Below are 240,435 nucleotides of genomic sequence, written 5' to 3' on the forward strand. Positions count from 1 at the left end.
AACAGTACAGATTTAATGACCCTACGACACACGGCGAGATGTTTTCGCCGAGGTTCTGTATCGACCACCAAAATTGTACACATGGGGATAGAGTGTCACACTTATTGATATGATCAGCTATAGCTATTAATGTAATATCAATTCAGGTGTTAGATAGCCTTAATGCATCTTATCAATCAACAAGAATTCGGGATTGAATGTACCTGGAACGCACCTATCGATGACATATCAATCAGGATCGGTGTGCATGGGGGTGCAATGATTTGATATCGATCTCTGAACATTTGTGGAACCTAACTGTGGCACGATGTTGACGCGGGTCTCCCACATTGTACATTATACAGGTGTCTGACTTTAGTGAAAGAAGAAAGATTTATTATCAGGAGGTGACAACGGAAGCCAGATATCACAGATCAATAGGCTATGTCCATGTTTCAGGGGGTTAATAGTTCAAGAAATAAACATGTTTATGGTCAAGGTTAATGTGCACGACTGTATTGTCTTGTTGGAGCCAATCTTAGACACGTTCACGGTTGTTGACAGTTACGCCAACATTGTAAAATAGTACCTCAGTACACGTTTTCCTGTTCAACCATGTTTTAATGACTATATTGATTGTTTTCTTGTTGTATTTTCACGACCTTGCAGTACCAAAACAAGCTGTGTTTATTTCACATAATACGTATCTGTGATTTCTGTGAAATACATGTGCTGACAATGCGAAACTTTTTTGATTGATGTTTTACTTCCGTGTCAAGAAAAAAGTTCATCGTATAGTAGTACATGTCTGATTTCGTGTTTGTATACTGAACAGAAAATATAATACAAATCATGAATATGTTTGTGGACAAGTTTATGATAAAGGGTAATCTTTTCATTCTAAAAATTGAAGATCTCGAACTATTTTGTTCGGTACATATTCCATCGATTTAACTTGATAGCTGTCCTTGTTCTCATTGGTGATAAATTACGCATTTGCAAGGTTCTGATGTTTTGCAATCCAAACTTAACATTATGCGCTGCTGTAATCAGCAATGGGGTGATATATCTTAAATATACTCTCCCAAAAAAGAAACGCATATAGGAATTTCAACTGTATTTTTATGTTTATTTTGAAACATCTTGTAGGCTTTGTGAATCAATGAAATATAGCGAAATTGCACACTGGGAATGCAGGCTTATCCGTCTTTGGCACCAACTCGAGGAAAGTCAGTTTGAGTGTCACATGGAGACGTGTGATGGTGAAAATCATGCTGTTAAATACGGGTAATTTACGGATGGTGCGTTTTGTTGTGATGTTTCAAAACATAAACACCATAGGACTCATAAACAGAGCAACACCTTTTGTAAAATGAATCACGTTTAAATTCATTGCTACATGAAATTGCTATTTTCATGATGCGTTTCTTTTTTGGGAGAGTATAGTTTAACACGATAACCGGGTATCATACCTGTAACGTCTGGCGTAATGTTAGTGTTCAGCCTGTGATTGGCTATCTGTCATGCATTATTGACGTTTCTTATTGACTACTGATGTTCCTTGATTACTGCATGTATGGTGCAGTTAGCTATGGTCGCATGAAATCGTATCGTTATGAAAACACAAGTTTGCACTTTAATGGCAGTCATTGATATGGATTTCTATATCACAGTACATTTTACAGCATTCATAACATCCCATCCTACAACATCCACAACACAGAACCCATCACCAACTGTTACAGTCATGTATATGACTTTTATGTCCAGAAAGGTCTCAGACCTGTTGATGTACATCGTGTCCAGCAGAAGCGAGGAGGGTCGTTATATCTCCGTTTGCATAATATATATACCAACAGAGGTTTCGGTACATGTTCTTACTCGGTAGTCAAAACAATTATATGGATGGATGACTGTGACAAACATCTGTGGTAACACCAGGTGCTCGACACCTTGATTAGCATGTTCTTCACTACCGGGAGCATCGGCAAATCCCACAATGTATATGGAAGAATGTTGTTTCTTACCTTACCTTACACTACACTGCAGTATACCTGTTTCTCTTCACTTACAATAAATACTGTGAGCCATCAGACAAATAGAAATGGAAACTTGTAATGGCTGATTATAGTTCATTCGTCGTTTGAGAAAGAATCGTTTGTCTCAACGACCGACCATGTGACTCAGGCATGCTAAACTAAAAGATATATTTATTTGGGGGGAAATGAAGCTAAAGTGACAAATTGGTACGGGGAAATTTTATGACTGATGGATGCCTGCTCACAAAGACAAGTTTGTTTATTTGTTTATTTGACCCATGGTTCAACAAGATCCCAGGTATTTGATAGAGATCAATCAATATACGAGTTTGGACTAGTGATTGACAATCATGGGCGATCTACACCGTGGAGATACGATCACATGCGTTAACTAACGATCGCGTTTGACAAGAATTTATCGTCTCTTACGACACGCAATTGCTGCCGAAGACTAATTCTACTCCAGATCTTTACACAAATACATGTACTGGATCACAATCAATCATTTACTAATACCAACACGTGACCTGGGGCAACAAGTGTTTCTATGAACCTTCGAAATCTTTGACTTCCTACCTTTCACATCTTCTTTTGGTCTGTTGACATAGGAAGATTCATCTCTGTCCAGAAGCTGCAATATCATGAATATAGCCTCAGCTTTTATAGCACGGTAAATGTCAAGCCTCAGCTTCTTGTTGGGCAGTCGAATCTTGGTAGTAAATGTAGCTATGTGATCTATCATGCTCATCTCCCCAGTCATCTTGGTGAGGATCTCGTGCTGCTTGTTGAGTGCTGACTGGAAGGCAAAGCCAAACGATGTTGCGTACACGAGTCCAGCTGGAGCTAGGAAACAGGCAATGGCGTCGTTGATATCGGGAGGAGTTGCGTATTGGTCTTTGGGCCACAGGAATAAGGTGAACGGTTCATAGAGGTACAAGGTAAGAGGACAAAGAGCAAGGGAGAGCACTGCCGGAAGTGCGATTCGAATCAGTTCCTGAGGTCGGTTGTGGGATGTTCTGAGGCTGTCAATGACCTCTATGTCAAAAGGAGTAAGAAATTCGTCATCAGCATCCTTCACAAGCTTTTCCTTGTTATTATTCTCCGTACTGATGATTTTGGGTTTCAGTTCACAGGATACTTTGGCCGTTTGAAGCCACATTGCTCTCATTGCACTTTTACCCATGCTCAATAGAGCTGAAGGAACAGTTGTGAAACGCGCCTTTAACACCAGGAACACAAGACCTGCAGGAAGATTAGGACAAGTCATGATGGATAAAAATGCTCATTCTTAAAATGGAGTTAATCATTAAAGACTATCAACCTAATCAAACAACCAAGACCAAAAACAAACTAAGTCCCATATCCTTATAAGGTAGTCTGTCCTTGAGTTGCATACTTTCTGTATCTCTGTTTTGAGCTAATTATAGATTCTGTGATAGAAATTATCTTATGAGTTATCTGGGTTAATGTGAGTGGCATCTGAGGAGCACGGGAGATAGACTATTCCCTTGTGTGTTACCCTCTGAACATCGCATAAAGTAAAGATAAACTGTCTTTCCTAAATCTACGGTTTACCCTGCAATAATAAAATTCCACAAAGAAAACATTTCAGTGCTATTGATTCCTTTGAACACTAATCCGTTCTGTATGTTTCAGAACGTGCATCTACCATTCCAACAGCCTCAGCAGCACAATACTAGAAACGTGTCAAATCGATGCTTTTCTCTTAATTATTAGAGATTTTCAGAGGAAGCAAATGTTACGAAGCTAAATACATGCACTATACGCATTTCTAAGTTATGTATTTCATATTGTTTCACTTACCTAATACAATAACTGCCATGAGAGCAAATGGAGGAACGACTATTTCTACCACTGATGGCCTTGTTTCAGGAACAGCTCCTTTTTCACTCACTGGTTCTGCTGTGGTTTCCGGTTCTGAGCTTGTCTCGGGTTCTGCTGTGGTTTCCGGTTCTGAGCTTGTCTCGGGTTCTGCTGTGGTTTCCGGTTCTGAGCTTGTCTCGGGTTCTGCTGTGGTTTCCGGTTCTGAGCTTGTCTCGGGTTCTGCTGTGGTTTCCGGTTCTGAGCTTGTCTCGGGTTCTGCTGTGGTTTCTGGCTCTGAGCTTGTTTCCGGTTCTGCTGTGGTTTCCGGTTCTGAGCTTGTCTCGGGTTCTGCTGTGGTTTCCGGTTCTGAACTTGTCTCCGGTTCTGCTGTGGTTTCCGGTTCTGAGCTTGTCTCGGGTTCTGCTGTGGTTTCCGGTTCTGAGCTTGTCTCGGGTTCTGCTGTGGTTTCCGGTTCTGAGCTTGTCTCGGGTTCTGCTGTGGTTTCTGGCTCTGAGCTTGTCTCGGGTTCTGCTGTGGTTTCCGGTTCTGAGCTTGTTTCGCTGTTCTGCTGTGGTTTCTGGCTCTGAGCTTGTCTCGGGTTCTGCTGTGTCTCGGGTTCTGAGCTTGTCTCGGGTTCTGCTGTGTAGCTCCGGTTCTGAGCTTGTCTCGGGTTCTGCTGTGGCTGTTCCCGGTTCTGAGCTTGTCTCGGGTTCTGCTGTGGTTTCCGGTTCTGAGCTTGTCTCGGGTTCTGCTGTGGTTTCTGGCTCTGAGCTTGTCTCCGGTTCTGCTGTGGTTTCCGGTTCTGAGCTTGTCTCGGGTTCTGCTGTAGTTTCCGGTTCTGAGCTTGTCTCGGGTTCTGCTGTGGTTTCCGGTTCTGAGCTTGTCTCGGGTTCTGCTGTGGTTTCCGGTTCTGTGCTTGTCTCTGGCTCAGCAGTAATGTCCAGTTCAGAAGTGGTTTCTGGTTCAGCTGAATGTTATAGGCAAGAATATAATTGTCAATTGATGGAAAAATGACTCTGACGCATTTAACATTTGACTTATTCGACTGATACACACTGAGCAAAGATGTTAATTAAATCGGAAGTCAAACAAAGTTTATTGTCTATATGGTGATCATGAATCTGTAGATATATATATTTGCTGAACTCTCCACTTACATTGAACGTGTTTTCACCCTTTACTATTATCAGTTAAGAATGTATTAGTTCTCATCAGCTTCATATAATACCTTCTTCAAAGCATCATTACTGAAGCGTAGTGTTAGTTTCAAGTTTGTTTCGAAAATGCAAAGCGTTTTATTTTGTCAGATATGAAACAGTGAATATATCATTGCAGTTCTTGTGTGTGCCTACTTTAAATCACACACTCCCACTCGCAAAGTCCCTTTTCATATACACTGACCAACGATGTAGAAATTATTTCGATATGCCCCGTAACTTACACAGCGTAAACATTGTTTCTACATACCAATTTCACTTCCAACTAACACAAGGTAATAATTATGTATCTATGTCAATCAATTTAAATGACAGAAATTAACCTCTTACAGTTTACATAATTTTCCTCATTATTGACACAGTAAAACCTCTTCAATCCCGTTCTATCAATTACTGACAGAGTGAAGCCACTATATACCCATCTGTCGTATCTCTGACTGAATGAAACAATCACATACCCATGTAGGTCTCAATGACACAATGACAATGTAATCACTATATATCCGTTTTACTGATTGCTGACACAATAAAATACCTGCTCCACGTCCACTTGACTATACAATAAATGTATACCTGTTTTATGTCCAACTGACACAGTGAAGCTATACTTCATTTTGCTTTTATCTAAAACGTGTACTGCCACGAACCCTATGCAAGACCGTGGACCATGAATACGAGTTCCAGGAATACTATATCTGTGTATCTGAGGAACAGTTCGCATTTTGTTACTTCCACTCAAAGCCCCGACCAAGGCATCATTGGTAGACCTATAGGTATGGGCAGCTCTGTGCTGGCTGGAGTACACTATCGTGATCGGACCTTGTAGAGGACCTTCTATACTCAATACTCGTTGTTTCTACATAGACCTGGAGACGGACGACAATGTAATGTTTCACGTGTCTACTAACCAGTAGTGTTGATGGGGAGAGCTGTTGCCGCCTTTGCCAACAGAAGTACACGGCTCATCGGTCCCTGCAGCAAACAGCTGCTTAAAATCACCAAAAGTAAAACCTGCATCGTTGTAGTGTTGACAATTCTGAAATATGAAAAGTTTAGATAAACAATATAATAATGCATTTTCCATTTTATCTCATAAAATCCTCTACAGTGATGGGTTCTTTGTATTGAACGGTAATCCCTCAAATCCATTCATAATCGCTTTCCCCGCATACAACCAAAGACATCACTCATCGTTAGCGGTTTTCTGCCTGATACAAAGTTATAAGGGTCTTGTACAGACTTTTCAGGAATCGTAGCACGGACGTTTTCGTTTTGTCGCTTTGTGTATGGTTGTGATCACTCATACTAAAAAGGAGAAGTTGTCATGATTAACCAAAGCTCGACGATGCCACAAGCAGACATATTATGACCTTGAAATAGGTCGCATTACCACATTGTCACCCTTTGGTAAAATAAACAAATTATTATCCGCGTAAATGCAACGTATGGCAAAAGTGTCGTGCTGTCGTATTTTTGCGTTTTACGCTTTGGTTATTTTTAATACTTTTTTAAAGCAACGCGACATTGTTTCTTGGATTCCTAAAACGGCCATATGTGTACTACACACTCGACCTTGTGATATGTGTTGTGTTTACTGGAATGTTCGGGGTGGTGGGGTAGCCTAGTGGTTAAAGCATCCGCTCGTCACGCCGAAGACCCGGGTTCGACATGGGTACAATGTGTGAAGCCCATTTCTGGTTTCCCACACCGTGATATTGCTGGAATATTGCTTATAGCGGCGTAAAACCATTCTCACTCACTACTGGAATGTTCAGATACAAAAGTGTTATTATATATACAAGCACTTGCATGCCGAACATGCAGATGAAGGTTACCCATAGGTTATTTTTTAATTGACCCATTTCTCTGAAACAAGGCGAAACCGACGACGGATTATTTTAAAAAACATATGTCCTGTGAATTATACTTATTTGTAAAGTCTAAAGACATTATACTTTATATATATTATATCTAGACATCATGTTTAGAGGTCAGTATTTTTATATGTCAAAAGGAGAGGTGTTACAAATATCTATGGAACATAAGCGACTAAGTCATAATCCATAATCGAGTAAAATCTCTGCTCCTTGCAGAATGACTTGAACGAATCCGAAACTATCATGAGTAAATATGGAAATATGTGAAAATGATATTTTATACTGCAATGCCGGATGCTGTTGAATAAGTTTGTTGAAATCCCCTGATACAAATTATGCATACATATGGAAGTGTTGTTAATTGTGATTATTTACTTTATTAGATATATTGGTTATTGAATATCAAACTCAAACCTCAGTGTCTTTGAAGAGTACACTACCTCGTACGTTTTTCAAATCGTTACCATAGTTAAATCAAGGCAAATAATACAACTGCAACATCTATGCACAAAATGAAAGAACATCTACACCTGGAAAAAGTTAAGCACCTCTAACTATGTTGACCGCTAATTCAGTTGGTGTATGATGATGCATAAGAAAATTATATTCATTTAAGAAATTATTGCACTTGGTGGAAAGTGTTTTCCAAGCATACCCTGTGGAGCATATCCAGAAGCAAGTCCACGAATTTTCACAAGCTTTTATTCAGAATAATGCAGCGATTCACCTTCCCGAACCAAATGGGGCACATTTGGGACTTTCTCGAGCGACGGATACAAGCAAGTGTACCACCTGTTCAAAAAGCATCTTTGAACTAAGAATGGCGACAGATTCCTCTACAACTGTTTGGCAGTTATCAAAGCACGTAGTGGGTACACTAGATATTGATTGTACAACGTTCCCAAGTTACAAAAAAACGTTTTTTGTCTCATCCCTCTCTAGCTCCATACTTGTAACAGGTATAGTTTAGAAACCAAAACGGATAATGTGTGTTGTGCCATATCCATTATTACAACATTGAAGGAAACTGTCCTTCTTGTGTGTTCTTGTAGTCAAGACATGATCTTACAGTAAAGCAGGCATACATACTGTGCGTGCACACAACTTATGTTAGCCGAAATATACAACTCGCTCAGATTTACCGGGGTGCTTAACTTTGTTCCCGGTGAATATTTGAAGAAAGTATGTAGTATTGCAGCTTCGAAAACCATCGATTGTTTCCAATCACTGTGCATACAACTGTGATGAAATCGATGTGATATGATTGACAGATCGATTGTTCAAACATATTGAGACGTCTTAATCATAAGTTACATCAATACGTTTGCCGTTGCTGCCATTGTTTATCAATGCGTTTAAACGACTATCTGAACCTTCTACAGCGTAAAGCACTTAGAGCACCTCAAAATCAATGTCCCGCTGAGGCTATCCATGCCGTGAGTAAATCTACCATACATGTTGAAGCAAGAGAATCATGGGTATAATCATAAGTAAAGCTCAGTCCATTGTACGAAGCAGACCATGTCGTGACCGTGTTTGGTAATCATTATGAAATCGTGATGGTGTCAGGAGTTCGCGAAAAGGTGATCGTATTCCGTCCCACCGGTGACACTATCATAAACACATAAGTGAAACACGAAGTAATTGAACTGAATGATTATCTGGACAAATACGTGAACACATGTGCGCAATTGTGCTAGATATTTGCTCGACAAACGGAAACGTTGACAATTGGTCATGCAGTTTTGACGTAATTGGGTGAAAGTAGAATTGTTCCTACAGTTTTTACACATAACAGTCAGTTTCTCGCATATACTAACACTTAGTCTCTGAATATATCAACTGACATACAAAAGAAAGTACACACCTGGTGTTTTGGGATTATTTGAAAAGTGTTGTGATTTTCACTGGCAAATTGTATTTAGCCTCGCTCTGAGTTTGAGCTACCAAACTGCGATGTCCATCATACATTTTTAATATGTACAGACCATGACCACTTCAAAAAACACAAAAGTGTTTGGTCTCTTTGAGTCGTACTTAAACATTGTTTGGGTCATATATATATATATGAATTTGAGAGAAACAAATGATTCATTTTGATTTGAAAAAGGATCCCAGCAGGATGTCCCATCCTGAGGATATTTACACTGAAAGCAGCGTTCACATGTTGTCAAACTCGAGTTTGAGAGTGTGAACATTCAAACAACTCGCCAGCAACACCAATTTCAGAGTTGTCAAACTGTTGTCGAGAAATAGGATCGGTCTCTATTCTCACCAACCTTCGCATCAAACATTCGGTGTTGTCAAACTCCAGTTTGACGTCTGAAGTGTTGTCAAACTCGTGTTGTTCAGAAACAACAAATGGCGGTCAACGAAATTGTCACATGATGTTTTGGTCGTCTGGTCAACTCGACCTCCGGGTGTCAACGGCAAGGGGCCATTCACGGTGCTCCTGCCTTTCGTAAAAAGTTATGGGAGAAATCCAATGATATATTTTCTTGAGCTGTATGTATTTTTTCCGTAAAACATGATGTGCCACCTCAACGACTAGCTGGGATTTTCCAGAACGTTGTGATGAAAGTATTTGGTCATGGTTGCCCAGAAAGGGTTTTCCGGTTAAAGTATAAATCACGGAATTACTGATGTTCAGCACTTTACTCATGTTTCAGGACAATCCAGAAAATAAATAATGTTGATAATCTCAACACATCACATAGGATAAAGTGAGAGTTGTGATTGAAATTCTGAAGCGCATTTTACTTTTCGAAGAATTTTAGTTAGGTACATTTTGTCTCGGAAGACACAATGACTTTTGTTTCATGGTTATAAGACGTAACCCAGTGTCGTTGTTGCATGTTCCACAAACTGCACGCATTAGGACAGGTTTATAGTGCTTGTCAGTCCTAACTTTGTTAATTTCATGGCTGGAATAGTTTATGGTCCTGCATGAAGTTTAAATGAATTTTTTATTTCTGTGTCACAAAGCCCCGGTGAAGCCAATTTGTCTTTCCTTCCGCTGCAACACACATTTTCGTATTTTATTCCCAAGACTTTTCCAATTAACTCTGTTCGATTAGCCAGGAGGTTGAAACTAGTATTTTGATCGATTTCAAGAGATTGATTAAGGTACTTCCTAAAAGACCCTACTTAAAATATGTTTTATTGTAACCTGCGACTGCCCTACTTCTAAGGTCATGCATGAAGCGCTGTTAGCTCGCGTGTTATATCCGCGCCACTGATTTATGACGAAAGAAACATTCGTCTTTGAAACTTTTGTTCAATGTTAAACTGGCAATGAATGACATAACTGAAGTATCCTTGAACTAGTCATATAGCAGAACCAAACTCGCACACTAACTCGATATACTACTTTGATACTCATTGTGTTTAAGACATATTAATTTCACAACGTCAACAACAATATCATCAGCCCACCATCTGGTAACGCGCCCAGTTCCCTTCCGCGGGCAAAGACGTCGCTCAATAGACAAAACAGAGAAACTAATCCACCCATCACAGGGGTTAGGAGGGATCAATGGATGAAATAATCACCCTGAAACCATGTGCATATACAGTCTCCAACGTGAGTCAGTACGCGTTACCATGTAGCTGATGACAGTTGCCGTTAAACACACAGCGTTGTCAATCACGAGAATCCAGTTGCCGCGCTTAAAGTCAACACAGTTGACAGTTTTTCTGCAAAATTCAGTGAAAATGAAGTAGATTCTATATTACGAATATATTGGCGTTCTAATGGCTGTTTTGTATATGTATTTATATGTATCCCACTTCCACCATGAAGACACTAAACGCCGACTCTTTGATACTGTGTAAAACGGCTTGATTCTAGTGTTTGACGGGGTTGTTTGAATTGAAGAAACATAGATAATAGATATCTGCATCAGTGTACGTAATGCGTACATAACTATGCATGGAAGACATTAAAGAGTGTAACATATTTTACTTAAGCCTGGAGAAACGTTTTCAAGTATGTCAAGATTTCGCACTGCACCTTGCGTTACTGGTATGACGTCACTCGGATCATTGTGACGCAACAGTGGCGGCGTCACAGGTGGACACACCAAGTGTCAAACAATTTTGTTGTTTCTCCTTTATGATATGTTCTTACTCGATCTCTATCGTGTTTTCTGCCTAGAGGCATGTTAGCTACAGTGATTGGAAAGGAACCTTTCTATCAATATTACCTTCACAGTTGAAGATGCCGTTGAATCATTAGTTTTAACCAGAGGTGATTAATGTGATATGTGATTATCAACTTCACATTCAATAGGGTTTTCAGTGCTAAGAATCGTCCTAAGATTCATTTTTCCTAGCATCTGCTAAAAAGACTATTCATTCATTTAAATATATATAGGATAGGATATTTATATAGCGCACATATCCACGCAACTAGTATATGCTCAGGGCGCTGGGATTTTCCCCTCGATCACTGGATGTCAATCTCAACGGCACATAGTATTATCAATCTCAACTCCCTGGGGATCATACAACCCTTGGAGTCACTAGGCGCACCAAGTTATCGCGGTTTTCCCATCTTTACGAGGTACCCATTCACAGCTGTAATGATAATGGTAATGTGAATAAACAAAATAGAAATACACATATCCATGTACTATATATGACGGTTCACATCTACTTACTGTAAAGATGTTCAAGAGGAAAATTAATGATTGCGTTTTTCTTTGAAATTCCAAATCTGTTCGCCTGATATGCTGATAATTCCTGCTGTAAGGACGACGTTGTAGAATTCACAGCAATATAGACTTGTATTCCAGTCTTCTATAGTACCTTGGAAATTCGTTGTCACGATTCCACATACTTTTCATGGCGAAATTGTTTTGTTTCCCCTCACATAACGGTTTCCAAATGTTCCTTTTTTTAATACAATCAAACCAGTTTGACACTTTCACAGATAGTATGTAAACTGAAGTTTCATACCGGGGAAACCATCTTCAATAAAACACAGACAAGCGATACAGAAACCACTATTCCATGTGCATCACAGCTTCGCTTTACAGGTCGACTTGGAAGTTCAGAGAACTGTTATTGTGTCATGATCGAGTTCCTGGCTACATCCGGGCACTGTCTGTTCTACAAGGATGGGCCAGTCACATGGCAGGCACGCGGGATGGAACGTTGTGTTGGGTGCATATCGACGTACGCGTCATCGCCCTCGCAGACCAATCCATTGTCATCTGTCACCGTGTACATGCCGTATTGAGCTGCCTACGGCTTTGGTAGCGAGGCTGTGGATGGCATGTTTGTGTAAGTTGACATTATTTATCATCAGCTGTAAATTGATGATATCCCTTTATGGTACCGGAAATTGATGATATCCCTTAATAGTGCTGGTAACTGATGATATTACTTCATCGCATTAATAATTGATTATATTAAGTCTATTTGTGGAAAAACGATGCTGCAATATCACGTCCCTATATATGAAACTGATATAATTCCATGGTGTTTGAATTTGAGGATACTCCTTCTCGGAGGTGAAATAGATGTTATAAAACTTACAAAGGCAGTGTGTTGTACGTGACTGGTATGGTAAGGTGACAGGTGATATAGTGACACGTGACCGTGTCATTACCGACTTCATGTTGTATCCACATGTTTCTACTTTTATTACCGTTTATTAAACAGTCCATATCGTCAACTGGAAGTGTGATCTACGAAATTAATATATTTTGCAGAGCTGACTGCCCGCAAATACTCCAGCCTTACGATGCAGTATCAACGCGAAAACCGAACCATCAATTTCGAATTTGCTTATCATATCAATCACTGGTTCTGCTACTGTTATACTGATGTGTTCTGGGTTCAGTATTACCATAAACAGTTATGAACAATTATACGTATCACTAAGGCCAAATGAACTGACTGACTGAGTTTGGTTTTTACGCCGCTTTTAGCAATATTCCAGCAATATCACGGCGGGGGACACCAGAAATGGGCTTCACACATTGTACCCATGTGGGGATTCGAACCCGGGTCTTCGGCGTGACGAGCCATCGCTTTAACCACTAGGCTACCCCACCGCCCCGCCAAATGAACAATAATACACAACGCATATCACCGAATACAGATGAAAGATTACACATAACACGTATTATTGGATACAGATGAGTAAGTGAGTGAGTATGGTTTTACGCCGCTTTTAGCAATATTGCAGCAATATCACGGCGAGGAACTGAACCCGGGTCTTCGTCAGGTGAATAAACCCTGCTTTTTATAAAACCGACAGAAATAATTTTATCACTGAATTTTCTTTTGACAGTAAAGGGATTGACAAGATTCAGTAAAAGCATGCAAAATACGCGAACCTCGCTTATGAAACTTGACTCTTGCATCCCAAGTAGCAAGTTGTGGGACTCCCCATTGTTCTCAGTGTCCATGGATTGGTACCTCTTCATCGCTTGACGCAGAACAGGAGTGTACCCGGGTTCTCCACCGGCAGGACAGCCCTTCTGACACTCTGGGTAATGAAGAAGACTGCAATTTGGGGATTTGGCTGCAATTTCTGTCTCCATATTCTCAGGAAGGATATTGGTGGTTTCAACTGGATAGAGGTTTCTGGTAGAAGTCGTACTCGCTGTCTGGACTGCGTGGAGAGGAGGCAAGGGTATCTGAGCTGATGATGTGTTTAACCATCCAGGCTGTGCCAGGACCAACCAAACTCTTTCTGCTTCATTTTATCTTTATCTGTAAAAAATATATAATGAAAATGCGTAATACGTATCACTGAATCCAGATAAAAAGGCTTTTTATTATGTAATATGAAATATTCAGATCCAGGGGTGCCATTTAATTGTACCTGTTTTTCGTAACATAAAGCAATACACTAGAATGACTACATTTAGTTCACGTGGGTGATGACTGCTATGATGACTGCTTCGTTACTGAAGATCAAAGACAAGTGCTACCTGCAATCAGAACAGCCTCATCATTGTTTGTATTTGATCCCGGTCGGTTGACTTTTGATCCCTTTGATCAAGCTGCCACCTTCGTGTTTGCTGTGTCCTTCCTATTGACCTCAGTGTGTTTGCAAGGTTGTTCCTACAATTTGTGACGAAAACAATTGTTTTCATGCTGATTGAAAGACAAATATGACCGACAATTACGTTGTTCTATCTACAATTGGAAACAACCAGTATCACTGATCCATGTGCTTTCCGTGTTAGAGTAGTTCCCCAGCAACTGATGCTGGTCACACTAGGCAGCCAAAGGATCAAGTGCTGAGGCTCGGTGACTTATTGTTCGCTCCCCGACAGTGCGGATCCTGCTCCCAATGTCGTATATTGGATTAGGTTGTCCAGACTTGAGTATGCACAGACATTCATATAGACGGATTGTTCTGAGTGGGCGTTAAAAAACAAATATACACAGTATATATAGCATGGAGACAAATGATGAAGCACCACAAGTCCCATGAGAAATCGACGTACAGCTGTTAAGTGTATACTCGATAAACGATAACGCTTTGACACAAAGAATTGCCAATCAACATAAAAGAGTATCGATCGAATTAAAGGCGCCTTGCTCAATTCATTTCCGTCCCATTGTGGCCAGCGTACTTTTATTGGATCTTTGGCACGTCCTTCAGAAAAAATGAGTATATACACATCACAACAAATAAGAAATGTATTACCTTTTCATGATGTTTGAAATATGTGACGGTGAAAATGGATTTAGTATTCGGTCCAGTTTCCCCTTATTGAGTTATTTGTTGCGCCGGTTTATGGCGTAGTTGGTGTGACAATAACTCTTTTGTTAGGAAACTGTTGTTCGCATATCCAGAGAGAGAGATAGCCAGATCTCAAGTACAACACAATATACCCTATAGCATCTCATCATCAAATGACCTTGTTTTGGTTCATGGAAGAAGACAAATCCAGATAGTTTATGCTTAAATCACCGGGGAGCCTGTGACAGTTTTACATCTGTAAGTGAGTGATAGTGTAAGGTTTTACGCCGATTTTAGCAAAATCCCAACAATATCACGACGGGGCATACCAGAAATGGGCTTCATACCTGTGTAGAATTGAACTCGGGTCTTCGGCATGACGAGCGAACGCATTAACCACTAGGCTTCCTCACCGGCCTTTTCACATATGCAAGAAGGAATGTTGCAATGTGTAATATATATATATATATGTATCATGTATGTGTGTGTGTGTGTGTGTGTGTGTTGTGTATTATATATTGGGGTGGTCCTTAACTATGTATTTGTTGAGTATTGTATCACACCAGCGTGACACACAGTGTGTTAAGATCAAATAATTGTAAATGTGTCAGTAAACCCAATTAATAACACTACAATTCCACATTAATTTTCATTACACGTGACGGTGTAAACTTCTGGTTCTGAGTGCTACATCAGGAAGAAGTCATGCATTCTCCATAAATGTAAACCACAACCTCTCGCTCAAAAACAATTTATTCACCGATAAGAATCTCCATAGGAGTTTGGTACTGAATGGTGAATACATGCAAAGTGATACAAGTCCATAGTTTTGTTATGAACACTGCGACAACACAGAAGCTGTGAAGAAAGAACGTGGTGCACATCCAACTGAAGAACCAACAGAGAAATTTACACAGGTGTGTGAGAAAGTCCCTCCACGAATACAGATGCAATAGACAACGTGTTAGGTCATTATTTACCATATCATTTAAGTGTTGGTGACGTACAGTCAGAAAGAAAAACAACTAAAGTCCATATCCTTCCCGAGCCTTTTCATTAAAAGGAATTATCAAAATCCGTATGTTTGCCCCAAATCGGGTGATACCATTTTCACCTAATGTTCTAAACAATACGTTCCACTCCAGCTTATTGTCGTTTGATTGCAAAACGAGGTAATTTGAATGATGATGAATATGACTGTTTCGTCAGTTCGATGTACCAGACGAATGTCAAGAACGTAATGTTCAGGCGATTGAAGGGGCGGTAGGGTAGCCTAGTGGTTATTTTTTAACGTTCGCTCGTCACGCCGAGGACTCGAGTTCGATTCCCCACATGGGTACAATGTGTGAAGCGCATTTGTGGTGTCCCCCGCCGAGATATAGCTGAAATATTGCTTAAAGCGGCGTAAACCCATACCCACATACTCAGGCGATTTACTTACATAAGCTACCTACTTACAGTGACTTGTATCATAAATAATTATTGTGTGTGAGAGACAGACAAAAACAACAAACAGTGACAGAGAACAGTAAATGCGTTTGGTCAGTAGTTGAAATGACGTTGCTCATAACGATTAGGTTGTAATAGACCAGGATGTACATGTCGGCGGTGAAGACAGGTGGTGCCGCTCATGCCTGTTGTGACATACCATTAGCTTTGATATTATTAAGATTTGTTTCTCATACTTGAGACTATTGAATATAGACGTTTACATGAAGTGAACGTGCAGCACAAAGTCCGTGGACACGCCTGTTGTCTGATGTAATTGAATGGACACTACTAGATTCAATGATGATCAATAACCTACATTGATCAAGGGCCTTCACCTTAACGTTTCACTGCATCATATCTTAGCAAATGCAACCAACCTTTTCTGCCTGTAACCACTTTAGACATTAACCTATAAACTAGACAGAAACTATATTTCATCACATAATGGGTAAGTTTCTCGGCAAGATAAACCCAACAGATAAAAAACGCTCCGTCAGTATCTGATGCTGTTACCTTGTCACACCGTCAATATCTGATGCTGTTACATGTCAGACCGTCTGTATCTGATGTTGTTACCATGTCACACCATCAGTATCTGATGCTGTTACCACGTCACACCGTCAATATCTGATGCTGTTACATTGTCACACCGTCAATATCTGATTCTGTTACCTTGTCACACCGTCAATATCTGATTCTGTTACCTTGTCACACCGTCAATATCTGATGCTGTTACATTGTCACACCGTCAATATCTGATGCTGTTACATTGTCACACCGTCAATATCTGATGCTGTTACATTGTCACACCGTCAATATCTGATGCTGTTACCACGTCACACCGTCAATATCTGATTCTGTTACCTTGTCACACCGTCAATGTCTGATGATGTTACCGTGTCACACCGTCAATATCTGATGCTGTTAGCATATGGTGTGACGCGACACCGTTGGCATCAAAGTGTGTGAGTATAGTGTCATAAATAAGTGTGTGATATATGGTTTATAATAACCCAGCACTATCAGGGGACACCGGAAATGGACTTCACACACAGTACCAAAGTGGGTACTAGTAATCGAACCCAGGTCTTCGTCGTGACGAGCGAAAGCTTTAACCCTCGCCCCTGTTATTGCTTGACGTGACGTGACGCCAGTTAATAAATGACAGGGCTGGTTTATTCCTACACTACAAGTGATTATTATGTTTTACAGATTAAAGATAGTATGCAGCAGAGAGGGTTCGGGTGATCCTGACAGTCAGGCTGGTAAGGCTCATCATCAGCTCAGGGCCTTTGCCCCCTCTACACGCAGCCCAGACAGCGAATTGGACTTCTCCCAGGAAACGCTTTCCGGAGAATATGAAGGCTCCCCAACACTGCAGCCTTCTGCATTACCCAGAGTGCCAGAAGGGCTGTACTCCCGGTGGAGAACCCGGGCACTCTCCTGATCTGCGCCAAGAGATCAGGAGGTACCAAACCAAGGGCACCGAGAACAATGGGGAGCCTGGCGACAGTGTACTTGGGATGCAAGCGAGACATTTCAAAGGCGAGGTCCGCATATTTATCATGCTTTTCCTGAATCTTGCCAATCACATTGGTGTCAAAAGGGACAGAAAATTCTATGATATAAATAAATTCATTGGCTTTATCAAAAAGGACAAGATCAGGTTTGTTAGCTGGAATTCTTCTGAGGCTGTATATGGGCCTATTCCAGAGAAGTTTGAAAGCATCATTTTCCATGACGCCCTGGACATGTTCAGGGTCGTACCATGGATGGACCTCGGAGTCAAAGCCACAGGCATGGAGGAGACGGTAGTAAAAGCAACGAGCCATGCCATCATGTCGTTTAAGATATGCTGTTTGTGCCAAGGAAGGGCATCCACTGACAAGATGTTGGACAGTCTCTGGGAATTCATTGCAAAGTCGACATTTCATATTGATATTTTCTTTAAGAATCACATTTAGGCGATTGCGAGTGGGAAGTGACTGGTCCTGAGCAGCAAAAAGAAAGCCCTCAGTTTCACATTTGAGACCAGCAGACTTCATCCAGGCGAAGGAGTCGGTGGGATTGCTATTCTGTTCCACACACTGCATGTACACACGATGCAATGGCTTCTCAGAAAGCCTCTCAACAAAAGACCGACTCTGGGCAGAGTTGGTGAAGGACTTCACCTGGTTTACTCCCATCGCTGTACCGTCCAGCAGTACATCGCCATCAACAAAATCAACCTGAAATCTCAGATTCTGTCCAACAACCTTGGCACGCTTAAAATAGCTGTGGAATTCCTTGCTTTCATCATGAGTCTTCACATGTATCACTAGAGGATCATCCGATAAATAAATATGTGCAAAAGTACACAATAAAATTCTATCATGAAGAGCCCCCACATTAATCAAACCCCGACCTCCAGAATTTAGTGGCATGTATAAACGGTTAAGAGAGGAACGAGGGTGGTGGGCTCTGTTATCAGACATGATCCTTCTGGTCAGACGGTCAAGACTCTGGATGTCTTGTTTTGTCCAATCATCTACTCCAAAGGAATAGGAAAGGACTGGCACAGCAAAAGTATTGGTGGCTTTGACCTTGTTTCTAGCATTTAGCTCTGAGCTCCAGATTTTCTTTTAACGAGATTTGTACTCGGCCCGAAGTTTGTCTTGAATCTGGGCATTCTGGAGCTTGTCTCGAACTTGCATTCCAAGATAGGTGTAGGCCTGATCTTCCACAAGATGCTCAATACCTCCTCCCCCGTGTAACTTGACCGATCCATCATTAGTTACCTTGCCACGTTTCAAATGAAGAGTATTACATTTGTCGAGTCCAAATGTCATGCCAATATCATTCGAAAAGGACTCAACAAGGAGAACCTGCTCTTTCAAATTGGAATCTTCTTTGGCAAGGAGCTCGATGTCATCCATGTAAAGGAGATGAGTAAGAGGTGTTGGGGATCTGTGCTGTGGAGGTCCGGGATGGTAACCCTCCTCTTTATTGAGCAGAAAGCTCAAAGGATTTAAAGACAAACAAAAAAGCAAAGGACTAAAGGAATCCCCCTGAAATATTCCCCTTCTGATTGGAATAGATTCCGAAGTCTGCACCTGCCCTTGCGAGTACATCTCAAGTTGAGTCGACCAGCAACTCATTAAAGACTTGAGTAAATCAAGTAGTCGCTCAGGGAGGTCAATACAATGAAGAGACTTCAGAATCCATTCGTGAGGGACAGAGTCGTATGCTTTTTTTGTAGTCAATCCAGCACATGGAGAGGTTGCGGTGATATGTTTTAGCCTCTTCCAAGATCATTTTCTGTACAAGAAGTTGATCCTTGCACCCCCAACATCCCTTTCTTGCCCCCTTCTGCTCTCTGTAAATTATATCATTGGAAGAGCAGTAAGATGACACGAGGTTTGTCAAACACTCTGTGAATTAACTTGTTTGAGTGGCATTTTAGAAGTTGAGACGTACAATATATAACAAGTTTTATGGATAACAACTTCTTTATTTCTTCTTGCTTTTCATTGTCCAAATACACCTAATTCACACTTACACATACAAATGATAACTGTTTACCTGTCTTGGCGTGTTTTCAAGACGTCTGATATCGGGACATGTCAGAAACATGTCCAGGCCACGTGGTCAGCAGCTATTCGGAACAAGTGGCAACTGTTTGTGGGAGCGTATCAGCATACATTTGCTTACTATTTTCATCATTATCCCAATATTTTCGCAGTAATTCCCCATAGATATGTTCAAAGGCTAATCGAGGTCGTTTCCATTGTCGCTGCTTGATACCCAGGTGGACTGAGAACGGTGTATGGATTATGAATATGTACACATATGAGTGAGTTAACATTTAAAGTCGCAACTGCAATAGTTGACTCTATGTGTAGATACATGTTGATTTTGTGTCTGTTGGTAACCTGATCATTTCTTGTCTTACTTCTAACAGAGATCCTGTTACCTAATGGATGTGTGCAAAATCTAGCTTCTATAGCAGCAATTATGTATGTATGTATACCTCTGAACATATTGGCACTATGTAGTTATTAATGCATCCTTTAATATGTCATTTTACCTATTTTTCAAAACTTGTGCATATTTGACTAACACTCTTGTTCCTTAGACCTTAATGGCCAGGATCGGGTTGAAACGTGCCATTAAACATTCCTTACATAATGTATCATAAAATAAATTGCACTAACCTGTTGTGTGGTCATTAGCGCGTCAACAGAATGAAGGTTCTGGAGTATCATTAGCGCGTCATTTAAAAGAAACATGGCCGCCAGCACGTTGTTTGAACGAAAAGGACAATAGGAAAGGCCGTGGTTTCAGACAACCAACTCAGCCCCTCTTATCCAGGAGCGATGAGGAAGTTCGGGAACGCTGGTTAAGTGAAAGCAAACATAAGATGTATCTTGTGGCGTATAAATTACAGTGCTGAACTACCAGTTAAATATACGTTGTTACTTTAACAAACTTGATAAAAAACATGTCTGCTTTGTTTCTATGTTGTTTACGGAGCACTCGGTACAATCCCAGCTATATGACGGCGGTCGGCATGCAGACGAGTCTGGATCAGACAATTCAGTGAATGGCATCATTAGCATCGATCTACGCAACTGGGACATCGTGTCAACCAAGTCAGCGAGTCTGACCTCCCGATCCCATTAGTCGCCTCTTACAAGAAGCATGGGTTGCTGAAGATCAGGATTAACCCAGAATGACTTGGACCTGTGTATATCCTGAATCTTGTGTATGGCCCATCCTCATGGCCAACTGAGTGTTGTTGAAGTCTCTTTTATGTCGTTTGGTGCATGTTCGTCCATTTTTATTTCGAACTCTTTTCTGTGCCAACAAGCACAACAAGGCTGTCTTTTTTCTTGTGTAACTGTACTGCATAACATCTGCTAGGTATGGGGATATGTTACTAAACTGTTAATATATATTTTCCTGTTCCTATGTTCAGGTGACAACGGTGCCATTTTGACAGATTAGGGAACGAAACATTGGAAATATACTCTTTAAGAAAGTAGGGGAACCTGAAGTTTCAAGTTGGATAAGAAGTATAAGCGTTAACAAACTTTTCAAAGACAGACATCTTATGAACGCACCACCATTTCTCTTTATCCTTACCCCTAAACACAACGCATAGTCTGCACATGCACAACGCAGTAGCCCCATACACGTGCATGGGGTGTCATTCCTGATTTTGACAATCAAGATGCATCACACAGTTGCCAGTGTTTTGGAAATGAAAATCGTGCCCATGCAAATTTGCAAATTTCACGACATGAATCAATCATCTTTCAAGAGCGATTACTGAACAAACAACTATGGTCATAAGGAAGTGCAAGTGGTGTTGTACTCTCAAAACATTCGTTATTATCGTATCAACTTTGATGGACTCTGATATATCTCCCAATTTTTTCAATCGTAAGTTAAAAATGAAGTTCCCCAACTTTTTGGATGAGTATATATAGGGGAAGCAGCGAGTTTCAAGACAGTTTCATGAAAACCATTACGTCAAGGCGTCATCAGAAAATGATATTCTGATAAGCGTTTGATACAACAAGGAATACAGTTTACACTCTTTTATTGCGTTGAGTTCTATCATGATATGGATTATGTGACAGTTGAAGGTTTTCAATGTTTGTTCATCTATGTGCATGCGAGCCAGAATCTCTCTTTTGAACGAGCCGGGATCTCGGGTCACATACAGTTTTTGTCTGGTCGAACCGGAAATCTCCGCTCAACTAAAGTGTCAGTGTGGACGAGTCCGGATCTCCGCTCAACTAAACTTTCTGTGTGGACAAGCCACGATCTCTGTTCACCTAAAGTTTCAATGTGGACGAATCCGGATCTCAGCTCAAGTAAACTTTCTGTGTGGACGAGTCAGGATCTCCGTTCACCTAATGTTTCAGTGTTGACTTTCTGTGTTGACGAGTCCGGATCTCCGCTCAACTAAACTTTCTGTGTTGACGAGCCACGATCTCCGTTCACCTAATGTTTCAGTGTGGACGAGTCACGATCTCCGTTCACCTAATGTTTCAGTGTGGACGAGTCCGGATCTCCGCTCAACTAAACTTTCTGTGTGGACGAGCCACGATCTCCGCTCAACTAAAGTTTCTGTGTGGACGAGCTCGGATCTCCGCTCATAAACTTTCTGTGTGGACGCTCAACTAAAGTTTCAATGTGGACGTTCCGATCGAGCTCCGGTTCTCCGCTCAACTAAACTTTCTGTGTGGACGAGTCACGACTCCGCTCAGAGTCCGGATCTCCGCTCACCTAAAGGTTCAATGTGGACGAATCCGGATCTCAGCTCAACTAAACTTTCTGTGTGGACGAGTCAGGATCTCCGTTCACCTAAAGTTTCAATGTGGACGAGTCCGGTTCTCCGCTCAACTAAACTTTCTGTGTGGACGAGCCACGATCTCCGTTCACCTAAAGTTTCAATGTGGACGAATCCGGATCTCAGCTCAAGTAAACTTTCTGTGTGGACGAGTCAGGATCTCCGTTCACCTAATGTTTCAGTGTGGACGAGTCCGGTTCTCCGCTCAACTAAACTTTCTGTGTGGACCGGATCTCAGCTCAACTAAACTTTCTGTGTGGACGAGTCACGTTCACCTAATGTTTCAGTGTCGAGTCGGATCTCCGGCCAACTAAACTTTCTGTTTGACGAGCCACGATCTCCGTTCACCTAATGTTTCAGTGTGGACGAGTCACGATCTCCGTTCACCTAATGTTTCAGTGTGGACGAGTCCGGATCTCCGCTCAACTAAACTTTCTGTGTTGACGAGCCACGATCTCCGTTCACCTAATGTTTCAGTGTGGACGAGTCACGATCTCCGTTCACCTAATGTTTCAGTGTGGACGAGTCCGGATCTCCGCTCAACTAAACTTTCTGTGTGGGACGAGCCACGATCTCCGCTCAACTAAAGTTTCTGTGTGGACGAGCTCTTTCTGTGTTGACGAGCCATATCTCCGCTCAACTAAAGGTTCAATGTGGACGAATCCGGATCTCAGCTCAACTAAACTTTCTGTGTGGAGTCGGATCTCACCTAATCTCCGTTCACCTAAAGTTTCAATGTGGACGAATCCGGATCTCAGCTCAAGTAAACTTTCTGTGTGCACGAGTCCGGATCTCCGTTCACCTAATGTTTCAGTGTGGACGAGTCCGGTTCTCCGCTCAACTAAACTTTCTGTGTGGACGAGCCACGATCTCCGTTCACCTAAAGTTTCAATGTGGACGAATCCGGATCTCAGCTCAACTAAACTTTCTGTGTGGACGAGTCACGATCTCCGTTCACCTAATGTTTCAGTGTGGACGAGTCCGGTTCTCCGCTCAACTAAACTTTCTGTGTGGACGAGTCTGGATCTCCGCTCAACTAAACTTTCTGTGTTGACGAGCCACGATCTCCGTTCACCTAATGTTTCAGTGTGGACGAGTCACGATCTCCGTTCACCTAATGTTTCAGTGTTGACGAGTCCGGATCTCCGCTCAACTAAACTTTCTGTGTGGACGAGCCACGATCTCCGCTCAACTAAAGTTTCAGTGTGGACGAGTCCGGATATCTGCTCAACTAAAGTTTCAATGTGGACGAGCCGGAATCCCAGCTCACCTACAGATTCTATGTGGACGATATCCGCGAAACTTGTCATGTATTGTTTTACCAATGTTGACAATTCTGTTATTCATTTCTTTACTTGTACGGACCAGCATCTCTTACCGAATGGCACAATAAAGAAATGAATCATAATCATTGCCGGCAGAAAATCCTTGTCAACCTCTCGATATCATACATGTATGCATTGTTACTGTAAACATCAACGCTTTTGAGAACAAAAGCTCCACCAGTTTCAGCAACACCAGTGAATCTGGTTCAATGGAAGTCTTTGAAACTTTGTGAGTTCTATCACGTGGTTCCCAATATTTTACCATATACCATTACCAATAATTACAGTTGTTGTGCTCAAACACTTCGTCCAGACGTTTTTTCTTCCATGGACTGAATGAGCTGCCACCCCTGTGTAAACCAACGCTCTTTGACACATTCGCCAACATACCGAACCCATTCAGGAACTGTCTCATCATATGCTTTTCATGACATCAAGAACTATATAACGAGATAAAAGCATCGACAGAAATGTATGCTAATCTCAGTCTCAATGACATAAGTCAATATTCTGAGGAGAGTAGGAAAGTATGTCAATGGTTCCTAGATTGGCAATCTCGACGGAGGTGAAGTTGTTAGCAGCCAGCGGACTCCCAGTACACGAGTTCACACGAGTTGGCCACAATGACAAACTATAGACAACGCGCACTGAATACCTGATGATTACCTTCGTTCTGTTCACTCATTGCAGTCATTACGCCCAATGCCGTCGTCATACTCAAAGCACTCTTTTAAATTTGAAATTACTTCAGGAAGGTCATTCTGCAAATATTACAACTGATTAGGCATTATTATCTGGAAAACAAATGATTGATATATCCAATTTCATCAATGACGGAAGGTCGAACGGGGAAATGCACGCAATGTTCAGGATAGCATTACCTTTGTTCTTTGATTGAATCAGACAATCATTATAAAGCATGAATCAGACAATCATTATAAAGCATGAATCAGACAATCATTATAAAGCATGAATCAGACAATCATTATAAAGCATGAATCAGACAATCATTATAAAGCATGAATCAGACAATCATTATAAAGCATGAATCAGACAATCATTATAAAGCATGAATCAGACAATCATTATAAAGCATGAATCAGACAATCATTATAAAGCATGAATCAGACAATCATTATAAAGCATGAATCAGACAATCATTATAAACCATGAAACATACACACCGCTATTATTTCAGCTAGAGTCTCCGCTAATGGATCAGGAATCTGTGAGAACACGTAGACTTATTAGATATCCTGCTGGAAAGCATATCAGAACCACGTTTAAAATGGATTTTCAATATTTTTCAACTTCGCTTAATGGATGAAACGGTAGAACCCATGCTATTAAATTCAATACCTGTGTGTGTTGTTGTGATATCGTTAAGATCTTCAATCTTGAGGTATAGGGACTTTTGCCAGTACACTCAGCTGACAAAGTAAACTGTTGAGTGTGTGAATGATGATGCATAGTGACACGGCCTTGTTTTTCATTAACTAATCTGGGGCATTAACTATTGATTTGAAACATCTGATTAATCGGAATGTGTTTTGTTTGTTTTTCAACACCGCATTTAACAAGAATCAAGCTGTATGACAACTGTCTATAAATAATCGAATCTGGACCAAACAATCCAGAAATTGTCAGCATCGATCTTCGCAACTGGGACACCATGACATGTGTCAAACAAGTCAAAGAGACTGACCACCCGATCCTTATAGTCGCCTGTTCCTACACGCATAGGTTGCTAAGATCAATTCTAACCCGGATCTTCATAGGTGAGAATAGGGCGTTTGCAATCATATGTCGTTGTGGAATAATGCTATCAGTCATTTCTCACAAGGCAAAGCGCATATTCTCAAGATTCACGTTTATGTCATTGTTCTGAAAACATGCCAAACTACACAGGACCCTGTGTCGTCACGCGTTCATCAATGCTATGTATTATTCAACTAGATTTACGCAACCCAGACCAAATTCTGCAACTAAAGCTAACCAGGATATCTCACAAGCGCCGTCAAACAACGCATAGGAACCCGGCCGAGGCCCGGAACATTTACCACAGGGTCACTGTTCGACTGACACCGGTAGTAAACATAATCGTCATGCACGGACGACCATTGACAATGAGACACTCACTTTTCTGAGCTGGAACATTAATGGTCTGAGAGATAAGGTTGATGACATCGATTTCTTGAAATACCTGCGCAGTTTTAACATAATATGTTTATTTGAAACATTTGTGGAAAGCATGAATTATAATTGGCTTGAAGGTTATGATATATTTTATAGCCCTGCAATCAAGCTATCAGACTATGGCAGACATTCCGGTGGTGTTTGTATATGTATCCACCATGGTCTTAGAAACTTATGCGAACAAATAACAACTGATCTCGATAACTTTCTATGTCTCAAACTTGCTAAGGAATTGTTTTCTCTAGATAAAGACGTCAACCTGATATGTACATACATCCCTCCAACAGGATCAACTTACTATAAACATAAGACTTATAACTGTAATATTGAACAACTAGAACAATATCTTTTAGATAACCTTCAAGGCATGACTGAGTGTCATACTCTTATTTGTGGCGACTTCAACGCACGTACAGGTAAAGAAAATAACTTGACTTTGTCTAATGATGATGATGTGAATAATGTATTTCATGATGTTGATGATGACGACTACCCTATTGAAGATCGTAATTCCCATGATAATGTTATTAACGGTTTTGGTAGATTGTTGTTAGACTTATGTTATGCCTTCAAACTGTTCATAGTGAATGGTAGAGTACACGGAGACGAACAAGGCGAATATACATACAATGGCCAACAGGGTTCCAGTGTCAACGATTATTTTGTTTGCTCACCTGACTTTTTCCCATTTATACATATGTTAAATGTTGGTGAAAGGGTGGAATCTGATCATTTACCGTTGGAATTGACTTGCCAATTAGCAGATATGATAAATATGAGTGACGGTTGTACAGATGTCTATTCTAAAGAAAGATATATCTGGAACGAGTATTTTAGTAAAACATATTTAGATAATTTGCAGAGTAATATTACTTCTTGTTACGAACATCTCCTGTCAAAACTTGATTGTGATCTGAACGGTGCTTTAGATGATTTTGTCCACGTTATACTAGAATCAGCAGAATGTATGAAGAAAACATTTAAGTCAAACAAACAGAGCAGTAAGCCAACAGTAGATAAAGACTGCAGGACTGCTAGACGAGATGCTCGCAAAGCACTGAGAAGTTTTCGGTTTAGACGCACTGAGAGTAACAGACAATATTTTTGCAAAATGAGAAATAGATACAAAACTTCATGTAGAATATATAAAGGTAGGTTGCGTAATCAAAACCTAAGAAGACTTAATGAGTGTGTCCATAATCCCGCTAAATTTTGGAAACAAATCCGTTCCTTTAGAAATCGAACTAATCCTAAAATAAATATTTCCAAACCTGAGTGGTTGATTCATTTTAAGAGAGTGTTCTCAAATGATTCTATTCTTCAGAACGATAACATTGTTTTTGATGATGATGTTCGTGATCTCAATCTTGATATGGAATATGAAAGTATCGATAAATTGATTTTAGAAACACAAATTTCTGATGATGAAATTAAAAATGCGATTACTCATTTAAAGAGTGGTAAGGCAGCTGGACCTGACAACGTTGTGATTGAAATGATAAAATGTTCTCAGGTCGAGTTAATGCCCTTCCTACGGAAATGTTTCAATTCTATATTTGACAAAGGTGTATTTCCAGATAACTGGTCTCGTTCAATTATTGTTCCATTACATAAAAAAAGGAGCTTTAGACAACCCGGATAACTATAGAGGTATATCGTTAATGAGTATTTTAGGCAAGGTATTTACAACCATATTAAATAACAGAATTTCAAATTGGTCAAATATGAGAAACCTGATTCCCGAATGCCAAGCCGGTTTTAGGAAAGAATATTCAACTGCAGATCATATTTTCACATTATATGCCATAATCCAAAAATGTCTTTCACGAAGTAAGCACAAATTATATGTTGCTTTTGTTGATTTCAAGAAAGCTTTTGACTCTGTAGATCGTTCCAAATTGTGGTATTGTTTAAAAACAAGGAAAAATGTATAATATTCTAAAGTCAATGTATTCTAACATAAAATCGTGTGTACGTTGTGGTAATGATGTAACCGACTTCTTTGATTGTCCCATAGGGTTACGACAGGGCTGTATCTTAAGTCCAATGTTGTTTTCTTTCTTTATAAGTGAACTGTATTACGATATTACAATCTCTGGTAAACACGGCGTTCAAATGTTTCCTGATATGCTTGAAATTTTCATCCTACTTTTTGCTGATGATGTGATCTTGGTGTCCGATACTATTATTGGCTTACAAAATCAACTCAATATCTTAGAACGTTACACAAACGACTGGAAACTCTTTGTTAATTTCGAGAAAACAAATATTGTAATCTTCAGAAGAGGCGGTCCCGTCGCTTCAAAAGAGAAATGGTTTTTCAATGGCAAGTTACTGACTATCGCTAATCACTATACCTACCTTGGTCTTATGTTTTCTCACACGATGAATTTTAAAAAAAGTGTTCTTTATTTGCAATCACGTGCAAAGAAGGCTTTCATAAATGTTATGTCTGTTTCTCAGAATATAGGTGCCTTCACTCCAAACATATTTTTCAAACTATTTGATTCACAAATTCAACCGATTATGCTTTATGGGTCAGAAGTTTGGGGGTTTCAGCGTCAAGAATGTCTTGAGAAACTTCATCTCTTAGCTTGTAAAAGATTTCTAAATGTTGGACAAGCAACGCCAAATTGTATGGTTTATGGGGAATGTGGGAGATTTCCAGTTTATATAAATTCACAAATCAGATGTTTGAAGTATTGGCTTAAGATTCTGGAAATGCATGAACAACGAATACCTAAAATAGCTTATAATATGCTTGTTCATCTTGATAGCATGGGCAAGACAACTTGGGCTTCACATATTAGAAATCTTTTATTTTCCCATGGCTTTGGATTTGCATGGTTAAATCAGACAGTGGGTAATGTAACTCTGTTTCTTAAACGTTTCCGAGAACAGTCAATTAATATGTTCTATCAAGAATGGCATTCGACTCTCGAAAATAGTTCAAGGTATGATCTATATAGGTCCTTTAAGAGCCTTATCCAACCAGAAATATATTTATCTGTATTGACATCAAGAAATATCAGACGCACATTTGTTCAGCTCCGACTAGGTTTATTAGATTTAAGTATTAATAAAGGTAGAAGATTGTCTATAGACAGAAATATGAGAATTTGTCCATTATGCACTTCATCTATTGAAGATGAAATTCATTTTATATTTGTATGTCCATATTATGATGATCTTAGAAGAAAATATATTTCAAGTAATTATCTATCAAAATATCCAACAATAGCCTTTGTCTCAATTCTCACTTCCAGAAATGAAACTGTTATCCGCAACCTTTTTGTAAAACTCTATTTGTAAAACATGCTGTTGTCTTGAGAAATGATAGGTTATCTAAGCAATAACCATTATAATTGCCATTGTATTATGTACTGTAATTATGTATATGTATGTAACTCCTTGTATATGGGCCGGAGGCCTTGAATACAATAAACTTGACTTGACTTGACATCAATAACTCGTCGTTCGAAAGCCAGATAACTGAATAAGACGACATACGGCTGGTTCTACAACAAAATGTATTCTGTAAGACGGGTGTGGGTCGGATCCACATGTGTGCAGATAGTAGTGAGTGAATATGGTTTTAATCCTCCTTTAGCATGTCCCCCAACAATGGAAAACACCAGAAATAGGTTTCATAAATTGTATCCGTGTGGGGAATCGAACCCGGGTCTCCGATGTGATGATCGAAGACCAATGCTCCCTATAAGGATTTCTCACAAATAACATCACAACAAGATGACCAAATGTTTAATTTACAACGCTCCAAATATATATAAACACAGTTTATGTCCGTTCATATCTTTGGAACTGATTTAAATAGACTTATGTTAGGAAATTTCATGTTACATTTTATGAAAAAAGATTCATAATATTGTATTGTTCTACCTTTGCCATGTTTCGTTTTAATGGAAATGTATCGATGCAATTAAATATTCAAACGATACTATTCACAAAGTATTTACAAAGGTTCTAAAAATATGTTTTAAATATTACACTGTCCCCTGTTCTTTGAAACTTTACAAATAAAAGTAAACAAATTGAAGACAATGGCCGTGTTTATTAAGGTTATATGTGTAGAAGATGCCCTACAGAGGGATGGCTGCCTACGTTACAGCAACAACATATGTGATGTGTAAATATTCCGTACAGCCATAGATGGTGTGATCAATTCCGTCAAAGCCATTGATTACCTCTGCCAGCAGTTGTGTATTTCTACACGGTTATTCAATACACTACGGAAAGTGTTTTATACAAAGGGTTGGTATCGTCCACATGACTGTCAAACCAAATTGATGATCAAACATATACGTTTTCTAGTCCTATCAAACTTGTTATAGCTTTCGTACTGCGATCCAAGTACTGGTACATATGTCGGCATTAACGTGACGTGTTCCTTAAACGTCATTAGAATATTATATTGTTGTACACGATGTTTTCAAACGGGACTTCGTTCTGTTTTTCTTTGCACATGTCGAGTGTTATTTTGTTTGTTGGTGGTGGAGGTTGAACGCCGCACTCAGCAATCTTCCAGCTAAGTGATTCTTGTCTGTAAATAATTGAGTCTGAACCGAACAATCGTGTGATTGATATGACGAGCATCGATCTGCCATAGTAACAGTACCAAAATCAGTTTACCATCTACTGGAATTATTAAACTGCTACTGTACCCAGTATCCCTTTCCGGCGCGACGATATCGCTCGATAAACAAAATAGGACACTCCCAGCATGGTTATCGGGTGAAAATAGAATCACTCGTTTGACGAAAGGAATGTCCGTAACACAGAGATGAGGCTGCACTCTGATTCTATTCCGTGTCTTCACGGGTCACATGGCAAGTGACAAACACACATACACGCGCGCCGGACGCATGTTAAAGTATACTACCCATCAAAGGTTTAGACTCACTAGTGTAAATGTAGCCACTTACTTCAGTCAGCTAGATTAGCTAAATATTCCATAATGTTTAAAGGTATTGTTTACACTTGAACTGATGTACTGTAAAACAAATACGTAACGTTGAAAACATTATTTCCATGAGTTCAATAAATCACGAAACTCAGTGAAAATTGGCGAATTCTTAACAAACCTTCACACCAAACGATATTTGCACATGCTTCACAGAAAATTGATGCATGATCCTCGTTCATTTCATCTGTATATGACTTGCAGTTAGTGGAGAAATTCATCTTCGATGTAACCGTATATTTATACATTACATATAATGAGTGTTTTAAGTGAGTCTAAACGTGTGATGGGTAGAACATGTATATATATATCTTCAATAGCTTTTTACCGTAGTACATTCATTTGGATTTTAAACATTTTACGTCTTGTCGGCGGAATAGAAAACAATTCCATTAGATTTTGTATCTTCTTTTACAACTGAGTTAACCTACATGTGTTCAACAGCTTCTTGTTCAGTTATGTCCTCTGTATGAACGACCATTCTGTCATGCGTTTCCTTCGGTTTCCATCCACAGAAACGTTATTAATAAACTGTTACTCCATTATCAGGGTGGTATGGAAACCGGTGTCGCGGTACAGCACATGTTTTCAAGACATACAACATGTCTTGCAGACATGTATTTATAAGAAAGAGGCAAACATTTCCACCACAGCTAGTTTAATGTTAATCAATAATAGCACATGTCTCACTTTTTAATTTGTTTCCACCTTGCCCAACAACTATGTTGGGGGAGGCGCCATTAGGTGTCAGTTAGCTGTGACTGGGGTGAAACGGATCGAGGACATACAAACCAACACCGGAAATTATAAATAGTGTAATTTGTCTCGCGTATTTCACAATGACACCCTTATGCCACTGAAACTGAACATACCTGCCTCCCCATTAAGCAATGTTATGTAGACAGTACGGCAAAGGGGTTGTGTACAAAACAGAAGTGCCCAACATCGGAAAGCAATTGAATTCATCGACTCGAGATTGTTAACTTTTAACTCAACTAAATTCACAGTAACGATGGCCCGGGGAACTGAAGATGTGTGATTCCATCCCAAGCCGCGGTATGCTAAAATATTGTCAGATATTCTAAGAAATCCTGTCTGGCGCTCGACATTAAGAGTACAAGACCTGGCAGGGGTAGGAGGACCTGGTAACTCCTCAGGACCAAGCGACTCCCCATGGGAGGTGGGGTGGACTAATGGTTAAAGTGTCCGCTCGCCCCGCCGAAGACCCGGGTTCGATTCCCCACATAGGTACAATGTTTGAGGCTGATTTCTAGTGTCCTCTTTAAAAGGCTGCATCTCAGTTGTTCTTTGGTCTACGGTCAAAACAATTAGTGTTCTGGAATCACCAAGACTTCATCTACCGTACTGGCACTTTGTGTGCGGAATTTGCACAATGGTTACTGGACATCAGTTATGGAAAGTTTGGAATGTCTAGAGCTGATGGTTCGAGCTCAGCACATTTTGGGAGCAAACTACCCAGAAAACTGCTGAAAACATGGCCAAAAACTGAAAACAAAAATAACTGCCAAACGGTACGTTTTAGCGACTTGACCCGTCCAGGCAAAATTGTTGGGAATTCGATTGTGCATCTGTACAAGAGATTTGGAAGTTTTGGAACAATTAGTTCTTGAGATATTTGCTGTCAAACTTTGAAATTTTGGAATGAATTTGCTATTGGGCCTAGAGCCTAGAGATTTTTACGGGGAATATCTTCACCTCGGTGGGCATCTGTGTGATTTTTTGCAAGCGATTCGGAGCATTGGTTTAAGAGGTATGTTTGGTGTATAAATCGGCGCAATAATAAAAATAATAATAAAAATAATAAGACATTTGGGCTCGACAAATGTAATACCCTTCATTTGAAACGTGGCAAGGTAGTTAATGGTGGATCGGTAAAGTTACACGGGGGAGGAGGTATTGAGCATCTTGTGGAAGATCAGGCCTACACCTATCTTCGAATGCAAGTTCGAGACAAGCTCCAAAATGCCCAGATGCTTGAAAAGCTTCGGAGCTGAGTACAAATCTCTCTTAAAGAAAATCTGGAGCTCAGAGCTAAATGCTCGAAACAAGGTCAAAGCCACCAATACGTTTGCTGTTCCAGTCCTCTCCTATTCCTTTGGAGTAGATGATTGGACAAAACAAGACATCCAGAGTCTTGACCGCCTAACCAGAAGCATCATGTCTGATAACAGATCCCACCAACCTCGTTCCTCTCTTAACCGTTTATATATGCCAATTAATTCTGGAGGTCGGGGTTTGATTAATATTGAGGCTCTTCATGACGGAATTCTTTTGTGTACTTTTGCACATAATTATTTATCGGATGATCCTCTGGTGATGCATGTCAAGATTCATGATGAAAGCAAGAAATTCCACAGCTATTTTAAGCGTGTCAAGGTTGTTGGACAGAATCTTAAATTTGAGGTTGATTTTGCTGATGGCGATGTACTGCTGGACGGTACAGCGATGGGAGTAAACCAGGTGAAGTCCTTCACCAAGTCTGCCCAGAGTCGGTCTTTTGTGAGAAGCTTTTTGAGAAGCCATTGCATCGTGTGTACATGCAGTATGTGGAACAGAATAGCAATCCCACCGACTCCTTCGCCTGGATGAAGTCTGCTGGTCTTAAATGTGAAACTGGGGGCTTTCTTTTTGCTGCTCAGGACCAGTCACTTCCCACTCGTAATCGCCTAAATGTGATTCTTAAGGAAAATATCAATATGAAATGTCGATTGTGCAATGAATTCACAGAGACTGTCCAACACTTTGTCAGTGGAAGCCCTTCTTTGGCACAAACAGCATATCTTAAGAGACATGATAGCATGACTCGTTGCTTTTACTACCGTCTCCTCCATGCCTGTGGCTTTGACTCCGAGGTCCATCCATGGTACAACCCTGAACATGTCATAAGCGTCATGGAAAATGATGCTTTTAAACTTCTGTGGAACAGGCCCATATACAGCCTCAGAATTCCTGCCAACAAACCTGATCTTGTCCTTTTGGATAAAGCTAATGAATTTATTAATATCATTGAATGTTTTTAATCAGGCGAGTGCCCGGGTTCTCTACCGGGAGCACAGCCCTTCTGACACTCTGGGTAATGCAGAAAGCTGCAGTGTTGGGGAGCCTTCATATTCTCCGGAAAGTTCTTGGTGGGTTCGACTAGGCAGTGTTTCCTGGGAGAAGTCCAATTCGCTGTCTGGGCTGCGTGTGGAGGGGACAAGGGCCCTGAGCTGCGTGTAGAGGGGGCAAGGGCCCTGAGCTGATGATGAGCCTTACCAGCCAGGATAACCACAACCCTCTCTGCTGCATACTATCTTTAATCTGTAAAACATAATAATAATCCGAACGATTACAATAGGTCTCCTGCCTAGAGGCAAGGAGCCCTAATGAGTCTGGCTTTGCGTTTATTATTCTACTCCGCTAAAGATACTTCTGCACTTTCATCGGAGCCTGCTTTTATACAGTATCGTAAGCCAGATCTACTTATCTTTGGTTGATACAATGGACAGTACGCATTTTATTATAAACAATTGTACTTCGCGTTTGTGATGACAAAATTGCATTTAATGGGGGCTAGACAAAATATGATACAATCCATAAACCAATGTCTTCGTTTGCGTTTCTTAACCCAGTGGCCAGTTTTAAGAACTTACGACGAACAAACTCAATAACATCATTTTCCCCAAATCCTATATTTCGCATCCATAGAGAATATTGGCGTGATCAGTTTGTAAAAAGCTGATTGTAGGCAATGGGAGGGTGATTGTACAAGTCTAACACGTATGCGGGAGAATGAATTAAGCTTCCTGGGGAGGGCGTTTTTTTAAGGATTACTTTGTTCAGATATATGCCCCAAATGAATGGTTAGATGCCAAATGAATATTTTGTTTTGTGCAAAATACGCCGACGTCACTATTTGTAAATACAGAAAAATGAATACTTTTCAGTTGTGCAAGTAAATACATTAGGTTGTTAGATACAGCCCCGAACATAAATGATGCTGTAAATTAAGCCCTCCCCTTCTCTCGATACAAATCTGAAAGACCCTCCAAAATCCACGAAATAGATGCTTTTGATGCTTGTTGAAATTGATGCTGCATCGGCTATTTGTTGTATTGCGATGTCCAGGTTGCATTTTCTCTGTCAGTAAATACTTATGTTTTTACACGTGTCAACAGCCTCTTTCTTGCTGACTGAAGCTGAATACTGAGTGGTGGAGCCTAGTGTTGGGAATTGGCTAAAAGCTCTGATGATCGGTTCACTACAACCGATCATCGAAAATAAAGTCATTTCCCTGTTATGTTTGTTAATGCACAAAAAATAAAGAAAAACAAAATGTGGTTCTTTGGTTTGTTTGTATTTCAAACTGCAAAGAATACATTTGCAAATTTCACATCTTTAAAGAATGTTAGGAACATAAATTTCCTGGAGTCTTTAAGATAAATGCGATCATGACTTGGAACGAGCTTGTGTAAATTTAATGACACAGACAAAATCAACCTTGCGAAAAATATTGTTAATGCAAACGAATGTTCCAATTGTTTGTGTTCGATTATGGGAAAACATGATAAATTGCTTGGTCGATTAGTCACTGCGACCAATCTTAGATTATTTTAATTAATCGGACCACCACTAGTGGAACCTGCTCTGGAGTCCTTAATTGTGTTAAAACACTCACATCCAGAGATTAGTGAATTACTGAAGAGATTTACATTAACACTCGGGAAAAGAAAGTAACCGTTTTAGTTTAAAACTCTTTTCTGATACGCTGACAAGTACAAGTCTTTTTTCTTGGGTACCTGCACAGCTATACGTCCGTTAGGTGTGGAGATACGTTACTTAACCAAATCTAACCCGGATCTTGTGATGGGTGTAAAATAGGTGATGCAGTTGATAGGGACATCGTAGTTGTGTTGTTAAACTTTAGATTTTCTGTGGCTCGCACTGTCATTTGGATCTCTTTTGTCAGATCCAAATTTCAAGTTGACACCATCTTTCGCCCAACAGTTAGCAATAGACCGTAAAACACCGAGAAACTATGGTGCGAGATAATTTGTTATATTTAACGGGATATTGATATAATAGACAGTGTGTAAGGAAGCGCCTGCGTTGTGTGTGAATGTATACTAACGAGCACAAAATTGTACACACACAACTATTCTGATTTTGTTTATTACTTATGCGTTCGAAGACGTTTACAGACATGCAATGAAAGAAAGGGATTTCTTTGTTCGGCCTCAAAGTTGCCAAACGGTATATTTATGTTTAATATATATCGGTTTGTGAAGATGATAGATACAGTTAAATATCAGCATATATGGATCCAGAGGGTGGGAGTGGTGTGTGTGTGTGTATTGTGGGGGGGGTTGCAGGGTTCCCTCCTTCATTTGTCCCGATAGTTTACTAAATGACCATTGAAACTCTCGTCGAAAAATACTATAAGTCACCTTATAATGTACACAGACTGGGATTCGATCACACTGTCACGAGCGCGTTTTTCAAAGTTCGTCTGCGTCCATAATTTGCAGACATTTCCATGGAAATAATGACGGGTGTTCTTGTTACTCCACGGAAAGACTGGCGGGTGTTCTTGTTACTCCACGGAAAGACTGGCGGGTGTTCTTGTTACTCCACGGAAAGAATGGCGGGTGTTCTTGTTACTCCACGGAAAGACTGGCGGGTGTTCCTGCGCCTGATGTTTGTGGTATTTACACTTTCTGTTGCGTCTGAAACAAGAGCAATGGCAAAACAGACTGTTACCAAACAACCGTCGCAACAGCGATTCAACGGCATTCGTGGCGGTTACACTACAGGTAAACCTTTGTTGTTTTCAACTTTGTACATAAACGAATTATTTATATATATCTGAGTATTATCTGATAATTACATGTATTCTCTCAATGAAGTTCGTATTGATCAGTTTGATACTCGTTAAATGTGTCAGGTGGTTAGAATATTATATTTTAAATGCTGTGTTGGATATACGCTGGTGGGCAGGATGTTTATTGAATACATACTGTAATGTTGAATGTTCTTTGAATGTATTCTGCATTCCAGTTATATGGATTTTGACACGTCTAGTTCAAGAGTTTGTACTGAGTTACAACCTGTGTTCGTACGGCGGTGTGTGTGTGTGCGTGCGCGTGCGTGCGTGTGTGTGTGTGTGTGTGTCGGTGATACGGCAAAGCTCCAGTTGTATAGTGTCCCCTACACAGCTGAAAGAATAATGTAGTGTTGTTATGCCATTTTATTGTACAAACTGCTTGTTTGTATTCATTGATTCAGGTGGACTTCATCAGCAACCACGCGATGTCGTAGGGGTTGATGCTAATAGTCAAATGTGGTAAACATGAAGGGTATGGCGAATGTATCTCGGTTAATCGTGTGGTACTTTTAATTAGTACAATATGTAACACTTCTTGTAACGTCCTCCCGGTACGTGTGTGTCGAAGATAATTTTTGTACCGACACGGTAGTTGTGACTGGAATGATCTCATCGGCATCCATATCTATATTTGTTTTACCTTATCACTTGTCTTTGTGAGATATGTCATTATATGGGTGTTCTAACAGAATGTGATATGCCCGATCAGCATATGTTAGAATGACGTTTAAATTATTATTTTACGAGCGCTTCAACGCAAATTCGAAATTAACTCATCATAACTTATGTCATGCAGCTGTGCCCATTTCACCCATCGTGTGTGTTTATCATCCACAATTTACTTCAACAGAGAGTATCGTTCCACGGGCCATTTGCATGTGATAGATCACCATAACATAAAAATCAAATCACATCTCTCCACCGAACCGGGTTAAATGCACCCCGTACGCCTAAGACAGTAGTTATCACTGTTTACTGACACAGAAACGTTGCAACAATAAATTAAGGTGATAACACGTCCTCCCTCCTTCAAACTTTTGAAACCAAACATATCCATCCCTGTCTTTTAAAACTCACAACTCACCCTCCCTGTTCTTGACTGGCATCTACCAGTGCTGGTAAATATTAGATATCAAAGGCCATTCGGGTAAAATTTGCTGTATTTACAATATCAAAAACGGTAACTTTTAAACCCCCCACCCCTCGCCACAGCAACAGTTTGTGTATCTGCCCATGAGAGCCACATCTGTAAAAGATGTCAGTAAAATCAGTATGTCTTCTTGTAAAAGCCTGACACCACAATCACTTCACTTTCAATGGCAATGGCAGCTTGTAGTGTATGTGTAGTGTATATATAGAGGGGACAGACATCTTGATGACAAAATGCATGTGTAAAGGGATCTTACATCATGGTGGTTAAAACTATCCCTGGAATCAAATCATAGATTGATTACTTCTAAAGGATCCATATACCACCTTACAAGGTTTACAGTATGTATGTGTATCATCATCAAATTTAAAGTGGCTACAATGTATCTGCTGGTCTGATGGTACTAACAAATTTCTTTAATTTGGCAAGACATTAAGTGGGATGTATACTGAATGTGTCTTGATTGGTCATAGCAAGTGTGATACCTATCACAGTACATAAATTGTGGTGATGTCATTTCAAAAACCATCTCACCACTTCAGTAAACCTAACTTATCTGTCTGTGTGGCATGTGAAACTTTCAACTCCAGCACCAAGCCTATATTCAGGGCATACAAAGTACAAAACAATTGTAGTTGGTTCACTTGGTTGGTCCTTCTATGTCATCGGACACGGGTACAGGTAAGTCATTTTAATTCTGACGTTAATCCTTAAGATATGACATGAGTGTGTAAAATATATTCCCTAGGCCCAAAAAAATAAATGTTATGGTTCCGATTTCCTACATTTCAGAACTAGGGTAGGTAGGTAGGGTTGTTTGTTTTTTTGCAAAATATTTTTACATTACTCATCATACTCATGTGTCAGAAAATAAATTTAATTTATTATGTGGTGAGTAAAATTGTTAGGCTCGGCGGGAATATTTAGGGTCGGTCGGGAAATCGGAACCACAAGCTTGTTTTTTTAGGCCCTATTGCCATAGACATATATATGATCTCACATAACAGAGCATGTGTTAGAGTTCCTATTAACATAGCCTTCCATCTACATTTGATGTTCAGAGCACAAAACACCCACTTGCAAGCGGTTTAACCTTGAAAGGCATGCACTGTTACTGCATTCTACATGTTGGTATACCAGTGAAGATCCGGGTTTGAACTGGTCTTCAGCGACTAACGAGATCGGTGCTCGGACTCGCTGAATTGGTTGACATGTCATCATATCCCAGTTGCATAGATCTAAACTCATGCAGTTGATCACTGGTTTGTCCCAGGTCCTGGCCGCTGATATTTAGCTGGAATATTACTGAGTGTGGCATTAAAAAACAACCAATCCAAACCATGGATCAATAATGGCGCAAGCCAGGAACAGTTACTTTCTTAAAAGGACTAACACTATTTCTGTTTGTTTGGTGAATTTGTTTTACTATTTTTGCTCTGACAATTCACAGCTTTCTGGCTATTTCGAAGACATTGTGTCCCATGTGTTTATATCCATTAAAAAATATCAGAAAAAGTATAACAATATATAGCAAAATTTATTACTCTGTTTGAAAATATGCAACAATATTGAACATCACAAGAACAGGAGATTTAGAACAACAGGCCACATGTACAAATATAGGCCAGTAAATGAAGTTGCTCACACATGCTCACTGAAATACCCTACACATAATATATCATTTGTTACATGATGATCTACAATTTGATGGTTTAAAGTCAGCTGTTGTAAATATCCAAACACATGTTTATGTCCCCTATGTCAACTGATCAAGTGTCTGCCTTGCTTGTTACCGCAGGTGCAACACAAAGTACATACAGAAACTTTTTTATTTGTTTGGTCTATGGATATTTTGTGTGAAAATCCTACATAGTAGACACTGAATATATAAAACACATTTCAGATTTCTAAGTTTTCCAGAACAAGTTAACTGAAAGCATTCTTGTGTACATGCATGTAATATTTGAATTGCTCTTGCGGTTTAACATAATGTATTAATTCTATATTTGTGCTGTGTTATCTATTTTCTGCAAAATAATAGTTCATTTTGGGAATACATGTATATATTTAATATATTTCATAGGGTCATACATGGATTCTTAAACCAAAACATAATTTCTTACATACGGTCTAAATTGAGAATACAAGAGGTTAATATTGCAAATGACATGGATTAATTGATGACATGGCCATCTTTACCAATGTCACAGTTGATTCCATGTCTATGTTAATTCTTAGACATATTAATTTACTACCTTTATTGTCATCAGATGAACATATTGCACTCGTTAGTATCTAGACAATTAAACCCCACATATTTACACATTGAAATATACACATTACAAAGTTCACACAAATTTGAAACATACAGACTGGAATGAATTTAGGTGTTGTCAACAGTGTAAGCTCATTAAAAGCAGATCTGAGTACTTGCTAATGCTAAACAGAGATCTGAAGACATACCTTTAGGGGTCAAAATCAGAATGACCTTTCATCCATCCTTCCAGACTGGGAATAAATAAGCAGCCTTGAAAAGGTTAACACGTGTATTCAGTTTGACCGATTCCACTAAAACTATTGCCCATCTCTCCTTCAATGAAATAAACATTTACAACGGAAGATACCTTGAGATAACTTGAATATCATAGCTTGCAGCATAGCCTGTGGAAAATAATGCCATACAACACTTATCATACATTAGACATTTCTGACATTTCTTTTGTTTGTGTGCAAAATTGATTAAATACATTTCAAAACTTATAAGTCTCAAATGAAAGTAGCATGTGTGAAACTATTGCCGGAAAGTTGAAAACAAGCCACTTTCCGATATGCTAATGTTGACATCTTGTTAGTCATTTCATTGGTTGGTCAAAGTTTGCAAAGTGTCGTTATGATGTGATCTGTAGTGGAATGTCCGTCCTCAGTTCTATGTGTAGGAGCACAAGGTGTTCTGTTGCTTTTTAATGTATCAACAAATATATGTCTTTTTAATATTATATAGCTTTAACATACATCTCAAAAGAGATTATCTATGAATGAGGTTATTTTCAAGTATCATTCAGTGCATTTTTCCAGTTTGATAATGTATAATTCCAACATTTGGTTTGACCATGAAGGTCTGGCTTAACGTATCTTCACTAGACCATGCTTGTCATAAGAGGACTAACAGGATTAGGTAGTGAGGTTCAAAGACTTGGCTGACAGTTGCATAGATCAATGCTCATGATGTGAATCACTGGACTGTCTGGTCCAGACTCGATTATTTACAGACCACTGTCATATAGCTGGGATATTGTAGTGAAGCAGTGAGTTACACAGCAAACACAAAATGTACAGTTTGACTAGGCAGATGAGATGAATCAACCCTTTAGTAGGTCATATCCAACAACATTTTAGGTTTTCTGGTCTTAATGTTTTCCTTTAAGACCCATTAACAGTCTTTATAGTTTTACTTTTTAATTGATCTCCTTCACATTTATGCCACATACCTGTCTGAGTGCAAAAATGTGGACAATCAGTTGATGTGATAGGTAGGTCTAAGGACCTTAATTCTGCCCTCCACATTTACATGTTAAACAGATGCCATGTGACAGGTTCTCATCTTATCTACATCACGTTGTACTGCCTGTGTCTGTTGGACAATTGCCATACACTGAGGACACAGTCAAACATACATAGTTGAAAATCATACCAGATGACACTTGACTATGATTCAACGGTTTCTATAGGCATAAAATAGTGAAAAGAACATGTAAAATCACCACCTCCAGTTAAAACTATTTAACATATATTTTGAGGCAGCTGCTACAGATGAAAATAAATTCAGCTTCATTTACATCGCTTGTAGTTTCTTAACAAACAACTGAGCCATGGACATGACAAACGTTTACTCAGAATCGTTTCCATCTGCATTGTCAAAAGTTAATGAAATTAATGAAAATAAATGTCTTTCCTCCTCATTTAGACCTGATTCTTATTGTGTCATAATTAATACATTGTACAAGTAGACTGAACACAATTAATTGATTTGACATGAATTTGAAATAAAGTTCATAACAAAGAAGCACATTTTTACTGTGATTTTAAGTAATACTTTTTTAAACATCAAATTAGAGAGGTTTGTTTGGTTTCCACGTTGTGCCACAAATGTGAATTAATGTCATAAAAGTGAGAGCAATCTGTGACTTACACTGGCAATACCATCCGAACACTGTAAAACAAGAGTTTAATGGCCGGAACACAACTGATATTGAATTTTTAACGTCTTCCATCTTTCAATGACAAATTGGAACAAAGTGTCTAATTATTTTGTATCATGTCACCAGTGTTCAATGAGTGACTATAGATTGGCCTGTGAATTTATGTGTGCCATTAGAGGACTGAGACTAAAGTTACAGTGGCCTAGAATTAACGCTGCCAGTAAAAGGGCATAAATGGTGAAAGATGATATGCTGTAACACAAAACTAGTAATATATGACACTGTCGGGGAAATGAAGCATTTAACTTCAATGGGAATGTGCAAATCAACATCATAAATAGTAAGATGATAATGTGAAAATGGAAAGATCGACTACTAGGCCTAAAAAAATGTTGTGGTTCCAGTTACACGACCTACCCTTGAATTCTGGTGCCAACCCTATGTTTTTTAAGCAATATGAATAAAATAAGCTTTCAGATACCATTGTTTTGTCCTGGCACCGACGGACATCAGTCATTCTGATTGAGAAAGTCGACATGATGATCGCAAGCTTGATTGAATAAACAATTACACATTGATAAATGTGTTATTAGTTTGTAGTTTATATCTAAAAAAAAATGTAAAAAAACCCCTCCGACCTACTCTAAATTTTAAAGAGGTGTAATCGGAACCACAACATGTTTTTTTTAGTTGGCCTTAGGGACACCATGGGCTCAATGAACCAGCAGTTGAGGACAGTCACAGACAAATTCTGTTCAATGCATGAAATATGTAACACAATCGTAAAGAAATTCCTTAATTGTATTCAGATTTTCCAGCTTATGGAATGCATGCATGATTTGAAACTTTCTGATTATTATCAGTCATCACATGCATGTACTCTGGTGAAACATATTCTTCTTCTCATCCATAAACTCAACAAATAATTTATGCTGCTACATTGTCATTATTACATAATCATTTTGAGAACTGTTTTCATTCTGACATTCTGGCTGTTTCTAAACACATGAATGACAGTCTTTAGTCTCTCTGACAACTTGACAAGGTCATTTCAGGGCATTTTGTTAATGCCATAAATTCTCTGAAATAACTATCTCTGAATAAATCCTCCACAACCCAGATCATATCTGGATGTATATGTAGACATTTTGTGATATGGTCCTCTGTTGTAAGAAATCTGATGCAGTGCATGGTCATTCAATTTTGTGGTGTTATTTGGATTCAAGGTCCACTTATTGGAAAAAGAAACCAACATTGTCAGCTATTAAAACATTTTGTGAGTCATTTACAAAATTAATGAGTGCATATTGCAAGAAGTATGTGTCATGTAAACCCTGTGTTATTTTGAAAATTGTGATTAAAGTTAATTCATTTAATTAAATCCAATTTACTTTCACAAATAATTGTCAGTTGCAGAACAACAAATTTCCAGTTACTGTACAGAAACAAACATTAAGTTTCAGGTTCAAAGTAACTCTAAGTATATCATGCACACCATAGGAGCTACAAACATATACCTGGAACCTTGCTGACTCTAAACACATAACAAATTATGACATCTGCCTATTGAACTGGGACAATTCCTGAAACTACTGAAGAAATAGCTAATTGTAAAACATCTTAACGCATGCATTATCTCTGTGGCCAGAACATTGCAGAGGTAACAGTGCAAGTTAATTCACTCAACCTGAAGTCTTCATTCCCACCAATGACATTGTTAGCAGGCACTCTTATAGACAAAACAGTGAATATTTATGCACTTGTTTGAAATAGCTGATTATGACATGGGTTATATCTTCATACTTTTCTCCATTTTATACTTGATCACTGATATCCTAATTTGATCTGTTTATGTAAACAACGTATCATACATCTCATATCAGACATGGATCTTGGACATAACTTTCCGACAATAATTCAGCAGTGTGCAGCAATTAATAAAGCTTTCTCAACAAATACTTATTCCTTATAGCTGATATTCAGCATGTGTGACTACAGTTCCTCTAGTGCAAACCACCCTAAACCTTGCTACTCACAAGCTATCGATGGTCTGATACTGTTCTCTTGTTTCATAAAATGGTCAATTTACATCCCAGATAATGATATTTGTCAATATTTTGAATAACAAAACAAATTTCTGATACATAAACTTGGCATGTGGACCCCTGCCATACAGTCTCAGTGTCAGCTAATGACTGCTCTTCAATGAAAAAGTGTTACAATAGTCACCACAGGATATATAATTATATATTTTGACATATGATGACCTGCCATCATATGTCATGATATGTATTTCATAAGTGTACCAGAAATAAACATTTGTTTTTAACTGAGAACAAATTTCTGCAAAATTCAATTTGTAATAATAACTTTAAACTCATTAGATAAGGGTGTGTAGAAAATCACTTAATCCTATTGTTTTCTTTGTAGGTTTGTTGTTAATACATTCCCACATAAAGCAAAAGAGCCCTTAACTTGGAACCTAATCAACAGTGATAATAATTCGTACCTCTAATACTTGATTGCACATTTCCTGAAAACTTGCATCTGAATCCACAGGTTTAGCTTGAATAAAAATCTAGAAGTCCACGGTATTGTGTTGTCTTTATTCCTAGTGGCCCTTCAAGCACTACCTATAGGAGTTATCTCCCTTAACAGAAGCACAGAAAACGTCATAAGTTTTCCTAGGGTACCTTAAGGAGGGTACTTTCTGATTTTGGGGGAGGGGGATACTTCAAGTCATATAAGGCAGATGTTGAAGTTCTGACTGCATAACAGCTGAGGAAACTCCTTGTGCAAATGTGTAAGTGCAGCTGCTCCAAGTTGCGATTGAATCTGTCGGAAGTGTTGGTCGAAAGAGGCAGATGTATTGGTTGATCCACCAGCAAGGAGAGGATATATGGAAATCACGAGCGTGTCAGCCATCCTGGTGCCACTAGATACAATGTTATCTGATGATTCCTGACCTGGGCTAGGACTTGTGGGATTGAAATGTCAACGGTGTTGATGGAAATGTATATGCAATAATGTCTTCACAAGAAGTTACCATGAACCCTTTCCTGTATCCCTTTGAATGAGACTTGGGCATGTCTCTGCTATCCTGTCGGATATCCATTCACCAGAACAAACCTTCTGTGGGCTCTGCATGGCCTGCTTCCTGCAGGGCTCCTGACAATAGCGATTACTCTGTTAAAGTCTGAGTTACAATGAGCCCTGTGGAACTTAAATATCTTCCCCTGACTTTAGGACTTCCAAGAGCTCTTCAAATTTCCCATTGAAGAGCTGATCAGAACAGGGCTGTGAATACAGCATGATGCAAATGATGATTCCTCCTTCACAATATAAATTCTCCCGCCAGATTCATTAGTAAGGACTGGGAATAAAAACAACAACTTTGCTGCCAATACCAATGCTTTATCCTTGAATATTGTTTATAACCTCTGATTCTCCTTTTCTTGATGAATAAATAATCAGGTGTTTTAACTGCAAATCTTTGAAATCCTTTATCAAGGGAAGGTGAATTGACTGGTAAATCTCTGTTATCAGTCGCCTAAAAGTCTTTTCCTTTAAGAGAAGAACAGCCCAAATGATATGGACAATTGAACGAAAGCAACCTCTCGTTCAAATCCTTGATGACCTAAGACTGGAAGGATGACTGAGGTAACTTGGGCTTAGCTTTGGTGTTGAAGACAGGAGCCTCTGAATTTCCAATTGGCAAAGTCCTCTTGAACAGGTAGAAGTGGAATTGACTCCACAAATGGGGCATCTTGTGCTACCAACTTGTCCTCAAATGTGTATGGTTGAGTATTCCCTTCTTAATTCTACAGATGTAAAATCTGAATCCTCTGAAGCATCTGTAACATGCTCTGTATCACTCTGAGAAGATCGTCTACAAATATTCGTATCTTGGGATGTAGGGCTAATGGCCATGAGTTCCAAGTTGCCCTTGTTCCTTATGGAGCTTGTTCTGCACATATGCTGTCTGTTATGAAAACTGCCTCAGCTGCCTGTGTGGTCTGTGTGGCCCGCACTAGAATATCTCCACACATGCACTGTTATCTCAGATTCCGTTGTCTCTGTTACGATGTCCTCCAACAGGATCAGCTGAACTCCTACAAACCATGGGTTCTGGGTGGATCGAGCATGACTTCTCCTTGATGACCACTCACTGAACTATCAATACACGTTTGGTCTATTAGATCAATCTTGTGGTCCATGCCTTGTGTCTCAGGGTAAACTGCAGCTGGTATGGTACATAACTTATGCTCCAGCCTCAATGGCTCTGATATGAGGAGGAGGAGGAAGATCATGGACAGGCCTACCAAAGAAAACTTTCCCACTGTGCAGAAAAACGCAGAAAAGCCCACATTAATCGTGGAAATAGCAACAAAAACACAATACCTCGCTACTGAAACAGTAAAAACGGCAACTTTAAATCGCTAACACTGCATCGTAAAACGAGGACCCTGCAACTTCCATTTTACGCATGCGCACATGGAAGAGGAAGTCTCGACCGCATGTTGACATTTTCCAGCTTGGACAAAAGTTACATTCCTGTTTAAGTATTTCTGTTGTGTTATTTGGCATTTATAATCATGATACTTGTGTGCACACTTGTTTAGTTTACTTTCCATTCGTATGAAATGATTGGCATCAATTATTTCGACATATTTAATACTTTTTCTACGCAAGGCGATTCACGGTTGCTCGGAAATTGGAAAGAAGCCTGGATTGTAATGCGCCTGCGCAGTAGAGGTCAAAGTTCGCTGATATAAAATTGTTGCAGTTTCATAGTTTTTCGTTGCCGTTTTTACTGTTGCAGTAGCGAGGTATTATGTTTATGTTGCTATTTCCACGGTTAATGTGGGCTTTTCTGCGTTTTTCTGCACAGTGGGAAAGTTTTCTTTGGTAGGCCTGATGGACATCACCTCTATCTTGAGACAGCACTGAAATTCGATCCACCAACCCTTTTATTGCATCTCCAAAAGGCTGCAGAGCTGCCTCTCAGATTAGGCTCCCTCAGTATCAGGCCACTGGGGTCAGCAGGTGGACCAAGTTCCAGGATCAGATAGGACAGGAGGGACACCTAGTTCTGCAGGGTCCAAGTGATTCTCTATTATCAAAAATTCTCAAATTCTAAAAAAAAATGAGCTTATAAGTGCTTCTGTTAGGGGAGATAACACCTGTAGATAGCACTTGGAGGACCACTAGGTATAAAGGCAACACAAACAACATTTCACAAAAAAGGCAAGCAAGTGTTACAAGGACATATTCATCAAAAGTGTAATGGCTGAATGTTTGGGAATGAATAAATGCAGAATTTTATAACAATTCATTTTATAAGAAAAAAACAACTTTTATGTTTTCAATTTCTCGGCACAGTTCCCATACTATCTTTGGTGCGAAACCCCAAGCCTAGTCTGTCATACAGACCCTGAAGCAAATATATCAAAGAAATCCCATGCAAGTCTAGAAAATGTGGCAAGTCTAGATTTTCACAGAAGAAAGTCTCAGGGCTCCTTTTTATTATATTTTGATTTTTTTCACTATGAGCCTTTTTCTGTAAAATATGTTCATTTCAGAGATTAGTTGTTAGTCCACCCTATGCCTTATTTACGGGTGTGACGTATATTATGACGTCATATGCACACGTCATCTTTGCCTTTTTTGTAGTGCTGCTCAGTTCACTTCACTAGGCCGGCTTCGACGCTAACTCACATCTCTGCACAGGAATTTTAAATTTTCACATCGCATTGTGAGTACAACCAGTCTTAGGTTATTTCAGCTGGTGTAGAGCTCTAGATTTAATCTAATATTTCTAAATATCAGTGAAATAGGTATATTCCCACCCCACCTTTGTGGCCTATTTGTTATATATATCTCATTATTACGATAATTATATTTTCATTAACAGTTAATAAACATTGTCCGCCTTGTGCGGGCCTATACAACAACAATCCATGTTGTTATGATTCGCCACAAATTAAACTAGACGTTCTCGGTTGATACTAGTTTTGAGTATAAAAACACATATATCATTTGACTGATTAAGCATACCACCTATTAAAAGCACCCAAATTATTCTTATCTAGTCTGACAAGTATTATACTATAAACATTATACTATGAACATATTTACATCTTCATTTTGGATATTTTATTAGGTGTTTTTTTTACATTATTGATTCTTTATCAAGCATTTGATGCATTTTACAATTTTATAAACATCAGAATCTAATATTACAGAGCACTGTCATAATTTTTTATCTGAAGCCATTATATCACATTGCATTAATGCATCACAGCTGGTATGTGTAAACTGAAAATAGGAACTGTTATTATTGTCAGTTTGTACACTATGAAATGAAATAAATCACTGGATTGTCTGCTCCAAACTTGATTATTGACAAACCACTGTCATATAGCTGGACAATTTCTGAGTGCAGAGTTAAACAACAAACAAACATATTTACACCACTGTCACTTCACCTTTGACATAAAATACATATTTCACAGAAGAAAACAAGTTCAATGTATCAAGGCCTATAGTATTGTCATGCTGCATGTTGCCTCTACCACATTAGATGTAATCTGAACTGCTGAACAGCTGATGACCATACAAAGAATTTCTGTCAGACCTGGAATTCCAAATCTTAAAAGGCCAAGAAGCTTAACTCTTTTCTTATCAATGTACATACATGATTTCAAGGTATTGTTCTGTTTTAAGACCAGAGACTGGAGTTTACCAAAGACAAAGTTTCCTATAAGATATATAATTATAGAGAATGAACACAACGTTTGCGGTGGGTCATGTGCTTGATCATAGTTGTAGTTGTCTCAGAAATATCAGTTCCATACAACCAAGCTGGAGCCACTCTGAACACAACTGGATCCATTCCATTCTCAAACACCAATAGACATGATGGTTGTGCCTTCACTAGAGTCACCACTGGGGCTCTGTGATAAATATACTCCCAGACCAACTGCACCCGCTATGAGAACAAGTATAGAGAGTATGAACACTGTCCATCGAATGGCTTTCCTTCTGCAAGACTTCTTCTTCCTTTCACTTCTTCCATAAGTATCTTCTGGGAGCTCAAGTATAACATCACTGGAGTCATTGATGTCAGACATCTGTAATGTTAAATTAGGCAACTATGTATAGGATTCATTATAAATGTCTCTGACAATCAGAACACATTCACTCTCAAACAGTCATTGTTTCTATGACTTCTTGAGGCACTAGTAGACTGTGATCTGTATAGTGCCTAATGAGATGTTTTGCATGACTGTGATCTTTATTCTCCCTACCTGATACTCAAGAATGAAAACAACCTTTAATGAATACAACTATATAAACAACACTGATTGATATTTACTTGAATGTACAATAACAAATTCCTAACATTGTTACTACAAAGAATCAGTGTTGTTTGGACATGTTAAGTCTTGTTTATTTCTGAACTTGAAAAAAGGATTTAATATTTAATAATTGTATGATGAATGTTTGAGGGCAATCCCCCCATGCAAGGGCAGGAGCCTATACATAAGATATATCCATAAGAATGACGCCCTAAAAGTATCAGCCTTTCTGAAGTTGGATGAATAATTGTGTAGAGTCTGTTGTTTGTGAGTGTCCCCATCCTCATCAGTGGAATATTGCAGACATATTGTTTTAGTATTTCAAACATTCATACGAAGTAAAGTGATCATCAATCAATAAAGTATCTGAGAAATTGTATAATGATTTGAAACCTTTAATTTATCCAGCAGAATAAAGTGTGCTCCAAGCTTGTGTGGTTAAATGCAATGATAAAATGTGCTCCAAGCTTGTGTGGTTAAATACAATGATAAAGTGTGCTCCAAGCTTGTGTGGTTAAATACAATGACAAAGTGTGCTCCAAGCTTGTGTGGTTAAATACAATGATAAAGTGTGCTCCAAGCTTGTGTGGTTAAATTAGTAACAATGATAAAGCTTCCACAAGTCATGAAGGACCAATAACCGTAAATCATCTAACTGATACATAACCTTGTCTCAGTACTTGCTATGTGAGGATGTTAGTCATGGCCAAAGTCTCACCGTGTTGGGCACAGCAGCATGGGATGCTGATGTCTCCCCAGAGGTGGTAATTACTGGCAGAGTTGTCTCCCTGGCTTGGTCAAGATATTTCTTCAGATATGCTGGTGTGTTTAGATCAGGAACCTGAAAAGGAATCATAAATGTTTACTGTAACTGTTTTTTTTCACAATAATAATTAATCAGTCTAGTACCTACTGAAACCTGATAATAATGTTAGATCTATTATGTGATGTGGTACATTACCACATACCTCAGCAATAAGCTTCAAGTGTAAGTTAGGCTGGCGCCTGACTGCAAAGTTCTTGAAGTAGATGAATTGTTTTTGGGCTGGATAGGGATATTTGCATGTATCTTTCCACCTTGGTTATTCTTAGAATTCTGAGGAAGATCCAGAGCCATTCTCAAACAGCCAGGCAGACCATTGTTCCCTACACTGTCTCTGTCACACATTTTTGTGGAAGTGGGTTAGATGGCTGACTTTGAGTGCTGCCGATTAGGTGGGTTTGAATCCTGAATGGGTCTCAACCCAACAAAGGTACTTGAATATGTACTTTACTGAGAAAGTGTAATCCCAAATATAACATGTTACGTTTGACCACTTTCTAAACAGCATTGTCAGGGTATGAAACTCAATTTCAGCCAGACCACAGGGCTGGTTAGATGTACTGAAATCGATATCAAACCCAAACATAGTAGACAATTTGAGTTTGGTAGATAGACTGACTACTTAAGTTGTTTGATCTTTTTTTATTTTAAAAATGCAGTTGAGTTCAAAATTCAGCTGTTTCAAAAAATTGTCAAACTCAGTTTGAAATTTGAGTAAAAACTTAAGTTTGTTTCGAGAAATCGGGGCCAGATGCTCATCATTTCCTGTCTTAAGAAGTGCAGAAGTCAGAAAATCACCTCTTTCCAAGTTTGACATTGCACGTCCTGCAGGAAAAATTATAGATGGAGCACTATAGGTATCTTCAGTCACCTACCTTGCGGCATAACTCTTCTTGTCAATCTAAAGTCCATAGACACTCAATTCGGCAATTATGTCAATGCATTCAGCATAGTGGCCGCCCAATAGTAATGACCCAACGTCAAGACTGATGGATTCGAACCACCGACACATTCCAACACAGGTTCCAGCCAACAACCCTTAATGCCCATACCTTACCTAGCATCAGTGTGCTCTGGTAGTGGATGGATTTTAAAGTGGGTGCGTTATGATCTGGGATGGGAGAACAGCTACAGCAAGGTCTTCAGTGATAGTAATTGAGAGGAATTAGAATGCTGTGAAGGTACAAGATTTTGCAAATAGCCACTTTACTGTTTTTGGAACAGAATGGCTCTGGAGTGATACTTTAATATGATAATGCCAGACCACACGTTGCTTGAGTTGCACAGCAGTATCTTCATCAGAACACTGTTCAAGTGTAGCCTGTCTTTCTGGACATGTCTAGGATGAAATAGAGCAATGTTTATGATGTCATCAAAATCCACCAACAACACTGCTTCAACTTCACCAAATCCTTCCTCAGATATGGATGCTGACACACTCGCTACTGATTGAGTGAATGCGCTTGTGAACCTCTTTTGTTGTGGCTCATTTACATATGCCAGGTGGGCTGTTGTTTATGAACTGTTGATCATTACCATACCTTGAAGCAGTTGTCTTTTCATATAATAATATTTCATTCGCGGCAGTAAAACTTAAACACTGATTAGTTTTGCCTTTTAGTATAGTTACAACAATGAAGATCCTTCAGATGTCTACTCAAGAGATCTATCTCTGACAGCTATTCACAGTAATAGGACTGTGGGAAGCAGGTGTTTTATGATACCTTAACAGGATTTTAGTCATATAAAGCTTACAACAAGTACTATTTGTTCTATGTATTCACTGTGGGTAGCAGGTGTTTCATTATACCCAAACAGGATTTTAGTCATATTACTTAACTCATTAAGGCCGAGAGCCGCATATGGGGCAAATTAATCAGCTCCTCACAGCGAGTGACGTGTTTATTGGGCAGGTAATTGGCAGTTTCTCACAGCGAGAGTCACATATAGTCGTCAACAGAAAGCACCTCTTATTCAGCGAGAGACACACATGTGTGTCGTACCTTTAAATATTGCACTGTACCTATTATTTCAAACAATTTAGTAGTACTGATCAAATATTAGCTTTTTCTTACAAGAGATGCTACCTTTAGTGTCAATCAGAAGAAGTATTTAAAGTGTTTTGATAGCAATTGCTAATCACTATCGTAGGCTTATACAGCATTTGGCAAATGAACACATGTCGGCGAGAAAGGGGATTATGATGTTTTCACAGAGGTAAGTGTCTGGTACTCTTCATTGGGAATGGATACTGAAATTCTTCTTATGCACATTGATTGAATTAGATGCAATGGTTTAGAGGTTACTGAAGATAATATTTTCTCAACTTCCTAATAAATAGGAAACGATATACGAAATGTCGAGGACATATAAAGAATTCAAACACAATAGAATAGTTTGAATTTACTTTTTTAGGTATTATTACGTTGTCATGTTTCATATAATGAAACAATGTATAAACACAAATAATTATACACCCAAGCTCGAATAGATTAGATATAATTTAACTTACTAATTTAAAGCTTTACTGAATTGTAACTAGTTATTGTCCATAATATCAAGTTGATAATGTTACCTAATCGAATGTAAGGTGATAAGTCGCGCCTTTGCATCGAATATATATACATGTCAGTGTTATTACAACAATGAAATCTTTTACTACGTTTGTTACAAAACACAGTAAGTTGGTAATTCAAAAGATTCTTAGACATAGACAGAAGTAATATTATAAGTTATTACATTGAAACCATACAAAGGTATTTCAAGCATTTTTGTTCAAGCTGTTACAAGTTTCATGTTGATTTGAATTGTCAGTTTTCTATGCAATTTACATGAACATTGTGTAAAACAATTGTATTTGATCTCTGTAATTATCAAGTCTGGTGTAATTATCACGTGTATCAATGAACTCAGTCTCTATTGATGCATCATCAATAAAAGCTGGATAGTATATCAGTTACGGTATCGATACACATGCGTATAATCATTCAATCAGATTACAGAAATGAGATAATTGAACACCTCTTTCGACCTTGCAAACAGCCTCCGGTAGAATGCATGTGTAGTTACGCCCTTCAGGGGTGGAAATAACCCATTGCCCGACGCCTGAGTCCAGTGTTTTTTTTCTGTCGGGCAAGCAAATTTGTATATCACACTGTACCGGTGTCCAGTTGACTTTCCAATATTATTTATGTTGTTTATTTAAAAAATCAACAAGAAAACGGCCGGTATAGTGGAAATATTATCAGGGCAAGTGATTTTACATGTGCCACTGTACCGGAGTACACTAGCAATTTTAAAGTTATTTCCACCCCTGCCCTTGTTGAAAGGTTTGTGCCCTGACAAGTGTAAAATAAACAGATGCAAAGTTATATCATTGGACAACCTGCTTTATGGAGTCACTCCCCCTCTTTGTAATGTTTATGCGTACATGCACATCTGTAATCTTATGAACCTTGTTTACATTCAGTATAAATATAGGCACGTATCAAGGTGAAGATGATATTTACATGTACAGCATACCATTATGTTTTATGTACTAGCTGTGTGCGTAAAATGTATATGAAAATATATACTATCTCTACTCAATGGTTGGATTTCAATCACTTTGTTCTATTTATCGAAAAACACTAAAATGTGTTTTCGATATCGGAGATCTATCTACTCCTATTTGTCTTATGTGTATATTTCATAGATCGTTACGATTATGTATGTTTACAATACACAAACTGTTACATGATAGCTTGAGTTGTTAAAACCGAAACCCAGCATATCGACTGGTCAACGGTATAGCCAATAATCAATCTCTATCCAGCTGTTGAGTGACCAAACGCGGTCTTCAGAAATTTCGCCCACGCCCCATCATCTGTCCCTTCCTCTGTGACATGTATCTCATGATACGATTGGTCATAGACAACAAATGATCAGCCACTATATTGAACAATTGAGATACCGCACGTTCTATTGGAGAAATTTGATGACGCCCTATCACGTGACTCTTTGTTTTATGTCTATACAAGGAATCTGTATTATACAATTTTTATATGTATGTTCGTATGATAATGTATGTCTTTGCATTAAATCTAGATGAAACAAAGTTATGAATGTCCTCTATGTTAGTCATAGACTAGCGTAATAGTACTTTCCTTGAAATATTCAGTATACACTAGAAATGTATCGGCAATAATGCTAATATCGTAGAAGATTATAAAGCATGTAAGAAAATTTCAGTATGTCATTGTCACAGATGTTTTGTCAAATTAAACCTCACACAATGATATAAGAGAAAGAATTTGTTTATGTATGTCTCATCTCTTATATACAAAGAATACATACATATGTTGATAAAATATAAATGTACGAGCGGCCAAAGGTCTACAAGAGAAACTTGCAATAAGATTACATAAAACGTTGCAATACATGATATGCTTTCTTTTAACTTGTATCTTTACAACACAATTAAACAATCAAAGCTTGTTTGTACGACTAGACAGTTTCCTGTCATCCCCGAAACCTGCCAGGGAAATCAGGTGTGATTAGCACTAATTAGTCTTGGCACAGCGAGTGGGCAATCAGCGAGGGGTTCCAGGTGTTGAGTAGTGAAGCGTCTCTCGGGCTTAATGAGTTAAGCTAATAACAGGTACTTATTGTTCTAAGTATCCACAATGTCAAAATCAAAGGTTGTTTCACACACTCAAAACTGTTAATACACATCACAGCATAAATCATACACTAGACAGATACTGCAACAAAGTCTACAAATCATCCACCACTGCACCACATCACTGCTCTACCTGTCATTATTATCCATACGGGTGAGGAGATCACGTGTAATATCTTTTTGATATTTGCAAAGTGCAATTTAGAGATTTTTGACTGAAAACTTTGAAAGTGTTCCCGAAAAAATATCGAGCTAGTCGGCATCTTGCTAAAGTCCCCACTTGCCTGAGAGTTTATTAAATGACTCACTGCAAGATGACTGACATATCCCCCTTCCAATCGAAAACAAAACTTTTGACAGGTGTGTTCCTGTGACATTGACTATATTTTGGCTGCGAACGAAAACTGCTGTCGACTCTGACTCAGACTATTTAGAGTTATTGTTCCTGACAAGGACACTGACGGGAGCCAAAACTAGGTCACTGTCCGTTTTAGCAAAATGTTGACAAACGTTCATAATTGTGTACCGTCTTCTTAAAAAAAAAAGGTTCACCATACCTGCGTTTTATTGTTCCCTTGCAGATTTTCCCTGTTTCATAAATTAACGTTAAAAAAATTTGGCAGGTTTTTGCTCAAAAATGAAACATACAACTTTATTGATGACAACTTCTTATTTATTGCATAGAGCGACGTCGCTCTATGCAATAAATAAGAAGTTGTCATCAATAAAGTTGTATGTTTCATTTTTGAGTCACCAACTTCTGGAATGCCGATCAAACAATTAAGTTTTTGCTGTTTTGTATCCAACAACAGTCGCCTACCTTCTGACACGAGTAGGTTTGATTGACACATTTGCTATCTACGACTAAATATTGAATATGTGATTGTACTCGTTGAAAATAAACTTAATCTTTAAATGGGGTGTGGTTAATAAAATCACACTCACATGAATTTGGAAACTGTTGAATTGTGTTGTTTTTCATACCGTTTTCTTCAGTAATATATTGTGGTTCATATGCAATTCCATTAGGTTTGAGTAGTTTGGTTTCAGCGCATTAATACAGATCAGCTGATTTAGTTGTGAACACTTACTTACGGCTTTGTGATCATAAATACTGGTTTCTCGGTTAAATTACAGGATGGGTAATAAATAGAATGACCCATGATGTATGAGTGATTACGGGAAATATGTACTGAGTGAAATTAATGTTCAAATCCCTCGCTAAAGCTTGGGACAGTGAACATTAATTTCACTCAGTACATATTTCCCTTAATCACTCGTACATCGTGGGTTATTCTTTAAGTATGCCCTGTCCCAAATTAGGAATCTGGTTACGGAGCAAATGATTTCAGCACTTTCGCTTGGACATACAAAAACTTTCTTTGTGTGACTTCTTTTTTGTCAAGAATTGACTTAATTTATTTAGTAAGGACAGCCCAGGATTATTGGTTTATTGAGGTTCATTCTTACCATGATACACCTGCATCTCAAAGATGTGGTCAGTCGTTATGGCCAGCATCTTGTTTCGTTCTGTTCTAAAATTATTTTTTTTAATTAAAAACATATTTCTAGATACGTATCAGAGTTCTGTATCAGAATATATTGTGGTGCACTTTGAACTTCCAATAACCATCCAATATTCAGGGAAATTTATATTTACAACAAAATAGCAATAATGTTTCACAATATGTACTGTTTTAGCAATAGGGCGGTGGGGTAGCCTAATGGTTAAAGCGTTGGCTCGTCACGCCGAAGACCCGGGTTCGAATCCCCACATGGGTACAATGAGTGAAGCCCATTTCAGGTGTCCCCTGCCATGATGTTGCTGAAATATTGCTAAAAGCGGCGTAAAACTAAACTCAGTCAGTCAGTCAGTCAGTTTTAGCAATATGATGTAATTTTAATGTGGATGATTTTGAAAAAGTTTCTCACAATCCATTGAACCCTTGTTGGCTGAGCTATACAGTTGACGTGTATAATATAGACTGTTCATACTAATCAAATATAGTCTCAAAATAAACTAGTACTGGCAGAGTAGAGACTAAAATACTCTATTTTCAAGTTTTCCAGAACTCAAATCAAAATTAAACATGCGGAAAATAGCCAGTTTATGTTTATTCCCTTTGTACCATGACCATTGCCATTCAGAATTGGTTATGGGGCAAACATTTTCCTCCTTTATATTCAAAATAGCCTTCAGAACAGTTGGTTTTGCTCCCAATTAAGAATTTATTATGTTAACCGACAAAATAAACGAGATATTGTTTACTGTTTGTCATGAGACAGTTATTTCTATTGTCTAACATAGCTGAGTAGTTGATAAGTAAGTAGCTGAAAAAATATAGTCCCAGTGTGTTTTCATTTTGTCCTGTTGCACGGGTGTCTTACATTGATCTTTTGCTTGTTCTTTTTATGTACTTTCATAATATTTATAATGATAGCCAATAAAAAAAGAAAATATTGTCAAAAGAAATGGTCCTATCATATTTCCATTTTTTCCTTTATGTGTCTTACATTGATCTTTTGCTTGTTGTCAACAAGATCTACTTTTATATTTATAATGATGGCCAATAAAAAAGTACCGGGTAAATATAGTCAAAAAGCAATAATTCCATTATCTTATCCATTAATTCATTACAATTTGCGTTTTGATGCCTGAGCATGACGTACATTGATTTTTTGCTTGTTGTTTGCGAGATGTACTTTTACTTAATAAAGATGGCCTATAACATTTCACATATCAAATCCACACCCATCTGTTATGACTTCTTTCTACCCAGTGGCACTGTTCTTTCAATTCTACAAGACTGTTTCTATTGATTATATCCATTAGAAGGCACAAAGGATATAACAAAACCTAAGGTGCAAGTGAGCAAAAGAATTCCAAATGCATGTTGTATACCTGTATCATGATACTTACCTTCGAAGAAGGTGAGGAGTTATCTGAGCTGAAGGAAGCATTTTCTGTCCTCGAGGGATGTTCGCTCACAAGATTGATCCTAAATGAATGCCTCTTGGCCTTTTCATCGTCTGTAAGACAATCTGAACTGGTCTCTGGCAGTGCCAGTTTCTCATCACTGATAACAAATACTGGGTTTACCATCCCCATCCCAGTTTTGCCACACACACGTTCATGGTACAACTCTTTCAAATTGATCTTTTCCTTTTGGTATCTTTTAGGCTTATCTTCATTGAATACTGTATCTTTGGCAAAGGTCACTGTTTTGTGCTCTGAAGATGCAAGATGTTGACTTTTATGAGTCTGATTTGAATCATCATTTGATGTTGATGAAAGGAGAATGGGTCTCAAAGGTTTTGAAAGTGGTTCTGGTAGTGGAACTTTTGGCAAATATTGAGACTCTTCTTGTTCTTCTGAATCTGACTGTATTGCAAGATCATTAATTCCCGTCCAAGCTGCCCCTGGTGTTTGACTTGGAATGGACATAAGGTCACTCAATGGACTTTCAGCATCACTCATATAGAACAGAACATTTTCTTGCACATCAGCACTAGATGGGTCATCAGTGTATGAGGACATGTGTGATATGACTGAAGACAACATAGGGAATGATGTTTGGTCTACATCCTCATACACTATCATAGAGGAGTCACTTAATCTCCTTGTGGGACTTCCACTAACTGCTGCGTCAATATCATCAGACTCTTTTCCTGAATCCACAGTTGCAATGGCTTCATCTTCAGTCATTCTCACTCTCTCCTTGTTCATTTCTTTTGACTCTGGAAATGGCTTCATTCCTCCTTCCAAGCCTTGGTATTTCACAATGTCCGCCTTTTTGTTTCTGTTTCCAGGTTATCTTTCATGGTTGGTACAGTGGTGTCAGAATAGCTGCCTAGCTTCTTATTGAGATATGAGCAAGTTCTCTTACTATGGTAGACTTGCGAACTGCTTTCAAGATCTATAAGATCAGGGTCTGAATGAACCTGGCGTTTGAGTCGTGCACGTCTGGAAGGTCTTGGGAGGCTTTCATAGACATCAATGTGAATCTGGGACTGGTTCTGCTCATCAGGATGCCTGCTAGCTGCAGAGGCACCAACTCCTGAGTAGTAGTGTTCTGGGTCATGGAAAATAGGATTTATTTTCACACCTCTAAGGCGTCTCCCAGATATGTGTCCACCAAATATTGCCTGTAACAGGTAAATCAGAATGTTACACACAAACAAAGATGTTCTTGTCAGTATATGTTGGCTTCCCTATTCTTCAAATTGTTAATGTTTCTTGATGTCAGCACATTGAGAATTTGTTTCAAAAATTTTCAAACCTGAAGTAATTTCCTGTATATATGAATAAAGTTCACACCCATTTCAAAACATATTTGCCCTATCATCTATAAATCTGGGCATTGCTGCAACTGTAACACTGAATTTGATCATCCACATTATATTTATGACAAAATGTATTTGCAAAGTGTTGTTTTGAAAGTGTGAAACAACTACTCGTGTTTCACGATATTCTGGAAACACACAAGAATTTAATGGACATTCCTAATGTGACTTGACCTTACCTGCCATCATAGACTACACTGGGAACTGTTGATGATGTAATGGCATCTGACAAAATTTAAAGTGTGCTTTGATATTAGATGAAAATCTTGTAATGGACTGATACATGGATTTTTGTACTGGCAACAACTCTGAATATTTACATTTACAAATTATCACATATGAAGGTAACCATCCTGTCCCATGCCTATGATACTTTACAACCAGTATAATGAAACTGCACATTAGCACTGATAGAAAGTGGCGCTGTTACGTTTTCTTTTACCAGTGAGTGAGGTTGTTCTGTACGTGTAAGAATGAAAATAGGATGATCAAGGTGGTTTTCTTCTAAAACTGACTGTAGTGAATATTCACAAAAGAACTAGACAGACAACAGGTAACAAAGAATACCTGCTCCGTTAGAAACTGCCAGTGCAGATTTTGTAAATGATAATAAAGTCCTTGGCATGACGAGCAAATACTTAAACCACTAGGCTACCCCACTGCCCCCAGAAATATAGTATAGCAGCATATTGTAAATATAGTGTGATGTCAAACTTCGCCATGGCTTTCATCTCATAGCATCAGTTTTCTCAACAGAGGATATGAATATATTAGGCTTGATCCATTTGTAAAACACTAACAAAAGGTTACAAAACTGAAATATTTACATGTTTCAAATAGGAAACCTCCAAAATGAAATCCCAACTGGCTTAATCTCTATTCCTCCTTGATACAACTCAGCCAATAGTGGATGGATGCAGTGAGAGTTGTGACATCAGCTGAGTCCAGTACTTACAGCAGGATGAAGAGTCAAATTTAGCCCTGATAACCACATTTGTCCACACTTTGTATCACTTTTATACTGTTCAGAATTTGTTATATAACTAAAGTACTGTCGGAAATAGAAAAAAATTGTTTTAGTTTTTTTTTCATATTTATATCTACAATTTATGTAGTTGATATGTGAAAGTGTGAAATATCTGTTAAACTAAGTTCGGCCTAACTACAGTCTCAGTGGTAGGGATATAGGAAACGTAGAAAAAGGACTTTTCTGAGGAGAGATTAGTGCAGAAATGAGCAATGCATTTTTTATGTAAGCCCAAAGCAACTTATTTGGAACAGACCATGGCTTTATGCAAATTAGTGTGCGCTGATATTGTACTACAAAGGACACTTTTTTAAATGCCCATTTTGAAATTAAACTTAGATTCATTGCTAACGATAGCTGACGTAAAAAATAATAGCTTTAATACTGAAACTAGTAAGGATGTAGCTACCATGGAGTCTCACTATTACTATAAAAAGAAACAGATAGGAGGGGTCGTCTCAAAAGCAAAACCAGGACTGGTGTCCCAGACGGCGGTTGGGGTCGGGCTGGGGGATAGAGATATCAGTTGAGATAAGATAATCCTTTAGGGGAATTAAATTGGGGAAGCAAACGGCATGTAATAACAATTTACAAATAATATCCAGTCCTGTCGATCGTTGGGTGGTAATGCTACCTATATATTTTGAGACATTTGATATGATGGCTGATTTAAGCTTTTCTATGGGTATCATCCTCTTTTACATATCTCAACATAAACGTTATGAAACAAAGACATGTAAGATGTTAATCAATAGATGAGACATATTCAACACACATGAAAAAGCATAATATATCTTTGAGATGACCACTTGTGCCTGCAGACAGCACATGCATTTCATGCCAGGTGAGTCGACGGTCCGTCGTCATACCTGGCTGAGCGGCCTAATTGCCATCTATAGTCTGATCTATTGTTTTCAGCAGCTATTCATATTTTTTCTAAGTTCTGCCCAAAACATGCTTTTCTGGATATCCTATTATGCATCCCTCTGAACGCCCAGTTAGGCCAATGTGGGTTATTTCGACATATGCTATTTGCAGTTGTGTAACTTTTAGAGATACAGAGTAACAAACTAAAACCAGTTTTTTTCTATTTCCGACAGTACTTAAATAAATCATTTAAGTTTGAAATCATAATAATGGATACAGCCTGTGCCATGTTAGTTTCTTTTAAACATGCATTGCCTGGAGAAAGCACAGTGTCCTGCCAATGTTTGGTTCTGAAGTACACTCTGCCAAAGTGTCGTCATGATGTTCTACAAGCCAGCAGTCCATGCATTATGATGTGGGAGTTATAAATGGTGACACAACATCTAATAATGTGGTTCCAAACATCAAGCTACATTGACATCAGCGGAATTAAAAAAGCATGACTTTACTATTTTCACAAAATTTCCTGTGACAGATACATTTCCAATCTTACTTTAAAAAATCTCAGATCCACAACACCACCATGTAATTATGTACATTCCGTATTTGAAATTGACTGACAGTCAGGTTGGAGAAAGAATTGCTGTGAAAGAAAATATTTTTTTGGTGGGGGAATAAAACCTGGGCCTTCAGTGTGACGAGCTACCCCACCGTCCCAAATGAAAGTCTAATATAAATTCAATACTACTGATGGATGATATGCCTAAGATGCTTCAACACCATGCGGATTCAAAGCAAAGTGCATGTGCTGCTTGATGCTTATGATTTTTACCTAAATCTCAGCGAAAATATGTTCAACATTCCACTTCAGTGTCACGTGTGATTTATCACCTTGAACAGTAAGTCGGTGTTTGTCACACTCATGTGTATGAATATGTGTTCATGTCAAAATGCCAATCATGCAAACGTCTATTTTTTCAGTGTATGACTGTAACATCTTGTTTAAGAATTAGTATTCCATGCTGCAAGTTTTCAGTGTCATTAAGAAAAATACCTGCACCTGTATGTCTCAGTTTTAATGTTTTCTTGCATTTTCTAAATAATGTTAATATTTCTGAATGATGACAGAGCCAGGAATATAAGAGTTGACACAGAATTTCTGCAGCTATTTCTTTGAATTACATCATATTATTTTGTATAAGCTTTCAGTGCAAATGAAGGCCTGTCAGAACCTGGATGTCAGAGAGTTAATTATCCTATATTTGCTTTATCTATAGAATTTGGCCAAATCTCTAAATACTTAAATTCTTTTGGTTGATTTATGAAATCAGCCAACAAGAAAAATCTGAAACACCTAAATATACCATAAAAAAGACTTTTTCACAGGCAGGTAAAATAAGAAAAACAGATGAGATTTATCACCATTGTTTGTCAACAAATGGTTTAAAATAATGCATAAATCTTTTTTCATTCTGACAAAGGGGGCAGTGGGGTAGTTAAAGCTTTTGCTTGTCACGCCGAAGGCCCGGGTTCGATTCCCCTCATGGGTACAATGTGTGAAGCCCATTAATGGTGTCCTCCGCCGTGATGTTGCTGGAATATTACTAAAAGCGGCGTAAAATCTCACTCACTCACCCATTCTGACAAAGTATCTTTTATCTTTGAAGATGATGAAGATATCTCCAGTTATCAGCCCTACTGGGATAACCCACTTGTTCAGGACCAAATACCTCAGCATGGGACTATAAATATGATCACAGTATGTGTGGATCTGTTTTCACTTATCAAATGGACTACACAAGAAACACATACAATGTGAATAAATGTGAGATATGACCAGTACAGAATACAAAACCGTGTGTTTACATCTACCATAGTTAGCCACACATCCCTATAAAACATACACATTTACCATCAAAGAACGACAATGTTTGATTACAGCTGATAAATTACCATAGGTTACATAACAATGTTATCAGTTTGAAAGACTTAAAAGAGAATATTTTCATTGATTGTAACTAGCTAAACTAGACTTGGAAACTTGTAGGTGTCATTATTTGCCATTTCCTCTGTTTCATTCCCTTTAATCCTCAGTGACCTCCACACTCAAACTGACAGGGAAGCATGGAGAAAACATGGCCTCCCTGTGGCTGTGTTTCAAGGCAGACCCTGTTTGCCAAGGTTTATCTCCATTCCTCTAATCAGTGCGGAAAAACGCTCCATGTTTAGTTTGCGAGTTGACAGAAGTGTACATGCTAGGATGGAGCATCGGTGCATGGCTATTCTACAATGTAACAATCCATTGTGAAATTTGGTGTTTATTGAATAATTTGTTTCAAATCTGCCCTTTTCACAAAAATGTTCACTACAATTAGCAATGCTGAAGCAATATGAATGAATAAGAAGTCCTATGAATTTACACATTCCATTAAGAATTTTGAAAAGGATTAATGTTAAAATTAAATATAATTGTCTGAAGTAAGAATTAGAACATGCCTTAAATCATATTTATGTTAACACCTAATCATAGTTGTATCTCAAAACTGTTTAAATCAACATGTATACTTTGCTTATTAAAACAGGCAAAATTGCTTATCAAAATGCTATGTCACTTCACAGCAACATTCAAACAACAGTGCTGTCCAGGGGGTACTGTGAATAACTGTTGCATCATTTCACCAATGTACATTAGGACAGTCACATCACACCCTAACAACATAATCACCTTTTACTACTGATGGCAACAGGAGCCAGCCAGTACATGCCCTAGCATGAAAAATGGATTCCACAATAAAAGGAAACTTGTCCAATGGTAATGAATAATAGAACAGAGATTATCCCTCCACTATCTGCCAACAAGGTTTCCTTGACAAACAGATGAATCTCATTGTCATCCTGACAAAGTATGCTTGACCCACCTACATTAATGGTAATAGATTACATTGACTTGATGGTCACAATGATGGGGATATAGTTCCTCATACAGGTGTGTGGATACAAACATTTGCTTACCATGGCAACAAGGTAATTATTTTCATGTTTGCGACAATATTAATCCTCAGCAGGAGCTAGATGAATGCGCAGTTGTAGGTCACACTTATAATTGGCTCTAGATACACACAACGATTGTTACAGTTGTAATGTTGACTTCAGAGACTGAGTAACCGGGTTCATTTCAATCTCAAACCCTCACATCTACTTAATTAGCTGCTTTCACCTATGAAAAAAACATCTCTTTCAAACAAAACAATTCTCTTTCTGTTAAAATAACAAGGAACAGATATGAAATATGAGTATGATCTGTCCTTTAGAAGACATAACCTAAGAAGCTCATTACTGCCTTCGGCATCAGAAAAACACAATAACATATTCAAAACTAAAAAGAAACAAAATCACATCCAGAAAGCAAAAGTTCCTGTACAAACCCTCTGAGGCCATGTGGATATATCCTGGGAAATAATTGCCATGGCAGTGCACAATTCTGGCGCAAAGCTGTGAATGACAGACTCTTAAGTCAAATACACTCCACAGTTGGGAACAATATTTGCGTCTGATTCCTAAACCCCTGCTGTATGCTCCTCTTTCTAAAATTAGCTATGTGTTCACTAAAGTGAGCAAGACGGCTTATAACTCCACTCTACCTTACTGGTCTCTTCAATACCCAGCTTTCATGGCTCCCGAACTTGGATATTTGACGAGGCAGATTCTCTGACGACATCAAAGCTCCACAGATGTTGACAAGACAAATTTTGGATATTTCTTTCTTACCCCAAGCTGGTCCACTCCGACATCTTTGTCTTAGCGAGACAGGTATCATTCAAGAGAGCGGGATGTGCAGACACTCCCGATATTGTCCTGTGTAGCCTGACTCAGGTTAAGGCTACCAGTAAGAAGGCAGGCAGCAACACATGATAGTGTACACATCTTTCACAGTTTCGCTCAGAGCCAATACATTAGCACAGAGGATAGGCTGATACACATACACATAAATTATGTACACAAATTTTATCATGCTTCTCATAATGTCTGTTACATACATATTAGCGGTAAAGTTGCTTATGGCGGTTTCAGTTTAGAGTTGCCACACTGGTGTCTTCACTGAGTATTTCTAAAAGTGACTGAAAACATACATGTAAAATATGTGTTGAAATTGTGAGTCCTCTCAGTTGAATGATGGCCACAGGGATAGATTTTTGTTTTCTAAAATTATCATACTTGTCATGAAATATATAAAGTAACATGACCATAATTATTTTTTAAAATGCTAAATATCATCTAGACAAGTCACTGAAAAATGTTAATTATTTCATTTATATATCCTAATAACAGCACAATCTGGTTTAATTATTTTCAATTTGTTCTTGGTTTTTTTAAATATTATAACGGAATCAATGTTCATTGATACAGGTATATGTGCATGTAATGTCATTCTGTCATTTTTCCCTATACATGAAACACATACATGCTAACTGCATATCAACTGCACAGGTAATGTTATATTGAATACACAAGGGATTGCAGAAGCTGTAGGAGGACAATTATTGTTACATAACAGGGAACATAGAATACCTGTATTGTGTTTACTTAATGGGCACAGAGAGGACAGTCAATAGTGAACATGAATAGCACATCATTTTCTTACCTGAAGAGAGCACTGGGAGTGTAGACAGAGGGAGGAAATAGAGAGTTGTTACATGTCTTTATGTGACCAATATACTCCTACACACAGGTGTATTACAGCAAATATTCCACTGCTGGTTTCTGGTACTGGCTAATTTATATCAATAAATATCAGCCTACAGTCAGTCATGCTGCTCAAGATGTACAGTTATTCATGTTTACAAGTTCCTACAGTTTATGCCTGTAATGATATTATAAAATCTTATGATTATATATATAGTCACTTACCAGGATATTAGATTTATCACATCAGGAACAAAGGTTATGTTGCATAGCTATGAGCCATAAGCTAGTTTAAATAAATTGATATAAAAGTATTACTTTCATCATGGGGCAAAAAAAAGCAACAAAATTCAGGGTTAAAGATATGGCAAGGGCCAGGGATAGGTCAAATACCTTAGGTGTATATGGGTATAGCTAGGGTAAGATCTAATATCCCCAAGTGTAATAGACATGGTTAATGGTTAGGTCTAATAATATTATATCAGGGTTATGGACATGGTTAATGGCTATGTTGAACATATCTGAGTTATGGACATGGTTAATAGTTAGGTCAAATATATCTGGGTTATGGACATGGTTAATGGCTAGGTCAAATATATCTGGGTTATGGACATGGTTAATGGTTAGCTCGAATATATCAGGGTTATGGACATGGTTAATGGCTAGGTCGAATATGTCAGGTTTATGGACATGGTTAATTACTAGGTCGAATATATCAGGGTTATGGACATGGTTAATGGTTAGGTCGAATATATCAGGGTTATGGACATGGTTAATGGCTAGGTCGAATATATCAGGGTTATGGACATGGTTAATGGTTAGGTCGAATATATCAGGGTTATGGACATGGTTAATGGCTAGGTCAAATATATCAGGGTTATTGGCATGGTTAATGGTTAGGTCGAATATATCAGGGTTATGGAAATGGTTAATGGCTTAGGTCGAATATATTAGGGTTATGGACATGGTTAATGGCTAGGTCTAATATATCTGGGTTATGGACATGATTAATGGCTTTTTAAGGTCGAATATATCAGGGTTATGGACACGGTTAATGGCTAGGTCTAATATATCTGGGTTATGGACATGGTTAATGGCTAGGTCTAATGCACCTGGGTTAGGGACATGGTCAAATGGCTAGGTCGATTATATCAGGGTTATGGACATGGTTAATGGCTAGGTCGATTATATCAGGGTTATGGACATGGTTAATGGCTAGGTCGATTATATCAGGGTTATGGACATGGTTAATGGCTAGGTCGAATATATCGGGGTTATGGACATGGTTAATGGTTAGGTCGATTATATCTGGGTTATGGACATGGTTAATGGCTAGGTCGATTATATCAGGGTTATGGACATGGTTAATGGCTAGGTCTAATATATCAGGGTTATGGACATTATGGACATGGTTAATGGTTAGGTCATGATTATATCTGGGTTATGGACATTGTTAATGGCTTGGTCAGGGTTATGGACATCGTTAATGGCTAGGTCTAATATATCGGTTATGGACATGGTTAATGGCTAGGTCGAATGCATCTGGGTTAGGGACATGGTTAATGGTTAGGTCTGATATCTCAGAGCTATAGACATGGTTAGCGGTTAAACCTAATGTTAGAGCTATATGGGTAAATGATTATGGGTGATCTGATTTCCCAGAGATATAGACATCATTGGGGTTAGGGGTTAGACCTAATATGTTAGAGCTATATGGGTATATGATTATGGGTGATCTGATTTCCCAGGGATATAGACATCATTAGGGTTAGGGGTTAGACCTAATATGTTAGAGCTATATGGGTATATGATTATGGGTGATCTGATTTCCCAGGGATATAGACATCATTAGGGTTAGGGGTTAGACCTAATATTTGTAGAGTGATAGATATGGTTAGGGTAAGGGGTTCGACATAATATTTCATGGACAGGCCAGACCAATTCTATTTCTTGTTTTACAGATTTTTGTCCTCAGAAAACCTAAAGGCAGGAGCCAAAAAATTCCTTTTAAATACTAAAAGAAGTATTTTGGCAATACATGAAGTGTATATGGGCAAAAAAAACAATCTAAAAAACATTGTTAAGTAAGTTTACATTTTTGGCCAATAAAAACATAAGAATTATATTTTTTGAGTGGGGATAATTTATTTTTATTTTTTTCTTATTCTTGAAATAATACGACAGGCGGATCCGTAAAACAAGAAATAAAATTGCTCTGGCCTTATGAATAAGGTTAATGTTAGTTGTTAGACCTAATAACTCAGGGTTATGGATGAGGCTGGGTGCTAAATGTAATATATCACCATCAAGAATTTAGCTGTTCTTAAACTGAAAGAGTTTAAGTCATTCTCCAAGAAGAAAAACTGGAAACTAGACCATGCACATCTGACTTCTGAAGTCATTTCTAAGTGGGATGGGTGGGGCAGATAGAGTTAGTGTTGCTTTTCCCACCTCTGCCATGCTGGAGCTTGAAAGTACCAGTAGAGATGAGCAAACAATGTCACTTCTCATTTCCACTCAAACACCTAGGAGGACGAGGTGAGACAGACACCTTGAATGTCACAACCACTGCCACAAGGACATGGAATGTAACAGACACATTCCCTTCCTGTACAGTCAGTGAGAGCCATGCAAGTATGGCTTGCATACACAGTCCATGACAGGATCATACTGTAGGAAAGTGTTAGTTTGCAATCATGCCTGCACCTTGGAGACTGCGTGATAGAATAGATTGTACAACTTTACAATATGAATATGTCACAAACAGCTGCAAGATCATAAAGCACAAAATACCCACTCACTCGCCGTTGTTTTACTTCTGTAAGACAAATGGTTCTTTGCACTTTTATTCTAACATATATTAACAATTAGGGAAGAAATAAAATAGTAAGATCCAGCCGATTCATCTGTATTGCCTCTTCTGTGTATGTACACTGTCTGTATTAACCATACTAAACACAAACTAAATACTAAATCATCCACAGAAGTATACTTCATGGTTGTGACAGTGGAGCAGCACAGGCCCAGGTATCAACTCACCTGCACACATGCATAGTTCCTTGTTGAACAGCATATATAAGGCAGTATGGACTCCTATAATGTGTGCACGATGTAACCTCCCTCATCAACAGTTACCTGCACCAGGTATTCTCCTCTCCTAGCACTAGCATCAATTTGTGAGACAACCTCCCATCATCTGAATGCCAGTAATTGGCTAACCTTGCTGTTCATAATGAGATGGTGCCTTGTCACATCAATCACAAAGCACCGACTCAACCTCTCATGCAGCAACAAGTATGGAGGCACACTAATACAGGTCCACCATAATGTCTTTTTGTTAATGAAAATGCCTAAATTGGGCAATTTCATGAAATTCTGTATTTTGTATGGTAAGGTTTGGTGTCATTAAACAGAAGGCATTTGTTTTTACACAAATAATATTGAACCATCTATTATGAAAATTATTACAACTTTGGGGCTCAGGACTTGGGGATAAAGTAAGAATTTTTAAAAATCTGTTTATATGTAAAGTAATGATCATATATTATCACAATACTTTTAACCTCATGCTGCACTGACATCAATAATATCTTGTGATACAAAATTAGATCCCAAACAAAGAGCCAGCAATGGATAACAACAGTTATAATTTAACTTATTAGCAGATAATTGGTAACATTCTGATTATATTCACTGCTATTATTCTTTACCTTAATCGCAGTTAACACACTTTCTGCTGTTTGTTGACAATATATCCATGCAAATATCCATACTTCCCGGTTTTAACACAACTTGATAACCACTGAATGAAAGATGATAATATTTCAGTCACTGTTCCTTATATGCAGATATCATTCTAAGTTTATGCTGACCACTTCTTATGTGTTAATAATTTCAATTTATGTATTCTCATACATGCACCATTCTTCAGGCAATGTCAGATGTAACATATGTTAGATTTGGAATTACACTTTCTTAGTGAAACATAAATTCTACTACTTCTTATGGTAGCCCCATACAGGAATGGAACCCAGACTCTGAGAGTGAGTCACCTAATTACCAGCACAACAGCTCAGATACCTAGCCCATTCAGACACAGTGAGTTCCACAAAAGCTCAGATACCTAGCCCATTCAGACACAGTGAGTTCCACAAAAGCTCAGATACCTAGCCCATTCAGACACAGTGAGTTCCACAAAAGCTCAGATACCTAGCCCATTCAGACACAGTGAGTTCCTCAAAAATGAAAATCTAACAACTGATAGTCTATTATATGTGCTTTGTATACACATCTGTTACTCCATTAGAAAAATATAATACCTGAATTTGTACTTCACCATAAAAGTGTAATCTGAAATATTACATATGTTACTTCTTATGTCAAAATACCTCGTTGTAAAACCTGCAGTGCTCATTCTGCCATGCCACAATAGATGCCCTCTACAGCTACCATCTTCTGTACTTGTTAACAAGCAGCTGCCACACCCTTCCTGCTCGATACTATTCACTGCTAAGACATCAAACAGGAACATCATACTGTTTATATCAGCATTCACTATTCACATTCTGATCTCAAAATATTCTTGCCTTACCCATGACTTGTAGAGAGCATTGCTGGTGTTCTTGTCCATACCTCATGTTGCTATACCTTGTGTACAATACCAGTAATTACCAAACATGGAGGATGATAAAGCCTTGTCAATATATCCAGCCAAACAGGCAGACCAGTGACGAGTACTGTCACTATAGATTTCATCAATGTGAGCATTACACTTGTTTCTTGTTTCACTTCACAGATGAAGGAAAGGTATGAAGTTTCATAGACTCATAGTTTCATAGTTTCAACTAACCAAGGAAAATGAACAGGAGACAATCAATGTCTGTAATTATCTGACATAAACTATAATATTGTTTTATAGCAATAAATAGTATATGGTAGAAATTACAGTTTGGGAAGCATAAGACAGTCATAATTTAGAATTTGTTTAGTAACCACTGATGATGAGTTCCATATAAATGAAAAAAAGTATTATTAGTATAAATTGACAACTGGTTGCATATTCAAATAATAGTTTTTTTTACAATTCAAAATGCATAAATGATTAAAGAGCCACAATGATTACAAGAAGAATTACACAGATGTTACCTAAGTCCTTTAGTGTGTGACCTTTGTCTTCAAGGTTACTGAACATTTCAATATTCTTAGAAGAAATATATCCTCTGGAAATTATTTTTACTTGAATAGCTGAATGGAAACAACACCATAGTAGATAGTGGCTCCACAAAACATATTACAGTTAAAATGTCAACTAAAACTTTACCAAAACAACAGCAGTTTCAGAGAGACCAATATGCCCTGAATGAAGTATTGCGATGCCTGACTGAAATGCTTGAATGAATCACTGCAGCTGCACCACTACATGGGAAAACATGACAGTTGTCATTTTATGAGCTCCTGTACCGGGTACTGCACCTCAACAATATGTCCGTAAATCATGATAGCCCGTCACTGTAAACAATCAACTAAAAAATAAGGGACCTAATAATTTGAATGAAGGTGTATATTTACAACAACATGGTGTTACATCTGAATACAACAATTACTCACAATGAAACTTCACACCATGCAAGACCAGACTGTGATGCACATACACATGGAAGTGACTATAGGCTTGCTCAAGATCACCAATGTTATTGGGCTAAGCACATGCTAAAAAACACCCAACAAAACGATGATCAGTTGGTACAGCAGTGCCACTAATACTTTCAATACTGCTTCTGCTGTTCCATTCAATAGCAAGAAGGCAAATTTCAACATGTACCATCCAATACAACATCCCTGAAGCTGCCTGATAGCAGGGAATCCTGTGAGGATGTGACCCTAGCAGCTTACCATAGGTGGAAAAGAGTAGGTAGGACTTGCCAACTACATGGACAGGTTGTGCGCCTGGGACGTTACACAGTGTTTACAGATGCATAAAGGTTTTGTCATCAATACAAAGATTTAAGAAAATGTTGCTGGCAATGTAGTGATGAGGGTATACCAGGGCAACCATTTTCAACATTTTCAGCATGGCAGCAGTTGAGTGTCATTGTTTACAAGCAGTGGAATATAAACTGTTAAAGGTCACATGCAACATAAAACACAACTTTGCAGATTCTGATACCTTTTGGTATGGGCTTACAGTAACAAACGATCAAAAATGCAAATTCAACTTATAAAGTTGAAAAAAAATGCGATGAAAAAACCCCACGAAATCAGAGTTCAAACGATTCACTAAATTCACCCCAGCTGGGGTGAAAAGTGGTTTTAACAGTTGTGCTGTGCTGCACTGTGCTCATGACCCATGCTCAGCGAATAGGTTCGGGCAGCTTGGAAGCAGGATGTCCGAATTATAAGGTCGTGAGCAGGAATAGTCTAATCTTGGTTGTGTACACAAACAACATATAGCAAATAATCTATCCGTTACATAAAAGAACCTTGTTAAGGATCTAGATCTACTTAGCTATGTGTCTCCCATTTCACAGACACCCATTTCACAGACACTGAACTAGAAGGTTAATTAGGGTAGCACCTACGGGTATAATGGAACTGTCCAGTGAGTGGCGTAGGGTGAGCCTGAAACAGGTTTTTTACTGAGAATTTTGATTGTGTGTAAGTAGAACTTTGTTGTGATTAAATGATAATCTGTCTTCTCTTCTCAAAATTGTTTTTACTGTCAATTATTATTGAATATATAAACAGGTTTGTCACTGAGAGGTTTGATTGAGGTTTTTTTTGACTGAAACATATTTTATTCATTCAAGAAAAGGATTGGGCACAAGTTATCCAACTTAGAAAAGCCCTCTCTCAATAATAGGATATGTACAACAGAAGATAACTGAGAAAAAGTTTTGTTGGAGAGATATAGATATGTACATATTTGAAGACATTCTGATTTTCAGTAATTGAGACACCCGCATTGCCATGTAAGATAATACCAGTCAGTGTTCTAATTTTAACAATATTTTCTAAATATTGTAACAGTTTATGTCTTTCAATAGTATACAATGGACATTCAAGGAAGTATCGAAAAACATTCTCACATCCATGGTCACATTGACATGATGCATTAATTTTAATATTTATTCTAAATAAATCATAATTAAGTGTACTGATCATATATCTTAATCTTGTGTGCAAACCAGCATATAGCTGGAATATTGCTGAGTGTTGCGTAAAACTGAACTCACTCACTCACTCTTGTGTGCAAACCATTTAACTTCCTTATTCCATATGAATAATATTTAGGTGCAAAGTTCATATTAATGTCTTTTCGGCCATCTTTCAAAGTAAATATTATAGCCCAAATCTTTTTCTTGTTTTTATTTGGACTATTCCATTGTAATGTGTAGGTAACAGGTAGTAGCTTATATGTTCATTGAAACGTAAATGTTGTTGTTTTAAGGCGTCTTCGAACTGCCTGTCTGCGTAATGGGAGGACACCGTTGACAGTGAGGCGTTCGACATTTCAAGACTGAAAACCTTCGGCTGGCGGTGAGTACTTTCGGAGTAGGCTTTGATGTGAGCTATTTGTCTAATGTTTTGTTGATATTTCTCAGTTATGACAGGAGATTACTGATTTAACTGTTTATATAATTTCATTTGACTATTTCACCACACGTTCTTCTTACCGAGTCACTTTCTCAGTTCGGTACTTAACATCAACGTCATTATTTAGCCTTGTCAGAATTTCTAACTGTGATATGCCTCTGTCACAGACAAAACTCAGTGTCTGTCTTATTGACACTTATGTGTCTGCCTTCCTGTCTGCTAATGACAATATGCAATACACAATTTCGATCACTGACCACATGCAATTTGAACTTAACACCTATCAGGCTATACACCATAAACAAAACACATTGATTTCTGGCTCATGCACCCGAGTCAACTTCTGTCTCTGTCAGATTATGTAATTACACAGACAGGCAGGTGTGATACTTATACACATGATATGTTATGATGTCTGTTGATTGCAAAATGTTATACACAAAAAGTGAGCATGTATTTACAAAACCCAACATCTCTATACACACACAAAGAGTGTATCGGCAAATGAACCAGCCAGTGAAAGTCCCCTCTGACTGGGTTCGGTATCCCCGGTGCTTCCTTTCAAGGGAAGTAAACCTAAGTACAAATATTGCATTTTTGATTTGCGATTGTACGCTTATAATTTTGTTTATATGTTTTTTTATAATCAGCAATGTATATCATATGTTATGAATAAGTGATAATTGTGTTTTAATTATGTTTGTTTTTTTGGTTGCATGTGACCTTTAACTAAATGTGAATATCTCTTAATGCGATATGTGGTGAACTACATTTGAATCTCTTAATATATTTATAAGTAATTTAGATAGTAGATTTGGATGTAAACATGGATGTCTATCAGTAAATGTAAAAATAAACTCATTTCTCAACGTCTGTTCGTTTCTAACCTATCAGTAGTCTTCCTTTACTGGAAAATTGCATTCAAACTGTCTGAGGGGAGTGCCATTTCCAGCTAGTGTTGAGGCTTGGTTACCATTTCCTCATCCGCTAGCATGAAAGGTGACACACCGACTCATGCATTCTTTCTGTCATTTGCATGCACTGAAACTGTTGTGGCAACAGTGTCAGGTGTGAACACCCTCAAATGGTCTATGTATGAAGTCATCCATCAGAGCCAATGGATGAGTTAACAGAAGAGACTTGGTAAGAGCTTCTGCTCCTGTGAAAGCTGTTATCAACGCTTTATCTGTGACATGATTGGCACTATTTAGGACTGCAAAAATAGTATGCTTTGCAGCCTTATTCATGAATTCAAATAGCCCTCCATAATGTGATGCATGACACAGATTGAAGTGCCATTTATTCCCTTTGCTTGCAACCCATGAAGATCCGGTTAGAATTGGTCTTCAGTAACCCATGCTTGTTGTATGAGGTGACTTACGAGTGTTTGTGGTCAGGTGACTTAGTTCACAACATGTCATCATATCCCAGTTGTGTAGACTGATGTTCATGCTATTGTTCACTGGATTGTCTGGTCCAGACTCGATTATTTACAGACTGCCGCCATATAGCTGGAATATTGCTGGGTGTGGTGTTAAACAACAAACCAACCAAACATTCTTTGTTTGCAGGTTGATTCTTACTGCATTTTCATCAAGGTGTAGGAAGACTGAACCCAAGAAGCTGGTACCATTATCACATACTATCAACTCAGGGAGCCCTCTTCTGTTTACTATTTGTTAAAAGGCATTTACAAAAGAGTCTGTATCCAAGCCATGGGCCATTTCCATCTCTGTGGATCAGCATGTTAACAGACAGAATGAATGGCTCTGTTGATGTTTACTCTGACCCTAGAATGGCCATGCATAATCTTCTTCAGTCTCTATGAAAGCTCAAAGTGAAACTCATTTCTTTCATTCTCATTTTGGGCAAAGGAGCCATAACTGGTTGAACTGACCTTGTTTTCATCTCTTACTGAATAAGAGAGCCTTACAACCACAATGATCTAGCAACTATCTGCTGAGTTGTTGCACCTTGACTAATTAAGCCAGCTGGATTGGTGTGACTAGGAGTAATTGTCTCAACTGTAAAGGACTTGTAACATCATGGATTTCATGTACCCTGTTGGCAGCAAAAAGGTGGAGTAATTCTGCTCTTATTTCTAATCCCGAATAGCACTTGCATGTTATCTAATCAGAAGACAACCAATTTGATGTCAACATCAAGTGCTTTTTTTCACATTAAATGCCATCCTAGACACAGAATAGCTGCAATTAAGTCTAATCTGGGTATACTGACAGCTTTCAATGGCATAAATCTGCTTTTTTACAGCTAATCTCCAGCTGAATATGCCACCGTGTGGGTAAGCAGCATATCCTTACTGAGAGGTGTGGAGCTAGCTTTATGACTGCAAAGACACTTGGAAATCTGGGCCTAGATTTTCGAAGCTCTCTTAACGCTAAGATAGTCGTAAGTACAATACTTAAACATTAACTTACGACTATCTTAGCGCTAAGAGAGCTTTGAAAATCTAGGCACTGTACAGATTCTCGACAAATGAAGTCTTCTAGCTATTGCTCTTATCTGTTTCTCTCTCTCACTCTAACTCACTCACTCACTCTCTCTCTCTCTCTCTCTCTCTCTCTCTCTCTTCTCTCTCTCTTCTCTCTCACACACACACACACATCCCAGTTGGGTGGCCACCATCCATATCTCTTGCAGTATCACTTTAGCAGAAACAATGAATGGTGCTATTAAACCAAGAGGATAAAAGAATCTGGGTATTATTATCTGAGGAAAACAGTTTGTGATCTCCTCATCAGTAGTAGTGTAGTTTACCCTGAATGTAAAACAATCACTTGTAGCTTTTTTCCCTGATGACAAATGTCCTCATAGATCAACCTACCCTATCTTCTTCGGGTATGATATCTAATACATGAAGAAAGTTTGGCATGCATCCCTCCCTTAGTCCATAGTTAATTTAATTCTTCATTACTCTTTTTAAATCCTGTGGAAATTCTTTTATATGACCTAATACATTTGCTTGTGTCACAATCCATATACATGTATTTGGATTTTGCTTCTCAAGACATTATTATGTTTACTCAAAGAAATTATTAAGTATATTTCTAGCCTTGAAACATATATGCGTATTTTCATGTTATATATTTCTATATAGAATGGTACCTAGGTTTACATATATGTTGGCAGGGATCTGTCAGTCAATATCTGTCAACTAAATGTCTTGCCACAGATTCAAGTGACCATCTTCAACTAAAAATGGCATCAATTTGAATGACAAGATATTTCCATGACACCACATTTATATATGCCAAACATGGCTTGTGATGCTCACTGCCTGCCTCGCCTTGACATCCTTCAAGCTGTGTACAGTATTATCCCATACATGGTTCCCTTTACAAATAGGCATATTTCATGTTTACGTTCTAACTACAAACATTGGGACAGTGGAATTTCATAATTATCACACAAGCACAGAAAGTGGATATCCAGGGTCCCAATGAAAAATAAGTGTTGAATCCTAACCTTAACTAGTTGGTGAAAAACTGTCCAGATTGCTACTTTAACATGAAAGATGTATGCATGCAGTTTCCACACAATAACAACAATCTGATGACTACAGTCTCCATGATCAAACAGGGCCACAAACACCACAATGACGGAAGATATTACTGTCACACAGTGTTAATCAACCCGCCACCCTGCTGGCCTCCATTAGTAAATACTAAATCAGAACAAGGCACCATGCGGATGGTTCCCATTGATTGTATGGAGAACACCTGAGCCTTGTATTGAAACTGTAGCATAGATCCCTCTGTTAACAGTGACATAATTATGCTGTTATGGAGGTACCGTTATGGAGGTGATGATGAATGTATAGTGCTAATGCTAGAACTATACCCCTAAAACAATGTTGTGGATCACCTTATTTTCTCAAATTACTGTAGTTAATCTTACATGCAATGACAGATTGACTTTAAAAATATGAATGGATCAAGTGATCCTAACCTGTATTTCAGTAGTATATATATATTAATCTGCTTCATCACTTGTGAGTACACTTGTACTTTGTACACTAAAACAGCAACAATATGTAACATTGAGCTCCAAATTGCATATAACATAATAATACTGTATTTTATCCCAAAGGCGATTCGGTTTCACCAAAACATTAACCTCTCTCTTCTGTAAAATGTGTGCATCAAATAATCCCTGCCTTCTGAAAAAAATCATATTGAGCATTCATTCAACATTTGGCTGTAATATTCTCATTAACAAATACATCCACAATAAATAAGTATTTTCCAAATATTTCATTACTTTAAAATGTGTATATGAGACAATCCCCTAAACCATAGCTGTGGCACACGACGCTGCCCATCCTTACCTACAAGTACTTGTGCAGAGTATCATGGGGTGTTCCTACATTGCACACTGGTCACTCAACCACTTCTATTTTACATGTCACCGTTACTTGATTTAATCATCTGACTAAACGACGAGAGTGGAGCGCCGCTGTGTTATCTCTAGCTACCTCACCCATATAAACACATCAAATGTTCCTACCTGACAGGTGAACTTCAGGTTTTGATGAAGCAGGTTATTGTATTTTCCTATCTTATTATATTGCTACACATCACCTGGCTTTGTCAGTTTCAGTATATATATATATATGTTTCAGTTTATGCGTGTCTGAACTGCTATCAACTAAATTACTTATGATAACAATGCAACATATAATCATTACTTAGCTCTGACCAAGCTTTCATATTGTTGTGTTTTATGTGTACATTCACTCACATGTGGGTTTCACTGATATTAACAAATCTTTTTTATTAAATTTATCATATCATGATATATGAATTTGTTTGAAGCAAAGAATATTTTCTCATTCTGTAAAATATAGTACTTATTACACTGTTGGCAGGTGCTGCTGCTGTTGTGTGTCATGACATTATGATGTCCTATCATGCACAATACAATACACTGTGCCAACTGTGGCTGCCGACCCTGCACAAACACATCTACAGAGGTGCATCAGTGAGTGAGTGAGTGAGTGAGTTCAGATGTACAGTCACATCAGCAATATTTCAGCCATATCGTGACTAAAACAAGTTTAAAATTCACCATAAATGCATAAATTATATAAAGCCTGTCAACAAAGGGCAGTAAAAACAACTAGGATATAACAGATATGAATATAAAACTAATATGTAAATCTAAAACATTTTAACTACAGAAGACAATACAGTATAAAAACAAGCTATAGATTGCCAACAACTGAAGGTAGATCACCATACTTGGAGCCATGGGGACTTACAGTACATTTACTTCCTGTATGGACACAAGCTGGATTCACACCATTCCTTCAGCTGTTCAGACAATATAGCCATAAATTAAAATAACATATATTCTTGAGTTAAAGATAGTGGTATTTTTGAATTTACTTTGAATGTTTTGAGACAGTCAGGTGCATCGGCTCTTCGTCAACAGTAATATATATGTATGGCATTTGGGGTATCTACGGTTCTTGTTATGATTTCTTATATTGCTGAAATATGTCCTAATTTGTTAAAGTATCCCTAACATAAACATATCTCAATAACAAATGACTTCATCTAAATGTAAATTAAATCCAAGGTCTGATTAGTTTTAACAGTAAACTCACCTCCAGATCAATGCTGGATCTGCCCCTGAAGAAAGTCAGTTCCTCAATGCTCAGATGCATCATGGTCACAGAGCACCTGTTCCTGGGCTAAATCATTAGCATCATTACCATTTCACAACTGAAGCATCATCATGTGTTCTGCTTGTCCTTGCTTGTTTGTAGGCGTTGAGAAAGGTTCATTGATTCCATTCCTTGTGATTTCAGACTGCTGAAATATTGGAAAGAATGTAGTTTCAGAAATATATGATCAAAATTTAGACTTTTATGACATGATATATAACATATACATATATGATACATGCATTGTACATAGAGATCTGTCAGAAATCCAGCGTTATCAGTGAAGCCCCAACTCACCCTTGTCACAATGTTGTGTTTTGACATGTCTGTTTGTTCACATGCCAGCTAAAATTAATATTTGAATATTTTACACAGATATGCACAGAAAGTTGAGCTCTGAACTTTGTGATATTCTAACTGTCATGACAGGAAACATGAACACTTGTTAGAAGCCCAAACAAAATTAGTTGATTCAAGTGAAAAAAAGCATACTTCTTGTAGAAAGCACAGGCAACTGTACTTGGCAATATCTATGAACAATTTTATATATTATCCTCATGTACAGGTTTCAATGCATGACTACACAGTATCGTACCGTATCGTGCAGCTTTATCATACATTGAATGTTTAATGAGTTCTTACAACCTGTTGTGAAACTGAGAGCAACATATTTCAGATGAAATTGCACTTGCTCCCAACTCAAAACACTCATATATCAAATGGTGCTTTTAGCTAGTACAATCAGTAATCGATTAGAATTCTCCTCTAACAATGCTCCAGAATGTAGTGTAACATTCTGCTAACACAGTAAATATATTTTAATATGATGTGATATGTGTTAGTATTCCAGCGTTATATGTATACATAGAACAAATATAGATGTTAGTAATGCAACTTTGTTTCACACCTCACGTTATTTTCTTACCTACTAAGAGAGCAACAAAACCAGTTTGAGTGTTATCATCTTTCTTTTCATGATAAACTCAATAAACTTGATTTACCAAAATTAAAAAATCCAAACCGCCCAATTTTTATCAAATGTCCTTACGAAAGCCTGATAATTATTTTATCATGGCCCTAAATGACATATTCATATACACTTGGTGGCTTCCATCGTAAATATTACACTTCCGAGCAAATCATCAGACATGCATATCGTTATGAAGCAATCAGCTAGTTTCTCTTTAGGGGTGGGTGAAATATCATAAGCCAAAGGTTTTAAATGATCACCAACCAATAAAGTGACAAACTACATAAAATACCCAGCAGTCTAAGTTAGTTTGTTGTTTAAACCCACTATATGAAGGTGGTCTGTAAATAATCAGTCTCAGTTAGTTTGATGTTTAAACCCACTATATGACGGTGGTCTGTAAATAATCAGTCTCAGTTAGTTTGTTGTTTAAACCCACTATATGACGGTGGTCTGTAAATAATCAGTCTCAGTTAGTTTGTTGTTTAAACCCACTATATGACGGTGGTCTGTAAATAATCAGTCTCAGTTAGTTTGTTGTTTAAACCCACTATATGACGTCAATAATCAGTGGTCTGTAAATAATCAGTCTCAGTTAGTTTGTTGTTTAAACCCACTATATGACGGTGGTCTGTAAATCTGTCTCAGTTAGTTTGTTGTTTAATAATCAGTGGTCTGTAAATAATCAGTTAGTTTGTTGTTGTTTAAACCCACTATATGATGGTGGTCTGTAAATAATCAGTCTCAGTTAGTTTGTTGTTTAAACCCACTATATGATGGTGGTCTGTAAATAATCAGTCTCAGTTAGTTTGTTGTTTAAACCCACTATATGACGGTGGTCTGTAAATAATCAGTCTCAGTTAGTTTGTTGTTTAAACCCACTATATGACGGTGGTCTGTAAATAATCAGTCTCAGTTAGTTTGTTGTTTAAACCCACTATATGGAGGTGGTCTGTAAATAATCAGTGTAAGTTAGTTTGTTGTTTAAACCCACTATATGACGGTGGTCTGTAAATAATCAGTCTCAGTTAGTTTGTTGTTTAAACCCACTATATGATGGTGGTCTGTAAATAATCAGTCTCAGTTAGTTTGTTGTTTAAACCCACTATATGGCGGTGGTCTGTAAATAATCAGTCTCAGTTAGTTTGTTGTTTAAACCCACTATATGGCGGTGGTCTGTAAATAATCAGTCTCAGTTAGTTTGTTGTTTAAACCCACTATATGACGGTGGTCTGTAAATAATCAGTCTCAGTTAGTTTGTTGTTTAAACCCACTATATGGCGGTGGTCTGTAAATAATCAAATCCAGACCAGACAGTCCAGTGATTGACATAATGAGCATCAATCTACACAATTGGGATACAATAACGTTTGACAACCAAGTCAGCGAGATTGACCACCTGATCATAAACAGACAGACAGGCAGATGTTTTATTAAAGTCTCACTTCTTATTTACAATAAAAAGCAATAAACAAACCAAAATCCTTTATGAGGAAATGTGCTGAAAGTGTAGCAGATTTGCATTCAGAAAGTATATATACATGACATTATTCTAAGTGGATGAGGTCTTGTTGTCATGGACTTGTTCCTGACATAGCTGCACTACTCAGCTAACAGAACCATGGAGGAGGCCTGTACTGTCTCCGTTTGCAGTGGCATACCTGCAGTACTAGGCTTTGTTCCAGCTAACTATATACATGGACGTTTATCACCACGATGACACACAAGATCAACACCTTCTTAGTCAGCTCTCGTTCTCACAACAGAACTCCCTTCCGGGATTCCGGGGTAAAATTGATCCTAAGTAACCTTTGCTTGTTGTATCAAGACTTAGGTCACTTAGATGAAACAGGTTGAAAGATCCGGTAAATTGATTGATTTGTCATCTTACGCTAATGGAATGCAGGAGGGTTCTTCACAATATCAACCTCCGGTTTGTCAAGTCAGACTCTGATTGGTAAAGTTGGACTTTTGCATTAAACAACATTTGCATACTACTAGTAATTTTCAAAAGATCAGTGTCTGGACATTTTAAACAGGGGGCACTACAACGAAAAGAGAAATTGTGCAATGTATGTATTGTCCCTTGCTGAACCTTCAAGGCTGTCTAAGATGTATCCCTCTGGGCCCTCCATTTCAGGTTTAAATCAAACATAAATCTGTATAAGTGTATTGGGTTTCTTTGAATATCCAAAGGATTTTTCAATTTAGGCACTGCTTGAGTAATATAACATACACTTCATCAGCCTTAAATACTTGAAAATCATCAGTAACTTTCATGCATACTAAAGGATATTCAAAGAACTTATCCTTCATTGCTACTAAAATATATTTTGCACAGCTTTTGGCAATATTTATATTTTTCTATGAACCTCTGATATTAAAACGCTAATTGAATTATTTCCTTCCAGAGATGAAAAGAATACACCTGATGCAATAGCACAAAATAGTTTCTGATATCCTTCATGCAAATCCTTCCAGTTGTCTGAGGTTGGACACAACCATCAACTGATGACTGAATGAAGTGTATGGAGGGACCAACACAACTACTTCCAGTTGTCTGAGGTTGGACACACCAACAACTGATGACTGAATGAAGTGTATGGAGGGACCAACACAACTACTTCCAGTTGTCTGAGGTTGGACACAACCAACAATTGATGACTGAATGAAGTGTATGGAGGGACCAACACAACTACTTCCAGTTGTCTGAGGTTGGACACAACCAACAATTGATGACTGAATGAAGTGTATGGAGGGGGACCAACACAACTACTTCCAGTTGTCTGAGGTTGGACACAACCAACAACTGATGACTGAATGAAGTGTATGGAGGGACCAACACAACTTCTTCCAGTTGTCTGAGGGTGGACACAACCAACAACTGATGACTGAATGAAGTGTATGGAGGGACCAACACAACTACTTCCAGTTGTCTGAGGTTGGACACAACCAACAACTGATGACTGAATGAAGTGTATGGAGGGACCAACACAACTACTTCCAGTTGTCTGAGGTTGGACACAACCAACAATTGATGACTGAATGAAGTGTATGGAGGGACCAACACAACTACTTCCAGTTGTCTGAGGTTGGACACAACCAACAATTGATGACTGAATGAAGTGTATGGAGGGACCAACACAACTACTTCCAGTTGTCTGAGGTTGGACACAACCAACAACTGATGACTGAATGAAGTGTATGGAGGGACCAACACAACTACTTCCAGTTGTCTGAGGTTGGACACAACCAACAACTGATGACTGAATGAAGTGTATGGAGGGACCAACACAACTACTTCCAGTTGTCTGAGGTTGGACACAACCAACAACTGATGACTGAATGAAGTGTATGGAGGGACCAACACAACTACTTCCAGTTGTCTGAGGTTGGACACAACCAACAATTGATGACTGAATGAAGTGTATGGAGGGACCAACACAACTACTTCCAGTTGTCTGAGGTTGGACACAACCAACAATTGATGACTGAATGAAGTGTATGGAGGGACCAACACAACTACTTCCAGTTGTCTGAGGTTGGACACAACCAACAACTGATGACTGAATGAAGTGTATGGAGGGACCAAGCTTCAAGACAACTCTGTGTTCCACACATCCAATTTCAACACTAGATGTTTGGCTGTGTAGCAAACATATTTCCAAAACATTTGCACCAGTATCTGCCCTGAAATTGCTTTTTACTGTATGGGTTTGCCTGAAATTGCCTTTTAAATCATTTTCTTTTACCACATCTTCAAAGTGGTTTTTCTTTGTCTTAAGTGTACTCGAGCTGAACTGATCGTTGTACTGATGAGTTACTGAATCATTTCAAAACACTGGTTAAATCTCTTTCCATCTCTCTTGAGTTTAACATTAAAGATTATTAACATGCAGAAACATTGTGGAGTTAAGTGATATAATAAAACAGAGTTGATGTCATCTGCTTCCACTCCAACCATATTGAAAGAAAACACTGACTGAAATATATTTAACATAATGAAAGAAAAGTTGAAGTATGAACAGTCATATGTAATACTTTAAATAACATTTAGTATAATGTATTGTGTAACTAGAATACATGTGTTAGGAGATTTGCAAATTATATACATATGTCATCCTTGCAGTCATTACTTTAGGAGCTGTAGGCACTGATGAAATACAGACTGTGTACATATAATACAGAACATATACATATCGGACATACTATATGACTCTGTAAAATATGCCAAAAGTATTATGTCTGTCTCACGGGGGCTTGTAATGCAAAAAACTGGCATTAAGGTACATATTGTGACAACATATTGTACATATTGTATATACAGACCCTGTCAGTGACAATATATATACCTTCACGACAGTTTTTTGGTGGCCCTTGTGCTCTGACTGTTCACTTTCAAGATAAATATACTTAACATTGGGCTGTCTATATTTAGGCAACTATGCTTGAGCCACTATAATTACAATTTCATGTGCTTTTCAACTTCTCACTTTCAGAACACACCGCTCCCTGTTTGACTGTGGGGTGCCATGGGGTACACTGCTGTTCTCAAAACTGATGAGGATTGTCACGTAAGGCAGCTAGGATTATCTCCCTTCTACCACAAGCACTGTTTTGAACGCCTTCAACAAGCTCCAATAAGAAAGGGAAGGAAAAGGCCAGACATTTGACGCGGCCATGTATCTCGCTAGTTGTATTCAGATACAGCTACTCGGAACAGAGGGAATGGTCATTTGTAAGAGGGAAGTGGGGGAGGGTGGTCTCGAGACCCACGGTACCCACGGAAACCCATATCTACATTTTCCGTCCCATCCGTACCTGACGCGTACAGAAATCTGGATTACCGTGCACATTTCTGGATGATTCGTACACAGATTTTCCGTTTTCCATATCCGCGTCATGTGTAACGAGGTGTTATTAAAGCAAAGATAGGCATGGTTTAATAAATTAACACTCGTCAGAGGAGTACACAATTGTCCAGTTGTCCGTCTTCTATTTTTCTGGAAGATGTTCTGTCTGAGTGGGTTAGACGGCTGACTTTGTTGGCTTACGATTAGGTGCCTGACTCTGACTGAGAGTGTGGGTTCGAATCCGGGATGGGAATCAAACTAACAAATCTTTACCCAAATATAACATATGTTACATTTGACCACTTTCTAAATGGCATTGTGTATTCAAAAGATATGGGTTAACGTTGTACAGACAAATGGAAACCGACACACACACACACACACACACACACATATATATATATATATATATTGCAAATCAATTACTCATAGCTCCAGTCAACTACACGTATGCAATTATTTATTAGCACACCAGTACTAGTGGTGTGACGATTCACCGATACGCATCGATACATCGATCCATGGGCCGCCGATACAGTGAATCGATACAAAGTTTTACATTGTCGTATATCCCGATACGATACTTCAAATGGGCAACGATACATCGATGTTTAACTTTGAATATTGCCGAATCGCGATATCTGTCAGGAATAAAGACTCACTTTTGTTTGATGATTAAAAAATTGCTTACTTACTTTCCCTTCATAAGTAAACGTTTTCTCAGAAATTCTTGCGTCAAGAACTGTGTCAGACACTGCGCTCACATGTTATTATCATTCACAAAGTCCGTGTATAAACTTAATTATCTCGTTTCCGAATGGACATTGAAAAACGCTGGCGTAATTTGACGAAATACTTTACAATGGTTTTGTTTGGATATTCAGGTGTTTTATAGTTGGTGTCAGAATTAAATATTTTAGTATCGTGATGCGTATCGCATCGTCACCCTTATATCGGGATTCGTATCGTATCGCAGCTTCAGTGCACGATATGGCAATATCGTCGTGACTAAAATTTTAGCATCGTGATGTATCGTATCGCAGGTTGTATCCCGATACCAGTACTCGCTTGAAGCATCTCAATTACTCAGCACCTGGCATGAGGGAAACATGGATCTGTTTTCGTTTGTCCATTTGTTTGGTGTGTAGTGTCGCACGTGTCCTTTACCCAAGATCCGAGTTGGAATTGGTCTTCAGCAACCCATGTTTGTCGTAACAGGCGACTAACGGTATCGGCTGGTTTGGTTTGGTTGACACATGTCATCGTCTCCCAATTGCATAGATCAATGCTCATGATGTTGATGAATGGATTGTCTGGTCCAGACTCGATTATTTACAGACCGCCGCCATATAGCTGGAATATTGCTGAGTGCAGTGTTACAGAACAACCAAACCAAAACATTTTTTTAAAAACAATATCGACACTAAGTCTTGTGTTGTAGCAACGCCCGTATATGTGTGACGTGTTGACTGTGGACAATCAGGTCGATTGGCCCGCAGTGTTGGAGATAATGAAATAATCTGCAACCGGTTCCTTATTGTTAATGGTGGTTATGTACACACTTCGGAAATAAGTTCAAAAGATTACAAGCAGACGTGGGCTCATCTGTATTGTGCTAAACCGGGGAAGCGCTTGTATCTATGTATTATGTATAACATAGCGACAGAGATGTTATACGCTTGAATGTTATTTGCTCGATAGAGTCCTGTAATAACTGTGATATATTGATCGCCTAACAAGAATCGTGTACATGTATGATATCAATACTCCAACAATTACTATGCCTACTTAAGGGAAACGTGGGACGTTTAGTGCCTCTGAGTCTATTGTTGGGACAGAGACCTTTAAATCATTCATACAGCAGGTTCACAGACCAAAGTGAGCTTACGTCCTGGTTCAGTTTGCCTATCACTGTCTGTAGCACATCCTGATCTGCAACCTCTGGACCAGTGAGGCCTGTTTGAAGTAACGGCAGTTGGTTGGCCATCTTTTCACATTTGGATCCATGTGCTTAACACGATTTACTACACTTTGAATTCGACATTGAATTATTGCATTTTATATCGTTTTCACTGAAGACTCCTTGTAATTTGTAAATTCAGTTGGTTGAAACTTGTAGCGTTAAAGTTTAGTGAAATTGATGATGACATACATTTTGCCAGGTACAAATCGGAAGCAGATGTTCCTGTATTCCTTGGCCACACTGTACTCTACAGGTTAGACCTGGCCAGACCCATTCATTTGTTTTATTGATGAGAGCACGCTATTGTAAATGAGTTTACTAGTTTACATCTTAAATACCTTGTAATTTTACTTTGTTATATAAACAGGTGACAGCAACCGTATACAAGTAAAGTTAGCCTGTGGTAAGTAATAATGAAAAGCTATTACTAACCATTGTACTGCGTTGATACCGTAAAGACTTCACATGTGTACTTCAGTTTGGATAGGGACGATTAACCTGTATAAGGACAACACATTCCTGGTAATAATATCATATCCAGCTGCACTATCATTGGATTTCCATGTTCTGACGTGACAGCAATACGTCACATAGACGCCATCCCTTACATCCCCTCTACAATCTTTAGTCTTCGCATCCTCACGGGTAACTAACACTTGCAACATGTCATATGCGACAGATATCTGGATCTGTCGACTTTGAAAAGAGTGTAATATATCTCAGGCATGTTATGCATGGGTGTGAAAGCCTCCCATTCCTGCATGAACCGTTCTCTTCCACCAGTAAAACCACAGAAAGGATATACAGTGTCCAGGCAGCCAGGGAGTGGTCGGGGCATTGAATGCAAATCATCCTAGAGCCGTTTAACTATATTGCTACCTTTTACAGTTTAATCTGGAATTTGTCAATGTTGACTGGATTAAGATTTCTACAATACTGCCGCTCCAAGTCAGAGTTGAATCGATTGGATCCTTATCCTGTTGTAAAATAGGTGACATGTTTGTTGCCAAGACCGACAAGAAGCTCATCACCATTGGGCTGCAATAAGACTGGACAAATCTTTTCAAGTTAATTAATGTTTTGAAAGAATTAAGATCGTCATTATATGTTATTGAGTACTGATCCCCATCCAACAGGTTGAATATATTTTGAATATTGTTGTGGAATGTATTGTCCTTGATACAATTTTGACAGAACTTTGGCCGATCCGCATGTGGAGGAATAGCAACACCTTTTGGTCTGTACTGTGAGACGAGTCCCTGACATACCTTGCCCGTACAGTATCTGAGGAAAAGGGACCAACATAACTCTCCTTTACATTTAGATGAAGTGCAGTAATCTACATCAGAAAGTAAACCAGTAGCCATATCCAGTTCCGAACAACGTCTAACGGCCCCATTATCAGATAATGAATGCGTGCCGTGTAGTAAGACGACAATGGTGTTATATATTTAGCCTTATACGTACATCGCAAACCAACTAGACAAACGATTCAGAAAACAGAAACCTTCTTGTGTCAGGACCGAACTTGAAGCTGTTTCGATCTATGCACACACATAAATCCTGTAAGGCTCCTTGATAAGGGAGGGGAGTTGTATCCCTTGCTGTTATCCCTTGTTACGACCCTCTCGACGAAATATATACATACATGCATGCATGCATGCATACATACATACATACATACATACATACACATACACATACACACGCATATATATAATATGTTGTACAGAAGCAGGCAACGCCACAATGCAGGTAACGCAGCCTGTGTACGTCACATAGCTGGATGAAATACACATCCGAGTCTATTGTAAACACTTAACATATTATGTACAAAATCACACATCTTCTTAAGTGTTGAAAGTGTAGAAGTGGGTCAGTGCCATATCGATTATACTGTACGATACTTCGCTGTGACTGGGTATGGTTATTTTCATCCTCTGGGAGTGAGAATGTGTTTTCATGGTAGTTCCAACATACCCATGAGAATAGCTACCAGTCAGATGTCCTATTATCTTCTACGACGCGGAGAGAGGACTTTGTATTGACTTGTGTTCATATAACGTAAGTAGAAGTGTCCCAAGTATCATCAGGTTCGTACCTGTGATTCTTTTTCATCGCAGTGGTGCAACACTTCAAAAAGGACAGCAACACTTACGTCAATAACTATGGCAACAGGTAACATATAGGGCCTCATATGAAAAGTTGTCTGTGTAGTTATTGACATAATTACCGACAAATGTCACTTTATAAATAGCTACCATTCTTAAATAGACATTCTATTTTAACATTGCAACAGCCAACAGTGCCAACAGCACAGAACCTCTGCCTTCTATCTTGATTCAGTAAAGTACAGAATTCCATGATGAAACGATCGCATGTGGTCGGGTGCTACACTGAACACGTCTGCACCATCTAGGATGTTGATAATAACAGTCCGTCCAGAAACTACAGCTCAGACACACAATATCCATGAGTGGACAAAGAGGTTTTGACTGAGGAATTCACGCCAAGTGCATTTTGTCTATGGACTTTCACTTACAAAGCAGCATGGTATTGTTACATAATCCAAATCGGCATCTAGTCCATTGGCCAATATGCACGAATAAAGTTGAGTTATCCATGAAAAAGGTGATCCAGCTAGCAGCGCCCACTGCAGTAAATGCGCAGAAGTAAGCCCTCAATTAGTCGCATTATCCATACTTTATTTACAGTACTCTTTGTCTTTTGGACATTATTTACTCCTGATGTTACCAGTGATTGTTCAGGTTTTGTCCAGAAGTGACCCGCCTATAGGACTCACCCAGAGTTATTTTCGTCTTATTCCGCCAATCTCCGTATCCCGTCCTAAACAACCTGTTTCCTCTATCTTGAGATCCGGTCGTTTGATGTACCACAATGTAAGCAGGTGGCTGGTCTGCTGAGCCGTGTCAACACACGTAAAACTCAACAAATTACAACGTTTCAGCTGCAGGGTATATATACTTTAAAAGAACCTGGGAAATCACGATGGGTGCCAAAAGATTCAGGACACATATGTAGAAGGATGTAGTTGAGAGTTTTAAGATATTAATTCGGCTCTTGTAGTGTGTTTGGTGTGGTTTAGGGAGAGACATTTCTTCAAGGAACAGTCACGTGTATCTGCATTAGGACAGACGGACCAGGGTCGGCTCTACCAAAGTTCGCGATAGACAGGTTATGAAACATCACAAAAATCAAAATGTCATAACGTTGAAAAATCGTTGATGTGTCATCTCATACTCAAGTGCATCATAACCATGAATCATTTTAGATAGCTAAATGTATACCAGAATGCTTCCTACGCTGGTGATTGGGAAGTCAGAGAGTATTCGTTGATACAAGTAGTAGAGGGAGTGAATGTCATAGGGTATATGATGGTGCTAGCAATATTCCAGCTGTAACAGTGCTGCGGACACCAGAATGGTCTTCACAGATTGTACCCATATTATTATTCTGCCTGCAACGTCGGAGTAGCGAGCCAACCCTTTAACCACTGGGCTACCCCACCGTCATGAATATTACTTGCGCAGGTTGATCTACTTTTAAGAAATCTTTCAAGTGCATAGAGGAAAACTGATCAGTCCCATATACTTATTGTGTAGAGAATTGTCGAATCATTAGAAACTTTACCTTTAGAAGGAAAGACTGCTGCAGCTCTTTCATCCAGGAGATTGAACAAAGTAGCCATCCACACTTCAACCCGTCTCTGAACAGACTGCAACCAATGACGAAAAGCAGACGAACCAATCGCTATTTGAACTGGAGCCAGGCTCCACACTCGAACCTACTCTGCCGCGTATACATTCATGAACTGAAGCTGCTGCCAACCCGTTAGCTCCTCGTCCAACATTACGTGTGCACCGTGTGATGGTCATGTCACACTCTTACAGACTTCATTCAGGTGACTTTAAACGGTTATTTTTCAAACTAAGTTACACGTGTATCCTTGGAACATACTGGATAGCAAGGTTCAGAACTACCAGTGCAAAGGGTCAAGATCCAAATGGAGATGCCCATTACGATTGATACACGGGATCATCGGCTGATGGTTTGCCGTGGTGTTGGGGGAACAAACAGTTCAATATTGACAAAGTTAGTAGCATTGCGGCGTTGAGATTGTCGCGCTCCAAACAGTCGACTTGTCGAGCTTGGTGCACTATGTTAAACACTGGATTCAAATACCCATGGACACGCCCGCGAAAGAGGTCCAAACGTCAATAGCCAAAAATGCCCCTTTGGGTGAAATGCTCGGAGGATCTGATTGTTTAGAAGAGGACATAACAGATAAATAAAACGTGCAGTAGTCATGACTGGACTCACAAACAAAATCCAGGCATGGCAAACGTGCATGACGAGCGGGTAGAGAATTCAAAAATTATTACCTTAAATTGTATGAGTATGTTTCAAGCTAAACGCAATAATTCCATTGTTTGAGAAAGTCCATGATCGGGCATTTTAAGTTACTTATATCACACATTCTGTTCTCAAATCCATTCAAATATATTTTTACCCACCCTGTTTTCATTTCACATGTATACATTTTACACGTAAATGCGAAACACCATTTTTATTGCGTTCAATAAAGGTTATGATATACTCTTTTCAGGAGACGGTTCCTACGGTTCTCATTGTAAAATCTCGGTTTAAGTATGTCGGTTTATATAGGTTTAAATAATTAGACTTAATACAGATACATTCTGGTCCTCTTCTTACTGCATCCGAAAAGAAATATCAATTAATATGAACGCACGGTAAAGTAATAGCCTTCGGGTTTGCAGTCAGTGACATTTCTCTTCAGCGAAGTCTGCAGAGGTAAATGAACGGATCAATGACATACAAACAGTGTCTGTCAGACTGTCAATTTCGTCCAGAAAACATGACTGGTTTTCTGTAACAGGGTATAAATGCGAGTATCGACTTTTGCTGGGGTGCCTCTATTTCTTTATCATTACAGGGGATTAATTGTTGGTTTTTAAAATATATATATACTGATAAAAGAAGTATATAACCAACCATTACCATTAACGTGTGTGTAGTTACTGACAGCAGTACAAATCAAATAGTACTATGTATGACAGAAGTAGCATAAACGTACTGTTAACGTGTATGTATTTACTGAGGCACAGGCAAACTGTAGCGGAAATAGGGTTGTACAACAGAGAGAGAAATGACCAGGGTCCCGTTGTACAAAGCGATCTTAGCGCTAATGTAACCGTAACTCCCATACCATTACATGGACTTAAAGTAGTCTTAGCGCTAAGGTTGTTATGTACAACAGCACCCAGTCTTCCTATATGCGAGCGAAGCATACAGGAAGACTGGTCAGTTTTCTCTCTGTTGCGCAATCCTATTACATAACCCTCGTACATAATTATAAATGCATATTTGGAACTATTTCACCTGGACATTTAATTACATATTTGTATTCATGCCATGGGAAATTCAACTTAAATTTCCAAACGTCATTCCGCGTACCAACCATGTCCAGCCGCAGCTTAGCCCGTTCCTTGTGAAACAGAATGCAAATGTGTATGTAATACACTGAATACAGCATAAAGGTGTGCATGAATTCGTTTTACTGGAGGGAGTGCTTGCTCTCATTTCAGGATGTGCTTGTATACTGATTAGAAAGGTAAATGCAAAATTATGTACGTTCATTGTATATTTGTGCACTAAAGTGATATTGGGCTCTTTCGGAAGGATCGCCCCAGGGCTTTGATAAATGCCATGTTTAGCATTAAGAAAGATGCAGGCCAATACTGCATACGGATATGGATACTTCCGTTTCAATAGTTTTCACTATGTATAAAAGACATTGTGACACGAAAGTCTGTCCCTAGTGGAGGATGATAACAAGTGCCTGCTTATACACCGGAGTATATATGCACTCGTTACTGCAACAGAAGCTGCACTTACCTCGTGGGACGAATCAACACCAACTACTGCATTGCTTTCGTGCATCTGCCTGTCACAACATTCTGCATCATAGACAAGGACCGACACAGTTTCTGAAACGCCCGCAAACTGCCGAGTGAAACAAACGTAAATTAGCCTGGGCATGATGAATTATTGACGGTGCAACATATCATCAAGACTTAGTTTTAAAGCGCGCCTTGCAGACTTGGATTGATCTTGACGTGCGCGTGGGTCTGTAACTCATAATTAATGAGTAAAATCAGGTCCAGGTGTCAACAATATCCTGAACAGTTATTGGAAGACCCGGACGTCCTTCTGGGTTCCAAGTCCCCGTTATTGACGTACATGGGTTTTCTGTTTCAGGAGGATACAAACAGCAGACAATTCTACATAAGGCAATATAACAGGGTTCGACACTTGTGACATGCCACACTAAATAGCTACGAGTTTTTTCAAGTGAAAAACGTATTAATACTACATGCCCTTGAGTTTCTTAAAGGTCACATGCAACATAAAACACAACTTTGCAGATTCTGATACCTTTCGGTATGGACTTACCGAAACAAATCATCAAAAATGCAAATTCAACTTATAAAGTTGAAAAATAACGCGATGAAAAACCGCGCGAAATCGGAGTTAAAACGATTCACTAATCCCCGACTTTTCTGGGGAAAACTGGTTTAAACAGCATGCTGGGCTGCGCTCACAGAACGTGCGCAGTGAAATACGTTCGCTCAACTTGGAAGCGGGCTGTCCGGTGAATACTCGGTGAAGGCTTTGGTGTGAGCTATTTTCCTAATGTTTTGTTGATATCTCACAGGCGCGAGCTTTTTATATGTTATGACAGTAAATAAACTGTTTATATAATTTCATTTGTTTATTTCACCACGTTCTTCTTACCGAGTCACTTTCTCAGTTCGATACTTAAAAGCAATGTCATTATTTAGCGTTGACTGAATTTCTAACTGTGATATGCAAAATGTTATACACAAAAAATGAGCATGTATTTACAAAACCCAACATCTCTATATATACACACACAATGAGCCGAGAGGGCATCTGCAAATGAACCAGCCGTTACACTTGAGTGCACACCCACCCGCTCTGACTGGGTTCGGTATCCCGGCTGCTTCGTTTCTTGGGAAGTAAACCCAAGTACACAATATTGCACTTTTGATTTGCGATTGTACGCTTATAATTTTGTTTATATGTTTTTTCATAACCAGCAATGTATATCATATGTCATGAATAAGTGATAATTGTGTTTTAATTATGTTTGATTTTTTGGTTGCATGTGACCTTTTTAAGGAAATTTCATTTCAATTGCATGAATCTACATACGTAACTGAACATACCGACGGGCAGACAAGAAGTTTGATTTTAGAATGCGTTGGTGTTTCGGAAATGTTTAACAAACCGACAGACATCCATCGGTGACCAGAATCCTTACCTATATCTCCGGTCCGCTACACAACCCCGAGTATTGGATGTTACAAGCTACTAAAGCAGTCATGTAGCTTGCGAAAGACACGCCATATTGATTTAGTGTATCGTTTTAATGCAGAAATAGGCATTATGTTTAAAATATATGAAACTTAGCCTGTACTCGATTAGACAATTTATGTGGTACGTATACGTTATGTGGCAGAGTTATTAAATGTACAGCAGAATTGTTTTTGCATTACACCCTTGTCTTTGTCACTTCACATTACATCGGGGGCGGTGGGGTAGCCCAGTGGTTAAAGCGTTCGCTCGTCACGCCGAAAACCCGGGTTCGATTCCCCACATGGGTACAATGTGTGAAGCCCATTTCTGGTGTCCCCCGCCGTGATATTGCTGGAATATTGTGAAATGCGGCGTAAAACTCACTCACTCACATTACATCGCACATTTCATGAAAACGTGCCTTGTCAGTGCTTGGACAACAGGAATACTGAATCGTTGGACCTATCCGTACTTAGGCTATGACGAGTTAGCTCCCTTTACCCAGACTCGCGCTGTATCAGGGGCCATTGGCATACAGACCATATCATTGAAATAACAGCTTTCTTATGGGAATGATATCATACCTCTGTGTGAATAAAACGGGAACGGGTCAAAATGGCCACACGACAAAATGGCCTCACAAAAATGTCATAATGGCCACAACCCCTAGTCAAAATGGCCAAAGAAAAAGTCAAAATGGCCATACATTCTTTTTTTTCATATTAATGAGAATTGTTTAATATTGAGTTGTTTTTTTGTCCTGTACTTTGAGATGTTTTCTTATGTAATACTTTGAGCTGTTTAAATACTCTCGCAAGGTTTACTTGATTAATACTTTCAGATGTTATTTCAAAACCCTTTGATCATTGGGTAGTGTTTTGATAACATGTACAATGTGTCCACTCAGGAAACGAAATTTGACATTTGTACGTGCGGGCTGACATGTGAACCAGCAGGTTAGTGAGTGAGTTTAGTTCACTCAATTCATTAGTAGTGAGTTATTCAATTTCTTACATAAACCTGCATGCTATAATAATGTTGGAACTGACACTTTTCATCATCATTTCCACAACTTCAGTTATGGCAAATGCACAATAAATTTCTTCCTACTTCTCGTGGTGGAAGATACATTCATGTAAATGGTTATATGTTTATTGTGAACAAGAAGAAAAGGGGAGAATGGACCTAACCTCCCATCCCATAGTCTGGTAAACTTCAGGAGTCACAAGTGAAAATGAAGGTAAGATGCATAGGTATTAAAAAAATGACCATTTATCCTAACTGGCTCGTTAACTTCTAATCAGCAGGTGAGTACATACATTGTGTAACCTTAATTAAGCTGTGAATCCAGAAGTGCCTCGTTAACTATTTAGAAGAAGAAGGGTTTATTTTGTATAAAGACCATACGACCCATCGTACAAGGTGGTACAATAGTGATTTTGGTTACCATTTTCATACAACAACGCTAACAGGAGCAGAATAAACATGTTCTAAGAACTTGACAAAATTATTTATGATGTTATTATCGGATGATGTACATATGCTGCGGAGTGAATAATAATATCCATGGACCGTTTTCGGAATGTAACGCCGACGCATATCCTCATAGCGTTTACAAATATAGACAATATGGATTTCATCCTCAATACTTTTACAGTGTTTACATAATACAATATCATCATTGCAGGAGGCAGTACCTCTTCTAATATATTTGATACCTACTGCATTACACCATGATCTAAATAATGTGAACAGACGCTTGCACTTATTACTTATGTTCAATGATAAATATTTTTCACAGGTCAACAGAGATTTATGGGACTTATAGAAAGACAGGGAGTTAACTATTTAAGCCGTAATTGATCAATTAATTGTTAATCTCTGTGTTTATTGTAATTGTTCTTATACTTTTCAGATCATCTTCATGTGAGGTCTGGGGTTTTGAAAATACTTCTTGCTTTGAAAATGTTGCTTTCTCAAATATTTAGTATCACTCAGGAAAGGTACACCTAACTTTAAGGTATATGGCGAGTTTGGTACATTCCCACTTGTAAATGTTATTAAAAGCAGAATGGTATGTTGTGGGCTAAACTTATAACCGGAAAATCATCAAAATTATGCTTCTTAATATATAAATTAATATTCAACAATGATATATTTGGCAAGTGTGGACTGGACATAAATGTATAATCTATCTTGAGAGAATTTATATTAACCAATATGAATATAACAAATACAAAAGTGCATGTACATGAAGAAAAAACCTACATTTATCGGGGTTAATCCATTCTGTCAGATAGGGGAGTAAGGTGTGTTTTCTTTGCTAAGTACCTACTCCACTGTCTCACAACTGGGAGTCTCACAAATGGGAGTTCTCGCAAATGGGAGTAGACCGGTCTTGTTATTTGTTGAAAATGTGATTAGTTGATGTGTAATAAACATCAAGTTTTGTCTGATATAACTTCTTTTGTCATTTTTAAACCTTGATATCACATAATGCAACATGGGAAAACGTATTATAAAAATATAAAAAATTATGTGTGGTCATTTTGACTTTTTCTATGGCCATTTTGACTTTTTGGTGTGGCCATTTTGACTAGGGGTTTGTGGCCATTTTGACTTTTTTGTGGCCATTTTGACTTGGATGTTTTGTGGCCATTTTGACTAAGACCCAAGAAAAATATATGTAATTTAGTCCGAGCGCATGGTTTCTGCTCTTGTGTTGTACGTTGACTGAGTAGTTACTGAAGCAGTCTTAAAATCCTTGTTCGTGTCCCAGTTGGTCACGTTGACAGGCGGACATGCGTCTAAAAGTAGAATGGGTTTTTCCGCCCTGCAGTTTTCATTCTGTTGACTTACATATGACAGGATGCACCTCTTGCGATGACTCTCATAATAAAAGCTCGATCTACTGCTTGTGAAAATCGAAAACAGAGGAGCGTCGACAACAGGAAGAAAGTTCAGTCACCGTCTATACATGAACAGCTGATATTGGGATATTGTACAGAAAGATAGGACCGAATTGAGGCCTTTTCAAGTGCGGACAATTGATTAACTGCACAGCAGGTCAGTATAAGAGAATTTAAATCCAAGAATGCATGGAAAGTCAATTTATTCAATTTATTAGCATTAACTGAACGAAGGTTTTGTTTGTTACTGCCGACTTGTGCTATTTGGGGTGTGGGGGTCTGTGACCGGGTTGACAAGTGTTCTTCCTGGGTTAATATGTTAGACATTATACGGTCACACTAGCAGGACACCAAAACTGTCTGACTTTCGGTTCTTCTCATCAACATATAGTTATTTGTACTGTTTAACAACCAGATAGAGCAGGAAGTAATGACTTCTCACTCATCCACACTTTGCCAGCCTGTTGCTAATGGACAGACCGTCTGAACAGGACATGGAGTATTGTTGCTAAGTTAAGGCAAAGACAAGAGGCAGCCGAACTGACAACTAATTGCAATTTATATATGTATAAAGAAGTCGTCTGTCGGACCACGAAAACCCTAAAATCAGGTTAAAATGATCAGTTATAAATATATACCCACCCAGTCAAACCAAAAGAAGGTACAGCATGTCCTCTAATAAGCGCAGAGCTGGACACTTATGTTTTCAAAGGACTTCCAGACTTGGTGCTTATTTGAGTCCAGGTGCTAGGGATTTGACACCGATGTGTAGCAGCAAAACAAACTTACGTGATCAGTTGAGAGACAAACATGGAATATAATATCCGGATATTTTTTTATATTACATTGTTGCACAAACATGTGACATCAAATAAGTTTCTTTGTACAGCTTTACATGTATAGGGTACTGTTTTTATGTGGGAATATTGAAAGATATTTTCCTTGTGAACTGCCTATACTTAATGCGTTTTGGGGTTGTAATTACGATATTTGCATTTTGTTTTCATTCATTTGTTGTAGTAGGAATGCGTGAGGCTTCAATGGTGACTTATCAAACTGTACCATGCGTACAAATTATTCGATAATAGCAATCAATTATCTTATTTATTGTGCTATTATTTTATTAAATATGTTTAGTAAAACCTAACATATTTTGATATTGGAATTTAATTTCTGATAAAATGACACTTTCTTTTTATAAATGCAGCAAAATTCTTTAAAGTTATATTATTTTGGGTACCAGACCACAGGTACATTTATTAAAAATGTGTGTACTGCCGATTAAGCTAGTTAAGCGCATAGTTCATGTGAAAAATACACTCAGTAATTATAGTAATAAAACTAAAACTATGCCTAGCAGAACAGAAAATAGAATTCAAATGTATAGTAGTCATTTGTGTGCACACGTAAGATATTTAGCAAATTTAAGATTTTGTTCTGGCTCGATTGTTACTTCTATACTGGATATATATCACTGCCAGACCTTGATGAAGCGATGCTATATTCCTATGTCATAAGTATTTGCATGCAAGGCATTTGACTCTCTCGTTGATGACCACACCCATGTAGACAGCACTGTCAAGAATGCTACAGCAATAGTCGGTGGTCCGTTAATAACTGTGTGTGGGCCATACTAAAAACATGGGAAATATAATGTTTCAATTGATTGTCAGAAAAACAGTCTTTTGAAAAACTGACTGCCAGAATAAAAATCTAACACCCCAACACACCTGAATCATTGCATGTGGATCTTGCAAATCATTTCATGCATGATTTGAACAAACACAGAAACATAGATATACTGTCTCCTTCAGATTTTGTTCAAGCATGGAAATGCAAGACACTTTGTGGATATTTGTGTTAGTTGGTAGCATGGTACTCAAACATGGGTTTTTGATTTGAACAACATGGATGATTGTTTAGCTATCACATCCTCTGAAAAAAAACCTTTGTTGAACTATTTATAACCTTTTCTCAGTGCTACCACTTGCTGGAAATAATGTCAATGCACCAGGGGATGCTAACCAGAATGATGCAAAACAAAGTTGCTAGGCATTTAAATGTTTGTCGAAACACAAACTTCATCATGACAAATGGCTTACCACCTGATATTCTCGCTTACCAGTCATCCAGTTGAAATGTCACATCAAGTCAACCTTATTCAGTTGGTGCGTCAAAGGAATTGAAACAAACTGCCACATGAACAGCTTGAACAATTCCTGGTTTGCAACCAATCAGTGGCCATACAGAATGCAAATGGTTGAGGAAGCACAGCATCCATTTCTGATGTCCAGCAACATGCCCAGTTTTGCTTCTGCATGACTTTCAAGCATACTAAATGCCTTTATTAGACATCATCTAAAGTTCGGAAGGCAAGACTTGGATGGCACAAATGTTCTCTGCTGGGTCCAGGTTTCACCTAGATAGCTCAGTAGGTTGTGCAAGGGTCTACAGCCATCCAAGAATGCAGGAGCATTTGCATCCCTGAGCATCTTTAGTCTGCCCCGGGATGGGGGTGTAGTGGGGCTGGTGTCGCAACTCATCAGAGAACAAAACTTGTTTTGTTAATGGCAATTTTAAAAGCTTATTTTCACAATATTTTTTAATCATTTTGTACTCTTAGCACAAAGTGCAGCAATATTATGTCTACCAACATTTTGCAAGTGTTGTAATAGACATTTTGAAGCTGAGCTTCACTGCAATGGCTGGCTGGTTCTGAAGACCTCTCCCCTACAGAACTTCTCTGGTGTAATCTACAACAGGACCAGAAGCAGCATGATTGCTTCACTGCAATGGCTGGCTGGTTCTGAAGAGCTCTGCCCTACAGAATATGTCTGGTGTAATCTACAACAGGATCAGAAGCAGCATGACTGCTTCACTGCAATGGCTGGCTGGTTCTGAAGATTTCTCCCCAACAGAATATGTCTGGCGTAATCTACAGCAGGACCAGAAGCAGCAAGTAATGCCAATGCAGTTGGGCCAATCTTTGGTTGACATTTGAACATCCCCCAAGCTGTTTTCAATTATCTGGTGTCTTTAGTGACTGTATCAACAGAAATGGTACTGATGCCTAATACTGACACTGTTCTTTGTGTTTTTACAACACACATCTGTTAGGACATGCTGCTCTGATGCGGTATTTGTTTTAACAACACTTTGTTATGAAAGTATGTTGGTCAGACAAATGACCAAATAATTGATGCCATTTTCAATAACATAACATCTAACCACAACATATACTCAAAAAAAACACCCCGTCAGGACGAATTCAAAATTAGATAGGCACTGTAATCAAATCATTACAGAAATGGACATAATAAGTGGATCAAAAACATTTTTTGTGTACAATATTTTGACACATCAATGAATAACTCAGCACAATTTCAAGACATTACGTGAACATTTGCAGCCAATTGAGACCCTTGACCTCAGTATCTAGTGTGACCACCACGAGCGGCAATAACTTCAGCACAGCGTCTATTTATGGAGTGCTCCAATCGATTGATGAAGGCCATTGGCACCTGGAACCACACTCTGAGAAAGGCCTGGTGCAATTAATCGGCTGTGTTCGGCCTGTGTTCAGTCTGAATTTCATCCCAAAGATGTTCAATTGGGTTTAAATCAGGACTGAGGGCTGGCCACTGCATAATGTTGACACCATTATGCTGTAGGAAGTCCCGTGTAGCTCTGGGAGTATGGGCCCGGGTGTTATCATGCTCGAAAATGTTGTTCCGGTGACGTGCGAAATGTGGTATGACGTGGGGTCTTGGTCGATGTAGCGCACCGCTTTGATGCCGCCTCCTCTCCCTGGACCAAGGTTCTGAAACACCATAGGACCTACTCTCTGGTTCAGGCCTATTCCACCCATACCATGATGCTTGCACCTCCCCATGAGTCTCTTTCCATAACACATTGGTCTGAGTAATGCTGGCCACGTCGTCGCCATATTCTTGTTCTGCCATCTGCAGTTGATACGCAGTACCGACTCTCATCTGTGAACAGAACAGTTCTCCATTGCCTGTATCGCCAGTTATGGTGTTTTAGGGCAAACTGTAGATGTTGATGCCGATGACAAGGGGTGAGGATTGGTCCACGTTAAGTCCACGGCAATGGAGGCTCCAGCTGTTAAGACGTCAATGTAATGTATCAGTACTGATTGGTCTTCCGTGTGTTCCCACTTTCTGGCATGCTGTTTCGGTCTTGTCGTCTTGTGGTCACCCTTGGTCTGCCAGTACGGGGGCGATCATTTGTGGTGTTGGTGGCACGGAAACGTTGCTGCAGCCTGTAGATGGTCTGAACGTTGAACTGGAAGTGATTGGCAACGGCTTGTGCAGTGTGGCCAGCTTCAAGTCTTCCTAGCGCCTGGTTCTTTCTGAGCTGTCGTGAGTCGCGGCATCCTGCTGACATTGTAATGAGAATGTTTCAACCAGGTTTGGGGGTGCATTTTATAGGGCTGGTCCAGCACATGCAGCATGAGTTGCATGAAAAACATGGATAACATCGTACCATCTCCGAGATCAGGTTGCATATTTGAGACCATTCCCTGGGTTCCATTCTGAATTTGGGAAGGAATGTCTTTGCTCAGGTAAAGCTGGAGATCAGTTATCCGTTTCTGTGAATGAAAATTCCAAACTGACGTTTCTTTTGCTGCTTAGTATATATATGAAGCACAGTTACACCACTGTTTTATTTGAAATATAGATCAGTGTTTACTGTAATATTTAATTAAATTTGGGAATAAAACTTTTTCACTGATGATATCATTTAGTAGCTATCATCAATTGTGAAAAAAGTGAAAATGATAATGGTAATATAATCTCTCACTGAAATAAACCCTTCCGTGTATCATTATCAGCGTCATGCAAGTAAGTGATTTGGGCTTACAAGTTACTTGTCCGTTATCAGTATTAAATGGTATGTGTTATTCAGTATGGAACAAACAATAGGAGTAATACAGCAGGAAGTATTTTTGTATATAAACATGCATATAGCAACTATCAGAATTTCACTTCCATATAATTCTAGCATCACATCCCCATAAAATGTCAAGTGAAATCTAGCAGGAAGAATCATTCATAAAGCATAAACTTTGAATTAAATCTTCTCCAAACTCGATGCAGGTGTGACACAAGTAATAAATCATGAATAACTAAAACACTCAAACATACACGCGGAGAATGAGGAATCTTCACTCATCATTAACCTGCACAGAGATAATTAAATACTGGTTTGGTACAATAGATTTTAAATGACCTCTTTGAAATAAATTACATAACATGCATTAAGTACAATTTCATTTTACAGACTATTGCCATGAAGAATGAGGACATTTTTTATGGATATACAACTCCTTTATTCTGTATATGTGACGTTTCGGCATAGATTCTGATGTCGTTGTTAAACAAGTGGTACCTATACACTACTGCAGGATATTGTACTGCTGTAGGCCAGCTGTCAAAAGTGATGATTCTGCCCCTGCTGGACAGTCAGACTGACTGACTGACTGAGTTTGGTTTTACGCTGCTTTTAGCAATATTCCAGCAACATCACGGCGGGGGACACCAGAAATGGGCTTCACACATTGTACCCATGTGGGGATTCGAACCCAGGTCTTCAGCGTGACGAGCCAACGCTTTAACCATAAGGCTACCCCACCGCCCCTGGACAGTCAGAATGTTGTTTCTGGCCACTATACACTACTGTAGGCCAGCTGTCAAAAGTGATGATTCTCCTGCTGCTGTACAGTCAGAATGTTGTTTCTGGCCACTATACACTACTGTAGGCCAGCTGTCAAAAGTGATGATTCTCCTGCTGCTGTACAGTCAGAATGTTGTCTCTGGCCACTATACACTGCAGTAGGCCAGCTGTCAAAAGTGATGATTCTCCTCCTGCTGTACAGTCAGAATGTTGTTTCTGGTCAATATACACTACTGTAGGCCAGCTGTCAAAAGTGATGATTCTCCTGCTGCTGGACAGTCAGAATGTTGTTTCTGGCCACTATACACTACTGTAGGCCAGCTGTCAAAAGTGATGATTCTCCTGCTGCTGTACAGTCAGAATGATGTCTCTGGCCACTATACACTGCAGTAGGCCAGCTGTCAAAAGTGATGATTCTCCTGCTGCTGTACAGTCAGAATGTTGTTTCTGGCCACTATACACTACTGTAGGCCAGCTGTCAAAAGTGATGATTCTCCTGCTGCTGTACAGTCAGAATGTTGTTTCTGGCCACTATACACTGCTGCAGGCCAGCTGTCAAAAGTGATGATTCTCCTGCTGCTGAACAGTCAGAATGTTGTTTCTGGCCACTATACACTACTGTAGGCCAGCTGTCAAAAGTGATGATTCTCCTGCTGCTGTACAGTCAGAATAATGTTTCTGGCCACTATACACTACTGTAGGCCAGCTGTCATGATGATGTTTCTGGCCACTCCTGCTGCTGGACAGTCAGAATGTTGTTTCTGGCCACTATACACAACTGTACATAGCCCAGCTGTCAAAAGTGATGATTCTCCTGCTGCTGGACAGTCAGAATGTTGTTTCTGGCCACTATACACTACTGTACATAGCCCAGCTGTCAAAAGTGATGATTCTCCTGCTGCTGGACAGTCAGAATGTTGTTTCTGGCCACTATACACTACTGTACATAGGCCAGCTGTCAAAAGTGATGATTCTCCTGCTGCTGTACAGTCAGAATGTTGTTTCTGGCCACTATACACTACTGCAGGCCAGCTGTCAAAAGTGATGATTCTCCTGCTGCTGTACAGTCAGAATGTTGTTTCTGGCCACTATACACTGCTGCAGGCCCAGCTGTCAAAAGTGATGATTCTCCTGCTGCTGGACAGTCAGAATGTTGTTTCTGGCCACTATACACTACTGCAGGCCAGCTGTCAAAAGTGATGATTCTCCTGCTGCTGTACAGTCAGAATGTTGTTTCTGGCCACTATACACTGCTGCAGGCCAGCTGTCAAAAGTGATGATTCTCCTGCTGCTGTACAGTCAGAATGTTGTTTCTGGCCACTATACACTGCTGCAGGCCAGCTGTCAAAAGTGATGATTCTCCTGCTGCTGTACAGTCAGAATGTTGTTTCTGGCCACTATACACACTGCTGCAGGCCAGCTGTCAAAGTGATGATTCTCCTGCTGCTGTACAGTCAGAATGTTGTTTCTGGCCACTATACACCTGCTGTAGGCCAGCTGTCAAAAGTGATGATTCTCCTGCTGCTGTACAGTCAGAATGTTGTTTCTGGCCACTATACACTACTGTAGGCCAGCTGTCAAAAGTGATGATTCTCCTGCTGCTGTACAGTCAGAATGTTGTTTCTGGCCACTATACACTGCTGCAGGCCAGCTGTCAAAAGTGATGATTCTCCTGCTGCTGTACAGTCAGAATGTTGTTTCTGGCCACTATACACTACTGCAGGCCAGCTGTCAAAAGTGATGATTCTCCTGCTGCTGTACAGTCAGAATGTTGTTTCTGGCCACTATACACTACTGTAGGCCAGCTGTCAAAAGTGATGATTCTCCTGCTGCTGTACAGTCAGAATGTTGTTTCTGGCCACTATACACTGCTGCAGGCCAGCTGTCAAAGTGATGATTCTCCTGCTGCTGTACAGTCAGAATGTTGTTTCTGGCCACTATACACTGCACTGTAGGCCAGCTGTCAAAAGTGATGATTCTCCTGCTGCTGTACAGTCAGAATGTTGTTTCTGGCCACTATACACTACTGTAGGCCAGCTGTCAAAAGTGATGATTCTCCTGCTGCTGTACAGTCAGAATGTTGTTTCTGGCCACTATACACTACTGCAGGCCAGCTGTCAAAAGTGATGATTCTCCTGCTGCTGTACAGTCAGAATGTTGTTTCTGGCCACTATACACTGCAGTAGGCCAGCTGTCAAAAGTGATGATTCTCCTGCTGCTGTACAGTCAGAATGTTGTTTCTGGCCACTATACACTGCTGCAGGCCAGCTGTCAAAAGTGATGATTCTCCTGCTTCTGTACAGTCAGAATGTTGTTTCTGGCCACTATACACTGCTGCAGGCCAGCTGTCAAAAGTGATGATTCTCCCCCTGCTGTGCAGTCAGAATGTTGTTTCTGGCCACTATACACTACTGCAGGCCAGCTGTCAAAAGTGATGATTCTCCTGCTGCTGGACAGTCAGAATGTTGTTTCTGGCCACTATACACTGCTGCAGGCCAGCTGTCAAAAGTGATGATTCTCCTGCTGCTGTACAGTCAGAATGTTGTTTCTGGCCACTATACACTACTGTAGGCCAGCTGTCAAAAGTGATGATTCTCCTGTTGCTGTACAATCAGAATGTTGTTTCTGGCCACTATACACTGCTGCAGGCCAGCTGTCAAAAGTGATGATTCTCCTGCTGCTGTACAGTCAGAATGTTGTTTCTGGCCACTATACACTACTGTAGGCCAGCTGTCAAAAGTGATGATTCTCCTGCTGCTGTACAGTCAGAATGTTGTTTCTGGCCACTATACACTGCTGCAGGCCAGCTGTCAAAAGTGATGATTCTCCTGCTGCTGTACAGTCAGAATGTTGTTTCTGGCCACTATACACTACTGTAGGTCAGCTGTCAAAAGTGATGATTCTCCTGCTGCTGTACAGTCAGAATGTTGTTTCTGGCCACTATACACTGCTGCAGGCCAGCTGTCAAAAGTGATGATTCTCCTGCTGCTGTACAGTCAGAATGTTGTTTCTGGCCACTATACACTACTGTACATAGCCCAGCTGTCAAAAGTGATGATTCTCCTGCTGCTGTACAGTCAGAATGTTGTTTCTGGCCACTATACACTGCTGCAGGCCAGCTGTCAAAAGTGATGATTCTCCTGCTGCTGGACAGTCAGAATGTTGTTTCTGGCCACTATACACTGCAGTAGGACATTGTACTTCTGTAGGCCAGCTGTCAAGAGTGGTGATTTATGATTAAAAGCCCACTAATCAAGAGCAATTCTCCAGGACTGGTTGTTGCTTTTCGAGCCCACCCCAATCTTAACCTATTTTGAAAGGCTGCCCCTTCTAAAAAAAAATAACCACTACCTAAATAGATAAATAAAATTTGGAAAACACAAGCACATTATTTGGAGTTGTGTTTCAGATGTTGTCAAATAATATATACCTAAGCATGAGGTAGATACTGAAATATGTATAAAAGCATATTGAAAAATTGCTGGTTGTCTGAACCATCTGATGACTGAAGCAAAAGGAGTTTCAGGTTCATTGTCCTTGAAAGAGAGCTTTTGAGATTTGAATACATTTTTTATATTCCAGCATGTGTGAAATGTTTACAAATTAAATCAAGTTTCATCCCAAGTATAATGGGTTCATACTGTGGTGTGTCAGGGAACAAAGCATACATTTTTAATATTGAAACTATGATTAATTCAGCTTTTGAATGGTAGTCTAAATGGTACAATTAAAATGCTGCATTACTTATGGATTATTCTGATATGTCAATAATGATCAGCCAAAAAAATCAAAAAAGTCTGGATTATCATTTCAGTTTTAATACTGAACATACATGTATCATATTCTGCATGTATGGACAGTCATAAATATAGGCATAAATACAGTCGAAGAGGTCTCTTTAAGGTCCTTAATTAAAACTTCAACACCAGATGCATGATGACATTTTCTACACTGTCATATTGTCATGTCATCAAAATCAATATGGCTGATTGTTTCCTCCCAAACAATCTCACTGATGTTACATTCATCATCAAAATATGTATTCACTAAGCATCCATAAGCATTAAGTGGGTCAGCTGATATAGACAAGGGAAAGATACAGATCTGTTTTTCTCTGTTGCCTCACAGGTGTTCATCCTGGAAAACATCAGTGGAGTATTACTATCCGAACTGATACAGGGTAATATTATCTTATGAATACCAGTTTTGAGATAATTTATCACTGTCAGATGTAAGTTACTGTTGTGGAGAAAGACATGTCAGATAATGAACATAATCACTGGGATACTTGTCACAAGGCATAGGTGAAAAACATTTTAGTTTACAAATGTTTAAAATATGGAGAAGCATAATTTAAATATGCTGGCATTTTTAAAATAAAGTTTCAATATTAGGTAGAAATGCATGATACAAAGAAGCGTCAAGTACACCAGACATTATTATGATAAATTCATACCAAACTTAAGCTGTATTCTGGAGTCACCTGGGCCTCATCATTGTAGACAACAGGCACCTGTAGGGAGATGTAATATGATACATGAAAGGGGCACTGATCCAGAGCAATTTCCGTGGACATAGTGTACCCATATAATTACCCAGAATTCTTGACTAGTTCGTGACCTCTGCTGCATGCGCAATTGGTAGTATAATTATAGATTGATCAAGAAAGATGAAATCTTTTTTATTCGATAATACTTCCTTCTTCATTATTATGATAACAAATGAAAACATTTTGAAGTTTAACCATCTGCCAAAACAAAGTCAATGTACGTCTTTATATTTTGACTTATAATCCTAATTAGTTTATTATCATATTCGTGTGCATTTTGAAACTGAATAAAAAGCACACGATCTGCTTATACTTATAGTGAATTTATAACATGACTGTAATATCTATACATTTTATAGTTTGCCAATGTGAATCATATTTCACATTTCATGCCCTAAGTCTGACCTAGTGTATGTTGTCTGTCTCATTACGTTTCATGTCGAAAAATTATTCTGTTGAATGCTACAACAAATGAATAAAAGCAAAATGTAAATATTAAAATTAAAATACACTAAAGTTATAGCAACAATGTCAGGTTATTACCTTGTTCGAAGAATATATCCATCAATGTCCACATAAAGGAACAGTATGCCATTCATCTGCAGCTGCCAAGAATCTTGTTCCATGTCATGTGTCTTTTAACAGTCTAATATGTGAAAAAGTGATATATTGTTTCAGGTCTGACCTACCTGTCATCTGGAGATATAAAATATTTGAAAATATCACATATACTAGGCACATAAAGAAACTGTGCATACAAACATTTAAAATCTAAATTTATCAAACCTGTGTAGACACATAAGGATTTAAACTCAGAGATTAGTGACATGTATCCAACATGCATGCACGTTCCACGCTCCGTGACATCAGTGGGTTTGTCCTTGAGACGTGCAATACGTTGTTGCACGTGCATTCCGGGAAAGAGAAACAGAGCAAATGAATGCCACACAATACTGTCACTTTGGAAAGCTCAACCCCTGCCCTTGCGCTCGTTCAAAAAATTAAACGGCTATTGAAACGCATAGCATGCCAAGGCTCACATCTGCACAACGTCATGAGGCCACTGGGATGGTCCATGGGGGAATGTCTCAACGACAAGTGACTGCACATTTCCACTGCCACCGAACACCATTTCTGCACTGGTGAGAGGCTACCAGAACACAAATGACATCATCGATCGGCCACACGCTCTGGACGCCCACGTGTAACAACGCCAAGACAGGACAGATGGATAAGGGTGACCCATCTTCGCCACAGGTTTCAGACTGCAGTGATGACTGCCCGAACCATCCCAGGACTTCGCCGTATCCACCCCAACACAGTCCGATCAGACCACGACGTCCCGCCATACGGCCTATCCTGACACAATGGCATCGACAAGCTCGCCGAATGTGGTGCCGAAATAATGTCCGCAGACCAATGTTTTGGTGGAGAGATGTTGTTTTTACAGATGATTCCAGGTTTAACATTTCCCATAGTGATGGACGTCAACGTGCCTATAGACGCGTAGGAGAACGTTATGCACAGGCCTGTGTCTTGGAGAGGAATCGCTTTGGTGGTGGTTCCGTGATGATTTGGGATGGAATAACAGCACGCCAAAGAACTCCTTTGGTGATTGTTCAGGGCAACTTAACTGGTGTGGGCTACAGGGATCAGATTCTTCGACCTGTGGCAATTCCTTTTCTGCAACGTCATGGGTTAACATTCCAACAGGACAATGCCCGCCCTCATACGGCAAAGGTTGATAAGAATTTCTTGCAACACCACAACTAGGCACATAAAGAAACTGTGCATACAAACATTTAAAATCTAAATTTATCAAACCTGTGTAGACACATAAGGATTTAAACTCAGAGATTAGTGACATGTATCCAACATGCATGCACGTTCCACGCTCCGTGACATCAGTGGGTTCGTCCTTGAGACGTGCAATACGTTGTTGCACGTGCATTCCGGGAAAGAGAAACAGAGCAAATGAATGCCACACAATACTGTCACTTTGGAAAGCTCAACCCCTGCCCTTGCGCTCGTTCAAAAAATTAAACGGCTATTGAAACGCATAGCATGCCAAGGCTCACATCTGCACAACGTCATGAGGCCACTGGGATGGTCCATGGGGGAATGTCTCAACGACAAGTGACTGCACATTTCCACTGCCACCGGAACACCATTTCTGCACTGGTGAGAGGCTACCAGAACACAAATGACATCATCGATCGGCCACGTTCTGGACGTCCACATGTAACAACGCCAAGACAGGACAGATGGATAAGGGTGACCCATCTTCGCCACAGGTTTCAGACTGCAGTGATGACTGCCCGAACCATCCCAGGACTTCGCCGTATCCACCCCAACACAGTCCGATCAGACCACGACGTCCCGCCATACGGGCCTATCCTGACACAATGGCATCGACAAGCTCGCCGAATGTGGTGCCGAAATCATGTCCGCAGACCAATGTTTTGGTGGAGAGATGTTGTTTTTACAGATGATTCCAGGTTTAACATTTCCCATAGTGATGGACGTCAACGTGCCTATAGACGCGTAGGAGAACGTTATGCACAGGCCTGTGTCTTGGAGAGGAATCGCTTTGGTGGTGGTTCCGTGATGATTTGGGATGGAATAACAGCACGCCAAAGAACTCCTTTGGTGATTGTTCAGGGCAACTTAACTGGTGTGGGCTACAGGGATCAGATTCTTCGACCTGTGGCAATTCCTTTTCTGCAACGTCATGGGTTAACATTCCAACAGGACAATGCCCGCCCTCATACGGCAAGGGTTGATAAGAATTTCTTGCAACACCACAACTAGGCACATAAAGAAACTGTGCATACAAACATTTAAAATCTAAATTTATCAAACCTGTGTAGACACATAAGGATTTAAACTCAGAGATTAGTGACATGTATCCAACATGCATGCACGTTCCACGTTCCGTGACATCAGTGGGTTCGTCCTTGAGACGTGCAATACGTTGTTGCACGTGCATTCCGGGAAAGAGAAACAGAGCAAATGAATGCCACACAATACTGTCACTTTGGAAAGCTCAACCCCTGCCCTTGCGCTCGTTCAAAAAATTAAACGGCTATTGAAACGCATAGCATGCCAAGGCTCACATCTGCACAACGTCATGAGGCCACTGGGATGGTCCATGGGGGAATGTCTCAACGACAAGTGACTGCACATTTCCACTGCCACCGGAACACCATTTCTGCACTGGTGAGAGGCTACCAGAACACAAATGACATCATCGATCGGCCACGTTCTGGACGTCCACATGTAACAACGCCAAGACAGGACAGATGGATAAGGGTGACCCATCTTCGCCACAGGTTTCAGACTGCAGTGATGACTGCCCGAACCATCCCAGGACTTCGCCGTATCCACCCCAACACAGTCCGATCAGACCACGACGTCCCGCCATACGGCCTATCCTGACACAATGGCATCGACAAGCTCGCCGAATGTGGTGCCGAAATCATGTCCGCAGACCAATGTTTTGGTGGAGAGATGTTGTTTTTACAGATGATTCCAGGTTTAACATTTCCCATAGTGATGGACGTCAACGTGCCTATAGACGCGTAGGAGAACGTTATGCACAGGCCTGTGTCTTGGAGAGGAATCGCTTTGGTGGTGGTTCCGTGATGATTTGGGATGGAATAACAGCACGCCAAAGAACTCCTTTGGTGATTGTTCAGGGCAACTTAACTGGTGTGGGCTACAGGGATCAGATTCTTCGACCTGTGGCAATTCCTTTTCTGCAACGTCATGGGTTAACATTCCAACAGGACAATGCCCGCCCCTCATACGGCAAGGGTTGATAAGAATTTCTTGCAACACCACAACTAGGCACATAAAGAAACTGTGCATACAAACATTTAAAATCTAAATTTATCAAACCTGTGTAGACACATAAGGATTTAAACTCAGAGATTAGTGACATGTATCCAACATGCATGCACGTTCCACGTTCCGTGACATCAGTGGGTTCGTCCTTGAGACGTGCAATACGTTGTTGCACGTGCATTCCGGGAAAGAGAAACAGAGCAAATGAATGCCACACAATACTGTCACTTTGGAAAGCTCAACCCCTGCCCTTGCGATCGTTCAAAAAATTAAACGGCTATTGAAACGCATAGCATGCCAAGGCTCACATCTGCACAACGTCATGAGGCCACTGGGATGGTCCATGGGGGAATGTCTCAACGACAAGTGACTGCACATTTCCACTGCCACCGGAACACCATTTCTGCACTGGTGAGAGGCTACCAGAACACAAATGACATCATCGATCGGCCACATTCTGGACGTCCACGTGTAACAACGCCAAGACAGGACAGATGGATAAGGGTGACCCATCTTCGCCACAGGTTTCAGACTGCAGTGATGACTGCCCGAACCATCCCAGGACTTCGCCGTATCCACCCCAACACAGTCCGATCAGACCACGACGTCCCGCCATACGGCCTATCCTGACACAATGGCATCGACAAGCTCGCCGAATGTGGTGCCGAAATAATGTCCGCAGACCAATGTTTTGGTGGAGAGATGTTGTTTTTACAGATGATTCCAGGTTTAACATTTCCCATAGTGATGGACGTCAACGTGCCTATAGACGCGTAGGAGAACGTTATGCACAGGCCTGTGTCTTGGAGAGGAATCGCTTTGGTGGTGGTTCCGTGATGATTTGGGATGGAATAACAGCACGCCAAAGAACTCCTTTGGTGATTGTTCAGGGCAACTTAACTGGTGTGGGCTACAGGGATCAGATTCTTCGACCTGTGGCAATTCCTTTTCTGCAACGTCATGGGTTAACATTCCAACAGGACAATGCCCGCCCTCATACGGCAAGGGTTGATAAGAATTTCTTGCAACACCACAACGTTGACTTACTGCCTTGGCCTACAAATTCACCGGATCTCTCCCCGATAGAGCATGTTTGGGACGAGATGGATCGACGTCTACACCGTCTTCTTCATCCGCCAGATAACGTCCTTGACCTTGCAACAGAACTTGAGAGAATCTGGCATGACATCCCACAAGCCTTCCTTTCACGTTTGATAGGCTCTATGCGTTGTCGATGCACTGCTGTTCTCAATGCCGATGGTGGACATACCCGTTATTGAGCTTGTGACATGGTCGTTTGACCCCTGTCCCGCTTGTGGACTCGTGACGTCATTGTGATTGACTGTTCAATTGAAATTCTCCCGACTTGTTATGGTCTCATGATTCCTCCATTAAAGTTTATATGTACCTTTGACATTGTTATCATACTTATCAACTGGGATAATATTTTGACAATGCACAGTTTCTTTATGTGGCTAGTATACATTAGAGTCTTAAATACTCAGTGTAATGTCAGACTGACAATTGTATTTAATAGGGCTTCCACGGGTACTCGAGTACTCGAGGACGAGTCGGGTTCAGCTGGACTCGACTCCATTTTCAAGGACTCGAGGACTCGAAAAGGGGAGATAACTCGAATTATTTGACGTTGACAGACTGTCTGCCATGTGCTAAGCACGAGCGGCCGTTAACGTCTAATATTAAGATAAGATATAACTTTATTATCCCGGAGGAAATTCTTATACATCCAAACCGTCTCAAAATGAATATATACACAGTTCACAAAAATATACACAATAATTACATGCTCAAAACGAATGCTATTTACAAATAAATCTGACATGATATACATGTAATTCAATTAACCACATAGGTAAAGAGGCTGAATAATTCTAGTTCTACTCAGATGATGGTGTGATTCAAAATATCTGTTGCATTCACGAATACTTGATAGTATGAAAGACTGTCGAGCTCTGTTTGTTTTGAAGGAGGGAATCGACAGGCAGCGTCCACAAGGAAGTAGTTCAAAATGGTGAGATCAAATATATCAACTATCAAATCTAATTTTAGCTGCCTTTTTGACAATCTGGCGCTCATAGATAAAGGGAATATACTCGAAAGACACTCCAGAAATTTTGCAAGCAGTATTAACAATTTTGAAAAGTTTGTTTTTGTTGCGATGAGACAGATCCCCATACCAACATAGAAAATTGTAGGTCAACACACTTTGAATAAAGGTTTGATAAAAAACTGTCATTACGGTTTTGTCAATGCCTTGACGATAATAATGTTCAGAATCAGAAATAAGGCCAGTAACAGTGGCGTCATCTGCAAATTTCACAGTAAACAAGTCATATATTGACAAGTAACAGTCATTGGTATACAATACGAAGAGAACGGATGAAGGAACACAGCCATGTGGATCTCCAGTAGAGGTTGAGAGAAAAGAAGATTGATAGCCATTGACACTGACATACTGAGTTCTATGTACCCTGAATTCTTTAACCCATCTAATAATGTGTTTATTAACACCTAAATTAAATAGTTTACTCCTCACACGGTGTGGCTGTATGGTATTAGATGTTACAAGTCTGCAGATGAGAGTAAATATTATACATCGTTTGAGATTTCACTTCTTAAAATGATTAGGTAACTATCTTGACAATTGATAGACATGGAGAAAGATAAAAAAATCAAATGTATGGGCGTATCTTGATCTGGATAGTGAAAAGAGCAAAATAACCATATGTCGCCTGTGCGGTATATCACTGTGTTTTGCAGGCAGTACAAGAAGTACGAAGAAAAAAACATTTGTCAAGTAAACATCCAAATACTGATTCTGACCAATAGGAAATGTAAGTCACATGACGATATGAAGTCGGAAAGAAGTAAGTGTTTACTTGTATGATCGGAACACGTCATGCAATTTACGCTATCGTTTGCTTGAAAGGTATGAATTTCGAGTACTCGGGTCCGAGTCGAGTCTCATCCCTCGAGTACTCGAGTCCAAAATAATGGACTCGTTGAAGCCCTAGTATTTAAGATGCATAACCAGGTGCTGTCATGTTGATGATGCTGTATGAGAGAAGACAGGCAGGGATAATTAACAGTGATGAATGCTTTGTTAAAATATGATTGCAACATAGTTGAAAATAGGTTCAATAGACCAGACTTATATTGAATCCAATTGCTGTTTTTAAGCATGGTGGCAAATTTGGAATCAATGTTACCAATGAATTAAGCAAAACTACTACAGAAATTGTTTTAATATTCATTAGGGTGCCAATTTCGCCAGATGAAATAGGTGGCATTTTGCTGAGGATCATGTACTGTAAGGTCTGATGATTACTACAATGAGGGGCCCCTAATGTACAGTGAATATTACATTGTTTCCCTCTGGAAGCAACATATTCCTTTTCCCTGCATCCATTCTTCACATTTCTGCGTCATGTGAAACCAAGTGCTCATAATTTCAGTTGGCTTGCACATTAACCAAATCTGACAAGGAGAATAAATATAACAAATGTCTTCAAACTTTAAAAGTAACAAAATATTTGGTACTTACCATAATTAGTTACATAATTAGAAATTGGTTGGTCAGAAGTGGAAATGGCACACAACACTGAGACTAGCAAGAGCTGACGGCTACTATGATCTTGCTTTGGTTTCATTCATCGCTACTTGGAATAGCAATCAACCATAATTTTAGCAAGATTTGACCTCTTGGACATGACCTATTGCTACATCTTGAGACACAGCAGCACATCTCAGGCATCGTAATATTTGCACTATTGGCGAAGTGGTAAAGGGAGGTAACTGAGAAATGTTCCCAATTGATTGTGAAATGTCATTCTTCTGACCGCCTAATCAGGGATAATTTCAAATGAACCATCTGATGGGCATCCAATGTTCTTTCTGTCTGCTTGTTTAGGTCAAAAAAATTAATTTACACAAATTAATTTGGGTCCACTGTCCTTACAGCCTAAATATTTGATAATAAACATTTGCAGTAATGATATTTTTTGTGACTGACAATTTCCTTTTGTTTTTCAACAGCCTGAGGCACAATTTTGTTTCAAGCATATTCACGTACAATATATTTTTGCGGCATAGTCCAAGGCCCACAGGTATTTTTACAGTGCAGAACCCCCACATGATTTAGCAATCATAACTTAGATATTCAAACATTGTTTTAGCAGAGATTGACGAACTTGTCTTATGTCTACCGCTGTTTTGAGGATGAACAACATGTGAGAAAATCTTAGTCAAACATTTGACTACAGAGTCCCCCACAGTATGACAAAATGAGCAGTGATGACAAAATAAGCAGTGATGACAATCCTAGTCAGTCAAGCGGCCAACTCCGGATTGTTGACAGAGGAATAGATACACGTGTGCAGATTGGACAGAACAACACTTTCGTCACCCTGAACCTCCCAGATGGTCTCGCAGGTAATACTTCCACTGATAGGGCCAAGCTTCCCATTCTGCAGTTTTTAATTTTGAGTGAGTGAGTTGGGTTTTACGCTGCGTTTAGCAATATTCCAGCAATATCAGGGTGGGGGACACCAGAAATGGGCTTCACATATTGTGCCCATGTGGGGAATGGAACTCAGGTCTTAAGCGTGATGAGCGAACGCTTTAACCACTAGGCTACCCCACCGCCCTTTTAATTTTGAAGTTTTGAAAGTACATTTGATACGTTGCTTTTGTATTTGAAATGGAATACTTTAGCCATGGTGATTTTTTTTTGTAAACACTTTAAAAGTGTTGTTTGAGAGTTAAAAGACCTTTGTTGAAAATTCAGTATAGAGAGAAAGATGACTGGAGACATTGGTTTTATCAGTTTTATGTTTTGTAGGTTAAATAATACTTTTCCAATTAATACTTGAATCACTTCAATAAGTGGCTGCATAAATTACTTCAGTGAGATGCAATGGTGACATCATACTTCCTGGGTGAAGAAGGTCATGCTTTGTTGATAGACTGTTATACGTCTGCCCCACTTCCCAACTGCTCATGCTAGATATCCACTAATCTGAGTCTTAATGTATGAGAAGTGGTCACCCATGACTCATCAAGCTATACAGGGTGAAAACCTTCCATCTTGTTTCTGGATTTATTATTTAAAACTGTTCACAGAAAATAATTTAAATTCTCAAATTCATGTTTTATTGCCTGTTGGCAAACTTGCATGAATACTTTAAGTGCATGTTCGTTTTCCTTCTCTGTAAGAGTAGCCACAGCATATTTTAGAAATATTTCTTATTGCTTACTTGACTATTTTTGGGGTTAAATTATTGAGTGCAGAATCTCTGTTTGAAAACATTTATTGACAGTCTCACAAAGAGAATAAATAATATACATCAACTGTGTGGCAACAGCAAAGTACTTTTTGTGTAATATGCTTTCTGTTAAATAATAATAATTTTCATGTTAAAACATAAGCAATTTATGCTTCTTAATAGAAGCTACATGAATAAACTGCTGACACATGGAGGGAAGATAAACACAACAGACACCAGCCTGTTGACACATGGAGGCTTGTTAAACTTCATGGACACCAGCCTGTTGACACATGGAAGCTTGCCATACTTGATGGACACCAGTCTGTTGACGCATGGAGGCTTGTTATACTTGATGGACACCAGCCTGTTGACACATGGAAGCTTGCTAAACTTCATGGACACCAGCCTGTTGACACATATAAGCTTGCTAAACTTCATGGACACCAGCCTGTTGACACATGGAAGCTTGCTATACTTGATGGACACCAGCCTGTTGACACATGGAAGCTTGCTAAACTTCATGGACACCAGCCTGTTGACACATAGAAGCTTGCTATACTTGATGGACACCAGTCTGTTGACAAAATGGAAGCTTGCTAAACTTCATAGACACCAGCCTGTTGACACATGGAGGCTTGTTATACTTGATGGACACCAGCCTGTTGACACATGGAAACTTGCTATACTTGATGGACACCAGCCTGTTGACACATGGAGGCTTGCTATATTTGATGGACACCAGTCTGTTGATGCATTGAAGCTTGTTATACTTGATGGACACCAGTCTGTTGACAGATGAAGGCATATTATACATACTTGATGGACACCAGCCTGTTGACACATGGAGGCTTGTTATACTTGATGGACACCAGCCTGTTGACGCATGGAGGCTTGTTATATATACTTGATGGACACCAGTCTATTGACACATAGAAGCTTGCTATACTTGATGGACACCAGTCTGTTGACGCATGAAGGCTATACTTGATGGACACCAGCCTGTTGACACATGGAAGCTTGCTATGCATGATGGACACCAGTCTGTTGACACATGGAAGCTTGCTATGCATGATAGACACCAGTCTGTTGACACATGGAGGCTTGATATACTTGATGGACACCAGCCTGTTGACGCATGGAGGCTTGATATACTTGATGGACACCAGCCTGTTGACACATGGAGGCTTGATATACTTGATGGACAACAGTCTTTTGACACATGAAAGCTTGCTGAACTTGATGGACACCAAACTGTTGACACATGGAGGTTTGTTATACCTCATGGACACCAGTTTGTTGATGCATGGAGGTCAGCTAAACTTGATCGACACTAAACTGTTTACACATTGAAATTGAGGCTTGCTAACTTGATGGACACCAAACTGTTGACACATGGAGGTCAACTAAACTTGATCGACACTAAACTGTTGACACATGGAGGCTAGCTAAACTTGATGGACACCAGTCTGTTGACACATGGAGGTCAGCTAAACTTGATCGACACTAAACTGTTTACACATTGAGTTTGAGGCTTGCTAACTTGATGGACACCAGTCTGTTGACACATGGAGGCTAGCTAAACTTGATGGACACCAGTCTGTTGACACATGGAGGTCAGCTAAACTTGATGGACACTAAACTGTTTACACATTGAATTTGAGGCTTGCTAAGTTGATGGACACCAGTTTGTTGATGCATGGAAGCCAGCTAAATTTGATGTACACCAGTCTGTTGATGCATTGAGGCTTGCTAAACTTGATGGACACCAAGCTGTTGACACATGGAGGCTTGTTGGACACCAACCTGTTGAAACATTCAAGACTTACTAACTAACCTTGATGACCCTCTTGACACATGGAAGTGTTGACTAATCATTTAAATTAAGATTTGATTAACATTGAACTGTTGAATCACTGCAGTTAAACAAGACTGATGGACACCTAACTGTTGACACTTTTTGCATTCAAGCCACCTTCATAGACACGAAACTGTTGACTCATGGCATTCAAGTCACCTTCATAGACACCAAACTGTTGACTCATTGCATTCAAGTCACCTTCATAGACACTCACAAACTGTTGACTCATTGCATTCAAACCACCTTCATAGACATTTAACTGTTGACTCATTGCATTCAAGTCACCTGCTATACTTGATGGACACCAGTCTGTTGACGCATGAAGGCTATACTTGATGGACACCAGCCTGTTGACACATGGAAGCTTGCTATGCATGATGGACACCAGTCTGTTGACACATGGAAGCTTGTGATACATGATGGACACCAGCCTGTTGACACATGGAGGCTTGATATACTTGATGGACACCAGTCTGTTGACACATGCAAGCTTGGTTTACTTGATGGACACCAGTCTGTTTACACATGGAGGCTTGATGGACACCAGTCTGTTGACACATGGGGGCTAGCTAAACTTGATGGACACCAGTCTGTTGACACATGGAGGTCAGCTAAACTTGATGGACACCAAACTGTTGACACATTGAGGCTTGCTGAACTTGTTGGACACCAGCCTGTTGACACATGGAGGTCAGCTAAATTTGATGTACACCAGTCTGTTGATGCATGGAGGCTTGCTAAACTTGAATGACACCAAGCTGTTGACACATGGAGGCTTGTTGGACACCAACCTGTTGACACATTCAAGACTTACTAACCTTGATGACCCTCTTGACACATGGAAGTGTTGACTAATCATTTAAATTAAGATTTGATTAACATTGAACTGTTGAATCACTGCAGTTAAACAAGACTGATGGACACCTAACTGTTGACTCTTTGCATTCAAGCCACCTTCATAGACACGAAACTGTTGACTCATTGCATTCAAGTCACCTTCATAGACACCAAACTGTTGACTCATTGCATTCAAGTCACCTTCATAGACACCAAACTGTTGACTCATTGCATTCAAACCACCTTCATAGACATTTAACTGTTGACTCATTGCATTCAAGTCACCTGCTATACTTGATGGACACCAGTCTGTTGACGCATGAAGGCTATACTTGATGGACACCAGCCTGTTGACACATGGAAGCTTGCTATGCATGATGGACACCAGTCTGTTGACACATGGAAGCTTGTGATACCGGATGAACACCAGCCTGTTGACGAATGGAGGCTTGATATACTTGATGGACACCAGTCTGTTGACACATGGAGGCTTGATATACTTGATGGACAACAGTCTTTTGACACATGAAAGCTTGCTAAACTTGATGGACACCAAACTGTTGACACATGGAGGTTTGTTATACTTCATGGACACCAGTTTGTTGATGCATGGAAGCTTTCTATACTTGATGGACACCAGTCTGTTGACACATGAAAGCTTGCTATGCATGATGGACACCAGTCTGTTAACACATGAAAGCTTGTGATGCATGATAGACACCAGTCTGTTGACACATGGAGGCTTGATATACTTGATGGACACCAGTCTGTTGACACATGCAAGCTTGGTTTACTTGATGGACACCAGTCTGTTTACACATGGAGGCTTGATGGACACCAGTCTGTTGACACATGGAGGCTAGCTAAACTTGATGGACACCAGTCTGTTGACACATGGAGGTCAGCTAAACTTGATGGACACCAAACTGTTGACACATTGAGGCTTGCTGAACTTGTTGGACACCAGCCTGTTGACACATGGAGGTCAGCTAAATTTGATGTACACCAGTCTGTTGATGCATTGAGGCTTGCTAAACTTGATGGACACCAAGCTGTTGACACATGGAGGCTTGTTGGACACCAACCTGTTGACACATTCAAGACTTACTAACCTTGATGACCCTCTTGACACATGGAAGTGTTGACTAATCATTTAAATTAAGATTTGATTAACATTGAACTGTTGAATCACTGCAGTTAAACAAGACTGATGGACACCTAACTGTTGACTCTTTGCATTCAAGCCACCTTCATAGACACGAAACTGTTGACTCATTGCATTCAAGTCACCTTCATAGACACCAAACTGTTGACTCATTGCATTCAAGTCACCTTCATAGACACCAAACTGTTGACTCATTGCATTCAAACCACCTTCATAGACATTTAACTGTTGACTCATTGCATTCAAGTCACCTGCTATACTTGATGGACACCAGTCTGTTGACGCATGAAGGCTATACTTGATGGACACCAGCCTGTTGACACATGGAAGCTTGCTATGCATGATGGACACCAGTCTGTTGACACATGGAAGCTTGTGATACATGATGGACACCAGCCTGTTGACGAATGGAGGCTTGATATACTTGATGGACACCAGTCTGTTGACACATGCAAGCTTGGTTTACTTGATGGACACCAGTCTGTTTACACATGGAGGCTTGATGGACACCAGTCTGTTGACACATGGAGGCTAGCTAAACTTGATGGACACCAGTCTGTTGACACATGGAGGTCAGCTAAACTTGATGGACACCAAACTGTTGACACATTGAGGCTTGCTGAACTTGTTGGACACCAGCCTGTTGACACATGGAGGTCAGCTAAATTTGATGTACACCAGTCTGTTGATGCATGGAGGCTTGCTAAACTTGATGGACACCAAGCTGTTGACACATGGAGGCTTGTTGGACACCAACCTGTTGACACATTCAAGACTTACTAACCTTGATGACCCTCTTGACACATGGAAGTGTTGACTAATCATTTAAATTAAGATTTGATTAACATTGAACTGTTGAATCACTGCAGTTAAACAAGACTGATGGACACCTAACTGTTGACTCTTTGCATTCAAGCCACCTTCATAGACACGAAACTGTTGACTCATTGCATTCAAGTCACCTTCATAGACACCAAACTGTTGACTCATTGCATTCAAGTCACCTTCATAGACACCAAACTGTTGACTCATTGCATTCAAACCACCTTCATAGACATTTAACTGTTGACTCATTGCATTCAAGTCACCTGCTATACTTGATGGACACCAGTCTGTTGACGCATGAAGGCTATACTTGATGGACACCAGCCTGTTGACACATGGAAGCTTGCTATGCATGATGGACACCAGTCTGTTGACACATGGAAGCTTGTGATACATGATGGACACCAGCCTGTTGACGAATGGAGGCTTGATATACTTGATGGACACCAGTCTGTTGACACATGCAAGCTTGGTTTACTTGATGGACACCAGTCTGTTTACATGGAGGCTTGATGGACACCAGTCTGTTGACACATGGAGGCTAGCTAAACTTGATGGACACCAGTCTGTTGACACATGGAGGTCAGCTAAACTTGATGGACACCAAACTGTTGACACATTGAGGCTTGCTGAACTTGTTGGACACCAGCCTGTTGACACATGGAGGTCAGCTAAATTTGATGTACACCAGTCTGTTGATGCATTGAGGCTTGCTAAACTTGATGGACACCAAGCTGTTGACACATGGAGGCTTGTTGGACACCAACCTGTTGACACATTCAAGACTTACTAACCTTGATGACCCTCTTGACACATGGAAGTGTTGACTAATCATTTAAATTAAGATTTGATTAACATTGAACTGTTGAATCACTGCAGTTAAACAAGACTGATGGACACCTAACTGTTGACTCTTTGCATTCAAGCCACCTTCATAGACACGAAACTGTTGACTCATTGCATTCAAGTCACCTTCATAGACACCAAACTGTTGACTCATTGCATTCAAGTCACCTTCATAGACACCAAACTGTTGACTCATTGCATTCAAACCACCTTCATAGACATTTAACTGTTGACTCATTGCATTCAAGTCACCTGCTATACTTGATGGACACCAGTCTGTTGACGCATGAAGGCTATACTTGATGGACACCAGCCTGTTGACACATGGAAGCTTGCTATGCATGATGGACACCAGTCTGTTGACACATGGAAGCTTGTGATACATGATGGACACCAGCCTGTTGACGAATGGAGGCTTGATATACTTGATGGACACCAGTCTGTTGACACATGCAAGCTTGGTTTACTTGATGGACACCAGTCTGTTTACACATGGAGGCTTGATGGACACCAGTCTGTTGACACATGGAGGCTAGCTAAACTTGATGGACACCAGTCTGTTGACACATGGAGGTCAGCTAAACTTGATGGACACCAAACTGTTGACACATTGAGGCTTGCTGAACTTGTTGGACACCAGCCTGTTGACACATGGAGGTCAGCTAAATTTGATGTACACCAGTCTGTTGATGCATGGAGGCTTGCTAAACTTGATGGACACCAAGCTGTTGACACATGGAGGCTTGTTGGACACCAACCTGTTGACACATTCAAGACTTACTAACCTTGATGACCCTCTTGACACATGGAAGTGTTGACTAATCATTTAAATTAAGATTTGATTAACATTGAACTGTTGAATCACTGCAGTTAAACAAGACTGATGGACACCTAACTGTTGACTCTTTGCATTCAAGCCACCTTCATAGACACACGAAACTGTTGACTCATTGCATTCAAGTCACCTTCATAGACACCAAACTGTTGACTCATTGCATTCAAGTCACCTTCATAGACACCAAACTGTTGACTCATTGCATTCAAACCACCTTCATAGACATTTAACTGTTGACTCATTGCATTCAAGTCACCTGCTATACTTGATGGACACCAGTCTGTTGGACGCATGAAGGCTATACTTGATGGACACCAGCCTGTTGACACATGGAAGCTTGCTATGCATGATGGACACCAGTCTGTTGACACATGGAAGCTTGTGATACATGATGGACACCAGCCTGTTGACGAATGGAGGCTTGATATACTTGATGGACACCAGTCTGTTGACACATGCAAGCTTGGTTTACTTGATGGACACCAGTCTGTTTACACATGGAGGCTTGATGGACACCAGTCTGTTGACACATGGAGGCTAGCTAAACTTGATGGACACCAGTCTGTTGACACATGGAGGTCAGCTAAACTTGATGGACACCAAACTGTTGACACATTGAGGCTTGCTGAACTTGTTGGACACCAGCCTGTTGACACATGGAGGTCAGCTAAATTTGATGTACACCAGTCTGTTGATGCATGGAGGCTTGCTAAACTTGATGGACACCAAGCTGTTGACACATGGAGGCTTGTTGGACACCAACCTGTTGACACATTCAAGACTTACTAACCTTGATGACCCTCTTGACACATGGAAGTGTTGACTAATCATTTAAATTAAGATTTGATTAACATTGAACTGTTGAATCACTGCAGTTAAACAAGACTGATGGACACCTAACTGTTGACTCTTTGCATTCAAGCCACCTTCATAGACACCAAACTGTTGACTCATTGCATTCAAGTCACCTTCATAGACACCAAACTGTTGACTCATTGCATTCAAGTCACCTTCATAGACACCAAACTGTTGACTCATTGCATTCAAGTCACCTTCATAGACACCAAACTGTTGACTCATTGCATTCAAGTCACCTTCATAGACACCAAACTGTTGACTCATTGCATTCAAACCGCCTTCATAGACACCAAACTGTTGACTCATTGCATTCAAGTCACCTTCATAGACACCTAACTGTTGACACATTGTATTCAAGCCACCTTCAAAGACACCAAACTGTTGACTCATTGCATTCAAGCCACATTCATAGAAGATTTGCTATGCTAGATGGACACTGAACTATAGGCCCAAATATTCGCTATGCTAGGCGGACACTGAACTATTCGAACCCGAAGGTTCGCTATGCTGGACGGACACTGAACTATTGGAACCCGAAGGTTCACTATGCTAGACGGACACTGAACTATTGGAATCGAAGTTCGCTATACTAGACGGACACTGAACTACTGGAACCCGAAGGTTCGCTGTGCTAGACAGACACTGAACTATTTGAACCCAAAGGTTTGCTATGCTAGATGGACACTGAACTATTTGAACCCGAAGGCTCGCTATGCGAGACGGACATTGAACTATTGGAACCCAAAGGTTCGCTATGCTGGATGGACACTCAACTATAGGAACCCGAAGGTTCGCTATGCTAGACGGACACTGAACTATTGGAACCCGAATGTACGCTATTCTTGACGGATACTCAACTATTGGATCCCGAAGGTTCGCTATGCTAGACGGACATTGAACTATTGGAACCTGAAGGTTGTTATGCTAGATAGACACTGAACTATTGGAACCCGAAGGTTTGCTATGCTAGATGGACACTGAACTATAGGACCGAAGGTTTGCTATGCTAGGCGGACACTGAACTATTGGAACCCGACGGTTTGCTATGCTAGACGGACACTGAACTATTGGAATCCGAAGGTTTGCTATGCTAGACAGACACTGAAGTATTGGAACCCGAAAGTTTGCTATGCTTGACCGACACTGAACTATTGGAACCCAAAGATTCGCTATGCTAGATGGACACTGACCTATTGGAATCCGAAGGTTCACTATGCTAGACGGACACTGAAGTATTGGAAACCGAAAGTTCGCTATGGTTGACGGACACTGAACTATTGGAACCTGAAGGTTCGCTATACTAGGCGGACACTGAATTATGGGAACCCAAAGGTTCACTATGTTAGACGGACACTGAACTATTGTAATCCGAATGTTCGCTATGCTTGACGGACACTGAACTACTGGAACCCGAAGGTTCGCTGTGCTAGACAGACACTGAACTATTGGAACCCGAATGTTCGCTATGCTAGACGGACACTGAACATTCTGAATATTAGTGTGGTATGTTGCCAGTGATGAGTTATAGAGAACTTAGAGTAACACACCCTGTTATCCCAGTTAGTATTTCAGTTTCAATTCAGTTGACATCACCCTGATTCAGTGATGATGTTCATAGAGCAAATAATTTGTCATAACTGTCCCCTTCACTGAATGCTTGCTGTTGAAGATACCTCACAAACAGTTTGTCATGGTATCTGTTTTCTTGCATAATGCATGCGTTTAAAATTTTCTTGTGCACATTTGATACTCCCTTCCTGTTCAGGGTTACAGTTTGGGGTAAAATTACTGTCTTGAGTGCGATGTGCCATCAAAAACTAAATGTTTTGCTTCTGATAAAGTCATTTACAAGCTTGGTAACGTCAAGGAGAATGTTAATGTCATTTAGTACTTTGTTGTTTTTCCCAGTATGCGAAGCATTTTTGGGGTATGTGGAAATTAATACCATTGTTTGATATTTTTTCTGAAAATAACTTCAATAATGCAGTCACCTAATATGTGTCTTGGTTCTCCGATTGATAGACATGATCACAGCTCCTGTTATTTTGGTCGTTATTATCAGAATGGCTAAGTCAACAATTGTTATTTACCAGGAATGACAGTTACTGCTATTACGCCATGTATTAAGGATAGAAATAAATCCTCAGTGAAGCACTTTGAAATGATTAAATGCAGCATATTGTCAATTTTTGTCTACCAAAGTCAACAGTCTGGAAGTGTTTGATGTACAGCTATATTGCAGGAGTTCCTCAAGGCTCAGTTTTTGGGCCCATTATTTTTTTGTTAAATGATGACTTTTGTAAATGATTTAGTTGATGATACCAAGCGTGAAAATACAATATTTATGTATGACACCTCTCTATATGTTTAATCACTGCCCCTATGTTATTGTTTACATATAATAAAAGACTTGCATATGACATCTAACTTGGCTAAAAGTCGAAAAATAAAGTTTAACTCAAGTAAAACAGAATCAGCTCAATATCAGTTTTAATGCTATGATTGTATGTGGATTAACCTTACAAAGAACCAAGAACTTCGTTTGGCTTCCGTCCATAAGTGGATGTAACCATGAGTGTGTATTTCACAATAACCTACAAAACAGAAATGGGCCACCCCAAAAATTCAGTTTTAAATTAAGTCCATACTTTGTAATATGGGCCTGACCTATCTTGTTTTTTCAGTGATAAAGACTCTGCAGATAGGAAATTCAAAATGATCTCCACACTTCATAATATTGAAAAGTATTTTTATTCCAAATATAATTATTATGCAGAAAGTATTTAAATATCAGTGCTGGCAGTGACCTTTAAATGTCTGTCATTGTTGATATTTAAGCTGTTGACTTCATGCCCAGGTGAGCTACATTTCTGTGGCACTAGTTTTAGTTCTTAAGCGATAATTCTGTGAACTCTTAATGTGAAATTGACTTAATCTAATTTACGTTTGGTCATGTCCATGGATGGCTGTGTGTGTATGTATGTGTAAAGTTTGATTTGTCTGTGTACATTTTACCTGCCTATTTCTACCAATTTTAAACTCATAAAGATAAATGAGCATACTTGAAGTTTCACATGTTTTTCACAAGTTTTATTTGATAAGACAGGCAGTGAATATATAGCAGTCACCGAGCATAGCTGACTACAGCTTTTGACCCTCAGCATTCTTTATGGATGAAACATTCGTTTTTGTTGTTTTAACCAAAGACAACAAATGTGTTACTTACTTTATAAGACAGGCAGTGAATATCGCAGTAACTGGGCATAGCTGACTACAGCTACGTGTCTCAACATTCTTCATGGATGGAAACATTTGTTGTTTTAACCAAAGACAACAAAATTGTCACCTATTTCATAAGCAAACAGGTTACATTATGATTCTCAACAATATTACATGTGGAATTCTCAAAAGACTACATCACTTTAATTGTCGTTTTGGTGAAATTGATGGCGCTTGGCATTCATCTTTCTGCTTGAAGAATCGGAAATACCAACTGTTGAAACCTTTGACAACAACTCTGGAACAGCACAAGGGCAGGTTCAAAACATAGATCCAAGTGTAAGTGTGCACATGCTGGGACAGAGAGGGAAATTACAAGTAGGACCAAGTAATCTAGCTGTTACTGTCAGCAGCAAAAGAAAAGGTACATGAAATGATTTCTTAAGGTTTATTTGTCTTGTCCTTCACTTATATATAATTTAGAATCAAATATTAGCTCACTTGATCAACTTGTATCTTTGTTAGATATCAGGGAATTGTGTTACATTTTACATGTGAAGTACAGAGCTATCATAAGATGGCACTGGTCACATTGTTTTAAAATCAGATCTTGGTTATCACCACTGCTATGCACAGGTCTGATGATGGGTTAGATCAGATCGACCTTTCATCCAACCAATCAGAGCATTGCTAATCAGATTGGGAAAGTGACTGCTGGAATGTGTTTTGAAATCATGTAACCTGGATAGAGGTTCATGAAAGATCAGGACAGACGTTTGAGTTGTGATAACAGTAAAATCTGAGTTCACTAGTGATGAATACAGATACTTTCCTTTCCCTCCGGATGTTCATGCTTTATTCCATGATAGGAATCTCTGATTCCGAGGGATTAAACTGTTTGATTTTCTGTCATGTTAACATTAGATTTTTTACTCTGATATCACTCTGTGTGAAGAACTGAGGACTTTACCTTGAATATTCGGATTGGCAAATCAAATTTATGGCTTCTTTAGAAATTGATTCGATAGAGTGAGGCACTGAGACAGGCTGATCTAGTTCTAAATGCAGGTTGGTTTGTGAGATTCAGATGCTTATGAAGACATGTATCTGTGTAAAATATTTGATTTTAGATTTATTGTGTGTTATATTCAGGAGCAGGTAGAGAGAGCCCCACAAGTCAGACACAGACGGGTCTGCCGTTGAATGTTGAAGCTGTCCAGGAGCAGAGTGCATCAGGTACAAATGTCAGAACAACTCATTTGATGAGAATACCTAGCAGAACAGTGTTCTTGTTATAGTAGACAATGAACAGGTAACAGGGTTGTCAATGATCACGGCAGTTTGTAGAAAGCACACACTGTTCTCGGTGAGATGCTTAGATTATATTTTTCTGTCATGAGTGTAAATGTTTACATTGCTCCAAAAGTAAATTGCTCTGCTAGATGACAAGACAAAAGACTAATGTAATTTCATTATGTAGTTAGCTGCAAAAGAACCTGAAAACCTTGGTGTTTGGGGGTTGGAAATATTTTGCCTATGAACAAACCAAGGTATATTGCAAATTCTGTCTTGGGATACGCTGTGTGGATGCACAAACAAGCTGGCACATTTGCAAGAAGGTACACTTGCATAACTTCCTATCATTATATTCCTATTTTAGAGACCTTTAAATACCCATTGTATTCCAAACTATGGTGTTTCTATTGTGTTTGGAGGTCCTGTATGTTCATTTGAGGACAAGTCTAATCTACCTGCATGATCTGGAAGCAGTTGTTAGAGTTTATGTTCATGACACATATGTTCAGGACCCTGACTTGTTATGAGATCAGAGAATACTGACCATGTGATGTTTCTGTGACAGATAAATCTGGGGATGATTTGTATGGAGCAATACACCTGGCACCAGAAGGATCTTATGAGACCTACAATAGCCTGGATCTGAGAGCACAAACCCACAGGAAACAGACTGCCAGAACTGGCGATGAAGCCGAGGGAGATATTTGGGGAACAACAGGCAGTGTAGCTCAACACACAAGTTTTCCTGTACCCAAAGACGAGAAACAGCTTTCTGGGAATCCCTCACGGTTTAAGATGTCAGATTCTCACTATATACCAAAGAGGCAAGATGATGATAAATCTGGACATTTTGTGACTCAAGCAATGTCTTCTGAGATGAAAACTGTCCCAACTATGTATGCTGAGAGGGCAACACAAACAGAAGGTTATGTTGCTGGTGATGAAAGCGGAATCCACTTCCAAGAAGTTCGCGGAAACTATGTGCAGTGTGGCTCAAACAACAATATTGTCAATATAGAAGTAAATAAGAACTTTTTTCCCACTGCAAAGGGTGGTGTACTTACAGGTAGGGTGCCAGTTTATGTCTGTGATATTTTGAAAATCCTGGTTGTAGCTAATGTTCTATATCTGTTCTTGTTCATTTGTTCATCAATATCACCCTTTAATATGTAGGATCTTTTTTTCTTAACAGTGAGTGATTCCACTAAACCACTGGTTAGCTTCACATGGAAAGGAAACGATGGAAAGGTGAATGAGGAAGTTAACAGTGTGAAGTCCTTGTGGACACTACAGTTGGAGGAACTGTTCCAGAGCATGTATGGGGAAGTACTGTCCCACATGTCATACAGCCTCTTTTCTCCTCTGAGGAAAATAATTGTGGACATTTTCAAGAAGTATGATGCCAGACTTACTTCAGTTTGCAGTGGGTCTCTGCTGTTTGTGTTCCAACATGCTGATGAGGAGTCTGCACAGAGAATGGTTGCAGACAAGGAGGTTGTGCGAGAGATGTTCCACCAGCTGCTGTTGGGGATGGGAAAGGGGGAAATAGAGTTCACGCTGGAGGCAGCTGTAAATACAGGTGACTGTATGGAGGTTGAAACAGGTGGAAATGTAGGTGGTGATGAAGATGTTGATACTGATCCTCTGGCAAGTTTCCCTCTCGACTTTGAACCTCTGATGCGGACACTGAAGTCAAGCATGTGAGTACTAGCCATTCAAGTTCTAGTCCTGTTCAAAATGGATCTTTTGTTTGTCAGCTCAAAAGAATGTTCAATTAATAGTGAGGTTGTTGAGTGTGACACCCAGAGACTGGCTACCATCTGTAAGGACTGCAAAAATTCACTTAGAGACAATGTCTGAATGGTGATTGGCCCTGTGAAGATTATGCAAGATTATGGATTCTGATTATGTTGATGATGAGATGAATGTGACTGAATTAGATCTCATTGCAGTAGTTCCTACATTGATTTTTGCTTGTACCTATCACTTTGTAAACACTTATAAAACTAAACTTGCCACATGTTTACATTGCATGGTTACGTCATGCTCAGAAATAAGCTTCTTTCTGACAGCTGAAATACAGAGCAAGCAATCAATCTGGATGTGAATGTACATCTATGTATACAGGTAGCATACAACTATACATATGAGGCAGGGTGCAATTTCACTATTTACAACCTGCACTGGTACATGTTAACAATGACTGGTGCAGGTTACCTTCAGTAACAAGTTGCAGCCGGTGCAGGTAACAATAAATCCTCCATCTTATAGCTGTCATTATGTGTTTTAAATGGGAAGTAAGTGACTGGAAGTAATATGTTTCTCTCCACGTGACTTGTTACAGCATGAAAAGTTGTGTATTGACAAATCAGTTATTAAGCAATAATCATATAATTCAGACTCATAAATAAAGGTAATGCAGAATTGAATCATTCATCATTTATCATCATGGGGTCAGGTTCTGTTGAATGTATCTGATACTGAGTACTTGTTATGAAAATTGCAAAACAAGTATTTATGTTACTTTTTAGAACCAGTGACACTATTTTATGGTGCAACCAAAATTTTGATGGTGCAGCCAAACCTATAAGCCAGTTTGCACTTGGTGCAGGTGCTGAAAAACACACCTGCAACTGCACCCTGTTAGGTAATAGGCAAATGTATCTTTGTATATCCCCTCAGTAAGATACGTGAGAAATATTGATAAGGCACTTGCATGGTATTCAGTGGTTATATTTAGACTTTATTGTAACCCTAACTAATGATTTCACCTGAACGTTGCTTATCAAATATCTGTCCATCAAGTTTATTATAATAACAACTTTGAAGTTCAATTTCATTTCCAAGTGACTGAAAATGTTAAGATTGAAACAAAGTGGAAGCCAATCTGTTTTTTTTTTATATGTTGGCTTCTAATCCTTGGATATATAGTTGAATTATTTACACACGCATAAAATGTCTTTTTTCAGCTGAGCTAACACACATGACAAATATTGTCATGTTGGCAGTTGCTCTTTCATAAATCATTTAGGTAAATGGCAATGAGCAAACAATCAATGTATAATCAGCTGCTGATTTTAGGAACTCAACTGATAATTCCTCTCGCTGTATTTCCACGTGTATATTACATCCAATAACATTAACCACCTCAGATCTGAATTATGTTTGTGATAAATTCTGTAACTGCACGTCAAGTAAATGAGGCCAAATAATAAAAATGTTGTGATTCTGATTACACCTCTTTAATATTTAGGGTAGGTAGGAAATTTTTTTTTACATATTTTTAGAAGGAAAGTACAAGCTAATAACACATGTATCAATGTGTAATTGTTTATTCAATCAAGCTTGCAGCCATCATATCGACTTTCTCTATCGGAATGACCAATATCTGTCGACGCTGGTAAAACACAATGGTATCTGAAAGCTTGTTTTATTCAGTCCGCTTAAATAAAATAGGGTCGGCACCAGAATTCAAGGGTCGGTCGGGTAATCGGAACCACAACATTTTTATTTTAGGCCTGATGACAAATAAACAGGTGTAGGTTTATACCACCAAACATGGTTGACAACAATAAAGTAGTTATTGTTGTATTGTATACAATTTAGTTGCCAGAAAAACTGGGTCTTTGCTATTTCGAGAATGTGAAAAGAACTTGTTGCAAAAATAATACATGCATACATATATTTGCTGTTTACTGAAGTAAATATTTGTACTTACATACAGTCAAATCCCGATGAGTCGAATGCCGGTGTCTCGAATATTATGCATAACTCGAAGTACCTGTCGGTCCCGACCATTCCCTGTTATAGTTGTCATCATTTGAATACCGGTTACACGAATTCATCTCATAAATACACACGATGACTCGAGAAGGAAATTTGGTCCCATGAGATTCAAACAACAGCAATCTTGTATACATAAGCCGAAGTCAGTCATTGAGAAGTTGATTGGTGTAGCAAACTGATCCAATTAACAAACCAGCGCGTTCACACACCTTCCCGCCATTGACGGGTGAGTTCAAAAGGCAGATTAGTGATTTTACGGAAATCACTGTCTGTGCTAATCAGACTGGAACTGATAAGGTGCCCCTATTAGTGATATGGAAATCATTAGATAAACAAATGCTTAGGCGGAGGAATTAGGACTGGATCATCTTTTTTTCTACCCTCATAGACATACCTATGTCTCGAATACATCGATAAGTCGAATTTATTACTTGGTCCCCAGCGATTCGACTCATCGGGATTTGACTGTATTTACCTAATTGGATCATTTTCATGAGAGCAATGGCAAAATTGGGTTTTAGTTTACAGCCTTAAATAAATCAAATGTATATTTTTAATGTGCTAGGTTAGTGGACATGACATTATTACATGATGTGATCAAATATCAAGCTACACAAATATAAAACACAGAAAATGTGATGGAGTCAATTCTCAGTCATAACACCATCCATGCATCAGAAATCTGAAAATGCTTGCACTTTTTTAATATTGGACCATAACCGTCAGGGATATTTGTACATAACAGCTTCCCAGGGCTTGAAAATTCATTTTTGTCTTCTTGTATAGGCTGAATAAATTAATTAACAAACACCCTTTGATATACAGAAATCGTCAAAGTTCAGGGGGAACATTCTTGTTTAGAAATGCGTAGAAAGTTTGTCAATTGTCAGTCTCAGTTTCTTTAGCCAGTAAACTGTCTGACAGTAACTGATGAGTCCATGGTGTCAGTATTAAACAAGTTTTGACAAGTGTTTAATAGAAGAGTAAGGACATTTGTTATGGATCTTCTGTGCAGGCAACATTTCGACATCATATTCTAATGTCGTTGTCAAGCTAGTCTATGTCGAAACGTCTCTTACACAGAATAAAGAAGTTGTATAGCCAGAAAAATTGTCCTCATTCTTCATCTCCTCAACTTTTAGACTGCCAATCAAAGAAGTATCAAATGTGAAATGAGAAGGCCTAAACCACAGGCTACAAACAAATTACATTGTAAAAGAAAATCAACAACAGCATGAACAGGATTAACTCTGGGCACACTCTACCAATCGGTGCAATCTAATTAAGGCTGTACCATTATGGATGTGGGTCTTGTCTTAATTAATACCCTTCTCCGCTGTCTAAAAATTGTCTGTCTAATGGGAGATAACTGACAGAACAGATGAAGCTGTAGATCCGTGCCCTTTAAATCGGGCAGACACAGCTTTTGAGGTACACTTATAAACCCGTGAAGATTCGGGTCAGAATTGGTTGTCATCAACCCATGCTTGTCTCCCCCGTGAAGATCCGTGTTAGAATTGTTCTTCTGTAACCAGACCGCCTCTGTGGTGTAGTGGTTAGAGCGGAAGGTCGCGGTTCGATCCCCGACCGCGTCATACCAAAAGACATTAAAATATGGTACTTGTTGGTCCCTGCCTGGCGCTCGGCATTAATGGGTACAACAAGGACTGGTCGGCTCGGAGTCAGTATAATGTGTCTGAGTGGGGTATTCATGCTTCACTGTGGCATGGTATCTCAGTGGGCTAGCACTATAAAACCAGCTTAAGTCTGGGCTAGTACAAGCAGCCGCACATACACATACACACGCATGCACGTCGTCATATGAGCGAAATATTCTCAAGCACGACTTAAAAACCCAATTTCACCTCTTCTGTAACCCATGCTTGTTGTAAGAGGCGACTAACGGGATCAGGTAGTCAGGCTCATCGGCTTGGTTGACACGTGTCATCGTATCCCAGTTGCGTAGATCAATGCTCATGCTGTTGATCACTGGATTGTCTGGTCCAGACTTGATTATACTCAACCGCCGTCATATAGCTGGAATATTGCTGAGTGCGATGTAAAACTAAACTCACTCACTCACACTCATAAGTTGCCTTTTTTTGAGCTCACCTAAACATGTGGTTCAAGGCTATTTGTACCATGGCACAAAAACATGTCCTTCATGTTTTGTGCTTTATATTATATATACTGTGATATGTATGTTTGCTGCAGTAAGTGAATTCCAGACTTGGTGATGTTTGATTTATTCATTCAAAAGTGTCAATATAACAACGACATCTAGTTGAGACTTGAGTTTGTTTCTTGTCCGGTACCACTGACAGACAATATGGATGACATTTTCCGCGATTAGATGTCCATAATTATAGTCAACAGGTATTCTGTTCCCCTTCCATGTCACATGTGTCTGACTTCCACTGAACATTCAGTATGCATAATACAGATGACTAATACAAGAGGCGGGGTGGGGGTAGCCGAGTGGTTAAAGAGTTTGCTCGTCATGCCGAAGACCCGGGATGAATTCCCCACATGGGTACATAATGTCTAAAGCCTATTTCTGGTGTTCCCCACTGTGATATTGTTGGAATATTGCTAAAGGCGGTGTAAAACTACTTACTACTCACTCACTTACTTATACAAGAATATTAGTTTTTTTAGCCCCAACTTTTTATTTTGATGCCATTTAAGTCATCTGTGAATTAAGTGCTCACACAGAGATTGTATCATCTGAGATGAAATATTTGAAATGCTTTTTACAAACTTCAGATCGAAATTGACTGTAGCATGCTTGTTGGTGTATTGGCTTATGAAAGTTGCTTGCTTAGAAATAGTTTTGGCTGATCCACCTATAGTGTGACTTTTGAGAGACCGTTATAACATTGTACTTGTTACATTTGCCCCCTAACAACTGCATGTTCAACAGCTTACTGGAACCATCCATTTAATTTTCGACATGGACATCATCGGACTGATAAAGAGTTCTGACTCTGTTCGTTTTTATTTTTTCAAGCCAACAAAAATCGGATGAGGATGCTTCCAAGAGAACCAAAGGTTTGTGTCCTCTTTATGACTGATGAGTGTGGTGACAAAACAGAAAACACACACATGACAACCCGTGAATATCCTGGTTAGAACTGGTCTTCAGCAACCCATGCTTGTTGTAAGAGGGCACTAACGGGATCAGGTGGTCAGGCTCCCTGACTTGGTTGATACATGTCATCATACCCCAATTGTGTAGATCGATGCTCATGCTGTTGATCACTGGATTGTCTGGTCCAGACTTGACTTATTTACAGACCTCCGCCATATAGCTGGAATATTGCTGAGGGTGGCGTTAAACACCAACCGACCACAGATGTAGAGTTGAAGGTGTCTGGAGTTTTTGTATCATTTTAAGATTATTATTAACCCACTTGTCATCTGGGGATGACTATTACTTGGGCCAGAGTGGGAATTATCTCGATGTATTCCAGCAAGGTAAGTAGCCCTAAGAAGAAATTTGTACTAATACCCTATTTGCAGAGTTCATTTCAGAACACTGAGAAATTAGTTTCACACTCAGTATTTATAGCATGAACATTATTCTAAATAGAGTTCATGCACATTTTGGAAATTCATATTGGGTTGGTTATATGCAGCCCCATGAGATTGGAGTGCCTTGATATTTTGTCAGAACTGTTGCATTGGAAGCCTACCTGTCACAGTCACGGTGTTTGTGACTGGGAGTCAGCTATTTGTGAGGTGCTACGTTCAGGCTACTGTTGCTGATGACATTAGTGGCTAGAGCATGAAGTGTAAGGCACATGACTGATGAAATGGAATATTTGTTAAACTTAAAAGAGGAAAGACAACCTATTACCACTCCACTAGAATGGCAGGTAACTTGACATAGATAGGAAATATTTATGTCCTGGATCCTTCAAACGTTTCCTCAAAATACCTCTTTAGTCAGGATGAATGTCTTGTGCAAATACAGACTCTGCAAAATCACTGATCAAAATTACGGATCGAGATTCACTTTATCAGTTGAAAGATTATGTTTAGCAATATTTTCAACTTTGATTTTTACATTTATAAATTCTCTGATCATGAGTACAACATATTAATAAACCCACCATGCCTGAAGATGTATGTTTTGTTTGGGATAATGAGCATATATGCTGCTAAGCAGGTTGACTTCAGGATAATGAACCCACAAACTGCTAAGCTGGTTGACTTCAGGATAATGAGCATGTATACTGATAAGCTGGTTGACTTCAGGATAATGAGCATGTATACTGATAAGCTGGTTGACTTCAGGATAATGAGCATGTATACTGATAAGCTGGTTGACTTCAGGATAATGAGCATGTATACTGATAAGCAGATGGAGTTCAGGATAATGAGCATGTATACTGATAAGCTGGTTGACTTCAGGATAATGAGCATGTATACTGATAAGCAGATGGAGTTCAGGATAATGAGCATGTATACTGATAAGCTGGTTGACTTCAGGATAATGAGCATGTATACTGATAAGCAGATGGAGTTCAGGATAATGAGCATGTATACTGATAAGCTGGTTGACTTCAGGATAATGAGCATGTATACTGATAAGCTGGTTGACTTCAGGATAATGAGCATGTATACTGATAAGCTGGTTGACTTCAGGATAATGAGCATGTATACTGATAAGCTGGTTGACTTCAGGATAATGAGCATGTATACTGATAAGCTGGTTGACTTCAGGATAATGAGCATGTATACTGATAAGCTGGTTGACTTCAGGATAATGAGCATGTATACTGATAAGCTGGTTGACTTCAGGATAATGAGCATGTATACTGATAAGCTGGTTGACTTCAGGATAATGAGCATGTATACTGATAAGCTGGTTGACTTCAGGATAATGAGCATGTATACTGATAAGCAGGTGGACTTCAGGATAATGAGCATGTATACTGATAAGCAGATGGAGTTCAGGATAATGAGCATGTATACTGATAAGCTGGTTGACTTCAGGATAATGAGCATGTATACTGATAAGCAGATGGACTTCAGGATAATGAAGCATGTACAACTGATAAGCTGGTTGACTTCAGGATAATGAGCATGTATACTGATAAGCTGGTTGACTTCAGGATAATGAGCATGTATACTGATAAGCAGGTGGAGTTCAGGATAATGAGCATGTATACTGATAAGCTGGTTGACTTCAGGATAATGAGCATGTATACTGATAAGCTGGTTGACTTCAGGATAATGAGCATGTATACTGATAAGCTGGTTGACTTCAGGATAATGAGCATGTATACTGATAAGCAGATGGAGTTCAGGATAATGAGCATGTATACTGATAAGCTGGTTGACTTCAGGATAATGAGCATGTATACTGATAAGCTGGTTGACTTCAGGATAATGAGCATGTATACTGATAAGCAGGTGGACTTCAGGATAATGAGCATGTATACTGATAAGCAGATGGAGTTCAGGATAATGAGCATGTATACTGATAAGCTGGTTGACTTCAGGATAATGAGCATGTATACTGATAAGCAGATGGAGTTCAGGATAATGAGCATGTATACTGATAAGCTGGTTGACTTCAGGATAATGTATACTGATATGTATACTGATAAGCTGGTTGACTTCAGGATAATGAGCATGTATACTGATAAGCTGGTTGACTGGATAATGAGCATGTATACTGATAAGCTTTCAGGATAATGAGCATGTATACTGATAAGCAGATGGAGTTCAGGATAATGAGCATGTATACTGATAAGCTGGTTGACTTCAGGATAATGAGCATGTATACTGATAAGCTGGTTGACTTCAGGATAATGAGCATGTATACTGATAAGCTGGTTGACTTCAGGATAATGAGCATGTATACTGATAAGCAGATGGAGTTCAGGATAATGAGCATGTATACTGATAAGCTGGTTGACTTCAGGATAATGAGCATGTATACTGATAAGCAGATGGAGTTCAGGATAAAGAACCCACAAGCTGCTAAGCTGGTTGACTTCAGGTTAATGAGCATGTATACTGATAAGCAGATGTACTTCAGGAAAGTGAGCATGCATGGTAATACGTGGTTTTGAATAACGCTTATTACATGTAGCATGCCTGAAATGTCAGGTAATCCTGAATGATCATTAGTTCTGCTGAAAAGGGATTTTTTAGTTCTAAAGATTGTAAATGCTTGAAGACATTTCTCACTAGAATCCCTCTACCTGGAACTCTCCTGTAGGTACTCTGTAAAACCTAAACTTGTTCCATATTGTACTTCTGTACATGCGAGACATGTTACACTTGTACAGTCAAGCTAGTGGAAGAAGCAAGGGCATTAAGTAATTAGTGGAAACTCAGGGAAAATAAGTAACTCATAAAGGATTAGAGATAGTTGAGTTAAGTTTGCTTGAAACACTTTAATCATTTACTTCCATGAAGCCATGCAATGACAATGTATTGATATTTTTACCCAAACCTAAACTGATAGTCACTGTAATTTTGTTGCTTCTTGGCAGAGCTGAAGGAGATGCAAGAACGTCTGCAGTCAATGGAGACCATTTTTGAAAGGATGCAACATAGTATGAATGAACACATGGACAGTACTCGTAGTGACATGGACAGAGGCAGGAAGGAGATCAGTGAGTTCACACAAACTGTGCTGGAGACTGTGCTGAAGAAGAAGGAGCAAGATCAGCCCTCAACAGGAGAACAAACCCCAGCCATCTCACCTGGTGTCTCACGGGTTCTGGCACCACTGATGGACCCTAAAAATCTTACTTCAGCTGAAATTTATACCCAAATGGAGCCAATGGTTTTACAGGCACTAAGATGTGATCCTTCATGCACAACTAAGCAAACGGATAAGCCATTACCTGCAACTGAACGCAATGAATCCCCACAAATGGCATCCACAAGAACAACATCCCCAGAAATGTTGGTTGATTCATTATCTGTATTAAATGATGGTGTACAAGTGCTTTTTATCACCCTCATCATAAAATTGAGGGCGATATAGCTGTCACCTCATCTGTCCACCTGTCTGTCTGTCCATACATCATATCATTTCAGAAAAGGAAACTCTAAAACTATTCAATATTATTTTTAAATGTTTGGCTGTTGTATCAAACAGATCCTGAAATGGTTCTGTTCCCTATTTACAGATTTGCTGCATTATTTTATGATGTTTCCATAGAATCAAGTTGAAATGGACGTACCTAGTGTCATTTCCAAGGCAGAACTAAAACCTTTTCAGTATGTTTTATCCAAACTCAGGATGCAGGTGCTCGTGCATGAGGCAAATCACTTAGTCCAAAGCATAGGTGTATTAACAGTGAATGATTCTTCAATTTGTTGACACACTGAGATGTTTTACATTGTTGCACAATATGGCATGCAACAATGCATACAAATATTTCATTCACAGTTGTAATATTCTTTTATTGCTCAGGCTCTGGGTTCTTTTCTGAAGATGGCTAGTATCATAAAATATTGTTATATATATTTGGTCACTGTTCAGATATCTGAGTAAGTTCTTGTTGCTCTTGTTACCATTTTAGATCCTACATATAAGTAGCTAATATGTGTATGTTTTGATTGATATTGTAAAGGAGACATGTTATGTTCCCTGCTTTATTTGTTTTCATCAGTGATGAGGAAGTACCAAAGCCCCAAGGTGAACAGGAACATGTTTTAAGACATGGTCCAACTGGAGATTCGTCTGGCAGCGATGCACACTTCATTCCTTCAAAGACTGAACATCTGAGGTATGGCTGCTGCATCTATACTGTCACTCTGGAATGTTATTTCAACTCATTAACTGGTCCAGCAGCATACTGTCACTGTCGAATGTTATTTCAACTCATTAACTGGTCCAGCAATATACTGTCACTTTGGAATGTTATTTCAACTCATTAACTGGTCCAGCAGTATACTGTAACTGTGGAATGTTATTTCAGCTCATTAACTGGTCCAGCAGTATACTGTCACCATGGAATGTTATTTCAGCTCATTAACTGGTCCAGCAGTATACTGTCACAGTGGAATGTTATTCAAGCTCTTTAACTGGTCCAGCAATATACTGTCACTTTGGAATGTTATTTCAACTCATTAACTGGTCCAGCAGTATACTGTCACTGTGGAATGTTATTTCAACTCATTAACTGGTCCAGCAGTTTACTGTCACTGTGGAATGTTATTTCAACTCATTAACGGGTCCAGCAGTATACTGTCACTTTGGAATGTTATTTCAACTCATTAACTGGTCCAGCAGTATACTGTCACTTTGGAATGTTATTTCAACTCATTAACTGGTCCAGCAGTATACTGTCACTATAGAATGTTATTTCAACTCATTAACTGGTCCAGCAGTATACTGTCACCATGGAATGTTATTTCAACTCATTAACTGGTCAAGCAGTATACTGTCACTTTGGAATGTTATTTCAACTCATTAACTGGTCCAGCAGTTTACTGTCACTTTGGAATGTTATTTCAACTCATAAACTGGTCCAGCAGTATACTGTCACTATAGAATGTTATTTCAACTCATTAACGGGTCCAGCAGTATACTGTCACTTTGGAATGTTATTTCAACTCATTAACTGGTCCAGCAGTATACTGTCACTTTGGAATGTTATTTCAACTCATTAACGGGTCCAGCAGTATACTGTCACTATAGAATGTTATTTCAACTCATTAACGGGTCCAGCAGTATACTGTCACCGGAATGTTATTTCAACTCATTAACTGGTCCAGCAGTATACTGTCACTGTGGAATGTTATTTCAACTCAATAACTGGTCCAGCAGTATACTGTCACTATAGAATGTTATTTCAACTCATTAACTGGTCCAGCAGTATACTGTCACTATAGAATGTTATTTCAACTCATTAACTGGTTCGGGGATGGTGGGGTAGCCAAATTGATCAAGCATTGGCTCATCACCGAAGACCTGGGTTCAATTCCTCATATGGGCACAATGTGTGAAGCCCATTTCTGGTGTACGCCGCCTTGATATTGCTGGAATATTGCTAAAAGCGGCATAAAACCATACTCACTCACTCACTCATTAACTGGTCAAGCAGTATACTGTCACTTTGGAATGTTATTTCAATTCATTAACTGGTCCAGCAGTATACTGTCACTGTGGAATGTTATTTCAACTCATTAACTGGTCCAGCAATATACTGTCACTTTGGAATGTTATTTCAGCTCATTAACTGGTCCAGCAGAATACTGTCACCATGGAATGTTATTTCAACTCATTAACTGGTCCAGCAGTATACTGTCACTGTGGAATGTTATTTCAACTCATTAACTGGTCCAACAGTACAGGAATATAATGCATTTTATGTGATGATTTAGCCACAAATGTGTTGTCAGTTTACGCAGGATTCTAAATAAATCCTTTTTAGAATTATACAAATTTTCTTCACAGTCCTGAACATCAAATAGAATCTGTCAAGGAGGGCAAAGACACTCCTTCAAAACGTGAGTAAATGTCACAATTATTTATTTAAAGGCACTTTAATATTTTAACAGTATAAATGATAGGTTGTAAGAAGGTAAGTCAGTGACTCCTTTTTCTAAATTGTGTACCCATGTAAATCCATAATTTATATGTTGAAAAAATGAATACGCATGTGAAGTCTGGGACGGGTGTACTCTTGAACAAATACGTCAGCTAGAACAGATTCAAATTCAAGCAGCGAGAATAGGTACCGGTTTACCAAAATATACACCACGTGAATTTTTTTATTTTTAAAACTGGATGGGAAACATTACAAGATCGTCGTAAAAAACGAAAACTATGTTTGATGTATAAAATTCAAAATGAAATGGCTCCTCCATATCTAAAAGAACTGCTTCTCTTGAATGTTGGTTCTAAATCAAAGTATAATCTACACTGTTCTCTAAATATATCGATTCCTATTCCAAGACTTAACCATTCAAAAGAATCCTTCTTTCCATCTACAATATGCTCTTGGAACAATTTACCAACCACCATTCGTAATTCAAAAAGTGTTTCAACTTTTAAGTCATGTATAACTGATAACCATACATATGCACCTCAGTATTATTCGTGTGGTAAAAGAAAATTAAATATTATTGATACCAAGTTACGTTATTCTGTAAGTTGTTTGAACTTTGATTTGTACAGAGTTGGATTGAAAACTGATCCTATTTGTATATTGTTGTGGTGATTTTATTGAGAACTCGTATCATTATCTGTTTGAATGTCCATTGTACAAACAACAAAGAGTTAACTTCATGTTATCTGTTAAGCGCATTTGTTCATTAAACTTTTGTTAGAGGGAGGTGCATACCTATCATCATGTGAAAATACAAATGTATTCAAGTTAGTGCAATCGAACAATTTGTATAGCATATTGATATCATTCTGTATAAGCTCTATCTCTTTTCATTTAAATTATACTTTCTTGTCCACTATCTGTCATCTTTATTTGCGGGAATCTAAATTACCTATGTACATACCAAGGAGAGGGTATTCGAAGTTGGAGAACTTGTTCCTAATCCTTTTCTCTGTGAATAAAATATGTTTAAAACAAACCAAAGGTGAATGTATTAAGAAGTTCATTCATCTGTCATGTACCTTGACACTAATGACATCTAATGGTCCAGCAGAAGTGTATGAAGATGCTGAGAAGCTGCTGACTTCCCTGAATGTAGGACTGAGCTCAAGTCCAGAAGTCCGGCGCCTCACTGACGCTGTAGTTGCAGCCCTGGTGGATGGTAGGTGATGTCTTAGACTGATGCATATGCATATCACATAATCAAGTTATGTCTCCAGTGGATTGTTTCTCATTTCTGACTTAGGAATGCATGAATTCTACACAACGACACATGTTCTATATCTGGTGATATAGAAATAGTGATTAATGTATGTAATTCATCTGATTATTCTCTTCAGTAAAGACCTTTTAATAGTGTGATGACATTTTCAATATTTGTTAAATATTGTTTGTTTAATAACACCTATGTTTCTTCAGCTCACTTCTTCTTTAACTGTTTCATCAAACTGTTACTGAAGTGTCATGAAGTGTGCTCTCACGTCTGTGTTAATGTTGGTTTTCAGAAGTTAACTAAATAGATGTTACTAAACGACCTTCCGTGTAATACCATTTATAAACAAGTTAATGATTTGGTAAGCAAGTTTGATATTAAATCTTTCAAGAGTTTAATATAAATGGTATTTCATGGAAGTGAATTTAGTATTCTGTTCATTACTCTCCAACATCAATTGATAGAAACTGCCTACAGTGTGGGGCTGTGGGGTAGCCTAGTGGTTAAAGCGTTGGCTCGTCATGCGGAAGGCCTGGGTTCGATTCCCCACATGGGCACAATGTGTTAAGCCCATTTCTGGTGTCCCCAGCCGTGATATTGCTGGAAAATTGCTAAAAGCAGCGTAAAACTAAACTCAGTCAGTCAGCCTACAGTGTGATGATGATGTGTGATGTGACAGCGGTATTAGCATTGTGACGTCATAACTATAAACCATTATGACGTCATAATTACACTAGTGTAATATTGCCGTAAGAATATCTTCTACGGGCAAGTAATACGCACTTGAAAATCAATGCATCAGTTGTTTATATGATTCAAAATGTGACATGTGCTAAACAGCTTTTTTGACTTAGCAGATATATGACTGATAATGAATTAAATGCACTATTGTTTGAGTGAGGTTTATTGACATCTGCAGCAGTATTGAGGTCACAGTGTCTCACCATGTTGACGGGTAACTGGAAACAGACATGGGTTCTTTTTGCCTAAACTCGTGTGTCAGAAATATTTGAGAAATACACATTCAGATGTTCATTCAGTCATTCTGTTAATGCCCAATCCAGTGTGGTTTCAGAGGTTTCAGCTTTGATTTGAGGTGAGACCAACTTAAATTTCACTTTTTGTGGGTTGTTTTATACTTGTTATTGATTACATGTAAAAAGACAGGACATATGAATCATGTTGCTCTCTCTCTAGATGTTCCACCACCACCAAGAGCAAAGAGCATGGACACTGTGTTATGCCTGGATGTGTCAGACAGCATTGGGCTGCAAGGCCTAGAGGAAGTCAAGGAGATTGCCAACAACTTTGTAGATGGTTAATATATATATGGATGGATGGATATATGCATGGAATTTATTCTGTCACTGCATTCTTTAATAACAGCATTTGTACAGTTTTTGTACTCTGATATGAAATACCACAGTCCAGAATGTGTTCGCCCTGATGCAACACTGGAACATGGGGAATCCAAAACTTTGCAATCTGACTTAGCAGATGTGCCACCCAAATAGTATTCATTCAAACTGTGTCCTAAAGATTTAGATAAGAAACAATTATTTTTTTCATTGCAATTTTACTGCAGATACATATTCCTGTAATTATTTAGGTCTTTTCCATTTAAATTAAAAATGCTAATAGGCAAAATAGACTTAATTCACTTTTAGCACATTAATTTTCTGTCAGGTATGAAAGCCAGCTTAAAACTAGCTGAAAATCTGTTTGATTGTTTTAGGGGCAAAACCCAGATCACAAATGTTATTAGTTTTAAATGAAATCAACAATGACTCAAAAATTCAAAACTATATTATGTTAATATACATGCTGTTGGACTACTCATAGCTTTTCCTGAAAACTTCTGTTCAAACACATTACTCAAATCAAAAGCATAATTGTAATCAATTATTGGATTTTTATCGTTTTGGTTTCAGTTGAATTTTGGGTATGCTTAATAATTATATATAATTTCACCTGTGGCCAGACCAATTTTATTTCTTGTTTTACGGATCCACCTTTTTCAAGAATAAGAAAAAAAATAAAAATTAATTTTCCCGCCCAAAAAATAAAATCCTAATGTTTTTATTGGCCAAAAATGTAAACTTACAAAAAAAAGTTTTTTTTAGATTATTTTTTACCCAATATACACTTCATAAATTGCCAAAAGTAAAATACTTTGACTATTTAGAAGGAATATGACGTTGAATGGTGATTTTATTTTCATTTTTTTGCCCTCCTGCCTTTAGGTTTTCTGAGGACAGAAATCCGTAAAACAAGAAATAAAATTGGTCTGGCCTGATCATAATAATATCCTTTATTCCATCTCAGGAATTGAGGACATAGCTGAGCAGCACGGACTTGAGGAGAATGTGGGCGTGGTGTCACTGGGAGGAGGAGCCAAGGTTGTCCAGCAGCTCACCAACGACTACGGAGCAGTCCGAGATGCTATAGGTCAGTAAGAGGCAAATCAGTTTAATGTGATGAAAGTAATACTGGTCCAACTGTGTACTGTTCATGTTCACATTAATTCCATGTTTTGACTGTTTCTCCTGTTACAGATGAGTTAGTATGTCACGGAAGAAGTCCAATGTTTGAAGCCCTCATGGTATGTGTGGCAGCCATAAAAGGACGGGGTATGATATTTTCTTTTTGGTTTTTTATGTGGTGAGATATGTTTTCCGATTTCAGGACTAGCGATTAATATCTATAAGAGTGTCACTGTCCTCCAGTTGTACTGATCATGTCGTCAATGTTGTGATTTGAAGCAATTTTTGTTAATACCGGTACATTGTCCACACATCTTTGTAAAGTTGTTTTCAGGTAGTATGCCATTGGAACTTCTAGTGAAACCCATTTGTGGCAACCAAACAGTTAGGTGTTACTTTTAGGTATTTAAGGCATACATGCACTCATTCTGTCTCTACTTTGAAGCAACAATGCAATGGTTCTGCATTTACAGCAGGTGGTTATGTTAGTCAGGCTGTCAGCACAGGGAACAAACTCACAATATCAGGACAATGTGATGCCAACATTCTTTGAGTACAAATTGTGAAATTGTAATAAAAATTGCCTTTGATAACCATCATAGTTGAAGGTGGACATATTGTAGGAACATTACAGCATGCTTTAAGTTCTGATGTTCACAAAGTTGGTCTGTCACTCTATCACCATGAGCTCATACTCCACTGTATTGACTGAAAGGTAAATGAAATACTTAGGGGTGATTTGTTGACTTATGTCACATAACTTGTTTAGGAGGTGTGCTGAGTGTTGGAGGTGCCCACAAGATACGCCCGAGGATAATCTTCATCACAGATGGCCGGGCTACTAATGAGAGTACTGAGACTGGACCTGACACTGCCTTAACAGATCATAACGTATGTAACCATAATGCCTTAACAGATCATAACGTATGTTACCGTAATGCCTTCCCAGCAGGCACATCAACGTTGTTTCAACGTTGAGAATAGGTTGATCCTCAACGTTGAAAATAGATTGAAAATAGGTTGTATATGAAAGTTTTTTTGACGTAGACATCCGACATGGAATCAACGTTGAAGTTTGACCGATTATCAACGTTGACAAAAGGTTGATCCTCAACGTTGAAAATAGATTGAAAATAGGTTGTATATGAAAGTTTTTTGACGTAGATATCCGACATGGAATCAACGTTGAAGTCTGACATATTCTTAACGTTGAAAATGGGTTGTTCCGTGGTTGTGTATTACGCTTTCCTGTAAATAGACTCGCATTTCATCTTTAAACTACAATAAAGTAGCACCAAACTCCTGCATCCAGCTAAAATACCCAAATAGCTACCTGCAATAAACAGTGTTCAAACAGAAAATTGCAGTAAAAATATTTACCTGATAAAATACTTGGTTAAAATTCCACATTCAATATAATGTTCATTTAAGTTTTATGTCAGTTGGACGTATAATTCCAGTTAGAAGAAAAGAGTATTCCAAATTAAGAAAAACTATTTACTGTTGTATTGTTACCTTGAAAAGTGGAAATCTCTCATATAATGAATTATGTGTGCGTATTATCTGCGACGTCATAACTATGCTTCTCTGAATCATGAACAATAAAATAATGAGATTAAACTCTACATTGCCAGAGATAATCTATCATACCATGAATAATAAGACATTGAATAACATCTCTTACAACTCCAATCTAAACTCAAAAAGACTTAAATGTACTCGTAAACAAACATCGCTGGCACACTCAAATTCTTGGAAACAGTGCATCTCTGACTCTCAATTCCAAGAAATGGAAGTCCTACTCTATTTGACCAAAGGGGTGACAGGTGGCCAAAACATATTGAAATGTAGGTCATACACTGAAAATAACTGATTTAAAACACTACAAATATACACCTTCTCTCTAATATACTCGATAGATGATCTTAACAAGGGAACATGTACATAAAATGCTGATATCTAACAACACCTGTACTTTAAATAAAGGACTCTTCCAAATCTCAGTATGTTTCACTGCACACATATTAGATTGCAAATAATGAAAAACCTACCCTTTGACAATAATAAAAAACATCATATTCAAATTCTACAGCTGACCAAATACCTGAAGAGTGTGTTTCCCAGCAATAAACATCTCTATATATCTATAAATGTATGACTTCTGTCCTCTCTGCTATCTTGCATCCAGCTGTTTACGGCTGAAAAACAATATGGCCAAGCAAGGGAGTGCTCATTAAACTATACATCTCCGGGAGAAATCATTGTCAATTTTTTCTCTTAAATGATCAACCTTAATATATAAAATGAAAATAAAGACCAACTATTATCACCAAAAAGACCAAACATTATCACAAATATTCAAAACAGGTGGTAATGAAAGAGCATTATCATCTTTCTCTTAAACTTTGTGGTGGATATACTGGAAACAAGTGAAATGTTAAAAACGTGTTACCTTAGCCTTGCTCCTTTTATGTGATCCACAAAATTGCTGCCACCCAGTCTTGAAGATGAGATTTCTGCAAATTCCATTAAAATAATCTTATTTCATAATTAAATGTTCCTTACATTAAAATTACTTCTTTTGTATGTAAGATTTTAACCTTTAAGAGACTTGAATTATCATATCCCTTCCAAACAAGTGTAAGAATGAAAGTCTGTGGGTGCAGTTTTGTTAATTGTCCCATCAAAGAATCATTAGTGAAGTTTTTCGTTGCATTTCCTTACGCCATTCTCCACCACCCCCTGACCCCAATAATATACATATGTTGACAGGGTTCAGGGCGTGCTCAATGCATCATTTACTGATAGATCTATTCAAACGAACAAATGTTCATAATAATGGGATGCAATATAAAATGTTGATTAATCCTATCCGATTTTGTATAGCTGCCCTTAGGGACCGATCATAATGTATGGCTTTGGGGTGATGTTGATTTTATGTACAATGTGAATTACCCCCTAAAGTGTATGAGTATGTACAGGATAAGAGACGGCCCACCCTGCATGTCATGTACATTATCTATGACGCCCTCTCCCTTCCCATAATTTCTAAACATAGTGCGTGTGTACAAAAATGCTGACCCCTTAGCTCCCTGAACAAAACCCTTATAATCAACACCCCCACCCGGGGTGTTTAATTTAATTAAGAACGGTTCCTTATATTGATGTACTTCATTGATTATTTGAAAATGTATATTTGCAAAATTCAAATCAGGTGATGGGTACTTATTCGATTATATAATAAAATGCAAAATATATGCATGCAAATATATTGAAAAATAACAAAAAGGTTCATGGAAAACACGGGCTTCCACTAAATTTTGATAAACATGTACTGTCACATACCGGTAACCTTGTTAGATAAAACATGAGCCCTAATTCGAGTTTCTTGCTACTGCTAGATTTAAACGGCATTCCTACGCTTTCATTATACATGAAGGACATACTTACCAAATAAACACCAGCATGCCGTGAAGATGGTGAAAATAGAACGATATTATGTTGAACTTCGCCAAAGTGAACTGACAACGCATCAGCTGCCTTTGCGCTGCGTCGCGATAATTGTGCGATGTCCGGATATGGCCAAACGAGGGGATCGAAAAGGTCAACATCTGGCTTGTGTTTGAAAGCAAATTGTCGGGAATTATACAATTTTCACAGTTTTGTGGGAAAATATCAAATGTAATGCAATTTGATAACTGATGACTTTATACCTAAAACTGCGATTTACGTAATATTTCCGTCCGTTGATCGATGCACAATCAAATAATATATAAGATTATATCTGTCACTAGCTCGATCTTGATCTTTTATGAAAATAATGTTCCGAAATGATAGTTGCTAAGTTGGATACCTATTACCAATATGAATTATGTATCAAATTTGCCAAGGAAACAATTAGTTGACATTTTGTTGGTTCCTTACGTTGAAACAACGTTGACAACTAAACGAATCTCGACTAACTTTCTTTGGTCGCATGATAAACGTTGAATCAACGTTTATGAAAGGTTGATCAACCAAACAACTAAAATTCAACGTTGATTCAACGTTGATTCAACGTTGTGTGCCCGCTGGGTTAAAGATCACATATACTCTAGGGGGCTACAAATACATGTGATAACTGGCATCGCTATAAATGAATCCCCGTCATTAAAACTACTCACTTCGGTCTTTAATTAGCTTAAATTGACCTTTTTGACAACAGTGCACAATTCTCACCCGCGAACGAAATTTCAACCAATCAGAGCGGGGCGTCTCTGTGACGTCATATGAGGAATAGATATGAGGGCCGATGCAGAATTCATCTACATTTCAGGGGGGTAAATTATCTTGTTTACAGGTTTGTATAAACCTGAAATCGTGACAACTGTAGTGGAAAATGAAAGCTATATGTTTTCACAATCTACTGTCATTTAATTTTGTCTCCTGCTTTGCCTAGTATTAGTTACAACTTGTTTTCATAGACGATTCTGTCAAAATCGCTTGGTGTCGTTAGGCCTTATTTGTATAATGACTGATCCAAGTTGATCCCATTTCTGTGTTTTTTTACCTCAATATTTAATCATGTCATGTAAAAATCTGTTTGTATTCTCAAAACAGTGTCGGCCCATAAGTTTTCACATGCAATACAGCAATTAATACTCCCTTGTAACCCGTGTTAGGTGGTATAAACCTACACATGTTATTTGTCATCATTCACTTGATGGTCAGTTAATGAATTTATAACAGGTATAATTAGTGGTAACACACCTAGATTACCCGACAAAGGTTCCCATTTGGCATTTCTTGTGTCTGGAGTAAATACTAGTATTCAACATTATAAACATCGATCAAAGGATTAACCGATAACACACTGATTGATTAATTACTTTTATTTTACACAGCGGATTTGTCAAAAGGTAGTGTTTATGTATGTAGATTTACTAATCTATACAATACACTCTGTCGTGTCGGTGTCTGCGTAAAAACAACGTCCTTCTTTCAAAGGATTAACCGCCAATACATTGATTGATTGCCCATTATTGGCTAACTAAATTACTGTTTTAAAGAAAGGCGGCCATTATGCAATTAGTTGCCAGGTGTGCTATCTTGGGTGACCAATGAGACTATACTCTAATGTGAAATACCTGAAAAGATTTATCACTTTTTTCGTATATTAAACTGTTAAAAGACACATCACTTGGAACAGCTGCAGATGAATGGCATATCACTCGTTTTTGTGGATATTGATGGATACATTCCTCGAACAAGGTAATAGCCTGACATTGTTCCTATAACTTTAATCTGTTTTAATTTTAATATTTGCATTTTGTTTTTATTCATTTGTCGTAGCATTCAACAGAATCATTGTTTTCGCCGTGAAGTGTAATGAGACAGACAACATACACTAGGGTGTGTGTGCGAATTATGATTCACATTGGCAAACTATAAAATGTCTAGATATTACAATTCTGTTATAAATTCACTATAAGTATCAGCAGATTGTCTGCTTTTTTATTTAGTTTCAAAATGCATACAAGTATGATAATAAACTAATTAGGATTATAAGACCAAATATAAAGACGTACATTGACTGGTCTCTACATACGGGTGAGTGGACATTAAAAATTTATCACGCAGTATTGTCACTTCGACCCCCACCTCGCTTCCGTGGAAGAAATCGTTATGTTACAAGTTGTGTCATGCAAAATCCTTTTGGTTATGATTCAAATACATATTTAACTACGAGTAGAAAGTAGTTTTGATTTTCTAACTTGATGAAAACAAACCATAATCTCATTAATTCTAACAGACTTTAGCCCGTGACTTTACGATTTTCAAAAATGGCGGCGCCCTGTCGCGAACATACGCCAGTCTGAGGATAAATGCTATTTAGGTTTGTTTTCACCGAGTTACGAAATCAAAACTACTTTCTACTGGTAGTAAAATATGTATTTGATTGATGGCCAATAGGATTTTGCATGACATAGCTTATAACATAACAATTTCTCTCGTGGCAGCGAGGTGGGTGTCAATATAATACTACTTACAATATTATTCATTTTTTTGTTACTTCGACCATAACCTCACTTCCGAGGAAGAAATCGTTATGTTACAAGTTGTGTCATGGAAAATCTTTATGGTCATCAATCATATACATATTTTACTACAACTAGTAAGTAGTTTTGATTCTTTAACTTCCATGAAGCGATCTGAACACAAGTAAGACATTGTTTCAGGCTTCCACAACGCTTGCTTCCCACTCACAAATATAACCCATTTAGCACGATCTGTGGGGTCCTGTGGAAATCTGTGAATGGTGACACCATCGCCCAACCCCTAGGAGCAATTGACGACAAAGCAACGATTCGGCATGTCGTCGATGATGTCGAGAAATCATCAAAATGATGAGCGTGCTACACACTTTCTATACAACTAACTGAAAATCGTTCCTCATATGACGTCACTGCAGTGCTCTGGCGACAGAGTTACCTAACCTGTCTGTGGTTTCGTTGGCGGGCGAGAGTGAAGCAGGCGACTTTTTGGCAACTTTTAATCGCTCGGTATTAATTAACAACAAGTTTTTTAAGAATGAATTTGGTGTTCCGCATAAGTCTAACCACAAATCTTTTATATGTAATAGTTAAAAGAGTAAAAAAAACCAAAGTTTATTTATTCTTTAACAGATCATAACGTATGTTACCATAATGCCTCAACAGATCATAACGTATGTAACCATAATGCCTCAACAGATCATAACGTATGTTATAATAATGCCTCAACAGATTATAACGTATGTAACCATAATGCCTCAACAGATCATAGCGTATGTAACCATAATGCCTCAACAGATCATAATGTATGTTATAATAATGCCTCAACAGATCATACTGTATGTAACCATAATGCCTCAACAGCTCATAATGTATGTTATAATAATGCCTCAATAGATCATAACGTATGTAACCATAATGCCTCAACAGATCATAACGTATGTTACCATAATGCCTCAACAGATCATAACGTATGTTACCATAATGCCCCAACAGATCATAACGTATGTTACAATAATGCCTCAACAGATCATAACGTATGTTACAATAATGCCTCAAGAGATCATAACGTATGTTACCATAATGCCTCAACAGATCATAACGTATGTTACCATAATGCCTCAACAGATCATAACGTATGTTACCATAATGCATCAACAGATCATAAGAGATCATAGCATTATGTTACCATAATGCCTCAACAGATCATAATGTATGTTACCATAATGCCTCAAGAGATCATAACGTATGTTACCATAATGCATCAACAGATCATAACGTATGTTGCCATAATGCCTCAACAGATCATAATGTATGTTACCATAATGCCTCAACAGATCATAATGTATGTTACCATAATGCCTCAAGAGATCATAATGTATGTTACCATAATTCCTCAACAGATCATAATGTATGTTACCGAAACATGTCCACAGATCATAAAATATGTTATCATAATGCCTCCACAGATAATTTTATATATCTGTAAATGTAAATGCTTCCAGGTCATACAGACAGGTGCATACAGGTTCCAGGTGAAAGAGTGGAAATAATATCTTTTGAAAAGTATTTTCCCTGGAAATGTTTTACCTTGGGTATTTCTTCCAATGGACGGAGTCTCCAGGGGGAATAAATATCAGCGATATATGAAACTGGTATATGTCATACTGACAATTTAAATTTGACACTGTCAAATAAGTCAAAAGTTTACTTTGAGGAGTTTAGACTTTCTGTTGTACTTATATATTTAATTTTCAGACTAAAATCCGGTTGATTCAATTAGTGAGTGAGATGTCTCCCAAGAAACACAGTACAACTCCACATCCTGTTGTATGGGTCCCTGTTGGAGATGCTGACAATGTAGGCATTATTTCATGCACTCCTTAAACGTTTTGCTATAATTATTTCTGTTTTATGTCATGTAGTATCTTGTCAGTAACCAGACCATTTAACCATCTCAGTACCATGATTGTCATGACTTGGTGTTAAAGTCCAGCTCAGAATAGACTGACAGCTAAAGGAATATTGCTTCAGTATTTTCAACAGGCTAGCTTCACAATAATGCATCTTATACTTCCTCTTGTACACATGTTGGAATTACTTTAACAATCGTTTACACTTTCCATAGGGTTTCCTTTCATCACTTTCAAAACTTGGCTCCGGGAATATCATCGAAAGCAAGAACATCAAAAATCTGTGTACCTACTACAGGGTAGAGGTAACTGTCTAACTACATCCTTAAGGCTGAGCTGTAGATATGACCATTCAGACTGTGATGTAGCTGGTAACAATTATTCATTTACCCAGAGTTACAGATAACTTTGGAGTTATGTACTCACTTGTGTTCATCTCATTTGGGTATCCTTATTTTTTTGAGTAACCAAATAAATTATACCCACCTCACTCAAACTCAATTGGGTATTTTGCCATTTCGCATTATTTGTGAAAATAGAATAATATCTAAATGTTGACTTATGTGTGTGTTATTTATATTTGATCTGTAATATGAGAAAAGATAAGAAAGACTGCAAGTTGCCAAGTTCATGTGCTGAAATAGAACCTCACAATATATCTCAGTTATTCTATCTATCCCCAGTAACCTCCATATGTAGCACATGGGTCTACTTACTTCAAATTCTAGTAGGTTTGCTGAATGTTACAGTACGCAAGCTAGGATTTGACATTTTGTGTGTACGCATATAAGATCAAATTTATTAAGTATTTACAAAATTCAAGTGTACTTGTACGCAATAGACTTAATAGGAATTGAGTTTTCACATGAATATTTGCATAATTTACGCAGATACGCAGCTTATCTGTACCTCTGTTTACCAGTAAGTATATTCTGTTCTAGTACTGGAAAAATGGTTCTGTTGAAACTGTCAGTTGTTGAGTACTTATATATATGTATCAGGTAATTACACAGGCGTATGTATATGGAAATATCAGGTATAAATGCTGGTCATGTATGCACAAAAAACTATATATTCACTGTAATTGCATGAAATTTGCTTCATATCATAGGTTGGGGCATTACATTGGTGAGATAGTGAGCATCATTTATTGAAGGTGTAGGTAAATTCTTAAGTTAGTCAAGCAAGAACTGATCAAGCATGTGATTGATTCAAGGTCACTGAACCATGAATGCACATATAAATATGCGACCAAACCTTTTCGACATCCATAAGAAATCTCTACGAAAAGCAAAGTGGATTACACAATTCGACCTACGTCATGAGCTTGTGTCTATGACTAGACAGGAGCATATCCTGCTCTACAGTCTTAAACATAGAACCATGTTTTTAATGTAGCCTCAATGAAATAATTATTTATCAATGTCTTGCATAACATTGCCATTTTACCAGTTATGTGGTGTTTCGTTTGTCTTTAAATGAAAAGCATGTTGATGTTGCTAGAGAAATTGGATTATCTTTTATCAAGTTACTCATGTATTTCCTTCAACCAAGAGTATTTGCAGTACAATTTTATTAAGGTAGCAAGACAAAACTTTCTTTTAAATGTTGGCTCACATTAGACATGTGTTTTCCCAAACTGGAAGTAAAGGCATTAGTCCAAGAGCCATATTGAGGTAGATTAGCACAGGACTTTTCTGTTTTAAAGTTGTTCTGCATTGGGCACTATTAAAGACACTTCATCATTTGAGATACAGTCAAGTTGTAACACATTTGGATGTTTTTATTCAAGCACTAAAACTGAAAAAGGTATACTTTTGGTTAAAGAAAGGCTCAGAAAATAATTTTGAAACTTCTGTGTCAGAACACCAGGCGCAGAGAACAAAACTTCATGAAAATGCTTGTATATGATTAAGATGTGAAAGAAAAAACATTCATCTGAAAGACTCATGGCAAATTCACAAGAATATGTTTTGTTGTTGCTTAATTATAAAGGAAAACATAGGGCGAATCTTCATGTGTGTCATGAACAACTCTGGAGACTGGAGTAACCTGGATGAAGCAATCGAGGCCGTTGCAGAGGCCTTCATTGGAGACATGAATCCAGAGGAAAAGGTACACAACTTGCTGACTCCATAAACCATGTAAAATATGGTGCAACACTAGTACACTACTATACCATTACCCTGGTTATCTCTACAACACTAGTACACTATTATACCATGACGATGGTTATATCTACAGCACTAGTACACTATTATACCATGACCCTGGTTATATCTACAGCACTAGTACACAATTATACCATGACCCTGGTTATATCTACAACACTAGTACACTATTATACCATGACGATGGTTATATCTATAACACCAGTACACTATTATACCATGACCCTGGTTATATCTACAACACTAGTACACTATTATACCATGACGATGGTTATATCTATAACACCAGTACACTATTATACCATGACCCTGGTTATATCTACAGCACTAGTACACAATTATACCATGACCCTGGTAATATCTACAGCACTAGTACACTATTATACCATGACCCTGTTTATATCTACAGCACTAGTACACAATTGTACCATGACCCTGGTTATATCTACAGCACTAGTACACTATTATACCATGACCCTGGTTATATCTACAGCACTAGTACACTATTATACCATGACCCTGGTTATATCTACAACACTAGTACACTATTATACCATGATGATGGTTATATCTACAACACTAGTACACAATTATACCATGGCGATGGTTATATCTACAACTCTAGTACAAAATTATACCATGACCCTGGTTATATCTACAACACTAGTACACAATCTTACCATGGCGATGGTTATATCTACAACACTAGTACACAATTATACCATGACGATGGTTATATCTACAACACTAGTACACTATTATATCTACAACACTGGTGCGCACTGTTATACCATGGCGATGGTTATATCTACAACACTAGTACACAATTATACCATGACGATGGTTATATCTACAACACTAGTACACTATTATACCATGACGATGGTTATATCTACAACACAAGTACACAATTATACCATGACCCTGGTTATATCTACAACACTAGTACACTATTATACCCTGGTTATATGACCCTGGTTATATCTACAACACTGGTACACTATTATACCATGACGATGGTTATATCTACAACACTAGTACACTATTATACCATGACCCTGGTTATATCTACAACTATTAGTACAAATTATACCATGACCCTGGTTATATCTACAACACTAGTACACAATTATACCATGACGATGGTTATATCTACAACACTAGTACACAATTATACCATGACGATGGTTATATCTACAACACTAGTACACTATTATACCATGACCCTGGTTATATCTACAACACTAGTACACTATTATACCATGACGATGGTTATATCTACAACACTAGTACACTATTATACCATGACGATGGTTATATCTACAACACTAGTACACAATTATACCATGACCCTGGTTATATCTACAACACTAGTACACTATTATACCATGACCCTGGTTATATCTACAACACTAGTACACTATTATACCATGACGATGGTTATATCTACAACACTAGTACACTACACTTATACCATGACCCTGGTTATATCTACAACACTAGTACACTATTATACCATGACCCTGGTTATATCTACAACACTAGTACACTATTATACCATGACCCTGGTTATATCTACAGCACTAGTACACTATTACCATGACTGGTTATATCTACAACACTAGTACACTATTATACCATGACCCTGGTTATATCTACAGCACTAGTACACTATTATACCATGACCCTGGTTATATCTACAGCACTAGTACACTATTATACCATGACCCTGGTTATATCTACAACACTAGTACACTATTATACCATGACCCTGGTTATATCTACAACACTAGTACACTATTATACCATGACGATGGTTATATCTACAACACTAGTACACAATTATACCATGACCATGGTTATATCTACAACACAAGTACACAATTATACCATGACCCTGGTTATATCTACAACACTAGTACACTATTATACCATGACAATGGTTATATCTATAACACCAGTACACTATTTTACAATGACGATGGTTATATCTACAGCACTAGTACACTATTATACCATGACCCTGGTTATATCTACAACACTAGTACACTATTATACCATGACCCTGGTTATATCTACAACACTAGTACACAATTATACCATGGCGATGGTTATATCTGGTAACTTATACCATGGCGATGGTATATCAAACTCTGAGCACAAAATTATACCATGACCCTGGTTATATCTACAACACTAGTACACAATCTTACCATGGCGATGGTTATTTCTACAACACTAGTACACAATTATACCATGACGATGGTTATATCTACAACACTAGTACACTATTATACCATGGCGATGGTTATATCTACAACACTAGTACACAATTATACCATGACGATGGTTATATCTACAACACTAGTACACTATTATACCATGACGATGGTTATATCTACAACACAAGTACACAATTATACCATGACCCTGGTTATATCTACAACACTAGTACACTATTATACCATGACCCTGGTTATATCTACAACACTAGTACACTATTATACCATGACGATGGTTATATCTACAACACTAGTACACTATTATACCATGACCCTGGTTATATCTACAACACTAGTACACTATTATACCATGACCCTGGTTATATCTACAACACTAGTACACTATTATACCATGACCCTGGTTATATCTACAGCACTAGTACACTATTATACCATGACCCTGGTTATATCTACAGCACTAGTACACTATTATACCATGACCCTGGTTATATCTACAACACTAGTACACTATTATACCATGACCCTGGTTATATCTACAACACTAGTACACTATTATACCATGACGATGGTTATATCTACAACACTAGTACACAATTATACCATGACGATGGTTATATCTACAACACAAGTACACAATTATACCATGACCCTGGTTATATCTACAACACTAGTACACTATTATACCATGACAATGGTTATATCTATAACACCAGTACACTATTTTACAATGACGATGGTTATATCTACAGCACTAGTACACTATTATACCATGACGATGGTTATATCTACAGCACTAGTACACTATTATACCATGACCCTGGTTATATCTACAGCACTAGTACACTATTATACCATGACCCTGGTTATATCTACAGCACTAGTACACTATTATACCATGACGATGGTTATATCTACAACACTAGTACAATATTATTATACCATGACCCTGGTTATATCTACAACACTAGTACACTATTATACCATGACGATGGTTATATCCATAACACCAGTACGCTATTTTACAATGACGATGGATTTATATCTACAGCACTAGTACACATTATTATACCATGACCCTGCTTATATCTACAGCACTAGTACACTATTATACCATGACCCTGGTTATATCTACAACACTAGTACACTATTATACCATGACCCTGGTTATATCTACAACACTAGTACACTATTATACCATGACGATGGTTATATCTATAACACCAGTACGGCTGTTTTACAATGACGATGGTTATATCTACACAGCACTAGTACACTATTATACCATGACCCTGGTTATATCTACAACACTAGTACACTATTATACCATGACGATGGTTATATCTATAACACCAGTACGCTATTTTACAATGACGATGGTTATATCTACAGCACTAGTACACTATTATACCATGACCCTGGTTATATCTACAGCACTAGTACACTATTATACCATGACCCTGGTTATATCTACAGCACTAGTACACTATTATACCATGACGATGGTTATATCTACAACACTAGTACAATATTATTATACCATGACGATGGTTATATCTACAGCACTAGTACACTATTATACCATGACCCTGGTTATATCTGCAACACTAGTACACTATTATACCATGACGATGGTTATATCTATAACACCAGTACGCTATTTTACAATGACGATGGTTATATCTACAACACTAGTACACTATTATACCATGACCCTGGTTATATCTACAGCACTAGTACACTATTATACCATGACCCTGGTTATATCTACAGCACTAGTACACTATTATACCATGACCCTGGTTATATCTACAACACTAGTACACTATTATACCATGACGATGGTTATATCTACAGCACTAGTACACTATTATACCATGACCCTGGTTATATCTACAGCACTAGTACACTATTATACCATGACCCTGGTTATATCTACAGCACTAGTACACTATTATACCATGACGATGGTTATATCTACAACACTAGTACACTATTATACCATGACGATGGTTATATCTGCAGCACTAGTACACTATTATACCAGGACCCTGGTTATATCTACAGCAATATTACACTATTATACCATGACCCTGGTTATATCTACAACACTAGTACACAATTATACCATGACGATGGTTATATCTATAACACCAGTACGCTATTTTACAATGACGATGGTTATATCTACAGCACTAGTACACTATTATACCATGACCCTGGTTATATCTACAGCACTAGTACACTATTATACCATGACCCTGGTTATATCTACAACACTAGTACACTACTATACAATTACCCTGGTTATCTCTACAACACTAGTACACTATTATACCATGACGATGGTTATATCTACAGCACTAGTACACTATTATACCATGACCCTGGTTATATCTACAGCACTAGTACACTATTATACCATGACCCTGGTTATATCTACAACACTAGTACACTATTATACCATGACCCTGGTTATATCTACAACACTAGTACACTATTATACCATGACGATGGTTATATCTATAACACCAGTACGCTATTTTACAATGACGATGGTTATATCTACAGCACTAGTACACTATTATACCATGACCCTGCTTATATCTACAGCACTAGTACACTATTATACCATGACCCTGGTTATATCTACAACACTAGTACACTATTATACCATGACCCTGGTTATATCTACAACACTAGTACACTATTATACCATGACGATGGTTATATCTATAACACCAGTACGCTATTTTACAATGACGATGGTTATATCTACAGCACTAGTACACTATTATACCATGACCCTGGTTATATCTACAACACTAGTACACTATTATACCATGACGATGGTTATATCTATAACACCAGTACGCTATTTTACAATGACGATGGTTATATCTACAGCACTAGTACACTATTATACCATGACCCTGGTTATATCTACAGCACTAGTACACTATTATACCATGACCCTGGTTATATCTACAGCACTAGTACACTATTATACCATGACGATGGTTATATCTACAACACTAGTACAATATTATTATACCATGACGATGGTTATATCTACAGCACTAGTACACTATTATACCATGACCCTGGTTATATCTGCAACACTAGTACACTATTATACCATGACGATGGTTATATCTATAACACCAGTACGCTATTATACAATGACGATGGTTATATCTACAACACTAGTACACTATTATATACCATGACCCTGGTTATATCTACAGCACTAGTACACTATTATACCATGACCCTGGTTATATCTACAACACTAGTACACTATTATACCATGACCCTGGTTATATCTACAACACTAGTACACTATTATACCATGACGATGGTTATATCTACAGCACTAGTACACTATTATACCATGACCCTGGTTATATCTACAGCACTAGTACACTATTATACCATGACCCTGGTTATATCTACAGCACTAGTACACTATTATACCATGACGATGGTTATATCTACAACACTAGTACACTATTATACCATGACGATGGTTATATCTGCAGCACTAGTACACTATTATACCAGGACCCTGGTTATATCTACAGCAATATTACACTATTATACCATGACCCTGGTTATATCTACAACACTAGTACACAATTATACCATGACGATGGTTATATCTATAACACCAGTACGCTATTTTACAATGACGATGGTTATATCTACAGCACTAGTACACTATTATACCATGACCCTGGTTATATCTACAGCACTAGTACACTATTATACCATGACCCTGGTTATATCTACAACACTAGTACACTACTATACAATTACCCTGGTTATCTCTACAACACTAGTACACTATTATACCATGACGATGGTTATATCTACAGCACTAGTACACAATTATACCATGACCCTGGTTATATCTACAACACTAGTACACTATTATACCATGACGATGGTTATATCTATAACACCAGTACACTTTTATACCATGACCCTGGTTATATCTACAGCACTAGTACACTATTATACCATGACGATGGTTATATCTATAACACCAGTACACTATTATACCATGACCCTGGTTATATCTACAACACTAGTACACAATTATACCATGACCCTGGTTATATCTAGAGCACTAGTACACTATTATACCTTGACCCTGTTTATATCTACAGCACTAGTACACAATTATACCATGACCCTGGTTATATCTACAGCACTAGTACACTATTATACCATGACCCTGGTTATATCTACAGCACTAGTACACTATTATACCATGACCCTGGTTATATCTACAACACTAGTACACTATTATACCATGACGATGGTTATATCTACAACACTAGTACACAATTATACCATGACCCTGGTTATATCTACAACACTAGTACACTATTATACCATGACCCTGGTTATATCTACAGCACTAGTACACTATTATACCATGACGATGGTTATATCTATAACACCAGTACGCTATTTTACAATGACGATGGTTATATCTACAGCACTAGTACACTATTATACCATGACCCTGGTTATATCTACAACACTAGTACACTATTATACCATGACGATGGTTATATCTATAACACCAGTACGCTATTTTACAATGACGATGGTTATATCTACAGCACTAGTACACTATTATACCATGACCCTGCTTATATCTACAGCACTAGTACACTATTATACCATGACCCTGGTTATATCTACAGCACTAGTACACTATTATACCATGACCCTGGTTATATCTACAGCACTAGTACACTATTATACCATGACCCTGGTTATATCTACAACACTAGTACACTATTATACCATGACGATGGTTATATCTACAACACTATTACACTATTATTATAACCGTGACCCTGGTTATATCTACAACACTAGTACACTATTATACCATGACCCTGGTTATATCTACAGCACTAGTACACTATTATACCATGACCCTGGTTATATCTACAGCACTAGTACACTATTATACCATGACCCTGGTTATATCTACAACACTAGTACACTATTATACCATGACGATGGTTATATCTACAGCACTAGTACACTATTATACCATGACCCTGATTATATCTACAACTCTAGTACACTATTATACCATGACAATGGTTATATCTATAACACCAGTACGCTATTTTACAATGACGATGGTTATATCTACAGCACTAGTACACTATTATACCATGACCCTGGTTATATCTACAGCACTAGTACACTATTATACCATGACCCTAGTTATATCTACAGCACTAGTACACTATTATACCATGACCCTGGTTATATCTACAGCACTAGTACACTATTATACCATGACCCTGGTTATATCTACAACACTAGTACACTATTATACCATGACGATGGTTATATCTATAACACCAGTACGCTATTTTACAATGACAATGGTTATATCTACAGCACTAGTACACTATTATACCATGACCCTGGTTATATCTACAGCACTAGTACACTATTATACCATGACCCTGGTTATATCTACAGCACTAGTACACTATTATACCATGACCCTGGTTATATCTACAACACTAGTACACTACTATACCATTACCCTGGTTTTCTCTACAACACTAGTACACTATTATACCATGACGATGGTTATATCTACAGCACTAGTACACAATTATACCATGACCCTGGTTATATCTACAGCACTAGTACCTTATTATACCATGAGCCTGGTTATATCTACAACTCTAGTCAACTATAATACCATGACCCTGGTTAGAATAGAATAGAATAGAATAATACTTTAATGCCTTTTCAGGAATTTGTGTTACATCAGCAGAGCTACTGGCACATTAGAGAGATACCAAACATATTTACATAAATTATCAAAAATCAAAGTGTAGGTATCTTCACATTTGTTTAAGAGAGATATGGTACTTGGAATAAAGGATGTACGGGCTCTTTTAGTTTTCACAGTTGGAACTTTGTAGCGGCAGCCTGAAGGGAGGAGGTTGTATTCTGAATTTAAGTAGTGAGTATGGTCAGATATGATTTTGACAGCTTGATTCACGATTTGCCGCTCATATATTGATGATAAACATTCAAATCTGACTCCAGCCATTTTACTTGCAGTGTTAACAATTTTGTCACTTTTAGATTTGAGATGAACTGAGAGAGACCCGTACCAACAATGGAAGGAAAATGTTAAAATACTCTGAATAAATGCTACATAAAAAGATGACATCACAGAAGGGTTATACATTAAAAGATCTCAGTTTACGCATGAGATGAAGACGTTGTTGACACTTTTTGTATAGGGCTTCAGTGCTAGAGTTCCAGTTCAGCTTAGAGTCAATGAAGGTTCCCAGATACTTATACTCTGTCACTGTCTCAACACATTCACCGTTGATTATCACTGGAAGCATTTCTGTGGGTTTACTCCGAAAGTCAATTATCAGTTCCTTTGTTTTTGTGACATTTAAGAGTAAGTGGTTTTCTGCACACCAAGTCGTAAAATGATTAATGTCCTCTTTATACAGTTCTTCAGAATCAGTGTCGTTCAGTTTGCCGACAATTGCTGCATCATCTGCGAACTTTACAGTTGAACAAGTTGAATTCGAGCTTGCACAATCATTAGTGTTGAGTCTGAAAAGAACAGGAGATATTACACAGCCTTGTGGTGCACTAGTGTTGGTGGTCCGTTTACTCGATACAGCCCCGTTAACTTTCACGTACTGTTGTCTGTCCACAAGAAAGTTTTCGATCCACTTGATGAGGTATGAGTTAACGCCCATGTGAGTTTCTGTATCATGATATGTGGCTGGATAGTGTTGAACGCAGATGAAAAGTCAACGAAGAGGATCCTGATGTATGACTTAGGTGTCTCTAGATGTTTATAGACATTATTAAGGAGTGACAGTGTGGCATCAACAACTCCTCTTCTTGACCTGTAGGCGAACTGAAGCAGGTCCAGTATGTCGGCAACTTCCTGACGGAGATGTCTCAACAAGATGCGTTCCAGCCACTTCATTGCTATAGATGTGAGAGCAACTGGCCTGTAGCCGTTGAGTTCTTTAGGTTGTGTCTTTTTAGGAACTGGTACAATTTCTGATGTTTTATGGACCGAAGGCATAATGTGTGTATTCACTGGGAATTGAAACAATCTAGTGAAAACTGTGCACAGTTGAAGTCTGCACTCCTTCAACACAATGCCGTCAAGGTTGTCAGGTCCTTTTGCTTTTCTGATGTTAATTCTGGAGAAGCTTGGATGACGTCAGCTTCTGATATATGGATACGACTTTCACTATCCTGTACGGCTTCACTAACTTGAGCTCTCTCATCGGTAAAGTCGTGACAATCAAAGCGGCTGTAGAAAGTGTTGAGGTCCTCAGCAAAGGTTTTATTATCCCCGGCGTTGGTTGTCTGTCGTCGCCTGCTCTTGCCAATCATCGTGTTCACGCCTTGCCAGGCTTGTTGCAGATTGCTTTGGTGAAACTGTCTCTCAACTTTCTCTTTGTACGCTAGTTTACACTCACGAGCTTTAAGATTGATGTCCTTCTGTATGCATTTGAGTTTTATTCTATCTTTCTTCATGTATGCTCATTTCTTTTCGTTTAATAAAAATTTCATTTCTTTTGTGATCCAGGGCTTGTTGTTTGGGAAAATTTTGATTTCTTTTTCTGGTATTATGTTGTTGACCCAAAAATTTATATGATCCGTAATGACGTCACACTTTCCTTCTAATGTTTGTTCTGCATCATAGAACATGTCCCAATCTGTACACGCAAAACATCCTTGTAGGGTTTCAATAGATTCTCTGTTCCATGATTTGACAGTCTTAACAATAGCCTTCTCTGTTTTTAACTTTTGATGATATGTGGGCAGCAAATACACAGAATTATGATCCAAAGCTCCTAGTAGTGGTTTACTATATGATTTGTAGGCGTTCTTTGATGTTACCATAACACAAGTCAAGGATCTTGTCTTTCCATGTACAACATGTTACATACTGATTGTAGGTGGGGAGCACAGACTTCAGGGTACATCCATTAAAATCTCCCAGTATGAATTTTGGGGCATCAGGACAAATCAGCTCTAGGGATTGAACATGATTATGAACTACATCAGCTGCTTGTTTGTTATCGGCACTGGGTGGTATGTAGACACTCATAGCAAAGATCTGACCGAATTCACGAGGTAGATAAGTACGCCAACACTGATAGAAGTTCGATGTTTGGTGAGCATATCCTTTCTCTCACAAGATAGTTACGACACCACTTTTCATTTATATACATACATACACCCCCTCCAATAGATTTCCGGGGCGGTGGGGTAGCCTAGTGGTTAAAGCGTTGGCTCGTCACGCCGAAGACCCGGGTCCCCCGCCGTGATATTGCTGGAATATTGCTAAAAGCGGAGTAAAACTAAACTCAGTCAGTCAGTCCAATAGATTTCCCTGTAGCATCTGAATCTCTGTCTAATCGAACTGGAGTACCAAATCCTTCCAAATAGAGGGTGTTACTGTCCACGGAGGGTGATAGCCATACTAGTACACAATTATACCATGACCCTGGTTATATCTACAACACTAGTACACTATTATACCATGACCCTGGTTATATCTACAACTCTAGTACACTATTATACCATGACCCTGGTTATATCTACAGCACTAGTACACTATTATACCATGGCGATGGTTATATCTACAACACTAGTACACAATTATACCATGGCGATGGTTATATCTACAACTCTAGTACACAATTATACCATGACCCTGGTTATATCTACAACACTAGTACACAATTATACCATGACCCTGGTTATATCTACAACACTAGTACACAATTATACCATGGCGATGGTTATATCTACAACACTAGTACACTATTATACCATGACCACAACACTAGTACACTATTATACCATGGCGATGGTTATATCTACAACACTAGTACACAATTATACCATGACCCTGGTTATATCTACAGCACTAGTACACTATTATACCATGACCCTGGTTATATCTACAGCACTAGTACACTATTATACCATGACCCTGGTTATATCTACAACACTAGTACACTATCTAGGTACACTATTATATACCATGACCCTGGTTATATCTACAACACTAGTACACTATTATACCATGACCCTGGTTATATCTACAGTAGTACACTATTATACCATGACGATGGTTATATCTAGTACACTAGTACACTATTATACCATGACCCTGGTTATATCTACAGCACTAGTACACTATTATACCATGGCGATGGTTATATCTACAGCACTAGTACACTATTATACCATGACCCTGGTTATATCTACAACACTAGTACACTATTATACCATGACCCTGGTTATATCTACAACACTAGTACACTATTATACCATGACGATGGTTATATCTACAACACTAGTACACAATTATACCATGACCCTGGTTATATCTACAACACTAGTACACTTTTATACCATGACCCTGGTTATATCTACAACACTAGTACACAATTATACCATGACCCTGGTTATATGTACAACACTAGTACACTATTATACCATGGCGATGGTTATATCTACAACACTAGTACACAATTATACCATGACCCTGGTTATATCTACAACACTAGTACACAATTATACCATGACCCTGGTTATATCTACAACACTAGTACACTATTATACCATGACCCTGGTTATATCTACAACACTAGTACACAAATTATACCATACCATGGCGATGGTTATATCTACAACACTAGTACACAATTATACCATGACCCTGGTTATATCTACAACACTAGTACACTATTATACCATGACGATGGTTATATCTACAACACTAGTACACAATTTATACCATGGCACTAGTACACTATTATACCATGACCCTGGTTATATCTACAGCACTAGTACACAATTATACCATGACGATGGTTATATCTACAACACTAGTACACAATTATACCATGACGATGGTTATATCTACAACACTAGTACACAATTATACCATGACCCTGGTTATATCTACAGCACTAGTACACTATTATACCATGACCCTGGTTATATCTACAACACTAGTACACTATTATACCATGACCCTGGTTATATCTACAACACTAGTACACAATTATACCATGACCCTGGTTATATCTACAACACTAGTACACAATTATACCATGGCGATGGTTATATCTACAACACTAGTACACTATTATACCATGACCCTGGTTATATCTACAACACTAGTACACAATTATACCATGACCCTGGTTATATCTACAACACTAGTACACAATTATACCATGGCGATGGTTATATCTACAACTCTAGTACACAATTATACCATGACCCTGGTTATATCTACAACACTAGTACACAATTATACCATGGCGATGGTTATATCTACAACACTAGTACACAATTATACCATGGCGATGGTTATATCTACAACACTAGTACACTTTTATACCATGACCCTGGTTATATCTACAACACTAGTACACAATTATACCATGGCGATGGTTATATCTACAACACTAGTACACAATTATACCATGGCGATGGTTATATCTACAACTCTAGTACACAATTATACCATGACCCTGGTTATATCTACAACACTAGTACACAATTATACCATGACCCTGGTTATATCTACAACACTAGTACACTATTATACCATGACGATGGTTATATCTACAACACTAGTACACAATTATACCATGGCGATGGTTATATCTACAACACTAGTACACAATTATACCATGGCGATGGTTATATCTACAACACTAGTACACTATTATACCATGACCCTGGTTATATCTACAACACTAGTACACAATTATACCATGGCGATGGTTATATCTACAACACTAGTACACAATTATACCATGGCGATGGTTATATCTACAACTCTAGTACACAATTATACCATGACCCTGGTTATATCTACAACACTAGTACACAATTATACCATGACCCTGGTTATATCTACAGCACTAGTTCACTATTATACCATGACGATGGTTATATCTACAACACTAGTACACAATTATACCATGACCCTGGTTATATCTACAACACTAGTACACAATTATACCATGGCGATGGTTATATCTACAACACTAGTACACAATTATACCATGGCGATGGTTATATCTACAACACTAGTACACAATTATACCATGGCGATGGTTATATCTACAACACTAGTACACAATTATACCATGACCCTGGTTATATCTACAACACTAGTACACAATTATACCATGACCCTGGTTATATCTACAACACTAGTACACAATTATACCATGGCGATGGTTATATCTACAACACTAGTACACAATTATACCATGACCCTGGTTATATCTACAACACTAGTACACAATTATACCATGACCCTGGTTATATCTACAACACTAGTACACAATTATACCATGACCCTGGTTATATCTACAACACTAGTACACAATTATACCATGACCCTGGTTATATCTACAACACTAGTACACAATTATACCATGGCGATGGTTATATCTATAACACTAGTACACAATTATACCATGACCCTGGTTATATCTACAACACTAGTACACAATTATACCATGACCCTGGTTATATCTACAACACTAGTACACAATTATATCATGACCCTGGTTATATCTACAACTCTAGTCTACTATTATACCACGACCCTGGTTATATCTACAACCCTAGTACCTTATTATACCATGACCCTGGTTATATTTACAACTCAAGTGTACTATTATACCATGACCCTGGTTATATCTACAACTCTAGTACACTATTATACCATGAAACCCAGGTTATATCTGCAACAGCTTGACCTGATCAAATGAATACTAATGCATTGCGTGACCGTGTCACAACTGGCTGGGTCTATTATTGTGAAGGGGTGCACCTTTGTCAGTTGATTGCATATGTAGAGTAGCTCAGGTCAACACCATGGTTATATCAACAGAATCACATCATCCAGAAGGTGAAGGAGAAGCTGGAGTCCAAGGAGGAAAGTAGTGTTGATGATGACCCTCAAGGATATGACAACATTAAGGAGCTCAAGCACCTGCCTCCCCTTGGGTCAAGGGTTATCAGAGGTCCTGACTGGAAGTACCAGAACCAGGATTTAAATGGACCAGGAACAATTATCAACCATGCTGATGATGACAGTGAGTAAGACGTCTTGTCTTGTTGCTATTGTTCTCAGTTGAATGTACTCCTGATTTTGTACCTTCACTTCCTGTGAATGGGTTATATATTGGCATACCTACTTGAAATAGTTACTTTAAAGGGAAATTAATATATCAAATGGCTTTTTAACAGTCAAGTAGACAAATGGATGTCCTGGTGCAGACTGTACATCAGAAGGTTTACCTTTGCCCTTTTTCGCCATTTATTATCCCCTGGCCCAAAGTGGGAGGGGGAAACAGGTTTGAGCTTCGTCTATCTGTCCGTCAGTCCGTCTGAGATGATGGGTACAGACATTCTCTGATGGAGTTTGAAAACGGAAACCGTGTTACAATTTGTTACAGAGTTATGGCCTTTGTCATGCGTTTCTTGACTTAGTGCACGGTATCCCCATTGGGAACAGATTTTCTCAGTAACCGTTGAGGGATAGGGAAACTAAATGTGGTATGTGTTTTCAGGACATGAATGTCATGGTGGAGTTAAAAACCAGGAAGCAAATAGGAACAGAACACTGTGGCAGGGGATATTGATGACATGTCTCCTGGTTGGATTTGTCTTTGGACTTAATAAAAGTTGCCATGCATCTATCAATGTATTAGCAAACTAGATATTGTGACCTCTTTTCTCATAGATCTTTTCATGACAAGGTAGATAATTATATTGCTTTGAGACTGTTTATTGTAAAATAACAGTATCCTTTGTATGAGTGTAGATCTGACACCTGTGCCATGGTACTGTAGTTGTAGTATGGAAGGCTGTTCTATTCTTCATTGGTCTCACTGTATGAAAGCTGCTCTAATAGTAAATTATTACAATCTTCATGACATAAAGATCCTAAGGAATGTAACAGTTCTGAAGCCTATGCAGCAGATGATTATAACAATCAGTGTAAAGCACAAAGGCGGTGTTAGATAAGACCCTAAACAAGTAGTCTTTGTCAGTATATTTCAAACATGCTAATTTTTTTGTGATGCTGTCATTTTGTCACTGTGATTTCACATTGACAACTGACCAATCAGAAATTATCTAATGTGACAGGAAGTAGCATTATTAGAAATAACTAATGTCAAGGAAAGTGGTATGAAATTGCAGTAAGCATGCTGTCTTATTGCTCAGGACATTTGTGATGGTATGTACTGGGTAATATTATTTAGAGGCCACTTGTTCTTCTGTTTGCTCAAGTTCATCCAACAGTACTGGTAATTGTAAGTACATAAGTACTTGTTGAAGTATCATACCACAAAGGGTTTTCTTCTTCTGGATGTTGAAGAAGAACATGTTTTCAGATTAAGTCTTCTTTCCATTCAGAGCTTATCTGGGTTCTCTGGGACTTGAACAGCACTGTGTGTCGCTACAGATTTGGCTGTCAACACAAGTATGACATATGTGTGGAGGTTGACAAACCAAGAACACTCAAGGAGGATGAACTGATTGAGATTGGATGTCGGGTTAAAAGAGGTAAGCTACATACTATTTATTCCTGTATTTACTTATGCCGCCTGATCATGAAGAACGCTGTTTGTTAATCATGTTATATATGTGTCTGGTGTAAGGCCATATGTTTTATGTGTACCACCTTATCATGAAGAATTCTTCAACCATTTTGACTGTCTGGCATGCAGTCTAGTTATAACCAGCATGTTGTCAGCAAGTTTTCCCAGTAATGCCATCCAGTATTTGTAGAGTAACTGCCTTAAGGCTGTGTGTGGTCCTGTGCATAGAGCTCAGGTCACAAATAAGGTAAAGCTAAGCAACATTGGGCGGGGAGAGTCCTTGGATGGGTGACTATGTTTGGCAGCTTGACTCCTGAGAGTTTCTAGGACTTCAGTCCTGCCCCACAACAAAGCACATGTGATACATGTGGTCTCACCTTAGGCAAGTGTGTTTGTTCAAAATTGCCTCTGTTCACCCAGCAGAAAGTGGGTACCCAGTGGGATGAGTAATGTGCCTATAGCCTTCTAGCACCTAACATGCCAGTCAGCTTGGGTTATGCGGGGTCATGTTGTGCTGTGCTATTCATTGCTAGCACTATGAGCATACCTAGTGTGGAGTTTGGTGCTCTATAAATGGACACATTATTGTTATCATTGTATGAGAAGTATTGTACTATGTGTCCAGGTGCTGACTGGCCGTATCAGGATGAGGATGGTGGACCAGGTAACACTGGTATGGTCATCAGGAAAAGGAAGGACAACAGTGTGAAGGTTTGTCATCTTTTCTATCCTACTTTAACTGAAATATCTACAAACATTCATCATAGCTACAATTAACACAATGATGTTGTACCTGGCCATGTTTACCAAACACAACTTCACACATCCATTATGTATTTTTAATAATACAGAACAGAAATAATTTTCTGAATAGTATCTTTGTGCATAACTACAAATTAAAGCCAGTAATTGTGGTACTGCAAACACTTTCCTGAGTTTGTACTACTTACTAACTATGACTGGTGGGAATGATTTATTCTAAACAGTCTAAAATGCAAATAAGTACATGTACATCTCTAGTGTTACTGATGTTTCAATACCCCTGAAGATCCAGGTTAGAATTGAACTTCAGTAACCCATGCTTGTCGTAAGAGGCGACTTACGGGATCTGGTGGTCAGGCTCGCTGAGTTGGTTGACACATGTCATCATATCCCAATTACATAGATCATGCTCGTGCTGTTGATCACTGGATTGTCTGGTCCAGAACCAATTATTAACAGACTGCCACCATATAGCTTGAATATTGCTGAGTGTGGCGTAAAACTAAACTCACTCACTCCCTCAATGATGCTTCGAAAATGCATTCAACATGGAGATAATCTGAAACAAAACTTATTATGTATAAATCATGAAAAGTAAAGATAATATTCTTTCAAGTTCAGGAATGTTGATGTGACTACATTGCAGGTGAGATGGGAAAACGGCAAAATTCAGCCCTGCAGGTATATCACTCAAGAGGGAAAGTTTGAACTGGAGATATGGTGAGTTTGTTTAACTTGCTGGATGCGTCTTGCTTAGCTTTGATTCCTTACACGATGGGTGGGTACTGATTGTTAACTTCTTAAAGTTGGGAGATGGAGAGTTATGATGATGAATTTTGTTGTTCAAATTTACAGATTGTTTTTAATCCATTGAAGAATAACCAAAATTTAGTATGATCGTAACAGAACACTACAACTTAATACAATTTGTTATCCTTTGATAAATGCTCAAAAGAGGAAAACAATCATTAAATGATGCATGATTGTTTTTATCCAATCGAGATACATCTTATGTTTTGTGTAATTCCAGTTCCTCTGAAGCCCCATCAGATACCGGCAGTCAGAATGTGTTGTCAGCAAGCGCTATTCCTCTGAAGGATGATCACAAAGGTGATCATTGCTTTTCTTTGTCTTATTTCATTAGTGGACATCTTTTTTTAGCTTCCTCACCAAGTTAGCAAAGATTAGTATAATCATATCATTATCATAATTTGACATTATGTTCGATTGCTGTTGTGGTGCACCAAGTTGTGTCTTTGATTAACAAATATACTTCCATTAACTAATGTGTAATTGAATTTTGTTGTATCAAATGTACATTGAAGGGTCAGTAACTTACTGGAGACAAAAATGAAACATACACCTTAATGGATGACAGCTTCTTGTTTATTGAATAGAGTGACGTTTCTATGTAGATAAAAGTTTAGCTTGACATTGGTGTAAGAATCTACATCGAACATAGATGTAGCTCGAAACATCACTCTGTGCAGTAAACAAGAAGTTGTCATCCATAAGGTGCATATGTGCTCAATAAATGGGTCAAGGTTCAATACAAATTTCTGTTTTTAGCACTTATAAACATGTAAAGCACATCACAAATTGAATGTCAGTAGAGTTTTCACAGTCATAACGTATTTAATCTAACAAGGATGGGCTTCAGAGCATGTTGGGTAGGTGTTAGGGCTGTTGAATGATATAAGTTATCACATCGTGTCGAGGGAAATACGGGGGTTTTATCAGTCCCGAGTAGGGTTTGTATGTTTTGAATACAACCTTACGAGGGACTGATAAAACCCCGTATTTCCATTGACACTATGTGATGACGCATTTATCTAGCCGAATGTTTTTACTAAATCAAAGGAAAACAATACGCATCGAATCGACTTGTTGACACCAGCTGATCGATTGACCTCAATGCAGCGCACGTTACTAAAGGCTTGGCGATGCATGCTTTTCTCACTTCACGTGGTCACCGAGGTGTGGCGGGATAATATGACTTTTGTACTCCCTGCTCGCGGATCGTGACGGGTGTACATCGTCTTTTATCAGAGTCACGTGAACCAATCAAAACTCGACATTCTTACATGAGGCTGGATAATGAAAGTTATTGCTTTGTTAAAGAACCTGCACCTGTTATGCCAACTCCTGAAAAACCTCACACGCTGTGGCAGTGGCTTGATGACCCTGGTCAGTGGAGGCTGTATGACAGGGAGAATAATGACAAACTCACCAGGGAGTTCATTCGAAAACCCAAAGGATCTTGTATATTACAGAAGCATGGGAGAAGGTGAGATAGCGAAGAGCTGCTCTATGAATAATATGTAGTATTCTTCTCTTCTGACCAAAGTCAAGCTGATTCACTAATAGTTATATTTGTTATGATAATTTTAAATATTTTTAAATGGGTCTTAGAGATTGGTTATTTGGGAATTACTGGGATTTCTTTGTTATTTTCTTTTCAAAACAATAATTTGTTTGACATAAATTTGGAAATTTTGGCCTCAAGTTGATCAAATTATGTCATAAACACAGATTTATTTTCAGAGAATGAAACTGTATACTATATTGAAGAGTTAAAAGAGATAATCTGTCAGCAACAAAAACAACATGCCAATCCCCAACACATGCACTCACCATGCACACATTCTATTAGATTTCAACAGCCACCAGTCACCAAAATGTCATAGATTGCACCTGCATTGGGAATTGAAAAGAGGTCTTCATCAGTTTGATGCTACATTTATTACCAGTATGCTAACAACATCCACTTTGAGCTGATCGTGAGGCTATACTAATCAGAAGCTGTATCATGTTCCAGTTTCCGTGTCTTGTTCAGCTTGATGCAGGAGAAGTGTGTTGATGAAGGCATCAGACATGATGTCCGACGACTAGGTAGGTCTGATTTGTATTAAGGTGTCCATACTTTACCATCAATATCTGAATATGAGTTCTACAACCTACCATGAAGCACATACTCTCCTGTTCTCTGCAGTATATTTAAGGAGTAACTTTAGTTGTTGGTTGAGAATAGCTCAGGTGATTAAGTGAACGTTTGAAACAACTAAATTTCAAAGAAATGGAGAAGTGTCCAAACGTTTTTGAAAAACTGAAACTTTTCAAAGAAAATGATACTGGTGGGTTCATTATGATACCCCTATTAACAAGAGGTTTCAGACTTTGATGATGCTTCTAACTCTAAATGATGGTCTGTTTTAAGATAATTGGTTCATATCAAGAATAAAAACTTAGTGGGGAACAAAGGCTCTATTATCTAGATGATGACAGATGTCAGTCAAGATCTGATCTTGAAATATGACATTAAATATCATTGTAAAACAAAAGTCACTGTGTTCTTTAATCTGATTGGTTGAAAAACATGATCGAATGGTATTCAATTCCCGGAAATTGCAAGACTATTTTCTGCGTATTGACACATACAGATATCGCACATACCATTGTATTGTTGCGTCGTCAGCAGTGGTGACATCATTCAAATCATATTGTGATGTAAAGTCGGTATGACTTCACAAATGAGCAGTTCCAGACACTACCATGGGAACCAGCAGAAACGGTCAGCTGATGACACTTCACTGCTGTACCCGTACTCAATGTCAATGAGTGCAGACACAAAAACCCATGTGGGCATTTTGGTTTACTTTTGTGTTTACAATGTTGATAAACATCATGTGTTGGCCAATTTCCAGGTGTTATTAAGTATTTGAAGCATGGGAATTCATATGGAACCGACGGAGTTATTATCTATTATCTACATGATGACCGATTTCAATCAAGATCTGATCTTGAAATATGACATTAAATATCATTATCACATAGAGACCTAGATTGCTGTATCATTGAGGAGGATAAAATAGCAACTACGCACCTGAATGGTGTGGCCTCAAGGTCTGCAGTAATTCTGATTTCTTTGTTTACATTGTTTTTCAGTTGTCGATGATGAAGAGAAAGATGAATACATAGCTAAAGACATTTCATTGAATTATGGACACTCATGGACATGAGGACGATGTTCGTATTGCTTGATGGAAAAGTGCTGTCCTTGCTGTGTCTTCCAAGGTGGAGTGTGTCCTCCCAAGTGTATAATTCACTCCATGTAACAGTCATAGGTGTCAGCATCATAGTTTCAGTTTCAGATTTGTTTGTTTCTAATTGTTTGTATTACTCAGTATGTAAATTACCTATTACCAATGAGAATTAGTGACCACATGAGATTGTGTTTATGAGTAACACTTAATTAGCGGCTTCAACTTTTTTCATTTTAACATTATTGTTTCTGCAGAGGCACATGATGTAGAATATCATCATAGATTTAGTGTTATGAAAATGCTTTTAGTCCAAAGGTATTTTTGTGCCATGTCCAGTATGGTTTTGTATAGTTTGATCCCCATGCTAAACATACATACAAACTCATACATCTGGGAAGGTTATACAGAACAAGGATGCAATATGAGGAAAGCTTGCTAGGATTGTTGGAAAATGTAATATTATTTTTGAAAAGAGACTCATGACAATGATAATCTTCACTACATCTGCAATGGATATCCTGAGGAAGTGTCACTGGAAACACACTTTCCTCAGTATCATTGTTATCAGGTCTTCTTTGACAGCTCATTTATATTCATGTCATGATTTAGACATGGAAGAGATCTAGCAGGGTAATTATGCATAACTGAAACTTGTATCAATCTATGCATGTACAAAGTTTTTGTGATGTATCGCTTAGGTTCGGAATAAATATTATGGAGGCAGTGTACTGTCCCAATGAGGTTCCTGGTGAAACCCTTTCTAACTGGCGTGCTGATGTGGTTGTGGGGAACTGGCTCAGCAAAGAGTCCGAAGTCACAAGAAGCTAATTACAATTATATTTACAAGAACAGGATAACATAAGGTGGCCACAGAGAGTCGGTACAACCCACTTGGCTGAGGGCTAGAGCTGACCTGTGTTGGGAGTCTAAACCCTAAGTGACTAACATTTCGATTTCCTAACTATTTATCCAGAATTGAAACAATAAAAAGATTAGGATTCGTTGATGATACAAAATGGGTGTGCCCTACAACAACCAATGAAATACCCAGACAGAGGGGAGTACTTAATACTGCTAATCCTAATTCAACTGGCACTAATCCTGTTGACACATTTCCTGGTTGGATGATTATGATATTACAATAGATGTGCTTACTCTGGGCCATGTCATAATCATTTGATGATTCATATGAGAATGGACAATGAAATGAGTCTCTAAGGTACTCCTGGTGCTACTACATGTCTGCTGATTCAATGATATATGCTTGTATGTGTTATCAGAAAATATTTGTATGGTACAGATGATGAATGTATTTTGGTTATTCATCACTTGATGTATGTTCCTATCATAAATCCCCAGTCTGCCTTGGAATCAATCCGACCCGTGAATATCCGGGTTAGAATTGATCTTAAGTAACCCATGCTTGTCATAAGAGCCAACTGATGGGTGGTCAGGCGCGCTGACTTGGTTGACATATGTCATTGTATACCATTTGCGTTGATAGATGCTGATACTGTTGAGCAGTGGATTGTCTGGTCCAGATTCACCCACTCACTCACTGGAATTGATCACAAGTTTCACGTTGGTATCGGATGAGTCAGCCTGGGTGACATCATAATCTCACATGGATGATTTCAAACAATGACAATCACTGGATTGACTGGTCCAGACTTGATTATTTACCAGCCCCCCTCATATCAATGAAAAATAAATTGAAGAACATCTGTCTGTCCCAAGTTCTATTATCAATAGAAAAATTTAATCATGTTGCTTTTGCAGTCCAGTATTTCTGTACCTTTTACTCTTTGGTTTTATCAAATGGATCATGCAACATTACCCTGTAATGTATAGAGCTAGATGTTTTCATATGCAGCATTTTGTTACACTTTCGGCCTAAATTGCTTGTTCAATCATGTCCTTTCAAATGTTCTCTTAACTCTCATATCTGCCTTTAGCTTTCATGTTATATATGCTGCAAACCTTTACATGTTTTTTGTAAGAAGGAATTGAAGAAAAGTCTGAAGTGAGGGGTTTTTCATAATAAATGATAATCTTTTAACTGTTTTCACTTTTGATTTGATACCAGTGTCTGTTTTGCCACCACTGGACCAACACTGCTACCCCCTCCTAGCTTTGTCCTGAAAGTTCATTAATGACGCTAACCCCAATTTGTAACAGTAGAAACACTGTTGCACAAAGTTTAAAGCTGCCTCATAAAACAGTTCACAGGTATTTGACTGCAGTGACTGTGATTAATTGCAGCAGTTCCGTCCAAGGAATCATGCTTTCTTACAACACCCCATATACAACCTATCCTAAATAGCAAGCACACCTTACCTAAAGGGTAATCCTGTTACTGTATGTAAGTTACCAAAGTGTAGTAATTGTTTATCACAGTTCTTGAAAATACACTTCGTCGTGTCTCGAAACCTCAATGACTCAATTCGACTCATCAATGTTCGACGTATATTATTTCTGCTGTAAAGTTAGTTGGTAGTTTAACCACAATATTGCAAGAACTGGATAACATTGTGTTGTTTAGGCAGTGTATATAAAAGCCATGGACTTGACTCGGACATCGCAATATCATCCATGAAGATCGGGGTTAGAATTGGTTTTCACCTACTCAGGCTTGTCTCCCCTATGAAGATCTGGCTTAGAATTGGTCTTCAGCAACTCATGCTTGTCTCCCCTATGAAGATCAGGCTTAGAATTGGCCTTCAGCAACTCATGCTTGTCTCCCCCATGAAGATCCGGCTTAGAATTTGCCTTCAGCAACTCATGCTTGTCTCCCCCATGAAGATCCGGGTTAGAATTGGTCTTCAGCAACCCATGCTTGTCTCCCCCATGAAGATCCGGCTTAGAATTGGTCTTCAGCTACTCATGCTTGTCTCCCCTATGAAGATCAGGCTTAGAATTGGCCTTCAGCAACCCATGCTTGTCTCCCCCATGAAGATCAGGCTTAGAATTGGTCTTCAGGTACTTATGCTTGTCTCCCCTATGAAGATCAGGCTTAGAATTTGCCTTCAGCAACCCATGCTTGTCTCCCCCATGAAGATCCGTGTTAGAATTGGTCTTCAGCAACCCATGCTTGTCTCCCCCATGAAGATCAGGCTTAGAATTGGTCTTCAGGTACTCATGCTTGTCTCCCCTATGAAGATCAGGCTTAGAAGTTGCCTGCAGCAACCCATGCTTGTCTCCCCCATGAAGATCCATGTTAGAATTGGTCTTCGGCAACCCATGCTTGTCTCCCCATGAAGATCAGGCTTAGAATTGGTCTTCAGCAACCCTTGCTTTGCTTGTCTTCAAAGGCGTAACCGCATCAGGTGGTCAGGCTGGCTGACTTTTTGACGCCGCGGTATAGCTGGAATATTGCTGAGTGCAGCGTAAAACAACAAACCATAATCGCGGTAAGGTCCAACACATCCACAAGAGAGACAAAGGGCCCCACTGATCAGGTGTGCGGTTAGTGCAACCTGAATCGAGGCTGCATCTTCACAAGAAGGATCACATGGCATCGGCATGACGAAGACCAACGGACCTGGAACATGCAAACCAAGCAGATCCTTGGATACAGCCTCTGCCAGAAATGATGTCATGGACACGCATGCGTCCATGTCCATGCGTTATGTGAGATAATCCGAAGTCATTGTCTGGGCATATCATGACCCTGCACCAATCCCTCACTACATGTACACACCTGTATACTTTAGGGAAAGAGGTGCGCACAATATTGAAGAAACTATCGTACACAGGTCTATGTTCAGTGAATTCTGGCAGCCTAGGGAGGTCTTCTTGGCCCATGTCCACACCCAGAGTCTTCAAGAGTGGTTCCTTGTGCTTTCTGGGGACCTTTCGGCGGAGTCCCTTACCCCTGAATTATTTTTTGTCAGTTTTTGCCTTTCTTCTTTAAGTGATATTTAGATGCTGGTCTGATGATAAGGAACCATTTTTATAGATAGACAACATCTTTATTGCAATAGATGCGACGTTTGGGTGTAGATGCTAACACCGTTATCAAAAAATGTTCCTCCTCAGTTTTTGCCTTCTTGGTTATCAGGCCCAATTTGCCTTTGCAGGTCTTCATGGTAATCCCTTGCCTCTGGATCCTTCGGACCACCAGGTGACGATTTCGTCCTTGGCCTTAAAAGTACAAATAAAGAATGTTTCACACGATTGATATTAACCGGGTATTAGACAAATAACTGCAAACAGACGTTGAAGAATATGAAACTGAAATTATCTACAACTGACTCAAGTCGCCAGCCGAAAATCGCTGTTTCTGGAAACAACCTATTTAACGAATAAATGGTGCCTAAACCGTTGGTTGTGTCACCTCTTTGTCAGCATCGTGCAGGGTATCTACATGTAGTGGGGGTCAAATCTGGAGTCAAAAGACATTGTGCACCATCAGACATGAACCGCCCTCTGTCCCCCAGAGGAGGCGTGTACTGAATAGAGGTCAGTTAATATGTTTGTATATGGTTCCGGTGCTAGGGAACAACCATCCACTTGCGTGTTGGAGGTTTAAACGTTATAATGCATACAAACGTACCTACCTGCCCCACGTTGTAGGTTAACAGATACGTGATCATTTTCTTAAGAAGGTGTGTATAAAAATGTCGAGTCAAAATTTATTGAACTGCAATGTGATCATCCTGCATTGAAGACAATCCTTTGTTTTTTATTTGTGTTAAACTGTGTGCCTCATTGTGTTTGAAAAACATCATTCATTTTAAATATATTTCAAAAGTTCATCTCAATCCAATATGTCCCTTACTCTTTGAAAATCCATATGGTTGCTCACTGAAGTAAAACTTGCATAAGAAAGAAAACACGTTTATGAGAGAGTTGATGCACAAATCCAGAGGGATGTTTAATAGCACACTTTCACGGAGAGTTACTGGTGGAAAAGTCTACGTTCAGAACAAAGAGCAAACCAGACTACTTCTATAACATATTGATAGTCCCCTAGCCGGAAACAAAGGGAACAGAATAAGCTTTACCCACCTCAGTGTAAAGGTTTTATACACAGAAAGTACTCGCGATTTAGCATGTGCCGTGGAACATCTGAGCTACTGAGCAACTGCCCTGAAACTTGGGTTATCGTAAGACCAAGTCGCCCCTCTGACAGGTGTTATTTAATGTAGTACTCTTCTCATGACCAAGAGCCATAATGACACAAGGCCAATGCAATAGAAAGTGGGTAAATGTTATATTTGGGATTACACATTCCCAGTAAAGTACTAACTCTAGTACCTTTCGGCGTTGAGTCCCTTCCGGGTTTCTAACGCCAATCTGAACGTGAGGCACCCGATTCCCGCACACAAAGTCAGTGTTGAGTTTAGTCTTACGCCGCACAGTCAGTGTTGAGTTTAGTCTTACGCCGCACAGTCATCTCATCCTACCAGGTACCCATTTACTGCAAGTAAATATTATAAGCATAGTCCTTTGCGATCAGTGCGATGCATCTCAGCCCCATTGACGTCTCTTAAATCAAAGGATATCAATAAAATATGAATGCGAATGCGGTGCAATAGATAAAAGGGTTAGTCATTTTCTTATATTGTGTTTTAAAGCTTGACCTTAGCTGGTTTACGACTGAAACCACATTCGAACATGAAGATATAATATTAATGATACTACTGTTTTCTGTTTAAACTTAGCCTCTTGTATGGTAGTTGAAGGAGTGGGTCAGATTGTTAGAGGCTCCGGTGCATGTGTACAGTAGTCGAACAGCTGTGATGTCAACACGACACAACACTTTGGACCGTCATTGTTTAGTTTCGTTATCTCATTACATGTAACCGTCTAACCATGTTCATTGCAGTCTTTCCGAGAATACAAGCCGTACCAGGAAGTTGGCAGTGTGCCAGCTGTATTTGTCACGTGTAGCTACAAGGTTAAGGTCAAGCCTTAAATAGCGCACAACACAGTTCTAAATATACATTTTATGGAAATTCCAACTTTAAACGTCGTGTTTACAGACTACGATTTGGTAATGAAACAAACTTCTATAGTTTTCTATCGTTTGCAGTGCTAAAGATTAACCAAGGTAAATTCATTTTGTTTTACGTGTACGAATTGGTCAATCAGGATGTGATTTCTAATGGCGTATGCGCTCGTGGATGTATTGCAGTTCTGTGATGATGTGTTCTACTTTCAGTCTTGCTGTGTCCTGTTCCCTCACCAGGAAACACATTTGGTTGTGTCGCTAGCTCTGTTGTCAGTAGTCAAATGTATGGTCTCTGTCACTATTTCGGGTAATTTCCAGAAGTTGTTTGCATCATGTTGATATTCTGTTAATACAGATAATATGTAAACAGTGGAATGGCTATATTGGGTCAGATAAAGCAAATTATGTGGGTAGACCTAAAGTTATATGTCCAATATTAATGTTTGCTTGATTAGCAAGTCTGAACATACCATGCATATCAACATAAAAAAATGTAACCCGTGAACTATTTTAAGAAACAAAATTAGAACCACCCTCACAAAGTTATTTCCCTTTGACGCTGTCAGTGGTGACAGCTATTGTCATGTCTACCCTCTTCTATCAGTGTGTAAAAAGGACAAAATGCAAGTACTGCTAAAATTCGAAATTTTTGCGAGTACTATGTGGCTGTAAATATATCAAACTGTTTAAAGAAGATATATGCCGCTTCTCGCAATATTCCGCCGGGGGACATTTCATGTCGATATTGTCTAATTATGGATAATGTCTTATTGTCGACTGTCTTATACTGAACCCAGGGCCTAGATTTTCGAAGCTAAGATAGTCGCAAGTTAATGTTAATGTATGGCATTTACGACTATCTTAGCGATAAGAGAGCTTCGAAAATCTAGGCCCAGGACTGCAAGTTTCTGCCACTTCCACCTTTTGTTAACCAATGAAAGCAAAAAATGTTTTTGATACTCCTGAAATGTAACATTTAAGACCAAGTGGAAAAAAAAATACCTGTATTTTTCGCAAATTGATAATTCCTAGCTATGATGTGAATAGAAATCGTGGTACAGAATGGACATGCGTCGGCGAAGCGACCCTCGACTCTACTTCCGGTACACCGACCCTCCTGACCCGTCGGATGACCCTCCCAGACTGTGTCTGCTTGATGTGTGCGTCAACATCGATCTGCTTGAAGCTCTCAAGGAACATCAGGACGTTAAAGGTTTGATGTCGCCCGTACGATTTCAATGAACGAAGGCGTTGACATTATTTCAGACATATCGCGGCCTTATGGAAAGCCGTTTTCACATTCATTAAGAAATACTGACATCTTAAATTGTTTTAGAGATATCTTGAATGAAAATAGAAATATTCTGAATTCAATTGAAGATATCTTGGATTGAATTGAAGGTATCTCGAACAGAGATAATTATAGATATCTGCAATAAATTTCATGATATCGCGAAACGAATTAAGGATATGATGAAGCATATCAATGATATCTTGAAAAGAATTGCTGATATCTTGAAATGAATTAAAGATATATCTAATAGAGATAATGTAATTGGTATTTTGTAATATCTTAAACACATTTAGAGATATCACGAAACATGTTATTGATATTTCTGTAACATTTTGAGATATCAGTAAATTAAATGGATATCAGACATTTATTAAAGGTATTTTCAATTATGTACTGACCCTACTCTTTGCTGACAGATAACATCCTCAGACAATACCATCAAATCATGCACCTCTCCCTGCTGCACGGGTTTCACGGTGTGCTTTCAATGTGCAATATCTGAATAGGCACATGTGCCTCTAGTATGGACTATGCTTCACACATAATTTTCATTGCAGATTATGGCGTTCTTCTTCGCATTCACTGGGACGAGACAGGAAACCCTGATGTAGACATGTCAACCCTCACACTCTCGCAGGTACCGACTGATAGTTCCTCAGGTGTTCTCAACACTGATTACGCCATAGGAATTTCCACTAATCACACTGTCTTGGAGAACTTCATTACAAAAATGTTCGCAACGTACAATATGAAACTGGTCGCGGTTCAGTACCCTCCAATGGTGCTGACATTTAAACACGGCCTTGATTCCGGCATCAGTAGGTTAACTTCAGATAAAACCAGACTGCATGGCTTTGTGAAAGAACTCATTACGCAGTGCACAGTCGCCAAGCACCAGATGCAGTTGAAGATAAACATGAAGAGAGGGTCTAAGGTAGTGTTGTCCCAGAGACACGCCTGTGGATGTTTTGGACATGAGCAAGGTAGCGACGGAGATTCGTGTGCTCTTCAGGCTGACAACAGCAGCCAGACGGACGAAAACCATTATGCAAGCATGTAAGTATAAACCCAGGCATGTGAGTACCCAAGCATAGGAGTGTATAGCCAAACATGAATACCCAGTTTGACATACCCCGGTCTAAGTGAGTGAGTTTAGTTTTACACCTCACTCAGCAATATTCCAGCTTGATGGCGGCGGTCTGTAAACAGTCGAGTCTGGGCCAAACAATCCAGTCATCAACAGCATGAGCATCGATCTACGCAATGGGGATACCAATTGTCAACCAAGTCAGCGAGCCTGACCACCCGATTCCGTTAGTTGCCTCTTACGAGCATATGAGTTACTGAAGATCAATTCTAACGGGTCTTCGCGGGTCATACCTAGTCTTAATTCAGTTGATTCAGCATGGTTCATATCTCCATAATTAAAATGACCCTTTCTAAACTTTTTGATTTCGTATAAGAATATTTAAATATATCTAGTTTCTAAAGTGACAGTTACAATTAGTATTTGTTTATACTTACAGGTCAAGATTTCGTATAAGAATATTTAAATATATCTAGTTTCTAAAGTGACAGTTACAAGTAGTATTTGTTCATACTTGCAGGTCAAGTCTTTCCACTATGTGCGATGACACAATAGAAGTGGATCACAAAGCTCCATCATCGGTAGAGGTGAGGTTTAAGACCGTGGAAAGCGAACTTGCCGAGCAGCGACACTTTATGGAGTCTCAGTTCTATGAACAAAAGGGACAAAACGAGGAAATCAAAGCGGCTCTGTTACAAATATCAGATGTTTTGGCACAGAAAGGTGAACAGGAGGAATCCCGACGAAAAGAGGAACCCCAACTAGCTAAGGATATTCTTGATGAACCAGATTTAATGCAATTTTCTTTGGAAACGGAGCCATCAAAATCCGAATCTATAGGACCGCAGGATGAGAGTGAGCACCAAACAGAAGTAAAGGTGCAGGGTAAGGGAGAGTCGCAAAGTGGAGAGGAACTTGTGGAGGAAGTCAACCGACATCAAATGAGAGACGAATCAGAAGAAGAAGAGTCGAACGTAAAGGTGACAGAAGTGGAAGAAGAGAACATGGTCAGTGAAGAGGAAGAAGAGAGTACGAATGACGACGAAGAGGTTGATGTAGAGAGTGAGTCAGGGGAAGAGTATTCCGAATATCACTACCAAAAGCGCAAAGGACCTATCATCAAAGAAATTGATGGCAATGAACTTAGAAGTTTGTCTCCTCCAAGAACGGAACAAGAAATGCGTTTTAGAACTTCCAAACACAAGCCGACTGTTTACAACGGCACCAACAGTCGTTCGACTTACTATTTAATTGGGAAATACCCACAAGCTTCACAACATAACAGTCAATCATCTGTGAAACAAAAGCAACCAACCACATACACAGGCAATGTGTACAACGATGACCTGTCAGGAGTGGATCCTTACAAGAATACAAGATATAAAACGCATACGTGTCCTCTTCATGGGAATTATTTTGCGACGCAGCAGACAGCTGCACCCCTCACTCGACCACAAAGACAAGCTGGAAGGATGACAGGCAGCCACGCCGGGGACCTGGATGATTTTGGATTAAGTGGACCGGTAAATGAAGACCTCTGGAGTGAGAGAGACGTGTATTCTGATCTACAGACGGATGAACTGAACTTTGACATCAGCAGAAGGGATCGCCGGAAGCAAGAATCGTATACCATAGATGGGCAAGTGTTTTTTAATATATGTACTGTGTATTGAATGTCAAAACACTTGATATAAATGTAATGAATGCCACTGTAGTAGCAGCTCTTCCGTCACTGTAATAGCCTAGTGCCTTGAAACATCGTACCTATTTACAGATCAAGTTGTTTTAGTATTATGTGATCTAAGATGAGAAATATTATGCATATACTGACAAAGTCATTGTTTTCAGACAAGTGATAATGACCAAGACCCGACTATGCGATGAACCAAACGGAGAGCAGCGGATGCAGACACTGTTGGAGAGCATGGTTGGAGAGCAGGACAGCGCGGACAGCAGCAGAATGTGGGAGAGTGTGGCGGAAGCTCAATGTGAAGGTACCGTTATTTCCCCTGGGGCTCCACGAAGCAGACATTAAAGAACGTTTCTGGCGCACCAATTAGATGTATGCAGTTGCGCAGAGTAGTTGGACTGGTGACTAAGTTTGGCAAGCTGGATTTGTGACAGTTTCTGGGGCCTTGGATCGGCTCTACATTGTTGCAGAAGTGCAACGTCATAAGTGTTTACTTGGCAGATGAGATTTTGCGCTCTGTAAACCGCCATTATTTTTAATATTCTGATAAATATCAACGAACAGATACAAAAATATATGTATATAGCATTAGTGAGTGACATTACAGATCTGGTCAATGCATGTTTTTGAAGCAGTAACAAACAAATTACAGACTCGAGCACTGTACCCAGCGTAGAGGCCGCCCTGGACACCGTCATCTGTATCGACACATCGGACAGCGTGAAGGGAGAAGCATTCCAGCAAATAACCACCATTCTCCACGACTTCATAAACGGTACGTTTGTACTCAGCTCCTTATGTCCCGTGATGACGTGCGGATTTTGTTATAAAAAGAAACTGGAAGCAAAGGAATTTTTTTCTTGCGAGTACTTCTTTCAGCTGGGATGCCAGCTAACCTATAACAGAGAGCTGAACAGATACACGTATTCGTTTTAGGTGGTAGTATTATTAGGCCCTTTCGGATTCATCGTTGTCAGCTCAGCTTGAATATAATGATGTACTGTAAATGAGTTACAGACAGAAATTGATTAAATTTTGTGTGGTGATGTGATAGTAAGATATGTTTGATGTACATTCAGGCATTGAGGATATCGCGGAACAATACGAAATGGAGGAAAATATCGCCCTGGTTACTTTTGGAGGTCGTGCCCGAGTGCTACACCAACTGTCAAATGACTACGGGAGTTTGAGGGATGCTATAGGTATGATGTCATGCCTTATCAGATAATGTGTGTTAATATGTAAAGTGAATGTGTCAGTCAGACGTCAGATTGTGTTTGCTTTCTTTGCTCTGAATGCATATTTAGAGGTATCCTGTTCTTGTGTATATCTAATGTGTATATGTTTGCCACCCAGATACCCTGAAGCCAGGAGGGCCATCCCCGCTGAATGAAGGGCTTCTGGTAGCGATGACGTGCACAGGAAGAGGTATGTACAACGCCGTCACCTACATGGCCGGTATATCGTTAGATGGGGTACACTTTGACGGAAGTTGTCAACCCTTAGTCTACATAATACATTTCAATTCTATGTAATCATATCTGCTGTCTGTATCTTAGTAAGCAGATTCTGTCGTCCTGTTTGATGGGCATTTTAGAAGTTGAGTTGATGAAGAATAATGACAATTATATGGATATACAACTTCTTTTATTCTGTGGAGGCGACGTTTCGACATAGGTTTTCATGCTGGAATATGTTACTATTTGTCTTCAGAAGACATACTTAACATCAGAGGGTGTTCATGCTGGAATATGTTACTATTTGTCTTCACGAGGAATACTTAACATCAGAGGGTTTTCATGCTGGAATATGTTACTATTTGTCTTCAGGAGGAATACTTAACATCAGAGAGTTTTCCTGCTGGAATATGTTACTATTTGTCTTCAGAAGAAATACTTAACATCAGAGGGTTTTCATGCTGGAATATGTTACTATTTGTCTTCAGTAGAATTACTTAACATCGGAGGGTTTTCATGCTGGTATATGTTACTATTTGTCTTCAGGATGAATGCTTAACATCAGAGAGTTTTCCTGCTGGAATATGTTACTATTTGTCTTCAGTAGAATTACTTAACATCAGAGGGTTTTCATGCTGGACTATGTTACTATTTGTCTTCACGAGGAATACTTAACATCAGAGGGTTTTCATGCTGGAATATGTTACTATTTGTCTTCAGGAGGAATACTTAACATCAGAGGGTTTTCATGCTGGAATATGTTACTATTTGTCTTCAGAAGAAATACTTAACATCAGAGGGTTTTCATGCTGGAATATGTTACTATTTGTCTTCAGAAGAAATACTTAATATCAGAGGGTTTTCACGCTGGAATATGTTACTATTTGTCTTCAGAAGGAATACTTAACATCAGAGGGTTTTCATGCTGGAATATGTTACTATTTGTCTCCAGGATGAATACTTAACATCAGAGAGTTTTCATGCTGGAATATGTTACTATTTGTCATCAGAAGGAATACTTAACATTTTCATGCTGGAATATGTTACTATTTGTCTTCAGAAGGAATACTTAACATCAGAGGGTTTTCATGCTGGAATATGTTACTATTTGTCTTCAGTAGAAATACTTAACATCGGAGGGTTTTCATGCTGGAATATGTTACTATTTGTCTTCCGAAGAAATACTTAACATCATAGGGGTTTCATGCAGGAATATGTTACTATTTGTCTTCAGAATAAATACTTAACATCAGAGGGTTTTCACGCTGGAATATGTTACTATTTGTCTTCAGGAGGAATACTTAACATCGGAGGCAGCCTGAAACTCCCACCAAGATTTATAATCATCACGGACGGTCTGGCCACAGGCACACTACCAGAGGCTGCGCAGGATGGACATGTGACTAGTGAACAGGTTAGCCCATTGATAATGCCTAGACATGGACTTGTGTACGGCTATGCTGGTGTTATAAACCGTTACGTGTCAATTCCACTGTTTCAGGAGAAGGCGGTCCTGACCCACACATTCAGCCAGTTGAGACAGAGACAGCCCGGGGATTATGTGCCACACCCAGTTGTGGTGGTCCCAGTGGGTCGGTCCGATATGGTTGGTACATTGTTCGTGAAGTTATGTGTAAAGATGAATAACCATCTTTAACTATATCAACCCGTGAAGGTCCGGGTTAGAATGTGCCTTGCTTTTAACCCATGCTTGTCGTGCGAGGCGTCTAACGGGATCGGCTGATCAGGCTCCCTTACTTGGTTGACATATGTCATCACTTCCCAATTGCGCAGATCGATGCTCATGCTGTTGATCACTGGATTGTCTGGCCCAGACTCGATTATTTACAGACCGCCGCCATCAAGCTGGAATATTGCTGAGTGAGGTGTAAAACTAAACTCACTCACTCACTTTAACTGTATCATGTTTAGTTGCATTGTGACAGTGTACCATTAAGGTATCATACGTTTGGGCTTTTAGAAAACAATTGCTATGGAAAGCAAATTTACAAAAGAGAATGTGGGTATATCAACCATGCACGGTATCAGTTTGCCATATGTGGTTCAACCAGAGAGATATTAAAAAAGTAAGCTTCAAAAATATGTACTGCTATACGTTACCTCGAGGAAGAATCTCCATGGCCTCAATACTTTCAAAGAAAGACATTCTGATTTCCCACTGTATAAACCATGATCAGCTATATCATATATCTGAAATTGTTTAAACGGGTTTCGTTGGGAGTGGATATTTATTACAACACGTGACATGTAATCCCTCACCACCTTGCTTGACATTTTCTATTTGATATATTCCCTGTTCAACTGTTAATCATTCCCCACCCAGAGTTTCCTGCTGTCAATGGGAAGGCTATGTGGAGGTATGCTGATTGAGGGCAGCGCCATCAGGAAGCTCTGCCGACATCAACGGCTGCATGTAAGTAGAGATGTTCAGACACCTGATATAATTGATCACATACTACTGACATTTGCCACTAAACGGACACATCCGTGCTGTTTGTTTTTATTTCTGAATTACCTTTGTAGAAACTTGCTGGGGATTCCTTGGAACTGATCAGAGACAAACGCATGGACTCTGCCATGTTTGAAGACTTGAGGTCAAGGCAACTGACCATCCAGCTTTCACCCGATACTAAACAGGACGAGATGGTAAGCTAAACGATGTGATATAAAGGAAGTTTATACATTCGATGGTGTAAGGCGTCAAGAGTCAAGTCAAGAGAAATGCACACAACTCTCGCCACACATAAGTTATGTGGGATGCATTTATATAATTAGCTGAACATCATGTGACGAGAGTAACCAGTGATGATGCGGTCAGGAATCAGCAACCCATGCTGAGTAATGGAATCATATGGTGTAGCTCACTGACTTGTTTCCATTTGCATAGTTGCATCCTCATGTCATCCTCGAAGTCATTATTTTCAGACCGTCGTCGTATTGGTGGGATATTGATACGTCTAACAAGAAACGAACAAATAAAACCTTGCTTAAAAAAACCTCTCCAGAGCACAACGTTTAATGCCACTGTACATCAGCGTACATCCCTTAGTGACTATACAACATTTACTTGTCTTTCTCCGCTGTGATGTTGCTGGAATAATGCTAAAAGCAGCGTGAAACTAAACTCACTCACTCACTCACTCACTCACTCACTTGTCTTTCTGACAAGAAGATACAACCTGATTAATGTCATAACAACTGCTTGTCTTCAGGAGGACGTTAGAGACCTTACACAGGAACATCTATACAAAGTGGCCATTGTTTACGGTTCCAAATACTCGTTTGCGAACATATACGAAGCTCCAAGTCTCCCCTCTTTGGGTACACGAGTAGTGCGCAGCCAAGACTGGGTGTGGGGCAACCAGGATACGGAAGGGGCGGGAACGATCATTAATCACGGACTGGACGCCAGTAAGTCGCTGTATTGAAACCAGAATCCTAACAGTTTAGATAGATTTGTAACAGTCGGTTATTGTTTATCGCAAATGACTGACAATCATGACAACCCTGACGGTATTTACCAAAACACTTTAAGTATATCGAGGGTTATATCATAATATTTCATTACATAGGATTATGGGGCGTTTTAGAACCGTCCACCGTTTGTCATCTCTGATGCTTAATAGTTTTCGTTGTACTAACTACGTCATCTTATTTACTGCCAGAGTACGTGTGGGTATACTGGGACAGCGGCCATCTTAATGTGTACAGATTTGGTCAAAATGGATGCTATGACGTCACTGAGGTACATGACCAACCGCGAGTCCTGGACGGCGGCGGAAACGTTGACGTCGGCTTGCAAGTAGAGAGAGGTCAGAGGCTGAGACAAAACAATGAAGTTAGATAACGTGTATATAGGACGACCATAAAGCCAAATACTTGTGTTCATTATGCGCACTTTCTACGTAACGTTCGTACCTTTCCTTGATCAGGCCCCAAATGTCCACATGTCTGACATATCTGACGACACACATAAGAGGTGGGACGTATATCAACATGAAAATACCTTTCAGTTATTCGATGATACGTGTAATATGTATGTCCATATGCTGGGGGTATGTCAGGACACTTCTGATTCATATCACGACACATATGGGTTATGTCAAGTTACATGTGGAGAGGTTGGGTAGCCTAGTGGTTAAAGCGTTCGCTCGGGTTCGATTCCCCACATGGGTACAATGTGTGAAGCCCATTTCTGTTGTCCCCCCCCCCCCTCTGGAATATTGCTAAAAGCGGCGTAAAACTAAACTCACTCACACACTCACTCAAGTTACATCTGATTTATATGACGATACACATGAGCTATACGATGATACATCTGATTCATATGACGATACATCTTAGTCATATGACGACACATCCAAAGTATGTAGTAGTTATATTAATGACTGTCCATACCAGGTCCTGATTGGCACATGACGTATGGAGACCAGGATGGCGGTCGTGGCGGTACAGGTGCCATCATCAGAGTAAACATGGATGGGAAAGTCATGGTAGGATGTGTCGCCATTCAACCATGTAATGTGAACTGTCTATAAGACAAATCTATTAGTAACAGTTTCTGGGACACATCAAACAAATGTGTAAATTTGCACAAGTAAATTAAAGACAAACGTCGTCCTCTGTCTTTTTTAGTCATTTAACATAATATATGTTTAACGGGGACGGCCCTCTGTCAACAAAACACAGCAGCGAGAGAGAGAGAGAGAGAGAGAGAGATCATATTTAAAAGTTATTGCAAATGGATTTTACAAAGCTTAATAGACATTAGTGAGGTTGATATTCTACACATAAGCTCTTCTGTTTTGTAGGTGCGGTGGCAGAACGGAAATATATATGTATACAGGTTCGGGGAAACCAACAAATTTGATTTATCTATCCGGTGAGTTCTCCGAAACGTATCCTTTCTTGTGAGTCGCTCCTCGCCCGGTTCACCTTGTTCGCCTTGTTACCATCCGTATGTCACGGTTCATGTCCGACATGCCAGTTCGCCTTCTTAATTGGAGTTCAATGGGTTTGATTCTTGAGGGATATCTCTTAAGTACTGTTGAAAGCAACGCTGAACCAAATTAGCTATCTCTCACTTTCACAGAGATCCTGTCGCTTGTCTTCTTGAGTCAACAGCTAAACCAGATGGTGAACAGCCAGCAAGACATGAACAGTTGTCGAGGACTGGACCAGGTACGTCTGGTAGATAGTATGAACAGTTACCTTTCACTGGACCAGGTACGTCTGGTAGATAGTATGAACAGTTTCCTTGCTCTGTACAACAAGGTAACACTGGTAGATAACATGAACAGTTACCTTTCACTGGAGCAGGTATGTCTGGTAGATAGCATGAACAGTTTCCTTGCTCTGAACAACAAGGTAACACTGGTAGATAACATGAACAGTTACCTTTCACTGGAGCAGGTACGTCTGGTAGATAGCATGAACAGTTTCCTTGCTCTGAACAACAAGGTAACACTGGTAGATAACATGAACAGTTACCTTGCACTGGACCAGGTACGTCTGGTAGATAGCATGAACAGTTACCTTGCTCTGTACAAGAAGGTAACACTGTTAGATAACATGAACAGTTACCTTTGACTGGAGCAGGTACGTCTGGTAGATAACATGAACAGTTACCTTTCACTGGAGCGGGTACGTCTGGTAGATAACATGAACAATTACCTTTCACTGGACCAGGTACGTCTGGTAGATAACATGAACAGTTACCTTTCACTGGAGCAGGTACGTCTGGTAGATAACATGAACAATTACCTTTCACTGGAGCAGGTATGTCTGGTAGATAGCATGAACAGATTCCTTGCTCTGAACAACAAGGTAACACTGGTAGATAACATGAACAGTTACCTTTCACTGGACCAGGTACGTCTGGTAGATAGCATGAACAGTTTCCTTGCTCTGAACAACAAGGTAACACTGGTAGATAACATGAACAGTTACCTTGCTCTGTACAACAAGGTAACATTGGTAGATAACATGAACAGTTACCTTTGACTGGAGCAGGTACGTCTGGTAGATAACATGAACAGTTACCTTTCACTGGAGCAGGTACGTCTGGTAGATAACATGAACAGTTACCTTTCACTGGAGCAGGTACGTCTGGTAGATAACATGAACAGTTACCTTGCTCTGTACAACAAGGTTACACTGGTAGATAACATGAACAATTACCTTTCACTGGAGCAGGTACGTCTGGTAGATAGCATGAACAGTTTCCTTGCTCTGTACAACAAGGTAACACTGGTAGATAACATGAACAGTTACTTTTCACTGGACCAGGTACGTCTGGTAGATAGTATGAACAGTTACCTAGCACCGTACAACAAGGTAACACTGGTAGATAACATGAACAGTTACCTTGCTCTGTACAACAAGGTAACACTGGTAGATAACATGAACAGTTACCTTTCACTGGACCAGGTACGTCTGGTAGATAGTATGAACAGTTACCTTGCACCGTACAACAAGGTAACACTGGTAGATAACATGAACAGTTACCTTGCTCTGTACAACAAGGTAACACTGGTAGATAACATGAACAGTTACTTTTCACTGGACCAGGTACGTCTGGTAGATAGTATGAACAGTTACCTTCAGCACCGTACAACAAGGTAACACTGGTAGATAACATGAACAGTTACCTTGCTCTGATCAACAAACAGTAACACTGGTAGATAACATGAACAGTTACCTTGCTCTGTACAACAAGGTAACACTGGTAGATAACATGAACAGTTACCTTTCACTGGACCAGGTACGTCTGGTAGATAACATGAACAGTTACCTTTCACTGGAGCAGGTACGTCTGGTAGATAACATGAACAGTTACCTTTCACTGGAGCAGGTAAGTCTGGTAGATAGCATGAACAGTTACCTTGCTCTGTACAAGGTAACACTGGTAGATAACATGAACAGTTACCTTTCGCTGGACCAGGTACGTCTGGTAGATAGCATAAACAGTTACCTTTCACTGGACCAGGTACGTCTGGTAGATAACATGAACAGTTACCTTTCACTGGAGCAGGTACGTCTGGTAGATAGCATGAAAAATTACCTTGCTCTGTACAACAAGGTAACACTGGTAGATAACATGAACAGTTACCTTTCACTGGACCAGGTACGTCTGGTAGATAGTATGAACAGTTACCTAGCACCGTACAACAAGGTAACACTGGTAGATAACATGAACAGTTACCTTGCTCTGTACAACAAGGTAACACTGGTAGATAACATGAACAGTTACTTTTCACTGGACCAGGTACGTCTGGTAGATAGTATGAACAGTTACCTAGCACCGTACAACAAGGTAACACTGGTAGATAACATGAACAGTTACCTTGCTCTGAACAACAAGGTAACACTGGTAGATAACATGAACAGTTACCTTGCTCTGTACAACAAGGTAACACTGGTAGATAACATGAACAGTTACCTTTCACTGGACCAGGTACGTCTGGTAGATAACATGAACAGTTACCTTTCACTGGAGCAGGTACGTCTGGTAGATAGCATGAACAGTTACCTTTCACTGGAGCAGGTAAGCCTGGTAGATAGCATGAACAGTTACCTTGCTCTGTACAAGGTAGCACTGGTAGATAACATGAACAGTTACCTTTCACTGGACCAGGTACGTCTGGTAGATAGCATGAACAGTTACCTTTCACTGGACCAGGTACGTCTGGTAGATAACATGAACAGTTACCTTTCACTGGAGCAGGTACGTCTGGTAGATAGCATGAAAAATTACCTTGCTCTGTACAACAAGGTAACACTGGTAGATAACATGAACAGTTACCTTTCACTGGACCAGGTACGTCTGGTAGATAGCATAAACAGTTACCTTTCACTGGAGCATGTACGTCTGGTAGATAACATGAACAGTTACCTTTCACTGGAGCAGGTACGTCTGGTAGATAGCATGAACAGTTACCTTTTACTGGAGCAGGTACGTCTGGTAGATAACATAAACAGTTATATTTTGCTTGACGAGAAACGTCTATTAGATAACATGACCAGTTACGCATTCGATAAAGAATTAATCTGGACATATGGAACTGATATGTTTGATGTATAGCATGTTGCCATGTGACCTGCAGAACAACACATAGCCCGAGTGGCTGACAGCTATCTGTGGCAGAGGGAGGACAAGCAGCGAGGGTGGCAGGACTACTCTCCGTCCGACAGTGACAGAATAACTTCAGCCTACAAGAAACGTTCTGAAGGTTCTTGCCTGCTTCAGAGAAACAATGAAAGGTGACAACATTCCTTGTCATTCGGACATTGCTATGTGAGGGAATATCACAGAGTCATATCGTAATTTACAACAATGAAAGGCGATAACATTCCTTGTCATTCCGACATTGCTATGTGAGGGAATATCACAGAGTCATATCGTAATTGACAACAATGAAAGGTGATAACATTCCTTGTCATTCCGACATTGCTATGTGAGGGAATATCACAGAGTCATATCGTAATTGACAACAATGAAAGGTGATAACATTCCTTGTCATTCGGACATTGCTATGTGAGGGAATATCACAGAGTCATATCGTAATTTACAACAATGAAAGGCGATAACATTCCTTGTCATTCCGACATTGCTATGTGAGGGAATATCACAGAGTCATATCGTAATTGACAACAATGAAAGGTGATAACATTCCTTGTCATTCCGACATTGCTATGTGAGGGAATATCACAGAGTCATATCGTAATTGACAACAATGAAAGGTGATAACATTCCTTGTCATTCCGACATTGCTATGTGAGGGAATATCACAGAGTCATATCGTAATTGACAACAATGAAAGGTGATAACATTCCTTGTCATTCCGACATTGCTATGTGAGGGAATATCATATCGTAATTTACAAGAGTCATATCGTAATTTACAAGAAGGCCAAACATCATACTGTTTCAGTGAAACCTTAAATCAGAAGAACAAATCTTTATCCTGGAAACGGTATCACTAATGCATCACAGTCTCTCATACCACCTTTCACAGGGATGTTGCCATTGCCATATGGGCTTCTAAATGTTTTCTTTTCCACCCTTAGCTACAGAGTTATGTTCAAGTCTATGCAAGAAAAGTCAATTACAAACCAGTCAACCGTTCGGATCAGGAAACGAGCTATAGGTAATGTTTTGAAGGCCACACACAATTGATACATGTATTGGAAAATACATAGATAACTCACATGTGCACATTCTGATTCTGTGATGTGGAAACAATAAGTATTATTTGACCAATAACCATAATAGACTTTCTATTAATTATTTCAAGGCATTCTTCCTAAATCTTAGAAAAGATAAAATTGCTGAAGGCTGATGTTTACACGCCTTGAAGTGATACTAGTCTCTAAGAAGTGTGCAGGAAGGACATCTCCGACAAGGAAATAAGTTCGCATCTATACAAAACAACACAACTCCTGATGTGTTTATAACTTTAAACGTAGTCAGGATTTGTTGAACGAGTAATCGGACATGTTTGCCTCCTCGTGTGTAGTCTCTGTTGTCATGTTTGGTTATTTTCAGAATGATCGAGGGGACCAGTCTGATGTTTTCGTAGTACGCCAACAAGAGCTTTTCATTTAATCATTTCGTGTGCTCAGACCGTAATTAGAGTGCAGTGATAAACTGACCTGTCGCTAATCAAACCCCAGTACAGGATGGTAAGCTTTCCTTCCTGCTGCTGTCACAGCGACAGTCATGATTCATTTTAGTTGTGTACAATGTGTTTGGTCAGTGCTAAAATAATCACATGTCAGTTTTATTTGTGAACACTAAAAAATGCCTATAAACCTTTAATGTACGTGTACACGTAACAGTGACTGATTACACGACTCAAAGCATGCATCAATGTATCACTGAGCACAAACGTTTAAGTTTAGCCTAGATGATATCCTAGAATAAAACTACACAAAACCTATATCTTACACATTACTACATATTTGTGTTTAATTTTATGCAAATATTCCATATAGATTATGAGCTGACATGCTGCAACATTCTTGTATTTCACATAAACGTTCAAAGCTTAGTTGTCATGTAATATAGTCACCATAGACATTGTATAGGGACACAAAATAAGAATCTTTGGAGGAAAAGAAGCGGGGTTTACCTGAGATTGTTGTGTTGTAGACAGGATATTTTTTTTTATCTCTACAGTTCATGTCAGTTAATTCTCTGAAGGGTGTAGCCAAACAATTTCATTCCTTTTTACGACATATTTGATTCAGGACATCAAGCACGTCCCAAAACATTGTTCCGTTTTTTCAAATATTTTTTGCATTTTGTCCTCACAATAGTAACGACGGATTTTTTCTGGGATTGTTTCAATCGTATTTTATTGTCCAAAAAGACAACGGAATTGGACACAAGTGCACTACTTACTGTCGCCTTCTCCCCATCTGTTAGATAACTGGTTATGATTTAGAATCATGTGCGCTATTATTCTTATGACCACATGCTTTATCATTGCGTTATGCTTTTGTCGATTTTTCCTAATTGCAAATGAACAAACATATATTATGTATTTTTCAATCTATGCGTGAAATAAAGATGAAACATTGAACATGTATCTGTTGTATGTATGTGACACATTGTTTGGATAACAATGACTTGCTGCTGGAACTTCCAGTCAACAATGTCGCGGAGGATTCTGTTAGATCATTCCATCCGCCGACTCGCTGATCACATATCAAGCTCCCTCTCTGTTGCAGTCGCTGTTGTTTACTAATGGAAGACACTGTAACAATCCTGTGCATTATTTTGTTTGCGGATTTCCTGCTGAGACATCGCAAGAAGACAGGATGTTGCTACTTCTACTATGGGACATTCAATCCTGCTGTTGATCACTGGATTGTCTGGTCCAGACTCGACTATTTACAGATCGCCGCCACATAGCAAGAATATGTCTGAGCGCAGCGTTAAACAACAAACAAACCAATCCTATCCAGCATATATACACTCCAAGTACACGCGTGTCTGCACGTATCTCATGGCATCACATTTTGTACACAACTGTAAAATTCACGTTTTAGTGTCTACGTTTAACGTTATCCCAACATGTAACATTTATTCCGACAAAAGGCAGCAGGCTGTAAAGTTTAGTCATCTATTCATGACATCATCCAGTTCATGATCCGACAGCTATCACAAACTCCAGCTGAACAGATGTGTAACAATGAACTGACCCACGTGTAACAATGAACTGACCAACGTGTAACAATGGACTGACCCACGTTAACTGATGCAAGACGTAATTCCACATGTACATTTTCAGTACATTTAACACAAATTCTAAAAACAAAATTTAAAGAATAGACATGTTGTTTTCAAACCGGATTAAACAAATATATGATGTTTGCACTTGACAGATCTGGAATCGCTTGTCAGCTCCGTCGCATTAGGTACGAAAAACAACACATGGTCAGTAAAATCATGCCATTTATCAGACGTGACACATATGTTTTCAGAGTACACAGGACCGCCACAGGTTAGAGCGTCCGCCTGGAGAGCGGAAGATCGCGGGTTCGACCCCGGCCGCGTCATACCTAAAGACGTTAAAATGTGGTACTTGTTGATCCCTGCCTGGCGCTCGGCATTAATTGGTACAACAAGGACTGGTCGGCTAGCGGCTGACAGTTCAGCAGGTTCCCCTTTAACCCTCAGATACACAGGCACATCTTATATATCCACTGACAATTCAGCAAGTTCCCCTTTGACCTTCAGGTACACATGCACATCTAATATATCCACTGACAGTTCTACAGGTTCCCCTTTAACCCACAGATACACAGTACATCTAATATATCCACTGACAGTTCTACAGGTTCCCCTTTAACCCACAGATACACAGCACATCTTATATATCCACTGTCAGTTCTACAGGTTCCCCTTTGACCTTCAGGTACACATGCACATCTAATATATCCACTGTCAGTTCTACAGGTTCCCCTTTGACCTTCAGGTACACATGCACATCTAATATATCCACTGACAGTTCTGCAGGTTCCCCTTTAACCCACAGATACACAGCACATCTAATATATCCACTGACAGTTCTACAGGTTCCCCTTTAGACCACAGCACATCTCCAGATACACAGCACATCTTATATATCCACTGTCAGTTCTACAGGTTCCCCTTTGACCTTCAGGTACACATGCACATCTAATATATCCACTGTCAGTTCTACAGGTTCCCCTTTGACCCACAGATACACAGCACATCTTATATATCCACTGACAGTTCTACAGGTTCCCCTTTAACCCTCAGATACACAGCACATCTTATATATCCACTGTCAGTTCTACAGGTTCCCCTTTGACCTTCAGGTACACATGCACATCTAATATATCCACTGACAGTTCAGCAGGTTCCCCTTTAACCCACAGATACACAGCACATCTTATATATCCACTGACAGTTCTACAGGTTCCCCTTTGATCTTCAGGTACACATGCACATCTAATATATCCACTTACAGTTCTACAGGTTCCCCTTTAACCCACAGATACACAGCACATCTAATATATCAACTGACAGTTCTACAGGTTCCCCTTTAACCCACAGATACACAGCACATCTTATATATCCACTGACAGTTCTACAGGTTCCCCTTTGATCTTCAGGTACACATGCACATCTAATATATCCACTGACAGTTCTACAGGTTCCCCTTTGATCTTCAGGTACACAGCACATCTTATATATCCACTGACAGTTCTACAGGTTCCCCTTTGATCTTCAGGTACACATGCACATCTAATATATCCACTGACAGTTCTACAGGTTCCCCTTTAACCCACAGATACACAGCACATCTAATATATCCACTGACAGTTCTACAGGTTCCCCTTTAACCCTCAGATACACATGCACATCTTATATATCCACTGACAGTTCTACAGGTTCCCCTTTAACCCTCAGATGCACAGTACATCTTATATATCCACTGACAGTTCTGCAGGTTCCCCTTTAACCCACAGATACACAGCACATCTTATATATCCACTGACAGTTCTACAGGTTCCCCTTTAACCCTCAGATACACAGCACATCTTATATATCCACTGTCAGTTCTACAGGTTCCCCTTTGACCTTCAGGTACACATGCACATCTTATATCCACTGACAGTTCTACAGGTTCCCCTTTGACCTTCAGGTACACATGCAAATCTAATATGTCCACTGACAGTTCTACAGGTTCCCCTTTAACCCACAGATACACAGTACATCTAATATATCCACTGACAGTTCTACAGGTTCCCCTTTAACCCTCAGATACACAGCACATCTAATATATCCACTGACAGTTCTACAGGTTCCCCTTTAACCCTCAGATACACAGCACATCTAATATATCCACTGACAGTTCTACAGGTTCCCCTTTGACCTTCAGGTACACATGCACATCTAATATATCCACTGACAGTTCTACAGGTTCCCCTTTGATCCTCAGATACACAGCACATCTAATATATCCACTGACAGTTCTACAGGTTCCCCTTTGATCTTCAGGTACACATGCACATCTAATATATCCACTGACAGTTCTACAGGTTCCCCTTTAACCCACAGATACACAGCACATCTAATATATCCACTGACAGTTCTACAGGTTCCCCTTTGATCTTCAGGTACACAGCACATCTAATATATCCACTGACAGTTCTACAGGTTCCCCTTTGATCTTCAGGTACACAGCACATCTAATATATCCACTGACAGTTCTACAGGTTCCCCTTTGATCTTCAGGTACACAGCACATCTAATATATCCACTGACAGTTCTACAGGTTCCCCTTTGACCTTCAGGTACACATGCACATCTAATATATCCACTGACAGTTCTACAGGTTCCCCTTTAACCCACAGATACACAGCACATCTAATATATCCACTGACAGTTCTACAGGTTCCCCTTTGACCTTCAGGTACACAGCACATCTTATATATCCACTGACAGTTCTACAGGTTCCCCTTTGACCTTCAGGTACACATGCACATCTTATATGTCCACTGACAGTTCTCCAGGTTCCCCTTTAACCCACAGATACACAGTACATCTAATATATCCACTGACAGTTCTACAGGTTCCCCTTTAACCCTCAGATACACAGCACATCTATTATATCCACTGACAGTTCTACAGGTTCCCCTTTAACCCTCAGATACACAGCACATCTAATATATCCACTGACAGTTCTACAGGTTCCCCTTTGATCTTCAGGTACACATGCACATCTAATATATCCACTGACAGTTCTACAGGTTCCCCTTTAACCCACAGATACACAGCACATCTAATATATCCACTGACAGTTCTACAGGTTCCCCTTTGATCTTCAGGTACACAGCACATCTAATATATCCACTGACAGTTCTACAGGTTCCCCTTTGATCTTCAGGTACACATGCACATCTAATATATCCACTGACAGTTCTACAGGTTCCCCTTTGATCTTCAGGTACACAGCACATCTAATATATCCACTGACAGTTCTACAGGTTCCCCTTTGACCTTCAGGTACACATGCACATCTAATATATCCACTGACAGTTCTACAGGTTCCCCTTTAACCCACAGATACACAGCACATCTAATATATCCACTGACAGTTCTACAGGTTCCCCTTTGACCTTCAGGTACACAGCACATCTTATATATCCACTGACAGTTCTACAGGTTCCCCTTTGACCTTCAGGTACACATGCACATCTAATATATCCACTGACAGTTCTACAGGTTCCCCTTTAACCCACAGATACACAGTACATCTTATATATCCTTCAGGTACACATGCACATCTAATATATCCACTGACAGTTCTACAGGTTCCCCTTTGACCTTCAGGTACACATGCACATCTAATATATCCACTGACAGTTCTACAGGTTCCCCTTTGATCTTCAGGTACACATGCACATCTAATATATCCACTGACAGTTCTACAGGTTCCCCTTTGACCTTCAGGTACACATGCACATCTAATATATCCACTGACAGTTCTACAGGTTCCCCTTTGATCTTCAGGTACACAGCACATCTAATATATCCACTGACAGTTCTACAGGTTCCCCTTTGATCTTCAGGTACACATGCACATCTAATATATCCACTGACAGTTCTACAGGTTCCCCTTTAACCCACAGATACACAGCACATCTAATATATCCACTGACAGTTCTACAGGTTCCCCTTTGATCTTCAGGTACACATGCACATCTAATATATCCACTGACAGTTCTACAGGTTCCCCTTTAACCCACAGATACACAGCACATCTAATATATCCACTGACAGTTCTACAGGTTCCCTTTGACCTTCAGGTACACAGCACATCTTATATATCCACTGACAGTTCTACAGGTTCCCTTTGACCTTCAGGTACACATGCACATCTTATATATCCACTGACAGTTCTCCAGGTTCCCTTTAACCCACAGATACACAGTACATCTAATATATCCACTGACAGTTCTACAGGTTCCCTTTAACCCTCTCAGATACACAGCACATCTAATATATCCACTGACAGTTCTACAGGTTCCCTTTGATCTTCAGGTACACATGCACATCTAATATATCCACTGACAGTTCTACAGGTTCCCCTTTAACCCACAGATACACAGCACATCTAATATATCCACTGACAGTTCTACAGGTTCCCCTTTGATCTTCAGGTACACAGCACATGTAATATATCCACTGACAGTTCTACAGGTTCCCCTTTGATCTTCAGGTACACATCACATCTAATATATCCACTGACAGTTCTACAGGTTCCCCTTTGATCTTCAGGTACACAGCACATCTAATATATCCACTGACAGTTCTACAGGTTCCCCTTTGACCTTCAGGTACACATGCACATCTAATATATCCACTGACAGTTCTACAGGTTCCCCTTTAACCCACAGATACACAGCACATCTAATATATCCACTGACAGTTCTACAGGTTCCCCTTTGACCTTCAGGTACACAGCACATCTTATATATCCACTGACAGTTCTACAGGTTCCCCTTTGACCTTCAGGTACACATGCACATCTAATATATCCACTGACAGTTCTACAGGTTCCCCTTTAACCCACAGATACACAGTACATCTTATATATCCACTGACAGTTCTACAGGTTCCCCTTTGACCTTCAGGTACACATGCACATCTAATATATCCACTGACAGTTCTACAGGTTCCCCTTTGACCTTCAGGTACACATGCACATCTAATATATCCACTGACAGTTCTACAGGTTCCCCTTTGACCTTCAGGTACACATGCACATCTAATATATCCACTGACAGTTCTACAGGTTCCCCTTTGATCTTCAGGTACACAGCACATCTAATATATCCACTGACAGTTCTACAGGTTCCCCTTTGATCTTCAGGTACACATGCACATCTAATATATCCACTGACAGTTCTACAGGTTCCCCTTTAACCCACAGATACACAGCACATCTAATATATCCACTGACAGTTCTACAGGTTCCCCTTTGATCTTCAGGTACACATGCACATCTAATATATCCACTGACAGTTCTACAGGTTCCCCTTTAACCCACAGATACACAGTACATCTAATATATCCACTGACAGTTCTACAGGTTCCCCTTTGATCTTCAGGTACACATGCACATCTAATATATCCACTGACAGTTCTACAGGTTCCCCTTTGACCTTCAGGTACACATGCACATCTAATATATCCACTGACAGTTCTACAGGTTCCCCTTTGACCTTCAGATACACATGCACATCTTATATATCCACTGACAGTTCTACAGGTTCCCCTTTGACCCTCAGATACACAGTACATCTTATATATCCACTGACAGTTCTACAGGTTCCCCTTTAACCCTCAGATACACAGTACATCTTATATATCCACTGACAGTTCTACAGGTTCCCCTTTAACCCTCAGATACACAGTACATCTTATATATCCACTGACAGTTCTACAGGTTCCCCTTTAACCCTCAGATACACATGTACATCTTATATATCCACTGACAGTTCTACAGGTTCCCCTTTAACCCTCAGATACACAGTACATCTTATATATCCACTGACAGTTCTACAGGTTCCCCTTTGACCTTCAGGTACACATGCACATCTTATATATCCACTGACAGTTCTACAGGTTCCCCTTTAACCCACAGATACACAGCACATCTTATATATCCACTGACAGTTCTACAGGTTCCCCTTTAACCTTCAGGTACACATGCACATCTAATATATCCACTGACAGTTCTACAGGTTCCCCTTTAACCCACAGATACACAGTACATCTTATATATCCACTGACAGTTCTACAGGTTCCCCTTTAACCCTCAGATACACAGTACATCTTATATATCCACTGACAGTTCTACAGGTTCCCCTTTAACCCTCAGATACACAGTACATCTTATATATCCACTGACAGTTCTACAGGTTCCCTTTAACCCTCAGATACACAGTACATCTTATATATCCACTGACAGTTCTACAGGTTCCCTTTAACCCTCAGATACACAGTACATCTTATATATCCACTGACAGTTCTACAGGTTCCCCTTTAACCCTCAGATACACAGTACATCTTATATATCCACTGACAGTTCTACAGGTTCCCCTTTAACCCTCAGATACACATGCACATCTTATATATCCACTGACAGTTCTACAGGTTCCCCTTTAACCCTCAGATACACAGTACATCTTATATATCCACTGACAGTTCTACAGGTTCCCCTTTGACCTTCAGGTACACATGCACATCTTATATATCCACTGACAGTTCTACAGGTTCCCCTTTAACCCACAGATACACAGCACATCTTATATATCCACTGACAGTTCTACAGGTTCTCTTTTGACCTTCAGGTACACATGCACATCTAATATATCCACTGACAGTTCTACAGGTTCCCCTTTAACCTTCTGCTACACACATACATTCATGGATGTATCTGGGAGCTCTTTGATTTGCTTCTGTGTGCGTTAGCGTGTGTGTATGTGTGTACCTATCAATATTATGTTGCTGTTGTAAATAAGTGAGGTCATGTTTGTGTTAGAATATTCCTGAATATATAAATGCAAATGGCTGCTTGATTTAGCTAACACCACACGAGGAAATTGAAACGCTGGCAAAGAAACACGAGTGATGTCATGTGCATGTGACAGCTATTTTTAGTACGTTCGGGAAAACCGGATTGATGTGAATACATACCTTCCGAGCTGGGGGACAACACTGGGTGGCTCGAGTGAGTATTACTATTCCCCAGCTTATGCTTTATCGAACTTCGATTTTAAAGTATATTTCTTCATCGATGAGCAGACTGAATCTACGTGGCGGATGAAGGTGTGATGAGTGTTAAGATTGCTCTATATATAGCCATGCATCAGGGGTGTTCTGGCGTGTCGGTGTGGGAGATAACTCTGTCTGTCCTAACGGCTAAATGTTCTGCGCCTGAGAAGGAATAATTGTTTTCAGTTTGAAATGGAATCTTGAATATATATATAAAACTCATTCTCAACTATTAGTAAAATTTCACCAAACAAAATAATATCTGATACTGTCTGTCAGTTCTATTCTTGATTCAATTTCGTAAACGTTCGTGATAATATCAAATCCTTATTTTTAAACACTTTCCATGCAATGAATACATGCTGTGATAATATCACATCCCTATATTTAAACACTTTCCTTACAATGAATCCATGCTGTGATAATATCATACCCTTATATCAAAACACTTTACATGCAATAAGCAGATGCTGTGATAATATCAAATCCTTATATCAAAATGCTTTCCATGCAATGAATACATGCGTGATAATATCACATCCTTATATCAAAATGCTTTCCATGCAATGAATACATGCGTGATAATATCACATCCATATATGAAAATGCTTTCCACATCCCTTCTTTCCAAACTCTTTCCATGCAAATAATAATGTGATAATATCACATCATGTTAGTTAAACGTTTTCCATGAAATTGTTACACGTTGCGGTAATAATCATTTCAATCTGAATTAAAGTTTTCAAGAAGTTTTACGGTTGACATGTGGAGGAAATTTCAAAATTTGATTAAGTGACAAACATGATGTCCGATGCATTTCCCTATTTTTTCTGTTTTACATATATTTTTTCCTCCTTCCCTGTTACAAATGTGACAGCTCTCACCCAGGGTAATGTGAGTTCCAGCATGCAATGCATGTAATAGTGTATTTCGTGGGTGTTTAAAGCATGTACAGAGGATGAAGGGTTTTTTCCATAAGGACAAACACTCATTCACCTTCTTACACACCTACATTCACACGCACCTCGATAGGAATCTGCTGGCCTCGTATCACATGTTGAATATATTCAAAGGTCTTGATTATTGCTGCTTCAATGATATAACACCCAAGCCTGATCAAACTTATGTTGGTCACTGTTTCTAAGAGCTATGTCCTTTTCTATTTTGTATCTAATGTTCATTTCCATTACAAATCTGCTAAAATTAAGTTTTGAATTTTGACATTTGCATTTGTAAATAAAGAATTTTGCGAAAAGCAAAATGAAATAAAAAACCTTATCTGTTATTATGTTTTCTTGAACTCCAAATAGTATAAATTCGGCACTTAGCTTCATATTGCATACATGACCACACTGGTCTATCCATTTCAGAAACTGATCCCAAAAGTTCTTAGTAACATCACATTCCCAAAATAAAAGGACGATAGTTTCTGTTTGTCTCTTACAAAAAGAACAAAGATCATTCTGAACATATTTTAGTTTAAATAAAAAGGAATCTGTTGTAAGTATATTGTGCACAAGTCTATACTGAAACCAGCGCAGTTTCACTTCTTGACATGTACTAAACACCTTAGCACAAATCTCATTCCAGGCAAGCTGACCAAATTTAAGTTCCCATTTTTCCTGGCCTTTTGTTTTTATTTCTGCTGCTACAAGTGTAAAATAAACATGCTTAGAACCTGAACGCACACTGCAAAGCTTTTGTATAGTACAGCAGTGTTCTTTGACACAGTCTGGTGTACTTTTGGTTAACATAAGAGTTGCAAGATAATGTTTAATGCTGTTTATTACACCATAAAATGTTCCAGGTATGATGAACGAATAAGATATATTTCTCTGAATTGCATTTCCCTATTTTGATTTATACCATATATTCCAGAATTACTTCAAGTGAACAATTGACTAGACTTAGCATTTGTCTATGATGGGTTCCACCGGTGGGGCAAAATACGCACACCTTTTCGCGAACACCTGGTATCATCACTATTTGATAGTGATTCATAAACGCATGCCCTGTCATCGGATCGCAAGGTAACAATCACTGGATTGTCTGGTCCAGACTCGATTTGATTACAAACAACATCGTACAGCTGAAACAAATATGTACTCATGATTTCGCCACAACTGTACAATCAAATCCGCTTTTAGCAGAGATTTCTTATGGACGTGGAAAGGGTTTTGTCGCTTTAATTTCCATACACTGAGTAACTGTGCTGTGTGCAGGTGGGCCTCTTTCCTCTTTCGCAATCACACACTGCTGCATTTTAACTGGCAGTCTCCATCTGGTATCTGTGATATACCTTTCACGCTTTGAACCTGTCATGACTGGGAGGAAATGCCTGTTCTTTTTTTCAGTAAGCACACCATGGACTCTTTGCATTTCCGAGAATATCAGAGAGGAATGATGGTTTCAAACAATGAATCATTTCCCGATGCTGATGTTCATTTAAACGAGGTGTTGTCAAATGCAGTTGGCCGAGGAGAAAGGATACAGGGTACGATTAGACATGATCTATTTTGATGTTGCCAATAAGTATAAGGTACTTCGGTACAACATGACGAATCAGTTCCTAACTGAACGAGGGAGCAGTTATCTAATTTTCGAGAGATGAGGTAACAAACAAAACAATCCACAAACGAAATAATTGAATTCTTTGGACACTTTAAACAGGACGCACAATATTTTTGGACACACTTAATGTAAATATATTTGTATATGTTATAATGATACGATGTCTTAAATTCCATGTTCAGATCATAATGTTTACATGAATTGTATTGATACTTCGAAATTAGAATACAGATTCATAATATCGTATAGTGTAGTAATTACTTAAAAGATTATAAATTTCTTTGTAAAACTTACATTAAAAAACTGAAATGAAGAAAACAAACATTGTGGACATGCATTTAATTTTCGGATGTTCACCAAATGTATTCCTTTTCAGTTACAGACACGCTCGCCTGTATCCACTGGAAAGGATCTCATGGTTCAGTGACATCAACACTAACCCTCACACAGCCGAAATTAGAAGACCCTGATCGAATTGATGAGGAATTTTGTGAAGCCATGGTTCGGGATCCGACTCAACTACACACCTTCATTCGTGATGTACATAAGCACCAAGCAGTCAAACTGGTTACGGTGAAGGTCCATCCCATTGCTTTTACATTTCGTCATTTCGAGAATGACCTGTTCGTCAGATGTGCAAAGGACTTTATGAATGCTATACGTTGTCTTGTTTCAAACTGCGTGCATTCAAAACCTGAGATCAAAACAGCCCTTAAAGTTAATAGAGAAAATACAGACACTTGCACTTCTTTCCATCGCGGATTTGGGAACCACAGAACCGGTAATCAGTCCACCAGGTAAATAGTTCTCCGCTTGTTCTATCGAACTGTAGTGAACCAAGACGGACAATTCGTACTCCATTCTTGACCTTTGCTTGGACTAAATTCAGAAATTAGATTCTACATGTATTCATGTATGGACGAATTTTGACACAAGGACCATTACTTATGCTATCAACCAGAGGTGTGCGTTCACATACTTCTCTGCCCATATAAAATGATAATAATATATTACCAGATGGCTAGATATATTAGGGATCATAACTTACAAGTTCGGAATAATGTGGCATTATACATCCCTACACAATGCACTTTAAATAGTTATCTAGAAAGAAAACTGTTCAAATTTTAATTTACAGGTATTGCATGACGGAGGGAAGAAACACACAACTGGAGAGTGTAGCATCCACAAAGGAGAGGTTTGCTGTTATTGATAGAGAAATGAAGAAACAAAAACATTTCATTGAAACTCAGTTCGCCCTACACAGACAGCAGAATGATGAGATTATGTCGACACTCTCTCATGTACTGTGCACACTCCAGGCAGGCCTGACCAGTGCTGAGATCCAAAAAGTCATAGCTGAAGAAAAAAACCGTTTGACACAAAGTTTTGAGAAGAATGACGAACCAAGATTAACTGTCAAAGATGAATCACAAGATGATTTGGCGAGCCACACGTCGCTCTCCACGTTAAGTTCTGACCATCAGGTACAACGCAATGGACCTGATGACTTCTCAAGAACTGATCACGGGAGTCAAGAGAACCATGGCTGCACCCATGAACCTGTCCGCAAGGAAAACAGATCAGATGCAGCCCAAACAAAGGAAAATGAACGAGCCACTGCAGCAACTGCAGATGCAACTACCCATGCATCGGGTTCAAAGATAAAACCAGAAACCAGTCGTAACCATGAAACGTCCGGTACCATAAACACAACGAAACAGGATGGCGTCGGCAAGGTCGCTGATAGTCTGGCTGCGTCCAAAGTTCAGACGAAATACTCAAGAAAAAATACACGACTGTTTTCGAGTTCAACGTCAAGCAACGTAATGACGCTTGATCGCTTGAAAGCAGGTCAGGACACGTCGGGGTATAAACCTTCTGGAAAAGGTGAAGGTCAAAAGGTTAAGACACTCGCTAACTTGAAGGAAGAAGAATGGAAAGAAGATCGCGAAAAACATGACGCAACTCTTGCATATCTAATGGGTCTCCATGATCCCAGCGACGGAACAGTAGACAGGGATGATGTCTTGAAGAGTCTCACCAGGTAATTCCATTTCCTTATGAAACTCAAATGTGTGAACGAACATTTCAGCGTTATCACACAATAATGTCACACAATAAACGACCCGTGAAGATCCGGGCTAGAATTGATCTTCAGTAACCTATACTTGTCGTAAGAGGCGACTAACGCGACCGGGTGGTCAGGCTCGCTGTCTTGGCTGACACATGCCATCGTATCCCAATTGAGTAGATCGATGCTGATGCTGTTGATCACTGGATTGTCTGACCCAGATTCGATTATTTACAGACTGCCGTCATATAGCTGGAAAATTGCTGAGTGCGGCGTAAAACTAAACTCACTCACACAATAAACATCGGAACATTGTTCGGTGTAAATATTTATGTTTTAGTGGTAAATCGCTCGTGCCCATTAAAAAGGAAAGGACAAGGTCTGGCGAACCGTCGAAAGGTAGAAAACGTCCGGTGTTAGATGTACAGAGTCTTATTAGCAGTAATCCAGATGACACAAGGCTGTGGAGCGGACTTGAAGACGTACTTCAGGAAGGTACGCTGTACTGTTTACACATCGAGTTATGCCAATGTCGCGCCTTGCCGTATTTTAAACCGGTTTTCTGTCTATTCCTGCATCATTATTCCTGTGTGTATATATTAATATACAACATGGGTAGCTACATAGACTAGTGGTTAAAGCGTCCGCTCGTCACGTCGAAGGCTCGGTTTCAATTATCCAATTAGACACAATTTGTGACGCCCAGTTGTGGTGTCACTGTTGTGATATTGCTGGAATAATGTCGAAACGGCATAGCCCCATACTCATTTACTGTATGTTAAATGTGTCCTCTTGGGTGCGGTTGTTCCAGATGACGACGGATCTCTCCGAGCTGAAGCAGCATTGGACACAGTGTTTTGTCTGGACACGTCTGGGAGCATCAGTGAACAGGCATTTGCACAGATGAAGGATATTGTCCTTGACTTCCTTACTGGTATTTATAGTTACGTTAAAGATGCTAAACAACTAAAATATATAATGTGAAACAGTTGTTGTATCGTGTGATAATTGATACCTTTCAATTGACTAGGTATTGAAGAGGTTGCTGAAAAGTATGATATTGAGGAAAACGTCGCTTTAGTGACATTCGGAGGAAAGGCTAAAGTAATACACCATCTTTCGAATGACTACGCAAGTCTGCAGGATGCTCTTGGTAAGTCTGATTGCAATATTGGGCTAACAAATGCAAACTGAGTTATTTTCCTTTTCCAGAAGCCTGCAGCTATCTATAAATGTTCCCACATAACATAGCAAAGTCTATGAGCATATTATACTAAGATTCCGCTTTTGTATATTCACACTTGTATATAGTTTGACGTTTTCAAAGCCGAAGGAAGTGTTTCATGTTGCAAATTGAACATGCATTTCTCATCAGAAAAAGTAGAGCGAGGAGGTCCTTCTCCACTTCTCCAGTCCCTGGTGGTTGCCCTTGCCTGTCTTTCAAGAGGTGTGTAACTCATCGTGTCACAACGTTGTGATCTTTTATCCTTGTCATTATGTGTCAACATTACTTTACACGGCCTAGGAAATATGTGTCTTTGTCATTGATTCGAATGTAAGGAGCAGCCAGATATCTAACTATTTAAAATGTTCATCTTCTAGCTATCTTGTTTGGCTTTTGTGTTTTAGTAAAAGTGTTTCTTTTTCAAAACCATGTCATGTGTAATATGTAGGTGGCATCTGTAATATGGGAGGCCTTTTGGTTCCACCAAGGATTGTCTTCATAACTGATGGATTGGCATCTGCAGAGTTACCGGAGACAGCGCCAGATACAACGTGCCCATCTGAGAAAGTACGATGTCTGGATGTTGTAAAAATGTACATTATAGCCTGATCTATGTTGTGCTATTTAGTTTGGAGTTTCTTTTACACGTTTATTAAAGAATGAATGATCTCGACACACCAGTTGGACAACATATCGCATGATTTAATAAACATTTTTCTATATTTGTCTTCAGGATAAAATGCGCCTCATTGGTGCAGTTGGAGCATTAGGAAGTGAACATGCCAGAACATATATAGCAAGTCCTCTTGTGTGGATCCCAATCGGGGAGGCCGACAGGGTGAGTTTGATTGGGTGTTTTCGGTTACGTTTACGATATTGCATTAACATCTAGCCAAACATCCCATTAACCTTGGTGCGAGTGCTCATTTGGAAGTGAAAACGTATTATCTTATGATTGTGTTTGTACTTGATATTTGTCAGTAATGACGGATTATGTTCTAAAGAACCGCGAAAAGCCAAAGATACTGGTTCGGTTCCCTACATAGGCGTTCGGTGACGTGTGTGCTGGAGGGGGATGGGGTGGGGAATCGGGGGTAGGGTGACAGGTTTTTTGTCAGCGCTCTTCAATAGCATTGAAAATCTATAGTAATTTTGAACAATAATCTTATGTTTTCAACAATGCAGACATTTCTCGAATCTATGGTGAAGTTGTGCCACGGAAAACTGCTGGAAGGAAAAGACGTGAAGACACTTTGTAACCACCAACGACTTCGGGTGAGCAGTGTCTAAACATATGTAGACTATTCATGTAGACGGTAATTATAACTTTTCGGTCTATAAGGCTTTTGTGGCAGCATGTGCCGAATATGGCTATGGTTTGTTTTGAAGAGGGACGGGAGAGCCTCGATAATTTGAAACAAATATATTCTCACTATTCTGATTTACATTCGTCGACACAGAGTAAAGATAACAAAGTAAAGTAAGGGTTTTTTCTAATCATAATTGTGTTTAAAAGCAATATCCAGTGTTCTTCGGGAGGTTTAATTAACATTCAAAACCTTGGTATTTACGTATAAAAGAGACACACCAACAAACAACAGCAGAGGGCAGCAGCCTGCATGACTTGTGTTGAATGTCCCATCTTGAGCTCATCATATTATTCATCATTGAAGTAAACAACTGTTTATTAATTACAGAGGATAGCGAGTAATGTTTTGGTGTACATGAGACGTCGGGATACCGAGTCAGATAACTTTAAAAGTGAAATGGAAATGGTGATCAACGCCTTAGGCGACACTTTGACAACATCAGAAAAGGTGAGACTAGCATGTATACTTGTTCCTTGTTGTATGTCTGGACTTATGTTTGCCCAATCTCAAATCGAAAAGGCGATTTAATTATATAGTTTACAGTTTTTCTTCCTATCCTTTCATCTCAGGAAGAGATTGCCACATTGGTCAAAATGAACATCTACAACGTTGAGGGCAATCTCGGAGCTATTGACAGTTTTGATAACATCACGACAAGAGACAACTTACCCCCACTGGGCAGCAGAGTGGTCCGTGGACCAGACTGGATGTGGGGGGACCAAGACTCGCAGGGTCCCGGGACAGTCATCAACCACGATGCTGATGGCCGTAAATACAATAACATTCACATAATATACCAGCTGGCTGTAAACGTCATATATACAGTATTTTCATCTTAGGCATCTAGATCTGGGTTTGTCGCCGTGCCTGTCTTGTTTTATTGTTCCTATTCATGTACGTACAGTCAACAACGCTGAGCACACAACACAGCACAGATATTTTACTGTGTTGGTGACTCAGGTTGTTCGGTCGTCTCAGGCGTTTCTATTCTTTGAGCAAGACAAGAAAAGTGTCTATTTGCTTCAAAGACTTGGACTAACGTCCCTCGTCTGTTTTCTACAGAAATGTACATTTGTGCCAGAAAATGGAGGCTTGACTTATTATCTATACAAACACATTTTAATATACTTAGGCAAATGCAGCAATGGAAGTTTAGATGTACACTCCAACAGCTCTATGAATTTAGATTCATCTGGATGTTCCCAGTAATATTTACCTATATATTTCACTCTGTTTGTATGGTGATTTGGACACACAAGCAAAAAATGGTATTCGTCCTCTATGACGTTGGTACCAGATGACAGACAAAATTCACAAAATCTCAAATTTCTATCTATGTTTTTGTAACGTCCTATTTCAATTTGTAGCTTATGACATGGTATTCTAATCTTTGTTAGATAGCATCGTATATTCTGTGGAATCCAACTAAGATAATAGTCATATTCAAACACCTGTTTAACTTTCGTATACAATGTAAGTTTACTACTCTTTTCTAACTCACTTCGCCATTTCTGCATATAATTATCATTCATGCGTTGTTTAAATGAGGCCACAAATGGCATGCAATCAACAGAATACGGATCTAGCCAAACACATGCATAACCATTTCTACACAACAATTCCTTCACTGAGTTACACCAATCTTTTCACCTTTTTCACAATAAAGCAGTGATATGTTATATGCAGCTTTCAAGACCATGTTTTCAGTGTATACCAATTTAAACCAGTAAAACTCTACAATATCTATTTACATACAACGGTATTCTACCAAGTTCACTGTAAACTGCTGCATTTGATGCTTTAGGATGGACGTGTAGTATTTTCTTACAAAACCTAAGATGTATTTTTTCTATTTCCGGTGCATAGTTTAAGCCCCATATCTCACAACCATAGCTAAGAGTACTCGTTACGAAAGAATCAAAGAGTTGACAACATATTTTGGGTGAGAAAACTCCACACCTTAGATGAGAAGACAAAACAGAGTTAGGTAACCGTTGAGCACGCCCAAAACAAATGGTCCTGGGTTCGAATCTGGTTTCACGCCACTAATGTTTTTAGGCAGGTAAGCGCCATAACCATTCATGTGGTTTTTATCTTAGTGGTAAACGTCCAAGACTTGCATCACTTTAGGCTTTACCCCCATAATAGGCTAAGGTGCGGAGCTATAACAGGAATACTCGTTATCTGTCGAAATCAGGTCTGCATTGCTCTTTGAAAAGTTGTGTACCTAATATTTTATTCTAAACCTCTGGAATTTTCAGCAAGTGTGTGGGTCTTATGGGACAACGGTCAACGGAACGTTTACAGATGCGGCGTCCAAAACGAGTTCGATGTTCTGATTGTGGATGACCAACCGCGGACATTTGGTGATAGCCATATGGTTGAGATAGGAGCTCAAGTCGAACGAGGTAAACGCCTGCAACTGTTAAAGTTAGTTCACCAAGAGTACATAAATACATAATTTAGAAATAAGGACATCTCCATCCTCGATAATCTCCAGGGTATAGTGGAGAGTGATCGTAACGTATACCCTGGAGATTATCGAGGATGGGACGACTCGTGCGCAGCATTAATTTGGATGTTGCAGAAATATTGATCTGCGACCCAGCGTGTTCCTTCGATATACACATGAATCTAACTTTACTGTTTATGGGATCTTAACACAACACATTCTTTGAAATTTGAGGTCTGTACTGGGCATTTGACCATTAGTGTCTATGTGACGTATTGTTTGAGGTCTGTACTGGGCATTTGACCATTAGTGTCTATGTGACGTTTTGTTTGAGGTCTGTACTGGGCATTTGACCATTAGTGTCTATGTGACGTTTTGTTTGAGGTCTGTACTGGGCATTTGACCATTAGCGTCTATGTTACGTTTTGTTTGAGGTCTGTACTGGGCATTTGACCATTAGTGTCTATGTGACGTTTGGTTTGAGGTCTGTACTGGGCATTTGACCATTAGTGTCTATGTGACGTTTTGTTTGAGGTCTGTACTGGGCATTTGACCATTAGTGTCTATGTGACGTTTTGTTTGAGGTCTGTACTGGGCATTTGACCATTAGTGTCTATGTGACGTTTTGTTTGAGGTCCACACTGGCAGGAGTCGTATGGGAACCAGGATGGCGGGCCCGGGAGTCACGGAACTGTCATAAGACGCAAAGGACAGATAATCATGGTGACGTCTTTCTTCTTGTCTCTAGCTTATGTTTCTAAATAATACAACGATTCTCCTTGCAGCTAATCAATCTGAGATGTTGCTAGAGGTTTGACTGTCCCATCAGTTATATCTTTCCTCTATTGTAAGTCCCACCAGACTATTCATTAACATTTTCCACTGGTATCCTAACTCTTGTCAAAACTTGAATTTTCATGTTACCATGAAAAACGCGTGTGTGACATCAATTATGTAATATGTTTAGATTATGCATGTGTATAAATATCATATGTGCGTTGTTCGTAGGTGAGATGGGACAATGAAAGTATCCACAAGTACAGGTTTGGGGAAAACAATATGTACGACGTGGCAATGAGGTGTGTTCCTAAACTTTTAGTTCAATATATCATTAAGTCTATTATGTACTGTTACCCAGCCTAGTTATCCCGCACCTGGGATCCCAGTATAACCATATTTGAAATTCTACCATGACTTCAGTAAATTCTGGATTGTGATTGGTTAATCAGTCATTCAGAGGTATATAATCAAGTTATATACCTCTGATTTTCCAACACAGTATGTTTATCTCCTAAGTATCATGACTCCATTAGTACATGTCAAGTGTTGTTTTTTTTCATTTATTTTAAGGTTTTAATATTACGACATGTTGTCTTTCATTGTTTCTTTGCTGTGTGTAAAACGCATTAATATTAATATCGCTGGAATATTGCTTAATGCGGCTTAAACCCATTTTCCTTGTACCCGACCGTGATATTGCTGGAATATTAGTTAATGAGGCAACCATCACTCACTTTACTGTGTGCCATGGTGTTGAGGGAATACTGAAGTTTGCAATGTGCACCGTGATATATGATCCATTCAGGGACCCATTTGCCTGTCTGCTGGAGAGGAGTTCCCCACAGTCAACCAAGAAGAGTGATACCAGCCTCTCTCTCAGTCACCCTCAACATACAGGTGAGGATCAGTACATCGCCTAAAGGCTCTACCTGAGATTATCATACATGAACAAGCTAACTTAACTTGGTTTCGGCTGTATATAATATTCACGAGACATGATTCACTTATTCGACGACATCGGAATTGGTCCTCCGCATCCCCTGCTTTTAAGACGCAACTAACGGGATCGGCAGGTCAGATTAGGCAGGTCCATGTGATTGTATACAATTTGCATAGCTCGATGATCATACTATCATTTGATGCAATCACTGGACTGTCTGATCCAGAGGCGAATATTTACGGATCACCTTCATATAGCTAGCAATATTGCTGAATGGGCTCTAAACATGAAAGAAACCAACATTTTACAACACTAAATGTATTACTGGTTTGATTTGGTTTTGTTGTTGTTTAACGCCGCAATCAGCAATATTCCAGCTATATGGCGGCGTTCTGTAAATAATCGAGTCAGGACAAGACAATCCAGTGATGAACATCGACCTACGCAGTTGGGATACGATGACATGTGTCAACGACAAGGATGGGTTGCTGAAGACCAATTCTAACCCTGATCTTCACGGGTGAAATGTGTTATTGTATCAGGTAACATGTCTTGCTGTATCAGGTTAATGTGTTGCTGTATCAGGTGAAATGTATTGCTGTATCAGGTGAAATGTGTTGCCATATCAGGTGAAATGTGTTATTGTATCAGGTGAAATGTGTTGCCATATCAGGTGAAATGTGTTATTGTATCAGGTGAAATGTGTTGCTGTATCAGGTGAAATGTGTTGCTGTATCAGGTGAAATGTGTTATTGTATCAGGTGAAATGTGTTGCTGTATCAGGTGAAATGTGTTATTGTATCAGGTGAAATGTGTTGCTGTATCAGGTGAAATGTGTTATTGTATCAGGTGAAATGTGTTGCTGTATCAGGTTAAAAGTGTTACTGTATCAGGTGAAATGTGTTAATGTATCAGGTGAAATGATCGAACACGTTGTGTTGTATTCAGAAAAGCATGGCCGACCAGAAAGTGACAGGTCGTTTGTGTGGCAGAGGAACGATGGGCGACACGGATGGCAGGACTACACAGAGGCTGAGAATGCCAAGATGATGACTGAGTACAGGAAGCGAAAGATGGGGTCGTGTCTTCTCAGTAGGAATGGCCAAAGGTATTCTTGACCACTTATCTGTTAGCAAAAATATCGAAAAATGATATTAAAAAACGCACCTTTTGCTTGTGCATATTTCCTAAATGGATATAGATTATTTGTATTATACAAATTGAATTGCATTGTATTGTATTGTAATTGTCATGTTAAAGAATTATAATATATGTCGGCACATTTCAGTTTCAGAATATCCTTCCGAAACAATATTGAGAGATCTGTGGAGGATAATACGACCGCAGACATACGGAAACGGTTCACCGGTAGGCAGATTTCCTTGTCTTACAATATGCATCACAATATTATTGTAGCGTACAGCACGTTCAAATTTGGATGGATAAATATTTCCTAGTGTCGTATCATATTGTACATTTGAAAGGATTTACATAATTCCAGTCCTTGTTTTCATTTCAGATTAACTTTGGGTTATCCTGGAAGTAGGGCCTGAGAGGGTTGATTGAAACATGGTGCAAAACCAGCGTTTGTAAAGTGGAGTTTGAAAGATCCTGTAGTGAATACTATTTCACAAAGGACGACAGTCTTTTTTTTTCAATAATATGATTTGAGTAAATATCACATTGTCTTCTTTCTATAATGAATGTGCGAGTCTTGGATCATTTCGTGTTTGTTTGAGTAAACTGTTTTGTAGATCATGTGTAAACTCAACTCAACGTTACCGTCCTCCGTAGATCGTAGATGCTATGCATAGCACTGAAACCAATGTGGTGGCCAGGAAAATGAACATGTAGACATGATAACAAGAAACTGTAATTGGTTTTGCCTGTCGGAGATATAAACCATACAAGAGATCAGTTGTATGCTCAGTACGATACACATACGTTATGGTAACGATTATTGGCTTTGGTTGATCCAAGATGGATCTGATATTTGTGAAACTGAACCTGGCTACTTTGATGTAGTAGAAAGTACACGAGATGACGGAGGACAAGTGTACGTTAATGAGTACAGTGTACATCAGACGCTGCTTATATGTACTCAGTGCTGAAAATTCCCCAAACTTATTTCATCCAGACAACCGGTCTGGCAACTCTCCTAAGTTACCAGACCGGATAAAATGCTGCCAGTCCAGAAATTTCTGGACTAACAAAAGCAACAGGAAGGTAAATTTGAGGAAGGCACGCTTGAGTGTCGCCATATTGTCAACTTTAACCAGAGCTCCATACACACGGTCGTAGGCATCGCATGTCTATAGCTTCCTCAGTAATACACTGTTATGAGTGCAATTCTAAAACGGACTCTAATTGGGTAATTTCGATTACTTGGCCAATGGCAAATGAGGACCGAAACACAATTATTATCTCAGAAAACGTAAGGAAGAATAAGGTAACTTCTTACATTAAGTTAGAGTTTACCTCGTATATATTAAAATGGATTGCATTGAATACATTACGCAATAACAACAACAGCCCGACCATCGTGTGACTCTCCGGGAGCAAAACAGACCTTCGGGCAGGAGGGAATTTCCAACGCTGATATACTCATATTCATGTATCCTGTTTTATTTTCCGGAGACAACACAAACTCCATCCTGAAATAACGTTAACCCTTGTAGCTTGTCATTCACCACCAGTGGTACATATGTTCCTTTAACACCAGTCCATCATTATCGGAATTATTCCATACTCTGGCGCTATCCTGTATGAGTAGCTGTTATATGTTTACATAAAGAAGTGAATGTATTTAGAAAATGTGAGAGCATAACCGAATATATATATACTTCTTTATATATGAAGAAGTATAGACCAACATCTGTCTAAAACGTTTTCAATATGCTATGGCCACTTTAATGTGTACATATAGTAAATGCAATGTACATATTCTAAGGCACAAAAATCAATAAAACAATGTGATCTTGGTATGCATTTGTTTTAAATTATTTCAGTACCCACATACATGGTTAGCTGATATATTCCAAATGTTCTCTATATTTGTCGATAAAACATTGCAATACATTGACATTGACAATGACAGTACATTTTTACCCCCAAGGGAATTCTTTACATTTGAAAGTGATCACATAATTAAAAATTGAAAATGACATAAATGTTAAGATAACACTAACAATATGAATGTACAACATGTTGAGAAAATGAGTAACCTGAGAAGCATTCATTCCTAATATACAGCACACCATCTATCCATGAACATGTAACTGTGTGTACAAAAGCAAAGGTTCCTTTCTATTAATACGATTTATCTTAATAGTCAACCAAATCACATAATACCTTAAGGCTGTGAAATAATGGATGTTCAATATGTCTCCTTCGTCATAATTCATGTAAGTGAACTCCTTTATTCTGAGGACCACAGCATTTGGCAATAAACCATCAAGAAAGAGTGGGGAGCATTTACTCCTCGGAAACGTTCTGATGGTTCTGTTTATCACTGTGATGGTGGTTGGAGGGATGAAGTACCTGAATGTTTCAGAGGGTGGTGTATCTGTTTGCCAGCCTGGCGAGCCCAACAAGGGTAGAGAGGGCAAAAACCCTGATTAGAATTAAGGCGACTATGGGATTCCAACATATGATCAGAGGATTCCGTTGGAACTGCTGCTCGTTCAGCTAATTGGTTATGGGTTAACGTAAAAATATCACAAATGTTTTGTTTCACAGTCATATAAACATAGTCGACAATTCGGGATTTTATACTGGTTGATGAGAAAATACATTTTCAAAATTAGTACATGTTAGCATATTCCAGACACAGCTCGCTGAACCACAAATAGACAGTCAAGGCCGATTATCTATTTACATAATATATATCGTCCATGAACACACACACTTTACTTACGCTCCCTCACTTACTTTTATGTTCAGTCAACTATCACCTCTCTTACACATACACACATAATAGTGCACGAGGTATCTGGATGAATACTTTGCTTTGAGATATTTTAACGTGTGATACTGAAATAACAAAGGTATTTCAAACTAAGGCTAGGACCTTCCAGTTTAAATTGAGGCACAGAATAGTTTCAACAAAGTCATTTCTATGTAAAATAGGTATTAATCAAGATAATCTCTGTACTTCATGTGTCAGAGAAACAGAAACCCTTGAGCGCTTAGTCTTTGTATGTGAGAAAACTAAACATCTAATCTCTCAGTTTACAAACTGGTACAACTCGCAAGACTGGCGCTTGCCTCAATATTGATATTACTAAGTTTCTACTGGGGGATTCTAAAGCAAGCGTATTAGTAAACCGAATTTTCATTATTACCAATGAATACATCAATAAAGCGGATTAAAATGTCAACCAACTCTTCTACCTCATGAAAAAACACACGACCAATTGGAACATATTTCGGGGAAGACCACTCTGAATTTAAACGGAATGGTCATGCCTCTTCCAAGACGACTAAATTACAGACTAGCAAAGTGAGTTTCTCCATTCTGCATCCTTTTTCTTCCCTTTTCTGTCTCATTCCCTATCCTCATTTTCTTTAATCGCAAGTTACAAGTCACATATTAATAACAGCATCAAATATTGATCAACTGTAATATGCGTTGTTTATATGCATTATCTGTGATGAAATGTGAAATGCTATGTACCGTTATTAGTAATAAAAATAAAAAATAAATTAAAAGAAATAAGAAAGGTAAGTAATAGGAAATTTGAATGGGAATAGTTGTTTGAATAATACATGTCATTAGAGAATTGTAATGGGTAGGAAACAGGCCGGCGCCTGTTCATATAATTATCAACCTTTATATGCTTCTCCGAGCATTAGATCTCTCAGACACAATATCTGGTCTCAATGAGTTGTATTGGGTCACCTCGACCGGGATGAGAGTCGACATATCATGCGCCAGTAACGGCCACACTCAGCCAGGCTATTTTCAGCTGGGGGATTCCCATGTAGTTTCCTGGGATTACACTTTCGGTATGACAAGACCGTTAAAATAGGCTATTTCCCGTGTGGCTGAATGTACGTTACAGAAAGAACAGGCGACATAGTGAAACCCTATCTACTTGATATCTCAGTAGGCTTGTGAGTATGTTTAGAAGTGTGACGGTATTTTCAGTGTGACCCTTTAACTCATCTTAAATCTGATGTGAAACTTCTGATATACTGATTATACTACTAGTCTATACAGCCACTGTACGACCACCATCAGACTTGGCCCAAATGGCTGCATGAGAGAGAGAGAGGTAAATAGCCACACAAACAAGGCACTGCACCCTCACAATGGAGTCTTCCGATGAAGAGTTTATAATCGACATACCGCCGGAGCCCTCTGCTGACAGTTGTAACGGCAGGGAACAAGGGCATGGTGACATTGACAACAGTCAAGGAAATCAGAAATTGGGACGCCTTATTTTCCGAGAGACAATGGGCGCTGATGTTAAAATGATTACAGAAAACTGTGACGTGGTGGATATCAACACAGACCAGGATGCTTTGAACATGTTGTCAGCGGGAGACAAGATTAAAGGTCAGAGTCTCGCCACGAATGATGTGTTGTTTGTAGTTATTGAGAAGATCCATATATATATATATATATATATATATATATATATATATGTAGCTACCGTTACGAAATTTGTAACGTCATTTTGAAAGAAAAAATCCAAAGGTGAAATCATTTGATGTACATCATTATATATTTGAATATCTAGTTTTATAACAAATATAACATGGCTAATGAGTTTTGAAATTTTATATTTATTGCTACAAAAGGGCCAACAAGACCACAAATTCCTTTAATTTCTGATTTGCAAACAAAGTAATATGGAGTAAAAGATTCAAAATGAGAATATGAATTATTACGCTTTCTTGAAGCTCTACTACCAAACATATTTGCTCTTCAAATTCCAGACATAAACAGATAAATCAAATCTAATTAAATAATGAAAATGATAATGTTACTGCATGGACAGTGGCATTAATTGTTACGGTAGTGACACAGTAATGGTAGTGACATTTTTTATAATAGCCGGTTTTATATGTTTACTTTAAAAGCTGATTTAATGAAATTGTGAGCTAGATATTTCAGAATGCTTGAAGAATATGTAATAGGCCAAACATTTACTTGGTGTCCGTGTCATGTAAAACACAGGTAAAGACTGCATGTACGTCAATGACATTGTGACGGTATATAATGTCACTACCGTAACGACCTTTCAAATGATTTCCCCTCATATCTAACAACAATCAACGTTTAAACCTTTATTACCATACGTTTACAAACACATGTTAAACAGTATGGGGGTATTTATCAGAAATATATCACATTTAAGACTATGGCTTGAATCAATTTAACAATTACCATGTGTTGATAAACTAATCATGTCTTTTTGACAGACATTATGATGGAAAGATATTTACATAGATTTCGTAATTATGGGTTTTACATTATGAGTTTAATTTAGGGCTGACACTTTATAATAGTTAGGATTGTTCACAAAATAATTATTTAGATACATATTTCTGGAGGCAGTAAATATATTACATTGAAGTAAATCAATGAAATTCATCTCCGATTTGGGAGGGGCGATGGACAAATTCTTTTTTTTTTTTGAGGAAATACTTTCCCAGCGACCTGTTTCAATAGGTAATGTATGGTTGGCAGTTTTAAATTTGCTTAAAATATTACAGTGCTTTGTTCCTAATTTACGTTCTAGTAAAGAAATATCACAATGAGATTTCATACATTTATAGTTAACAGCTTTAGAGGAAGATGTTATTGGGTTGTTAGGCAACTGAAGCGATTGATCTGAAATGTTAAGTTGAATAGCATTTTTGAACCAGGAAAAAGGAACTCTATCTTGAGAGTTATATTTATTGGACATACCAATACTATCTGATATGATTTAATTGAGCTGAGCCATGTATAGTTATGGTTGTATTTCATTGATATAAAGCTGTTAACGTAGAATTTCCTGATACTTTTCTGGACCAGAAACACAGCATGCGCAGTTTGGTTTTATCAACAAGAGGTAGTCTCCCTGCTTCACGATACAACATATATGTTGGGGCACTGCGTCTTAGGTTTAAAATATATCTAATAAAATCACTTTGAATCCTAAGACCCTTTCAATTGCTTTTACATTTTCAAATCCCCAAATTTCGCTCCCATAGAATCAAATAAATACCATAAATAAAACATAAATTTTATAGACATATCAGTATTTCTTTAACGCTTGTACAACAAATGCATTGCTTTATTTGCCTAGGTAATATGAGATTTTATGGCATTTCAATAAAAACGATTGTTACCAAAAACAAAACCAAGGTATTTATATTGGTTTACACGCTCGATGCTATCTTGGTGAATCATAAAATTATAATTTCCTGTCGGGTTCTTCTCATCGTGGTCAATTGAGTATTTATGGATACTTTGTTTTTAAACAATAGTGGTAAAAACAATCTAACGAATTTTGTACTTCTTCTGGATCATCTGATAATATGACAGTATCGTCAGCATATAGTCGAACAAATATGTATATATCATTATCATCGTGTGTAACTGTAACACCGTCAAAATTATTTCTAAGAAACGAATTTTCTAAATCATTTAAGTACAGTGCAAATAGTATGGGGGATACATTTTATCCTTGTCGTACACCATTTTTGCAATAAAAATACTGGAAGTGTTGGCCATTGTGTTCTACGCAGAATTTAATACCTTGGTACATCGATTTGATTACATTGAATATATTACCATTAATATTGTACCATTAATATTTATTATCCAGCAGTACCTTCGTGTTTTCTACAGAAGGGGTAAGTCTATTGTTGATAATAGACGTAAACAGCTGACTGATACAACTTAAGAGCGTCTTGGTCACCTTTACTTTCAAATATAGGTTTTATACTGCCCACTAGCCACTTATCATGAAACACACCCGACTGTAGGACAATATTAAACGGCTTTCCATACATGGGGACAAGTATACATTTCCAAGACTTTATATATTCATTATACACATTCTCAAAACAGGCTTTGTCATTTTTAAGATCGTCTATTGCTTTTGATATCTCTTTTTGATATCTACAGCCTCGCCAGTGCCGTCGTTTATATCCTTGAAGTAAGCAAACAGCTTGTCAAGAGTAATTTGTTCATCTTCAGCTTTTTTCGATAACGAATTTCCTTGCTAAATGATATTTTTTGTAACTTTTTTTTAGTTGATGCTGATCGACAAGATATCTATGTCGGTTAAATGGTGCTTCTCATTACAGATGCCCATCCTGTTGTGACACTGACTTGGGCTTGTCTGACAAACACGCCACGTTCCTTCTGCCAAGTCCACCTTCATGCAGGATCGAAAACCATGAATGCGGACATTATCCTTGGCTTAATTGGGAACAATTACAGACATCTGCGGGGACTAACAGAAAAGATTCACTCAGACTACCGAGCAAGAGTAACATACGTACAGGATAGCCCGTTTGGCTTTGGGCTAGCTCATGAGAGTGCTGTAAGCTTGGATGAAATTGGGAGGGTGATAGAAGACTTGGAACGAGATGTCCAAAGTGTCTTATCTGCTTGTGCAAACAGAGACATTTCACTGGAACTAAGTTTAGACCTCAGTGATGCAGCTGATACAACTTATGATGAACGCAATACTGGGGCAGACAATACTCCAGTACCCATACAGACAGCAAACCTAGCACCTTCTGGTGGTGCCCCGGTTTTGGCAAACACAGCTGACAACGTTGATGAAACCGGGTATGTTGTGTACATTTTGTTGTCAGTCACGGCTTATTAAACATGTAAAAGCGTTATGCCTATTTATCTGGTGCTACTAGGCTGATCAGGCACGATGTTCAGTGTCAACTTATAAGCCCATTGACAATTCCATAAGTAATTCCATTCGTTAACATTTGATGTTTAAGGTGTGCGAATGAAGCTGGAAACCGGAGTACAGTGGTTAATTCACTGGACGACAATGGTAACCCTTGACTTTTTAAAATTAAATTCTAATTTATGAAATGATTTGAATGTGAATGTAGATTTAAAGTAAGTAATAGTATTGTACATACAATGCAAATTTCGGGTCGTCCCTATTCCAAGTTTAACATGCTAATGTCTTCGGTGAACGATGTCAGTAAACCTCTCCTGCATGGACCCGTGAAGGTGCGGGTTAGAATGAACCTTCAGTAACCCATGCTTGTCGTAAGAGGCGACTAACGGGATCTGGGGTCAGGCTCTCTGGCTTGGCTGACATATGTCATCGGTTCCCAATTGCGCAGATCGATGCTCATGCTGTTGATCATTGGATTGTCTGGTCCAGACTCGATTATTTACAGACCGCCGCCATATAGCTGGAATATTGTTGAGGGCGGCGTAAAACTAAACTCACTCACTCACTCTGAATGAATGTAAACATTGCTTACACACGACCGATCTATGCGTATTGCAGACTGTCAGACAGAGAGGAAGTTTGATGATATCGAGGAAAATCTGAAGGCTCAAAGAAGCGTCATTGAGGCGAAGTTTGAAGAACAGCGATCCCAGAACGAGGAGATTAACACCACGCTGAAAACGCTCATGTCCTTCGTGCAGCAGAAAATAAGCACAAAACAGCCAGAGAAAGGCGCCGCTGAGACCTCACATCCGTCTGGGTCGCCTAATTTGGACACTGACGGTGACACTCATCTGGCATCTACCTCAGAGGGAGGTCAACCTGACAGTGGTGGAAGAAAGGAGGACATTGTCGCCATGGCTCATGTAACTAACTCTGTAGGCCCAGTGAATGTACGCGGAAGCCAAATGGAACCCGAGATTGATACGCTGGAACAGTTGGGCCAAAATCAGGAAACAACAAGAGGATACTGACCAAGAAAGCATTGCCCGTCAACACATGGTACAAGAAACCAAGAGAACATGGAAAACCCGTCAAGTGATAGTCGTTTGAAGCTGGATGACAAACTGTCGAAGAATGGAGTTGGAAATCCTTTGTCGAATGTAAAATTATCTGAGGTGCAACGTCAGGAAGGTCAATGGAATCCTGAGGACTGTATGTATGACGTCCTTTTCCACAGACAAGCACCACTATCGACTTCCGGGAAACCGGAGAAACAGCAGAAACCTTCATCAACTACTGATGTAAAACGGTGAGATCCTGGGGTATATATATGGTAAGGCATTTAGTACGAATATATTAATGATGAATGAATGGGTATATCTGGAAATAACATGCTTTTTGTTGCATCAATATACTAACCAAAACAACTATGATATGATATGTGGTTATTTGTTAAACTTCGTTCTCTCAACCATTTAAATTTATCTTAAAGGCACAATGTCACACCACATGTCTATTTAAATACACAATGCATTTCTCCCAATAATACTAACAATCAGCCCTCACTGAAGCTACCATATAATTTATTCCCTAAAATTACGTATTTAGATTACAATATTAAATTTAAATGCTCGAATGAATTAATGCAACGTTGCATTAAATCGACTCTTGCGCCCTCTACCAGCCGAACATTATTTGAAGCGAACCCTATAGAGTTATGTCCCTTAGGAATCCCTTTACGAATATCCTACGCATAACTTGTGATTGAAAACCAGTTTGGCAAACACCGACAGCACCTAGTGCAACAGTTACATTCCATATATGGCAAGTGTTTCTGTTTGGAAGCTGTTCGCCTCGAAGGTTCACATTATCGATTTCAAGCAAGTCGTAAGGCATAATAAGTATTTTATTGCACCAACAGGAAGCTAAGTGAGTGCTTATGCCCCCAATATATACAATATAGGCCACAATATTGTTAAAAATGTGTGACATTGTGCCTTTAAGACCTATGCATTTTACCCCAGTCAAGAGATGCCCGGGCCAAGCCAAGGCGCAGCAGATGGTTACAGACTTAACCCAAAGTTAATGGCTGCGACGCACGGAAGGGACCTTATGCCAACTCATGACAATAAAGCTGGTGTTTCTGGGTAGGTTAATTCCTCTAATGCATGGAATATATTGCTCTGAAAATTATGTTTTCAGTGAAAAATAATGCAATAGCTAAGGTTGTGCATGCAATAGCTAACCTTACATGTTTCCCATGGATTTTAAATGTACATGTACACTCTCTTATTACAGAAACAGCAGACCACAACCACAACCACAACCACAACATCGTCCACCTCAGATTCAAGGACATGAAAGACGTAAGAAAATTTCATGCATCCTCCTCTTGTGTAAGTCACTCGTGAACTTTGATTGAATATCAGAACATACGAAGGCTGATGGTTGACAAACAGACACACTGAAGGTAACGCAATACTGCTTTGTTAATTACAGAACAAGCACGGAATTTCTTGAAGGTTCATGGAGTACACGGCTCATCCCCAGAAGTACAACGTTTGATCAAAACAGTTGAGCTGGCAATGATCGACGGTACGGCCATGTACATGAATATTCATACACGTCAATATTGTTAAACTTTCATTGGTATAATGTTAGAGTTCCTCGAATGGTTCATATCTAAATAAACTCGTCTTTGTTTTATTCTGGTAAATTCAACTGAAAATTTGTCAACAAAAAAAAACTCAGAGCTGTTGAAATTAGTGTCATAAAGCTGTGGTCAATTTTTGCCGATTAGCGTTTCAGTGATGTAAAAGTGAATAGAATATTTGTTTATATCTTTTAAGGTGGATTTACAGGCCGTTATATGTTTGCAGACCAAGCATATGTAATGCCTATTTCATAAACTTTCGCTTATATATTCCCGCAGAGATACCAATGCCCCCAAAGACCAAAGCCCTCGACACGATCCTTTGTCTGGACACTTCAAACAGTATGGGACAGAAAGGACTTAAAGAAATGAAGACCATTGCTTTATCATTTATTGACGGTATGCAGACTCTGATCAGTGTCAGTATGATACATATGTGTGAATACCTAACGGAAATACAAATAAACCAAATACCACGTATTGTTTCAGCCCTGGATGATATTGCCGCGAAGCACGAAATCGAGGAGAATATTGCTGTTGTAACTTTCGGAGGACGTTCAAAAATCGAACACCATTTGAGCAATGACTATTCCAGTATCAGAGACAAAATTGGTAAGATATACACGATATACGAAATCATTACAGAATGCTTACTGAAACAGCTGTTAAAATTAATGTCTGTAAGAATTGTCGTAAACCAATCAAAGTAGATGTGCCTTCAAATATTTCTCTCTTAGATAAACTTCAACTTGGCGGTCGGTCACCACTATTTGAAGCACTTCTGGTGTGTCTCTGCGCCATAAATGGACGAGGTATGTATGTTACAAAATACTTACACAATTTGTGTACACTTTATTTGTGTACGTCTGAAGTGTCACAGTCATCTGATTAGTGTATGTGTGTAGACTCAGGGTGTCGTGACAGCTATCACTAAAACCATAGTCACCTTTTTGTGCGTAGATGATCTCATCATCTCGTGTCCAAATTATCAGATTAGTGTGTTGATGTGGTTGTGTTATCACGTGAGTAGTTTATAGATGTAATATTATCACTTGATTAGTGTATGGATGTAGACATTGCGTCATTGGATACGCTTATTGGTGTTGTACAATAGACAGGCCAATGTATCGTTGAGTCTATGATTTTCAGGGGGTGCGCTGAGCATCTCTGGCGTCCACCGTCTTCAGCCCCGGGTCATCATAATCACAGACGGGAAGGCCTCCGATGAATCTAAGGATTGTGCAGGTGATGTGGACAACGTCGATGACAACGTAAGGGAGTCCATATAGCTGTGTCAGGACTTTCATTTCTTTCTTACCACAGAGATCTCCTTTTTGATGTTTTTTAAAAGAAATCATAACACATTAATATAAGCTATCACGCTTTCCATAACACTGTCCAATGCTGCTCGTAGTATAATTGTATAATTTCGCTCTGCTCTCATTTACCAAGATGAACTGATACAACAAACATTGATAATCTCTTTATAAGGTCAAGTTGCGCATCATTCAGTTGATGCAAGAATTTACGGACAAGAAGAATCAAACAACGTTTCCCAGGCCTTTGGTGTGGATTCCGGCAGGAAATGCCGATACGGTACGTGCCGTGTCCTGGCAAGTCAGCAAAAACGAGGTTGGAAACTTATGCATTTGACTCAGAGCCACATAGACGTCACACAAATAATTCACGCGTATTACGTACCCGTTTTGTGCATGCCATCTCACATCAGACGGATATGATTGTAACGATCATATTGGTACCCAGAAAGGTCAGACCTGAAAATGCATGTCATGATGTCATTTCAGGGATTCCTGAAGTCGCTGGCAACTATGGGCAAAGGGCACTACATGGAGGGTGGTCTCTCTGTTGTACCGAGACTGAGTCAGTACCAGCGAATACAGGTAACAGGATCCGCAGTTCAATGTTTCTCATACTATAACGGGAAGTTACAAGATACACTTTTCTCAGGTTTACTTGTACTCTTGGTGTTAAGCAATACGTTTACTCAAAAACCTCCTGAGATCGATGCACTGTATATGTATAGGCACATTATAAGTTGTTTATTGGTCATGAGGGGGACATGGGTCCAGTGAACAACGTATTTATCTTACCGAACACCTCAATGTTAATTTTAAACTCTTGAAGCATGGGCGTCGGATCATAATAAGGAGTACCAGAGTTAGGCAATTAGCCAATACCGACAACAGCCAAAACAGTAAGTATTCACTTCGGCATTCCCAGCGGGTAACATAGATACAGGCTTGTTAGCGGGGAACACTGAAAATAATAGAAGAACGCTCAGCCAATCTTATATGTGAGGTAAGATAATTGGAATTGACATGGTTCCTATAGCACTGACATGCCTGCGTTTATGCAAACTGTTCAGCTATACTAACATCATCGAAATATACTGGACAGAAATAGTTAGGGATATATGTAAATTTTGAAATTATGAATAATGATCTATTTATACATGGACACACTGATACAATATCAATCATAAAAATACCAATATCCCTCAATTATTTTGTCCTGTATATATACATAAGACTCATGACAATACTCGTATGATAGTATGCCTGCGTCTGCATCGGTTTGTATGACTGTTCAGGAAGCTGTGGGCAAGGTGTTCGTGTGTCTCCAAAGACAGATTGGTCCTGAGTCAGGAGACATTCGTCAGGACATCGAGACGATTATGGGGGCACTGGTTGGAGACATGGAGGAGGAGTACAAGGTATGTGAGGCGCGCACATTTAGTCCGTTATAATTAGTTCTATTCCCGCCTAAATGGCATTCTGAAAACCATAGCATTTAGTCTCAGAGGTCCAACACCTTCCAGAGCCCCGTTCCTCAAAGCGATCGTAGCGCAAAGTTGATCGTAACTCCCATACTTTAACATAGACTTGCGACTGTTGTAGCGCTACGATCGCTTTGAGGAACGGGGCCCAGAACGTTTCAATCTTGAAATAATGTACATCGAGAAGCTCTGCTATATTGCATCATGCACTCGCTGAATTCACGCAACTTTGTATTGTAACCGCTTTGCAGGCCGAGGTTATTGACAGTGTCATGGCTAAGCTTGAAGGAAAAGAAGGATATGGGAACGAAGACCAGGGCGCTGATGGGTTTGACAATATAGATGAAGTGGATGGCCTACCTCCCTTAGGGACTAGGGTGACCAGGGGTCCGGACTGGCACTGGGGAAACCAAGACACTGAAGGCCCGGGCACAATCATCAACCATTATGAAGGAGGAGGACGACATGGGGGAGGAAAACGTAATTATCATTTGTATTACCTTTGAAAGTAGATACATAATACTGAGAACCCGATAACTGTGACTTTATGTTGTCGTCTTGAAATGGTAATTGAACATTGCATTTACAAAAGGGACATTAATTCATGAACAATGATTCGAACATGCCCATGTCACAGCCAGGGTGATACGTGGTTTCCAACCCTCGGACACATGTTGTACAGTACGCCAGTGATGTTTCTGTTTAGATTTACTGTATGTCCAGTGGGACAATGGGATTTACAACCAGTATAGGTATGGTTTGGACGGGGAATACGACGTGTGGCCAGCCCCTGATCAACCCAGACTAATTGCATCGGACATGCTTATTGATGTGGGTTGTGAAGTCACGAGAGGTAAGTGTGAAGATGTATTAACATCAAGTAGGGACCATTTATTCATGGAACATAAGTTAATGTTTCCAGCTGAAAAATAGATGTGAGAAAGCTTCGTGAAACACTTAAATGAACAAACAATTATGCCACACCTTAAAAACTGCATTTTATGATTATTGGCACGGACCCATGAGCTGTTTGTGCATTTTAAATGAATGCTGTAATTATCTGATATGTTTAATATCGTTTTGAAATACTAAAAACAATCACTCTTTGTGCAGGGCATGATTGGAAGGACGACTACGGATGCCAGGATGGAGGACCTGGTTGTGTGGGTGTTGTCATCAGAAAGAATGAACATGGGATGGTAAAGGTAAGGGGAATTGACTACAGGCGATATCTCTGTCTAAGCGAATTCCTTCTTCAAGTTGATTGAAACCAACATAACGACCTCCATTGTATCTCACCAGGTTCGCTGGAAACAGACCTGTTACATAGGCGCATACAGATATGGTGCTGACGGGAAACTGGACCTCAGTGTTAGGTATTGTTCCTCTAACTACTTCCTTCACTATCTTGCAAGTACACAGGTTACATGTTGTTCAGCTTGACCTCATCAAGTGAATACTAATGCATTGCGTGACCGTGTCACAACTGGTTGAGTCTATTATTGTGAAGGGGTGCACATTTGTCAGTTTATTGTCAACATGTCCGAACAGCCGATGTCCGAAAAAACATGTCTTTCTTTTAAAAAGAAGCTACAGATGGTTTACGTTCAATCATGCATGCATGCTTCGCAAAACGCTCGGCTCCATTATTTTTTTAATGAAGTTAAGTCGACCTGCCTTTTGTACCATTTGACCTCCCGGCTCATGCATATGTAGAGTAGCTCAGGTCAAGCTGAACAAGCTGTAATATAACGTATATTTTACTGCATCAGAGAAACACTTTAATCATGGTGTTCTGACAGTTCAGAAAAATGACAAACACATGTTACTCTGAAACGAACTAAACATTTTCTCATGAGTTAATCGGCGTTTAAATATTATTTCAGAGACCCTGGTGACATACTGACTGAACTGACAAGATCGTACCAGGAGGGGCTCCCAGTCAAGGTCGAGGGAGACACGCAAGGTTACGTGATGTTAGGTTTGAGTGATGACAATATGTCTACCATATCAAGTAATATGGTTTAGTATATCTGTATCAGTATAACCCCTCATTACACATCTATGTATCAGAATTAAGACGGTCTGCTGTGCAGTGATGACACATGGCCAGTATCTGATGCTGGACTTGTCTACATCTCAACTTACTACTATCTTACAGGCAAGGTACAGCAAAAGGGTACGTGGGTGTGGCACTGGAAGGACGAAAGAAAACAGTGGCAGAAATATACAGAAGATCACCAGAGAAGACTTGAGGACCAGTATAAAAAACGGCCAAATGGGTCATGCCTTATACAGAGGAGTGGTAAAAGGTAAAGATAAGTCTGAAACGGATTGTTTCCTTGGCATAACTGTGATTGGTTTCATGCCCCGCTCTAGGTTTAGATATACTTTTCCTGTTTGACACTGACGTCATCTCAGTTAGGTGAGACTGATCAGTCAAAATTGATAGGAATCAGATATTAGATTGATTCGATCTGATTGACATTTGTTTGCCTGCAATGCCGTGTGATCATTCACACATAAATACAGATCCACACATATACTTACAAACACACACCCACCCCCATACGTGCGCGTACACAAACTTACATATTCACACATACACTTACAAACATCCCCCCAACCACACACACACACACAAATGCACACATGCATTCATACAGATCTAGACATATACTTACAAACATAAATCCACACATACAGGCATACTTACAGATCCACACGTATATTTAGAAACATAAATATCACACACACACACACACATATATACACACACACATACATACATACACATCCACACATGTACTTACACACACATAAATCTCCCACACACGTATGCGCAAAAGTGTAAATATATGGATGCATACACAATCACACACATTCATATACAACGAATACACGTACATGATTGTGATAACTATCATGAATTGTACGTCCAGAAGCTCATTTCCACATTTATGTCCACTTAACTAAGTTGCCAGAGACTATAACTTTAACGTATATGTACTGGTATTGCCAGAGACTATAACGTTAACGTATATGTACTGGTATTGCCAGAGACTATAACTTTAACGTATATGTATATGGTATTGCCAGAGACTATAACGTATAACGGTATTGCCATATAACTGGTATATGCCTGGTAGAGACTATAACGTTAACGTATATGTACTGGTATTGCCAGAGACTATAACTTTAACGTATATGTACTGGTATTGCCAGAAATGTACTATAACTTTAACGTATATGTACTGGTATTGCCAGAGACTATAACGTTAACGTATATGTACTGGTATTGCCAGAGACTATAACGTTAACGTATATGTACTGGTATTGCCAGAGACTATAACTTTAACGTATATGTACTGGTATTGCCAGAGACTATAACGTTAACGTATATGTACTGGTATTGCCAGAGACTATAACTTTAACGTATATGTACTGGTATTGCCAGAGACTATAACGTTAACGTTAACTATAACTTATATGTACTGGTATTTACAGCTACAGAGTACTTACAGAGTACTCTTCAAGGAAATGTTTGAGAAGGATTTAAATAATGAATCCAGAAGAGAAGTCAAGAGAACATGTAAGTGATATTTGTTTTGCTCACTGCATGTATTTCCGAACAAAATCTAAATTAAATCCTGGTTGACTTTTAATTTTTATCTTGCATTTATTTGCAGGTGTTGACGAGAAGTGATTCCACCTTCCTGATAGTTTTAGATGTGAGTCATTGAAGAACAGTTGTCTATGATGAAATGTGAGGCAGCTCGCAGGAAATTGATGGTATGCTACGTTAACGTCAGTGTCTGCCCACAGCTGGTTACAACGACAAAACAATGCGTCCCAGTTATCTACATGAGACTTTGTCCTTTTTGTATAATCTGCACATTTGATCTGAATATGATATTTGCGTGGAATATCAAATTTAGGGCGATCTAAGATAGTCTCGCTTTTTTAATATTTTAATTACAGCTTTCTTACACTACGATAATATTATTGCCTACTTTCTACTCTTAATACATTGTTGCATCTCTACTTGCTAAATATAGCTTACTACCTTAAAAAGATTTTAACACTTAATAAAAACGTGAATTATGAGAGATTGCTTATGTTATAGTGACTCATTCAGGACAGTCATCGTCCAAATATTTTAAAAGTCCATAACCTATGTAGTCCAGATATGTGAGACTTTATTGTAATAATTTATATGACGCTAACCTGTATTCTTAATCACTACTGTACATCCTTATCATTACCGCATTGTACATTGACTTGTAGGCCCAATAATTATTGTATAAGCTTTTTATAACCTTCATTGGTAATCCCCCTTGGCCGTGTCTGCCATCCCATCAACTGGTCAAGGAAGTGCTATTGTTTTTCTGCCTGTCCATTGATGCGTCGTCGCCTGTCCATTGTTGTCAAAAACTGTATATATACTTAGTATGCTCACATCTAGACAGTGAAGGAGTCGAGTCCGGTATACCGCCTGCTTGTGTAAGGACGACCGCGAGCAGGATAATGCCGCTCGTAGGATCCGTCCTGGGGTTGAGCAGGTACTCCGCTCACCACATTTTATGTCTTGTGTATTTGCTTGTCATGTAACTAAAGAAGTTTGAACTCAACGTACCCTTCGTCTTATCAATGTATTGCACGTACACTTAATCTTAAACATGAGCTAATTCCCGAGACGACGCATACACCAAGCGTTGACACTTACTTGGCACCGAAATCAGATATCTTGAGGGAGAGCTTATTTTCTATTTGTTGCAACGTCGCACTCAATGTCAACAAATACGTGTATATATACATGGGTAAATGTCTACATGTACGTCGTATACCAGGCATATATCCACAATGATATGTCTATAATGGTGTATGTGCGTACATATACATGGGTACATGTCTACATGTACGTCGCATACAAGGCATATATCCACAATGATATGTCTATAATGGTGTATGTGCGTACATATACATGGGTACATGTCTACATGTACGTCGCATACAAGGCATATATCCACAATGATATGTCTATAATGGTGTATGTGCGTACATATACATGGGTACATGTCTACATATACGTCGCATACAAGGCATATATCCACAATGATATGACTATAATGGTGTATGTGCGTACATATACATGGGTACATGTCTACATGTACGTCGTATACAAGGCATATATGTAATGTAATAGAATATTTATATAGCGCACATATCCACGCACTAGTGCATGCTCAAGGCGCTGGTATTTTTTCCCTCGATCATTGGATATCCACAATGATATGTCTATAATGGTGTATGTGTGTATATATACATGGGTACCTGTCTACATGTACGTCGTATACAAGGCATATATCCACAATGATATGTCTATAATGGTGTATGTGTGTACATATACATGGGTACCTGTCTACATGTACGTCGTATACAAGGCATATATCCACAATGATATGTCTATAATGGTGTATGTGTGTATTTATACATGGGTACCTGTCTACATGTACATCGTATACAAGGCATATATCCACAATGATATGTATATAATGGTGTATGTGTGTATATATACATGGGTACCTGTCTACATGTACGTCGTATACAAGGCATATATCCACAATGATATGTCTATAATGGTGTATGTGTGTACATATACATGGGTACCTGTCTACATGTACGTCGTATACAAGGCATATATCCACAATGATATGTCTATAATGGTGTATGTGTGTATATATACATGGGTACATGTCTACATGTACGTCGTATACAAGGCATATATCCACAATGATATGTCTGTAATGGTGTATGTGCGTACGCAGATGTAGCTGACGTTGACAGACATTGATCAAATACATTTTGAGATGAGATTTTGCAACCTGATCCACATACGCATTAAATCAAAATATTTCGCTCCCAGGATGTATCCTTCAACGTTACAATTTCACAACAATCGACCCATATGTAAGATTATGTGTATGTGTAATGTGCTCAATATATTTTGTGATTAATGACAATGCTAAGAAGAATATAATAGAGACCAAGGAATTCACTGATTTAACCCAAACAAAGAGTGGGTTGAAACAACTGCTTGCACATGCCCATCGTTCACAAAATGGTCCCTATCAATTGTTGGGCCTGACACACTCTTTGGTTGCAAGTTTTCTGAATCAGGGCCTAGATTTTCGAAGCTCTCTTAGCGCTAAGATAGTCGTAAGTTAATGTTAATGTATATTAACATACCATTAATGGTATAGCTTGAACCTACAGTGCGGAAGGAAGATAAAGTAATCCATCCAACCAAAAGTTTCTTTTAGCATACGCCTTTGTAATCTTCGTAGTCTCCATTTAATGACATTTGATGTTGCCGAGGCGGAATATTTGTCCCATGGTGTCGACTGACAGTCATATTACATTTCCGACATCATAACCTTTGGGCTAAACAAGGCAAATGAATACACGAATATATAACTAAACTATTGTTAAGATAAGATGGGTGTATTAAATGTTTTGAACAAAGTATATTTTGCCTAAATATGTACCATCTAGATCTTATGATTTCTAGAAGGACAGAAGGATTCTATAATTCAGGAAGGAAGAGTAGTTTCTTTTCTTAAGGTGAGTAGTTTAGGCAAACATTAGTGGTCAGATGAGTGCGAATATGATGTTATCTTTCAGAGAAAATGTAATGTTACAGATTATTGTTACAGACGTTGCCAGGTATATTTCATTTGTTTGTTGGTAAATAAACTATATTTGTACATTTTATTCTTCGTCTGTTTCTTTATCCAACAACTAATAGTCTTGTTTTGGACAATAGTAGTGACGTGCATGTCATCAGTGGAATGGCAACCACCATTATTCATCTATTTGATCCATGAAGTATATAACAATCTAGTTGTGAATTGCTTGAATACACAATGCCTTTCTCAGCGTAGTTAAATGCAACACATGTTATTGTTTAGTTATCCCAGATATACCATATGTTGTTGTGTGAACAACAGTGTTAACTGAACTACAAGAGGACTAACATCTAAAGTCATATACTTTTTCCGGGAAAAGTCAGTCGTCATCTAGTCCATTTTACATAGCCAGAATAACTCTCCTGGGAAGCACATCCCAAACCCCTTGTTTAGAAACGTGTGGAAAACGTTTTTTAATAGTCTAAGCCTTTACGTGGTGACATCAGATTCGATCGTCTTCATACAATATATCAACCTCGCTTTTCATGCTGGTGTCAAGGTCGCTTTGAGTAACTACAGAAAATAATGATGATATGCTTTTAACATACTTTAGGAATGACTGAATCGAACTTTCAATACCTCTTCTTGTCCCTTTGTAAATTCAACCACTATCTATTTGAGCTAATTAAACGCTACCAACATGGCAATCTGTAATCATGGACACGTTTACATGATCAAAAAGGTCTTCATAAAGGTACATAGTTTCTTATGCATGACTTTGTGAGCTAATTTTAATGTCAATACACGTGTCTATTTGTATGTTCGCAGTGTCTATGTATTCCTATATCCGTACATACTCTGATACATTATAGGCATACAATAAAATTGAAGTTCTATTCACATGGGCAGAACCATTTGAAGTGTAATTCAAAGACACTATTGTCAATCGTATTGCAGTAACTACTATATACAGTACCTTTCGAAATGTAGTATGTATTCGGAGCTCATTCGGTATATTCCGTCCAGTCGTGTTTCCAACCAGACAGACGATGTCGATAAATAACAATAACAAGGTATAAGGAGCCCATGTACCTTTTGTACGTCGCTGTGACTGCGATATTCTCTCATACATAAGGTCCCCCTTCACTCCCCTCTCTCTCTCTCCCTCCTCCCCCCATCTCTCTCCCTTCCCTCCTCCCTCTCTCTCTCTGTCTCTCTCTTTCTCCCTCTCCTCTCTCTCCCTTCCCTCCCTCTCTCCCTCTCTCTCTCCTTCCCTCCCTCTCCTCCTCCCTCTCCTCTCTCTCTCTCTCTCTCGCTTTCTCCCTCTCTCTCTCTCTCTCTCTCTCTCTCTCTCTCTCTCTCTGGTCCAGAGCAGTATAAAATAGTTCCACCTTCTGGTGACAAACGAATGATGTAAACCAAGTCTAATAACGTGGGACGCAAGTAGACATGTTATTTGAAGAAATCATTCCTAAATAGGTTGATGTGCTCAGAAAAGGAATTTGGCGAATTATTAGGAATGGCAATTTGGTTGATAATCAGTAATCAACACCTTTAGACCTGTTTTATAGATTCAAATATACATGTAGATCTTAGAATGCAATATTTTGTATCCTCATAGGATATGACAGATAAAAAATATAGTTTTTTTCTTACATGACTTTTGTCCACTTGATCCACTTTCCCAATTGTCAGTCCGTCTGTTATGAGGATAAGTCGAGGGGGCACAGTTGTCCTCCCACCAAAGTTACAAACTCCACCT

The 240,435-nt window shown here is 39.0% G+C and overlaps 7 protein-coding genes and 1 long non-coding RNA gene across 14 annotated transcripts in view; 5 read left to right on the plus strand and 3 right to left on the minus strand.

Moving 5' to 3' along the window:
* LOC124280389 (cell wall protein DAN4-like) overlaps positions 1-12,011 on the minus strand; it is a 14,948-nt gene extending 2,937 nt beyond the window's left edge. The window contains 5 exon segments of the mRNA XM_046716292.1: positions 2,595-3,260; positions 3,843-4,482; positions 4,484-4,809; positions 5,968-6,095; positions 11,598-12,011. Coding sequence (XP_046572248.1) covers positions 2,595-3,260; positions 3,843-4,482; positions 4,484-4,809; positions 5,968-6,076 — 1,741 coding nt within the window. The 5' untranslated portion in view covers positions 6,077-6,095; positions 11,598-12,011.
* A 36,363-nt stretch (positions 12,012-48,374) lies between these two features.
* LOC124280390 lies at positions 48,375-59,194 on the minus strand. Its single transcript, XM_046716293.1, has 3 exons — positions 57,975-59,194; positions 50,290-50,412; positions 48,375-49,343 (listed from the first exon to the last, which is right to left on the minus strand). Exons 1-3 carry the CDS (start codon positions 58,806-58,808, stop codon positions 49,113-49,115), a joined length of 1,188 nt encoding a protein of 395 aa, XP_046572249.1. The 5' UTR covers positions 58,809-59,194; the 3' UTR covers positions 48,375-49,112.
* A 38,116-nt stretch (positions 59,195-97,310) lies between these two features.
* Positions 97,311-177,269, plus strand: LOC124280401. Of its 3 annotated transcripts, XM_046716307.1 has the most exons (26): positions 97,311-97,531; positions 115,750-115,918; positions 127,457-127,621; positions 128,350-128,433; positions 129,059-129,559; positions 129,686-130,193; positions 135,290-135,330; positions 138,792-139,209; positions 139,923-140,039; positions 141,713-141,765; positions 142,921-143,028; positions 144,277-144,396; positions 145,405-145,527; positions 145,635-145,709; positions 146,332-146,453; positions 153,353-153,454; positions 153,723-153,812; positions 155,503-155,622; positions 169,899-170,103; positions 171,431-171,580; positions 172,241-172,326; positions 173,024-173,097; positions 173,408-173,487; positions 174,499-174,664; positions 175,196-175,269; positions 176,323-177,269. In XM_046716307.1, the coding sequence occupies exons 2-26, from the start codon at positions 115,771-115,773 to the stop codon at positions 176,394-176,396; spliced, it is 3,804 nt and encodes a 1,267-aa protein (XP_046572263.1). In that variant the 5' UTR covers positions 97,311-97,531; positions 115,750-115,770; the 3' UTR covers positions 176,397-177,269. The 3 variants fall into 3 exon arrangements, with proteins under 3 accessions (XP_046572263.1, XP_046572264.1, XP_046572265.1); XM_046716308.1 differs by lacking the exon at positions 127,457-127,621; XM_046716309.1 differs by lacking the exon at positions 115,750-115,918.
* Positions 177,270-182,340: 5,071 nt separating this feature from the next.
* On the plus strand, positions 182,341-198,510 carry LOC124280402. 3 transcript variants are annotated; one of them, XM_046716311.1, is made up of 20 exons: positions 182,341-182,418; positions 183,424-183,589; positions 184,228-184,726; positions 185,278-186,396; positions 186,606-186,751; positions 187,100-187,222; positions 187,527-187,649; positions 187,804-187,875; positions 189,197-189,318; positions 189,406-189,510; positions 190,249-190,338; positions 190,449-190,571; positions 191,138-191,336; positions 191,591-191,737; positions 192,327-192,418; positions 192,737-192,807; positions 193,018-193,106; positions 196,031-196,187; positions 196,994-197,073; positions 197,472-198,510. In XM_046716311.1, exons 1-20 carry the CDS (start codon positions 182,374-182,376, stop codon positions 197,474-197,476), a joined length of 3,573 nt encoding a protein of 1,190 aa, XP_046572267.1. In that variant the 5' UTR covers positions 182,341-182,373; the 3' UTR covers positions 197,477-198,510. The 3 variants fall into 3 exon arrangements, with proteins under 3 accessions (XP_046572267.1, XP_046572268.1, XP_046572269.1); XM_046716312.1 differs by having other exon boundaries at positions 182,369-182,475; XM_046716313.1 differs by lacking the exon at positions 182,341-182,418 and adding an exon at positions 182,550-182,683.
* On the minus strand, positions 193,399-195,972 carry LOC124280403. Its single transcript, XR_006899673.1, has 8 exons — positions 195,730-195,972; positions 195,367-195,456; positions 195,037-195,081; positions 194,292-194,384; positions 194,106-194,150; positions 193,875-194,057; positions 193,782-193,826; positions 193,399-193,460 (listed from the first exon to the last, which is right to left on the minus strand). It is a non-coding gene; the product is annotated as an uncharacterized LOC124280403 (long non-coding RNA).
* A 7,626-nt stretch (positions 198,511-206,136) lies between the features above and the next one.
* On the plus strand, positions 206,137-220,051 carry LOC124280404. 3 transcript variants are annotated; one of them, XM_046716315.1, is made up of 21 exons: positions 208,076-208,276; positions 208,601-208,740; positions 209,194-209,614; positions 209,956-210,447; positions 210,508-210,864; positions 211,232-211,386; positions 211,703-211,825; positions 211,922-212,044; positions 212,267-212,338; positions 212,565-212,683; positions 212,850-212,954; positions 213,302-213,391; positions 213,814-213,933; positions 214,056-214,254; positions 215,748-215,894; positions 216,573-216,661; positions 216,947-217,017; positions 217,524-217,615; positions 218,607-218,766; positions 218,947-219,026; positions 219,178-220,051. In XM_046716315.1, exons 1-21 carry the CDS (start codon positions 208,167-208,169, stop codon positions 219,180-219,182), a joined length of 3,270 nt encoding a protein of 1,089 aa, XP_046572271.1. In that variant the 5' UTR covers positions 208,076-208,166; the 3' UTR covers positions 219,183-220,051. The 3 variants fall into 3 exon arrangements, with proteins under 3 accessions (XP_046572272.1, XP_046572270.1, XP_046572271.1); XM_046716316.1 differs by lacking the exon at positions 208,076-208,276 and adding an exon at positions 206,137-206,202 and having other exon boundaries at positions 209,956-210,864; XM_046716314.1 differs by having other exon boundaries at positions 208,075-208,276; positions 209,956-210,864.
* Positions 220,052-222,676: 2,625 nt separating this feature from the next.
* LOC124280406 lies at positions 222,677-227,603 on the plus strand. Its single transcript, XM_046716319.1, has 4 exons — positions 222,677-223,218; positions 225,966-226,455; positions 226,623-226,678; positions 227,150-227,603. The coding sequence occupies exons 1-4, from the start codon at positions 222,972-222,974 to the stop codon at positions 227,563-227,565; spliced, it is 1,209 nt and encodes a 402-aa protein (XP_046572275.1). The 5' UTR covers positions 222,677-222,971; the 3' UTR covers positions 227,566-227,603.
* Positions 227,604-227,613: 10 nt separating this feature from the next.
* On the plus strand, positions 227,614-236,615 carry LOC124280405. The gene is made up of 19 exons (XM_046716317.1): positions 227,614-227,843; positions 228,559-228,681; positions 228,833-228,900; positions 229,034-229,129; positions 229,467-229,586; positions 229,677-229,799; positions 229,925-229,999; positions 230,337-230,458; positions 230,679-230,783; positions 230,993-231,088; positions 231,799-231,921; positions 232,236-232,464; positions 232,691-232,837; positions 233,098-233,189; positions 233,287-233,360; positions 233,871-233,950; positions 234,146-234,296; positions 235,492-235,576; positions 235,674-236,615. Exons 1-18 carry the CDS (start codon positions 227,614-227,616, stop codon positions 235,541-235,543), a joined length of 2,106 nt encoding a protein of 701 aa, XP_046572273.1. The 3' UTR covers positions 235,544-235,576; positions 235,674-236,615.
* The last annotated feature ends 3,820 nt before the right edge of the window (positions 236,616-240,435 follow it).

The sequence above is a fragment of the Haliotis rubra genome, unplaced genomic scaffold, assembly GCF_003918875.1.
Source record: "Haliotis rubra isolate DU_JTF1 unplaced genomic scaffold, ASM391887v1 Scf267, whole genome shotgun sequence".
Taxonomy (NCBI): Eukaryota; Metazoa; Mollusca; class Gastropoda; order Lepetellida; family Haliotidae; genus Haliotis; species Haliotis rubra.

Coding starts and splice junctions, on each gene's coding strand:
- LOC124280390 (XM_046716293.1), bottom strand. CDS start 58,808: ATGAAGCCATTTCCAGAGTCAAAAGAAATGAACAAGGAGAGAGTGAGA. Junction 50,413..57,974: donor ACTCCTCACCTTCTTCGAAG/GTAAGTATCATG, acceptor ATTCCTTTTCAG/GTTCCTGATCTAAACACACC. Junction 49,344..50,289: donor ATGCTGCTGTGCCCAACACG/GTGAGACTTTGG, acceptor TTAACATTACAG/ATGTCTGACATCAATGACTC.
- LOC124280401 (XM_046716307.1), top strand. CDS start 115,771: ATGAGCAGTGATGACAAAATAAGCAGTGATGACAATCCTAGTCAGTCA. Junction 127,622..128,349: donor TGTCAGCAGCAAAAGAAAAG/GTACATGAAATG, acceptor TGTTATATTCAG/GAGCAGGTAGAGAGAGCCCC. Junction 175,270..176,322: donor ACATGATGTCCGACGACTAG/GTAGGTCTGATT, acceptor ATTGTTTTTCAG/TTGTCGATGATGAAGAGAAA.
- LOC124280402 (XM_046716311.1), top strand. CDS start 182,374: ATGGAAATTCCAACTTTAAACGTCGTGTTTACAGACTACGATTTG. Junction 186,752..187,099: donor GGCGGAAGCTCAATGTGAAG/GTACCGTTATTT, acceptor AACAAATTACAG/ACTCGAGCACTGTACCCAGC. Junction 193,107..196,030: donor GTTGTCGAGGACTGGACCAG/GTACGTCTGGTA, acceptor TGTGACCTGCAG/AACAACACATAGCCCGAGTG.
- LOC124280404 (XM_046716314.1), top strand. CDS start 208,167: ATGATGGGTTCCACCGGTGGGGCAAAATACGCACACCTTTTCGCGAAC. Junction 210,865..211,231: donor GTCTTGAAGAGTCTCACCAG/GTAATTCCATTT, acceptor TTTATGTTTTAG/TGGTAAATCGCTCGTGCCCA. Junction 218,767..218,946: donor CTCAGTAGGAATGGCCAAAG/GTATTCTTGACC, acceptor GGCACATTTCAG/TTTCAGAATATCCTTCCGAA.
- LOC124280406 (XM_046716319.1), top strand. CDS start 222,972: ATGGAGTCTTCCGATGAAGAGTTTATAATCGACATACCGCCGGAGCCC. Junction 223,219..225,965: donor AGCGGGAGACAAGATTAAAG/GTCAGAGTCTCG, acceptor TTCTCATTACAG/ATGCCCATCCTGTTGTGACA. Junction 226,679..227,149: donor TAATTCACTGGACGACAATG/GTAACCCTTGAC, acceptor TGCGTATTGCAG/ACTGTCAGACAGAGAGGAAG.
- LOC124280405 (XM_046716317.1), top strand. CDS start 227,614: ATGGAAAACCCGTCAAGTGATAGTCGTTTGAAGCTGGATGACAAACTG. Junction 232,465..232,690: donor ACGACATGGGGGAGGAAAAC/GTAATTATCATT, acceptor GTTTCTGTTTAG/ATTTACTGTATGTCCAGTGG. Junction 233,361..233,870: donor AAACTGGACCTCAGTGTTAG/GTATTGTTCCTC, acceptor ATATTATTTCAG/AGACCCTGGTGACATACTGA.